The 239440-nt window shown below is 39.5% G+C and overlaps 5 protein-coding genes and 1 long non-coding RNA gene across 19 annotated transcripts; 3 read left to right on the top strand and 3 right to left on the bottom strand.

Moving 5' to 3' along the window:
• The first annotated feature begins 3955 nt into the window (after positions 1-3955).
• Positions 3956-26053, top strand: GSS (glutathione synthetase). 4 transcript variants are annotated; one of them, XM_031953894.1, is made up of 13 exons: positions 3956-4075; positions 9964-10097; positions 13511-13656; positions 15178-15253; positions 15610-15749; positions 17095-17211; positions 19464-19544; positions 19618-19695; positions 20925-20991; positions 22258-22452; positions 23130-23211; positions 24688-24877; positions 25701-26053. In XM_031953894.1, the coding sequence occupies exons 2-13, from the start codon at positions 9966-9968 to the stop codon at positions 25822-25824; spliced, it is 1428 nt and encodes a 475-aa protein (XP_031809754.1). In that variant the 5' UTR covers positions 3956-4075; positions 9964-9965; the 3' UTR covers positions 25825-26053. The 4 variants fall into 4 exon arrangements, with proteins under 4 accessions (XP_031809754.1, XP_031809755.1, XP_031809756.1 ...); XM_031953895.1 differs by having other exon boundaries at positions 9961-10097; XM_031953896.1 differs by lacking the exon at positions 3956-4075 and adding an exon at positions 4221-4332.
• A 1052-nt stretch (positions 26054-27105) lies between these two features.
• ACSS2 (acyl-CoA synthetase short chain family member 2) lies at positions 27106-53489 on the bottom strand. 3 transcript variants are annotated; one of them, XM_012553169.3, is made up of 19 exons: positions 53246-53489; positions 50726-50921; positions 37111-37202; positions 36443-36546; positions 36255-36327; positions 35868-35943; positions 35669-35783; positions 34924-34962; positions 31168-31305; positions 30907-31077; positions 30580-30713; positions 30101-30233; positions 29971-30027; positions 29684-29764; positions 29330-29438; positions 29039-29107; positions 28331-28507; positions 28118-28192; positions 27106-27975 (listed from the first exon to the last, which is right to left on the bottom strand). In XM_012553169.3, the coding sequence occupies exons 1-19, from the start codon at positions 53421-53423 to the stop codon at positions 27848-27850; spliced, it is 2145 nt and encodes a 714-aa protein (XP_012408623.1). In that variant the 5' UTR covers positions 53424-53489; the 3' UTR covers positions 27106-27847. The 3 variants fall into 3 exon arrangements, with proteins under 3 accessions (XP_012408623.1, XP_012408633.1, XP_003756977.1); XM_012553179.3 differs by lacking the exon at positions 53246-53489 and adding an exon at positions 52991-53208; XM_003756929.4 differs by lacking the exon at positions 34924-34962.
• Positions 53490-107403: 53914 nt separating this feature from the next.
• On the top strand, positions 107404-148692 carry GGT7 (gamma-glutamyltransferase 7). The gene is made up of 15 exons (XM_003756928.3): positions 107404-107639; positions 125888-126120; positions 126583-126734; positions 127595-127712; positions 130583-130650; positions 130987-131060; positions 131239-131435; positions 132336-132423; positions 136380-136507; positions 136841-136929; positions 142584-142733; positions 142948-143065; positions 143539-143676; positions 145165-145264; positions 147940-148692. The coding sequence occupies exons 1-15, from the start codon at positions 107471-107473 to the stop codon at positions 148101-148103; spliced, it is 1986 nt and encodes a 661-aa protein (XP_003756976.1). The 5' UTR covers positions 107404-107470; the 3' UTR covers positions 148104-148692.
• On the bottom strand, positions 148501-151511 carry LOC116421701. Its single transcript, XR_004232190.1, has 2 exons — positions 151382-151511; positions 148501-150096 (listed from the first exon to the last, which is right to left on the bottom strand). It is a non-coding gene; the product is annotated as an uncharacterized LOC116421701 (long non-coding RNA).
• NCOA6 (nuclear receptor coactivator 6) lies at positions 150469-229587 on the top strand. Of its 7 annotated transcripts, XM_031953889.1 has the most exons (17): positions 150469-150657; positions 160663-160813; positions 169567-169634; positions 173590-173871; positions 178059-178214; positions 184892-185014; positions 191084-191212; positions 201245-202096; positions 204458-204604; positions 206545-207670; positions 213919-214040; positions 216534-218231; positions 219336-219533; positions 221023-221091; positions 224532-224568; positions 226161-226309; positions 229046-229587. In XM_031953889.1, exons 4-17 carry the CDS (start codon positions 173637-173639, stop codon positions 229090-229092), a joined length of 5088 nt encoding a protein of 1695 aa, XP_031809749.1. In that variant the 5' UTR covers positions 150469-150657; positions 160663-160813; positions 169567-169634; positions 173590-173636; the 3' UTR covers positions 229093-229587. The 7 variants fall into 7 exon arrangements, with proteins under 7 accessions (XP_031809749.1, XP_031809744.1, XP_031809745.1 ...); XM_031953884.1 differs by having other exon boundaries at positions 216534-219533; XM_031953885.1 differs by lacking the exon at positions 160663-160813 and having other exon boundaries at positions 216534-219533.
• A 1160-nt stretch (positions 229588-230747) lies between these two features.
• Positions 230748-239164, bottom strand: TP53INP2 (tumor protein p53 inducible nuclear protein 2). Of its 3 annotated transcripts, none has more exons than XM_031953891.1 (4): positions 238974-239164; positions 235995-236188; positions 235110-235374; positions 230748-234132 (listed from the first exon to the last, which is right to left on the bottom strand). In XM_031953891.1, exons 2-4 carry the CDS (start codon positions 236122-236124, stop codon positions 233883-233885), a joined length of 645 nt encoding a protein of 214 aa, XP_031809751.1. In that variant the 5' UTR covers positions 236125-236188; positions 238974-239164; the 3' UTR covers positions 230748-233882. The 3 variants fall into 3 exon arrangements, with proteins under 3 accessions (XP_031809751.1, XP_031809752.1, XP_003756974.1); XM_031953892.1 differs by having other exon boundaries at positions 235110-235281; XM_003756926.4 differs by lacking the exon at positions 238974-239164 and adding an exon at positions 237897-238243.
• Positions 239165-239440: the final 276 nt, after the last annotated feature.

Below are 239440 nucleotides of genomic sequence, written 5' to 3'. Positions count from 1 at the left end.
TGGCTACTATGACAAAAAAGAAAAATGACAAATGTTGGAGGGGATGTGAAAAAAATAAAATATTAATGTATTATTGATGCACACTGATTCAACCATTCTAGAGAGCACACTATTACTAGATCTGTATCTCAGAGAGAGAAAGTAGAGGGAGACTGCTAGGCTACTTACTGTATTTGGCTTGGAAGATTTTGACCACCACACCTTTGTAACCTACACCCTCTGTGTTCTTTTTTGTCCTTCCCTCAATAATTATGTAGCACCTGGGGACACTCCCAGCTTACAAAAAAAGCCCCAGCTAAATTTATTTTGGGTATTTGACAGCTCTCTTCCTCTCACTGACTCATGTGCTTCCATTTTATTGAAAAAAAAAAATCTCCCTATCCTCCTAGATTCTAGTAGTTGTTCACAAGTCACTTTGTGACCTTAAAGTCACTATTAAACAGTTCAATTGTAAAAGCATGATAAGAACAAGAAACATTAGACAACTCTGTATTACTGTATCATTTGATACAGTAATCCAGGAACTTCCCATTTCCAACCTTTCAGACCAGTCTATTTCACTCTTTTAGGATGTAAGAGAGACACAGCCTCAAAGAGTCAAGTCTTTTAACAAATTTCTTATCTCCCAATATGCATGCCAAAAACTCTGGAAATAGAGAACACGGGGCAGCTAGATGGCGCAGTGGATAGAGCACCAGCCCTGAAGTCAGGAGGACCTGAGTTCCAATGTGATCTCAGACACTTAACACTTCCTGGTTGTGTGACCTCCCCAATTGCCTCAGCAGGAAAAAAAAATAATAAGAGTGTGCTTTAAAGGCCTTTGATCAAGGCTGCACAATCCCTGACTCCGTAGTTCTAGTGGCTCCAGATTGTGGAAGCTACATGGCATGCTGCTCTGGCTTGAGAAAGGGCCTGTCTTTGCAATAGCAGCCTTGGAAAGGAGTGATTTTTAAGTACCTCACAGCCACCCAACAAAAATCTAATCTGATAAATCAGGGAGGAGGAGAAAGCAGGCATGCTATGTAAGTGCTGGCCACTATTTTTCTTCCCTTTCTTCAAACCCCTTGTGCCATCCCTGATGTCTCATATCACATCTACAACATATGAATTTGGATCAGGCCAACTCCAAAGCCAACAGTAAAGTGTCTTGGTACTACTGGCAGTCTCTGTGGAAACATTGTATCTCAGCTAACACATTACATATTTGGAGAATTGTAAAAATGTCAGCTATGAGCTACACGTACTATTTTTGGATTATAAGCCCTCTGTGGGTCAGTTCCAAGACTTTTACCTTCTCTGGTATGCCACAGTACCTAGTACAGGTCAAGGGACCACAAAATCATATTACATTATACTAATTGTGTGAAAGTCATAACTTCTTGGGTCTCAGTTTTCTCATCTGTAAAACTGAGGAGTTAGATTACCTCTCAGATCCCTTCCAACTCTAAATATACAATCCTGTATGAGGAAATAAAAAATGGTTCCATAAAGAAGGTAGGTGGAGGGGGTATGTGTTGTGTCCAACTCTAAATATGCAATCCTGTATGAGAAAATGAAAAATGGTTCCATAAAGAAGGAAGGTGGAGGGGGTATGTGTTGTGTCCATAACTGTGACTCGCAGCCCTCTCTGCACCTCCCAGTGGATAATACTTGATCAATAAAGTTGTGAAATAAAATAATTTTACTAAAATATACTTAGAAGCAACATGCCTATTTACTATATAAAATGGAAGGTATGATTATAAGTTTATTCCTTTTGTGTCAGCTAATTTTAATGTGATTTAAAGCAGGCTCTAGGTCTTCTTTGGATGCCCCAAACTACAACTTGGGGAGTTCATGCAAAATCAATCTGGGCTGCTAAATCTTTCATTTCAAACCTTCCCCTACTGTGATTCTTTCCTTTCCACCCTTTCCCCCTCCTCCCCATTTTATTTATTGAACAATTAGTGAAAGATATACTAGTCCTTTGTCTTAAGATCCTGATGGGAGCTGGGGAGACACAAAGATGATCACTCACTGTTCAAGCAAGATTCATAGTCTAGTAGGGAATATACAGGCATTTGTGAATAATCAGATTGTTTGAGCATATGTATTAGATGTCATATAACTAGAGACAGCTTGAACAATGGAAGGAATGTTGGATTTGGATGGAATGTTGCAACAGTTTGGGGTCCCAGACCGGTGTGTCCCCAGGTGTCTTAAAAAAATTTGCAGGTTTGAACCCATCTCCTAGTCAAAGGGCAAAGTTTTATTGCAATAGTAATAGTCACACCATTACAAAGTGGACTGAATTGTAAGGAAATTCAGCAGAGAAATAGAAGCAAAGGAGATATTTTCATACAGCTTTTTCAATCAAAGATATGTTACTTCTATGGCTCATAGTTAGGAAGGAGTAGTTCTCAATTGAACACATTATTGACAAGATTACCAGTCAGCAATGAATTGAGGAGTGATCTTCACTAATTGTCTCCGGAGTTTGATCTCTGGGAGTTCCCTGAGACCAGAAGCTATCTGGCTAAGGAGTGGTCAGAATCAGACAGATTGGGTATGGGAGTTTCTTGAGGAAGATTCCAAAGCTAGAAATTTTAGAACTATTGACTTATTGCCTCCCAAGGTCAGGGGACCACAAAATCATATTACATTATACTAATTGTGTGAAAGTCATAGCTTTTTGGGTCTCAGTTTTCTCATCTGTAAAACTGAGGAATTAGATTACCTCTCAGATCCCTTCCAACTCTAAATATACAACCCTGTATGAGGAAAATGGTTCCATAAAGAAGGAAGGTGGAGGGGTACGTGTTGTGTCCATAACTGTGACTCGCAGCCCTCTCTGCACCTCCCAGTGGGTAAGAAGGAGGAAGACCTGGACCAGGTGGCTTGAGGTCCCCCCAAAGCTCTGACTTTCTGCACTTGTTCAAGGAAGCTTTGGGAAGACTTATTTAATGATCTCAGAAAAAATATTTAAGACTAGCTTTCATTATGGATGCCCATCAATTGGAGAACGGTTGGGTAAATTGTGGTATATGAATGTTATGGAATATTATTGTTCTGTAAGAAATAACCAGCAGGATGAATACAGAGAGGCTTGGAGAGACTTACATGAACTGATGCTGAGTGAAATGAGCAGAACTAGGAGATCATTATATACCTCAAGGACGATACTGTATGAGGATGTATTCTGATGGAAGTGGATTTCCTCGACAAAGAGAAGGTCTAACTCAGTTCCAATTGATCAAGGATGGTCAGAAGCAGCTACACCCAAAGAAAGAACCCTGGGAAATGAATGTAAACTGTTTGCATTTTTGTTTTTCTTCCCAGGTTATTTTTACCTTCTGAATCCAGTTCTCCCTGAGCAACAAGAGAACTGTTCTGTTCTGCAGACATTATTGTATCTAGGATATACTATTTAACATGTATAGGACTGCTTGCCATCTGGGGGAGGGGGTGGAAGGAGGGAGGGGAAAAGTCGGAACAGAAGTGAGTGTAAGGGATGATGCTGTAAAAAATTACCCCGGCATGGGTTCTGGCAATAAAAAGTTATTATTAAAAAAAAAAAAAAAAAAAAAAAAAAGGCTAGCTTTCATTAACAGCGCCCTAGGAAGGGGGGGCTGAGAGGACCGCCAGAGACCTGAAACGATTGTTCCAGAGGACACGGCCAGTAAGAGCCCGGGCAGGATTCGAACCTTCGCCCCTAGCGCGCTGGAACTAGTCTCCGGGTCAAATTCCACTGCAGAATTCCGTACGTGGGGCCAGGCGTGGGGAAGGCTGGCGCGCGTGCGCGTGCAGAGGACGCGGCTCCCCGCCGCCCCCGGCCCGGCCGCGCTCCCTGCACGCCTCCCGCCTCCAGCGCCGCCCCTCCCAGAACACTGCCCTTTCTACAACTAACCTTTACCCTCCAGGCCCATCTTCCGTCTCCCTGGCGGCACCCAGTGCGCAGACGTGTGCTTCTGGGCGCTGCCTCTTTCGCGCCCCGCCCCTCCTCCGCTCCTCCCTCCCTTCCGGGGCGCGGGGGCCTCCCAACCTGGAGCGGCGCTTGGAGCCAAGTTGCTGCGGCCTGGGCTGTGCGAGCTCTCGGGTAAGTGGGGGGGGCGCCCGGGACGGTGGCCGGCAAGGGACACGCTCCTGGAGACTTCTTCCAGATAGCGGGGAGGGGCAGGAGCGCGCTCCGCGGGACCCAGGGAGCTGGGAGGGGAGGGAGGGAGGGACGGCGATGGGTCCGTGGGTCCGCCCGTCTTGGCAGAGCCGGCTTGTGGCCCGGGTCCGAGCTCTCGCGGGTGAAGGAAGAAGCTCCTGGGCCAAGAGCAAGGACCGAGCTGCAGCCTCGGATCAAAGGTCTCCGGAGACGGCCGTGGGGCCCTGAACCCGAGGAGATAGATCCACGCCTCTCTCCCCGAGCCAGCCCTCCTCCGCCTTTCCCCCTCTCCCCCCTTGTCTCCCCTCCTTTCCCTCTCCCCCACTCCCTCTCCTTTCCTCCTTTCCCTCTCTCACCTCTCCTTTCTTCTTCTCCCCAGCTTACATCTCTCTTCTTCCCTTTCCCCTCTCTCCTTTCCCCCTCTCCCCCCTTGTCTCCCCTCCTTTCCCTCTCTCCCCACTCCCTCTCCTTTCCTCCTTTCCCTCTCTCACCTCTCCTTTCTTCTTCTCCCCAGTCTCTCTTTCCCTTTCCTCTCCTTTCCCTTCCCCTTCCCATTCCTTTCCCTTTCTCCCTTCCTCTTCCTTTTCCCCTTTCCCTCTCTCATTCCTTTCCCCTTTCCCTTCCTCTCTTTCCCTTCCCTCTTCCCTCCCTCCTCCCCTTTTCCCTCCTTTTCCCCCTCTCCCCCATCTTTCCTCATCTCTCCTTTTCTTTCCTTCTTCTTTCCCCACATCTCTCTTCCCTTTCCCTCTCCCTTTTCCCCCCTCCCCCCTTGCTCCCTCCTTTCCCCTCCCACTTCCTCTCCTTTCCCTCTCCACCTCCTTTCTTCTTCTCCCCGGCCTTTTTTCTCTCTTCTCCCCTCCCCTTCTCTTCCCTCCCCTTTCTCCCCCCTTTCCCCTTCCATCTCCCTCCCTTCCCTCTCTTTCCCTCCTTCCCCCCTCCTTTTTCTTCTTCCTGCACCCTCTTCTTTACACTCTTTTCCCAGTCTCCCTTATTCCCTCCCCTTCCCTCTCTTCCCCTTCCGCTCTTCCACTTCCTTTTTTCCCCGTCTACATCTCCCTTGCTCCTTTCCCTCTCCCGGTTCCCCCTTCTGCGCTCTCACGAACATTTGTATTTCCTCCCCTCCTTCCTGAGAGGTGCCCACGTTCTCCTGAGGGTTACAAGGGAAGGCTTGGGGGAGTAGGGTCTGGTTTAATTTCTTGGCCGCTAAGGAGAGAGTTCCAGAGGAGAGTCAATAAATTTAGAGATCCTTTTATTTCTGCACAGTGGTATTGTGAAGGGGAAAACATTCCCCTCCAAATAAAAATGGGATGTTATTATTCAGGATCAGGAAGCCTAGGTTCAAGCCCGTTCATCGAACGGCGGATCATTGCTGGATAATAGGCATGTTCCCTTAGTTTCCCTCCCCGCCTCCTGAAGTTATTATATTTATTCTGTTTTCGTCTTTGGTATACAGCCTGGTACCTGGAGTGGGGAGAGTGGAGGGTCTAGAACTATTTCTTCCCTACAGGAGAGTAAGTGCTCCGTCTCTGAAGGCAACCCTACAACTCATCTGTAGTTTTATTTTATTTTAATATTTTATTATTAATATTATTATTTTATTAATTATTATTAATTAATGTTAATTAATAATTATATTATTTTAAACAAATATTAAGAGCTGTCTGATATTTAACATGTATAGGACTGCTTGCCATCTAGGGGAGGGGGTGGAGGGAGGGAGGGGAAAAATAGGAACAGAAGTGAGTGCAAGGGATAATGTTGTAAAAAATTACTCTGGCATGGGTTCTGTCAATAAAAAGTTATAATAAAAAAAATACAAAAAAAAAAAAAAAAAAGCGCTGTCTGAGGGCCTGGAAGCCAGTATTTGAGGTCATTTCTCTGTCTGCCACTTCATAGTCTCTTCCCCCTCCCCCATACAAAGACCAAAAAAATCCTTTCTCTCGAGGAGCTTACATTCAATAGGAATAACATGTCTACATATTAATATCTATAGAATAAATAATTCCCAGAAAAGCCTCTTCTAGGAGAAGGTATTTGAGGGCATCTTTCACAAAAAGTAGGGATTCTGGAACATGGAAGTGAGGAATTGCATTCCAGGCAAGGCTCAGAGATGGGAAAGTGGCATGTCTTTTGAGGAATTGATAGAAAGCCAGTTTGGCTGGATTGAAGAGAGTGTAAAGGGAGTAATATATAAAACTGGAAAGGTAGGTTTGTGTTATGAAGGTCAGATATTTAACTCAGATCTTTGATTCCAAAAAGGAGTCTATACTGAGTTGCCTCTCATCCAGTACTTGGCAGTTTTGAATAAAAAGCTTGTTGAATGAACACTGACACTTTGTGACCATCTTTAAATTACTTCATCTCTGTAAAATTCCAGTGATACATGTAATACTCCTCCTTTCAGATTTTTTGAAGGGAAGGGGTTGAGTAGATGGGAAATGCTTTGTGGGCCTTGTAATTTTATAACTATTAATTGAGAGTCCAAGTCTTAACAGAGACATTTGCTAAACCTGAATTTCCATTATACTACAGTAGTCATTTTTTTTACAAGTACTTAAAAACTCCTACCCCTTTAGTGAAACTAAATGTTCTCTTCTCTCTCCTCTTTTTAATTATTCTCTTTCTTTTCATTCTTTTCCTTTTCTCTCCTTTCTCTTTTTCCCATTTCAGTTTTGAAGAAAACTTTTTTGGGGTGGGGTGGGGGAGCTTGAGCCAGTTGGGGGTAAGTGATCAAACAGCCAGGAAGTGTCTGAGGCCAGATTTAAACTCATGTTCTCCTGATTTCAGGGCTGGGAAAGTCACCTAACTGCTCCTTCCCTTTTTGTTTTTTCTTTCTTCCCTCCTTTTTTCTTTTTCTTTCTTTTCTCTTTACTTTCTCTTTTTATTCTCTTTCTCTTTTGCCTTTGTTGTCTGTCATTATCTCTTTTTCCTTTCTCTTCCCTCCCCTGCCTTCCATGGGTAAAAGAATTTGTTCACTTCGGAGTGCAGTATGCTAATAAAATTATAGATCCAGTCCCTAGGTCTTTAAAGGTCTTTAGTTTCCAAAACCATCTGACTAGATCATTTCTATAGTTACTGAACAGACCACAATGTTTTAAGTTAAATTAAACTATGCATTTTCTAAAACTATCAAATCAGATCATGTGCATGCTTCCCTGAATGAAGATTCAGTTTGAGGCTCCAGTTCCTATGTACCTGAAAACCCAAGAAGGTCCAAATATACCAATACAGTTATATATCTGTATAACTCTGGGCTAAGAATTCTTAGTTAATACTAAAATGTTACCAGAGAGGTAGGTCCCAAAACATGTCTAACTTTGCTATGAAGCAGGCCTGGGCTTGGTGCCCATCTGTCTGCCTCAGGGCAGGATTGAGGAAGGCCTGCTAGTCCCTCTAAAGAATTAACAATGCAATGCTGGCAGAGCAGTGTCCCAGTTAGGGTAATTAGAGCTTTTTTTTTTTTTTCCTACTAACAACAAGACAGCTAGGAAGCCAAACTTTTCTTCTCTTATGGAATATATAAAAGTACAATAATCCCTGCAACCAGTTGAGTAGAAGTATAGAGCTGAGGTGAGGGGAGTAAGCTGGCAGGAGGGTGGAGCATTAGAGTACCTGGGCAAGAGCCTACTTTCTCATCTTGACTGTCACTAGTATGCTTTAATGTGAGCAAGTTACTTCACTCGTTCTTAGTCTTTTCATCTGTAAAAATGGGATAACAATACCTCACAATAAAATTAGATAACATATATCAAAAGTTACTGTGATAGCACAGAAGAAATGCTGAATTTTAAGTCTGAATTGAATCCTGGCTCTATTTTGACACATACATGGCCTATTTGGGTCTTAGGTTTCTCATTGATAAAATGAGATTGTCCCTTCCAGTTGTAAATCTTGCATTCTATACCAGGAGTCATGAGCAGCTGGGTGGCACAGGGGATAGGGCACCTGCCTTGGAATCAAGAGTACTTGAGTTCACTCACTTTACTAGACCATGAGTAAGTCACTGAATTCTGTATACCTCAATTTTTGTCCTTTGCAAAATAAGCTGGAGAAGGAAATGGCAAACAATTCCAGTATTTTTACCAAAAAACCAAACAAACAAACAAACAAACCCTTCAAGGGGTCACTAAGAGTTGGATACAACTAGTCTGGCAAAACAACAAAATATCGGGGTCAACAATATTTCGAAAATTTAGGGTGCTAAAATTCTGTCTTGTGTTTCTGTTGTATATGAGTGCTTTAAGTAACTTATTCCTAAATAAATACTAAGAATCATAGAAATTGGTTAGGAACTCAGAGATAATTTTGTCCATTTCATATAAGATAACATATGACAATGGCTATGAAGTATAGGTAAATGTAAACTTATCATAAATAATAATTTTGCAGATAAAATTAAGAAAACAGGTCCATGGAGATGAGGTAGTATGCCCACGGTCACACATTTGGTCACAAGCATTTTAAAATGCTATGTACCAGGCATTGTATTAAGTATTGGGGATATAAAGAAAGCCTGGAAGATAAATATAGTGAATATAGTGTATAAACTTAGTGTAAATGGAAGATAATCTCAGATGGAAGGGACGGGGAGGGGGAGAGGAGAGACAAATCAACTGGGAAGGGTCTCTTTGTGCTGCGTCTTGAAATCAAGCAATCCAAAAGGCAGAGGTGAGGAGAGACAGCAGATCAGGCATGGGACACAGTCAGAGCAGATGCTCAGAAGTAAGCTATTTGTATGAGGAACAGCCAGTAGGATAGTGCAGTTAGATCACAGAGAAGATGGAGGATAGTCAAGTATCAGAAGACTGGAAAGGGCCAAGTTGTAAGGGTTTTAAATACCAAAAAAAGGATTATATTATTTGATCCTAGAGATAATAGGGAACCACTGCAGTAGGGACAATGTCGGGTTGGAGGGGAGGGGAGGTGGAGCGTTGTATGTGTGTGGTGACATGGTCAGACCTGAGCTTTAGGAAAATCACTTTGGCAGCTAAGTGGAAAATGGATTAAAATAGAGAAAGACAGGACAGGGAGACCCAATTTCTATTGGACTTTTATAGTAATCCAGATAAGAGGTAATGAAGTTCTGAACTATGGTTGTGGCTAAGTGGAAAGAAAGGGTGTGTGTGTGTGTGTGTGTTGTTGTTGTTGTTGTTGATGAGTCATTTCATTCCTGTCCAACTCTACATGACCTCATTTGAGGTGTTCCATTCCTGGCAAAGATACTGGAGAGGTTTGTCATTTCTTTCTCCAGCTCATTTTATAGAAGAGGAAACTGAGGCAAACAAGATTAAGTGACTTACCCACAGTTGCTCAACTAGTAAGTATCCAAGGCCATATTTGAACTAGGGTTCTCCTGACTCCAAGGTTGGCACTATATCCATTGCACCATCTAGCTACCCCACAAATCTGAGAGATGTTGTGGAGATAAAAATGACAAAATTTGACAACAGACTAGAGATGCCTGGTGAGTGAATGAGCCAGAAAGATACATTGATCTGAGACAGTACTCTACCATCTGCCCATTCTAAGCAGAAGTCTGAATTTAGGAAGATTAAACAACTTTAGGGATCATGACTTTAAAGTTGAAGTGGACCTTGCAGCTCATCTGGCTCAACCTGCTCATTGTATAGCTGAGACAGAGACAGAGATAAAACAGTTGGTCTTATGTCATAGATAGTGAAATTAGGGATTCTTACTCCCTCTTAATCCAGTGCTGCTTAAACCCATCCCACTGTCTCCTTGGAAGATGAATCAACACAGAAGTCCTTCCATAAAATTATTTGGTGTAGCTAAGTAGCCTCTGTAACTTTGTCTCTTGTCTGTCCTAGCAGGAATGATGGCAGCCAACTGGGAAAACATTCTGCAGAATGAGCAGCAGCTAGAAGAGCTGGCCCAGCAAGCTGTGGACAAGGCCTTGATGGAGGGAGTGCTGATGAGAACCAAAAAGGAACCCAGATCTTCTGATGTAAGCTGCACCGAGTCTGGTCTGGGGGAGGAAGGTGGTAACCTAGAGTGAAAATATTCTCACTCCTGCTGGTGGGGCAGCTTCTGAATGCTGGAAATGTCATTGATCCAGTTGCAAGGTCTGGAGCTTCTCGGAGCCACTATAAGCCATGAACGGACAAGACTTTTTCCTTCCTGAAATTTCATTCCTTCCATCAGTCAGGAGATACCGATCTATTAATAAAGGCCACTGAAGTCCTATATACTTGTTCCTCACAGCTGATAAAGGAAAAGGGGCTGTGTGTATATATTTGTGCATATCAGCATATTCATTTGTTCAGAGAGAGATAATATTGTAAGCAATAGCACCTATGTATGGGAATGCAGGAATTGTAAGTTATGAGACTGTTGGAAGTTGTTGGGGCTTGACAGGACACATTTGGGAACAGTGAGTTCCAAGTAAAATTTTTAAGATGGGAAAGAACTGTAATTCTCATAAATCAGTGCTTATTCCCTGTAAACCTGTAACACTTAAAACTTTTTCCCTCATAAAATGGTTCAGCTTAATATTATTTGAAGATTGATGACAGATTCTTTACCCTCAAATAATAGCTAATGTATATTTGTTCCAATACTAAACTTCTTCAGCTTTGTGAATTATGCGCTCAAGCCTTATCAGTTCTTAGCAGTTTCCTAAAACACAATCTCCAGGTTGTGAATATACTTTTTCAGAAAATATTTGTAAACTTGTTTGGAACTAGGACTATATTTTTTCATAGATGTGATTATTAATATTATAGTTCAAATAATAACTAGTTAAATGTGGACTTTTCTAGATTACCTTGGGAACGTAACCTGAATATTGATTCTCTTATCCATTCTGAATTACAACTCGCTGTCCCAAGGATATGTTTCTCTTCTAAAACTCTACAGTGTGACTGGGGAGCCCCATTCCCCTGCTCTGGAGCACAAGAGGTCCTTGGGAAGAGCGTCAGTCAACCTCATGGCCTGAAATAGGGAGCTAGTACACAGAAGGTTGATTGCCTATATAAGACTCTTTGGCTTCACAAGACTTCTCAGGGCCAGCAGGGAGCAGCAGTGGCCTGGCTGAAAAGAGCTTATTGCTTATGGGATATCAAGAAAAGAAGTGCACTGTCAGTAAACTACAAACTCTTGTTGGAGATATCTACCTAGAATAAGTTGAAAGGCAAGGCAGGGCCTGAAGCAGAATGACAGATGGAATATAATTCTGATATAAACTAGAAACTGAAAGACTTTAGGAAGCAGACAGAGTAAAGAGTCAACAAAACCAAGTGAATATGACTGGAATCAATCTGTAAAATCAGGGGGAAAAAAACTAAGAAGTTTGAGTAACAAATGACAGAGGTGAATTACCCACTGATTGGCCTGTTTGAACAAAGAGCCAGTGAAGATCTGTGAAGAATACCATCTTCCTTTTTAAGGTAGCTAGTGGTACAGTAAATAAGACAGCATTGGCTCTGGAGTCAGGAAAACCCAAGTTCAAACTTAGCTTCAGAAACTTCTTGGCTATGTGATCCTAGCAAGTCACTTAACCTCTGCTTCTATTTCCTCAATTCTGAAATGGAAATAATACTAGTACCTGCTTCATAAGGTTGTTTAGTATCACATGAGATAATATTTGTAAAAAAGGATCTGACACATAGTAGGTACTATATAAATCCTTATTCCCTCTCCCCTTAAGGTAGGATACTTCCCAGGAAGTTGGAATCAGCATTTGGTTGTATAGAAGCTATGGAAAGCTTTTGGAAGCCTAGAAGCGCAAATCCCAGTTCTTAATGTAGTCCTCCAGATAACAGCCTTTCCAAATCACTGTGGTAGACAAGTAACACATTACCTTATAAATAGTAGGTGCTTCATAAACATTTATTGAATTAAATCATGACAGTAGCAGAAGACCCTAATAGATCAGGTCTTACTCTAATACTGGAGGGGCATCTTGGGAGCTATAGGATGGAAAATTAAGCTTAGCCAGACCTGCTAGAGCAGATACTGTTAGAAAACAAGGTTGGATTGAATATGAAGGAGGTAGTCATGAAGGCAGGAGTTCATTTGATTGATATTTATGGTAGAGGAAGGGGTCCCTCCTAGAGGACCTTTGTTTTGGAGGAGGGATGAGGTATTTCAGAAGTTATAAATAGAGAGCCATAGTTGGTATCTCCCTGGAGAAACAATGATATTTATAGGCCCTTTGGAGGGGACTTTCAGATTGACTTGGGTCATCTCTAGTCATCTTTAGTGTAGAAAAGAAGTGGAATTTGGAAAGTATATAGGTCAAAGTCATCATTTTATCATGGAGAAGGGAATCATCTGTGCAGATAACCAGTTATAACAAAATCCAGACAATGAGGTGACCTGGTTGTTCTATAGCATCAGATAGTGCTTGAAAGGTTGATTGCTGTTATCAGTCTTTTCTGATAGCTTGAGAGAGATAAATGGAAGCAAGCTCTTCCAGTATTTTCAGGTTAGTATCTTCAGGGAGTTTTGGAGGTAAAGAGATGATCTAACTAGAGAGATATGCTCAAGATCAACAGGAAAATTGGAATGAGGGATAGGAAGGTCATGTAATTGTACCCTGTTTCTGTCTGTTCATCACTGTTTGCTCCTGAAAAATTAGAATCATGGATATTTGTGTGTTGGGGGCCAGGAAAGGGGCTTACCAGATTCTATGGTGAGAGCCTGTCAAAAAGGTAATAGAGACAAGGAATAGGGAAGCTGGATTGGGGGGAGGGGGGGAAGGGGGCGGCAGTGATAGAAATTTGCCTACACAGCTGCAGCTGGTGCCTGTGTCTTGTTAGGGTATGTTTTTCCCATTGTAAAGAGGCTATGTTGTAGCCAGTGCAGGCTTGCTATAGGAGCAAGAAGAGAGAAGGAGCATTAAACAGAGATGGTGTGATTGTGTTGGAGAAAAGACTACAACTGGTTTGAGGAGAGGGAGGGTGAAATGTGACCTATTTCCCCACCTTTTATTTGTTCACCATATCTTGAGATCAAGCTACAGTCTCAACTTGGAGACCTCTGTAGATGTAAAGGCTTGAAAGGATGTGGTCATCAGTGCTATTTCAGGATCTTAAAAGGCCAATACTTCAATGAATCAGGGCCTGACAGTTCAGAAATGGAAATCCAGAGATGTGGGTTCCATGGTGCATGGTGGGCAGCAGAGTTTTTAGTATATGTGAATTATTTCCAGATTTGGACTAACTGTAGTTGGATACCTTATTATAAAACAAGACCCACAGAATAATTTCCATCCATCAGAATACTAGAGCTTTGAGAGATTTTGGTTTGGTATGGGAGTCCTGCTTGTGCATGAGATACTTCTGCTACCAGTATTATTTCCATGTGTATAAAAAGGCTAATAAGCTGTTTTGTCTTCTGTCATCTTTTCCTGTTTAGATTGTAAGTTATGCCCCCTTCACATTGTTCCCTTCCGCAGTACCCAGGGAACTTCTGGAGCAAGCCTACTCAGTACAAATGGACTTCAACTTCCTAGTGGACACAGTTAGCCAAGACTCAAACTTCTTGGAACAGACTCTGGCCAGGTACCAGGGCTTTCCTGTAGGATACATGGAGGCCTGGGAGGGAGATGTGTGGGGAGTCAGGATGGGGCCTGTGATTTCACTAAGGCCACTGACTTCTTGTGGAGACTGCATTTCCTTTTGTAATCAGGTTGGCTGGAAGTGACTTAACCACTGTTTTCAACTAGAATTGCCAAACTTCACTCCAGTTACAAAATGCTCTAATTTGTTGACTTCTGCTCTCCCTGCTGCCGCTTTATATAGTCTGCCGTGATTGTGTACAACTCAGGCCAATGCCCACCCCACCCCAAGGTTCATTGTGTAATCTGGCACAACCCCAAGAGCAACTGACCTTTTTTTCTCTTACAAGTCTTTTTTTCTCTCCCAAGAAGCAGAAGGAAGGAAACTGTCTTTATTCTCTAAAGCTCAGGTAGTCTGATCTTGTACAATTTATGATCTGTAGTCTTTAAATAGGTAGAAATGTGTTTCTGCCATTGTTATGTATGGCTCACATTCTTGTAATGCTTTTTCTTTCCCTTATATATTTCTCCTTCCCTAACTCCACCTTTTCTACCATCTTAACTCTCCTATATTGTCCAGGTTTCAGGAAGAGGAAATCTAGGCAGGCTCTAGGAGTTGATGTGAACAGAATAATGTTCCCTTCATGAGGGCAAGGATTATCTCTCTCTGTCTTTGAGGGCAGAGTGGCACTTGGGACCTTCTTATTTCTATGAACTCTGGGATGGGATTTTTCACATGAGTGTGATCTGCAGGGTCTCCAACCTGGCTCGGGGCAGTGGGTTTCTAGTAGATGAAAAACTGAGCAATACCCTGCTTTGCTTTTCTGTCTTTTCTTCATCTCAATTCAGTCACCATGGAAGAACATGTGAGCTAGGCATGGAGATTACTTGGAAAAGTCATTTTGGCTGATGATACTACAAACGTAGTTTTGGTTTGTTTTTGTTTGTTTGTTTGTTTTTTAAATAGTTTTCTTTCTTTTATTCTCCAAGGCAATTGAGATTAAATGATTTGTCCAGGAAATGTGGCTGGATGTGACCTCAGGTCCTCATGACTCCAGGGCCAGTGTCTTAGTTTTAAATTTAATTTTACCCACAGGTCTGTGCTGGGGGCAGCTACGCAGTAAAGTAGCTGGAATTCTGGACCTGGAATCAGGAAGAGACAAGTTCAAATCTGGGCTCAGATACTTCTTAGTTTTATGACCCTTTTCAAGTCACTTACCCTCTCTACCTCGGTTTTCTTATCTGTATATCTCACTGTTTTTATGAGAATCAAGTAATATTTGTAAAACACTTTACAAACATTATAATGAATTGCTATCTGTATCATCATCTTCATCATCATCCATCACCCAGTATAGTTCTTCCTGAACTCTTTTCCTGCTTATTGCCTCAAATACCCATGTTGAGAATTAGATACTTTATATGCAGAGCCCCAGGTAAGGGAAGGATTGTTGATAGAAAGAGGACAAGGCCATCGTCGGTATTTAAAGCAGTGAGTGACTGCTTTTTCTGCTTCTTCTTCCAGCACCATTAAAATAGATGACTTCATTGCTCGGCTTTTTAGCATCTACAAACAAGTCCTGAAAGAGGGTATTGCCCAGGTAACTCCCCCAACTCACCCACCTTGTCCTCAACCCCACCGCACACACTGCCAGATGTGGCCCATGAGGCTCCTTTTCTTTTCCTCTAAAGCATTTTGTTGGGTGCTGGACCTCACTTGAGTTTATCTGGTAGAGATGATGGAGGAACAGATAAGCTGTCTCATTGGATTTGAAAAGTGTTAATGAGTTCCTTTGGGTCTCTGGTAGATTCTCTAAGAGTTGTCCTGTGGTGATACAGCCCCTGGAAACCTCTTCCCCCTCCCCTTGGAAACAGGTCCTAGACCCCTGCTTACTGACAGTGCCCACACAGATCCCCGGTGACGGCCATCCTTGGCGTTTTGTTTTCCCTCCTGCAGACGGTGTTTCTAGGACTGAATCGCTCTGATTACATGTTTAACCGCAGTGCAGCTGGCCCCCCGGTCCTGAAACAAATCGAGATCAACACCATTTCTGCCAGCTTTGGGGGCCTCTCCTCCAAGACCCCAGCTGTGCATCGGTGAGCCCTTGATACACAGCCACTTCCAGGCCAGACTCTCAGGCCACGAGGCAGACCTAAGGTGTCTCCATCCACAAAGGGCTGTGAGATCCCACCTGCTGCAGGCAGAGAGCACTGGCTGTAATGAGAGAGTTTCAGTCACACCTTGGGGAAAAGAACACAGCTTGGCTCACAAAGATAGGTCTGAGCTTCAGGAAGAGATCCTTTATCTTCTCTTTGTACTTTAGAGTGAAATTGTCAGCATTCTTTTTATTTCTACAAGTATATATTGAGAGGACCGCCCTGTTCAACACTTTACAGAAGAACAATAGAGTTCCTGGCCTACCTGGAAAAACTAAACACTAGCCAGATTTTAAAGATGTCGTGCAGTAATATGGCAAGGAGAATGAATGTCCTCCCTACCTAGCCAGATCCCACATGCCTAAGAATGTTGTCCTGTAAGCACAGTAGCTCCCATAGGAGGTTGTGTACTTATTTCAACTCAAAACTCCTTAGAAATTGCCTCCAGTGTCAGGTTACAAACTGTCTACTGGCATCTACAGAATCAACCTCATTACTTAAATTATAAACACAGATGACATTTACAGAGTACGCTGAAGTTTGCAAAACTCATTGCATGCCTTCTCCTGTGTGATTATCCCCAAGCAGTAATGATCCATCCACCTTATTTGTTAGATTCCACTTAGCATATTTTTTGGCTGTTTCTGCCATTAGAGGACAAAGATTTACCACTATTAAGACTGTTCCAAAAGGAAGGGCTTTGGGCTGTCTCTGAAAGCATCTTCCAAAGTAGTGGTGGCCTCCCTGAAATCAGTCTGATGCTTCCCAGGGGACATCTTTACAAAGAAGTGGATGTATAGAACACCAGCTCTGAAGTCAGGAGGGACCTGAGTTCAAATTTGACCTCAGACACTTAATACTTCCTAGCTATGTGACCCTGGGCAAGTCACTTTTGCCTCAGCAAAAAAACCAAAACAAACAAAAAAGTGGATGTGGATGGATGAATTCTGATGTAATTGATTTTTTAAAAAATAAGTAAACACATTATATTTTCACTTCATATGAGATAGCGTGTGATCTGCTGAGGTGTGCAGTATAAACAATGAGGTAGATTGCCCTTCAGTAGGAAGAGACCACAGACTGGAATTGCTGGGGAAGACTTTCTGGACAAGGTAGAACTCCCGATGGGTCCTGAAGGATTGTGTTTTTAAAATGCTTTGAGTAACTCAGCAGACAGCAAGGATGTAGCAGTGCTATTAGGAAAGTGACTAATTAGTGAGAAGCAGAAGCAGACCCTCTGACATTCCCCAGGCCCATACAGTAACTTATGTCTTTCTTCCTACAGACACATCCTTAATATCCTGGGCAAAACTAAGGAAGCTGCCTGTATCCTCTCCAACAATCCCAGCAAGGGACTGGCCCTGGGCATTGCCAAAGCATGGGAACTCTATGGCTCACCCAAGTAAGGAGAAGGGAAGGAAGCGGTGTCTTTATACTACTGATAAAAGTCCACATTTCTAAGGAATGGTTCTAGGACTAGGAAGGTAGTCACTCACTGTACTCTGCTCTGGGTAGACCAGATATGGAGTATCAAAGTTTCAGCTTCATTCTTGAGTACCACATACTAATAAGAACACTGATGAACAGAAGATTGTCTAGGGGAGGGGCGACCAAGATGGTGGATAACTTTGAGGTCATGCTATGAAGATTACTGGAAGGAAATGAGAATGTTTAGCCTGGAGAAGAGAAGAAATAACTGAATTCAGATGTTTAAAGGGCTGGCCTGGAGAAGAGAGATCAGGCCTGTTCTGTTTAATACCAGAGGTCAGGAACAGTGGGTGGAAGATGAAGAGAGGTAGATTGAAGCTCTGGCCAAAGAAAAACTTTAAGAATTGGACTTTTCCAAAGAAACACAAGGGGTTCTCTTTCCTTAGAGGTCTTTAAGCAGCAATGGGAGCTATGGATGTTTGTAGAGTTTTATTGAAACACCCAGCTTCTTAAACTGTGGTTTTGCCACCCCATACAGATCTTGTAACTAAATGTGGGGATTGCAACATTAATTTATTATTAGCTAGTTTTGTATTTGTATATATATTTTTAACATCTAAATGGCGGGAGTTGCATAAAAATTTCTCAGGCAAAAAAGGATCGCGAATGGAAAAAGTTTAAGAAGCCCTATGGTAGGGAGAACAGTTGTTCAGATAGAATTAGACCAGATGACTTCTGAGGTCTCTAACAGGTTCTATGAACTGGATACTCCATTTAACTACAATCATCTGGCGTTTCCCTGCTAATAAACTCCTGTCCCATCTCGCTCTGACTTGGGTCACTCCCACCACTCACCCTCTATCCCTTTCTTTCCCCTGTAATAGTGATTCAGAGTCAAAGCAGAAAAGCTGCCCTCTCTCCTGTTTATGGTACAAGTGTGACAATATTCAGATCTAGTTATTCTTACACCAAATTTTCTTATGACTGGGTTCTGTAGCATCTTGTTGACTTTTTATAATTGTTCTGTTTGACTGTAACTGCATCTAGAATCCTTTCCCTTAGAGTTTATTGTTTTTAATCTGCCATGGTAAACCAGAAATCCAAGTTCATTAGAATTATGCACAAAGTAAGAGTACGAAGACCCTGAATGAGGGCTGAAGGGCCCTAGGAGCTTTAATGCCTGATGTTAGTTTTGGATACTTACTCTGTTTTGATGACGATGTAATACTCATATTCTTTGATTCTGATGAGTAATTTCATTTGCATTAGGAGAATGAGAAGAAAGAGAAAATTCATTTGCATAAACTCTCTGCTAGGGAACAACCCTTATTTGCATTCTATTCTAAAAGAATACTCTCCTGTTGGGAGAATGGTATTTCCTAATGATGATATAGGTAGACTTACCTACATGCTTCCATTTTATAACCCACAGGTCTTCCAGTCTTTGCTCCCTCCTAAAAAGAGAGAAACCCTAGGCTTTTCACCATGGCCAGAGAATATATCATTAAGCATATCTACAATTCATCCTGGCAAAATGCTATAGCCAGTCTTTGTTACCTGTCACAGAATGAAGTGGATAAAACTTTCCTTTTTCACTTTCTTGGACACCTATCCCTGGGCCTATCATTAGGCTAACATTTCTTATATTATACCAGGCTTTGGATAGTGACTAAATCAGGAAAGCCTGGATTTGAAGTCCTGGAGAATCAGCTAAGAAGAGTCCCATAGGTTCAGGCAGGTAAGGGTCTAGTTTCAGAAGTCAGGCAGTAGGCATCAGGAATTTGAGGAGACAAGAGAATCCAGGCCAAAGCACTAAGCATCCAAGATTCAGGAGCTAGGTAAAGGAACTGAGAATCACTGGAGCCACTGGAGCTCCTGAGGCAGTAGGAAAACCTGATCCCAATGCATTTTCATTCCTCTCTCTTGATCTGGAAAGAACCTATCCCTAAAGAGCCTAACTGTAAATGTTCCACTTGCTATCCCAGGTGATGTGCAAGTAACACAGAGGCCTAGGAATAATCTAACTCTAGCCTGGGCCTTCCCCATCTCTGCTATGGAATAACTATATGTATCTTAAAACTATGATATGTTGAGAAGTCTCATATATAGAGTTCTGGATGAATTGAAAATTATGTCTCAGCTCAGGAAGTTGATTCACTTCTTGAATATTGGGGAGGTATAATAAAAGATAAATGGAATCTGTTAACTTGAATGTATTTTTTGTAGGGCATTGGTGCTTGTCATTGCTCAGAAAGAGGAGAGAAATGTGTTTGACCAACACTACATAGAACATGACCTATTAAGCAGGTAAGCATGACTCCTTTGTACTGTGTGCATCAGCAGTCCAGGTCTTCTCCCACTGACATGTGCTTTCTTTCAGGAACATTCATGTAATTCGGCGAAGGTTTGAAGATGTTGCTAAAACAGGATCTTTGTCCCAAGACCGGAAATTGTTTGTGTAAGTTCTTAGGTGGGTGACTTTCAAAGGGAGAAGGTGAAGCGGACTCATGAAAACTAATAACAGTGTTAGAGAGACATTAGCATCCTTAGCATTGTTCTCCTGACCCTGCCAAAGCTAGTATACATACCACTTGGGCTCCCTCATTCTGTCTCTATTCCTCCATGTCTCTGTAGTCATATGAGAAGAAGGAGGAAAGGGAGTTGACAACCAGTCCAGTGGAAAATGTACCTGGCACTCTGGGTGTCAGAGCAAATCTATTAAGAGGCTGCTTAGTTCTTCCCTGAACCCTGAATCCCTTCTCATTTGTGAGTGAATTCAGGCATTGAGACAAAGATTTAAAGGTATGAAACCATAACTCCCTAAGGAAATCCCTATTCTCTAAAGAATTTCCCAAGGTAATCCTGTACCAGAGTTTTTATACCAAGAATACTCATTTATTCTAACCAAACTAATATCCCCTCCTTTTAGTTTCCCTTGGCATGTCTGGCTCTCTCTTTTGTTTTTCTTTATGTTTATTTGTGTGTGTACCATCTATCTTGTTGGTTGAATTGTAAAATCTTGGAGGATGTGGCTTGCATTGCTTTTTTTCTTATCCTCACTGCCCATTTTAGCAGTTTGGGGAACAGTTTATACTGAAATAAATGCATGAATTACTTCTTTCATTTATCAGCTTAAATAGATAAACCAAACAATACTAAGAAAAGCAAAGGAAAAGGGGAAAAAAAAAAATCTTTCCAAGTGTAAAAGGACTTTTAAACAGGACTGTGATAATTCATCCATCTCAGCCTAGTCCTAGGTGCTTTAAGCATTAAAATCCCAATACCTTGTTATCACCCTCAAGACATGTTACTGCTCAGTTAAGAGTGACACAGTGCCTTGGATTTACCTGACCTGTTTTTTTTCCCCATGGTTCTTGGTACATCCAGTTTCTTTTTTTAAATCTTCTTGACTAGCTCACCTTTTGCAGTATCCTGAGGCTTGCCTCCTTTCTCTGTTTTACTTGTGCCTTTTGTAGTGAGAGGCATGTAATGTCTTGAGGGCTTTCCTGGTCTACTTTCAGTTAATTCCTAGCCAGGCTTTTGCTAGGTAAATGACACTATCATCTTGCTTTCTTAAGGAGCCAGACTCTTTTTGATAAGTGAAACAGACATAGTGTTATATTTAATCCAATTATTTAACTATCATAACTCATTTACATAAAAAGCTTTCTTCACATTGTGTTCCAGGGATGGCCAGGAGATTGCTGTGGTTTACTTCCGTGATGGCTACATGCCCAGTCAGTACAGCCCCCAGGTTGGTATTTGGAATTTAAACCACTGTTTCATTTCCAGGACTACATTGCTACATCTTCATTTCAGCCTCAGATTGAGTCCAGTCTTCAGCTCTACTTCTGGTCACCTCCTCTTGGGGTCCTCTACCACCATGTCTTAACAGCCCTTCCTTATACTCTTTTTTTCCTCTTCTAAGAAAATCTATTTCCTTCCCTCTGCTTCCCTGAATGTGAATTCTGAGGCCTTCGTAGTATCTTATCCATGCCCCTTTAGAGTGGCTGGGTATCAATATCTCTCTTTCAGTTTCTTTCTTCATTATCAGAGGTATGTGTCTTTTCAGAAGTTTTCTCTGCCCCTCTTTTAAATTGAGGGTTTGCTGTACAAAGGAGTTTAGGGTTTAAGTTGTCATTTTAATTCTTCCACCATTTTGCTCTGTACCATTAGGCAAATATCTTCCCCTTTATAGGTTTCCTCCTCTAAAATTAGAGGACTGGATTGTAGGATCTTTGAAGCCTTTTCCAGTCCTGATATTCTGAGTCCTTGAAAAACTTAGGACACTCTGCCTTAGATTAGAAGCTTTCAGATTAGTTGTTGAGAAAATTTTGATGACTGTACTGGGTCTACAACTTGTCAAAGTACCTGGTGCCTTTCTGGATAAATTGGAGTAAGTTGTTGGGGGATAAATGAAGGGAGGCGAAGACCCCCAATTCTGACTGGATCACACTTGTCTAGCAAGTAGGAAATTATGCTGGGCAGGAGACAAGGGAAAGCCAGGCTTGAGCCTGGAGGGAAGCGTGTGCCTAAACATTTCTTGTCTGGTAAGGAAGGGTGATTCCTCAGGGAACTGACTGAGAAAGGGTGTCTCCTTAGGGAGCTACCTACATCCTGTGCCAAGGAAGCTGAGCAGTTAGAGAGCTAGAAAGACATGCAGTCTGAGTGACAGAAGCAGTGAGAGAGGCCTGGTCTGTGTGCCAGTGATTGCCTGCCTGACAGGCTGTGCCTATTGAAGTGCCAATGTAAAATTGTGTTATATTTGTGATGACTGACATGAAGAGGAAGATTGGAATAGAAGAAAGACGAAATTAACAAGTTCCTGCTAGTTCTTATATTCTTCATTCTATCAAAGTCTCCAAGTCCTCAGTTGTAAAATTACATTTGCTGTGTAACTTCGGGAGGCTGGGACGGGCTCCTCAGTTGTCATGGATGTGAAGCTAGAGGAGCTGCCCCTCACAGCAGTCTGGAGCAGACTGTGGAGAGACTGGATCTTTCTTTTCCCTTCTTGCTGCAGAATTGGGAAGCACGCTTGCTCTTGGAGAGGTCGTGTGCTGTTAAGTGCCCAGATGTAGCCACTCAGTTGGTGGGGACCAAGAAAGTCCAGCAGGAGCTGAGCCGCCCAGGGGTGCTGGAGAGCTTGATACCAGACCAGCCAGAAGCTGTGGCCCGCCTCCGGGCCACATTTGCAGGCCTCTATTCCTTGGACATGGTAAATAGTCACCCATAATAGTTATCTCCTGGGAGGTCTCCAGCCTCTTCTCTTTGCTAAAATGGAATTGACCCCCAAAAAGGAAGATCCGTGGGTAAAGTTGGGCTGTTAGTGGTAGGATTTGTGACAAGTTCCTTAATAGAGTGCAGGGGGTTTCTAGTGAGGGTCAGATCCCTTTTTTGAGAAGGGCAGAGCTATAGATCAGGGCTATCTTCTTAGTGGGACTGATATAAGCAGGGCCAGTCCTCCTCCATGAGAAGGAGCCTTAGAGCTGGCCCAGGTCAGTCTCAATCTGCGATGGGGGCAGGGCTAAGTCAGGGTCACCCCTGCTCAGTGAAGATGGTGAATTTGTGCAGCTGTTGCTATTTCTGTGCCCATTGCATAGAGCAATGGGCCCCTTCTAGAGCTAGTGCCAGGAGAGGAGGGACTGTCCTCACGAAGCTCATTTCTCTGCCTTGTCTCAGGAGAACCAAGGGGCAGCCTGAGCTCTCCCAGAACTCGTCCTGGCCTTCCTCCATTCCTGACCACTTAGCCTTCTGGTGGCCCAAGGCCAGTGTCTGCTCTGGGCTCTTCTCCCAGGCCTCTTTGGTATTTGGCTTAGTGTTGACCAGGTTCCCACCCCCACATTAGATCCATACACTACAGCTGCCAATGATGGGTCCATTGCCTCATGCCAGGGCGAAGAAGGTGACCGTGCTATCATGGAGGCCATCGCTGCCCCAGACCGATTTGTCCTGAAGCCCCAAAGGGAGGGTGGAGGTAGGTGGCCAGTGTCCCTCTTTCTCTAGGTGTGCCAGCAAGGGAAGCAAGCAGTGGGACCTCAGGTCTTCACCAGCATTGATATCCTTCCCCTTCCCCAGCATCAGCCCCACGCCAAGCCTCCCAGGTCCCATCCTGTCACCAGATCCTGAGGCCTTGTTTTCTCCTTCCTGCTGGTGCAAGAAAAGGCCAGATCTTGCCACGTGTGTTCCCAAAGGATGGAAGCTTTTTCTGGCTTCTAGGGACCAGAATTGTCCCAATAGCCTAGGAGCCGGTCAGCATTCTCCTCCTGATATCACCTGACGTTTTGACATCACCCAAACATTCTTAATTACCCTTAACAGAACCCTTTATGTGTCCGCCACTTAGGGATTAATTTAAATGTTGTTTGAGCCTGTTTATACCTTCAGCCTAGACTGTCTCTTGGGGGAATGAGATCCTCAGAATTTCAGTTTACTTGTACTTATCCTACATTTACTTCTTTTGAGTTTCAAATGGCTCTACTAGTGCCAGGGAACAAGCCCCCATCTGTCCTGCCATCCAGGGGATGATTTTGTAGATGCCAGCCAGGTCCTCTCTTGTTCTTTAGATAGTCAGGGACCGCGAGCCTATGTTTGCAAACAGCTGCTAAAGAAATTGTGGCCTTCAGCTTCCTGGACAGATGCATTACATTAAAGGGTGTTAGACCTCTATGTCAGATGTTCCCTTAGTACTGACTGCACTGCTAGGGACCATATCTTTAAAAGGACATTTGCAGACTAGAACCATGGCCAAAGGAAGAAGAGAAGAAAGAAAGAGAGGAGAAGGAGGAAGAGGAGGCAGAGGGCATGTAGAGTGTTTTAAAGATTGTGTAGTGTTTTATATACTTTATCTCATTGAAACCTCACTTTTAGAGCATGATCTCAGGTATCCTCCATACTGCAAAGGAGGGAACTGTCAGAGCTATGTTAGAGGTAGAGTTATATGAAGGATAATTGAAAGGATTGCTTGATTTTATACCTGGAAAAGACTTAGGGAGTATGTGATCACTTTGTTCAAGTGTCTATAAAGATTTGCCAGGTAAGTGTTTAAATATTTGTCATAGAGAATGGCGAATGTTAATGGGACACTAAGAACATTAAAATAATTAGAACCATTCATTATTGGAAGGGAGCTATCCTAGGAGATTCTAAGCTTGATTGTGTATTGAAGGGTCTTTCTCATTCCACCTTTCTCTCTCCATGATTAAGAAAGTAGGTCTGTTGTCATTCCTGGTTTCACTCACAGCTATTATGGTAGCTTTCTTAGATTGAAATTATAGGACGTCCAGTTCCAATGAGCTAAGCACTCAAGTTGGAGTTGAGTTTGCTCAAAATTGACTCAGCTCAGCCCCTTGCAGCAGTTACTTAGTAGGCCAGAGGCTCCAGTTGTTTGGGAACAGGGTAATGGAGCTATTGGGGTCCTCAGAGTAACCTGCTTTGGGGTGGTCTGTTTCAGGAAACAACCTATATGGGGAGGAGATGGCACAAACTCTGGAGCAGTTGAAAGCCAGTGAAGAGAGGGCTTCCTACATTCTCATGGAGAAAATTGAGCCTGAGCCCTTTTGGAACTGTCTCTTGCAAGCTGGGATCCCTGCACGTATGACCCAGTGCATTTCAGAGCTGGGCATCTTTGGTGTTTATGTCAGGTAAGCCAGCGTGAAGGCTTCCTTAGACTCTAGACCAGGGGTCCTCAAACTGCAGCCTGCGGGCCAGATGCGGCAGCTGAGGATGATTATCCCCCTCACCAGGGCTATGAAGTTTCTTTATTTAAAGGTTCACTATAGTCCGGCCCTCCAACAGTCTGAGGGACAGTGAACTGGCCCCCTATTTAAAAAGTTTGAGGACCCCTGCTCTAGACTGTGCAGTGATAGAATGGCTAGTGGAAGAACAATCAAGTGAAGGTTTTTTGTGAATAGGAGATAAGGGCATGTTTGTAGGCAGCAGGCAAGCAGCCAGGGATAGCCAGTAGGGATAATGGAGGAGACAATGTGCTAGAGAAGATGGGATGGAATGGGATCATTTGTGCACACACACAGTGGAGGACTTGGAAGAAAAGCCACTCTTTATGTGAGATGGAGTGAATGAGCAGGTAATGGCAGAAGTCTTCTGGGTGATGGGAGATGGGGAAGAAGGGAGAGGAAGAAGCTTTTATGAGTAGCCTCCATTATTTTAGTAAAACATAGGTAAAATGTAAAAAATTTAGTAAAAGCAATGTTCTCAGATTAAAGGGGAGGAAGAAGTCATGAGGAGGGAATCTTGGGAGTTAGTGATGAAAGAAAGGCATTGGGTTAGTCAGCACTAGTCTTTACTGTTGTCAGGTGATAAAAAGGACCACAGAAAGCTGAGGACTTTACCCGAGGCAAAGAACTAGGACAAAACAGATGTCTTTGCTCAACATTTCAGTAGTCTCTGTGGAGCCTCCTGTGCTTGTTAGTTTTCTGCAAGTATTTCTTCCTTTTTGCTTTGCAGGCAAGGGAAAACACTACTAATGAACAAGCATGTGGGTCACCTTCTTCGTACCAAATCCACGAAACATGCAGACGGCGGGGTGGCTGCTGGGGTGGCCGTACTAGACAATCCTTATCCAGTGTGAGGACTGGGTCCTCGGTCATGGGGCCAGCTGCTTCGTGTGTGTATGCAGGTAGAGCAGGGCCTGGTTAGTGAATGGCTTTGGACTCTCCTCCTTTCTTCAGACTTCCCCTCCCTATCTCTGAAACCAGGTGGGATCAGAGGCCTGCCTTGCCCCTTCCCTCTGCAGAGGCCAGTCCTCAGCCTAGAATGGATTAGTGCCTCACCCCTCAAATAAAGATGCATTGATTAAAGCTGTGTTTCTGGTGTAATATTGTTCATGCAGAGTTCTGTCCGATCCAGGTACAAAACAGACATTTTTCCTTACTTCCATATGAGCCTAAGTAGCAGTGGTCACAAGCAGCCACTGTGATTCTTCAGCTCAAGAGCATCAGCCTTTAACTTGTAGCCTTTCTGACACTGCCAGAGCCTATCAAGAAGTATGAAGTAGCATCACCCACAAGTTAAGACAGGAGTTCTGATGTCTTTTTGCTATCTAGGACCCTTTTCGTGGTTTAAATGCATAAAATACTGACAATGACAAAGGAAAGTGATTTCAGTGAAACAGGGCAGCTAAGTAGTATGGTGAATAAGAGCACTAGGCTTGGAATCAGGAACTCATCTTCATGAGAACAAACTACTAGCTGTGTGACCCTGAGCAAGTCACTTTACTCTGTTTGCCTCAGTTCCTCTTCTAGATTTTTTGTGGATAGGAGATAAGGGCATGTTTGTAGGCAGCAGGCAAGCAGCCAGCAGGAGACTAGGGATGATGGAGGGAACAATGTGCTAGAGAAGATGGGATGGGATCATTTGTGCACACACAGAGGAGGACTTAGAAGAAAAGCCACTCTTCACATGAGACGGGCATCTAGAGCAAACCACTGGTATTTCTGCCAAGAAAACCCTAAATGGGATCACAGAGAGTCAGACACGACGGAACAACAAAAATAGTGAAACGGGAAGCTTAGGTGGCAAAGGGGATGGCACCAGCCTTGTAGTCAGGAGGACCTGAGTTCAAATCCAAACTCAGACACTTGATACGTACTAGTTGTGTAACCCTGATAAAGTCACAACTCCATTTGCCACACATACACACACACACACAGACACAGTGAAACATAGATGGATTTTTTTTCTATTTAGGTTCACAAACTCCTAAAATTGATCCAAAGATTTCTTCAGAGATCTGTGAACCCCAGGTTAAGAATCCCTGCTTTGAAGGGTGTTGGGTAGAGTAAGGCACTGCTGTAGGGTGACAGAGTTGCATTTAAAGCATCTTTGAGATCTAAAAGAAAGAACTGTCCATTTCTTCCATTTTAGCAATTTTATTCCTATAACCACAGGCCTTAAGGGATTTTTCAGCCCCAATGACAGTGGGACAGAGGCAAGAAAGAATCCGGAGACCAGCACAAATTCTAGCAATGACCCCTCACCTTTCCTGGCTTGGACATCATGGAGCCCTGAGATGTTTTTCCAGGGAGAAAACATAAATGGGGTCCAAGAAAATGTAAGAATAGCAATCCTTCCAGGTGATGAGGCTAATAGGTTTCTCGTCAGTGGCCTATGAAATTTGTGGACATGCTTTTCCTCCCCTGATGCCTCCACCAGTAAAGGGAGTAGGATTTTGTTTTTGTTTTTCTTTAAATTACCTTCTTTAAACCTTCAATAAGGAACAATTTCTAAAGACAGATCTAAGGTAAGTGCTGGTGCTTCTAGGAAAAGGCCTGTGACCCAGTGCAACTAAACATGGACCAAGCACTTGCCCTCATTCCCAGGGTTCTACCTTCCCACCCAGAGCTTCCCCCATCACCCCATTCTGACAGAGGCTCCAGCTCCTAGTAAGGCCTAAAGAAAGGGGTCCAGCCCATCCTGTACCCTGGCTGGCAAGGACAGAAAGAGCTAGGACCTGCTCCACATCTTCTGGTCCTGAGGACACAAGCTCCTGTTAGTACTCCTGGGTGATGGTTGGCAAGGGATGGCAAATTGGATATAACTTTGGACAGTCAAGCAGGGATGTCTGGAGAAGGAGCTATGTGTGAAAGCTTGGTTCACAGGACTGTCTGGCAGCGGTGGCTGAAAAGATGGCCGATGACAGACTGGTCAGCCACGGTGGATGTATCCCCCAGGTCATGGTCATTCTGTGCAATCTTCCTTAGTACCCGCCTCATGATCTTCCCTGTGGTACATGACAGAACTATGGTTACTTCAGGCTCCCTCCCTTTAACCATCTCCTTTCCCCACAGCTCCAGCTCAGTACCCTGGTGCCCACTGCTTTTGGTCAGCACCAGCCTACCCACAGGAATGAGGATGCATCCTACCTGAGCGTGTTTTGGGCAAGCCGGGTGCATTCTGGATGTAATCTGGAGTGGCAATAGGACTTATTTTTTCTCTAACTGTAATCAAGCAGAAAACCCTTATTGAGAATTTGTGCTAGTCATCAATACTCAAAGAGGAGGATTTTAGAGAAGGTCCTGATCTCACTGGATCAAAGCCCATATTCTTCATCTCCAGCAGGCAAGAGGGATGCTTACCCTGCTTCTTGAGCTCTTCAGTAAGGGTAGGGGTGAAGGCATAGCCCTCTCGGAGAGTAACAAAGCAGTAGAGACACTCGCCCTTTACGGGGTGGGGATGGCTGACCACAGCTGCTTCAGCAATGGCCTTGTGCTCCACCAGTGCTGACTCCACTTCTGCTGTGCTCAGCAGGTGACCTGACAGGGATGGGCATTGTGAGAAGGCAGCAAGTCTTACCCCAGGGCTCAGAGAAAAACACCTCAGCTTCTCACGCTGATCCTGGATCTGCCATCTTCTCCATTTCATTAACAAAGGTCACTGTGATTGTCCAAGGCGATCTCAGAAGGCATCGACTTGGACATCACCAGTGGCCACAGGTTGCTCATTTGCTCCTAAGGCAGCCCACTCCACTTCTGAGTAGTTGTCAGAGTTAGGAGGTTTTTCCTCTGGGCTCGCTTTAATTTCTACCCTTGTAGTAGTTCTGTCTACTGAGGCTAAGCAAAATGGTCTTATCCCAGTGCTTCAGATATTTGAAGAGAGCTATCTGCTCAAAGCTTGCTTTTCTTCAAGCTAAGGATCCCCAGTTTCTTTTTTATCAGTCATTACTTCTTTCCTTATCCTAATTATTTTCTTGAGGATGTTTCATCAATATCCCTTCTAAAATGTGGTCCTAGTCTTGAGGCTAGGTTTGGAGGTAAGATATGAAAAGACGGGTCAGCATCCCTCACCAGACACATTGAGCATGTCATCAATCCGGCCTGTGATCCAGTAGTAGCCATCTTTATCCCGCCGACAACCTTTAGAAGCACATGGAAGCACACAGGGTCACACCCCATAATGTTTTAGGCACAGAAGCCCTCCCCAGGAAGGGGCCCAGACCCAGGGAAGAAAGTGGAAGATGGTCCTTGAGCTCAGCAGCTCAAGAGAGGCACACTGCCTGACCCAGTGGGACCGAGCCCTGCCTTTTCTGGGTGGGATGGCCCCAAGAGATGAGAAGCTAAAGGAATCAGAGGGCTCACCATCCCCTGTTACATAGTAGCCTGGGAACTTCCGGAAATAGGTGGCCTCAAAGCGCTCATGGTTCCCATAGACTGTGCGCATGATCCCCGGCCAGGGCTGCTTGAACACCTGAATGGCAGGGAAGGAACATCTGGCATCCCTGCTAAGCGCCACACTCTCCCAGCCTGCCCATTGTACTATGAGAGAGTAACTGTGTGACCCGCCTCACACTCATCCTGACGTGCTACTCTGTCACGTATCCGACAGAGCCCCGTCACCCATTAGTCCCGCCCAGGCCCCCTTCCCTGTGTGCTCAGGGCTCTGCGTCACGTCTGTCCCACACACCACCTCTGTCACCTCAGATGCAGCCATACCAGGTAACCTTCTGCTTCTCCCTCCAGCTCCTCTCCAGACTCATTCAAGATCGCTGGCGCCACACCAAAGAATGGGAAAGTCTGCGGGGGTAAGCAGACCCAGTGTGGGCAAGGGATAGATACTGAGAAGGGGATCTTCAGTTTCCCACTGAAGCCTAAAACTTGGGTCCACGGAGGCAACCAGTCTTTAATCTCTTATTCTCACTTTAGGCATTATCTTCCTAGAGGATGGGAGGTGGGAGAAGATGGGGTACAAGAAGAGGGGGGAGACAAAAGGCTTCACTCACCGCAGAGCCTGGCTTCATGGGTGTTGCACCAGGAAGGGGGGTCAGCATATGGCCACCCTGTTAAGAGGTGAGAGGTCAATCCTGATATCAGGTCCCAGGATCCCAACTTCCCAGGCATCTCTGTACTCACTGTCTCTGTCTGCCAGAAGGTATCCACCACAGGGCAGCGCTGGTCTCCCACCACACGGTAGTACCAAAGCCAGGCCTCTGGGTTGATGGGTTCCCCCACTGTTCCTAATACCTGCAGGGATGCCCGACTGTATCTGTGAGGACAGAAGTAAGGAAATGGGCACCAGAGACATCAACCACTGATGCCTAGTGGAAAAAGCCATGCATCAGGAGTCAGTCAGAAGACGTGGCTCCAGCTGGTGGTTGTGCTATGGCTTGATAGTTTCCCCTTCTATAAAAGGTGGCCTTGGTCTCCAAAGCCTCCCGACCTGGTGCTTCTGTGACAGAGCCAGGGCAGGGACTTGTTCCCCTTTCACAGCAAAATGATTCTATCCTCAGTGATTCCATCTCTACAATGAGGAAAACTGATACCACTGCCTCAGGGTCATTGTGGGGATGCCAAGGCAGAAGGCAAAGGGGAGATGAGGGGCTGGATCTTACTTGGTGACAGGCTCATCCCCAAACTTCATAAGCAGGCGGATTGCTGTGGGTGCTGTGTAGAACTTGGTCACCTTGTACTTGTCCACAATGTTCCACAAGCGGCTCACATCAGGGTACGTGGGGATCCCCTCAAACTGCACCCAACAAGATGTTACCCCATGTTCCCTCAACCATCCCCAGGGCTTACCCATGGGAACCCCTTACCCCACCACAGCTTCTGTCCCCTTCTCTGGGGCCCCCTCCTTTCCAAAACCACTCAGGCTCATCTTCCCAAAATCCTTGGGATCCGGACCCCTGTCCCAACCTGGACAGCCCACCCTGTCTCACCAGAACACTGGTAGCCCCATTAGCCAGAGGGCCATAGGTGACATAGGAGTGGCCAGTGATCCAGCCGATGTCTGCTGTGCACCAAAATACATCATCCTCGTGGAAGTCAAAGACATACTTGAAGGAGGTAGCTGTGTAGAGCATATATCCCCCTATTGTGTGTACTACTCCCTGTGGCAGAAGTGTGAGGCAGAGAGTTAGGGCACATGCTAGCCCCTCCTGCTGTGCCCACTCCTAACCATCACCCTCCCAAGCACTGACCTTGGGCTTTCCAGTGGATCCACTAGTGTAAAGGATGAAGAGGGGGTCCTCTGCGTCACACCACTCAGGCTCACACTCCTCCCCTGCATCCCCCAGGATCTCATGCCACCACAGGTCAACCCCCTGATTCCAGGGGATCTGCAGGGACAGGAGGAGGGAGGGAGGACAAGAAATACATCCAGGCTTTGGAGGGATGCCCTAAGGGTCTTAGACTGAGTTACCAGTTAAGAGAATTTTCAGGGAGGGTACAGAGACACCAGGCCTAGACTCCCCAAGTGGCCATGACACCAGTCCCCTTCAAGGTCTATCTGGGATTAGTAAGCAAGTCTCCTAGATGAGTAGTTAGGACTTTGTCTGAATACTGTCTGGACCTCATTGAACTTCTCACACAAAATTTCAGGGACAGCTTGAAGGTGTTCCCAGCCAGTGGGCCTATCTGGTTCTTTAGTATCTTTCAGATCTAATTTCTCCTCCCTTTGTGCCACAACCATCCTTAACCAATTCTGGATTGCTGTCATAGTTTCCTTCTTGATGGTCCCATTTTCAGGGCTTGTCCTACAATCCATTCAATCCACATAATTCATACTACCAGATTAACCTTCCCAAAGTACAGACTTAGATGCAAAAGCCCTTTTAAAGGTCTCAATTCATTTTGTGGATAGGTTAACAGGTTCAGATATCCTTTCCCTGCCCATGACATAGGGTGGCTCTCCATTTCCTTTGGGTGTCAAATCCAAGCCCCTCTGCTTGATACTCAAAATGTCCTCTACAACCCAATCCCACTCTCTGCTCCAACCTCATCTATTACTCTTTGACAAACCCTCTACTCCAAACTGGTTTCTCCCATCAGGATTTTTACTACTTCTGCTTTCTCCCATGACTGCACCCCTGACATCCCAAAACTGTTCATCCTTTCTGGTTCACTTCAAACTTCTGTCCTTTGGGAAGCAATCTCTGATCACCCCAGATACTCTGATCACCCTCCTCTTATTTCCTATAATGCTTGGAGGCTAAACCACAGTCCTGAATTCCATCCTTTGGTGTGTGATCATTAATATATAATTCTATGTGTTAAGTCACATTTCCCTAAGCAGAATGATCTCAAGAACTGAAACTGCATTTCCTCCTTTTCCTGGAAAGTACAGTGGCCACAGGGCACATAGCAGGAGCTCCATAAAATCATGAGGACTTAAAGATAGGAAGAACCAACAAAAGATAGTGTTCCTAAGAGAAAGGAAAGCCAGGGTCTGAATTTTCACTGGTAACATTGTGGGGTATAGCACCAGCCTCCCCCTTCTCTCACCTCTCCACCCCAGAACCACTTCTCTCAGTCAGTGGTTCATGCCAGGAGGTTCTGCCAGGCTCCCCAGGGACCAGCTCCCAAGGCTACAATAATATGCTTTCAACACACACACTCACATACATACATAAAGTGTAAGTAAACATATTGATGCATGGGTGTCCACAGCATAGGAGCAGGAATGCATATGCGCAAACATCAGAAACAATAAGCATTCAGCAACCAAAAGGCTCAAATGCCACTCGGCCTTGTTAGCTCTGCAGCCTCTGCTATGTAAGTCTCCAGTTCCTTGTATCCCAAGATCTAAGTCAAAAGGGGAATCTCATTCCTACTACCTTGATAGGCATCAGAATCTGGAGCTCCCTCTAGTCCCTATGAGCAGCTTAGGAGGATTTTGTGTATACATATCTCTCTGAAGCCCATTGCCCCAGGCTGGGATACCTACAAAAACCTCTATTTATATGGTCAGGCTTTGGAAATAAATCAGCCCAGGAATCATTCCCAGTAGCTGTCCTTCCATGAAGTTCCCAAACTTCTGAATTTCTCAGTCTCATGTATCTGCTGTTCAGCAATCTATCAAAAACCTCCCTAAGAAAATGCTGTCCATAACCAGATAAAGAACTGATGGGACTCCGAATGCAAATTGAAGCACATTTTTACTTACTTTATTTTTGTGGGTTTTTTACCTTTAGATCTGTTTTTTCTTTCAAAACTATGACTAATATGGAAATATATTTTACATGATAATACATGTATAAACTAGATCAAACTACTTACCTTCTCTGGAAGAGGGGAAGGAGGGAGAAAATTTAGAACTCAAAATCTTGTAAAAATGAATGCTTATACCTTCAGACTATGTCATCTCCTGGGAAAATTAATTTTTATGCTGGGTGAGGGTCTAAGGGCCTTGAATTTGTCCTAAAATGTCCTTGCAGGGGGCAGGAAAAGTGATGCAATTTTACTGTCCAGAACTAGTAAAGAGTCCACCCCTTGTAGCTTTTATTCATCCCCACTCCCTGCATCCCTACATGCATACAACTTAAGTCATTCATTTAATGTCAGGTAGTAGTCTCTGAATGCCATAATTCTAGGACTAACCTTAGGCCACAAAGGCAGCCAATATCCAGGAATGGCTAATCACTGAGATTAGCCCACCTGCAGGGAGATAGGCCAAGCCCAGGATCCAGGATTTCAAAGAACTCTGGAACATATGAAATGAAAGAAGCCAAGTTTTCTTGCTTTCTATGCCACTTACACCAATGTTGCTGTCAACAGAGTCTTCGGGGAGATCTATTTAAAAAAAACCCAACCTTTTTTTTTTTTTCAAAATTTTTTCAAATTTATTTATTTATTTTTAATATACATTGTTTTATGAATCATGTTGGGAGAGAAAAATCAGAACAGAAAGAAAAACCCATGGGAGGGGAAAAAAAACAAATGGAAAAAAAGTAGTGAACATAGCATGTGTTGATTTATGTTCAATCTCCATACTTCTTTTTCTGGATGCAGATGGCATTTTCTATCCAAAGTCTATTGGAATTGCTTTGGAACCCCAACTTTATAATCTTTCAAGTTCTTTCTTCAAAACAATTTCAAATTTCTCACAGAAAGTCCCTTCTCTGCCCTTGATTCTCTAAAATATGAACTATATTGCAACTTCTATCCAGTCGAATACCTGATTCTATACACCTATGTCCATGTATAATCCTGTCTTCTCAGCAGACTCTGTTCTCATGTCTCCAACAGGACCACCTGCCTCGCACAAGTCTGGACATCTCAGATCATAGAAACTAGAAACACCTCAGAGTCCTAGTTCTGCCACAAAACTGTGGCGCAGCCCTAGGCAGCTCACTGGCCCTGCTTTCCTCTTCTAGGTTCCTTTCAAGTTCTAACTTCTATAACTAAATTCTACCTCCTTATGTTAAAGATCAGTAAACTGAGGCTCAGAAGAATGTATGCTCCTATAGGGTAAGGATTTCCATTTTTGTCTTTATATTCCCCATACTTGGCTCAAGGCCCTGTACACAGCAAGCACTAGATAAATATCTGGTGAACTGGAAAGATTTGCAAAAGGGCACATAATCAATTAAGAATTGTGAATAGTTATAACCAAGGCCCCCTTAACTCCTCCCACTGTATTGTACTGTTTTTTTGTTTTGTTTTGTTTTAACCAATTCCTGGGTTTCCTTCCCTGAGAGATGCACCTCAATGGTCATCCTTTCTATTCAGTCAGTCAGTCGGAGTCCAATAGCATTTACTGACCACCTACTATGTGCCAAATACTGTGCTAAGCCCTAGAAGCAGATGTGGCTGGGGCCTAGAGGCTGAGGACCAGACTAAGACCAGCAGGGGGATCATGAAGCAAGCTCAAGTCCATATTAACAAGGCAAGCAGATGCAAAGCAGATGGACACACAGATAAGGGCACAATGAAGCAGTGCCTGGGACAGTGGGTACCTGGGGCCGCTTGGACATGGGTTTCTCTTTCGTTTTGTCCTGTTAAAAGCCCATGGAAAGGCTGGTGAGCAGGAGAGGGAAGTAACAAACGGGTGGAACTAAGATCCCCAAGCCTAAGCTCCTACCCCGAGGGCTTCTCGGCTATTCCTCTGACTGGCCCCCTCCACATCTCAGATCCCCCACCCCAGGAAGCCTCTGATCTCAGAGCTACTCCAAGGTCTACAGGCCCAAACCTGATCTCTATCATTTTCTAGCCAAAACTAGGTGAACAAATAACTACTAAATTTCCAAGACTCTTTCCTGGAGGAAAGGAGCTGGTAGTGGACATGCTTGCCTGTGCTTATTCAAGACTCTTGGAGGCCATTATGAATAAAGGGGCTTCACCACAGAGACCAACTTCAGAGGATCCCTTGCCAAGCGGGTCAATCCCCAGCCTCATAGGACAGTACTGCCCAGAAGAAGTCAATAGTTCACAAAGAATGGATACTGGCACCCAGAAAATTTCATATCAATTAGCACTCCAGGGGAGCTAGATGCTCCCAACTGATATTTCAATGCCGCCGGTTCCCCCCATCCCCAATCAACATATACATACTGCAGTCTCCCAAACCATGCTCTCTCTGCTATGGACGTTGTCCATTCTCCCTGACTACATTCATCTCCTGGCCCAACTTCTTCCAGGAGTAATTATGGTAACACTGTGATAGTTGTAGGGAAATGAGCGTAAGTGGGGGGAGAGTCCTACCTGCAAGTCCTGGCAGGGCCTCTTCAATGGTGGGGAATGGCCAGGAGAATCACCTGTGCCCAGTTCTGCTCGACCAAGGTGCTTGACTACAATGCATCTCTTCACAGGGAAGCCCCTGGGGAACAAAGGAGTCCAGTGGGGCAGAATGGTAGGGAATACCTAGGGGGAATCTAGGAAGAACCCAGAGGAGAATACTTACTTCTCCTGGCACTTATGCAGGGCCTCATCCACAAGCTCCTTCAGGTTCACTAGTTTTTCTCCTCTGTAGAAGGCATCTGTGGGAAGAGTGGGCATTATGCTCCCAGCTCCCTCCCTAACTGCCTGACACAAGAGAAGACTGTAGCTATAGGGACAATGCCAGAGGGCAGACAGCTGAGAGGGTAAAGCACTTGGAAGGGGCCCTTATGAACAGCTACTGGTTTCCAATCAGAGTTCATATACAGGTTTCACTTACCCCTTTCCAAGGGGGTGCAGCCCTCATCTTCCCCCCACTCCTACTCTCCCACCCCAAGTTGAGAAGAGCCAACCAAAAGCTAGAATGTTGCCAAAAGAGCCAGCCCATTTTGGCTAGAAAGGAGCCAGTCACCTGCAGTAATAAGAAGGGTACAGCTTGAGTCCAGGATCCGCTCACATAAGGATTCAGCTGAGAAGCCTGCAAACTGAGGAAGTAAGCGGAAATAGGATCGGATCTTGGGGTAAGGGAATGAGTTCTATCAGGGTCCAAGAGATTCTATCATCCCCCACCCAACACTTTCTGTCCCCTAAGACTCCTACCACAATAGAATGCAATGCACCAAGACGAGCACAGGCAAGCATGGCCACCACCAGCTCCAGAATCATGGGCATGTAGATGGATACACGGTCACCTTTCCGAATGCCTGCAATCAAGAGACATGGCCTATGAGCTCGTAGATTTTCCCACTCTCCAGCCATATATCTCCTCTGGTTTACTCTCTCCCAATCTTATGTCTGTGTGCCCTCTTTATCTTCAATATACTATTCTATTTAGTAATATAATATCATCACCTCTCATGGATTCAATTACCATTTCTATGCTAATGTTGGAAAGATCCCACACCTACTTATCCAGATTTAACCTCTACTAATCTCCACTCCCACATCTCTTAACTGCTACTGAACATCTTTAGCTGGATGTTCTGAAGACAATTTAAACCTAACATATTCCAAAATTCAACTCATCATCTTTCCTCCTAAACCTCTCTCTTCTTAACTTCCCTGCTACTGTGGGAATTACCAACCCCCCAGTGTCCCAGGCTCAAAGCCCAAGTACCATCCTCAACTCCTCCCTCTTCCTCATCCCCCATATCCAATCTGTTACCAAGTCCTCTCTTTTGACACTGTCACCACTCTGGCCTAGGCCGTATCACCTGGACTACAACAATAGCCTATTAGTTGTTCACCCTGCAGTTGTCAGTACTTACCCTGCTTCCGGAGGGCATTAGCACACCGACACACCTGGGTCAGAAGCTCTCGGTAGGTGATCTGGGTGGCTTCTCCAGGTTCATTGCCTTCCCTGAGAGGCACCAAAGGAACTTGTATTAACAGACACACTTTAGAAATCCCCAAGGAAATCCCCACAGAGGTGAACCTGCCTTCAACTTGTGGGCAAGGACTTTAACCTCTAAGATCTTCTCTGTCAGGGTTTTTGCTCACACTCCTGTGCTCCAGACTGTTACACTTGCCGTATACTTTGGCAAAGGCATTATCTCTCTCTGAGCTTCAGTAAGACAGGGTGTTTATTCCTCTCTCTCCCTTCTCCCTCTGAGGGCTGTTCAGAGGAGAGACTGGGTCAGTGGAAAAGCCAAGACAAAAATGACTCAAGGCCTTCAAACCTAAGGTTTTTTCACATGGAGATGGGTGCTACGAGTACCTGAGGTGGTAGAATAAAAAGAGGAGATGGAGGGCCCAGGAATATGCTCTCTTCCATCTGATAAGGATGGGACTTTTCCACCCTTGCCAAGGGCTTCAGAAGTGAAGGGACTGAATTATTGATAGTTACCCCAGTTCTCTCTCTGAGAAAATGCAGCTCCAGATCAATTTGTTCCCTTATAAATACTGTTCTCCTAACAAGTCAAACCCTGTGTCCCAAAGCCCAGCTCAAAGAGTAGAAAAACTTCTATCTTGCCCAGGAAAGGAAGGAAACAAGCACTTATTAAGTATCTACTATGTACTAATCACTGTACTAAGTTCTTTGACAAATATTATCTCATCTGATCCTCACAACAATCCCAGGAGGTAGATGCTTTTTAATGGTCTGTTTTATGGATAAGGACGCTGAGGCAGACAGAGGGAAAGTGATTTGCTCAAGGTCATACAGCTAATAATTAAGTGTCTAAAGCTGGATTTTTCAATAGGGTCTTCTTGCATCCAGGCCCAATGCACAGTCCATTTAAGACACATAGCTGCCCAGGGGCAAGCTTTCTCCCCTTTAACCTAGAATCCAAGCAAAATAGGCTCACAAAAAGGTTCAGTCTCCATCAGTAGGGCTAACTTAATCCTTGAACAGATGACTCTCCAAATTTTAAATTTTGCCTCTTATATGAACCTTCCTCAATTACTTTAGTCCACAATCATCACTGCCCTTTCTGAGTTTCTATAGCAATTAGGACCCTAAAATCTACTCAAATGCCTAATCTATTCTGTCTGATCTTGTTTTCTGACTAGACACTATATTTGAACAGATTTTCTCCTTTCATCTTCTCTGCCACAGCATAGTAAATCCCAGAGTTTGCAGTATGAACTAACTACTCAATAAAGACTTGTAACACCCTTTTAGATAATTGTTTCTTTTTAAAGGATAGTAATAGTCTTCAAGCCTCCTACCCTCAGAATTTGGATTGGGGTTTGGCTTAGTTAAAGGGGGAAGAAAAGGGAAGTCAGTGGGCAAGGTACAGCTGGGAAAGCCCTGAGATTCTTACCTTACCTCACATCTCATCTAAATAACCTCTTTCAAATGAGAAAGGAAAGGCCCTGATCCTCATAACCAGTAAAGAAAGGGCCCAGGTGACCCCCCATACACAAAATAATCTTTTTATTGCAGGTAGAAGTGATCTGTGTTATTATGTAAATTCAATTGTTTGCCATATTTATGCTTTGGGACTGTGGAAAGTTACATGGGGTAGAGCAAAGAAAGGTACCTGAGTCATAAATTTTCCCAAATAGACCTGAGAAAGTAGATGGAGCTGAGAAACAGTCCTGGGGGTATCTACCATTTCAGCTTTGTTCATGGGCATCTGAAAACAGGAACTTGGACAAGGAGGTATAGTGAAGCGATAAAAAACAGTGTCAGGTTCATAACAGAGATTTGAAGTTCTATATGTAATCCTATTTTTCAGTTCTTCTTTCTCATGGGAATATTCATGTTAAATAATATCTGTTCATCTACAAAATAATAATTAAACAATGTTTTAAAAAGAGTCCTGGGCTAGAAGCCAGGGGACTTGGCTTTGCCATTTTCTGACTGTGATCTTACTTTTCATCCCTTGCAATAAAGAAGTCGTACGGTCTAGCAGAAACAGCATTGGATATGGGTTCAAATCCTGGTTCAACTGATTTCTAGCTCTTTGATCTTGCATAAGATGATCTCCAAGGTTACTTCCTGCTCTAATATTATACAACCACCTCCAGAGAAGTACTATGGCTTTCCTGAACATACCGCACCATAGAGAAGATGAGAAGGAAAGGTCCCTTTCCCATTTACAGAGCTCAACTTGGCTGGCTGGTGTCACACTGTCCTTTTCCTGCTTTGCCCTAGTGTCTCATTCCTGCCCCAACACCACCCCACCCTTCCTAAAGCTATTTCAGTCCTAGACCCAGAGTTCTTCTGACTACCCCTCCGGCCTTCTGCCAAGCCTCTCCGGCCTTCTGCCAAGAGAGCTCAGGTACCTGTGTATCCTGGCCCCCAGAGAAACAAGCATGGCATAGCGAAAAGAACACCATAGCCTGTTTGTACCCACTTGTTTGCAAGTTGACCTATTCTTCCACCCTACCTCAGCCAAACACAAAGATAGTCATACCCTTGATCTTGTCAGCACTGCCAAATGCACCACCTCTCCATTCCGGAATTCTGAAATCTCCTAATGTGACCATATATAATCTAGTGGCTTTCCATCTCTCCCTCTGCCATCTTATATCATGCTCTTCATCCACACCATGAATTCCAACCCATTGAATCCTCAATTTCCTCCCAGACTATCTATCCTGCACTAGTCACTCTATCCTCTTTTCCCCATTTTGAACCCTTGGTTACTCACTTCAGTTCTACACTGTCCTCTTCTCTTGAGTCCTTGGACCCCTTAACTTATTGTTGGTTGTACCCTGCCAAGTCTCAGCCTGGCACAATCTCTCCATCTCCTGCCTTCACTACTGCACAAGAACTACTGAATGAAAGTAGAGAAAATCAATAAATTGTTCTGACTGAGTCCACTACAAGTAGATGGTGTACAACCTCACCAGGACTGATGCTAGGCAATCTTACCATTCCTCCCTTACCAATCACTATTCCATTGTCCAGTGGCTCTTTCAAAAATATTTATCCCTCTTCAAACCTCCCATGGCTGCCCCATTTCCCATTCTCTCAGCTGAGAATTTTGCATCCTATCTTACAGGAAAAAACTGAGGCCATTTACCAAATGCTCCCTCTTCTCTTTCTCCTCTTGTATCATTCAGATGCCTTCAGCCACTATTTCCTCCTTCACCCCCTCTCAGACAAAGAGATGGCCCCATTTCTTGTCAAGGCAAATCCTTTTACAGGCACAAGCAATTCCATTTCAATCCTGTCTCCTCCAACAGACTGTTCCTCTGTCATCCTCACTGTCACTTATCTTCAATCTCTCCCTGTCTACTGGTGCCTTCCCTATTGCCTATAAACATTCCCATATTACCTTTGGTCTCAAAAAAATACCCTCTTACCTGATCCTTCCATTCTGCTATCATCCTAGATCTCTTCTGCTCTTTGTAAGGAGATCTAGAAAAACCCATCTATAACAGGTGTCTCCACTTCCTCTCTTCTCACTCTCTTAATCCCTAAAAATCCAACCACACTACGCCATCAAAACTGCTCTCTCCAAAGTTACTAATGGTCTCTTAGTTGCCAATATTCTTTTCGCAGTCTTCATTCTCCTGAACTTTTCTGCTGTCTCTGACACAGTTGATTATTTTCTTCTCCTTAATACTCTCTTTTCTCTCATTTTTCAGGATATTACATTCATCTGGTTCTCCTCCTACCTCTCCAACTGCTCCTTCTCACTCTCTTACTGGATTCTCCTAGATTACGCCCTCTTACTGTAGATGTCCCTCAGGATCCTGTCATACTTCTTCACTTGGTGATCTCATCAGTCCCCATGGATTTTCCATGCTGATGATTCTCAAAACTGTCTAATCTGTCCTAACCTTTCTGCTTGATGTCCAATTTCTTATCTCCAACTACCCTTTAGATATCTCAAAATGGATGTCCAATAGAAATCTTAAGGGCAACATGTCCAAAATGGAACTCATTATCTATCCCCTAAACCCTTCCCTCATTTAACTTTCTTATTATTGGAGAGGACAACACTAACCTCCCAGGCTTTGAGCCTCACAACCTAGGCGTTTTCCTTGATTCCACATTATCTCTTACTCCCTATATGCAACCTGACTGCACTTTTGCAACATCTTTCAGATACGCCATCTTCTCTTCTCTGATACTACCTTCACTTTAGTACAGGCCCTCATCACCTCACATCTAGATTACTGCAACAGACTGCTGGTAGATGCCTGCCTTAAGTGTCTCTTCTCTAGCCTATTCTCTATTCAATTGTCAATGTGATCTTTCTAAAATGCGGTCAAATCTATCCTCCTACTCAACTCCAGTGGCTCCCTATGACCTCCAGGATCACATAAAAAAGCCTCTGTTTGGCATCCAAAGCTCTTCAAAACCTTCCCTTTTACAATCTTATTACAATTTAACCTCCTTTCCCACCCCCACCAACTACTCTTCAAGCCAGTGACCCTGGCCTCCTTGCTGTTATATGAACAAGATATTGCATCTCTTGGCACTGAGCATTCATTCTCTGGCCATTCTCCATTCCTGGAATGTTCTCCCTCCTCATCTTTGCTTCCTGGCTTTTCTGAATTCTTCCTTCTTCCTGGATTTTTCTTTCAAGTCCCAACTTAAAGCTTATTTTCTACTTCAAATCTGTCCCAATCTCTCTTAAGTTTAATATTTGCCCTCTGCTAATTATTTTTTACTTATTCTGTATATATTTTGTGTGTACACTTTTGTTTGTTTGTTAGATTCCCCTGTTAGACTATGAGCTTCTTGTTGGTAAGGACTGCCTTTTGCCTTTCTTTGTATCCTTAGAGTTTGGCACAGGTGCCTGGCACAGAGTAAGCACCTAATAAAGGTTTGACTTATTAACATTTGGAATTGACATATGAAGTCTAATCCTGGACTAATTCTGTCTACTAATTCTGTGTGACAAATAACATATCTCCTCAGAGTCTTCTGTAAAATGGACACAGGGGTAATATCAGATCTAAATAAAATAATGGAGTGAACTTCAAATTCTACAAGTGTGTTCTACAAGGAATGGTTAATGGTTGATAGACAACAGTCTAGATGTCCTCCAAGTGGCCTACAAGGAACTGTTGATAGGTCTGAGGATTTAGCTTTAAAAAAAAAAGATTTAAAATGAATGTGTTCACTATGTTCAATAATTTATCATCATAAAGACCGATTGGGCTTATTTTGTGTGACTTCATAGAGAATAACATGTGGGTTGGAGTTATAGTAAGGCAAATATCAGCTTAGTATAAGGAAGAACTTCCTCATAATTAGGACATTGCAATAATGAGGTATTTCCTGGAGTAATGAAGTTTTTATTCTTGGAAGAATTAAAACAAAATTTAGATAACTCCTTAAGGATGTAAATGGGATGTTAAATAAAATGAACAGAGAACTAAGAGAACAATTTATACACCATCTAACAGTATATATGACATCTCAAAATAAATGTCTAAAAGAATTCTACATGTCCAAAATGAACCTCTTTCCCCCTAAAAGAAAGCTGAACTCTAAAGGGGCAGGGAAAAAAGGCATCATTTCCTCTCTCAAAGAACAGGGCTGATGTGGGAAGGGGAAGGGGGTGATGGAGAAGTGGGGGCAGAGAAAGAGTCTTCTAGGCCAGAATATTGTATGCCCTGCCAGTTATAGTCAAACACCAGCTATTTGAGGCTGGAGGAAAAGAGGAGAGAACAAAGAGGAAGGAAAGTAAAGGGTCCAATTATGGACATGGAACAAAATTCTACAGGAGCTTGACAAGAGGCCTAGTCATAAAGGATGGGAAAGAGACCTAATCAAGAAGCCAGTGAAAAAGAATGTGCAAGGCTGGATGCTTAATCTACGCTCTGTGCCATGGATGTAAACCTGACTTACTATAGAGTCGTGAGATACAGCAACTGAAAGGATTTCAGAGATAAATGATCTTGTTTATCCAACAATCTCCTTTTGCAGATGGGTAACCTGAGGTCCAGAAAGGGGAAATGGGTTTCCAAAGGCCACACAATGCTAGATGTGTAGTACAATGGAAACAGCTGAGTCAAAGAACCTCGGCTCTAATTGTGGCTCTGTTCCTTGCTCCTCCTAAGATTTTGGCCATCCCATTTATCCCTTGGTTTATTCATACACAAAATATGGAAATGAAACTAGGTGACCTGTGACAGCCTTTCCAGCTCTCAATCTATGATCCTGGGATCCTAAGTCTTAGTGGCAGAACTGGAACAAACCAAACAGCTACTTGGTGGCAGAAACCAGCAAACTTCTGTGTGACCTTATACAAATCATTTAGTCTCTCCAAGACCATTTCCTCATTTGTAAAACGTAGGGGTTAGAAGAGATGATCTCTAAGGGCTCTCCCAGTCCTTATATGAAAAGGACACTCTGAAAACAGTAACCTGAGCCTCTGAGAAGGATTAGATTTCTTCCTTCAGAGAGACTAGTAATGCTCAGATGACAGCTGGAACAAGGGAACAAGGGAGCACCAGCACCTGGGAAAGAACCCCACCCCCTTCACCTGCTGTGATGCAAGGAAAAACACACTACCCCAGGCTACACAGACCCCTTCCTGAGTTAAGCTCAGGCCTAGAAGGCAACATTTTGCTTTAATAATGGCACTATGGTAGAGTGGAAAAAACCCTGAGTGAAGAATTAAGCTAAGTGGGTTCCTAGTTCTGCTATAAGTTTGTTGTGTGATCTCTAGCAAGTTACTTCTCTTTTCAGGGTCCTCAATTTCTTCTGAAAAATTAAGGGACTGGACTAGTGATTTCTAGGGACACTTTTAGCTCTGAAATAGTTTTCGTATTGCATGTACATCATGCCTCTGTGCTTCCACACATCCTCATCTATGATTCTGCTATCCTATACAAGTAATACCACTATTCCTTCACATGTGTACAGGGCTTTCCCATCCTTTATCTCATATGATTCTTACAAGAGCAGGGGGTTTTATCTCATTCCACAGAGAAAACAGAGGTTAAGTAACTTATCCAAGAGCAAACAGCAAAACAGTGGCAGAACCACTCTACAGAAATGCAGCTTCTTGACTGGATTTCTTGAGACTTGACTTCTGTCTATACGTTAGAGTAAGAGAACAACATTTACCTTGTGAAGGACCCTTCCGAGCCTTCTCAAATATCAGTGGCTAGCTTTGTGTATTCTTGCTAGCTGTTGGACAGAGTGAGGGAACTTCTAGAAGAGTTAATATGATCTTAGGCTGCCCAGTAGAAATTATATTCAAACTTTCAGCCAGACCGTATCTAGAGTTTTATGTTCAGTTTTGGGCCCAGCATCTTAGAAGGGACATTGAAAAGCTGAGAGACATACAGAAGAAAGCTACCAGAATGGGAGAGGATATAAAAATGTCATCTAAAAAATCTGGGGTCCTTTAGCCTGGAAAATAAGAAAAATCAAGGGGAATATAAAACCTACATATCCATAAAGTAATCTTTATTATCAATTGCTTACTGAATATCTCTGTCTCAATGTCTATAGATATCTCAAACTTAACATGTACAAAAATGAACTTCTTTCTTTTCTGCCAAATTCACCCCTAACTACTTCTTATAGAAGGTTCCACAATAGGTAGCTGCCAGTCAAGTTTTTTTTTTTTTTAAATTTTATTATAGTAACTTTTTATTGACAGAATCCATGCCAGGGTAAATTTTTTTTACATTATCCCTTGCACTCACTTCTGTTCCGATTTTTCCCTCCCACCCTCCACCCCCTCCCCTAGATGGCAAGCACAGTCAAGATGGAAGCCTTGGTGGCATCCCTTTTTGCTCTCACTTACTCCCAAAACTGAATTGCTTGTTAATCTTAGCAAATTTACCATCACCATAACTCTTTTCCTTTTCTCTATGCATGTGTCCACCACTCAGATTCCAATCTTAGTCATCTTTTGCCTGAACCAGTAGAATAACCTACTAATTGGTCCTCCTGAATCTAATCTCCATATACCTTTCAAATTGTTATTCTTACACAGTGAATGACATCATTTCTCTACTCCAGAAGCCTTAGTGGCTCCTTATTAAAATATAAATTCAAATACAATCTCCTATCTTTCACATTCTGCTTTCTTCCTCCCTTTTAAAATTGTTTTTTTTTTCCCTTCACATTATATATAGCCTGTGTTTTAGCTAACCTAGTTTATTACTTGCTCTAGCCTCTTTCTACTTTAAAACAGAACATCCTCCAACCATGGGACATTCTCCTGAAGGCTGAGTTTAAATGTCACTCTCCTGAGTTTCTGTTAGTGCTTTCTTCCCTTAAAAAAACTACATTGTAAATAATTTGTGTTTACTTATGTGTGTTTATATTGTAACCATCAAGCAAAAGATAAACTCAAGGGCACAGAGCACTTTACCTTTGCCACTGAATTCCCTACTACATAGTACAATACTTTGCACACAGTAAGTGCCTAATAAATACATGTTGAGTAAATTTTTTAAAATAACTGAAAGACTGTCAAGCAGAATCCACATTAGTCTGCGGAGGTCAGAATTCTAGGACTAAATCACAGCTTATTATAAAGAAAGATTTTCCAACAATTAGAGCCTCTCACCAACAAGACAAACTGCTTTATGAGGTAGTGTTTTCTCCACCACTGGAAATTTTCAAGCAGAGAGGCTGGATGGCCTCTCATCCCATGGGGTGCTCACCCAGTGGTTGGAAGGCTGACTGAATTCAGGAAGACAATGACTCTAATACTGCTTCCAGTACCAAATAGATAGGTGATATTTTTCCAAGTCATGCAGTTTCTCTAAGGCTATAAAATGAGCTTATTACCTGTAGTATCTAGCTCCAAGGTTGTTGTAAGGAAAGCATTTCACAGATTTTTTAAGCATTACACAAATATCATTTATGATTACTACATTACAGAGTGGACTCATGCATTGGTAGGGGTTAAATTAGGCAGCCTCTGAGATTTGTTTCCAGTACTAACATTCTATGATAGGACCATTGAGGAGATAAATATTAGAGCAATTTTACCTGTTCCTGTAGGAGGCACGTGTGCCCAATCTCTCCCAAACCACAAGTGGGAAAGGATAAGGTATCTCAAGCTCCATGAGTAGTATTCTATGAGTCACTGTGGTGGTTGGTGGTGGATGGATCAGGGAAAATTCATCCTCAGTAAGGAAAATGGGATATTTCCCCTGTGGTACCCATCCAAATATGTTTCCCAAATACCTATTCAATCAAACCACAGAAGCAAGCAGGTAGAGAGGCACCTCCAGAACTGGGGAACCAAATCAGAAAATACCACCCAATGAAATGGGCCCTAAGAGAATACAGAATGGATAAGAAATCAGTAAGGAGATGGTTTATAAATGGGTTCTGGTTGAGATAAGTGTCTCCTCAGTTCAATAGAGAAAATCGTCACCTAATTAATTATCATTTGTCCATCATGTACTAAAGTGGTTGTGGTGGAAGAAATTTATTTGCATGGTCTCTGGAGAACCCAAGGGAAAGAAGGTGCCTATATTACCCTGGGGAGAAATTAATCTGGTTCCAGGTGACACTCAACTTCTTTAGTTAGAAATATTCTTATGGCTAAAAAAATTAAGTTTATGAAACTATTCTATCTTTAGAGAAACATCCCTTAATAACACTCAGTTTCCTTCGATTCTGATTCTATGCTTACCAATGAAACTTTTTTACAAATTGAGTTTTCTATGTAGTTAGACTTACCCACTAAAGGGAAAGCCATTTTACCAACAGGCAAGAACATTTCTAAAACCAGAGATATTCCTACTGTAAATTAATACAAAAGCATCTGGTTAATCAATCTCTGGTTTGTGTGATTAATAGGAAGCAGGTTCCTGTAGCCTGATCACCTTTTAAGAGGATGGATAAGATCAAATTACAGAGCCTCTTGAGCTATGGCTCAGGACCCTGGGGCCTGAAGTGACCTCCAAGGTAACTACTACCCTGTGAAGCTTGCTGCCTCTCTTTATCTTCATTATCTGTCAATTGCAATACCTACTTGAGTCCAGCCTGGTATACAGGGAGACAGGAAAAAAAGATGCGACTCTTTTCTTTCACACAGCTCCCCAAATGTTGCAAAAGAACTCCTCAGCCACTTCCTTCCTCCTACTGAGAAAGAATCATAGAACCACTGAATGTCAGAGCTAGAAAGGATTTTGTCCAATTCCCTCACTGTATAGCAAAAGAAAATGAGGCCTAAAGAGACAAAGGGGTTTACCAGAGTTTGCCTTAATTATTCTCAAACCTTTATGGAACTGATGACACCTAGAAGAGGAAGCCAATTTGCTTGGCCACAGGCCATGGATGTAACTACTGACGACCTACCCACCTCACTTAGTTTTGCCTCCTTAGGAGCAGGTTCTAAAAACATTAAGGATCCACCATGGAGAAAGTCACCACCTACAAAAGGTAATCAGGCTGAATGATGTTGACAAGGGTAAACCCCTTAGATACAGAAGCAGGAAAAAGAAGAATGATACTGAGACAGAGAGGAAAATTCCTTCCCTTCTCTCAAATCTGGGACTCCATCCTTTGGTAGTAGAGAATTATTAAAGCCAGGACAGTTGAGGAAATTGTGGCATCTTAGAGAAGGGACACAGGAAAAGGGTGTACTTTTTGAATCTTTGGTCCTGTGGCCTTACAGTTAGTGATTCTTTGGCTAGAGGTGCCTTGGACACTGGGCCAAGAAAAGGACAGACACACACACATCTCTCCCTTTCTGTTTCCATCTCTCTCCGTCTACACACATATGCAGCCCTAGAACATAGACACATGGAAGATAGTCACACTCTCCCCAACACAAATATATATATATACTTAGATAGACTTAGATATATCCCAGGTAGCAGAACTCCCTTAGAAACTAACTTTTATAATGACTTCCTTCTTTTCTACGGATTTCTAGCCCACCCTACTTAGGATCCTAAATCTCACTTTCTGAGACTCAGAGCTCAAGGCCATCTGGAGGATCTTGGACCTTTGGTTGTGTAAGGTCATAGCAAGCAGGAAACAGAGCCTTCAAGGTTACCCCACAAGGTCATCAGTCCTTCAACATCTCTAGTTTCAAAAGGAAGGTTTGAAATAGGTCCAGGAGTTGGCAAAAGGGAGAAAAGTGATTTCAGTTGACCTTGTCCAACCTAAGAAGGAGAGAGACCTTTCAATAGGTTCTTAGTCCCAGCCACCATCCTGCAACAATACCAGATTCCATGACCAATGACAATGGCTACGGGGGACTCTGGACATTAGCAGGCCACTGAATGCAAGAGCAAGGGGGAGGTGGCCCACAAAAAATAGTAGGTAAGAGTTTAGGCTATGCACTTCCCCCAAACATCCTAAGGCCATACAGTCAAGAGGCAGTGATGCAAAAATCACTAAAGCATTAGTGATAGCGCCTTATCCATAATCCCTCTCAAAACCCAACTCTATTCCTCTAATACTGACCCACCCTCAGATTTTCCTACCTTGACCCCCATCTCAAGTCTCCAAATATCCCCACTGCTTCCTCCCCTTCCTTATCTACTTCCAGTACACACACACACACACACACACACACACACTCCTATTTCTGAAGCCCAATAGCTGTGAAGGGTTACAGATTAGGATTATTGATTAGCTTGGGGAAGATATATAAGGCTCTGGGATCAAAGAAGATAATACCTTTTCAAAAATAAAAGTTCTAGAGGCAGATTTTTCAAGGACTTATAAAATAATCTATCCTGTTAAATCTCTCAAATTCATCCATCCTTACTACCTCCACCCTAGACTTGACCATCCGCCCCATCACCCATTTCATGGTTTACTGCAACTCCTGTTTGCCTTCTCAAACTCTTCTATACAGGCTGCCAGATTAATTTTCCTAATGAACAAATATGACTGTCATTCCTTTGCCCCCAAATCTTTCAGCTATTCATGGATAATTTCCAGATTTCTTAGGTTAGTAGTTAGGCTTCTAACTGATCTACCTTTTCATCCCAACCCCCAACTGCTCTCCTTCATGTACCTTCTAGTCAAGCTAGTCCCTAATACCATCCCCCCCACCCCCATCCTCCCCACCACATTCCATAGTCAATATGACCTCTGAATCTTAGCTTACTCATACAAATCTTCTTGTCTGGAAGACACCTTTTGTCCCATTATACAAATTCTACCAATTCTTCAAGGCCCAGCTCAAACCCTTTTTCTCCTATGAAGCCTTCTGAGATCACCTCATTTCTCTGAAATAGCATTTAATTGTTCTCTTGAATTTTTTCCTGTGTCAGTTTCATTTCCCCAATTAGACCGTGAGACACTTAGTTGTAACAACCAGATTTTCTTCCTCTCTACAATGCTTAGCCTCTGGCTGGACATTTAGTAGGTTCAATAAGATATTTATTGACTAACTGATATGGATGCTTCCTGCCTTCTAGATCCTTTTTTGCCCTGTGGATAAATAACTACTGATCTTCTAGCCTGTCTCCATATAGCACTTAACCCAGGGGAGTGGACACAGGGTGTCAGGGTGGACACAAGATTTCAGGGCTCCATCCAAGTAATAATAGCAACTAACACTCATATAGGACTACAAAGTATACAGCAATAAGTGTCCAAATAAAGTCTCCTGGGTCCTGGCAATTAACCATTCATTCCTGGCTGGCTTTTAATGGTCGTTGATGTCTCCAAAATGCCAAGGAAGTAGCCTGAGACACAGAAAGCTGGAAGCTGAGCAGTGCCCAAAAGAAGAAATGAGTGGTGCTTAAGACAAAACTGGAATAATAAAAAATGAAAGGTAACTATAACAGTTCATCATCCTTAGATAGCACTATTAACTTTTCAAAGTATTTTCATGACTACAATTTCATTTCACAGGATCATAAACCTAGAGATGGATCTTAAAAGTTGTCTGTTCCAAATTTCTTATTTTACAGATAAAGAACTGAGGCCCAGAGAATAAAGTGACTTTTCCACAGTCACAAAGGCAGGGCCAGGATTTGAAACAAGGTCCTCTGAATCCAAATTCAATGTTATGCCTCCTGTGATTCTCACAGAAATCAGAACCCTGGGACAGGCAAAGAAGATATTATTATCTCCATTTTAAATATAAGGAAACTAGGGCCCAGAGAGTTTAAATGACTGACTTAAATCACTAGAACCCAGGTTTTCTGACTGCCTGCCATGGCAGCTTATCATAGTATAGAAGACTAAAGCAACCAGGATTATTCTTACATATCCTAATCTCCACTTCTTTCCTAGGGTGTCTGCTGAAGGAAGAAGAAAAAACTCCTAGAATACAATAATACCAAGATTCTACCCACGTTCAAGTGTATGATAGACACCAAAGGCCACTGGGGCTACAGACTCTCTAATGGAGATGGGAGCAGGTTACAAAGAAAAAAAAAAAGAGGCAGCCTGTTCCCTTTGAAAATGCAGGAATAAGAGACAAGCCAAAGCTGCCCTCTTCCAGGTTCCAATTTAGACTTTACTCTGATTCATGTTGCTTAGAGCGCTATTCTCTGGGACTAGGAACTGGATGTTTTTACCAGTAAAAGGCCACTCGATCTCCAAGTTTCTTCTCATTAACATTTCGGTCTAGCACATTATAGCAGATGTTGGTGGTTGCTCCCTTCATCCACTCAATGAAGATCTTCCCTTTAGTCACATCAAAATTATACTGAAGAAAAGGACCAGAACATGGAGTCTTCCAGAAAAATTCCTTAGCAATATCTCCCCAAAACTCTGTGTAGAAAAAGAAAGCCAGATTAATAACTCAGTTCCAGAAATTATTCCTTGGTTTCCAAAAATCCTTATTTTTTGATCAATTCCAACTGCCTACAGACCCAAATCCAAATATCTGCATTCCAGTCTGACCTAGAGTTCCACCAACTGCAGCTGATACTGGTTTCTCCCTATTCCCCGCAAACACTGGACCCTAATTTCACCTCTTAGCTCCTACTGCTCCTAGTCCACAACTCCCTCTCCCCTTCTTCACCACTCCCGCCCTTCAAGGGAATATGGATAGAGATTGTATCCTGTGGTTTCATTTGTTATGGATAACTCCTGAGTGGGGAAAACTCCCTCTTCCTATTCAAGTCCTTATCTCCTTGGCTACAAGCAGTCTTAAAGAACTGCCTAGAGCACTGAGAGGATAGTAACCTGTCCAGAATTACACAGCCAGTTTGTATTTGAGATTCCAAGGCCAGTTTTCTATCCACTGTGACACACTGTCTCTTGACTGTTCAAGCATTAGATTAAATCTAGCTTTCTCTATGCCCCCGTGAAGTTCTCTCTTCTCTGAACGCCTGCTGTCCTTGTCACAAGACAGAATAACATCCAGAGCTAGATTGTACAGTACACATTGTAAATGCTGTAAAAATTCAGAGAGTGGAAATAAGGGGGACAGCAGAAAGTATTAGGAAATGGAATCCAGCCCCTAGGCAGCTTTTTCTAGCTGAGAGACCTCTAGAAGCCATTTCTTCTCTCTGAGATTCTTTTTCTATGTCTATAAAACAGGAATAACACCTGGGTTATCTACTTCACAGGGCTGTTGTGAGCTCCAATGAGATCATGTATATAAATCAATTTGTAAGCCATAAAACATTACGTGAATGGGAGCTATTATCATCATCATTAAATCAATGTGGACTTTGGAGGTCATGGGAGGCTTCCAGAAAAAGGCAAACTTTTATTTGAACAGGCAAATAAAGGATGGTAAAGTCTAGAGAGGCAAAAAAAAAAAAAAAAAAAGTAAGAATAGATTCATAAAGAGGACAGAAGTAATGCAAACTACTGCAGATTTCGCATGTATAGAGACAGGAATAAGCATACTGAGATACTGAGAAGATACTGAGAAGTCTTGGCTTGTGGAAGGTCTTGAGTGCCAGGTTAAGCTTGAGAAACAGAACATTTTTGAAAAGGGGAAGTGTCTTAATCATAGCTGCTCCGAAGGAAGATTAAACTGGCAGAAAACATAGGATGAGTAGGAGGAGGGAAAGACTGGAGGCGGGAATAGTTAGGAGGCTGTTGCAATAGTCCAGGGGAGAGGCAACAGGGATCTGAATCAGGGTGTTGGCAGTTGCAACAGAAAAGGAGGACAAATCTAAAACACATTTCGAAAGGAGAATAAAGATAGTTTGGTGAATGTGCATTAGTGAGAGGGAGTAGTCAAAGATCACATTCAGGGATGAAAGTTTTAAGTCTGAATGACTTGGGGAGATGACAGTGTCCCTAATAGATTCGCGGAAGTCAGCTAGGAGGAACAAGTTGGGTGAGGAAAGATAATGAGTTCCGTTTCAGACAAGGTTAAGCTTGAGATATAGGAGCATTACGGAGGTTAAAAACGCCCCAAAAAGAAGTTGGAAATAAAAGAATTGAAGAAGTAGTTAAGGCAGCTGAAATGGGAGGGAACTGGCAGGAAACTTAAGAAAGCATTTAGCTCAACTCATTCTATAAATACAGAAAATGAAATTCAGAGAAATGACTTCCCTGATTCAATTCTACACACATTTATTATCTAGTCTGTAAAGTCACTATTCAAGGGAAAAGGGGACCCAGACAAAAGGAAAGAACAAAACGGTGCCTGCCCTCAAGCAGCTTACTCTCGCTAGGCTCATCCTCCCATCAAAAAGGAAGGGTGGGGGATCTGGAAAGCAAGAGGACGCCCGAGGTGAGGAGGAAAAGAGCTAAGGACCCGCCATCCCAGCAGGGGCCTCCATCCTTTCCCTTCTCGCTCTCACCTTTTCTGCCCCTTCCGCTAATTCTAGGCATCCCGCCTTGGCCAGTCTCCCAAATCAAACTTCCTCTCTCACCTCCACTGGCGTCTCTCCCGTCACCTAGGCTTGCTTCTCACCAACGCCCTCCAGAACTGACTCGGAGCCCTTCCTTTGTCCGGACCCCCCTCGCCAGCACAGACTCCCCTTCCGCCCGGTTCTCCCCCAGCGAGAGGGACTCCCCCCATTCTCCTGGTGGAGCTTCCCCGCTCCCAGAACAGCCCCCCCCCCCCCAGGCGCCGCCGCCGCCGCCCTCTGGGGCGCGGAGGCGCAGGCGCAGACTGGCACACTCACCCCGAGGCTCGAGCACCGAGCGCCCGTGCAGCTCCCTGTAGCGCGCCATGGAGGGGACGTGCGCGATGCGGCTGAGCTCGGGCGGCGGGGACCAGCTCCGCGTCCGCTCCCCACTCCTGCTCCTGCTCTCACTCCCACTCCCACTCCCGGTGCCGCTCCTTTCCTCAGGCAGCCCCATCTCGCCCAGCCCCTGCCCTTCCCCAGCTCTGTCCGGCCGGCCCGGTGCCCCCACGCCAGTCACTGCCAGTACCTCACTCAGTCCCAAGAAAAACAGCCCCCGCCTGTCGAGGCAGGGGCGGAGCCTGACAGGAAGGGGAGTGGCCTGTAGCAGGGCGTGGCTGGGTAGTCGGTAGTGGGCGGGGTCGTTCCGCCCCCGGGGCGGAGCCCAAATGGGAAAGAGAAGGAAGATGATAGGTCAGGGAAAAAGAAAAGGGGAGGGCCCATATTATGTAGGCGGGGCAAGGGCAGGGCCTTGGGATGGAGGGGTTACCCAATAGCAAAAACATGAGCTCCCTTTCCACGACGCCGCCCCGTGGTGTGACAATGCTGAGAGAGGTGACTATCACCCCACCCTGATAGAGGCGGAGAAGAGGGTCCCAGGCTAGGTTCTTACCATCCTCCAGGTCAAAGGGCAAAGATCACCCCACCTGGAAACAAATACCCCCCCAGTCCCCTCTTTTAGGCTCTGGAAACGGAACCTCCTCTAATCTCAGGCAGAGGCGCCCCGCTACCACCTTCTGCCTCCAGAAGTGATCCTTTAAGCCTGGGGGGCTGAATGCAGCTCACCCACCTCCAACCCCAAGTATAGAGACTTCCCTGTCCACTTTCCAGTCTGGAGACAGACATCACCCCCAGAAGCAGACCTCCAGCCCTTCGTGGTGAAACACTCCCCACCTGAGACAGAGATGTCCTCGGCCCTAACCCCGCGACGGGACCCCACCCCAGCCCAAACCCTTACCTCCCCGACCTACCTACCCGATATCTTCTGTCATACTCATAAAACGCCATTTCTGGGAGGAGGGTTAAAGACCATCTAGTCCAACTTCGTTTCACAAATGAAGAAATGAGGTTCAGAAAGGTCAAAAAAATGTCTAAAATCACACGGTGAATTACTAACTGGAACTAAGATCAGCATATCCAAAATAGAGCTCATTTTTACCTTCGTATACCCCAAACCCAACCGCTCCTGCAAACTTCCTTATTCTTGCTGAGGTCACCATTATATTTCCCATCACTACAGCGTGCAACCTTGATTTGCGTCATTGACTCTTCTACCCTATCTTTTATTTCCATATCCATTTAGTTTAGAAGCCTTGTTAATTCTACCTCCACATTCTCTGAATCTGTCTCCTCTACCTTCACATAACCAGTACCCTAATTTAGAAACTCGCTGTCTCTCACCAGGAGCATTGTACTCCGCTCCCCCCAATTGATCTTTCCACTTCCAGTGCCGCCCTACTCTGACTTGTTCTCTAAATCTTTTTTCTCAAGCACAGGTCTGACTATATCATTCTCCAGCCCCAAAACTTTTAATGACTATTGCTTCTACATTAAAATATCAGCAATACCTTGGCCTGTCGTTTAAAGTCTTCTATCATCTAGCTCCAAAATATTTCATTATCTGTATTTCATCAAAATATTTCATATTAGCCCCCTTTTTTCACTGTATTCCAGTCAAATGCTGCTAACTGCCTTAACAGTACTCATGATGAAAAATGCTATCCACTTCCGGATAGAGAAGTGATGGACTCGATAAAAATAGAATCATATTTTCTTCTCCTCTTTTTTATTTTGTGTGTTTGTATGTGTGTGTGAATATGGCTAACTGTAGAAATGTGGTTTGCATGACATATTTTTAATGAGTATTGTATTTCTTGCCTTCTGGAAAAGGTGAAAAGGGAGAGAGAAATATGAAACTTGGAAGAAAAAAGAAATAGCATCCCATTTCCTACTCCTAGGAATTTTACTAGCTTTTCTTCATGTCTAGAATTCACTCATTCCTCACTTTCACTTCCACTAGTTTCCCTTAAAGGTCCAGTTCAATTGATATCTCCTATGTAATATCTTTTCTGATCTTCCCATTAATTTAAAGTGTTTTTCATTATAAGTGAGAAAATAAGTAATAGCTGTGTGACAGAACTAAGGTTCAAGTTTCTTACTATGGTTTTCAGAATTAGTTTTGGAGTCTAGATTCATTCTGTAGTGGAAAGAAGATTAGCCCTTGGAATTAGGAATCCTATTATATGGGTTATATTTTTCCTACCATTATTGAAGCAGCATGGCAGCTAGTCTCAAAACCAGGAAGACTTGGATTTACTTCACATTTCTAATATAAATTGGCTGTGTGACCCTGAGTTAATCATTGCTCAGTGTTCTAAATAAGAATCTTAGTCAAAAGTGTAATGGGAGTTTTCTTGCCAAGGAGGTGTCTATTAATGAAATCATAAGTCCTGTCTCTGTCCTTTAAAAAAATTTTTTTTCTATTCCAAATTCTCTTCCTTCTTCTATCCCTTACCTTAAAAAGAGGGGGAGGGAAGGGGGAGAGAGGAGGAGAGAGAAGAGGGAGAAAAAGAGGGGGTGGAGAGGAGAAGAGAGAGGGAAAGAGAAAAAGAGAGACAGACAGAGAGACAGAGACAAAGACAGAGAGACAGAGAGACAGAAACCTACTCAATCTCATTCTTTCCTGTCTAATCAATCCTCTGTAGATCTTTATTAACATTTGCTCCTAACTGTGAGTGGCACTTCAAGAGTCTAACCTGGACTTTCTACTTTGTTTTTCCTCTCTCACTTGGTGATCTCACCAGCTCCCACAGATTTCAATATAATCACAATGTAGATGACTCCCTAATCTATAGATGTATCCTAAGTGTCTTTTCTAAGCATTAAAGGTTCAGGAGAGTACTGACATCACCAACTGCCTCTTTGGACACTTTGAACTGTATATTCTTCCCACAGGCATCTCAATCTTAACGTGTTGAAAATGGAATTCATTATCTTTCCCCAAAAATCCACCCCTCTCCCAGACTTCCCCATTACTGTTATAGTGCATGTTTTCATTTCTATTTCTCCAACATCTCATTTATTCAACTCCTTCTCTTCACTCACATGCCAATCATCCTAGTTCAGGTCCTCATTATCTTTCACCTGGACTTTTACTATAGTTTTCTAATTGATCTCTGCATTCTCTTCCCCAAGCATAGTCATGCTCCACACATATGCCAAAGTGATTTCTCAGAAGCCTGGATCTGACTATGTCCCTCCCCTCCTGAATAAACTCCAGTGTGTCTCCCTATTGGCCTCTAGGATCAAATATAAACTAGTCTCTTTGACATTTAAAGCTTTTCACAACCTGGTCCTAACCATGCCATGTAGGGTTTTTTAAATTGATTTTCATATTTGACCTTTCATTTCTCCATTTTTGTGTCTTTGTTTTGGTTGAATCTCATGCCTACAATCAACTAATCGACAGGCAATTTTTTCCATTTAACTTTTTATTTTATTCTTTTCTCAATTACATGTTAAAAATTTAATATTTTTTTCAAATTTGAGCTCTAAATTCTCTCCCTCCCCCCTACCTAAGACAGCAAACAATTTTATATGTTATATATATGTAATCAAAAATTTTCCATATTAGCCATGTTGCAAAAGAAAATGCAGATTTAAAAAACCTGAGAATAATAAAATAAAAAAATATGTTTCAATCTGCAATAAGATTCTATCAGTTCTTTCTCTGAAGCATACATTTCTTAAAGCATACTAATATTCCATACATTTCCCAATTGATGGACATACTCTCAATTTCCAATTCTTTGCCACCACAAAAAGAATTGCTATAAATATTTTGTATCTATATGTCCTTTCCCTTTTTCTTTGATCTTTTTGGGTCACAAATGTAGTCATGGTATTGTTGGGTGAAAAGACATACATGGTTTACAGGCCTATGGCGTAGTTCCAAAACATCCTCCAGAATGGTTGAGGTAGTTCCCTACTTCACTCACACTGCATTAGTATCTCTGCTCTTCTACATTCCCTGCTGCATTTGTCATTTTGCTTTTTTGAAATTTTATCCAATATGGTAGGTGCAAGGTAGTACTTCAGAGTTCTTTTGATGTGTATTTCTTTAATCAATACTGGCTTAGAGGATTTTTTCATACAACTATTGATGGATTTGATTTCTTCTTCTGAAAACTGCTTTCAATAACCATTTATTAAACATTAGTTATATATTTGGCATTCTTTTAAATACTTGGGATACAGATACAATACACAAAACAATTTCTACTCTCAAAAAGCTTACATTATAGTTTAAAATTATACAAATGATCTGCCTTCGCTCTTTCCCATCACCCTCCCTCCACATTGAGAAAACAAGAAAAACAAAACTCCTGTTACCAACCTGTATAGTTAAGCAAAAGAGCCCTGCATTAGCTATGTCCAGAAAACTATGTCCTTATCTGTCCTTGGAGTCCATTATCTATTAGGACGTAGTTAGCATGTTTCATCATAAGTCCTTTGGAATTGTGGTTGATTATTATATTGATCAGAGTTCTCAACTCTTTTAAAGTTATTTGTCTTTACCATATAATTGCAATTGTACAACTTGTGCTCCTAGCTCTGCTTATCTCATTCTACATCAATTCATACAAGTTTTCTGAGTTTTCTCTAAAACTATACCCTTCATCACTTCTTATAGCACAATAGCATTCCATTGCATTCATATATCATAATTTATCCAGCCATTTTCCAATTGATGGGTATTCATTGATATGTATTTTTTAAATTTTTTATATTTTCCTCTTTCTCTAATCCCTTAGGGATAAGAGCCTTGTAGTGGTATCTTTGTATCAAAGGGTTTATTAACTTATGGGTCATAGTTCCAAATTGCTTTCCAGAACAATTGGACTAGTTCACTACTTCATTGATAGTGCATAGCATACATGTTTTCTCATAGCCTCTCCATCACTTGTCATTTTCCCTTTTTTTGTGAACTTTGACAACCTGATACATATGAAAGAGTTGTTTTTAATTTGCATTTCTCTAAATATTAGGAATTTAGAGCAATTTTTCATATGGCTTTTTGATAGCTTGAATTTCTTCCATTCAACTGCCTCTTCATTCATACTCTGATCATTTATCAGTTGGGGAACAGCACTTGTTTTTTATAAATTTGAATTAGTTCCCTACATAAATCTTTGAAATGAGACTTTTATCAGAGAAATATGCTGCAGAGATTTCCCATTTACCTGTTTCTCTTCTAATTTTATCTTTATTTATTTGTACAAAAACTTTTAAAATTGAATATACTAATGATTGTCTATTTTGCCTCCTCTGAGGTTCTCTCCTTTTTGCTTGTTCATGAAGTTTTGTCTTATGCATATATCTTACATATAATTTCTTCCTTACTCCTCTAATGCTTTTATGATGTCACTCTTAGTCTTTAAAGGTAAGGTTATCTAATCTCTACTAGACTGAATTCCCAGTTTGCCTAACAAGGAACTTGCCTCTTCCTCTGTCACATAAAAAGAGGTAGTTTCCTTTGTTTGAATGCCTATTTTAAATTGGGGAAGTTGAACAATTTGCTGTCTCTTTTTCTGTTGTATTCTTTTCAACAACTCTTTTCTGCTGCATCCAGAATTCATCTACAGCATGGCTGAAATGAATTGCACCAGAGAATAGAACTTTTCCCCTCTGCACAATGGTTCGAAGATGTTGGTTTTCTGTCCATATTGTTGTTTTTAGTTTCAAGTACTAGAGACCATCTTTGTGTGACCAGTTAGGTCAACCATGGAGATTTTGGATCAGGGATTACAGGCAGGATGATGCAGTCAGTCCACCTGACATGGAAACCGGAAAAGCTAGGGTGCCTAGACTCAAGCTCCTGGGGGCTTTTGGACTTGGTACTGCAACTGTGCTCTATAGAAGCAAGCTAAACTATGATCAGAGTCCCAAGCTAAACTATAATCTTCTTCACCTTCCCAGAGACTGAGATGGGAGTGGGATAGGGAGAGAAGGATTATTTATCTCATGTGTTGGAGAAATAAGTTTCTACTTTTTTTATTTTACCTTTGGAAGTAAATATTTCTTTGTAAAAATCTTATCCAACTGTTATTGGCTAAATGGAAATGGGATGTAGGAGGCTATCTCCTACAATTGAGGGAACAACATCAGAAGGAACTGGAGCTATTTGCAGAGATCAAAGAAACCTTAAGGATTTTAACCCTGCCAGTACCTCATAGACATTTGGCTCACAACACCAATATCTCTAATCTAGGAGAATATAACTTGTTTCAAATTATAAATCTCTCTTTACTTTTATTTTTCCTGCTTATCACCTTGAACTGGTTTAGAAAGTAGTCATAGGCAACACCTTTGGGCTTGGGAGTTTTGGGTAAAGCCTGTTGCTTGGCTGTCACTTTCCACCCCAATCCCTATTTCATGCATGCCTCTGAAGTGGGAATACTGGATGAGTTTACTATATTATACGAGACTTCACTGGCTTTCAGTTACTATCATCTGTATTATATCACACAAACAAATGTTAGTGGACACATATATTTTATATACCATTAGAATAAATAGTAAGAAAGCCATGTACAGAATTCACAGGGATAAAAGGAATCTCTGTAAAGGTATACTTTCTGGGTATAGCCACACAGAATAAGTGGATCACAAACTCTGGAGGAATGTTGCATTTAATAACATTTGCCTTCTCTCTGGTTTAGAGCTATAGGAGAAGGAAATTATTTTTAGGGGCAACAAGGATAATCTCATCCAATCTAGATTGTAAAGTTAAGTGCTCCTGGTCAAGGTCATTCTCACTTTGCTTTAGTTGCTTTATTAACCAGGGTGGCTGCTGCTGAGCTAGCAATAGTTGATTCTTTCAGAGTTGACAAGAAGGGCAGAGAAACACAAATCCAGCAAGTACTTGACTCTACAGATGTCTGTATGATCTTAAGATGGAGTTAAGTCAAACTTCTACCCCTAAGTCTTAATATATTCCTTCTTCTATTTCTGGCATCTTTCTCTCTCGGAAGTTTCTCTAAAATACACCTTCATGAGACCTCTTGTATAATAATGTCAGTTGTCAGTTAAATCATTAGACCCATCAAATCAATCAATACATTAAATCAAATAAAGATGTATCTTTGCTTACAGTGATCCAGGGCTACATTTCTACAGGAGATGATATATCTTCCAGGACCAGACATTTTTTAGTCCCTAGCAAAAATCAGCCAGGGTCTGTTGGGAAACTGTAACTATATAGCATAAATTGAGATCTCAATATTTTAAAAGAATAAGGAGTATTTTCCTGACTTCCTTTCCTAAACATTCTAAAGAACCTTTGAAAACAAATATGGATTAACCCTAAGTGAGATATATTGATGTTCGTTGTTGTTTGCCCTTCATTCTAGAAAAGGACCATAACATCAGGAAGGACATACCATAACATGGAAGTTAATTGGATGTCAATGGAAAAGGACTGTGCAAGGTCACCTGCCTCACTCTCTCCTCCTGAATCATCTGAGTCCAGTAGCAAGACATAAATCAGGACTTGGAAATGGCCTTCAAGTGACAAGTGTAGCACTATAGAAAGCATTGCTTCATGGGCTACTTCAAAGACAAAATGGGTTACAGTCTATATATCTCAAGAGTATATTCACATCCATAGTACATAGAAAATAATCATAAATAGCAAAAAATTAAAAAGCAATAAACATTCATATATACAAAATGAAATATTGTTATATTACAAACATACATAAACAAATAAACACAATAGCAAATTAATACATAACTCATAATGTAGTAATTAACATATATGTAATAAACAGAAATAATTAAACTCAAGGTATCCTTCACATGAACAGTCTCTATTATTGTCAACCAATAAACATTTATTAAGCCCCTACTGTATCTGCCAGGCACTATTCTAAGCATTAGAGATATAAATATGAAAAAGAAAAACAGTCCTTGATTTCAACTAGTTTATAATCTGATGAGGGAAGACAATACACAAAATGGCTCTCCCTTCACTACATATATAACTATTTCCTTAGATTCACTTAAAGTATTATTAGTTAGCTTAAGTGACTGGCCTCTCAAGTCCCACCTAAGGAGAATAAATAAAAATAAATACAGTATAGTTAAATACATGTACTTTGAAAGGGAGTACAATTGAGATTGAAAAGGCTCCATGTAGAAAATGATACTTGAATTGGTTCTGAAAGGAAGAGAAGGATTCTTTGAGGCACAGGTGAGTAGAAAATGCTTTCCAAGCATGAGGGATAGCAAGTTACAAAGACCGGAGAGAGTATCACATGTGAAGACTAAAGAAAAGGCCATTTTGATTAAATTGAAGAATATAATAGAGTAAGCAATGCCTTGTTGTGCTAAAAAAAAAAAAAAAAAAAAAAAAAAAAAGATAGTTTGGGGCAAAATTGTGAAATACTTTAAACATAAGAATTTATTGTGAGAATTGTCAGGGTCTTTCCTTGCATGAATAAGCCAGCACACGAAATAGACAGGGAAACCATAGTTTATTCACTCAAGAGTATAATACACACCATCAGTTGGTGATGGATATGCATATCTCACAATTTTGCAGATGACTTATATGACATGACGTGTCACATATAAGAGGCCATTATCTTCTGAGCTAAATGATCCAGCTAAAGTAAGAAAAGAGATATCTTTCTTTATAAAGGCAATTTGGTAAGATCACATAGAGCACAATAAGCAGGAAAAGATATTTATTAAAACAAAAAGAGGATGCATAATTCTTATAAAGGAAAGAATGTGTCCTTGTTAGCATAACCATATACAATAGATCAAAGAAAATAGTATTTTCTTTATGTTCAGTTGATAAAAATTTGTTAAGCACCTACAAAATGCTTTATTGGGTAAGATTTTAAAAAGGAGGCAATTTTCTGAACTTTAAGATCCTTTTAAATTTCTTTTGTAATCTTAAATCAACTAGGGGAAAGGAAGCATAAAAGGAGACATTCAGCACAAGTTAAAGAGGCATCGTACAGGAAACAAAAGCAAATATGGGACAGTCAGTTGTATTCTCTCCCAAATCCACTTTAAACGAGTTTTTATTTTATTCTAGGGATAATTGAAACCACTGAAGTTTATTGAGTAGGGGGTGACATCTGTGCTTAAGGAAAATCATTTGGGCAGTGGCAATTTGGAAAATGGATTGAAGAGAGAAGGCATTACACTAAGAGGCCATGGCAATAATTTGGGCATTGTCTCCTCGCCTCTCTTTCTTTAAATCCCTCTCTTCCAAGGCTCAGTGTAAGGACCACTTTCTACATGAAACTTTTCTTGATCCACTCTCTGCCTTCCACCCCCAAAGTTATTTCATGTATTTTGTTTTTTGTTTTTGCAATGTACAAATTTTGCAAAATATTTATTTTGTTTTATATATATGCATGTATGCATGTTATGGAAGTATATATTGTGTAAACATTTACTTATTATCTTCCCAGATGGAATGCACGCTCCACAATTTCATTTCTGCTTTGGATTCTAAATGCCTAGCACAATGCCTGGCATCTAGAGAGTTGGCACTTTAATAAATGCTGATTGATTGAACTGAAGCCAAAGCTCCTGGCCACTAGCCCAGGGTTCTTTTCCTTATTCTCTGTCCTAACTGTGTGGCAAATTGCTTTGTGAAATATAAAGGACACCCAGATAAAAAGGGAAATTTTTATTATTTGCTTCCATCACACCATTCTTAGTTTTCTTATACATCCCTATTGGGATTGGGGAGAGTGTGAGCCATATCACCCAGGCCTGGCCTGAGATTTTACTACCAATCCTGAGATTCTTTTCTCTCTAGCCTGAGGGATGTCGCTAGCTCCCTCCCACTGGGGCCCGATCCTTGGTGGCCAATTGCAAGACCTGGGAGAGGTACATCTGTCTGGTCCCTAGATCCCTCCCTTTTGTTCTCCTTCACCCCATCCTCATCAGACTGGAATTTCTTCCCTAAAGGTTTGCCCAGCTCCCTTCCCTTCCCTTCCCTTCAAGCTCTTAATTCAACTAAGACCCAGCTTCTCCTCCTTGCTCCAAGACTGATAGACCTGAAGGCTCTTCAGGTTATTAAAAGGGCATCAATCTTGCTCAACAGATATAGGCTTGACTGAGGGGGCATAGACCTCCTATACTATTGAGATGACTGATGACACACAAAAGAGAGTGTTGATTTCACAAAATAGGCACAAAATACATTAAGAAGACACTGTGGAGAGGAGAGTGAGGATGCTGATGACATAGACCTCACTAAGGGGCTACAAACCTCACTTAGTTTACACAGACCTAATAGGAGAGGACCAAAGGAATCCATAACTCAGTGAATGGGCCAAGACCCCATTAAGGGGAATGCAAACCTACCAGAGGAGGTTAAAGATCCCATTGGAGAAATACCTTTACACAAATGCTGGAGGAATAGTGATCCCACCTAGAAAAGGGAGTCACCCTGAAGGGAGACACAGATCACAGTGAGAGATAAAGGTCTCCCTGAGAAGAATAAAGATTCTATTGAAAGGACTTGGATCCTAGCAAAAAGGAAGGCACAGGGAAGAAAAGGGAATAAGCATTTATTAAATAACTACTTTGTATGAGGCACTGTGCTAAGTGCTCTACAAATATTTAATACTCACAACAAAACTCTAAAATCCCCTCTTTTTTTTTTTTTTTTTTTTTTGCTGAGGTATTTGGGGTTAAGCGACTTGTCCAGGATCACACATCTAGGAAGTGTTAAATGTCTGAGACCACATTTGACCTCAGATCCTCCTGACTTCAAGGCTGGTACTCTCTATCCACTGCACCACCTAGCTGCCCCTCTTTTTGTTTTAATTTTATTTTTTTACACTTGAGAAACTGAGGCAGCAGTTAAGTGCCCAAAGTCACACAGTTGAATTTGAACTGAGAGCTAGGTTCAGCTAGCTAGCTATTCACTGCACCATCCAGCCATTTTAACCATTTAACCATTTAACCATTCCATCAATGGAATATACCCAACTTAGGAGAGTGGGGTACAACTCAATAAAAAAGTCACAAACTCCTGTGAATATCGACTTCACTGAGAGGCTACAGACTGCACTGAAGGAATGTATACACATTAGAAGAGACAAGGATACTTATATGGAGACAAATCCCACTGAGGGAAATAAAGGTTCCACTGAGAGAAGATAGACTGCAAAGAAAAAGATCGAATTTACTGAGAGGTCTCAGATCCTACTAAGGGGACACAGAATGCATTGAAGGAGTCACAGAAAGCCTTAAGGAGACACAGACCCTACTATAGATGCAGAGAATATATTCTTAATTATGAGACTCAGTCCTTTTGGGGGAATAGGGAATGTGCCACAGAGCCCACATAAGGGCACAGACAATATTAGGAAAACATGGGCCTCTCTGAGGAAGGCAAAGACCTTGAGAAGATGACACAGACCCAATGAAAGACATACTGAGGAACATAACCTATTGTGGAAATGGGGTTACCATCTCAGGGAAGGGCTATATGCAAGAGTGCTAGCTGGGAGTTCAAGAGTTAAATTTTAAATAGTAGTATTTATACCTCAGAAATGAATGATGCTACAAATCAGGCAGGACTTGACATCTTTTTGTGATTATTTTAGACTTAAGAAAATGTAAATTAACTAAACAAGGCAAATTTAACTAAAACATGTAACAAGCTGACCTCTCTTCTGTCTCCCTCCCCCCATCCCCAGCACAGCTGTTAAACATTTACCAGCACAACTTTGGCTACATGGTTAGACTGGGGAAAGCTGGATTTCCTTAGTATTGTGCTACTTCCCTCCCAAGGACAAAATGAATGAAATGAAAGAAAAGGTATTCATTAAGCATGTGCTATGTTCAAAGTACCAACTGTGCTTTAACACAAAGTGCTAACTGTTGTAGGCTGCAAATAGACAATCAGATAATCTCAGATCTCAAGGAAATCACATTTTAATAGGGTGAGATGACACACATAGGAGGCTTCAGCATCAAATCAGATGGAAAGACCCCAAGGTCCTTAGGGTGTAATGGACACAATGTAGATAATAATACAGATTCTTTACTGTTATTTCCATCAATAAAACCATATCAGTTTCAGATGTTGAACCATTTGATGATATCCAGAACTTTGACATGAGAACTTTCTTTTCTGGGTTTTCAGTAGAAGAGGCTGAAAAGAAAGAGCAGGGGTACTGAAGCCTGTGCAGAGATAGTAGCTGGGTCATTCATTTCTCCAGAGAAGCATTCCTTCCTTAGATAAAAGCTTCAAGGACAAGTGAGGATCAGGGCTGGTAGAATGCTAGTATAAGTATGAGATTCTTGTGCTTACTTGTCCTACAATGGAAATCGATTAGCAGTTAACATAGATGGTGGCAGGAATGCTGGATTATTTTTGTACCAGAATTGCTCCTCTAGATAATGGCTGTGTTAACTAGGCTGGAAGCAGAGCCAAAGATGCTAGAGGGATGGGGAATTACTGCTATTGGTATGTCATTAATTAATTCAGTCAGCAAGCATTTATTAAGCACCTACTATGTAGAGAATGAATAAATAAGCATTTATTAAGCTATGTATCCAGTACTATGCTAAGTGCTACAGATACAAATATAAGTAAGCAAGATAGTTCCTACCCTCAAGGAATTTGCTTTCTAATAGGGAAGACAATACTGGGTAGAAAGGAAAGAATATTTACCTTGCAAGTTTTTATAAGGATAGTGATTAGAGTCCTAGGGTAACTGATTGCCATGTCTTTTCTAGTTGTGTTTTATTTGATTACTGTTCTCAGAGTTGGGTCTGAGCTGGATATGGTGAATGCTCACCAGTCAGGATGGGAGCTTGTGCTCCAGACTGAAGGTGGAGACTAATCTATAGAAATATGGCTGCATGAAGGTGACTAGAAGCTTGGCCTTAAACTTTATCCAAAAGTCAGACAAAACACAGTTACTGATCTTATAAAATTTATAGTCCCTCAGAAGAATGAGACACATAGAATTAACTATAACATTACATGATGAATGCTATGTGAAGTAGGATCCTAGCATTAGAGGTTTTGGAGCTTGAAGGGATCTCATAGGATCTTAGATCTAGAACTAGGATGTTGGAAGTCAGTGTGTCAATGACTGGGGAGTCATCAAGAAAAAAGCTCATTTCATTAAAAAAAAAAAAAAACTTTCCCCCCAATTAACAAGTATTTGTTTTCTTTCCCTCTCACATCTCCACCTCAATTGAAAAAAAAGAACAAAAATGAAGCTCTGGTAGTTAGGTGGTACAGTGAATACAGTGCAGGGCCTGGAGTTAGGAAGATCTGAGTTCAAATCCAATCTCAGACACTTATTAGCTATGTGAACCTAGGCAAAACACTTAACTCTCTTTGCCTCAGTTTCCTCATTTATAAAATGAACTGTAGAAGGAAATGGCAAACCACTCCAGTATCTTTTGCCAAGAAAATCCCAAACAGGGTCATGAAGAAATCAGACACAACTGAAATGACTAAACAACAAAACAAATATGCACAGTCAAGTAAAACGGATTCCCACATTGTCCTTGTCTGAAAATGTATATCTTATTCCTCAACTTGAGTTTCTCATCTTTATGACAAGAGGTAAGTAAGAGATTTCATCATGAGCCTTTGGAATCATAGTTAGTCATTGCATTGATCAGAGTTCTTAAGTCTTTCAAAGTTCTTTGTCTTTACAATTATCAAAAATTTGTTCTTTGGTCCTGCTCAATTCACTCTACATCAGTTCACACAAGTTGTTAAGATATTTTCCGAAAACATCATTTCTTATGATACACATATTTCATTACATTCTTATACCATATTTTGTTTGTCCATTCCTCAGTTGAATATTTTCTAAGAATCCATCTTTGCCACCATAAAAAGAGCCACTGTATAACATTTGTATACATATAGATTCTTTTTTAAATTTCTTTTTTAATTATAGTTTTTTATATTCAAAACATATGCATGGGTAATTTTTCAACATTAACCTTTGCAAAAACTTCTGTTTCAACTTTTCCCCTCCTTCCCCCCATCCCCTCCCCTAGATGGTAGGTAGTCCCATACATGTTAGATATGTTAAAGCATAGTACATATAGATTCTTTTCAGAAAAAGGACCCACATGTGCAAAAATGGTTACAGTAGTCCTTTTTGTAGTGATAAGGAACTGGAAATCAAGTGGATCAGTTGAGGAATGATGATAAGTTATGGTATAAGAATGCTATGGAATATTATTGTTCTATGAGAAACAACCAGCAGGCTGATTTCAAAAAGACCTGGAGAGGACTACATGAACTGATGTGAGTACTAGTGAACTAAGTGAAGTGAGTAGAACCAAGAGAACATTATACACAAGATTTTATAATGATCACCTGTTATGGTCTTGGCTCTTTTCAATAATAAGGTGATACAGTGCAATTCCAATGACTTGTGATGGAGAGAACTATCTGCATCCAGAGAAGGACAGAATTTGGATCACAGCATACTATTTTCCCTTTCTTTGTTGTTGTTGTTTGCTTGCTTGGTTTTTTCTCATTTTCTTCCCTTTTTGATCTGATTTTTCTTGTGTAGAATGATAAATGTGGAACATATTTAGAAGATGTACATGTTTAACCTCTATTGGATTACTTGGGAGGAGGGAGATGGGGAGGGAAGAAAAAAAATTTGGCACACGAGGTTAACAAGGATGATTATTGAAAATAATTTTGTATATAATTTGAAAATTTTAAAGCTATTATAAAATAAACAAACAAAAAACATATGAATTCTTCTCCTTGGGGCAGCTAGGTGGCACAGTGTATAGACCACCAGCCCTAAAGTCAGGAAGACCTGAGTTCAAATGTGACCTCAGATATTTAACAAGTCCAGCTATATCACCTGGATAAGTTACTTAACCCCAATTGTCTCAGCTAAATAAATAAATAAATTCTTCTCCTTTTCAATATTCTTAGAATTTAGGCCTCATTATGACACCAGTGAATCAATTTGAAGTGGATTAGAAGATTGAAGAGAGCATAATTTTAGACTGTTAGAAAGTCACAACATAAAGAAATTGTCAGAGAGATCTATCACAGGTCACAAAGATTTGCCATTTATTACTTGAAATAACTCATGTTCTTAACCAAATATAATTAAACAAGGCAGAATCTTAGATGATTAAGCAATGTGCTTTGTGTTGGGAGACCTTTCAAAATCTCAGGGGAGAAAAGGAGCAAGAGCAGGGTCTGGGGAGTAAAGAAAGGAACCAGGGATGAGTTAAGGAGAAAACAGGGCAAAATTAAGAAGGAGTCAGGCCCCAGACTTGTGTAAAGATATCCAATCAAGACATCTCAAGAGGCTGGACAGGATGGATTAGAGTTACTGACAATGTAGGACAGATGAGCTAATTAAAATTCTGTCTTCCATATCAAAATGATACACAGTTTAATGACTTTTGGAGGATGGTTCAAATTTTCTTTCCAGTATAACTGAACCAATTCATAATCTTTATTTTCCCTCAATTTCTCCAAATTTGGCATTTTCTTTTTTTCATATTTGCCAATGTAGAAGCTTGGAATTGCTTTAATTTACATTTCTCCAATTAATAATGATCTGGAGGACTTTTTTTGTTATAGCTGTTGATAGTTTGAATCTCTGTCTTTGAAAATTGTCTGAAGGATTCTAGGAAGATGGTGGAATAGGTCATAAAATTCCAAACTTTCCAGATTTTCCCAACAAACAAAACAAAATTTTTCTCTCAGGGCAAACACTGACTGGTGAAAAGTAAATACAACTTGGGGAAGATAAGGGATCCTCCTGGAACAAACTGAGAACACAGAAATATCCCAAGAGTGTGAAGTATTTTAGGATTGAAGTACCTTTAGGATTGGTAAAACAGCAATCTGGAGTCTTCAGCTTCAAATACTGGAACTTTTACCCCCTGGACACTATGAAGTCCAGGAAGATTGAGGGAAACTCAGTTGATAAGGAATGGCAGCTATGCTGCTGAGAAGATGGCCTGGGGGAGATTAGGAATCAGTAAGCCAGGTGAGTACAAAAGTAGTGGGATAGAGATACTATTGGTTGCAGACAGTTATAGAAGGGAGGGGTTCTTGGTTTGGGGTTCCAAGCCAAAAGGGAGAACTGAAGTGAAACCAGAGGCACCATTCCTCACCCTACCACCACTATAGGACTAGAGGTGGTTACACTAATAAGTTCTCATTTTCTAAAAATGAGCAGGCAAAGGAAAAAGAACTAAACCATAGAAAGTTACTATGGGAATAAGGGAAACTGGGGTTAATATTCAGAGAAGGACATTAATTACCCCAAAGAGTAATGTTAAATGTTTACCTGCCTAGAAAGAATTCATAGAAGAATTCAAAAAAGACTATAAAAATCAAGAGATAGATTGAGGAAAAACTATAAACAAACAAATAAATAAGAAATATCCAGGAAAACAAGAAGATTATAAAAATAAAGTTAACCAATTAGAAAAGGAGATTCAGAGTCTTAAAGAAGAAAATGATTCTTTGAAAATTAGAATTGAGCAAGAAGAAATCAATGAAGCTATAAGAGACTAAGAAATAACAAAACAAAATATAAAAAATAAAAAATAGAATGAAATATGAAACATAAGAAAAACAACAAATCTGGAGAACAGATGAAGAAGAGAAAACATAGGAATAATTGGATTATCTGAGAGTCAAGAGAACCTTGACATAATAGTACAAGAAATAATCAAAGAAAACTGACTGAAGTGATAGGACTAGAGGGTAAAATAGAAATAGAAAAAAATCCACTGATCACCACATTAAGGAGATCTTACAAGAAAATATATAGGAATATTATTGCTAAATTTCAAAGCCCCCAGATCAAAATGAAAATTCTACAAGAAACAAATAAACAACAAAAAAATCACAATTCAAATATATCACAGCTACAATTTGAATTGTACAGGATTTATCAGCAGTTACAATAAAAAAAAAAGACTTCAAATTTTGTAATATTATATATCAACAATCAAAAGAACTAGGCCTGCTGCTGAAAATATTACATCCAGCAAAATAAATATAATGTGGAACCCGAAAAATGGCATTCAACAAACTGTCAGATTTTGTCTCAAACAAACCTGAACTCAATAGAAAATTTAACATGTATCAGCCAACATCAAAGACTAATTTCAAGGGACTCATAAGAACAGATTATTTATGTTTTATATGTGGAAATGTGTACCATATGTCTAAGACTTACGTTAGTAATTGAGAAGACCAAAAGAAAGATTGAGGCAGAGCTGAGTATGATCTGACTCTAAAAATCAAAACCATCTAGGAAAAGGTGAAAATAGTAATTATGCTACACAAGTATGGTGTAGAAGAAGAAGTGATAGAGAGGCATTAGAAGGAAGAAGAAGGCTGGTAGTTCTGAAAACCCACTCACATCTGGAATGAGTTTAATAGGGAATAATACATACATATATATGTATATATACATATATTCATATCAAGAAGGGTATATCACCCTTCAAAATCTACAAAGAAATAAAGGGAGATGGAGGGAATAGAATAAGATGGGGTATAGAAGGATGCTTAGATTTATAATAGTGGGACAAGGTATGTAAATGAATGAGAAAGGAATAAAAAGGGAGGGAAAGGATGGGGGAAAAGTAAAAGGAAGGATCCATAATGGGGGAAGGTTAAGTAAAAGCAAAATAGATTAAGGAGTAGAACTAAAGTAGAAGAATTTGCAGGGATAGAAAATAAGATATATATATGCAAATACAATAACAATGATCAGGAGCAGAATTTATTAGAAAAAAAGAGGGATAGTAATCATTGAGCTTAGACAAAATCAAACTTAAAGATTCAATCAAGAAAGAAATCTATGTTATATTTCAGCCATGTTAATATTGTTTTAGATGTATATGTATGTGCACATGTATATACATGTATGTGTATATGGATGTATGTAGGTATATGTATATGTATATATAGATATGTGTGTATCTATTTATGTTTTTTCTTATTTTATATTTAAGTTTTAAGTAAACTAATTTTTAAAACCTGTCTGTTAATTATTTGATAATTTATCATCTGGAGAATGACTTACTCATATATTTAAATCAGTTCCTTATATATCTTAGAAGAGATCTTTATCAGAGAAACTTACGGCCAAGATTTTTTCCCCCAGTTAACTGTTTCCTTTCTAATTTAAATGCATTGGTTTTGTTCATCTAAAACCTTTTTAATTTTATGTAATCAAAAGTGTCTACTTCATCTTCTTTAGCCCTTACTATCTCTTATTGGTTCATAAACTATTTATGGATCTCAAAAGTAATTTCTGTCTTGCTTCTTTAATATGTTTATGATGTGATCTTTATATCTAAGTCATATTTACATTTTACATTTATCTTATATATAGTGTGAAGTACTATCTAATTTCTCCCAGATTTCTTTCCGTTTATCTCAACTGTTTTTGTTGCATAGTTATCTGGTTTGATAAACCACTTCTTTGATTAAGAAGTTCTCTGGCTTCTACAACGCTGTGTGCCTCTTCCATTTGGGAGCTGATACTACTAAGTGCCCATCCTTCCCACTCTTTTTTCATTATTTCCCCTGAGGTTTTTCATCATTGATTCCTCCAGAAAAACTTTAATGTCAGATATACCTATCAAACTACCAAAAGATTATTTAACAGAGCTAGAGAGAAAAAAGTATCTCTGAAGTTCAAGGATGAGGACTTAGTTCAATACTTTCAAGTAGTTGATTGATTTTGAAATTAACTCTGCTTGACCTATTTCCCAGGTCAGTTTTTTCTCTGAGTTACCTTATGTTTTCTTTTTTTTTCACTCTCTTGAATTAGTTTTAAAAATTCTTTTGTACTGCAGAGTCATCAAATTCTTCTTGGTCCATTCTGATTTTTATGGAGTCTATTATTTAAGTGAAATTTTGTAACTTTTCTACTAAATGGTTGGTTCTCTTTCTGTTTTTCTTCTAATGTGCTTATTTTCTTGGGAGATCAATATAATTTATAATATGATTTTTAAAATCTTGCTTCATTTCTTCTAAGAATTCTAATTGACCTCATGGCTAAACTATTTTTCTTTGAGATTTTGCTTAAAGATGCTGTAGAGTTATTCTCTTCTTCTGGTTGTGTGTCTTGGGCATTCTGACAGATCTTTTCCATAGTTGTTGCTTTTTTCCAGCTTATTCCCAAATTTGTATTTTATGTTATGACCAAGCTCTATTCACTTGTAGAAGTAATGTTGGATACTTGTTCGTTCAGTCTGTATTCTTTGAGATCCAACAATTGCTTTCTCCAGGTAGTAAGAGTTGGATTCAAGGATCCAAGATCAAGGATCCAAGGATCTTGGATTTGAGTGGCTCAGGTCTGGAGATTATAAACTTACAGTGTATCCTAAGTGATCTGACCTAGGGCAAAATTTGATGGTTGCCTAACCTATTCTAAACATTGCAAACTCCCAATGCCAATTTAGACCTAGTAAACATAACTGCAAGCTTGTGTGACCCTGGACAAGTCACTTAACTCTGCCTTAATCCTTTGGAGAAGGAAATGTCAAACCACTCCAGTGTCTTTGCCAAGAAAACCCTAAGGACATTACTGGTGTGCTATGGTCCACAGGGTCGTGAAGAGTCAGACATGACTGAGCAGCAACAACACAACACACATGGAAAGGAGGATAGTATTGAACTATATTCTTTCTTCCCCCCTCTCTCTCTGAGACAATTGGGGTTACACAATTAATAAGAGTTAAATGTCTATATTCATTTTTCTGCTCATATACACATCTGTGTTTACACACACATATATGTCAGGAACCAACATCCCCTCCTTTAACAATCTTTGTTCAGGGGGTCTTCTCCCCTCCCCAAAGGCAACTGCACTCTTAGTTAAACACACCTGTTTGAAGAAGAATGCTTTTAGAGCACAATGATTCCAGGGGTCCCAGGAAGAACATTAATCACAGAGCACAATGACCCGAGGGGTCCTAGGATGAACATTAACTACAAGGACCATGTGAACTTTGACACAGAGATAATGGTCTCACGTAGCAGTATAGCATAAAAACAAGACCCTTTGCATGAATAAAGTTGAGCCGTGACAAAATTTGCTCGGTCTCCCTCCTCTTTCTCGCCCGTTTCTCTTTCAGGCTGGGTCCCCCTCGATCCCCCGAATAACTGAGTCCCGCTGGACGGGACAGGTGGCGCCCAACGTGGGGCTCGAGGTACGGACCCTTGCCAGACGGACCCCCACCCGAAGAAGTCGTCGCGACCCCTGATGTGAGGACCTCTTTCGCCACTCGCGGAAGCTCCAGTCCTGGTAAGTTGATTTCGTCCGTCTCATAGAAATGGGCCATAAGTTGTCTAAAGAACAGGCTTTCATAAAGGATCTCAAAGCCTCCCTCAGGGAAAGAGGAGTTAGAATAAAAAAGAAAGATTTGGTGAAGTTCTTTATTTTTATCGATGAAGTCTGTCCCTGGTTTCTCGTTACTGGGCCAGAGATTCATCCCCAGAAATGGCAGAAGGTAGGCAAAGATTTAAATGACAAACTACGAAAGGAGGGACCTAATTCCGTCCCCACAACTGTTTTTTCCTATTGGGGCTTAATTTGTGATATTGTAGATTCAGCATCTGATGACCCTGATAAGCAGCAGCTTTTATCAGTTGCAGAGTTTTGTCTCCGTCCGCTTTCTCGAACAGCCTCTGTGGCTTCCATTCCTTCAGCAGATAAAAATCCTTCCAGGCCCCCTTCTATTACTGAGATGCCTGCCATTCAAAGAGAGTCCCTTTATCCCCCTCTGCCTCAAGAAACCCCTCCACCAGATTATCTGCTGAATCTCCCCATATTTACTAAGAATTCTGACGATGATACCCTTGAGCCCGGGGACGCGGCCGTCTTAGAAGAAGAAGCGGCCCATTACCATAACCCCGAGGGCCCCTCTTACGGTATCCTCCAAGTTCCCCAATTATGCCCGGGAACCGTCCCAAACTTTCCCCACCCCCCTGCTCCCTTAAAATAAAAATCCTTCTGCCCAAGAATGATCTCGGGGTCCTTGATTCCGGCAGTTTGTTCAGCTTTCCAAGAACTTTCTTCCTTGAAACCCGGCAAAGAGACTATCCTCCCCAGGCCTTCGCCCAGCCACCCTCCTTCATTGCCTTACAAAAAGGTTTCAGCAAATCTAAAGACCTGATTAATAAAAAAACCTGAAATTGACCTTTGTCATGACCGCGCCATAAATCCAGTGCCCTTCTCTGGATGATCCCCCACCCAAGGGAGGAACGTTCAACCTCCCCCTCAAGGGCTCCCCTTTCCTTCAGATAGGAGGGAAAAGGAAAATGAAAAGGAAATGAGGAGGATGAATCAGGCAGTGCAGGATGCCCCTCCGAGGGAGTTTTTGCTCCATTTTAAAACCAAAAGGACTTGGAATGGCCGGTCAAAACCACGGACCTAATGCCCGTTTACTCTTTCGGCCCTTGAGGATGTCTGGGTTGCCGCTCCCTCTGAATGGATTCGTGTAGTGCAAACGGTTCTGTCACGGGCCAATTCCTGACTTGGAAACAGACTTTTTGACCGCTGCCAGTCCACAGCCTCAATTTAAAATCTCCACCTACCCTCTCGGGTTGGACGGTTGAAAACTTGGTGGAAAAATCGCCTCAGGGCCCAACAGCAACGTTTTCCTGTCGGCCTTTTTGGCTCCAGATCAAGTTGCCCTTCGGCATGGAGAACCCCTCCCAACCGGGCTCACCTTTTGCCCCCCAACAAAATCGTTCAGGGTAGCCAGGAAGACTTTTCTGAATAGTGCCGCCCCTTGAGGCTGAAAGGACCTTGGGGCTGGGGCGGCCAGGTGACCAGCTTCCGGCAGCATATGAAATGCCAATTCTGCCTGCAGGGCTGTGTTGGGAGGTTTAGAAGATAAGACCCTTGATGACTGGTACGCAGGCCGGAATCGACCCCCTCCCACAAAATGTGCGGGCCGGCATCTTGTGGTTGCCCCTCCATGCCAGTGGCCCCTCCCATGCCCAAACTTGCTTCCGGGTTCAACCTGGGCATTTTGCCCGCCAGTGCCCTCCCGCCCGATCCGGGGATCCCCAGCCCGGCCAAACCAACCTCCACTGTTGCCCCTGCTGCGGGAAAGGGAAACATTGGGCCCGCCGCCCGTCCACCGAGGACAACCAGGCCAGCCTTTTGCCCACCCATCAGGGAAACCGGAGGGGCCAGCCGGCCCCTCAGACCATTCCATTTGTTCCCAGGGACCAGCCCACAGCCCTCCTTCTCCCTCCTCCGAGCCACAGCAGGCGGCGAGGGTGGACCCATGTGCCCCACCCACAAATTTAAGACCTGAGGGGGGGTTCATTCCCCACAGGAGTCCAGGCCCTCCCGCCCACCTTTTTTCTTATCTTAGGAGGGCCTCCTTACCTTCCCACCCCCTTGGTAGATAATGACTACACTGGAGAAACGGGTTGTTGGTTTCCTTCTGGCCCTGTTCACATTAGACAGGGACCCCTCCGCCGCTTGCCCTTCCCTTGATCAACACCCCTCCGCTCCACTAAAAGGGGTTTAACCCTGGCCCTCCGACCTCTATTGGGTTCATAAAATATCAGGGCTTCCCACCCTTAGGCTCACCATTCAGGGGAAGGTTTTTGAGGGCATTTTGACTCCCAAATTCCCTGTTATCTCACAAGGTGCTTGGCCTTCCTGCTGGCCTTTGCAGGTCCAACCCACTCTTGGTATCGGCCAATCTAAAAATACCCTCCACAGTTCGCAAACTGTTAACCTGGCCGGACGAGGAAAAATTAGGCACCAAAAGGCCTTTGGGGTCCCAGGGCTGCCCGTCCAATTTATGAGGAAGGGATATATTATCTCAAATGGGATTTATGGGTTAGCCCAAACGGTTGTAACACAGCAAATGCTCCCCAAGGATTCCTTCAGGGAACTGGGGAAGAAGGAGGAAATTTCACCCATAATGACGCCCCAAGAAATCGTAGGGCCAGGCTTCAGAAGCATTTTTTCATAAAGGGCCATTGTCCCCCTGCACCCAGGCGAATAAGATTACTTGGAAGGATGACCTCCTTTGGATTTGATCAATGGCCCCTCCCCACAAAAGAAATTATCTGCGGCCATGAGTTGGGTAAGGAACAACTAATTTTTCTTTCCATCCAATCCCTGGAATTCCGCCCATTTTTTATTCAAAACGCCAGGTAAATGGGCCTTTTACAAGACCAGGGCTGTGAATAAGACCATGGTTCCCCAGGGGGCACTTCCAGCCTGGACCCTCCCATAGCTATTCCAAAGGATTTTTCCAAAAGTCAAGGCCCCGGGCCGCTTTTTTCCATTCCTCTCCACCCCGATGATTGTAAACGCTTTGTTTATCTCCCTATAAATTGTGGGGCCCTTCCCACGCTTTCAAATGGAAGGGTCCTCCCTCAAGGTATGGCTAATAGCCCAACCTTTGTCAGGAAATATGTGGGCCCAAGACTATTGACCCTTCAGGTTATCTCATCCTGATATGAATCATCCATTACATGTTGTAATCCTCCCAGCAGGTCCCAATGAGCCACCCTCTCAATTTGTCAATTTCTGATCTCTGCCCTCCAGACCTGAGGCCTTTTGATCTCTCCAGAAAAATCCAAACCCAACCTCCTCAGCTATTCTTGGGTTTTAAAGCTACTTTTCCAACAATTTCCTTTCCCAAAAACTTAAAAGACAGACGGTTTACACACCCCTTAATGACTTTCAAAAACTTCCGGTGATTCAATTGGCTTGGGCCCTATCTGGAAACTTACTACAGGAATTAAAACCTCTCTTTGCTAAGAGGAGACTATCCCTCCTCCCGCTCACTTTCCCCTGGGGCGAAAATCCCAACAGGGGCCATCAACCAAACAGCACATAGGATATCCACCCCTGATAAACCTTTTGGCCCTTTTATTTCCGGACCCCCTTTGCCCCCAAGGCTTGGCGGCCAAAAAGCCATTAAGGGTCCACTTACCGGCCTCCCCCAAAATTCTACCCACATATCCTCACCTTAGTTGCTCTTTCTCCACGCCTCGGTAGAGGGGCCTCTTTAAACTTTTTGGAAAAAAGACCCCACCACATAGTTTCCCCTCACAGCTTCCCAAGTACAATGGTTTGTTCAGAATGATGATATTGGGCAGCCAGCTCCATTTTCTTTTCAGGGAACCATTGACAATCATTTTCCCTCTGATAAATTGATCCAATTTTTAAAAAAAGGCCTGTCGTTTTCCCTAAAAAGGAACAAAGTCCAATCCATCAAAGGGCCACAGTTTTCACTGATGGGTCATCCTCAGGCATTTGGGCATTCAGTTATCGATGGTAAGTCTCCCGCTTTAGCACAGATTTTACTTCCGACAGCTGGTTGATGCAGCCATTATTAAATTTTTGAATTATTGGAAGAGCCTTTTTCTTATATACTGACAATTGCCTATGTAGCCTCCTCTGTCCCTTCTTTTTAAACAGTACCCTTTTCATTCGCCCTTCAACCAATGCATCCCCCCTCTTTGCAGAACTTCAGCACCTCATCCTTGCCCGCACTGAACCTTTTTTTGTTGGTCACATTGCCCATTCTGGCCTCCCTCCACTGGCAGAAGGGTTCAAGGTAGACGGCCCCCAACTTATGGCCGCCCGCCCTCTCAATCACCCCGCTTACGCCGCCGAGGAAGTTACATATCTCAATGCCCATACCTCGAACCCGTTTTCCATCACTGTGAACAGGCCAGACAGATTGTCCGGGCCAAGCAAAGGGCTGTTTTCTTCCCCAAACCCCATTTGGGAGTTAACCCTCGTGGATTGGTCCCCGGGACCTATGGCGGATGGAGTCACCCACTACCCACCTTTTGGTAAATTAAAGTACATTCATGTTTCCATTGATACCTTCAGTGGTTTTATTTTTCATCCTTGCATACAGGGGAAGCTTCCAAACTTTTAATCTTTGTCACGTTCTTGCCTCTAGGACAGTCCCAAAACCCAAGATTCTTAAAATGACAAATGGTCCCGGATAATTAGCTCCTCCTTTAAAACGTTCCCGGCTCCAGTTGAAATTAAAAACACATTTGGCATACCTTTTAACCCCAGGGTCAAGGGATGGTTGAAAGGGCTCATCAAACCTTAAAATTATGGTCTCAAAATTACAATTAGGGGAGGTTATATCCCAAACAGGTAATTTTAAAACTCTTCTAAATCTGCAATGTTTGTATTGAATTTTCTTACTTATGATACTGATGGCAAATTCCCACCGCCCTGGGATTCATCTACAGCCAATACTTTGACGAGCCAATATGGAAGCCCCTTCAAATAAATGGCAGGGTCCGATCCGGGTCCTTATCTGGGGTGGTTGATGTATTTATGACTCACAACCAAAATGCCAAATTGGCTTCGGAGGCTCTGATAAAACCCTTATAATCCACCCAGGGAGCCCCTAGAAATCTTTTCTCATTGTTTTTTCAGAAGACGTCATGAATCCGTACATCGTCAAGATCCTCCTCTGTCTGCTTTTTGCCCCGGCTGTTCTTCATGGATCCTCTCCATATCAGATGTTTAATTACACTTGGGTAATTATTAATGGGGCCGGATACACTGTTTGGAGCACGTTCCAAGGTCCAGAGTGCAGCATGGTGGCCCCACCCTCACTCAGACCTTCTGTAAACTTGCTCTGGGAGCCCCACCCATGGGATTTGGGGTTCCGCTAGATACACCCCTGAAAAACCCTCCCTGGGCGAAGGCGGAGGGGATCCGTGGGGAGGATGCAACCATTATTCTAGGAGACATTTCATGCTGTCCCTTTTATGTAATGCCCTGGTCATCACAGAGACCCCTCTTTGGGCCCTAAGTGCGGAGGTATGGCGACTACCATTGCCGAGCTGGGGCTGTTGGGAAACCTCAAGGTCTTACTGGGCCCCTCCTTACTTGGGTTTTATTCAGGTTACTTCCAATTACCCCCTTCCACTGCTTGGCAACCGGGTGGACAAGCATCCCCAATGTGTAGGGTTGGTGTCATTATTACGTATTAATTCTGAACGCCGCAAAAAAACAACAATTGGCAAAGGGCGTCTCATGGGGCCCTGGAGGGCTTTTAAGGAGCAAGACGATGGCCTTTTCCCTTCACCATCAAACTTTCAAAAACTACCCCCCACCGGTACCGTTAGGGCCTAACACGGAACTTCATTCGGGCCCTGACCAAGGGAGACCGATCCAGCCCAGTCCTCCAAAACACAGTCCTACCCCTCCCCTTTATACAGAGACAGGGACGTTCAGCCCGACTATCCCCATCGGCCCTCCCTCTTCTGCTACCTTTCTCCTTGGTTAATGCCTTCTGTCCACGCTATTCACAAAATCCAATACCCTTTGACGATTGTTGGGTTTTGTTATTCCTCCCTCCCCTTTCTAAGAAGGCATTGCTCACTTTGGAAACCTCACTTTACAAATGACCCTCCATCTTACCGGGGTATTAATAAATAAGCCACGGCCCCCAGAAGTTTGGGTTTGGGATTGTGTCTTTTAAACCCTGGTTACCCCTTCAACTGGAAGGATTTGTAATCAAACGGTCCACAATCACCAGTCCTCTACATATTGGCAGCTCCAATAACTCCCCTTTTGCCTCCTCCTGGTTCAACCACCTTGTAGTCACTTCCCCTTTATCAGCAATAAGGGACCAAGTTGGGTCTCGCCCTCCCCATTTAACCATTCTCCATCCAGATGAGTTCCTGGGATTTTGGGAAAGGGTATATCATAGTGTAAAGAAAAAGGAACCTCTAACAGCCGTTACCTTGGCTGTACTTATTGGCCTAGGGGCAGTTGGCACAGGCACGGGTATTGCATCCCTTGTAACATCCAATACGCAGTATGCACAGCTAAGTGCTGCTATAGACAGAGACCTCCAGGAACTTCAATCTGGCCTAGAGAATCTCAAAGATTCAGTTGCTTCCCTGGCAGGTGGTCTTACTAAACAGGAGAGGTTTGATTCCTTTTTCCCAAAATTGGGCTTGTGCAGCCCTAAAGGAAGAATGTTGTTTTATACTGATAAAGGGCCTTGTAGAAGACAGTTTGCAAAAGGTCAAAGAAAGTTTGGAAAAAAGGAAGAAAGAAAGGGAAAAAGGAGTCTGGTCCAAAACTGGTTCTCCACATCCCCCTGGCTTACCACCTTACTCCCCAGTCTTCTGGGGCCCCTTGTAAGTATTCTCCTTCTCCTCTCCTTTGGCCCGTGGGCCTTTAACAGATTAACTACCTTTATCAAGTCTCAGGTCGATTCTGTCCTACGGAAACCCGTTCAAGTCCTCACCACCAGCCAACACCAATGGACTTAAAGATCTCCCCCCTAGTATGGTCTTGGAGGGTCTACAATTTTCTACCCTCGCTACTGAGATCGAGACCCCGTGGTATTTAAGGATGTGGCGGTACCCCCAAAGAACGTGATTTTACTTGGGGCCGGAAAGAGCCAACGACGGGAGTATTGTGATTCCATGACTTGGATAATCATGCCCATGAAAGCTGCAGGAATACCCAATGACGGGATTATTGTGGGTCCACTCCCAAGGGGAGTGGGGGCCACCCACATAGCCTAAGACAGGGATCCTGCCTTCTCTGGCCTTGCTGGTCTAGATATTCGGGTACCAAGCATGGGTGCAAGTCACATAGCCTAAGACAGGCCTTTCACCGAGCCCTCATTTTAACCTTTTGATTTAAAAGAAAAAAGGGGGACATGTCAGGAACCAACATCCCCTCCTTTAACAATCTTTGTTCAGGGGGTCTTCTCCCCTCCCCAAAGGCAACTGCACTCTTAGTTAAACACAACTGTTTGAAGAAGAATGCTTTTAGAGCACAATGATTCCAGGGGTCCCAGGAAGAACATTAATCACAGAGCACAATGACCCGAGGGGTCCTAGGATGAACATTAACTACAAGGACCATGTGAACTTTGACACAGAGATAATGGTCTCACGTAGCAGTATAGCATAAAAACAAGACCCTTTGCATGAATAAAGTTGAGCCGTGACAAAATTTGCTCGGTCTCCCTCCTCTTTCTCGCCCGTTTCTCTTTCAGGCTGGGTCCCCCTCGATCCCCCGAATAACTGAGTCCCGCTGGACGGGACACATATATAGACAGAAGTGTATTGGAGCCAGTTACCTGTTCCTAAGAATCAATTGTAAAATTTTCAGTGTGAGCATTTGCATTTCAGAAATTGCCAAATCTACAAATGAGGACTTGATTTATTGTTTTGTCAATTGCCTAGACTTAGGAAAACACTGGAGAAAAAGTTAATAATGTATATTAAACTTTAAAATGTGTCATGTTACATTTTCCCTCCAGAGAACTGATTATTAAATATTGACCAGCACATCTCTATAATATGGATAAAACCATTTGAGCATACACATGGACAGAGCCATATGAATGCAGACACTCATGTAAATGCTATAGTCTGGGGCTTTTAACCTTATTGTCTTCTCAGTATAGGTCACTATACTGCAGAGTTCTGATCCTATGCTGCCCCCTCCTGTCTATTGGGAGTTTTGCAGAAGCAGATGGTCTCTTGGCCATGGGTTGATTTTCAAATCATATAATCTTTTCCCTGAGGTCTTTCCCTTAAGAATAGCACAGTGTGGCTTAGAGGACAGAGTCATACTCTTAATAAGTTTTTTTTTTTTCTTTTTAAAAAATTTTATTTGAAAAAACAGAATAAGAAAAAAAGAAAAACAAAAAAGAAATACAAAACAAAATAAAGCAAAACAAAAGAGAACATTGTCATGTACCCAGCAGAACACCAGGAAGAATTCAAAATATATAACAACAAATTACTAGATCAAGAAGATCTTAAAGAAGGGAAAGGGACCCGTGTGTGCAAAAATGTTTGTGGCAGCCCTTTTTGTAGTGGCCAGAAACATCCACTGGAGTGGATGTCCATCAGTTGGAGAATGACTGAATAAATTGTCATATATGAATGTTATGGAATATTACTGTTCTGTAAGAAATGACCAGCAGGATGAATACAGAGAGGCCTGGAGAGACTTACATGAACTGATGCTGTGTGAAATGAGCAGAACCAGCATTATACATGGCAACAAGAAGACTATATGAAAATCAAGCCATGATGGACATGGCTCTCTTCAACAATGAGATGATTCACACCAATTCCAGTTGTTCAGTAATAGAGTCATCTACACTCAGAGAGAGAACTATAATGAGTGTGGACTACAACATAGCATTTTTACTCTTTCTGTTATTGTTTGCTTGCATTTTTGCTTTCCTTCTTGGGTTTTTTCTTTCTTTCTAGATCTGATTTTTCTTTTGCAGCAAGATAAGTGTATAAATATGTATACATATACTGGATTTAACACATACTTTAACATATTTAACATGTATAGCACTACCTGCCATCTAGGGGAGGAGGTGGGGGGAATGAGGGGAAAAGTTGGAACAGAAGGTTTTCCAAGGGTCAATGTTGAAAAATTATCTATGCATATGTTTTGTAAATAAAAAGCTATAATAATAATAAAAACAAAATATATATGTATATATACATATATATGTATTAGTAGAAGAAATTATATTCATGAATGTTCAATTTCCTTGACTTCCTTTAAATTGTTCTTTTATTCTCTGTTGCTTGCCATATTTACTTTATTCTTTTTTCCTCCCTTTCATCCCCCAATCACTCCCAAGCAAGCTACAGTTAAGAAAAGATATATTTATGTATACATATATAGCTATGTACATACATACACACAACTCACATTCATACTCTCCCTTCATATACACACATTTTTCTTATCCTCGCTGCCTCTTTAATTAAATTCTGCTTCATAACTTGCTTTGCTATTACTTAACCTACCCTCAGCCAAGGATCTCTTCCTTGTCTTCTTCCCCATCCACTTATCCTTCCCCCCTTATTTTTTATAAATTCTGGAGGGTACTATACCCTTCAAGGTATATATGTAGAGTTCAACAAGCATTTTTAAGGACTTACTATGTGCCAGGCACTGTGTTAAATGCTAGAATTATATAAAAAGAAAGCAAAATTGGATTCCTTGACCCAGGAAGGTCACATTCTAATGCAGGAGACAATATGCAAATAAATATGGATATACAAGATGCATACAGTATAAAAGGAAAGTAATCTCAGAGAGAAAGCACTGGTACATGTGGATGGGGTGGGGAGAAAAGAGACAGAGAGAGACAGACCCACATACACAAAGACAGAGACAGAGACAAAGAGACAGAGAGAGACTGAGACAGAGAGATAGACACACACAGAGGGAAAGAGAAGAGAGACAGACAGACAGACAGATAGAGAGAGAGGAATTTGAACTAAAGCTTGAGGGAATAGTCAATGAAAATGAGCAGAGTAGGGAAATGCAGCATCATGGGCAAGAACAGCAAGAAGACCAGTGTTAATGAATTTTTGAGCAGGTGGAGAGGGGTAAAAAGACTTAGAAAGGTAGGTTGTGAAGGGCTTTAAAGGTCAAACAGGATTTTATATTTTATTCTGGAGATATAGGAAGTCACTGGAGCTTATTGTATGAGCAGTGGGGTAGGGGGTAGGTGATATGGTCTGACCTGTGATTTAGAAAAATCCTCTTGACAGCTGAGTGGAGGATGGAAATGAAATGAGACTCGAAGTAGGAAGACCAACTAATGTTGGCATGAGATGATGAAGGTCTGTCCCCATGTGATAGCTATAGAAATGGAGAGAGGGAGTTGCCTACGCCAGTGAAATCACAAGTTCAATCTCTATCTCTTTCCCAAGATAAATAAAATATTTATTAAATGCTTACTATCTAGGCTCATTGCTCAGTATATGGGGATTCAATTACAAGTCAAAAAGAAAGACAATTTCTACCCTCAAGGAGCTTACACAACAGAAGATGATGCATAAGAGGGGTTCCATGTGGGAGCATGATGGAAAAATGCGATCAGGAGTCATGAGCTTTGAAGTGAAAATGAGTTGGGTTGGGACTTTCTCAAATAGACACTCCAGGGCAAACTCACTAATGAGAAGAGGAGGGCACAGAGGGCACTGTCTTCCACTGGAGTGGAAGTTGAGAAGAATTCTAGGGGATTTTTGGCTGAGGTGGCTTGTCCTCTATTTGGAGAATTCTCTGATCCATTACCCCAGAGCAAGGTCAACTACAACTCCCATTCAAGTCCTAAGAGTAACCTGAAAGATTGGATCATCTCTTCCCTAATTCTATCAGCTTCCGCCCTGACCAATTATGTTTTTTTCCACTGTTAGCTGTCATCAAGGAATATCCATGTTCTATTTAACCACTTAATGTCAATGAGCATTTTTATTCTTATTCATTCATGTCCAACTCTTCATGACCTCATGGAACCAGGTCTTTCTATTCTCCATTGTCTCTCAAGTCTTTAAAATTCATGTTCATGGCTTCCAAGATCTCTCCATATATCTCATTCTCTGCCATCCCCTTCTCTTTTTGCCTTCAATCTTTCTCAAATCAGAATATTTTACAATGAGTCCTGTCTTCTCATCATGTGGTCAAAATACTTAAGCTTCAGCTTCAGTTTTTGTCCTTCCAATGAGTGGTCTGAATTAATTTCTTTAAGTATTGACTTTCTCGTTCTCCTTTCTGTCCAAGGTAATTCCTTAGAGCTTTTTAAATTTCTTTTTTTTTTTATTTTAATAGTATTTTATTTTTCCAAATACATTCAAAGATAGTTTTCAACATTTACTTTTGCAAAACCTTGTGTTCTTTCTCCCCTCCTTCTTTCCAAGAGAGCAAGCAATTTAAGTTAAATATGTGCAATTCTTCTAATAATATTTCCATATTTATCATGCAGCACAAGAAAAATCACATCAAAAGGGGGAAAAATACAAGAAAAAAATCAAGCAAACAAACAGCAACAGCAAAAGGTAAAAATACTAAGTTTTGATCCATATTCAGTCTCCATAGTTCTCTCTCTGGATGCGGATATTTTCCATCACAAGTCTATTGGAATTGCCTTGAATCAACTCATTGTTGAAAAGAACCAAGTCCATCATAGTTGATTATCACATAATATAATCTTAGTTTTTTTAATGTCAAGCTTCAATTCTGCTTTTATACTTGTTTCTTTCACCTCCATCAAGAGACTTATTCATTCTTCACTTTCTGCCACCAGAGTGTTATCATCTGCATATCTGAGATTGCTGATATTTCTCCAAACAATCTTAATTTTGGCTTTTGATTTGTCTACTCTAGTATTTTGAAAAATGTACTTTACTTGTAAATTATATAAGATAACAATAAACAATCTTATACTCTTTTCTACATCTAAACCAATCAGTTGCTCCATATTCAGTTCCAAGTATTGCTTCTTGACACAAATTTGTTTCTTCAAATAAGATAATTTGATACTCTCATCTCTTTGACAACTTGCTACATTTTGTTGTGATATACACAGTAAAAGACTTTAATGTAATCAATGAAGCAGAGGTAAATATTTTTCTGGAATTCCCTTGCTTTCTCCATAATCCAGTAAATATTGGCAGTTTGATCTCTAGTTTTTCAACCTCTTCAAAAACCAGCCTGAACATCTAATAATTCTCATATTGCATATTGCAGTTCACATATTGCAGTAGCCTAGCTTACATGCATAATCTTAAGCACAGTTTTGCTGGCATGTGAAATGAGCCCAATTGTTCAGTAATTTAAACATTTTTTTGACTCTGCCCTTCTTTAGGACTGGGATATAAACTAATTTTTTCCCCAATCCAGCGGCTACTGTTGAGTTTTCCAAAATTGCTGGCATATTGAATGTAGTACTTTAATAGCATCCTCATTTAGGATTTTAATAGCTCAGCTGGAATTCCATCACTTTCATTCGCTTTATTATTAGTAATGCTTCCTAAGACCCAGTTGATTTCATTCTCCAGGGTATTTGGCTCTACATTAGTATCACTTCTGGATATTCTTGATACTTCTTTTTAGCCTCTTCTGTTTCCCTTAATTCCTACTGTGCCTGTCTTTGATCTTGCTCATTTTTGCATGAATCATTCCCTTGGTATTTCTAATTTTCTTGAAGAGATCTTTTGTCTTTCCCATTCTATTATTTTCTTCTATTTTTTTTTTTGTATTACTCATTTAAGAAAACCTTATTTATCTTTGCTGATTTTTGGAATTCTGTGTTCAATTAGTATATCTTTCCCTTTCTCTTTTCTCTTTTCTCTTTCCTTCTTTCCTTAGCCAGGGCATATGTGGAGTTAAGAAAAGATTAGCACCTCTCATGTGAGGGCTCACTGAGACCCTTTCTGGGCTGCTTATCCATCTTTGGTATCCAACTTGTCACCCAACTATCACCTAATACTCCAAGAAGCTGTAGTATCTGCAATAGCCACATGCTGGTATTCTATCACAGCAGACAGACAAAATCAAGTTACAGATAACTGCCAGACCACTTTTGAAACTAGTGAGTTAGAGGGATGTCTACCTCAAACATATAAAGACTTCTTTCTGACACAATGGACAGATAAGAATTTATTCCAATAGCCATGAAGGTAGTTCAATCAGGCTCTGTGAAGTGCTAAGGTCAGATATCACAGATGCCAAGATCATCTGTTGTATCCCAGACCATCATCAGTTGTCCTGGCCTTGTCTTACCACTGGACTTTGAAGAGAGAATGAAGCTGATGACTGTGCAACTCTGCCTCACTTGAATCCATCAAAGCATTTAACACACAAGTCAAGGCATCACTCCATGACATCATTGGTGCTCTTTGAAAACAAAGAACAAACAACAAGTTTGTAAAGTTTTATCAGATAGCCATTTTTCTCTCTTACTCTTATTCTTTTTTTTCCCCTGAAGAAAGCAACTCTTTATTTATTTTTATTAATTGTTTTATTTTTTCCTGATTGTATATTTATATTAACTTTTTAAAATACACATTTCCTTATGAATCATTGTAAAGGGTGAAATTATGAAAAAGTGTACTTGAATCAGACAAGCAACACTTAAGGCTAATTACCTATTCAATATGAGACAATGACTCTATTAGCATATGTTTGGATAAATGGCTCTTCTCACTGTTTGGTGTTGGCTCAATGTTGATGTGATAATCATAAGTAAGGATTAGAGGGTGGGGTGGAAAGCAAGCAAATACCTTTGTTGTTTATGTACTCTCAATTTTTGTATATTAATATATCAATGAAACAATGAGATAGCGAAGTAAATAGAACACCAGAAAGACCCGAGATCAAATTCAGTCTCTAACATTAATTGTGTGACCCTATACAATTGAATTTATCTTTGGTTTTCATCAGTTCCCTCATCTGTAAAATTAGAATTATAGTAGCATCTACTTTCCAGGGTTGTTCAAGTGAGATATAATTATAAAGTACTTAACACAGTGGAGAGATCCAGAAAGTGGTGAATGGAAGGGATTAGATAGGTTAACTGCTTGGGGGAGAGGGTTTGCTTGTATCTCAACAGATGGAGGAGTCAGATGGGTGCCAATGAGTCATATTCGCCTTGTCCATCAGAGAGAGGCAAAGCAGACCCTTGAAACAAAGAAGACCCAAGAAACATTGGATGGTTCCATCGCTGATTGTGCCCACCACTGAAAGAGCCTGGCAGTTATGGCAATTGACTTATGGACATCAAAAATTGTTAATGAGACTGATGCAGGACTTCAAAACCCTCAAGAATCATTGGATTCCCTAAGACAGGATAAGACTGTTGTAGGACTTTAAAACTCTCAGGAATCACTGGATTCTCTGAGACATGATAAGACTGTTGTAGAACTTTAAAACCCTCAGGAATCCTTGGATTCCCTGAGACATGAAAATATTGTTGTAGGACTTTAAAACCCTCAGGAATCATTGGATTCTCTAAGACATGATAAGATGTTGCAAGACTTCAAAATCTACAAGAATTATTGGATTCCCTAACACATAAAAAGATTGTTGCAGGACTTCTAAAACTTGGAGGGATCATTGGATTCCCTGACACATGAAGTAATGAATAATAGATTGGTTTTTGGACTATCTCTTGGCTGCTGAAGGAGGTGCATGTGTGATCGTTGTTTACATAACCTCCTTCTAGGACTTCTGGAAATCTTTTACAATACCATGTTGATTCATATTGTTTGTTATATCACTACTTGCATGTACAATTCATGTTTGTTACACCACATTGAGCCTGGACTGGCTGTGAAGAGAGTCATCACTGCTAGCCTATGCTTTATTGCTATGTGCTTGTGTAATACCTCCCATGCCGATGAGTTTGTGTATACCTGTTTCTAATAAGACCCTTCAGCCCAGAAACCCACTAACAATATCTGTCTTGACTCCCCACTTCCCTTTTGTGTTTTTCATCTCTCTTCCTGAGAATCAGGGTGGGACATGATCACCTCCTTTTTGGTGTTTTTATCTCCTTTCCTGAGAAGTCAGGGGGAGTGTGACCATCTATGTTCTAAAACAAAAGAAAGGGGAAGATGTAGAGGGCTGAAACTCCCAAAAGGTAGCTTGAATCAGACAACCAAGCACTAATTACCTATTTGATGTGAGATAATGACTCTATTATTTATTTGCTAATTACCTATTTGATGTGAGATAATGACTCTATTAGCATATATTTGGATAATGGCTCTCCTCACTATTAGTGCTTGCTGAATGTTTGGTGTTAAGATAATCATAGGCAAGGATTAGAGGGCAGGGAGAGAAGCCAGAGTCACTTGGCTGCAGGACAAGGAGGAGAGAAGGTGGTGACTATGGACTCCAGATTCCAGGATACATCTTTGATAAGCCTCATGGCAGCTTGCCTGCCTCTTTCACTTCCCCCCCTAAAGACCAATGACTTTAATTCATCCTGACTCTGGCTGACCCTGAGACCCTCTGGGGAGCTAGCCTGTATTCTACAAGCAGGCATTTTTCAGGTGAATAAATCAAAGGTATGTATAGTCACATGAAAAAAAATGCTCTAAATCAAATGCAAATTAAAATACCTTTGAGGCACCATGTCACATCTATCAGATTGGCTAATATGACAGAAAAAGAAAATGACAAATGCTAGAGGGGTTGTGGGAAAATTGGCATACTAATGCACTGTTGGTAGATTTTTTAATTGATTCAGTCAAAATGGAGAACAATTTGGAACTGTTCCCAAACAGGGAGTCAAGGAAGGGAAGTTGAAGATTTGAAACTCAAAAAAATGTTAAATGAATGTTAAAACTCATTTTTACGTGTGATTGGGGAAAAAAGGAAATGCTATTTAAAAACAAAAACAAAAAATGGAAATACTTTTCCTTTCAGATAGTTCTGAAATGAAAGGCTTTTAGTGACAAAGAAACAAAACATTGGTGGTCTCAGCCTTTAGCATTTCACTATTATTTTATATTAAGTTAAATTGATCTTGAGAGTTGACTTTCTAGTTCTTCTTTTTGAAGATTAATTAAGCAGATTTAATCTATTATAATTTTTCACTTCTTTACCATCTCTTTGAATCTTTCTTATAGTCTGAGGAAACTCTGGTTCTGGAAAGACACTAGTAATTGTTTCATCTTATAGCAGCAAGGACTGAGCTGATTCTGCTGCTACTACCTAATTGGATTCTCTGGGACTTCTAGTAATTGTCAGGCATAAAAGGCTAAGCATTTCTCATCACTGAAATTACCATTAAGGACACAGAAAAATGATTCCTTACAGCAAAGCCCCCTGCCATTCTTGCTATGGTGGTAGTCATTTGGGTCATCAGATTTGGCTAAGAGCAGCAGGAGGAGATACCATTGCAGATGGTTAGAATATTGGTGATGGCTGAGCTACAGCTTTCACTGGGAGGGCATGGCTGGTTGGGAGGACCAATCAGGAGGTCTGACTCCTGCTTTCTTGGAGCATTTTAGTTCCTAGTGATAGAGATTCTAAAGGAATAGAGAGGCTAATAGCAGTTCCTTTGAGTGGCTGCCTCCAGTGCCAAGTTGTTTTCTAGAACTATTAAACCAATTCATAGATTCACTAATGTTATATAGTCACCTCAGATAGGTATCATCTTAACTCAGAACCTTATCACTTCTACCCTAGATTAATCCACAGCCTCTTGATTGGCTTTCCTAACTAAATCTCTAACCATTCCAATCCATCCTTTCCACTGCTGCCAAAGTCATTTTTCCTACGTACAGATCTGACTGTGATTTCTCTGTTGCCTCTAGGAATAAAAAAAAATCCTCTTTTTAATCTTTAAATCCTTTCACAAACATAATCTGAACTAATCTTTCCAAAATTATCAGGTATTACTACTCCTTCTGCTCTCTGAAATCTACCCAAACTGACCTTTTCTCTATTGTTCACATGTCATTCTCGGTTACTTGTTTCTGTGGTTTCATCTCCTCATCTCTATCTCACAAAAATTTCTCCCATCCACTGATACATTGCTGGTGGAATTGTGAACAAATCCAACCGTTCTGGATAGCAATTTGGAACAATGCTCAAAAAGTTATCAGACTGTGCATACCCTTTGACCAGCAGTGTTACTACTAGGCTTATATCCCAAAGAGATTTTAAAGGAGGGAAAGGGACCTGTATGTGCAAAACTGTTTGTGGCAGCCCTTTGTGTAGTGGCAAGAAACTGGAAACTGAGTGGATGCCCATTAGCTGGAGAATGGCTGAATAAATTGTGATATATGAATGTTATGGAATATTCTTGTTCTGTAAGAAATGACCAGCAGGATGATTTCAGAAAGGCCTGGAGAGACTTACATGAACTGATGCTGAGTGAAATGAGCAGGGCCAGGAGATCATTATATACTTCAACAACAATACTATATGATGATCAATTCTGATGGACCTGGCCATCTTCTCAGCAATGAGATCAACCAAATCAATTCCAATGGAGCAGTAATGAACTGAACCAGCTACAACTAGCGAAAGAACTCTGGGAGATGACTAAGAACCATTACATTGAATTCCCAACCCCTATATTTTTGCCTGCCTGCATTTTTTATTTCCTTCACAGTCTAATTGTACAATATTTCAAAGTCCAATTGTTTTTGTACAGCAAAATAACGGTTTGGACATGTATACTTATTTTGTATTTCATTTATACTTTGATATATTTAACATGTATTGGTCATCCTGCCATCCCCTTTAGGGGAGGGGGTGGGGAGAAGGAGGGAAAATTTGGAACAAAAGGTTTGGCAATTGTCAATGCTGTAAAATTGCCCATGCATATAACTTGTAAATAAAAGGCTATTTAAATTTTTTTTTTAAATAAAAGATAGTGGAGAAAGTGAGGGGTACTGTACCACAAAATTAAAGAATGGCAAATATCAGGGCAGCTAGATGGAGCACCATCCCTAAAGTCGGGGTGACCCAAGTTCAAATTTGACCTCAGACACTTAACACTTCCTGGCTGTGTGACCCTAGGGAAATCACTTAACCCCAATTGCCTCAGCAAATAAATAAATAAATAAAAATAAAAGAGAGAGAGAGAGAGAATGGCAGATATCAACCTGATTTTTTTTAAAGGGGAGAGAATGGAGTTTGCAGACTATAAACCACTGAGCTTGATTTTGATTACTAGCAAAAATCTAGAATTAAAGTGATAAGTAGTGAACATAGAAAAAGAACCTGTGATCGAAAAAAAAATTAGTTTGGCTTGGGATGATCATAGGATTACAAATCACAGATAGCTAGATAGTACACTGGATAGAGAATTGGACTCATAAAGACTCAAGTTGGCATTTATCCTGTCTCTGATAGTCACTAGCAGTATGACCATGGGCAAATCACTTAACCACTGTTTTCCCATTTACAAAATGGGGATAATAATAGCACCTACCTCCTAGAGTAATTGTAAGGACAAAATGAGATAGTTTTTGTAAAATGCTTTGTAAAGCACTAAAAAAAAAAAAAATACTACCAATTATTACTATCTATAACTATATGGGAATCCAAAGCAACTAGATGGTGCAGTAGATAAAGCACTGATTCTGAATACAGGAGGACCTGACTTCAAATCTGGCTTCAGACACAGCTACATAACCCTGAGTAAGTCTTTTAACCCCAATTGCCTTCCCTTCCCCCCACCAAGAATCTAGATAGTTCAGACCAAAACAAAAAGCTTCCATTTGTATAGGAATCTAAGAAATCATTGAAATCATTAAGAACGAGTCATGTAAATATCTAGAACTTTCGATTCCATAGTCTCATTACTGAGTGTTTGAACCCCTCCCCCCAAAAAATCAGACGGAAAGGAAGGTCTCATATATGCCAAAATATTCATAGGAGCATTTTTTGTGATATCAAAAATGGACACAGATTGCTGGGGAATTACTGATTAAATTGTGGTATATCAATTCATGGTATATTATTGCTCTGTGAGAAACCATAAATATGACCAACCACAATGCCAGAAGATTGATAATGTTCCATGCTATCTTTCTCCAGAAGGAGAGGTTTAGACTCAAAGTACAAATTGAGATATATTTGGGGGGCATGGCCACTATGGAAATCTTGACTATCCCCATTTTTAAGAGGAGAATGTAAGCAATATCCATATTATGTGATGATCAACTGTGATAGACTTGGCTGTTTTCAACAATGAGGTGATACAAGGTAATTCCAATAGACTTGTGATGGAAAGAGCTAGCTGCATCCAAAGGGAGTACTATGGAGACTGAATGTTGATCACAGCATAGAATTTACCCCTTTTGTTATTGTTGTTGTTTATTTACTTGTTTTTTTTCTTTCTCATTTTTTTCCTCTTTTGATCTGATTTTTCTTGCATAGTATGATAAATTTGGAAATATGTTTAGAAGAATTGCATATGTTTAACCTATATTGGATTACTTTCTGTCTAAGGGAGGAAGGAGGAAGGAGAAAGGAAGAAAAATCTGGAACACAAGGTTTTGCAAGAATGAATGTTGAAAACTATCTTTGCATGTGCTCTGAAAAATAAAAAGCTATATAATTAAAAGAAAAGAAAAAAAGCAATCCAGCTAAGAACAAGATGGAGCAAAGTTCTGTGCTAATCATCAGTGGGTCCATGAGCGGCCACTATTCTGTTTTCTTGTGAGAAGTGGGAAAATCAGTCTTAAAATAAAACAAAATAACTTGCTTTCTTTCTGGCCAATAAAATTTTACCTCAGTGGATCAGAAAGAAAAAAGAAGAAGAGGATAAAAGCTGGCTTGAAGCTTAACATAAGAAAATCTAAGATCTTAGCAACTGATCCCATCACTTCCTGGCAAATAAAGAGAAGAAATGAAAGCAGTGTCAGATTATATACTTTGGACTCAAAGATTACTGCAGATGTGGCTGCAGCCAGGAATTGGAAGGAAAGCTATGGCAAATCTTAACAATATACTAAAAAGAAGAAACATCTCCTGGTTGACAAAGGTCTATATAGTCAAAGCTATGGTTTTTCCAATAGTAATATATGTCTGTGAGAGTTAGACTACAAGGAAAGCTGAGCTAAAGAATCAGCATTTGTAAATTATGGTGATAGAGAAGAATTTTGAGAGTTCCTGGGACATAAGGAGACCGAATCAGTCAATACTCAAAGAAGTTAATTCAGGCTATTCACTAAAAGGTCAAATACTAAAGCTAAAGCTTAAATACCGACCACATGATAAGAAGATGAGACTTATTGGAAAATATCCTGATACTGGAAAAGATTGAAAGCCAAAGGAAAAGGGGAAGGTAAAGGATGAAATGGATAAATACTGTCATGGTAACAATGAACAGGAATTTGGACAGACTTTGAGAGATAGTGGAGGATAGAAGGGTGTACTATGATCCATGGAGTCATGAAAAGTCAGATAAGACTGAACAACTAAATAATAGCAACAACAAACACCATTTGTAATGGAGGTTTTGTTTTTCTTTCCTTCTCAATTGGTGTGGAGGAGGTGAGAAGAAAAGGAGGACTTTTATTGATTTAAAAAAATTTTTAAACACAGAGAAACCAACAGAAGGGTAAAAGAAACACATAGACAACTTTGAAAATTCCATGTTGAATTTATTTTTTACTTAAAAGGAAAAACAAGTCACACAGAATCACAAAAAGTATCACAGATTCATTTACAATCTTCATTTTCCATTCTACTTTGTATATGAAAATGCTTTTTTTACATGATGTTTATTAAGTTGAGAATTTAAAACATTAAAAAGAAAAAAAAACTCTGAATATGAGAAATTCAGAAAAATGTGGGAAGAATTGTATGAACTGATTCAGTAGAATAATAAACACCAATTATCACAGTAATGTAAATTATAAAAATGACTAAAACAAAGCTGAAAATGATATAATTATAATGACCCATCCTGACCCCTAGAACAAAGGAAAAAAAACAAACAACCTTCCTCTTTTCATTGGACAGGAGAACTGAGGATGTGGAATGTTGCAAACCATCATAGACATGGTTGCTTTTCAAATTGGTTTAATTGCTTTTCTTTGTCATATGTTCTTCACAGCAACTCTATCTCCTGTCTTGGTGCATTTGCACTGGAATTCCCCTTATGCACCCTCCTCACTTCTGTGTCCTAATTTCCCCGATTTCCTTCAAGATTTGGTTCAATGATGCTAAGTGAAATCAATAGAACCAAGAGAACATTGTACACAGCAAGAAAAAGATTATGTAATTATCAACTATGATGGACTTGAATCTTTTCAACAATATGGTAAATCAGGTCAGTTCCAATGGACTAGTGATAGAGAGAGCCATCTGCACCCAGTAAGAGGATTATGGTCACAACTTTTTTGTTGCTGTTTGTTTGCTTTTTGTTTCCTTTCTCATCTTTTTTTCCTTTTTGAGCTGTTTTTCTTGTGCAGTATGACAAATATGGCAATATGTATAGAAGAATTGTATATTTTTAACATATATTGAATTACTTGCTAACTAGGGGAGGGGGTGGGAGAAGGGGAAGGAGAAAAAGTTGGAACACAAAGTTTTGCAAGAATGAATGTTGAAATTTTTCTTTGCATACATAAACTGAAAATTAAAAGATTCAGTTCTAAGCCTACTTTTGTGTTTTTCTAATGCTACCAGTTTGAGCCCCTACTGTAGTATGTTCTCCTCAATGTCAAACACCAATGAGTAAAGTTCCTGTGTAATTTTTCATTAATATCTCCTGGTATAATCTGATTCTTTTTGTACAGCAAAATAATGGTTTGGTCATGTATACTTATTGTGTATCTAATTTATATTTTAATATATTTAACATCTACTGGTCATCCTGCCATCTGGGGGAGGGGGTGAGGGGTAAGAGGTGAAAAACTGGAACAAGAGGTTTGGCAATTGTTAATGCTGTAAAGTTACCCATGCATATAACCTGTAAATAAAAGGCTATTAAATAAAATAAAAAAAATTAACATCTCCTGGTATCATCAATAACAGGGACTAGCACTCTTTTATCAGTTTAGTCCATTGTTAACTTCTTAACATCATAGATAACCACTTAATGTTAATTTGATTCTAGAAAGGCATATTTGCTGAGCAGATTTAATAAAAACAGAAATACATCAAATCTAAGATACAGTCTCTGCTCCACCACCTTGATTCCTGGGGAAAGTGGGTTCAAATCTAAAATGGCTGCTACAAACATTGAACTCATTAAATTCACATCTAAATGCAGCATGGTTAAATGGATGGAGTCCCTCACTTGCTTGCAGGATATAACTTCTCAGCTGTTGGAATTGATCTACTGAAAGACTAAGTAAAATAAATCATTCCAAAGTAACTTGTTCACTCTGGCCCATTGAGCTCAGGTGCCACCAAAGTCTAGTATAAATTTCAATTCCTGAACTTCTAGAAGCTGTTCAGATCCTTTCATAATCACTTGATTGTAGCCAAATCCATTCCATCTTCTATACTCCTTCAGTTAAGCACAGGAAACAATGAAATGAAACACAGGATTGAAAACCAATATAATTTTGTGTTTAAAGTCACACAAAGCCAGTTATAGAGATAAAAATATTAGGCTTCTCAGGGTAAGAGTGAACATTGAGTCTGAGCATAGTTGTTGAAGATTTGATTTGTGTTAGAAAGAGGTTAGAGATGGAAAGGAGCCAGTATGGTTGACTTGTTTGTTTGGTTTTTTCCCCCAAAGGAGATGGTTGTATAACAGAAGAGACTGGAGTAAGAGAGTGACTTGAAATCAGTAAGAAGAAAGAAATTGTGAAGGAATTGGGAAACTGGATTTACCAAAAAAAAAAAAAAAAAGATTGGATAGGGAGAGGAGAAATTTAGAAGAACCTGAGGAAAATTTGAAGGCAATCAACTCAAGAAAGAAGGGTAGGGGAAAACCTCAACTCGAAGGAGGAAAAGCACTGAAGAAAAGGAATATTAGAGGAGGAAGAGGAGAAAAAGGAGGAGATAGTAATTAGCAAGTTAAGACAAGAAAAGGTAAATTAAGTTTTGGTAAAACGAGGTTAAGAATTTAGTAAGAAAAGGAAAAGGAAGTTGAGTGTGCCTGTTAAATTATTAAGAGGTAATAAAAGAGTGCAGAAATATAAGAGGATGATTTTATACATACACACACAGAGACATACACACACACACACAGAGACATACACACATACACACACACTATCAGCAAGAGTGAAGAGGAGGAGTAATATTGCAATGATTTGCACTACTGAATTCAAATCCAACCTCGCTGAGTTCAAATCTGGCCACAGACACTTAACACCTCCTAGCTGTGTGACCTTGGGCAAGTCACTTAACCCCAATTACCTGCAAACAAACAAAAAAAAACAATGATTTGCACTGAATGTTCTCCATTTGTATTTATGCCATGATCAGATGACTACTGATTATGAAAAGTGCAAGCTGATTTCCTATTTAGAAAAAAAAGTTAAAATGGCTTGAGAAATATCTTTCCACACTTCAGGTTTTCAAGAACAATGAATTGTTCCTAAAATAAGAAAAAAAAAAACAATAACAACAAAAAAGTTTTACATGTGAAAATCAAGAAGAAAAAAGAGTGAGAAGGGAATAATCTTGACTTTTGTCAGAAAACTGAAGAATAGAAGAATATGATATAGAGAAGGAAGAGAAGAGGGATCATTGAACACTTGTAGGAAAGAAAATTTGAAAAGGATAGAGTTGGATTCCATTAAGGAAGAAGAAGATTCTTGTCTTCCAAGAAATGGGGATAAGGATCTGCAGAGGCTTCCATGGGATGTCATCCAGTGAGGGTCAGAGAAGAAAGAGAACAGAATAGGTCATTCTTTGCTGAAGGGAACTGAGGAAGCTATGTAATAACTTGACATTAACAACAAAGAAATCTGTTGCTTTTTCAGGGCATGTATCCAAAATTACAGAGAACCTCTCAAGACTTATAAAAATGAGTGACTCCTACATACTCTGGGTGGTTCACATGAACACAAATAGTACTTCCAGAAAGAACCTAGGAGGCATTGCCCAAAATTATGCATACAGGGCCAAGAAATTGAAGATGTTAGGGGCAATGGTAGTGTTTTCATGTTTGCTTCAAATTGAAGGCAAGGGATGTAGAACAGGAGATCTGATTTAAGAAGGGAATAGTTTGTTATACAGATAGTTTGCAAAAAAGGCTTTGGATTTCTGAAACACAATTTAAAACAGGAGAGAAAGACTCCTGGCCAGGGATGAAGTATAGCTAGCAAAGATTGATAAGAATGTCTTATCCTGGTGTCTTGAAAATCTAATTAAAAAAAACTTTTTATGAGCTTTTACAGGGATAGTTGTTCCTAAGATATGACAGGAACAGAATTAAAAACATTTCCTCCAACACTTCAGGGGACATACTTCTATACCATCTTCATCTCTGTAGGTTCAAACTTAGCTCATTTTGAACTAAGTAGCCTTGGGTCCTACCAAGTCCAAATGAAAAAATGAGTGTTCACGAACTGATGCTGAGTGAAATGAGCAGGACCAGGAGATCATTATATACTTCAACAACAATACTATATGATGACCAGTTCTGATGGACCAGGCCATCCTCAGCAACGAGATCAACCAAATCATTTCCAATGGAGCAGTAATGAACTGAACCAGCTATGCCCAGAAAAAGAACTCTGGGAGATGACTAAAAACCATTACATTGAATTCCCAATCCCTATATTTATGACACCTGCATTTTTGATTTCCTCCACAAGCTAATTGTACAATATTTCAGAGTCTGATTCTTTTTGTACAGCAAAATAACGTTTTGGTCATGTATACTTATTGTGTATCTAATTTATATTTTAATATATTTAACATCTACTGGTCATCCTGCCATCTAGGGGAGGGGGTGGGGGGGGGTAAGAGGTGAAAAATTGGAACAAGAGGTTTGGCAATTGTTAATGCTGTAAAGTTACCCATGCATATATCATGTAAATAAAAGGCTATTAAATAAAGAAAAAAAAAAATGAGTGTTCAAGTCAGCTTTCTCTATCATGAGTCCCAAAGGTCATTCCTGAAAGTTACTTCTCAGAATGTTGATGCTAAGCTGGTTACAAAAACCAAAAACTATAACACTGATACTCTCTCTTCACCTAAAACCCAGAAAATAAATGCTAAGATAAAGTATCCATGATTGTATTCACAAGGCTACATGGCCTTGGAGGGGAAAAGGCCCAATTCCTCTCTCCTTATAGCATTGTCTCTTACTGGATTCTGTCAGTAAAGGAATGAAATAGGCAATTTTCTCCCTGAATTATCATTTTTTATTTAAAGTTCTTTTTATTGCTCTTCATCTGTGTTCTGGTGGTTTTAATCCTTCACTGAAAATGATACTAGATCTACAAATTAAGAGATAACTAGCCACTTTGAAAAGAGGAGTTTCATTTGGAAGATAAGGCTGAAAGCCAGATTGCAGAATTGAGAAATGAGAGAAGTAAAGCAAATGAATATAGACCATTTTAATAGAGCAGAGTTTAATGGAGTAGGGTTTAGTCTGGTGTAATAGAGCAATAATCCTCTAAACCATGTACTGGTTTTGAGTGGTGGATCAATGGAGTAGATTGGGTGAACAATACACAGTAGGTAATGAAGGAATTTAATATTTGATAAATGCAAAGATCCAAGATTTTGGACAAGAACTCACTATTTGACAAAAACTGCTGGGAAAACTGGAAATCAATTTGGCAGAAACTAATACAGATTAACATCTCATATCATATACTAAGATAAGGTCAAAATGAGTACACAATTTAGACATAAAAGGTGACATAAAAAAATTTAGGAGAGCAAGGAACAGTTTACCTGTCATATTTATAGATAAGGGAAGAACTTATGACCAAACATGAGACAAAGGGTATTATAAGATGTAAAATGTATAATTTTTATTATATTTAAAGGTTTTTGCAGAAACAAAACAAATGTAACCAAGATTAGAATGAAAGCAAAAATCTAGAGAAAACTCTGAGTCAAGACTGATAGATAGCTACCACCAAGATCTAGATAGGGTAATGTATTTGGATAGGGTGTACCTCAAAGGAAAAGTTTCTGAGTATTGACAACAGAAAGAAGATCTGGAAATAACAAGGAAAATTCCCATTCCTCCTCTTGGTCCAGTATCATAAATATATATAAAAAAAATAGATCTACCCAGTGATGGAGAAGATAGATAATAAGGATGCAGTATTTCTTAAAATGATCCAGAAGTGCCAGAAGATAGAAGGAGTATAAAAGGAAGAGCTCTAAAGAGGAAGGAAAATTTGTGTATGTTTGAACAGGGTTTCCAGAGTATATAATGAAAGAAGACAGAGATTAATGGATTTGATATGGGCATGAGGTTGAAAGAATGGGAAATTGTATCAGAGAAAAGGAGTGTGATTAACCTAGGCTTGCTAACCTATATCACTAGATAAAAAGTTTAAAAAGTAGTCATAGGATAGGATAGGAAGGAAGAACTAGAATTTCCACCCTTAAGAGGTAAATTATCCATGCATGTGTTTTTGTAAATAAAAAGCTTTAATACAATTTTTAAAAATAAAAAATAAAAAGACATGTGACTCACCGGCAACTCAGAATAAATAAAACTTTTCTTGAAACTAAAAAAAAAAAAAAAAAAAAAAAGAGTCCTATAAGTTCTAAGGCAATCCCAAAAAAATTTTGGATAGATACCATCTGCTTCCAGAAAAAGAACTATGGAGTTTGAATGTAAATCAATACATACTATGTTCACTTCTTTTTTCTGGTTTTTTCCCCTCTGTCATGGTTTTTCCTTTTTATTCAGATTTTTCTCTCTCAACATGATTCATAAAGAAATGTGTATTTTAAAAAAGTTAATATACATGTATAATCAGAAAAAAAACTATTTTTAAAGAGTCCTATAAATGGCAAAAGAAAGAATGAGTTCACTTTCAAACACTGGGGAAGAAAAGAGATTGAAGCTGGTGCCAGAGGTCCTATTTGTAGATGAGATCAAAGCAGCAAAATGTTTGTTCTTGTCCTGGGTTCTAGAGGTAAGAAGCCTGGTTTTTGAGATCCAAGTGCTGGGTTGCATGCTAGAAGTAAAAAGGGTGGTTTCAAAGGCATTGATCCTATGGAATAGATTAGTTACACAATACACAGAAGCAAGTGAACACGATAATTTGATGTTGAATAAATACAAAAATCTAATCTTTGGGGCCAAGAATTCACTATTCAACAAAAATTGCTGGGAAAACAGGAAAGCAAATTGGTAGAAACTAGGCAGAGACCAACATTTTATATCATGTGCCAAGATAAAGTTGAAATGGGTACATGATTTAGCCATCTTCTCTTTCTATATTTTATGCAAGTAAGATATAAAACCTCCCCTAAGAACTGCTTTGGCTGCATCCCATAAATTTTGATATATTGTCTCATTATTGTCATGCTCTTGGATGAAATTATTGATTGTATCTATGATTTGTTATTTTATCTGCTCATTCTTAAGGATTAGATTATTTAGTTTCCAATTAATTTTTGGCCTATTTTCCCCTGATCCTTTATTACATGTAATTTTTATTGCACATGATTTAAACATAAAGAGTGATATCATAAGCAAATTATGATGCAAGGAATAGTTTACCTGTCAGCTCTATGGATAAGGGAAGAGTTTGTGATTAAACAAAAGATATAGAGAATCACTGAAAGTATAATGGATAATTTTGATTACATGAAATTAAAAGTTTTTCACAAACAAAACTAATGCAGGCAAAATTAGAGGGGAAGGAAATCAATAAAGAATTTTAATGATATTTCTTTGATAAAAGTCTCATTTACCAAATATATAAGTAATTAACTAAAATTTATAAAAAAAGAATGAGTCACTCCTCAATTGATAGTTGTCAAAGGATCTGAATAACCAGTTTTCAGGAGAAACCAAAACTATCCATGGTCGTATGAAAAAAAAAATGCTCTAAATCAGTATTGATTAGAGAAATACAAATTAAAACATTTCTAAGATAAACACCTCATATCTATCAAACTGACTGACAGAAAAAGAAAAGGACAAATGCTTGAGGAGATGTGGAGAAAGAGAAACATTAATGCATTATTGGTGGAGTTGTGAACTGGTTGCTGGAGAACACTTTGGAACTATGTCCACAGGGTTATAAAACTGAACATACTCTTTGACACAGCAATATCACTACTGGATCTGTATCCGAAAGTGTTCATAGAAAAGAAAAACGGTGTTTATAGCAGCTCTTTTTGTACTGGCAAAGAACTGGACATTTAAGGACAACTGCTCATCAGTTGTAGAATGACTGAAAAAGTAGTGGTATATGATTGCATTAGAATACTATTATACTCTAAGAAATGACATAGGAGAGGATTTCAGAAAAACTTGGGAAAACTTATATGAATTGATACAAAATAAAGTGAGCAGCACCAGAAGAATATACTCAATAACAGCAATATTGTAACAATGTATCAATAACAGCAACAATGTAACAGTGATCAACTACAAATGACCTAACTACCCAGATGAAAACAATGATCCAGGATAATTTCAAAGGACCCATGATGAAAAATGCTATTCACCTTCAGAGAGAGAATTGATGAACTCTGAGTACAAATTTATGTATAATTTTTTCACTTTATTTCTCTTGCTTTTTTGGCAACATGATTAATATGACAATATATTTTTGCATAATTTTACATGTGTAATTAATAGCATATTGCTTGCTTCCTCAAAGGGTGTGGGAGGAGCCAAAAGGAGGAAGAAAATTTGGAACTCAAAATTTAAAGAAAAAAACCCAACTGATTCTGGGTTGACTCCAGTCTTACAATTACATATAGTACTAGGTTCAGAGTTTGTTAAATAGGCAGATTATGGTTCCATATGAATTTGTTTTTTGTTTTTTTATTAATTCAGTTTTAGTTTATTTATAGTTTCAAATTCTTTCCCTCTCCTTCCCTCCCTTCCCACCCACTGAAAAGGCAAGAAAAATAAAATCCATTACAAATATATACAAAATAGATTTCCAAATTAGCCATATTTCAAGAAAAGAGAAATAGAAGAAAATATTCTTCAATCTATAGTCTAAATACATCAGTTCTCTATCTGAAAGTGGGTAAACATGTTTTATCCTTTAGAATTGTGGTTGATCTAGTCTTTGACAAACCCAAAGATCCCAGCTTTTGGGATAAGAACTTACTGTTTGATAAAAATTGCTGGGAAAATTGGAAACTAATATGGCAGAAACTAGGCATTGATCCATACTTAACGCCGTACACCAAGATAAGGTCAAAATGGGTTCATGACCTAGGCATAAAGAATGAAATTATTAATAAATTAGAGGAACATAGGATAGTTTACCTCTCAGACCTGTGGAAGGGGAAGGTTTTTATGACCAAAGCGAACTAGAGATCATTACTGATCACAAAATAGAAAATTTTCGATTATACCAAACTGAAAAGTTTTTGTACAAACAAAACTAATGCAGACAAGATTAGAAGGGAAGCAATAAACTGGGAAAATATTTTTACAGTCAAAGGTTCTGATAAAGGCCTCATTTCCAAAATATATAGAGAATTAACTCTAATTTATAAAAAATCAAGCCATTCTCCAATTGAAAAATGGTCAAAGGATATGAACAGACAATTCTCAGATGAAGAAATTGAAACTATTTCTAGTCATATGAAAAGATGCTCCAAGTCATTATTAATCAGAGAAATGCAAATTAAGACAACTCTAAGAATACCACTACACACCTGTCAGATTGGCTAAGATGACAGGAAAAATAATGATGATTGTTGAGGGATGTGGAAAACTGGGACATTGATTCATTGTTGGTGGAGTTGTGAACGAATCCAACCATTTTGGAGAGTAGTTTGAACTATGCTCAAAAAGTTATCAAACTGTGCATACCCTTTGATCCAGCAGTGTTACTACTGGGATTATATCCCAAAGAGATTATAAAGAAGGAAAGGGACCTGTATGTGCACGAATGTTTGTGGCAGCCCTTTTTGTAGTGGCTAGAAACTGAAACTGAATGGATGTCCATCAGTTGGAGAATGGCTGAATAAATTGTGTATATGAAAATTATGGAATATTACTGTTCTGTAAGAAATGACCAACAGGATGATTTCAGAAAGGCCTGGAGAGACTTACACGAACTGATGCTAAGTGAAATGAGCAGGACCAGGAGATCATTATATACTTCAACAACAATACTGGATGATGACCAGTCCTGATAGATCAGGCCATCCTCAACAACGAGATCAACCAAATCATTTCTAATGGAGCAGTAATGAACTGAACTAGCTATACCCAGAAAAAGAACTCTGGGAGATGACTAAAAACCATTACATTGAATTCCCAGTCCCTATATTTATGCACACCTGCATCTTTGATTTCCTTCACAAGCTAATTGTACAATAATTCAGAGTCTGATTCTTTTTGTACAGCAAAATAATGTTGTGGTCATGTATACTTATTGTGTATCTAAGTTATATTTTAATATATTTAACATCTACTGGTCATCCTGCCATTTAGGGGAGGGGGTGGGGGGTAAGAGGTGAAAAATTGGAACAAGAGGTTTGGCAATTGTTAATGCTGTAAAGTTACCCATGTATATATCCTGTAAATTAAAGGCTATTAAATAAAAAAAAAAGTAAAAAAAAAAAATAGAATTGTGGTTGATCATTATCTTGATTAGAGCTATTAAATCTTTTAAAGTTGATTATCTTTATTATATTGTTGCTACTGAATAAATTGTTCTGCTGGCTCTGAAGCTGGCACTTCACTTCACATCTGTTCATACAAGTCTTCCTAGGTTTCTCTGAAACTATCTCCTCATCATTTTCTTCAGCACAATAGTATTCCATTTCATGTGAATTTGAAAATTGCTCTCCAAGACTTACACGAACTGATGCTGAGTGAAACGAACAGGGCCAGGAGATCATTATATACTTCAACAACAATACTATATGATGACCAATTCTGATGGACCTGGCCATCCTCAGCAATGAGATGAACCAAATCAGTTCCAACGGAGCAGTAATGAACTGAACCAGCTACACCCAGCGAAAGAACTCTGGGAGATGACTAAGAACCATTACATTGAATTCCCAATCCCTATATTCTTGCCTGCCTGCATTTTGGATTTCCTTCACAGGCTAATTGTACAATATTTCAGAGTCCGATTCTTTTTATACAGCAAAATAACGGTTTGGTCATGTATACTTATTGGGTATCTAATTTATACTTTAACATATTTAACATCTACTGATCATCCTGCCATCTGGGGGAGGGAGTGGGGAGAAGAAGGGGAAAAATTTGAACAAGAGGTTTGGCAATTGTCAATGCTGTAAAATTACCCATACATATAACTTGTAAATAAAAAGCTATTTAAAAAAAAAAGAAAAGAAAATTGCTCTCCAATAGTGACCTCAGGAATCTATATTTGGCCCTGTGCTTTTTAACCTATAATGGACAGAAAGACTGCCTCAGAGTGTGGAAAATCCCACATCAAGTCCCTCTTTTGATACATACAGACAATGAGTAGCAAGTCACTTAATCTTTCTCTCTATGTAAATCACTCAATGTCTCTAACCAAATACTCTAAGATTAGCTCCGTCTTGACACAGAAAATTCCTCACTTAAAGCTTCCTTAAAAAATAACAGATCTAGGTCCCTTCTTCCCCTTCTAACCCCAAATCAATGTCTCAGATAAAGGCATGAGAGGATTATCATCAAAATCACAGTTGCTGCCAAATTGGGAGGGTAGCTAATGCTAATAGATTCTAATAGAATTCAATAAGATGAAATTTAATAGAGATGAATGAAAAGTCTTACATTTGAGTTTAAAAAATCAACTTCTCAAGTATAAGATGGGCAATCAAATTGAGTTTGAAACTCAGTGAATCAATAGAATTATATGATAATTTAAAAAACTAATTTGATTCTAAACTGTCTCAAAAGAAACATATCTTCTAGTAATAAAGAGGTTCCACAATCCTTAGCTCTGGTCATAATACATTTGGAGTATTGTGTTTAAATACTACATTTTAGGAAGGACATTAATAGAGAATTTCCATAAGAGCACAACCAAAATGGTGAAGATCTTCAAGTCAGTATCATATGAGGGTCTGTTGAAGGAATTTAGAGTATTTGGATTATAGAAATGAAGAATCAAATCATTGTGATCTTTTCCTTAAAATACTTGAAACACTAACATATAGAAAGACTAACATGAGGGAAGTAGATTTATTTTCTTCAGCTCCTGGAAACAGAACTAGGGGCAATGAGTATGAGTTGCAAAAAAGCAAATTTAAACCCTTTATAAAAGAACATTTTCTAGCAATGAGAGTTATCCATAAATAGTTGCCCTAGCAGATAATGAGCTCTCCTCCACAGGTAGTCTTCAAATAAAGGTTGGAAGACTACTTTTCAAGTGTGTTGCAGTAAGTATGTATTTTTTATAAGAATATAATTTTTAATTTTAGCTGTACCCAGAAATTTGTTATGTTTTCATTACTGTTGTCTTTCACATTATTGTTTTTATGATTTGTTTTTTGACTTCTTAGATTTCATTTTTAAGTCTGCACGTAGGTTGCATCTTTTGTTTGTGTTCCCTATATTGAATACTATTTAAATTTCATTATGTTTTGTAAAGGATGTGCTTATTTCTCATGTGCTTATTTCTCACTTTTTTTACATTTGCAATTTCTTTGCTCCCTAACAAATGGTCTCTTTTTGAAAATATGTCATGTTACTAATATAATATAAATATGCTATCTAGCAATCCCATTCAGAATTCTTCATCTTTTGTAAATTCTAAATTCCTCAACATTTTGTTCAATTCTATATGTTCAATTCTATTAGATTTTTTCAACTCTGGAAGAAGAATGTTAAAGTCTCCTACTGTTATTTTATTACTATATCTTTTAGAAATTCAGGTTTTCCTTTATTAATTTATGTGTTATACCAAGAATGGTAATGAGAATTAGGATGGGGATGCAATTGGGGATAAGGTTAAAATTAGGGATGAAGGAAGGCCAGAAGCATTGTGTAAAGAGAAAAACAATGAATATGGAGTCAGGACATCTAGGTTTAAATGCTGCCTTTTTCGCTTACTACTTATATGACTTTGGGGCAAGTTGATTAATGTTTCTCTAGTTTCCTCACCATAAAATGAGTGTATTACAGAAGATGACTTCAAAGATCCCTTCCAGCTCTAAATCTATGACCCACAATAAGAATGAAATGGAGGATAGAAGATGGGGATGGGGATGGGAATGGAGGTAGAGATTGATATAAAAATACCAATAGAGATGGGCATGGAGATGGAGGATGAGGAAAGAGTTATGGAGATAGATTTGGGGATAAGACTAGAATTGGAATTGGGCCTAAGGATAAAGATGAGAATGGAAATCTGAAGAGGAGAGCGAAAAAAAACAAATGGAATCCCAATTATAATGATTTCCAATGAGTGAGAAATAGAAATGAAAGATTAATGGGTTATTGGGCGCAACTAGGAGAAAGCCACGGAGAAAGAAGCACGATCTACTGGGCACCTCCTGGGATCAAGAGACCTTCCTGAGAGTCATGGGTAACCTATTCCATCTCTTATCCACTGTCCTTCATTCTCCAACTCCAAGGCTCTACCTGGGCATGACAGCCACTCAGATTCAGGGTCAACTTGGAACACAGCCCCACTTAGTGGGGGCATCTACCTTAGTGCCCCCAACCAAGGGCCTCAGGCCCCGCCTCCAGATCACAAACCCCGCCCCCTCCTTGCTCCCCATCCCCCCACCCCATCGCCCAGGCCCCACAGTCACTTCCGCCGCTGCGCTGCTGGGGCAGATTAGGGTGAGGATGGCGGCGGAGAAGGAGGCTAGCCAGGAGAGCGCCTTGGGCGCGTACTCGCCGGTGGACTACATGAGCATCACAAGCTTCCCTCGGCTGCCGGAGGATGAGCCGGCTCCTGCCGTCCCGCTGCGCTGCCGCAAGGACGAAGACGCGTTCTTGGGGGACCCAGACACAGGTGAGGGAGGGCCCCGCGGAGCCGGGACTGACCACGACCCACCGCGGCTGACCTGGACCGACTGCAGCACCGCGGGCCCATCTCTGCATCCCAGTTCTATTCATCCTCCCACTATTCGCCCTCCTCTAATCCTCGCTCTCCGAACTGCATCTCTGTCTCTTCCTCTCGGCTTCTCCTTCATCCTCTCTGCTTCCATCCCCATCCCAATCTGTCCTCCATCCCTTATCCGCATCCCCCTCCCTGCCTTCCTCTGATTCAACCCTCCCCAATCTCCCTTCCCCTCCTCCTCCTCACATCTCTTCCCATCCCCCTGCTTCCACACTTCTATCATGGATCCAGGGGCAGAAAATTGCAACGGGTTCCTTTTTTTGGGGGAGGGAATGTTGCCGAGAGAAGTATATTTCTACCATCAGGAACAGGCTGAGGAGAGCACCCAGATTTGTCCCTTTCTCCAGGACAGAGCAGGGCAGGGAAGGAGAGAAGGGACCAGGACTGTAGCAGGAGAAAATAAGATCTAGGAAAATTAGGTCTGGGAAAAATTGACAGCAGGGTGTGTGTGGGGGTGGAGGGAGATGGAACTCGGTACCTGGAAGGGAAGGGGAAATTTATTAGGTTTTCTTAGATCTCCAGTGGCTTACTAGAGAACAGGGGGATGCATTCGATGACCTCTCAAAGTCCTTGGGGTGTTCTTTCTTTTCCGGGTTCTTCAGCATTCAATGGGTAGTCTGGCACCCTCTCCCCCAAACTGTCTCCCATCTTTTTTCATTAGATTAATTATTTTGAATGAAATCAACATAGTTATCTGATGAGTTCCCATAGTCATTCCACTATCTAGTACCCTCTTGGGATTCAGGAGGAAATAAGTACCTGAACTCTCCTGTTCCCCCAACACAGCTCTGATTACCAGGCAGATTCCTTCTATTCCCACAAAACTTAAGGAAGTACGAGATTGGGAAAGCACAGAGAGGAACTCAAGGAAGTTGGAAGGTTTTGGAAGAGAGAAAGGATACCCTCTATCTTGATGGCCCCATCTTTGGTTTTCTACACTTTTCCATATGGCCCAGTTCTCTCCATCTTTCTCCTATTTCCTATGACTCCTTAAAAAGAATATTCGTTTCCTCTCTGTGAGGCATCCTTCCAATAGTGGACCTTCCCTTTGGGATCCAGTTTCACCCCCAAGCACTCAAATGTTCTTCCCAGCCTGATCCAGCAAGCCTCATTGGGCCTTTCTGATTCCCTGTTTTTTCATTCTTAGCCTATCTCTCCTTTTTCCCCTGCCCCCAGACTTTTGTGTCCCTCATCTGTTCTGTCCCAGCTTCCCCTTCCTTCAAACCCAAACTTTTGCATCCCTGTCTCCTCTCTCTTAACATCCCAGTTCAAGTTTTCTCTTTTTCACCCTTTCCAATTTCATTCTTCCAGTCCCCTGTGCTCATCATCCCCTGTTCTCTGTATATCCCTGAATCTCTAGCCTGATCTGCCTCTATGTTCCCAGTGCTGGCTATTCAAGCATCAACTTGCTTGATCCCAGCTACCGCTGCCTCATCCTCTCCATCCCAAATCTCTTTGTCACTGTCATCAAGTCCAGGTGACCACAGCCTTCCAATCCTAAATCTCTTGGATCCTTAGATACCTAACTCACTGTGTCACTGATTGCACAGCTCCTTCTATCTCAACCAAAGTAGAGTCTCTAACCCAAAAGAGGATCTCCAGTTCCAGTCCTTCATTGCCCAGTTTTTTAAATCCTGTCTCACAACACTTCAGGTCCCCAAAATCCTGAGTCTCCAGCCTCCTGTATTCCCATCTCTGTCCCTTAAGTCATCACCTCCTTTTTTGACCCTGCTTCCTTTCCCAAATCTAAAATTTTGCTCAAATTTATATTTATCCCTTTAGACAGAAGACCTCTCTTTCAGTCTAAACCTTTCCCAGCAGTAGATATTGGTGTTGTCAAATCTCAAATCAGTCACTCCTCTCTCTTATTTTTTATGGCTTATAGGAAGAAGGTCAGGGTGCCAGCCCTGTAAAGGGCTAGGAAATTGTGAGTCAGTCCCTCTCCCCAGGAGTTTTATCCACTTGAATGTGGTTGGATTGGAGGAAGAACTTCAAGTGGAAACATAGTCCCTGAAAGTTTAGAGGGTTGGAATAAATTGAAAGCTCATTGTGATGTTGCGGCCCAAGAAAGATAATGTAATTTTAAGCTTCGTTAAGAGAAGCAGAGTGACCACCAAGCCTACGGAGGTCACAGTCCCACTATTCTCTACCCTAGTTAGACCATATTTAGGAGACTGTGTTTAATTCTGGGTGCCTTAATTAAAAAGTCATTCATAAATTAGAGACCATCCACAAGAGGGCAGCTGGAATAGGTGAAAGACCTCAATGCCAGTACATCTTTTGAAGGAAGTGGTAATATTTACCCTGGAGGAGAGCAGACTTAGGTAGATGGGAAGGGAGTGGAAGTGGGATCAGACCTGTTTTTCTTAGTCAAAAAGCAAAATTAGGAGCAGTAACAATTGAAAATTGCAGAGAAGCAGATTTAAGATTTGATGTAAAAGAAAAATGTTCTAATAATAGAGTTGTTCACAAGTAAATGGGCTGCCCTGGGAACACTTGTTGGTGATAATGTAGAGAAAATTATTTGTCAGGAAAGCATTGGACTAGGGGACTTCTGAGGTCCCATTTAACTCTGAGAATCTCTGGTTCTATAAGTGACAGAGGAAAGAGGTTTTCAAAGCCAAGCAGCCATGTAGGTAGTGCCACAGGAGAGATCGAGAAATTCAAGAAATACCAACCTCTGACCTCCTTATCCTGAATAGTAGACGGCTGGTTCCCCTAAGATGCTTTGGTGATTTAAATAGAATGTTCCTCTTGAATCCTAGGCCTTTAGGAGAGCTTCAGGATGGATACCTAAGTACTAGTGCATATATTTTGCATGATGGTCAACAAGTCTAAGTCTCCTGGCCAGGAATTAATGAAACATAGATGGCCTAATGTAAAAAACTCTTAAGTTGGATGTAATCCCCAAGTTTTGGAGAATCTACTCAGAGTTTATGGCTATGACTATGGTCCAGAACCTGTCTCTCTGGTTTTTAGATCCCTAGTTCTCAGGGTTTGTTCCGCAGAGGCCAAGAAAATGCCCCTGCAGGCTAAGGGAAGAAATGGTCCCCATCTTTAGGGATTTTCTAAAGGAGAGATCTGCCCCCATCCTCAATGAGTTCTGACTCCAAAGGGAAAGAAATAGTGCCTACCTCTAATAGCATTCCAGTCAGACTATTCTGATTCTGAAGAAGAAATATGAATAATAACAGAAAAGAGGATGAAGTTATAAAGTCTTTCAAGGGAGGAAGTAGGCTCTGCACTTCTAAAATCCTATAGGACTTTGTATAAGCCTTGTCCTCTCTACTGGTGACTAGTGAATGCTTACCCAGTAAGTGAACAAAGAGGCTGATGTCATACCATTTATCTATCCATATCTTGAATAGATGCAGCACCAGTACCAGGTAGACACCCTGATAGAGTAAGAGGGGGTAAATTCAGAAATGAACTGCATCTTATCCATATTGACCTACACATGGAAACACAGACTTCTTTCATGGATAAATTTAAAGGGATAATTTTACCAAGCCACTAACATTAAATGGCACAGCAATGACAGTCCAAAAAATGATACAATAGATGGAAGGAGGTACAAGCAGAAAATCTTTGTTGAATTCAGGTATTTGAATAGCCTTGTATGGTAAACAAAACTATGTATGTGTCATCACACTATAGGAAAAAAAACTCTTTATTAAAGTAGCTAAGGATGCCATTTATTATTATATTTTCTTTTGAATATATTTTTGATATCTTTTGTTTTAACATCACTTAGATTTCCCCCATGTCTCTCTCTAAGAGTCACCTATTCTAACAAAGAATTTTAAAAAGAGGAAGAAAAGAAAAATATCAGCAAAACCAATTAACACAAAAAAATCTGATGTTATATATAATTAGTATATGTTCAAGATGGTACACAATTTAGAGCAATATTGAAAGAGGTACCTTTAAATAACTCTTAAATATTTTCAATTAGTAAACCTAGCCTGCCCCCAATATGATGTAGATTTTCTTAACTTATTCTGTATCCTTCAATTTGAAAGTAAAAATTCTTTTGGCCTGGAGTCTATTTAGGGCCGTCAGGACAATTTTTCCACCAAAAGTACTCTTTCAGGCAGCCTCCATCAGTAATAGGACATACTTAAAGCTGCCTGCTTACTTCTAAGGAAAAAACCTCTTCCATTTTCCTTATTTTCCTTCTCCACACTGTTCTGTAAGGAAATTCACACAGATTTGTAATATGTTTATTCTGAGAAACCATCCCGAATTTTTTCTATACCAAAGATATAGACAGTTTACTAGATCCTCCCTCCATAATTTCTCTCTTCTCCTCTGATTCATCTTGGATCTACCTACTCATCATTTTACAAAGAAGGAAACTGAGGTCCTGAGAGAAGGCACTTGCTCAAGAAAACATAATTATTTAGGGTCTGAACTTAGACTTTTGACAGAGTTCTTCCCACTACGCCACACTTTTTCTCTGTGATAAATAGTAAAGATATTTGGATAAAGACATATGTGTTTCCATCTTGCTTGGCTATGGACATTCCCTCTCTGAGGATCAATTTTCTCATCTCTAAGATGGGGATAAAAATAAATATAGCAGTTCTCTCATAGGTTGTTGTGAGGCTAAAACGAGGTAACAGATTTAATAATAGATTATGAGCTACAAAGGACTATCTAAATGTAAGCTATTGTGATTTTTTAAAAGTTTTGTCCTCCTATGGAAAACTTGATAGGATACTCAAATGAGTTCTATATCCTAAAATCATTCAAGGATGAAAAAAATAGATTGAAAATGGGATAAATTTGTCTGTATTTCTGTACCAATCTATTTTCATCATCTGTGTCAAAGGAACAGCTACATTGGACTCTAATAATAAAGGGAGAAATTCAAAGATTTTGTTTTGGATGAGCCCCATAACTAGCTACTTCATTTCTAGCCTGAGAACTAGTCTCGAGAAAAAAAATCATGTATTATAATAAGAAAAATAGCTAACATTTATATCATGTTTACTACGTGCTAGGCACTGTATTAAGCACTTTATAATTATTATCTCACTTGAACCTCACAACAACCCTAGAAAGTAGATGCTATTATAATGTTCATTTTACAGATGAGGGAACTGATAAAACCAAGGGTATTTGTATAGGGTCACACAATTAGTGTTAGAGACTGAATATGATCTCAGGTCTTCCTGATGCTCTATTTATTTCACTATCTCATTGTTTCATTGATATATTAATATACAAAAATTGAGAGTACATAAACAGACGTATTTGCTTACTTTGTCATCTTTTAAAAATCTTTATATTCTTTATACAAAAAGAAGGGAAAGGGCATGCTTTTTCCAAAGGATTGCAATCAGATTACATTTATATATAATTATACATTTGACTGAAAAATGAAGAAATATAATCTACTATGCAGTGATATTGTTTGTTGGTTACAAAAAAAGAAGATAGGACTCATTAAGAGAACCTTAAAGCCTGTCTTCTAGTAAGGAGTCTCTCCAGCATAAGCTCTCCTCTTCTTTTGTTTTTTTCCTCTCTTTCATTTCTCACCAACTCACTCCATTTACTCACCCCAAAAGAAGTCTTCCCTTCTTACAAATAAGTGTATTTAAGCAAAACAAATCAACACTTTGATCATATCTGAAAATATGTGCCTCATTCTCATCCACCTCTCTGCCAAGAGGTGGGAGACATGCTTCATCAAACTTGGGAAGTCATTGTTGATCATGCATTGATCAGCATTTTAAAATTTTTCAGGGTTATTTTCCTTCATATTATTGTCATTATCATAGTTTGTTCTTGTGGTTCTATTCATTTCATTCTGTATCAGTTGATTTGAGTATTCTCAAGATTCTCTGAATTCTTAATATTTGTCAATTTTTTTATCATTTCTTATAAAGCAATAATAATTCATTACTTTCCACTAATTTTATTTTTAAATTACCAAGAATTTACTTTTCTTTCCATCTCCAAAGGGAAAAAAAAAAAGAAAAAACAAGACCTCTTATAGTGTGTATAGTTAAGAAAAACAAATTGCAACATTGTTCATGTTCAAAAATGTCTATCTAATTCTGCATCATGAATCTGTCATTGCTCTGTCAGGAAGTGGGAAGCATAGTTCATCGTCAGTCTTCTGGAATCATGGTTGATCATGACATTCATTGCTCAGAGTTTTTAAATTTTTGAAAAATGTTTGTCTTTACAATATCATTATTTTATAAATTCTTCTCCTACTTTTAGGTACTTCACTTTGCATCAATTTATACAAAGTCTTTACAGGTTTCTCTGAATTCAGTCCTCATTTCTTATGGCACAAAAACATTCCATCACATTTATATACCAAAATTTTTTCAGTTCATTTCCCAACTGATACTCCCTCTGAATTTCCAGTTCTTTGCTCAATTACATTCACATATCCCACTCCCTGTGTGGATTTTTTTCAACCACTCCCCAACTGATGGGTACCCAGTTTGTTTCCAATTCTTTCTGTTAAGCATATGTTAGGATCATACATGATACTTTGTTTTACTTATTAAATTATATTTTTATTTTTGTTATCAAGTATTCCCAGTTATAATTTTTTTATTTTTAAAATTCATTTTTTTAAAATTGAATTTCAAATTTTCACCATGCCCACCACACCCATTGAGAAGGCAAGTGATATGATATCAATTATACATGTGAAATCATGCAGAATATTTCCATGTTAGTCATGTTGTTAAAAAAATGCAAAAAAGCAAGAGAAATAATGAAACTGAATAAAAATATGCTTCAACCTGCGCTCAGAATTTGTCAGTTCTCTTTCTCAAGGTAAATAGCATGTTTCATCACAGGTTGTTTGGAATTGTTTTGGATCATTGTCTTGATCAGAGTAGCTAAATCATTCAACGTTGATCGTTGTACAATATTATTGTTAGTGTGAATAGTGTTCTCCTGGTTCTACTCCCTTTGCACTGCATAGTTTGTATAAGTCTTTCCAGGTTTTTCTGAAATCATCCTGCTCTTCATTTCTTAGAGCACAATAATATTCCATCACAATCATATACCATCTTTTGTTCAGCCATTCCCCAACTGATGGACATCCCTTCAGTTTCCAATTCTTTGCCACCACAAAAAGGACTGCTAAAAATATTTTTGTACAAAAGGTTCTTCTTTTCTTTGATCTCTGAGATACAGACCTACTAGTGTTATTGCTGGATCAAAAGGAATGCAGAATTTTGTAGCCCTTTGCGCACTGTTCCAAATTGTTTTTTGGAATGGTTCACAACTCCCTCAACAATGCATTTATTCCATTTCCCCTCCAGAATTTGTCTTTTTCCTTTTCTGTTATGTTAGCCAATCTGATAGGTATGAGTTGTTTTAATTTGCATTTCTCTAATCAATAGTGCTTTAGAGTATTTTTTCATATGATTATAGGCAGTTTTGGTTTCTTTTGAAAACTGCCTATTCATATCCTTTGACAATTATCAATTGGGAAATGATTCTTGTTTTTATAAATTTGACTTTGTTTTCTATTTATTTGAGAAATGAGTCCTTTATCAGAGAAATTTGCTGTGAAAATCATTCCCAGCTTCTTGCTTTCCTCCTAATTTTGACTGTTGATTTTGTTTGTGTAAACCCTTTTTAATTTCATGTATTCAAATTTATCCATTTTATTTCCCATATGTATTATACTTATTAAATATAAACACAGAGATAACAATATGCAGTCACCCTCATGATTATTGATACTAAGTAATACATAAATTCATCTTTAACAAAGTTAGTAGCCATTGACACAGAGGAAATCTTGTGCAAAGTTCAAATGGAAGATTTCTTTATAGATGATGAGGTCCCCTAGATTTTCCTTTTTTCCTTCTTTTTTTCAGATAACATTGAACTGATTACATCAAATTCTAGAACATTACAAGACCTCCTGATTTTCCAAAAATCCACCCAGGAAAAACTAAATGATTGGAAAAATGTTATAGTCCAGATTGTGACAAATAGGTCCATTAAACTTAATTAGTGCATATATGGAGGCACTGCAAATGGAAAATGGATTTGTCTAGAATAGGAGCAAGAGAGTAGGATGGATTGTATTTGGGAAATTACTCAACTTTTAACATTCCCTGTTTGCTCCTTTGTGCAAAGTTGTATCTGTTTAACCTAAACATTCTGTGGTTATATATTTTGAACATACAGTCTTTGAGGAAGATACATTGAGGCAAAGAATGAGATATAAAAGTTCTCATTGACTCCTCCAAGTCTCTTGTGATTTTATATCATAGCTTCCAACAGTCTATATGTACTGGTTTAAAGAAGCCTGAAGCTTTTAAAAATCCCAGTTGTCTTGGTTTGTAAACTCTTAGATTTCTGCTATTAAAAGCAACCATCTACCTCACCTTCAAATCTCCAAAGCATCTATGAGAGACTTGAAAAAATATACATACATACATACACATGCTTGAATGATTTAATAGGAATCACTTTACTATATGACCTTCTAATTATTAATATCAAAAGAGGCATTAAATAGGGAGATATTTGTGCACCAAAGGTGTTTTCCAGAATCATGGCATGTATTCAGCGCAAATCTAAATGAAAGACGGATTCCCCATCGATAGTGAGGTTCCTCAGATGCTTTTCTGTGTGGGTGACATTTTCTGCTTGCATCGAAGCCTGGAGCATGGCAGTTTCCTAAATGAACTCCACAGTCACGCTAAAGAGTTCAACTTAATTATCTACAAATTAACGATGAGTGTCCATTGTCTAAATTGTGATATACATTTAGATGGACAGTCTGTGAAGAGCCATCAGTTCACATAGCATTACAGATGCTACAGGTGTCAGTGAAAGGAACTCAAAATTAGACTAGGGAAGGATAATGGGTTGTATTGCCTTTGGGAGATGGCAATGTTTTTAAATACCTGAAGCTATTCTCTGAGGCAGTGGCTCATCTTTTTTAATAGCAGTATTTTCCCCATGATACTGTATGACCATGAGCCTAGGATGCCAGTTTCTGAAGAATTAAAATGCAGGGTCAATGGAGAGGAATGTAGTACACATGAGCAAGATGTGAACCATTGCCAACACAAGAATTGTGCAGGAATAGTGATATAAAGGACATCATAACAGAACTATATAGGAAAAAAAAAAAGAAAAACAGAAAAAAGATGGTCTAATCATTATTACAAGAGCAAGGTGATAACAGTTCTTGTACTCCACTGATATCCAGACAATGTCAAGATATCTAGAATAAGGTCCCCAGCATTATAGGTAGACTTTTGTGAAAAATGAAATAATATATTTTACATAAAATAATACAAATATTGTTTCTAATGACACAAAAAAGTACCATATTAATATCAACTATTATTAAGGGAGGTAATGGAGAAGAACCAGAATGGGCAAGCTATGGATAAGGGCCTAGGTTCAAAACCTAGCTCTTCCACTTATTCCCGAGTGATCTTGGGCAAGACAGAACCTTTGTGGTACTCAGTTTCCTTGTCCATAAAATGAGCAAGTTGGACTTAATGAATTCTGAGGTTCTTTCTGACTCTTAATTCTATGAGCCTCTAATTTATAATCTATCACTGGATGGAGTACTGACTTCTAAAAGAGAATAGATAGATCAAAAGTGTGTGTATGCATGCATATACTTTTATGTCTTGTTCAAATGTTATTAGATAGTTATTAGTACAGGAAAGATATCATTTATGTGGGTTTGTAAGGTTGTGTACTCTCCCATTTGGCTGGATGATTTATTAGACACTTCTAGGTGTGAGTCTTGAGCGGAGTGGAATTCAGTCAATTACTGTTGGCTGAAAAGATTAATACAGATAGGTAGCACAGTGGCTACAGCATAGGACTTGGAATCTAGGAGAACTAAACTAGCCTTGTGATTCTGGGCAAGTCACTTATTTCCTTATCTATAAAGGGGGATAATAATAGCACCTAGCTCCTATGATGATTGTAAGAATAAAATGAGATAGTAACTGTAAAACATTTAGCACAGTACCTGGCACATAATAGGTGCTATATAAAAGCTAACTATTATTATTATTAGGTTTTCATGACTTCAGGTCCAAAAATTCTATCCATTGTATCACCTGACATCATCTGTTTAGGTTGTTCCATTGGGCAAGTTGTTATAAGCAAAATTAGAAGCAGATGGATATGAAAATCTATCATTATGGACCATCAAAAACATTGCAAAGTAAAATAATCAAACATAACATAATGAATACAGCAGTACCAATCAATCTTAAATATTATATATATGTATAAACTTAGCATTCTGAATTGTTTGGATCCAGGTATCCTTCATATTCTCCCTTTTCTTCCTTATTAGACATATGCATTTTGCAATGTCCATATGGAGAACTAGTAGTTCTTCTTCTATCCCTACTTGTTTAGTCTACATGAAAAGTGACTGTTATGCAATCAGCAATACCCAGAAGCTTTCAGTGAATACTTTTGCCTCTAAGAGGCTGCTTTCACCCTGGTCTTTTGAGAGCCATCTGTGGTTACATATGTGGTATTTGTATCCCTAGTACCTAGCATCGTATCTAATGCTTAGTAGAGATGGGAATAGGGATAGGGACTGGATCTTGATATCCTTGATATAGAGAACTTCCAGGTGGAGATTACCTTCTCTGTAATTTATATAGTTTTAGAGAGCTATATAGAAGACAGAGACTAAGGGATTTATGTAGGATCACATAACCAATATGTGTCAAAGGTAGCATTTAAATCTAAGTTTTCCTGGCTCAATATTATTACATTTTCTCCTCATTATCTCTTCCAACAGCAAATCCCTACTATCATAGGAAAATCCCTAATTGGAAATAATTAATTTGATATTTTAGGACCTGGAAGTAGTTCCAGGCCTCCATAGAATACAAACAGTGGCAGAAAATAAAACCTAATTGGTATCATTCCGCTTGGATTGACAAAGTCACCATGTTGATGTTTACAGTGTCCATACCAATCATACCATTGGGTTAACATTGTAGGCATCTATCCATCATGTTAAATAAACACTCTGCAAAATTTAAGATATTGACCTCTGTTTTAACATGTAAACAAACTTAATTCTTTTTTAAATAGTATTTTATTTTTCTAAATACATGTAAAGATAGTTTTCAACATTCATTTTTGTAAAACTTTGTGTTGATAATTTTTCTCCCTCTGTCCCTTATCTCCCCCCTCCTCAAGACAGCAAACAATCTAATATAGGTTAAATATGTGTGATTCTTTTAAACATATTTCTACATTTATAATGCAGTGCAAGAAAAATCAGATCAAAAGGTAAAAAACTGCAAGAAAAAAAAAGAAAACAAACAACAAAAGGTGAAAATTCTATGCTTCAATCTACCTTCAGTTCCATAGTTCACTCTCTGGATGCAGATGACATTTTCCAATTCTATTGGAATTGCTTTGAATCACTGCGATGTTGAAAAGAGGAAGTTGATTGCCACCATAATTGTTCATCACATAATCTTGTTGCCATGTACAATGATCTCCTGGTTCTGATCACTTCACTAAGCATCAGTTCATGTAAATCTCTCCAGACCTCTCTATATTCATTCTGCTGGTCATTTTTTACAGAACAATAATCTTCCATAATATTCACATACCATAACTTAGTCAGTCATTCTCCAACTGATGGGCATCCATTCAGTTTCCAATTCCTTGCTACCACAAAAAGGGCTGCCATAAACATTTTTGCACATGTGGGTCCTTTTCCCTTTTTTATAATTTCTTTGGGATGGATACCTAATAGTGGCCCTTCTGGGTCAAAGAGTATGCACAATTTTATAGCTCTTTGGGCATATTTCCAAATTGCTCTCCAGAATAGTTGGGTTGTGAAACAACTCCACCAACTGCATTAGTGTCCCAGCTTTCCCACACCCCCTCCAACATTTATCATTATTTTTTCCTATTTCTTAGCCAGTTTGAGAGATGTGAAGTGGTACCTCTGAGTTGTCTTAATTTGCATTTTTCTAGAGCATTTTTATATGACTTGAAATGGCTTTCATTTCTTCATCTGAAAATTGTCTGTTCATATTCTTTGACCCTAACAAACTTAATTCTTAACATCCTGCCACAATAACTAAATCTAACAATCAAAACCATTTCCTAAAGATGTAAAATGGAATATTAAAGAAAAAGATAATATAAATCATTGCATTAAATCTCAGGCTTGGTAACTCCTGCAGAAGTCTTTCACATTCACAACATCAGGAATGATCCTGTGGATCTCCCAGGACTCCCTCATTGATGTGTTTATTTTATTCATTCCACAGGCATTTATTGAGCAGACACCATGGTAAGCTCTAGTGATTAAAAACAAAAAAACAAAACAAACAAACAAACAAAAAAAACAGCTCCAGTCATCAAAGAACTTCCATTCTACTGGAGAGAAACAATATATGTACAATTAAACACAAACACATTTTGGGGGAGGCAGAGGGAGCCTTGACAGCTATGGCCCTCCTGTACAGCTCTTATGCTGAATCAAGACTATTATAGTCTTCAGCTTCGGATCCCATACTGTACACTATACTTCCAACCAGGTTTCTGCTGCCATCAGGGAAAGAATGGTAAGCTAATGTTGTAGGAAAAGGAGGCACTGAGGTGTTAATATTGTTTCCGGATTACAATTTTTACAGGGCAACATAAACCCTCTCCAATCTTACTTTACCCAATTATAATAAGTTTTAATTTCTGGGTTGGGAGACCAATCGAAGATGTGTGACACTCCCAGGGGCACATCATCTGCTATAACCCCTTGGAGCTTAGAACCCCTGAGCTCAGGAGATTCTCCAGCCTCAGCATCCAAATAGCTGGGATTTCAGGTTTACACCACAGTGCTCAGTTGCTTGTTAACTTCCCTTTGCAAGATAGAAATATTCTCCCTGAATGCAGAGCCTGAGTCTTTTTTTGGAGGGGGGAGTCTCCCCTTATTTTTCCAATCCTTCTAAGGACTCTTAAAAAATTGACTTCCAGGACTTTGATTCTACTTGCTTAGCATTTGCTGAAACTGGGAAACAATTACCAACTCACTCTGTAATTCCTGCACCCTGAATTTAGCTTACTATTGTTATAACCACTTTGTTCTTCTCTGTCTGTGGGGACAACTTCTTGATCCCATAGGAGCAGAGGAATGAATTGTGACTCTGGACTCTCTGGAGACCGCCACTCCTGATCTGGGAGATTAAGTGTCTGCTCTATGTGACTTAGTCTTATGTTATATCCCTTAATAGTTTCTGTTCCAAGAACTCCCTTCTTGTTTCCACTTTTTCTTGGTTCATTAGCTAACTTCTCTTATTGTGGCAAATAAATTTACCTTCAGATCACTCATATGAAAACTATCAATTCAGCAAGAGTGCTACCCATGCCACCTTATAAGATTGGAGTGATGCTTTCTCAGTCTTTGGTTGTGAATTCTGTGAAACTTTCCTGTGGACTTCAATTTATCCCAGTCTGGAAGCTTTGGATCAGTCGGATCTCAATGCAAGGTACCACACAGGCCAGTGACTGCTGGCCAATTTCTTCCCTAGGCTTTTGGAGCGATGAAGTCTTAGTTTCCAAAAAGCTGTGGCGATATCCAATGGGCCATCTCAATTTTTTATTTTTATCCTTTTATTGAAACCATCAATGCCGCTCTTGTGGAATGTGCCTGTTTAGGCAAGGGACAGTAGCTGACTTCCCCATTCCACCTCCAGAAGAATCCAGGATTATCCTACTGGCCAAACTGAATATTCATGTATTTTATGCATTCATGCATAGTATCAGCAGAATATGTAATATGCATTGATTATATTGCAAAACATTTCATTTATCTACTTGATATGCCAATTTATATATCTTATATTTCTAAAATACATATAGAGCTTAAATGTGCTTAAGGGGCAGGTAGGTGGCACAGTGGATAGAGTGCTGGGCCTACAGAAAGTTAGACTCTTTTTCCTGAGTTCAAATCCAGCCTCAGACACTGACTAGCTGTGTGTCCCAGGACAAGTCATTTAATTCTCTTTGCCTCAGTTTCCTCATCTGTAAAATGAGTTGGAAAAGGGAATCGTTCCAGTACCTCTGCCAGGAAAACTCCTATAATGGAGTTACAAAGAGTCAGATATAACTAAAAAATAACTGAGGAACAATAAATAATATGTTTATCATTAACAAAGCTTATCTTTCAAACCAAGATTCAAAGTGATTTATTTCTCTACTGATCCCATTTTTAAAGAGATGAGAAGAGGAAGGTTGATGTCCCCCAGAGTACAATCACTTTGTTTTTGGAGGGCCTTTTTTTGGTGGCAATTGAGTTTAAGGGACTTTCCCAAGATCGCACAAGTAGTAAATGTCTGAGGCAAGATTTTGATGAGGTCCTCCTTCGGGCCAGTGCTGTATGCACTGTACCACCTAACTGTTCCTAACTGTTTGGCTTATGGATCAGTTCTGAACAGTCAGATTCATTCTAACTCTCAGACGTTCCAAGTCTGGTTTAATCAGAGGGCCTAAATTTTAGCCCTGGCTCTGCCAATTACCTGTGTGACGCTGAACAAGCCATTCTCATTCTCTCTCCCTTTTCCTCCCCTTCATCTCAGTTTTCTTAATTTTGGGTTGAACTAGATAATCTCCAAAGGGCAGCAAGGTGGCACCATAGGACACAGAAATTGTAGGGCCTGGAGTCAGGAAAGCTTGCAGATTCAAATTAGCTTCAAATACCTACTCCCTATGATCCTGCATGAGTCACTTCATCCTGTTTGCCTCAGTTTCCTAATCTGTAAAGAGAGCCGGAGAAGGGAATGGCAGATTAGTCCTATCTCTTCCAGGAAAACCCCAAACTGGGTCATGGAGAGTCAGATACAACGTAAATGGTTGAACAACAGGGCTCCCTCCAGATTTAAATGATCCTATGACTTAGCCCCAGACTCAAACTGTGAATAGAGTCACATCTTTGACAGAGGTGGACATGAACAGAGCTGGAGAAATAAGTAAAGATACAAAAGATGGAAATAGTAATGTTGAAAGGTCTATGAAAAGGCAGATATATCATATATTGGATTTAACGTATATTTTAATATGTATTGGACCACCTGTCATCTAGGGAGGGGGTGGGGGAAAGGAGGAAAAAATTTGGAATAGAAGGGTTTCAAATCATTTCCAACGGAGCAGTAATGAACTGAACCAGCTACGCCCAGCGAAAGAACTCTGGGAGATGACTAAAAACCATTACATTGAATTCCCAATCCCTATATTTTTGCCCACCTGCATTTTGGATTTCCTTCACAGGCAAATTGTACAATATTTCAGAGTCTGATTCTTTTTGTACAGCAAAATAACAGTTTGGTCATATATACTTATTCTGTATCTAATTTATATTTTAATATATTTAACATCTACTGGTCATCCTGCCATCTGGGGGAGGGAGTGGGGGGAAAGAGGGGAAAAATTGGAACAAGAGGTTTGGCAATTGTAAATGCTATAAAGTTACCCATACATATAACCTGTAAATATTTTTAATAAATATTTTATATTATAATTTATTATGATATATAATATAATATTATAATGTATTATAATATATATAATATTTTAAATATTAATTTAAATATTTATGATTATTTTAAATTATTAAATTAATAATAATTAATATTATAATTATAGTAATAATAATATATTGTATATATTATATATAACATATATTATAACATATTATATTATAAATTATTGTTATATTATATAATTATATATTATATATCATATTATATATGATATATTATATATAATTAATAATATAATATAATAAATTTATAATAATAATTATATATAATATATGATATGTTACATAATATGTATATAATATATAATTATATTAATCAGGCTATTAAAAAGGGAATAGAAGGGTTTTGCAAGGGACTCTGGGTAATTTTTCAACTACTCATAACATATGTTTTGTAAATTAAAAGCTATAATAATAATAAATAAATAAATAATAGCAAAGGCAGGTATACTATTATATGGTTGGTGACCCTGTGAATTGATACATCCATTCCAGAAAATAATTTGGATTAAGGCTAGAAAAGTCATAAAAGTACTTACACCTTTTGACCCAGAGATCATTCTGCTGAGTACCTCAAGAAGAGCAAAGACAGAAAGTTTCCATATACAATGTGACCCAAAAATCTTAGTTCAAACAAAGAATTTTGTTTTTTTAAGTATTTTATTTTTCCAAATACATGCAAAGATAATTTTCAACATTCACCTCTACAAAACCTTGTCTTCCAAATTTTTCTCCCTCCTACCCTCTCTTCCTGCCTCCCCAAAACAGCAAACAATCTAATATAGATTAAATATGTCCAATTCTTTTAAACATATTTCCATATTTGTCATGCTGTGCACGAAAAATCAGATCAAATGGGGAGAAGCCACGAGAAAGAAAAAAAAATAAAATACAAGCAAATAAATAAGAACAAAAAAAGATGGAAATACTCTGCTTTGATCTACATCAGCCTCCATGGTTCTCTCTCTGAATGCAGATGGCACTTTCCATCCCAAGTAAGACTTTTGTTTTAATAGCTTAAAAGTCTCAGTCTGGTTTTAAGCTATTAAAACAAAAGTCTTAGCATACACTGTTTTGGGGATTTTGGAGATACTCTATATTTCGGAACTTTCTGAATTTGTCCTCCTTGAGGTAGATACTCAGCAGAAGGATCCCTGTACTGAGTTTGCCACAATATTTAGCAGTTTTTCAAGCAGCCAAAAACTGGAAACAATGGGCACTCACTGCCTGAGGAATGAATTACTGAACAAATCATGGCAAACAAATGTAATAAAATATGTCTGCCTTGTAAAAAACAAGGAATGTAAGTAATCCATAGACTTAAGAGTTAGAAGATTTACATAAACTGATGAAGAATGAAACACAAACAGAAACCGAAAACAAAGATCATTAAAATTATAGTGTTTGGCTTCTTTTTAGTATTCTTTTCCTTTCTACTGTTACAGTTATTTTGTATAATTTTGGCTCTAGAATGGATGAGGAAATATAGACATATTATCTTCTTCCTTTCTTTAGAAAGAGAGAAAAGATCTTGGGTATAGAATGCTACATACACTGTCAAAAACAAACTGAGTGGGGCTGGAGATTAGCCCTTGAAGGCTCCTCCCTTTCTGTTTCCTGAGTTTACTGGCCCTACCTGAAGGTGATGACCATTGCTCCCTAAGGATCTTCTTTTCCCAGTCAGTTGTGGTTGTAGAGAACAAGAACAGGCCCAGCCTTCTTTCTACTTTCCCCCTCCTTCATCTTTTCTGTCACCTCCAGGATATTGGAGTTTTGCTTGTTGGGTTTGAGCAGGCAGAACCTGAGCGAGTCAGAGGACTGAAGAAAAGACCTTTGTAATCTTGGGCTGATCATTTCTCTGTGAATCTCAGTTTCCTCATTTGAATGAGGTGGCTGAATGGCACAATAGATAGAGCAATAGGCTGGAGTCAGGATTCTAGACTCGAACTTATTTACTAGCTCTGGGACTGGGTAGTCCCTTTATTTCTATCTGCCTCTGTTTCTTTAACTGTAAGATGGGGACAATAATTGCACCATCTCCCAGGTTGTTAATAGGATCAGAATTTAATATTTGTAAATATATTTGTATAAGTACTAGCACAGATAATATTTGTAAAGTACTAGCACAGAGTCTGGCACATAGTAGATTAGGGTTAGTAGTTGTAGTAATAAGTAGCAAACAAATGCTTTGTCCCTTTCAGCTCAAAATAATTCTGTGAGTTGATGACTGGATTTGGGGAAGGGGGAGAACTCAGGACCCCTGCTTCTCATAGGGGAAGGAAGTGGTGGTCTGGCTCAGGGGCCAACCCTGGTCCCACCTAGCTTAGAACAGAGTGCGTCAGAAAGAGACTGAAAGACGATACAGGTTAGGGATTAGAGAACTGGGGGAACCAGGGCTAGGGGAGGGAAAGACAGTCAGGAGGAAGCAGGGAAGGCAGTTGCTGGGAGGTAAGTGGAAGCATCACCCCAAGGCAGCTTCTCTGTTGTAAGTGAATTCTCAAGGAGGGCTTGGGGTAATAGGAGGGGAGTCCTCAATGGGCAGGAGGAATTCTAATATCTCCTCCCTTCTCTTTCCACCCTTACTGTCCCCCAGATCCAGACTCTTTCCTGAAGTCCGCCCGGCTACAGCAGCTACCCTCATCCTCTTCAGAGATGGGCAGCCAGGATGGATCCCCTCTGAGGGAGACCAGCAAGGACCCCTTTGCAGCTGCAGCAGAGTGTTCCTGCCGCCAAGATGGGCTCACCGTCATTGTCACAGCCTGCCTCACCTTTGCCACCGGGGTCACAGTGGCCCTCGTCATGCAAATCTACTTTGGGGATCCCCAGGTGAGACTGGGAAGGGGAAGATTGGGGGAAAACCAGGGAGTCCTGAAGGAGGAAAAAAGATGTGGGAGTTAAAGGGAGAGGAGTGGGCTGTGGGTGGGGTGGTGCCTAGGGATTTAAATAGAGGCAGGGAACTGACTAGGAGTTTGGAAGGAAGGAGTTGGAATGCCATAGTGAGGAGATCAAGTACTGGTGGAATAACCTTAGTTCAAAAGACAATTATTAAACACTTACTGTGTGCCCAGCCCAGCTCTATGCTCAAGCATGGAAAGATTTTAGGGGAAGAGAAACTTACCTAGGTGAGGAGGGGGGTGGGATCATCCTTGAACCCCAAACGTGGGTAATTTTTTACTCTGCCCCCTGGCTTCAGTTTTACCACCTGGAATAGAGGATTGGTATGAGGGAGAGATGTTTTTATGCTCCTGCCCCTCCCTTTAAATCTCCTTTCCCCGATTTCTCCCCCAGATCTTTCACCAAGGAGCAGTTGTCACAGATGCTGCCCATTGCACTGCCCTGGGCATTGAGGTACTGAGTAAAGGGGGCTCTTCTGTGGATGCTGCCGTGGCTGCTGCCTTGTGTGCTGGCGTTGTCGCTCCTCACAGCTCAGGCCTTGGTGGGTAAGTAACTTTCCATCTAAATTTACTCCTCAGATTCCCGAAATTATCCTAGTTCCTCCCCAATTTCTAATCCTCCAGTCAGTGCCCAAGAGGGACCCAACTGCTCTCCAAAGAGCCTCTTAATCAGTCCCTCGGTCCCTCCAATGATCCTTCATCATTATTCTCCAAATAATAATTGGGCTCTCCCAATTATCCACCCCAGATTCCTCCATTTCCCTGATTAGCACCCCAGAGTCCTCCAGTTGTCTCCCCCATTCTCTTTCAGCTGATCATCCAGGGCATCCCCTTGCTTGTACACAAGCCCTGTTCAGATTCCCGGGAAGGAGGGTGGGCAGGTAGGCCTTAGCTACTCCTCTTCAGTCCTTCAGAATTTGAACTTGGTGTAAAAGCCAGCTCATTTGGGAACTGATGTCCGGGGTCTAAAGTCTTCTCCCTTACATAAGCCAGCCCCAGGGGGTGGGAGCGATGGCCACTTCTTCAAGACAGGTGCAGGAAATTGGCAGGCACCCAGTCTCTGGCCCCCTAGGATTGGCCCAGTGCCCTCCTCTGGCCGGTTCCTGCTAATCTGGGATTAAAATATTGGGTGACTTGGTGGGGAGAACCTCCTGGGGCCTGCTTTGGAGAGAGCCAGCACCCTTCCCCCACCTCCCTTATTAATCTGGCCAACCCCTCCCGTGTCTCAGAAGAGGGGCCAGGAGACAGTGTGGTACAGTGTGTATGTGTGCGGGGGGGGGGGGGGGGGGGGGGGGGGGGGGGAGGATGGGGGCCTCATTATTTCTCCTTGTTCTCCGATACAACTTGTATTGGATATTGGAATATTCCCTTGCCCTCTGTTTGTGCTCTCCTCCCTCCCCACCCAGGGGTGGAGTGATGCTTGTCCATGACATCCGGAGAAATGAGAGCCGCTTGATTGACTTCCGGGAGACAGCTCCTGGTGCCCTTCGAGAGGAAGCCCTACAAAGATCCTGGGAGACCAAGGTGGGGGCCGCAGGGGAGGGGCTCCCATCCCCTTCCCTTCTGTCATTGAAATCAATTTCTGAGCATTCTGTATGCGCCAGGCTGCTCCACATTTACTCTGTGCTATGCTACTGTGCGCCTGTAGTGTACAAGGCTCCTGTGAGCTGACCCCACCTGGCTTCCTCTCAATTCACATTATTTAAACCTTTCCCTCACTGTCTTCTCCTTCACGCCAAGCTCAGAGGAAGAAGTGTTTCTTCTCTGTGCAAAAGCCAGATTCTTTACATGTGCATCCCTTCCTCTACCTGTCTCTCTAGCAAATTATTTACATTTTCTCTCTTATATCCACTCTATCTACTAGCACCTTTCCTGCTGCCGACTCACATACCCAATGTCTCCCCATCCCTCAAAACAAAAACAAAAACCCCTCACTTGATCTTATCAGTCCTACCTGCCCATCAGCTCGTGTCCCACATATGTCCTCTCCTTATGACTAAACTTGAGAACGTTATCTACATTTGGTGCCTCCCCCTTCCTCTCCTCTCCCTTTCTTTAAATCTGTAATCTGTAATCTGGCTTCTGATTTCATTCAACTAAATAAACTTGCTGTCTCCAAAATTACCAATAATAATCTCTTAAATTGCCAAATCTGATAGTCTTTTCTCTAGCCTGATCTTTCTCTACCTCTCAGCAGCACTTAATACCATTGATTACCTTATCCCAGATTCTCTCCCCTTTCTAAGCTTTTGTTAAATTGCTCCCTCTTGGTTTTCTCCTTATGTGTCCAACTGCTCTTAGTCTCCTTTGCTAGTGTCCTAAGTCATCTTCTATTTTCCATTACACTCTTATTTGGTTCAGTTAGCATCTCTTTGCAGAAGATTCTCAGATTTATATACCCAGCCTTCATCTCTTTCCTGAGCTATAATCACACATTTCTAAAAATCTCTTACACAACTTGAATTGGATGTGCCCGAGACATTTTTAAATATTTTGAGATCTAAATTATCTCCCTCCCCCCTCTTCAAGAAGGCAAGTAATTTGATATAGATTCTATATGTCTAGTCATGCAAAAACATTTTCATAATAGCCACATTGCAAAAGAAAATGCAGACCAAACCAACCAACCAATCAACCCAGGAATAATTAAGAAAGTTAAAGGGAAAATAAGCTTCAGTCTGCATTTAGATGCCATCATCAGTGTCTCTGGATAGCATTTTTCATCATGAATCTTTTAGAAATGTCTTGAATCATTGTACTACTGAGAATAGCTAAATCATTCACAGTTGATCATCATACACTATTTTTTAATTAAAGCTTTTTATTTTTCAAAACATAGGTATGAACAATTCTTTAATATTAGCCCTTGCAAAACTTGCATTCCAATTTTCCCTCCTTTCTCCCACACCCTCCCCTAGATGGCAAGTAGTTCAATATAGATCATCATACACTATTACTGATACTGTGTACAATATTCTGGTTCTGCTCACTTTATTAGTTTATTAGTGCATTAGTTCATGTAAGCCTTCCCAGGTTTTTTTTTTGTTTTTTTTTAAACTATCCTGCTCTTCATTCTTCAAAAACAATAGCATTCCATGACAATTATATATTACTACTTATTTAGCCATTCCTCAATGGGTATCTCCTCAATTTCCAATATCTTGCCACTACAAAAAGACCTGTTGTAGATATTTTTGTACACATAGGTTCTTCCCTTTTCCTTTTTCTAAAAAATCAGTTTGAGATACAAATATTACGCAAGTATAATCTATATCAAATTACCTGCCTTCTCAAGGAGGTGGAAGGGAGAGAATTTAGAGCTCAAATTCTTTTTTAAAAAATTGTTTATATATTACTGAGGAAAAAAAAAATACCTAATGGTGGTTTTGCTGGATCAAAGAGAATACACAGCTTTACAACCCTTTAGGCAGAGTTCCAAATTTTTCTCCAGAAAGGTTGAACTAATTCACAACTCCACCAATAAATAGTGCATTAGTGTCCCTACTTTATTACATCCATATTTATCCTTTTCAGTTTTTATCATGTTAGGCAATATGATTAATATGAAGTGGTACCTCAGAGTTATTTTAATTTGCAGTTCACTAATTAATAGTGCTTTAGGGTATTTTTCATATGTTTATAAATAGCTTTGGTAAATCCTTCTGAAAACTGCCTATTCACACCCTCTGAGTGTGAACTCAAAGCTACTTATGTTCTCCACTCCCATCTTTGTTGTTTTTCAGCCATTTCAGTCATTTCTGATTCTTTTTGACCCCATTTGGAGTTTTCTTGGCAGAGATACTGAAATGATTTGCCATTTCCTTGTCTAGCTCATTTTACAGATGAGGAAACTGAGGCAAACAGCCTTAAGTGATTTGCCCAGGGTTACACAGCTAGTGTAGAAGACTTATTTAAACTCAGAAAGCCGAGTCTTTTTGATTCCAGGTCCAGCATTCCATCCACTACTCCACTTAGCAGCCCCTACCTTCCATCCACCCTGTATGCATGTTTTATATACCATATTGCCTCTCCTATTATATTGTGAGCTTCTTGAACGCAGGAACTATTTTTGTCTTTCTCTGTATTCCTAGTGCTTAGCACAGTGCTTGACACATAGGAGACGCTCAATAAACACACGCTGATTGCCTAAGCATACTGTATGTCTGGCTGCATTATACCTGTACATGTTTGCTGGCTAGTTACTGGTGTAGGATGAGCATTGCCCGGGCATGTGTACCTGCTATGTGCCTAATATATGCAAGGCTACTGTAGAACTGACATACTGATGAATCTTGGGGGTTCCTTGGGGCTGTGGGCTCTTTAGAGTTCAGTCTAGCCCCTCCCCTTCTAGTGACTTGGTCTCCTTTTTCCTTTGATCACTTCATCTGACCCAGCCGGGTCTCCTTGTGGGGATCCCAGGAATGGCCAAGGGGCTGTATGAAGCTCATCAGCTCTATGGAAGGTAAGTGGAAGGGTCACATCAGGAGCTCCCCCCCCCCATCTCCCGACCACTGAATATTTCATTCTCTTTCCTAGAGAATTATCCTGTCCTGAGTTTCCTCTTCCCATAGATGTCCCCCTCCCCAGGTTCCCAGTTTTGCCTCCACTTTCTCTTTCCCTATTTCCTGTCTTATCTCAAATTCCTCCTCCTTTAGCTTGGGCCCCAGCATAGGAATCCCTTTTCTTTTTCCTCCTTTCACTTCTCATTCCTACGGGTCACCTCCTTCCATCCTCCTCCCTTGTTCTGAGGGGCTTTTCTCCTTCTCTCTCACCATGTTCTCAATCTTCTCTTCCTCAGGCTGCCCTGGTCCAAGGTCCTGGCCTTCGCCTCAGCTGTAGCTCAGGACGGCTTCAATGTGACCCATGATCTTGGTCAGTCAGGGGCCTTGGAGGTGGGTGGTGAGGCTGCAAAGGGGTTGGGAAGAGAGGACAGGAGCCCGGAGGCTCTTGTTGGCACCATGTTGGCAAGAGTAGTGAAGGGCTCTCTGGGATCTTAGAATGGTCAGGGTGGAAGAGGCTCAAGCCTGAAGTGCCTTCCCTGTGCTTTCAGCCCGGGCCATCCTAGAACAGCCTGTACCCAATGCTTCAGAGCGTTTCCGGGAGACCTTCTTTCCTGAAGGCCGGCCTTTGGTACCTGGCACATTTGTGCGGAGGCCAGACCTGGCAGCTGTTCTGAATTCTCTGGGCTCTGCAGGGGCCACAGCTTTCTATGGGGGTGGCAACCTCACCCAAGAGATGGTGTCGGAGGTAAGCATGGGACCAAGCCAGTGGGGAGAGGTAAAAAGCTCTGAGTCCAGTCATTTTACTGATAACTACATTGAAGTTCAGAGAAAGAAGGGGACTTCTCTCAGTTTGGAGCAAGTTAGTGACAGAATCAGGACTAGAACCCAGGATACCTAACACCAATCCAAGGATTTTTCCACTTCTGCACTCTTGGGATCAACAAAATGTCTGAGACATTTTTAAAGGCTTTAAGAGTCTTAGGGGAAATCCCTATATTTATGCACACCTGCATTTTTGATTTCCTTCACAAGCTAATTGTACAATATTTCAGAGTCTGATTCTTTTTGTACAGCAAAATAACGTTTTGGTCATGTATACTTTATTGTGTATCTAATTTATATTTTAATATATTTAACATCTACTGGTCATCCTGCCATCTAGGGGAGGGGGGGGGTAAGAGGTGAAAAATTGGAACAAGAGGTTTGGCAATTGTTAATGCTGTAAAGTTACCCATGTATATATCCTGTAAATAAAAGGCTATTAAAAAAAAAAAAAAAAAGTCTTAGGGGAAAAAATCAGGGAGTGTTTGAGGAGAGAGATATGATCTTCACCAAAGTGGGGAATGAGAGAAGAGGAAACAGTCTCTTAGAAGTTATAAATCTGGAGCTGAAAAGCACCTAAGAAGCCCCACATTTTATAGTTGAGAAAATTATGGATGATACATATCAAACTCAGGTGCTCCGACTCAGTCAGTGCTTTTTCTGCTGGATCCCAATTTCTGAGACTTGGAGTGTTATTGGGAATGGGGAGAGACTGCAGCTCCCAGCCCCTTGTGGTACCCCAGAGGTGGGCAGAGTGGGGGCTGGGAGAAATGTTAGCTGAGGCCATCTTCCTTGTTCCCTCTGTCTTTCTCCTTGCCTGCAGGTGCAGCACCATGGTGGAGTCCTGACTGAGGAGGATTTCAGTAACTACAGTGTATTAGTGGAGAAGCCTGTGCGTGGAGTGTATCGAGGTGATCCTGCCCTTTCATTCAGCAGCCTTTCTCACTCTCCCACTCCTCTGTCTGGAGGCTCATGCCCACTACAGTAGAAAAAAAGCAAATCCCCAAATTCTGTGCAGGCCAGTGGCTTCATGAGGAGCCAGGGTCTGAGCTAGGATTCAGCCAGTTTTCCCACATACCCAGAGTGTCAGGATTTAGGGGGCAGATGGGAAATCTGTTCTTGCCAAGAATTATGTTTCCTTATTTGTACCCCTTTTCTCTCTGCTGCCACTTTTTGTTCACTCATTTCAGTCATGTTCAACTAGTCGTGATTCCTATTTGTGTCTAAGATACTGAAGTGGTTTGCCGTTTCCTTCAACTCATTTACAGATTAGGAAACTGAGGCAAACAGAGTTAAATGACTTGCCCAGGGTCACCCAGCTACTAAGTATCTGAGACCACTTTTTAAAAATAATAGCTTTTTATTTTTCAAAATACATGCAAAGATAGTTTTCAACATTCCCCCTTGCAAAACCCCATGTTTCAAATTTTTCTCCCTCCCTCCCCACGTCCCCTCTCCTCTAGAAAGTGAGGTTATATAGGTTAAATATAGATTAAACATGTGCAATTCTTCCAAACCTATTTCCAATTTATCATACTACACAAGAAAAATCAGATCAAAAAGGGGAAAAACAATGAGAAAGAAAAATATAAACAAGCAACAACAAATGTGGAAACACTATGTTGTGATCTATATTCAGTCTCCATAATTCTCTCTCTGGAGGTAGATGGCTCTCTCCATCATTAGTCTATTGGAATTGGCCTGAATCACCTCATTGTTGAAAAGAGCCATGTCCATCACAGTCGATCATCACATAATCTTGTTACTGTGTACTCACTTCACTTAACATCAGTTTGTATGCATCTCTCCAGGCCTTTCTGAAATCAGCTTCCTGATTGTTGCTTATAGATCAATGATATTCTATTTTAGTTATATACCATAACTTATTCAGCCATTCCCCAACTAATGGGCAGCCACTCAGTTTCCACTTCCTTGTGAGGTTACTTTTGAATTCAAGTTTTCTTGATTCCAACTTCTGTCCTGTATGCACTGTACTACCTAGCTGCCCCTTCCCAATATCATGGCCTCAGCTTGTCACAAAATGTCAGGACAAATAGGGACTTGAGAACATAGACTGCCAGAGCTGGAAGAGAGCTGAAAGATAGTGTAGTTCAATCCTCTCATTTTATAGAGAAAGCTGAAAAACAGGGAGTGGAAGAAATTTGCCTAAGAATACACAGCTAGTACCAGTATCCTGATTCCTGCACCAGGACTTTGGATTCTCAGGACACAGGATGAGGTTTTGGCAAGATGTGAAGTTTGTCTCTATCTTTCCCAACCTAACCTCTCTGTGTCAGTCACTTATTTTTCTTCCCACCCAGTGCCTGCTTCTTCCTCTTTAAGTGCCTATAAAAAAATGCTTTCAATGATATTCTTGGCCAGGTCATTTCCTAGAGATCAACCATTGAACAATTTTTATTAAGCACCTATTATGTTTGCAAGTGACAAAAAGACAAAAATTTAACAGTTTGTTTTCAGAGATTAATTTAATCCTATTGTGGATCCCCATTTAATCCTATTGTGGAATATATATATGTGTGTGTGTGTGTGTGTATATATATATATATATATATATACACATATGCAAAATAGATTCAAGATAGTTTTGGGAAGAGAGACACCAGCATCTGGGGAAATCAGAAAAGGCCTTGTTATAGGAGGTAATACTTGAATTCTATTTCTTTTTCCCCCAAATACATTTTAAAGCTATTTATTAATTCATGCTATCAGAGTAAATCTCTGGTGAAACAATTTAAATTCAAAATTTTAAAAACAATAGATTTGGTAAAAAATGAAATTTTCCATATTTCCCTTGCCTATATTTCTTAAGAGTTCATTTGAGTTTTGAAGAAAATTAGCAATTTAAGAGGTAAAGAGAAAGTGGAATGTGTAATGAACAGGAAGATGACCAACTTGACTGGATTGAAGAATGGAAGTATAATGAAAGAACATAATTTATAATAAGGCTGGAAAACGAGATTGGATCAGATTGTGAATGGCTTGAAAAATCAGAGGGAAAAATGTATACTTGATTCTAAAAGAAATGGGAAACCAATAGAGTTTATTGAATAGAGATGTGAGTGATATGGTCAGAGATATGCTCTGGTAAGAATATTCTTTTGACAGCTTATGTGAAGGGTTTGGAATACAGCCACAGTTGGGTAAGAGGATAAGAATTATAATCAGTGATCTATGATAAGGAGACTGAGAAGGATTGGTCAGACAGGTAGGAGGATAAGCAAGAGTAATCTCATGAAAACCCAAAGAGGAAAGACTCTGGGAAAGGGTGGTAAAAAGTTTCAGAGACATCAGGAGAGATGAAACTTGATATGGAAAAAAACAATTAAAACATCATTTATAATGTTGGAGAGTACAATTTCAGTCGTGTGATTAGAACAGAAAACCCAGCTGCAAAGATTGAGAAGTGGGAGGAGAAAGAATAGAGGCAATCTTTTTAGATAACTTTTCTTTTTCTGGCATTCTGACCCCAAAAAGGATGATAGAGTCAAATGAGAGTTTTTAAGATCTAAGAACATTTTTAGGTAGCAAGGAGATAAGCAGTGACATAAGGAAGAATAAAAGATTAGAGAAAGAATGGTTGAATAATTGTGGGGATAATTTGCTGAAGGAGCCAAAAAGGGATAATGGGATCAAAGATGGAAGTAGAGGTACCAGCCTTGGCAAGGAGAATGAGGGGATGAGAACAAGGAGTTTTGAAATGTCTTCTATTATCTCAGTAACATATGAGATGGAGTCTTCAACTGAGAGGGAGGAGAATAGCGTTATATAGGAGGAGAAAAGTCAAAGTTTACAATAGTTCCTGTGGGATGTCCAATAGAAAATCAATTACACAAAAGTAAAAGGGTTGCTTTGCTATGTTGAGGACCCTGATGGGATTAGTCATATCAATCATATAGGTTTGGATTTTCTCTCCATGCCTGCCATCTTGTGCAACTCTTGGCTATCTCTTCCCATGAGTCTGCTAGTCTTTCTCACCAAATAACTAATGCCTTTCCTCATTTTCTCCTGATATTTCAAGGAGAGCAGTAAAGCACAAGAGGGCCCACCTATAATCCCATGACACATGACTAGCTCATCTTTTCCTTTTATAGTGACATCTTAAACTCCAATTCTTCTTTGAAATTCCTCATTGATCACGTTACATATATCTCTCCATATGGTTCTCCGTGGTGGTTCATGTTCAGTTCTTCAGAGACAGTTTGTGCTACATGTCTTACAGCTTATCCACTGTCCCCAGAATGAAGGTTTAGAAAAGATGAGCCTTTGTTTCTGGAAAAAGCTTTCATTCCTTAAAAGAGCTTGCAGTTTCCTAAAAGCAGGCTGCCCTCTTTGCCCGTTTAATCCTGAAATCACCTCATTGTCCATTGTCTGTCCCAGACATGGACACTGATGGATGAGTTCTATATGGAAGTTAGAGTGGACCCAGTTAGCATGGGTCACGTGGGTCAGCCTTAGGCTTTTTCTTTTTAAGAGACATTTTTGACTTGGCAAGTAAAGTGGTGGAGACGGTTAAGAGTGGGGTCCGAGAGGAATTGTCTTTGTACTAGCTTGAAGCCAGCTCTGAAAGAATGAATATCTTGGATCCTTGTTTATGAAGGTTTCAAAGCCCTGGACTAGAACTCAGAAAGCCTCCTGAGCTGGAACCCCTGCTTTGCCACCGATTGTGTGATTGCCCACAAGTCCCTTTTTCTCTCTAGCCTCAATTTCCTCATCTATAAAATGGGTTCTTCAGTTTCTAAGAGCTTGGTTTTAGTTTCTTTGCCTCTAAAAGTTCTTTGCCCCCTTTGTCTTTATGTCTAGATCTTTTCCCCTCCCCTCCTTAACCTGGCCTCTCCCCTTCTCAAAGGCCACTTGGTGCTCAGCCCCCCACCCCCTCATACGGGACCTGCTCTTATTGCTGCCCTGAACATCCTAGAGGGCTTCAACCTTACCAACCTGGTGTCCAGGGAGCAGGCTCTGCACTGGGTAGCTGAGGTATGGTTTCTCACCATTCTCCCTGTCAGCTTCTCAGCTTTGTTGTCCTATTTTGTGTTCCTGCTTTCCAGGGGGCTGGGGTCTGTGCCAGCCTCCCTCCTCCCCTGTCCTGCTCTCTCTGGGTGCTGGGGATACCAAGCAGTCCTTGGGAAGAGGGTTTGGTGCAGGGAAAGCCTTTGGGGCATGGGGTCAATAAAGGTATTTTGGGGATGGGGAAGGGAAGGTCTTTGGAATTCTGATGGGTGGGGCATGGATATTCTGGAGCTTGGGGGTCACAGGCAGAGGAGAGGCCCTGATATGCTTGGTGACTTCTGCATGCCTTTGTAAACACAGACCCTGAAGATTGCTCTGGCCTTGGCTAGCAGACTGGGAGATCCCTTCTATGATTCAACCATCTCTGAAAGCACAGAAGACATGCTCAGGTAGGGCCAAGAGATAGGAAGGGATTGGAGGTGGGAGGGCATTTTTGGAGAAATGTGAGAAAGACATTTATCTGAGATTTGCCTCCTTCTGATTTCTCAGAACTACACACACACACACACACACACACACACACACACACATCCTATTTGTATATGTGTATTTATGTATCTCTAAATCTTATAATGCTATTTGTGTAAACACTGGGAGTCCCAAAAGTCTTAGTGCAGTTTTAAGCTATTAAAACTTAATCTTAATTAAACTCTCTAAAAATTTAAACTTTAAAGCTTTTTAAAAGCTCTCTCTCTCTATGTACATATATGTATGCATAATAAACAGAAATTATGCTAGATCCTAGAGATATAAAGTCAAAATATGAAATAATCTCAAAGAATTTACATTCCATTAAGAGAAATAATATGTACATATATAAGTATATAGAAAGTAAATGCAAAATAAATATAAAACAGGGAAAGAGGACATTAGCAGATGGAGGGAATGAAGAAAAAGGTTTCCTGTAAGAGGTGATATTTGAGTTGTATTGAATTTGTGTCTTATTATCTTTATTTTTTGAGTTATGGTGTTCCGGTTTTTTAACTTGTCATATAATCCTTAAGTTGTCTCTACATTTCCTATCTTTGAGATAAATGTTTTGCTTGTGTGAATATCATGTTTTCTTTGAATACTATTGCATTTTGCTTCTCTTCTTTTAGCTTGTCCTTTACTTCTGTGTATTTCCTTTCCTAATGAATTATTCTCCCTTTTGTTTTTTGGTAGGAAACTTACTGCCTTGGGTTCAAGTTTTTCCTATTCTGGCAATTATTTTTGCTATGAAGACCATATATTTTAGTTTACAATTCTTATTTTTCTTTTAAACTATTCAGGAACATCCCACTGTTGTTTCATGCTATCTTGAATATTCATTGGGATCCCAGTCTCTAGATGTTGATTTATTTTCCTTTGTCTTATAATACATATGTGTCTGGTGGTTTGAGCTCTTTTAGAAGCCACATTCTTTGCTTTTAATATCTTCCTTGTTTGTTTATCTGCTTATGCTGATTAATTGAGTTTTCTTCCTCCTAAGATCTTTGACCATATCAGCCTTTTATCCTTTATTGTTCACTTTCTGGCTCCTTCCATTTTGATGACAATTTCTTTGGGAATTGTACCTTAAAGCTTCTCCCATACTGGAAAATTCAAGTTTCACCAGGTTGTCTTTCCCCCAAATGACTTCTGAGGGTACAAAACTTCTGAGGGTTCTGACTCAAAGCTGGATTTTTTCCCTCAGGTTTGGTAGAGTGCCATGCATGTGTCCTGCCCTACCTAGTTTCCATTTTCCCTTAGTTTTCTGACTGAGTTATGTAGCAGCACAGAGTGCTGCTGAGCTGCTGTTTCAGCCTAAGCAAGCGTTTGACTTTTGGTTTTCCATGGTACTATGAAAAGACAATTGGTAGGCTTTAGTTCTGTTACAAGCCCATGTGATGGCTCTTAAAGCTCTGCTTATTGAATCATATTGAGCAGTGAGTGTAGGGTTGCTTGAGTGACCATATTAGGGGTTAGAGATTAGTCTTCTGTTCTGCTAGTGTATTGAAATGTTGTCTCATTAGGATTCTTGGTGTTCTAGGCTGTGAAAAGAGCTGAAATTATTCTGTCTCTTGTACATCCTTTCTACTGTCCTCCATCTTGTTGGCATGTGACTAGGACATGTCTTATAATTATCAAGGGTATCACTGTCCTCACAATTAGGCTCACGATTTAGGTATTATCTTTGATTCTTCACTCTCTCTTTACCCCCCTATCCAATTTATTGCCAACCAGTCATTTCTACTTTTGTAAAATCTCTCATATATGCCCCCTTCTCTCTTCAACACTGCTGCTACTCAAGTGTAGAATCTTATTCCCTTAGGTATGCACTATTGCAATAGCCTTCTAGTTAGTCTCCTTGTTTCAAACTTCTCCCAACCCCTGTCCATCTTCTATTCAGCTAACAAAGTGATATTTTTAAGGAGCAGCTTTGACTATGTCACTCCTTCCCCCATTGAATAAACTCCAGTGAATCCCTTTTGCTCCAGAATCAAATCTAAAACCCTCTGTCTTTTACTCTTTCATAACCTATCCCATAAATTTTCAATCTTTTTACATCTACAATCCCCATGTACTCTACTAACGTTACTGGCTTTCTTGCAGTTCCCTATACCTCTCCTAGTTCTGTGCATTTTCACTATCTCCCATACTTGAAATGTTCTCTTTCATTGTCTCTGTCTTATAGCTTCCCTAGCTTTCTAACTAAATCCCACCTTCTGTTAAGAAACTCTTGCCAGTCCTTCTTTTTCATTTCTTCTGAGATGATATCCAATTTATCCGTATGTCTTATTTGTACCTAATTCTTTGCATGTTGACTCCCTCCATAGATCATGTGTTTCTTAAGGGCAGGGACTATTTTTGCCTTTCTTTGTATATCTAGCACTTAACATAGTACCTGGCACACAGTAAGTTCTTAATAAATGCTTACTGAATTTACCTGTGCAAAGGCATGGAAATGAGAAATAGAGGTTTTGCATGAGGAACAGAGAAAAGAACAGTTTGTCTAGACCAAAGCTTCTTTTATTTATTTATTTGTTTACTTGTTTAAAATTTTTATTTTCCCCAGTTACATGTAAAACAATTTTTTACATTTGTTTTTAAAACTTAGTTCCAGATATTCTTTCTTAGTCTCCACTCTCTGACCCTTGAGAAGGCACATGTGAAGTTATGTAGAACATTCCATAAAAGTCATGCTGCAAAAGAAAATCTAGTTTTTCCTACCCCATCCCTCAAAAAAAAAAAAAAACCTTCAAGAAAAATAAAGTTTTAAAAAAAGTAAGTTTCAATCTGTTTTCAGACATTTCTTTCACTGGTTATGGATAGATTTTCAACATAAGTACTTCAAATTACTCTTGTATCATTGTATTGCTGAAAATAGCAAAATCATTCACAGCTGATCCCACAACATTACTATTACTTTGTAGACAGTACATTTCACTTTGCTTGAGTTCATGGAGGACTTTCTAGGTTTTTCTGACAGCATCCTGTTCATCATTTTCCATAGAGCAATAATATTTCATCATAATCACATAACACAATTTATTCAGCCATTCTCCAATTGATAAACATCCCCTCATTTTCCAATTTTTGTCTTGAGAAGAGAGCCAGCATTATATCTTTTGAGCCATTGTGGTGCCTTATAAATAATCCATAAAACAATAAATGAAACCCTGATTTGTAGCATTTGTCTCTTTTTAAGATGTTAATACTCACAGTTAAACTTGATAATTTTCCTCCAGCTGACTCCACCAATTGAAAGGGAACTTAAAAATACACAGAGGAATGAGCTTACCCATAATTTAAGAAACTTTAGTCTAGACAGTACAGTAAAGAAAAGGAAATAATGTATATGGAGACTGAAAAGATAGGTTGGAGCTAAGGTATGAAAGGCCTATTACAGGAGTTTATAATTAATTTTATCCTAAAGGCAATAGAAAGTCCCTGGAATTTATTGAATAGGGGAATGACATGCTCAGAGCTACATTTTTCTTTTCTCAATAGTATTTTATTTTTCCAAATATATGTAAAGATAGTTTTCAATAATCATTTTTGTAAAACTTTGTGTTCCAAATTTTTCCTCCTCCTTCCCTCACCTCTCCCAAGACAGCAAGCAATATGATATAGGTTAAATTATGCTATCCTTTTAAACATATTTCCATTTTTGTGATGTTGTACAAGAAAAATCAGACTAAAAGAAAAAAAAAAAAAAACAAGAGAAACAAACAAACAAAAAGGTGAAAATTCTATGCTTCGATCCACATTCAGTATCCATAGTTTTTTCTTTGGCTGATTGGCATTTTCACTCCAAGTCCATTGTAATTGCTTTGCTTTTTGTTTGTTTTTGTGAGGTAGTTAAGTGACTTGCCCAGGGTCACACAGCTAATAAATATTAAGTATCTGAGGGTGGCCTTATGGAGAAGTCTGACTATTCCTCAGTGTTCTTTGCAATTGATATGTATCCATTACATAATCTTGCTACTGTGTACAGTGTTCTCCTGGTTCTGCTCACCTCACTTAGCATCAGTTCGTGTAGATCTTTCAAGGGTTTTCTGAAATCATCCTGCTGGTCATTTCTTATAGAATAATAATATTCCATAACATTCATAAACCATAACTTATTCAGCCATTCCCAACTGATGGGCATCCACTCAGTTTCCAGTTCCTTGACACTATACAAACATTTTTGTACATCTAGGTCCTTTTCCTTTGTTTATTATCTCTTTGGGATACAGACCCAGTAGTGAGATTGCTAGATCAAAGCCTTTAAGGCATAATTCCAAATTGTTCTCTGGAATGGTTGAATCATTTTACAATTCCATCAACAATGTATTAGTCTCCCAGTTTTCCCACATTCCCTCTAAGATTTATCCATTACCTTTTCCTGACATCTTAGTTAATTTGAGAGGTAGGAAGTTGTTAACAAACCTCAGAGTTGTCTGAATTTACATTTACTCAGAACCATTTTTTTAAAAATTCACTTTGACCTTTGTGTGGAAGATACAGTGGAATTGGGAAAGACTGGAGGGAGGGGTACTAATGAAAGATCATTGTAATAATGTAAGAAAGAAGTGGTAAAGGCCTGAACTAAGATGTTGTAGTCAAAAACAAAGATTTGGTAATTGATTAGATATCTAGAGTAAAGAAAAATAAAGCATCAAGGATAAGTAACCTGGGAGATTGGAAGAACAAGAGTTAGTTATGAATATGTTGAAGTTGAGATGTCTTGGGACATTTATTTTGTGTCCAACAGGCAGTTGGTATGGCAGAAATGGAACTCAAGTGAGACCATTGCTAAATATATGCATTTGTGGGTCATTTGCATTGAGAAAATAATTAAACCCATGGAGGCCAATGGGGTCATCAAAGCAGAGAGAAGAAAACAGGTTCCAGAAGAGAGCTTTGGGAATTATCCACAGTTGAGGGCATTATAGAGATGATGAGCCAGCACTGGACACTGAGGAGTAGTCAGGCCATCATGTATGTATATGTATCTACCTGTATGTGTGAACATATGAATACACATACATGAATGCAAAGAGATCTGTGTATGTTCATGTATGTGTACACCTTGATGCATGTGTACAGGTGTGTGAATATACTGCAAACACACATATATGTATCAATGCGGGTACATATGTATGTGAGAAACGTTCACTTATTTTTCAGTTGTGTTTGCCTCCTCATGGTGCCACTTGGGGTTTTCCTGGCGTGGAGTGCTTTGCCGTTTCCTTCTCCATTTCCATTTTACAGATGAGGCAGGCAGGGTTAAGGGATCTGCTCAGGGTCACATGGTTAGTAAGTGACTGAGGCTGATTTTTAACTCCAGGCTTGATGCTCTACCCACTGTGCCATCCAGGTGGCCAATGTGAGAGACAGCACAAAGCTATCTCCCTCCCTTCCAGCCCACCTCAGCCCCCCACAATTTTCATCCTGTACTTCTTTCACTTTTAGCCTTGTCCTACCTCTCCTGGGAGTTTGAGAACTGTGACTAGAGTGGTCATTATCTAAATGCACTCTGGCCCCTAGAAGCCTGCTACACCCCTCTCAGCCCTTCCTGTTTGTGTTTCCACAGCAAGCTGGAGGCTGGGTATCTTCGGGGCCATATCAACGATTCACAGGCAGACCCTGGCTCACTGCTGCCTGCCTATGAGCTGGACGGGGGTGCCACAGCTGCACAGGTGCTGGTGATGGGGCCCGATGACTTCATTGTAGCTGTGGTCAGGTATAGTCCAATGTCCAGAGTTTGGAACCCAGAGTCAGAGCTCTCTCCAGGCTGGGAGCTGGAGCACCGGGTGCCCATGGCAAACACCTCCTCCTTTCTTTGCTAGAACAGGGGTTTGGGTGCAAGGAGGGCAATGGTGATCGGGTAGGCACATCTCAGAGCGGAAAGCCCAGAATGAGATGTGCTGTCATTTATGTCTCCCGTTACTCTGCAGCTCATTGAACCGCCCTTTCGGCAGCGGCCTCATCACACCCTCTGGGATCCTGCTCAACAGCCAGATGCTGGACTTCTCCTGGCCCAACAAAACTGCAAATCACTCTGCACCCAGCCTGGTACTTCCTAGGCTGGTCTAGCTGCCCCTCCCTCCCTTCTTTTCTCTTTCTACTTTGGGATAATCTTTCAAACCACCCCAGCCCCTCGCCTCCCCATTACATGTTTTGTTCCTCACTCCTTTTCCCACTTAGTCATTTCCTTCTTCCTTTTCTTCTCCATTCCTCACCCCATATCCCAAAGTATGTTGCTTGGGTTCCTGTACATAGCAGGTACTCAGAAAATGTTGAATAAATGAGCCCACTGTATGCCCAGTTCTGTTTTGGGTGCTGTGGGCTCATCAGGGAACTTATACTGACTGGGGAGACATAGCACTTCATTTACATGCAAACATAACTAAGGTGACTTACATCAGGGAAAAGTTAAATCTGGGGAAAGAGAGACATCACTAGGGGTTGGATGGTCAAGCTGGGGACAAAGGGAGTCAGTTCAGGTCCCTCTCCCATCACCCACGAGATCTGTGTTGCTATGACAGGAGAATGCCATTCATCCTGGGAAGAGGCCACTGTCCTTCCTGCTGCCCACAGTGGTAAGGCCGGCTGAAGGACTTTGCGGGACTTACCTGGCTCTGGGGGCCAATGGTGCTGCCCGAGGACTTAGCAGCCTTACCCAGGTGAGCCCTTCCCTTTGTCCCTCCTGACAAAGAAGCATGGGAACTGAGCCTTGAGAGGCCTTCGACCTTGTTGTTCATGGGAAATTGGAGAGGAGCAAGAGCAGTTTTCCCCTCACTTCTCAGATCTACTTCCCCATTTCTCTCAGGTTTTTAGAGAACTTTAGTGCTGTCTTCCTGTGGCAATGTGGAGCAGGTAGGTGGTGTGATGGGCGGAGTGCCAGACCTAAAGACAGAAAGACCTGAATTCAAATCCAGTTTCAGATATTTACTAGCTATATGATTCTGGGCAAGTCCCTTTATCCTGTTTGCCTTTGTTTTCTCACCAGTAAATTGGGAATAATAAAATCACTTCCTCCAAGGGTTATTGGGAGGATCAAATGATTCAATAATTATAAAATGTTTAGCACAGAGCCTAGCACATAGTAAATATTATGTTAGCTGCTCCTGCTGCTGTTGTTATTCCTACTAGCATAGTGCAAATAAATAAATAAATACAAAGAGCACTCAAGAGGTAATCAAGAGACAATACAATCAGGAGACTTGTAGTTCTGACAATTACCTATGTGAATAAATTCAAAAAAATTTTATCTCTCTGAGCTTCAGTTTCATTATCTGTGAAATGGCCACAGTAATACTTGTACTGTCTAGTATATTTTGTGTAAAGTATCTTGAACACCTTAAAACACAATAGAAATGTGAGCTATTACTATTAGACAGTGTAAAGCAGCATGATATAATGAAAGGAACCTTGGAGTCAGATGGAATTTCTAGTTAAGATCTGCCACTAACTCGTTCTGTGGCTAGTAGACAAGTCATTTTTCTTCCTTGAGTTTCAGTTTCTTTTTCTTTCAAATCAGAACAATAATCTGATTTCCTGACTCCAATCAGCTGTTGTTAGTGTCTGAGAAAGTGGGTGAAAAAGTTGATAAAAGTTTCCCAAGTACTCTACAAATATTTCATTTTATATTCACAACTACTCTGAGAGGTAGGTGATATTATTATACATTTTACAGATGGAGAAACTGAGGCAAACAGAGGTTAAAGATTTTGCCCAGTCAGATAATATGCAATGTCTAAGGCAAGATTTAAATTTATCCATTGTGTGACCTGGCTGTCCACTAACAGGAGTGTGCTAGTAAATGTTTAATAACAGGCTAGGAAGAAAAAATTTTGTCCCTGATACACTCATAAATTTAAATTGTAATAACATATTCTCATCACTTTCTTAAGTCTAGACATCAATAAATCAATAAATCAAGCTTTGATTTGTAGCATTTATCAATTTCTAGTGTACATGCTCACACTGAAAATTTAATCATTAATCATGAACTGGTTTAAACTGGTTCCAGCATACCCCTGTTACTGAACCAACTGGTGCCTAAAAAGTATGTAATGCTTTACATTTACTTACAAGGGATGATTTACCTGGGCTCCTTTGGGGATACTTCCTGGTTGTATGCACCTCTCACCTCTCTTGGCATCCTGCAGGTCCTGGTGAATGTGCTGACCATGAACAGAAATCTGAGTGATAGCCTGTCCTTAGGACGCCTCCACCCTGAGCTACAGTCCAACATCCTCCAGGTGGACAGTGAGTATAGGGAGAAGGGCAGACTGGTGGGGCCCTGATTCTGGAGCATGATTCTCTTTCAATATTCATTGACATATTTTATTTTTCTTTTGTGTTCATTTCCAAATATATTCTTTTCCCCTTCTCAGAGATCCTGTAGCTAAGAATATGGGTAACAAGGGCTACACAAACAGCAGGTACAACCCCCCTACCCCCAGGTGGTTCCTCAGGAGACTTTTAGGCTTTGTTTCTTTTTAATGACTCAAGCCAGTCCCACTTTCCTGTGGGGGAACACACACACACACACACACACACACACACACACAAACAGGGATTTTGTGGCTCTTGTGTTTGTGTCCTTCCTCATTAACACTGTGCTTGGCATATTGTAAGTGGTTAATAAATCCTTGTTAATTGATTTATTACTTAGTCATTCTTCCCCTGTTCTAGATACTTAGTCAACTTTGTTGAGATAATAATCCTTTCATTATTTTCTCAGGGCCTTTATGGGGAAGAAAGCTAAAGACAGGAGTTGCTATCATTTTCATTGTTTATTATTTAGGAGCATGATTTCTCTGAATCCCGTTAACATTTTAAAAAAATGATATATTCTACTTTTCTTTTGCATTCATTTCCAATTATATCCTTTTCCTTTCCTTAGAGAGCTTGTAGCTAAGAATATGGGTACAAGTAGGGACTGAACTTGTGATTTCATTGGTAGAGGGAACTCCCAGGTGAGGAAATTTCCTTCTTTGCTACTTTTCGTCTTAAAGAGATCTATAGGACATAGGCGTCAAACTCTGGACCGATGGGTAACATGCAGCTCTCAACATTTCTGAGTGTTCTGATCGAAGAATCAGATCACAATGTCATTGGGAAATGTTTTAGAAAATAAAGAAAATAAGGCATATATAATGTTAACATGTAGCTTTCCAAAGTCAATAGGAGAGCATCTAAGTGACCCAGTGGATAAAGTGCTAGGTCTGGAGTCAAGAAGACTCATCTTTATGAATTCAAATCTGACCTAATACACTTACTAGCTGTGTGAGTCTGGGCAAGTTGCTTTACCCCATTTGCCTCAGTTTCCTCATCTGTAAAATGATCTGGAGAAGGAGATGGCAAACCACTCTAGTATCTTGGCTTAAAAAAAACCCTAATGGGATCACAAAGAGTTGAACTGGACTCAAAAGGACTGAACAGGACTGAACTACACAATTTGTTCTACCTAGCTCTGGGTTATTATTAGGAGGAAAAGGCTTTGTAGACTTGAAAATGCTAAAAAAAAAAAAAAAAAAAAAAAAAAAGACTATTATCTTTTAAATTGCTGTTATTTGGGGACACAAAAGATTAAAAGTCAAGTTCATCTACATATCTGTTAACCCAGAGTCTTCTCCACCCTGTTCTCTATTGGTGGTCTTTCTTTATGGAGCTAGGTATTTCCTCCTTCTCCTTGAAGTTTAGAGCCCTCTAGGGCTGGGAGAGGAGGGAAAACTCAATCCTTTTAATCAACTTTAGGTAAAGAGGCCCTCCTGGGCTGGTTCTCTGAAAAGGGCTCTGCAGATAAAGACAACTAGTTGATGGCAGTGTTGCTGTTAATAAAGATTGTCCCAGACACCAACAGCTGCCCTTTTCTCTGTCCTTTTCCTATCTCTGTGGTGCCCCCTTCTCTCTCAGCCTCCTTTCTGATCCCCAGTGCCCTCTTGCCTCCCACCCACAGATGCAACTCTTAGTGAGATAAGCCTTCAGAGTGGTTTTCCCCTTTTTGGGACTTGTTTCCTACCTTTAAAATGAGGATGGTTGGATTAGATGCTACTCTTCTAACACTAATTTATCTATGACAATAATCATGTGATCTTAAGATGCTGTGTTTTATGAGCAAAGCAGATTTGAATTACCCCCCTCCCTAACTGCAAGATGCACAAAATTAGAGAAATCACCCAAATATTCAGAGGGACGATTTGTATCCGATCTGTGGCAGAGCCTTCTGAGCTCGTATTGGTCTGATCAGCCACAGTCAGACACACTGTAACTCAACTCTAACACAGTGATGTCATTTGGGTCCTCTTCCAGAACAAAAGACAACAACTGGTTTTAAGCCAATCCCCTCATCTCTCAAGCCCTCATTTTTCCCTGGGCCTGGACTTCTAGTTGGTCTCCTAGCTTCAAGCTCATCTCTTTTCCAGTCTATCTTTCACATAGCTGCCAAAAAAATATTTCCAAAGAGCCTCAATAAATGCTAGTTGATTGATTAATCTGGTAAAATGGAGGAGCTGGGCTAGTGCTAGTGACTGACAATTTTATAACAAACTAGTTGTGGGTCTTGGGCAAGTCCCAGAGTTATCTGGGATTACCTCATGTGTACAGTGTATAGACTGGAATAGATGATCTCTGCAATACCTTCTTACTCTGATAGTTTTTAATTCTTCAAATCTGATCCCTAGAAAATATTGGGATTTGTCTCTATTAAAGAGATTTGGGAGACTGGAAATTTTGGAAAGGATGGGGATTTTCTAGAGGTGCTGAAATTGTCTACAACTTACTATGGACAAACAAGACTGTCTAGTCCTGGAAAATAAATCCTCTTGGCCTCCTGATTGTGAGTTTATATGAGTTTACTGAACACCCAAAGGAGAGTTCTATACAGAGGAAATACTTATTCTGTTTAAATTGATTTTGTTGCATGTAATTTCTTTTAGGTGAATTCACAGAGGAAGAGGTTGAATTCCTGGAAGCTCGGGGCCATCGGGTTGAGAAGGTAGATGTTCTGTCCTGGGTCCACGGAGGTCGGAGAACCAACAATTTCATCATTGGGGTGAAGGACCCTCGAAGCCCAGATGGCGCTGGTGCCACCATCTTGTAGAAGTGGGTGGGTGGGGCAGGGGCAGGCGCTGCAGCACAAATACCCTTTGCATGTTCCAAGAGCCCCGAGGAGCCCTGCCTCCCCCTGGGCAAGGGAGGGGGGGGGAGATAGGCACAGAGTGGGCCTGAAGACCAAAGGCTCCCAGTTGGTGCCTTTGAGCTCTGCCCAGGGCCTGGGGACCAGAGGAGATTTCTATCAAACTCAATTCCAGAATAATTGACAAATTCTACAGTTGATGGGTGTGGACTGAGGAACCTCAGGAGAAAACTAGAATGGTTTTGCCTCCTCCCAAAAGTCCCTATTCCTGAGAGGTTTAGGAAAATGCTTGCTTAAAAACAAAACAAAAACAAAAAATAACCCACCCAACTGGCCCTAACCATCCTTCTCTCCCACCCACCCTCTGCATCTTTCCCCTACCTTCTCCCCAGTCTCATTTCTCAGATGACTTGGTTTTTAAAAATTCACCATCCAAAAGCAGTGGGCCCTCTTTTTTCCTTATCTCTGTCCCAGAAATAGTGAGGATCTGAGGGAGTGGTGCAGGGACAAGGGGCCACATAAGGGTGGGAGGGGGGGGGGGGTAACAGCTCAGGGGCTTCCACTTCCCAAGAGGAATTAAAGAGAAAGTTGCTTAAGAAACCTTATCTCTGGCTTGGTCTGTTAGCTGTCTCCAGATCAAAGTTGGAACAGATAGCTGAATTTTGGGGAGAAAGAAGTCTCCTCTGTTAGGCTTCTAATATCAGCACTTTAGGCTATCTGCAACCTTGGAGGCCTTTGAGACCATCTCTCTACCTTTGGGCAATATCACCCCTAATTCAACTCCTAAACAATTCAGTCTCATGAAATTCACCAAAAAAGAGGCCTAGAGAGGTAAAGTGGATCTTCCCAACCTCTCTAATTATCCTTAATAGGCTGTATCCTGGAAGTGGGATGGAGTGGGGCATGTGACATCTGGTACTTTCTTCCTCATAGCTCATTGAATATTAATGTTGGAAACTTCTAGTTGTATGGAGATGAGTGGAAACTGAGGCCCAGAGAAGAGAGTCCGCACCCAAGGTGCTCAGTCTTGAGTTAATAGAGATGTTACTCAAAGCGTGGAATCCAAGAGTTGAGAGGAAACAAAGAGATCATCTAGTCTAACCGGCAACTGAACAAAAATTCCTTTTTCAACAGCCCTGATAGGTGAAGCGATCCCTGTCAGCAAGCTCTTCCTTTTATTATCCTTCCTTGCAATTTCTACTCTCATTGCTCCTACTTCTGTTCTTTGCAACCTGACGAAACAAAGCTATATATAACCTCTTCAAATGCCTCAAGACGTTGATCATAGTTCCCTTAAGTCTTCACTTCTCATTTTTAAACAATCTGGGTTCCTTCGGTTTGTGTTGTCCTGTCCATCTAATTGTCCCGATTCCCAACCTAGTACTCTTTCCATGCCTCCAGATGCACAACCCCTAAAAACAACACAGGTCTGAAGTCCCTATTGACACGGAAGAGAGCAGCTCTAACGTGTCACTAGTGACTTCAGATCTGTGTTGTTTTTAGGCCATTCCTGCTGGTCTCTCACGGGTCTAGCATCATTTAGATGACTCCTCTTTCCAGCCTCACCCCCTTCCCTAATTTCAGTTTCCGTCTCCCGCTTCTCAATGGGCCATTTCAACTCTTTAAGTTTTATCATCTTATGACTGTCACGAGGGGGGACAGCCAGTCCCCCACATATAATATGCAGGACATAAAGTATGATTTTGCAGATTTAGAACAATGTTTTATAGAATAGGAACTGAGACCCTCCAGTGTCACAAAGGTAAATGTGCCGAGCCAGTCATTCTGAAGGCGCCAGAGCGGAGGGCAGAAAACTCCGAAAGGCACACGTCCGTAGGGGGGAGATGTCGGAGCGGGTCTGCCGCTGCCTCCTCGGCATTCGTGGGGGGCAGGCGGACTACGGGTCAAGCGCAGAGGGCCTGGGTGCTGAACACGACCGATTCCTCGCCACCATTTCCTTAAGAAGGCAAACCAGAGGGGACACCGTGCACTCGAGCCGAGGATTGCGAAAAGAGGGAGGGTGCTGTGGGCCCCGGACTACGGGGAGTGGAGGAATGCGGAATCTTGCCCGGAGAAAAGAGACCAAGGGTTCAAGGCTAGCGAAGACTCGGGGCTCAGGAGAAATAAAAAAATGCTGAGGGTCGGGAGGTGGAGGTAGGGGGAAAATCGGAGCTCCATCCAGGAGGGACCAGGGCGGGGCGGGGTGGGGCGGGCCGGGCCCGGACGCGCGTGCGTGCGGCCGCCCCGAGCTCCCGGGGACGTTCGCTCCGGTCACGTGCGCGGGGCCCCCGCCTGCCCGGCCCCGCCCCGCTCCTCCCCCTCCCTCTCCCCTTCCCCTCCCCCTCCCGGGCCCCGGTCCCCTCCCCTCCCCCTCCCCGCCGGGTCTGAGGCCGCTGCCGGGTCCGGGAGTCCCGGTGTCCCGCTGTCCGGCTCTCCGGGCCGCGGAGACGGACAGAGCGGCGCTCGCAGGCCACGGGCCGGAGTGGGCCGCCGTCGGAGGCCCCTGGCCGGGCCGCAGGTGAGACAGAGGCTGGAGCTCGGGTCGGGTCCGGGGGGGTGGGGTGGGACGGGACGGGACGCGAATGGGACTAGCTTCGTTCCTGGCCCCGGGAAAATGGCGCCGCCGCGCGGGGCGGATGACAGGCTCGGTCGGGCCAGGAGCAGCCACCCGCCCGCCGCCGGGCTCGCTCGTGTCCCCGCCGCCGCCGCCATGTTGGGGAGCTGGCCCCGGCCTGCGGGGGGTCGGGGCTGGAGTGGGGGGGGGGGCAGGGTCAGGCCTGCAGCGGGGAAGGGGGGGTGCTTCTCCGCGGTGCCCGAGCTCGAGCTCCGCCTCCCAAACCCTTAGCCGGGCCGGGGGAGGCAGGTGTCCAAGCCCCGACCCGGGCGGGCGGGCGGGCGGGCAGGGCAGGCCCACCTCATTGTGTGCCGGGTTTACCGGGCCGGGTGTGTGTGCGCTAATGTGCTCCGGGGAGGTGGAGGAGGGGAAGGCAGGGGAAGGAAGGATTTGGAAGGACTACTGAGGCAGAGCCCTGGGCGGGGAGTTTGACAGCGGGCGCTACAAAGGAGCGTGCTCACCTTCTGAGGTTTCCCAATCCCTTAAAGTGGGGGGAAGAAATGAAGCCTCGAGATGCCCGGGGCCTGGCCGTGTTGTACGTACAAAAGAGCGATGGCATGGTGTGGGGGTGATCACCCGGGGCACCCTCCGCCCCTCCCCCACCCGCCCCCAAGGAGGGGTCACTCACGGAGGTCATCGTTGTAGGGGGCGAGCCAGCCGGGAGCAGAATCAGTGATGGGGAGCCCGAGAGCTTGCAATCGCGAATGCCGTCAGTGGACGGAGCTCACTCCGGGTCCACTGAACCAGTGTTACTGAAACGTGTATTCCAGTCGTCCAGAGCGCCGTACCAAGTGCTGAGAATACACAGAAGAAAGGGGCCTTGTCCTCAGAGAGCTTGAAATCTAGCTTTCAAGGCTTAAAACTTCGCGGAGACTTTTGACCACCTCGTATAAAGATATACAGATTAAATTCAAAGAAATGAATTGGGGAAGGAGGGCGCTGCAGTTGGGGATGTCAGGAAAGGTTGGGTAGAAGGTCTTGATTGAGCTGTTTCTTGGAGGAAGTGAGGCTGTATTCCAGGCATGAGGGGGTGTAGTTAAAAGACACAAATGGTAAGTGGAGGTGTCGTGTATGAAGAACTGAGGAAGTCCAGGTTGGTTGTACTGTAGATTGTGGGAAGAGGAGTAACGTATAACAAGGTTGAGAGATAAAATGGGGCCAGATTGTGAAGGGCTTTAAAAAGTTAGAGAGGAGTTATTAGTGTAGCTTTAAAGAGCAATTGAAAGATTTTGAGTGGATAAATTACATTATTATTAAACTTGTATATTTGGGAAAATTTGAATTTTGGAAAAAACAAATCAGTCATAAAGCTGCACAATGGTCTTGAAAAGGCATTGGACCATAGCTGGCAGGCTCTGCCGCTCCTATGTGATTTAAGACAAATCACTTTAATATTTCATTTTGTCTCAGTTTTCACATCTGTAAAATTAGAAGATTGGAGTAATGTTCTCTGCCCAAATTTTATCACCTCCCTTTCCTCAAAGTCACTGGTTCTAAGCTTTTCTCTTCCTATTCTTTCACTAAAAAGAACACCCTTAGTGACTTTAAAATTCCTCATAATTTATCTCCTTAACTCTAGTCACCAGAAGTTAGTTAATTCTGACTTTTTACTAAAGCTTACTCTTTTACCTAATCTCATTTTCTTTTAACACTTTATTTCAGAAAGCTGCTGTCTTAGTCTCTTCAATCTCTCCTCCACTGGTACCTTCTCCTCAATTCACAAATATGTTCATTTTGATGTATCCACTTCCTATGTAACTACAATCCCATCATTTTCTCTTATTCTGCTAAAATATCTTAAAAAGTTGTCTATACCAGATACCTACACATCCTCATTACCCATTTTCTCCTTTAAGATGTGATTTTAGTTCTCAAACTTTTCTGTCTGGAATCATCATTGTAATCATCATATCTAATGGTTTTCAATCCCTTGAACTTGTTAGTGTCTTTTAAGAGGGTTTTGAATACTCTCTTTTATTGAATATTCTTCCCCGCTGGCTTCAGAGACACTATATTCTAGCTGGGTTTTGTTTTGTTTTGACTTTTCACATCTATTTTCCATGCCCTTCACTACCTCTTCACCTTGGTCTCTATGTCTTAATGAATGTTTCCCATTCATCTGTATTCAGCCCAAACTTCTCTGCATTTTCTATTGACTAGCGTGCATTCACTCCCACTACTTCAACTACTACCTCTATGCAGATAACTCCCAAATCTCTATCTCCAATCCTGACCTGTGTTCTGACCTCTACATCTGCATCTCCAACTATCTACCATAAAGCTTCACCTAGATGTCTTCTTGGCACCTCAGACTAACATGTTCAAACCTAAGCTTATTTCTTTTCTTGGGCTCTCTTCCTGTCTTCCCTGTTTTAGTCTGATCTACCACCATTCATTGTGCCTCATATATTCAAAACTTTGGGGTTATATTCAATTTTTCCTCATCTTATATCCATTTAGATTCCATGTTCTACCCATTCCTCTGTGACATCTCATTGATCCATTCCCTTCTTACTAATGTTATCACCCTCGTATAAGTCCTCATTTCTATTCACTATTTCTCTTTTAGGGGCCTCTTACCTTCTCAAATCCACTCTATTATTACTGCCAGAAAATGTTTTCTCATGTGTATAGACGGGTAGCTCTTCTGCTTAAAAAGTTCTTTGTTGGCTACCATAAAGTTCAGATTTCTTTGCCAGGAATTCTAGGCTTTCTACATTTGGGGGCTTCCTGCCTACTCATTCTTGTTTCTTTTTGTTCTCCTCTCTTCATAGAATGCTTAAAACAAATTGGATAACAAATACAGATTGTCCTCATTATCCTCGTGTTGAATCCTTACTAACCCTTTAGTTCTCAACTCAGTTGTCACCTCATTCATTGTTTTCCCTGATCAGTAACGATTTTCAAATTTCACACCATTTTTGGCACCTTTCTAACTCACATTTATCCCAGCATTTTAAAGTTTGTAATTGCTTTACATATATCATCTCATTTGATCCTCATAACTCGTGCCTCCTACTATTCTTATCTCCATTTTACAAATGAGAAAACTAAGGTTGATGGAGGTTGTGACTTGTTCAGAGTCATACAACTAATAAATAATAATACAGTGTTTGATTTGGAGTCTTCCTTACTGCAGGTCCAGTTCACTGTCCTTTATACTAGATTGCCCTTCTTGTTTGAGGGGGATGCAAAATTTCTTACATTTTAAAAAATTAACTTCCTCAGAAAATATGTTAAATATTTCATTTGTGTAGGGCTACTGTTAAGTATTTTAGGAGCAATGGAGTCAAGGATAGAGAGAAACTATTTTTGCTTTGAAAGATTTTAATTAGTTGAATTTAAATTTTATTTTTCTCTTGAGATACTCAAAATCAGTGCTTTAACCACATTATAACCTTCATAATTTTCCTGTGCAGTTGTAATCCCTTTTGACGGTGATGTGATTATTCTCAAACTGCTTTGATTTAATTGGTTTTGATAAAAGTTAAAGTTTATGGAGTAGAAAAGAAATTAATTTGGAGCCAGAAGGTCTGGCTCTAAGTATCCAGGTTCTACCAGTTGGAACCCATAAGAATTTGGGTAAGCCACTTAATCTCTCTAGGCCTCAGCTCCTTTTATCTGTAAAATGAGCTAGTTGAACCACTACAGATCTGTAATGCACTTACTGTGTAATATTTTTTATCCCACTGCTAAGATGTAAATTTCAGTAGGAAAATTATACAAACTTATTTTTATCTAAACTATATCTTTTCAGCATGTAACACAGTGTTCATTTATATAATAAATGCTTAAGAAGTGTTCATTGAATGAGTGAATAACTGAATTCATTTAAAAAGTATGTTAGTAAGCACCTGTATTAGATGCTAAGGCTATAAAGTTGCAAAATGACATCTTGACCATCTTCCTTGACCAGAACACTTTCATTTATATATTGCTTCTCCCATTAGAGAATGTGAGCTCTTTGAGGACAGATTGTCTGTTTGTTTTTGTATATGTATCCCCAATGTTTAGGATTGTATCTATTACATAGTCAGTAATAAATGCTTTTTCATTCATTCAAAAAGCTTATAATTTGTTGGGTGATATGACTTACACACATAAGTATAATATGTGATAAAAGAGAGATCCAAAAAAGATGTCATAGGAAAATTGGTGGAGGAAAAGAAGACTTTCACCTGGGGTGAGAGGAATTAGAGGTGCAATTTGGAAATGCATCTGAATTTGAACCTTCTGAATTCTGAAGGATTCTGAAAAACAGAAATGAAGAGGTAAATTAATTCCATGCTTGGAGGACAGATTATATGGAGAAAGGAGATGGCATGGCAAATTTGAGAACACTAGTAGTCCAGTTTGGCCGGAATGTAGAGTGCATGGAATGAGGGTAATATAAAATTCAGAAAGGGAAGATGTGTGTAGAAGGGACTTATTAGGTCCTAACCAAGATGTACCAGATTAAGGAGTTCAGATTTTCTTCTCTAGTTCAGAGATCCTTTTACCTTTTTTTTTCCTGCCATAGACACACACACACTCACTCACTCTCTCTCTCTCTCTCTCTCTCTCTCTCTCTCTCTCTCTCTCTCTCTAAAATTTATTTTGTTATAGCTTTTTATTTATAAGACATATGCATGGGTAATTTTTCAGCACTGACCCTTGCAAAACCTGCTGTTCCAATTTTTTCCCTTCTCCCCATCCCTTCCCCTAGATGGCAGGTAGTCCCATACATGTTAAATGTGTTAAAGTATATGTTAAATATAATATGTGTATACATATTTATATAGTTATCTTGTTGCACAAGAAAAATCAGATTTAGAAATAAGGTAAAAATAACCTGAGAGGGAAAACAAAAATGCAAGCAAATACTAACCGAAGGAATGGAAATGCTATGTTGTGGTCCATACTCATTTCCCATAGTTCTTTTACTGGGTGTAGTTGGTTCTCTTCATTACTGAACAGTTACAACTGATTTAGTTCATCTCATTGTTGAAAAGAGCCACGACCATCAGGATTGATTATCATATAGTATTGTTGTTGAAGTGTATAATTATCTGGTTCTGCTCATTTCACTCAGCATCAGTTCATGTAAGTCTCTCCAGGCTTTTCTGAAATCATCCTGTTGGTCATTTCTTACAGAACAATAATATTCCATAACATTTATATACCACAATTTATTCAGTCATTCTCCAATTGAAGAGCATCCATCCAATTTCCAGTTACTAGCTACTACAAAAAGGCCTGCCACAAATATTTTTTCTGTCATAGACTCTTTTGGCAATTAGGTGAAATTTAAAATAGACCCCCTTCTCAGAATCATGTTCTTAAATGCACAAAATAAAATACATATGCTTACCAAGGAAACCAATCATTCTGAATTTCAGTTATCAGAATATTAAAACAAACAAACAAAAACCTCTCAGGTTAAGAATCTCTGAATTAGTTGGTGTCTAAGAGTTTCTTTTGCCCCTGCAGTTTGGAACTCTGGTGTCAGAAAAGAGGCAGTGAAAACAAAGGTGGAGGGATGGAAGTATTTTTTCTTTCCTTGTATGTTTAAATATAGGATCTGGACCATTAAATTAGATAAATTAGTTACCCATTTCTTTTATTGTAGAGAGGATCTCAGTTTTGTTGTTCACTTCTTTAACTTGAAATACCTGCATTTGTAATGTAGCTGCCTCAGGACTTCTTAAACTTTTTCCGCAGGTGAACCTTTTTTGCAAGAGAAATTTTTACACTACCTGGAGTATATAGGTATATAAAAGAGGTATACAGATCAAACCATTTACAGATAGTAAGTAATAAATTTATCTTAAAACAATTCTTGGGTATATTTATGATTTTTACTATTAAAGATGAAAGCAAATTTTAATATTAATAAGTTGGATGAGCTTATTTATTTTTACATAAAGAATTCAATCTTAATAGAATATTTAATACCTTTTACTGTTACCAAATTTTTCCAATCCCCCTCTTCCCATGTAGGGTCAAGACCCATACTTTAAGAAGTTTTGAGATACCTAAGGATATTTGTATTTCCTGCTTTAGGACTACTTGTAGGGCTATAGTAGAACCAGTAAGGTCTTGCTCAGCAGCTACCTTTATCATGCATGATAGAGAACCTTTTAAAGTCAGATGATTCAACAGAACTGCTACAAGTTATATTAGCTACTAATCAGCAGCTTCTTTTTATTGTTAATATTCAAACTGACCTGTATCACTTTGACAGGGTCAGAGAGGAAGAGGAAATGTACTAAAGTAAAACAGAACAGTGATTGTAGAATTAGGAAATCTGAATTTTCATCTTTGCTTTCTAGATGTGTAAACTTGGGCTAATCATTTCACCTGTGAGATAGTGATGATAAAGCTCTTATTACCTACTTCATAGGCTTGTTCTGAGGAAAATGCTTTGTAAATCTTAAAGCACTAGAGAAATGTTAGATGATTATTATTTAGTAGTTTTTTAAATTGAATTGTTTTTTCTCTGGTGATACAGCTCACAGCTTATCCACAACTTGTCTTACGTGATTATTGTCCTTGACCTCCTATAAATCTACCAAGTGTACTGGTACCAAAGTGTTTTTTAGGGCATTTTATAATTGACAAGTAAAAGGGACCATTTCTTGACTTGACACATTCCCAATTGATGTCTTTTATACTACTTCTTTGTATACAAGTCATGATTAGTAATAACTAGTAGCCTATTTTTGACTACTTATTTTCCTTTTTTAAAAATTTTCTTAAAGTTTATTTTTAACATTCATTTTTTAAAAAATGTTGAGTTGTAAATTCTCTCCTTCCCTCCGTTTCTCTCCACCTCCACTCATGGAGAAGACAAGCAATATGATATCAGTTATACATATGAAGTTAGGCAAAACTTATTTCCATATTAGTCATGTTGCCAAAAAGCAAAATAAACAAATTATAGAGTGAAAAAAGGATGCTCAGTCTGCTCTCAGAATTCATCAGCTCTCTCTGGAGTTGGATAGCATTTTTCATCTTGGGTTCTTTGCTACAATATTGCTATTACTATGTACAATGTTTTTTTTCAATTCTCATTTCACTTTCATCAGTTCATGTAAATTTTCCCATGTTTTTCTGAAATATCCTGCTCTTCATTTATTAGAGCATAAATAGTATTATATCATAATCATATATCACCACTTGCTCAGCCATTCCTCAATTCATAGGTGTCCCTTCAATTTCTAGTTCTTTGCCACCATAAAAAGAGCTGCTTTAAATATTTTTGTACAAATAGGTCCTTTTCCCATTTATTTGATATCTTTGGGATATAGACCTAGTAATGGTTTTTGCTAGGTTACAGTTTTATAGCTCTTTGGGTATAGTTCCAAATTGTTATCCAGAATGGAGATCAGAATCATTAGATCAACTTAAAACTTCAGCAACAGTGTGTTACTGGCCCAGTTTTTTTTTTGCATACTCTTTAGCATTTGTCCTTTTCCCTTTCTGTCATGTTAACCAAGATGATGGGTATGAGGTGAAACCTCAAAGTTATTTTAATGTGCATTTCTCTAATCAGTGGTCATTTTGAGCATTTTTTTCATGTGACTATTGATAGTTTTGATTTCTTCTAAAAATTTCTGTCTATATACTTTGACCATTTATCAATTATGGAAAGACCTCTTTTCTTATAAATTTGACTCATTCACTATATATTTAAGAAAGGAGGCCTTTGAAAAACTTGCTGTAAATTTTTTTCCTCCAGAGTCCTGCTTTCCTTCTGATTTTGGCTGCATTGGTTTTGTTTGTGCAAACCTTTTAAAATTTAATGTAATCAAACATCTGTTTTACTTTTCCAGGTTCTCTCTGTGTCTTATTTGGTTATTAAACTCTTTATTTATCCATAGAACTGATGAATAAAATTTTCTATACTCTGCTAATTTACTTGTGATATCACCTTCTAAATAATTTTACCCATTTTGACCTTATTTTGGTAAATAGCATGAGATGTTCATTTCTGTCCAGTAGTTTACTGTTCTTTTTTTTTTTTTTTTTTTTTTTTTTTAAACCTCTCTCAGTGATCCTTTGGGTTAGCAAAAACTTCGTCTTTTTTTTTTTTTTTTTTTTTTTTTTTTGACATTTTGGTATTCTATGATTTTTAGCCATGTAAACATTATAAGATTATTGGTGTTCAAAAGATGGTTTTTAGTGTTAATAGGGAAACATCATTGAATGTGCTACATAATTTCCCAAAGGCAATCCAGTTTTTTTGAGCCTAATTTATTATTATTATTATTTTTTTTATTTAATAGCATTTTATTTACAGGTTATATGCATGAATAACTTTACAACGTTAACAATTGCCAAACCTCTTGTTCCAATTTTTCACCTCTTACCCCCCACCCCCTCCCCTAGATGGCAGGATGACCAGTAGATGTTAAATACATTAAAATATAAGTATACATGACCAAAACATTATTTTGCTGTACAAAAAGAATCAGACTCTGAAATATTGTACAATTAGCTTGTGAAGGAAATCAAAAATGCAGGTGGGCATAAATATAGGGATTGGGAATTCAATGTAATGGTTTTTAGTCATCTCCCAGAGTTCTTTCTCTGGGGGTAGCTGGTTCAGTTCATTACTGCTCCATTAGAAATGATTTGGTTGATCTCGTTGCTGAGGATGAGCCTAATTTATTATTCATTGACAGATACATAAATACATCTTGGACAGATTTAGTGGATTGTCCATCCACCATCATGTAATGATCTAGGAATGTTATGCATTTTTCAACTTTTTTTTTTTTTTTTTGGTCTCAGGTGAATCTTGAGATCTCTTGACTGTCCCTAATTCTCAATGAAGAGGCCAGTATAGTCTTTTCTGGAGATAGAAATTTCTAGACTATCTCATCATTCATAAAGGAATTCGTTTCATTGGGATTTTGTCACAAAATCTTTTATAACAGGAGCTAACTTTAGTGAATTGGTTTTCCTGTTTTATGCCACTTTGAGATTGATTAAAGGATTGAACAAAGTTATTTATGTGGGTTTGTTTTTTTTTTTCAATCCAATAATCCTGTGTTTTTAACAAATACATGAATCTTGGTGGATAAGTCTAACTTTTTTGCTCTACCTAGTCAGGTGCTTTAAAAACAAGAAATAAACAGAAGAAATCTGGCAGTTAGACATCACAATAGATAATACCTATTTTAAAGTCGTGAAAACTGCAATTAAATCTGACTTCAGTTATTTATTAACTATATGACTATGGGCAAGTTACTTAATTTCTATTTGCTTCAGTTTCCTCATCTGTAAAATGGGGATAATAATAACATCTACCTCCCAACATTGTTATGAGGATCAAATGAAATAATATTTGTAGAGTACTTAGCATAGTGCCTGGCACATAGTAATCACTATATAAATGTTATCATTATACTTTTCAGTCACATTTGTGGCTGTAGACAATCTTAATCGAAAACATGCCTGTTCCCTTCTTGTATATCAAGATTACATGTATATGTTTGTTATTTTCATAATATTTTATATCGATCTGAAAGTAGGCAAGTGAATTTATAGTTGCTGATGTCCTCTTAGTTGCATTTTTTGGAGAATGATATTGTCCGTCTTCTTTAAGATATCTGATTATGGATCCTTCACCCCTTATAAAATTGTGTCAGCAGCCAGGATTTTTTCAGGATGTACTTAGTCATTTTTCCTAGTTTATTTTCTTGATTTCTATTTCAACTTCTTCATTATGGTACATCTAGTTGGTACTCAGATGGTAGGGTCAAAATGTAATCATAATGATAACAGCTATATAAAAACACAGTAAATCTGTTACATTTTCTGTTGAGTTGTTGGCTACCTTAATGGTTTTGTGTATGAATATGATGTAGGTTAGCTGAGTTTCACATTAAGCACTTTGCAGACTCATTTTCTTCTGCTTTGCAGCTGCAGGACTTCCCCATCCCCCACCCTTCTGGGCCTGCTGCAGAGATCTTCAGGGTTTAGAATGTCTTCTCTGGCCAATTTTTGGCACATAGGGATGAAGGAGGGTGGCCCTACCAGAAAATTGGAGATTGTGGAGATAGAGAACTGCCAGGTGAGTTTGGAGGCATGTAAAAACAAACCTCTTTCTAAGGTTAATTCAGAAATAGTTATGCTAAATAAAGTGATTCATGAGATTAAAAGGTAATAGTTTACATTTATATAGTGCTTTAATGTTTTCAGAACATTTTATTTACACTGTCATTTGATTCTTAGACAACAACCTCTAGAGTTCCACTATTATTCCCATTTCACATGTAATGTAACTTAGGCTCTGAAAAGTTATATGACTTGGTGACTTCCCCAGGATCACATCAGTATTAGTATCAAAGGTAACATTTGAATGAAAGCCTTCCTGACTCCCAAGTCCTTGATTATTTCCACTGTATCATACAACTTAGCTTTATGGGACACAATGAAGGAGGGATTTTCACTATTGTAGTGAAAGTCATTTGAAAAAGTAGGAAACAAGAAAGATCCTTGAGGTTGAAGGATAGTGAGGCCTTAGGAACTATGTCATCTTATCCCAAGAGCAGTAGGAAAAAAAAATAGTAAGAAGAAATATGATAACTTAATATCTGAAGGTACATTTTAATTAAAAAAAAAAAGTCTTGGACTTGGTTTCCTGATCTCTGAACTTTTCTCAATGTCTAATTTGTGAAATGGAGTTAGTATTAGCATCCTGACGTGTTCATAGATCAAATGAAATAAAATCCCTTCTAATGATTTGTACAGGTCACTGTTCTAATATGGGCATTTTTATGGCACAAAATTTAAGAAACACATTTTAATGTCAGAAAAAAAAAACTTTAAATATTAAACAAATTTATCAGTGGCATGGGAATGCTTCCTGTCAAGGAAAATATTCAAATAGAGGTTCAGGCAGTCTGGATGGCCATGCATACCATTAAAGATTTTAAAGCTCAGAGGGACCTTAGAAATAGAGCTTTCTTTTTATTGATGAGAAAATTGAGACTTTGACAGGTCACAAATCATAGTTCTAGGTCTGGAAAGGATCTTAGAAAGAAGGGATCTTGAGGCCAAGCTGATTTTACAGATGTGAAAATTACATGGTAACAGAGGTTGCAAGGATTTGAACCCAGCAGTGGTTTTTGTTTTTGATTGCTGTACTAAATAAAGTGATTTTCTTAATACAGAGTTTTCACTTTATGTAAATTTGCATTATACAAATTTGACTTTACATAAAGAATTCTGAAAGAAATTTACATTTTTAAAAAAACTCATCTGTTAACTTTATTACAAAGTACTGTGCATATCTTCACTCTGTTGTGCGCTCTTCTCGCTCTCTCTTTTTCTCTTTCCTTCTCTCTCTCCTTCCCTCCTCCCTTCCTCCCTCCTTTCCCTTTCTTCCCTTCTTTCCCATCCTACCCTCAACTAAGTGCTCCATGCTCTCTCCCCTTGCCCATCTTTTGTCTCTAGCTCCCACCTGTCCTTGAACCATAAGTAATGACCCCCTTCTTGACTCCTTCCCTCCTCCACTTCCTCTGGCAAATTCACATAAATTGTCATTAAGTCACTCTTTGTAGAAGCCTGCAGAAAACCAGAAGTGTTTGTATCTTGAGAATGACAGAAACAAGCATTTATTAGTGGCTAATGTGCCATTCTAAGTACTAATGATACTAATACTAATACATATAAAAAGAAAGTTTCTGTCCTCAGAATTTATATTCTAATCTACCAGTAAAAATGAGCTGAAAAATGGTGGTGGTAGTGGGAATATTTAAGAAGGATTTCCTTCATTGTACTCAATATTGGTTGGTTTAGGTGACTTCTAGAGTACTTTCAACTGTAGAAATAAAAATAATAATTCATTCACATGATAGGGTAAAATTTTTGTCTTTGATTTTTTAATGAAAGAATTCAGCATGGCGTAATGCTTAGAAATCTGGCCTCTGAGACTAGGAGACCCAAATTCAAGTCCTGCCTCCTACACTTAGCTTTGTGGGCCTGGGTAAGTCATTTAACAATGTCTAGTTGGTGCCTCAGGCAGCTTCCTTAACTCCTGAAGTTGTGGAATTATTGCTGATGAAAAGAGGTTGTATTCTCCCTCCCTTACCGCTCCCCTCCCCAAGACAGCAAGCTATCTGATGTACGTTAAATACGTTCAATCCTTTTAAATATATTTCCATATTTGTCATGTTGTTCCAGAAAAATCAGACCAAAAGGGAAAAAGCATAGGTCTCTTGAATTTTTAAGTTTCTCAATCAAAAGAATTCTGATGTAAGATACTTATTCTTTCCTTATACCTCTGAAAGACTAAAGGACACTTTCATTAGGTGGTTTGGATCTTCCTTGGGATAATAAAACCAGTAAATTCCCTAGGCCATGAAATTAGATGAATTTTTTTTTCCTATCACTTGTTCGTTCTTCCTCCAATATTCCCTTGCAGTGAGAATAACGTAAGGTGACACAGGGATAACCACTATTGTGCTATGTTTTCAACCCATGAGAAGGACTGTCTTATGGAGAAATGATTTATCCTCCATAGATTCAACTCAGTAAGAAGGAATTTTCTAACAATTAGTTACTTAAAATTGGAATAGGCTCTCTCTGAAATTTGAGGTTCCTATTATCTTTTTAAAAGTTTTTTTTTTTTAATTTAAGCTTTTTAATTCTCAAAACATGTATGGATAATTTTTCAACATTAACCCTTGCAAAACCTTGTGTCCCAACTTTTCCCCACCTTCCCCCCACCCTCTCCCCTAGATGGCAAGTAATTTAATGTTACCAATATGGTAAAAATATATTAAATCCAATATATGCATATATATTTATATAATTTATCTTGCTGCACAAGAAAAATCAAATCAAAAAGGAAAAAAAATGAGAAAGAAAATAAAATGCAAACAATAACAAAAAGAGTGAAAATGCTATGTTGTGAATCACACTCAGTTCCCATAGTCCTTTCTCTGGGTGTAGTTGATTCTCTTCATCGCAAGATCAATGGAACTGGTCTGAATCATCTCATTTTTTTTTTTTTTTAACTTTTAAAAATTATTATTTTTTTTAATAATTATAACTTTTTATTGACAGAACCTTTGCCTGGGTTCTGTCAATAAAAAGTTATAATTATTAAAAAAAATAATAATTACCTTTGCCTGGGTAATTTTTTTTTTACAACATTATCCCTTGCACTCAGTTCTGTTCCAACTTTTCCCCTCCTTCCCTCCTCTCCCTCCCCTAGATGGCAGGCAGTCCTATACATGTTAAATATGTCACAGTATATTCTAGATACAGTATATGTGTGCAGAACTGAACAGTTCTCTTGTGGCACAGGAAGAGTTGGATTCAGAAGGTAAAAATAAACTGGGAAGAAAAACAAAAATGCAAACAGTTTACGTTCATTTCCCAGTGTTCTTTCTTTGGGTGTAGCTGCTTCTGACCATCATTGATCAATTGAAACTGGGTTAGATCTTCTCTTTACCAAAGAAATCCACTTCCATCAGAATACATCCTCATACAGTATCATTGTTGAAGTATATAAAGATCTCCTGGTTCTGCTCATTTCACTTAGCATCAGTTCATGTAAGTCTCTCCAAGCCTCTCTGTATTCATCCTGCTGGTCATTTCTTACAGAACAATAATATTCCATAACATTCATATACCACAATTTACCCAATCATTCTCCAATTAATGAGCATCCATTCATTTTCCAGTTTCTAGCCACTACAAACAGGGCTGCCACAAACATTTTGGCACATAGAGATCCCTTTCCCTTCTTTAGTATCTCTTTGGAATATAAGCCCAGTAGTAACACTGCTGGATCAAAGGGTATGCACAGTTTGATAACTTTTTGAGCATAGTTGCAAATTGTTCTCCAGAATGGTTGGATCCATTCACAACTCCACCAATGTGTCGGTGTCCCAGTTTTCCCACATCCTTTTCCAAAATTCATCATGATCTTTTAGCCAATCTTAGCCAGTCTGAGAGGTGAATAGTGGTATGGGGTTCCTATCATCAAAGATAGTACAGCATAGACTCAAGGACTTGCCAGGGAGGATACAGAGGAGATTCATGTTTCAGTAACTCTTGGACAAGACATCCTCTGATCTCTCTTCCAGCATTAGGGCGTTGTGTTTTTATGATCCCTGATCCTCCTATATTCCTTTTTTTTCCCCTGAAGATTGGAATGATTTCCTTGGCAATTTTCAACAAGCAGATAAAGGCTGAGCTTACAGTTTAGCATATATGATCATTCAAAGATAGTTCTGTGTTGTTCAATAGCCTTCATTACACTTTTATCGTCTATGTTAGATATAGACTGTATAGATTTTAAAATCTAGAAATTCTGTATTTAAAGAAGGATAACAGCTGAAGAAAATTATCAAAGGAATTGTTTCCATGTACAATTAATCCTTAGTAATTATTGGTAGAGAAAAAAGAGGGAGAGGCCATGGGGCAGGATCTAAGTGTTACCAACCCTAGTCCTAAGCCTAAGGTTTACTTTGCTTTTCCAGGTAGCACCAACCCACCTTTCTGAATTAGTCTCAAGTCTCACACAACTCTCTTCCTGTGTTCCAACTGAATTATCTCCCAATTTCTTTTTCATGTCCTGTGCTTTCCCCAGGTTTTTAATAATTTAACTTTTTACACTTGAAATGCCCTCTATGACTTCCCCTCTTCTCTACCTTTGGTAAGCCTGCCCATTCTCCAAGACCTTTGCCTTCCATAGAGCTCACATAACACCTGGCTTAAACCTCCCCTATGCTCACCTTATTGTTTGATATTGTGGTTATTTATGTAAATGTCACTGAAGGAAGAGGTCAGTATCTAATTTATCTTTGTACTTCCCTAATCTGGCAAAATGCACACTGTATAATTTTACTAAGTTTACATGCAAATTTTTATTGCTTAATTGAAAAGCATTTCTTATTATCTTGGAGGCAGCTTGGCATAGTAAATAGAGTTGACCTCAGTCAGAAAGACCTCATTCCTTCCAGACCACTGACCTTTTGCCCCTGGGTCAATCGTTGAACTCTTCTGTCTCAGGCAGCTCTCTAACATTGTAACTTGTTTGTCCTTCCTTCTCAAAGCGACCATGACATCAGAGGTGATGCCATGACATGACATGCAAGCAGATTTAAGGGAAGGAGGGCTGTGTCAAGTCACCAACCTCACTTTCTTCTTAGGGGCCAGATAGAGATCAAAACACCTGGAGATGGCCCTGGATGCCAATCTTGGCTTTTGCAAACTATGGTATTTATTTAACAGGCTTCAGTTTGCCTGAGATTGAGGTTAGGTATGAAAAAAAAGGTAAAGATTGGATTTTTTTTTCCTAGTTTAAAAAAAATTGATCTGGGAGGGAAAGACCCTCAGGATTTATGGCCAAAACAGAAATAATTGCTATTAACAAGCCCCAAAGACCATTTGTTGCTTGGCCTAGGATGTATTGTTGGCCAGTCTATGAAAGCCAGAGTGATTTGGGACTTAAGGACCAAGCCTTAAGAAATATAGTCTGTGAATCTAAGGTATCCTATGAGGTTTCAACAAATTTACATTTCTTTGAACAGACCACATGTTGGAAGGGGAAAGGGGTGGGGAGGAAGAAAAGAAGGGAGGGAAGGAAGACAGAGGAGAAAAAGAGAGAATGAGCAGTCAGTTGAGGGTGTGAGCAGTGTTGCTTGGTCTATAATGGGATAGCTACTGATCATTGCCCTTCTTTCTGGAAGATGACCATGACATCAGGAACTCCCAATAGGAGTTCCCCATGAGAATGAAAGCATTGGTCCAGTTAAGAAAAAAAAGAACAGATGTTGCCTAGAAGCATGTCATGTTTTTGATATTTTTGATGATGCATTGAAAGTATCTTGATTTTTGGTTACCTAACCATAAAGGATAAAAATTCTCTTTTTAAAAATTCATTCATCTTAATGTCTTTATTCCATATAGAGTTAAAGCATTTAAAGTGACTCTTGGGTTCCCTCTTTAAAAGTGTTGACTTATGTCTGCAACTGCATTTGTGATTTTTTTTTCTTTCTTTCTTTTTTAATTTAATTTTTAATTTTTTTAATTAAAGTTTTTTATTTTCAAAACATGTACATGAATAATTTTCAACATTCACCCTTGCAAAACATTGTATGAGGATAAAAATTCTAAGCTGACGATAAATTTTGTTTAGAGGTTTGGAAAACTGTAACATTTGTTGTTAATTCAAAATATTTATCCTTGTAATATAGCATCTAGTATGAGGGGGATAACTTTTGTCTTTGAGCTTTTGATTTTGGTTTTCAGGCCTAGTATGCCAAGGTCAAGTTCTTTTATTTATTATTAATAGTATTCCATTTTTCCAAATATATGCAAAGATAGTTTTCAGCATTCAACCCTGCAAAACCCTATGTTCCAGACTTTTCTCTCATTCTCTCCACAAGACGACAAGCAATCCTTCATAGGCCAAACATGCGCAATTTTTCTAAATATTTCCATGTTTGTCATGATGCACAAGAAAAGTCAGATTAAAGGGGGAAAAAACATGAGAAAGAAAAAAAAACAAGCAGACAAACAGCAACGACAAAAAAGGTGGAAATACTATATTTTAATCCACATTCAGTCTTCCCTATAGTTCCCTCTCTGAATGCAGATGGCACTTTCCATCCTAAGACTATTGGAATTGCAAGGTCAAGTTCTTAACTACATGTGTCAATCTGTATTAAGATGAATGGTTTAATAGGTCAGTTTTTTTATTTTTTCTTTAGCTAAGATGATAAAATTGTTGACCTTAAAAGTTAATAGGTTCCCTGAGGTGGTTTTGTTTTGTTTTGTTGTTTGGTCACTTTCAATGCATAATTATTATTTAATATATACATAACCTTGGGTTAAGTATAGAAGTATATTTAGCATTGCCCTTCTTTCGTGGAGCATAGTTAATAATATCTTATACTTATAGCATACTTTTTACAGATAACTTCACAAAAAATCCTGTGAATTAGGTAGTATAAGTATTATAACTCCCATTATACAGACTAAGAAAGTGAGGCTCAAATAGGTAAAGTCAACTTGTTGATAACCTATAAGAATAGTAAAAAGGATAGCTGAAACTTTTTTTGGGGGGGGAAACCTTAGTCTTTTATTTCATTATCGCCTGTCACTAGATCGTTTTGATTCAGAATATTAAAATTCCTGTCACAGACCATAACCCTTTTCCTTCTCTCTCTGTTGTTCTCACACTCTTTTTTTTGAAATTTTTTGTTTTTAAAACATATGCAAGGATAATTTTTTCAACATTGACCCTTCAAAACCTTGTATTCCAATTTTTCATCCCTTCTCCCCCCCTTCCTTTAGGTGGCATGTAATCCAATATATGTTAAATCCAATGTAGGTATACACATTTATCTTTTATTTATTTATTTATTTATTTATTTTATTAAATAACTTTTTATTGACAGAACCCATGCCAGGGTAATTTTTTACAACATTATCCTTTGCACTTACTTCTGTTCCAATTTTTCCCCTCCCTCCCTCCACCCTCTCCCCAAGATGGCAAGCAGTCCTATACATGTTAAATAGATTACAGTAGATCTTGGATACAATATATGTATGCAGAACCGAACAGTTTTCTTGTTGCTCAGGGAGAATTGGATTTAGAAGGTATAAATAACCTGGGAGGAAGAACAAAAATGCCAGCAGTTTACATTCATTTCCTAGTGTTCTTTCTTTGGGTGTAGCTGCTTCTGTCCATCCTTGATCAATTGAAACTAAGTTAGATCTTGTCTTTGTTGAAGAAATCCACTTCCATCAGAATACATCCTCATACAGTATTGTTGTTGAGGTATATAATGATTTCCTGGTTCTGCTCATTTCGCTCAGCATCAGTTCATGTAGGTCTCACCAATCCTCTCTGTATTCGCCCTGTTGGTCATTTCTTACAGAAAGGTATACACATTTAAACAATTATCTTGATAGCTGAAACTTTTAACTTAAGTCTTCTGATTGCAAGGCCTGTGTTCTTTCACAGTATACCTGGTATATGATAGTATATGAGAAATGTGTAAATTATTACGGAGACTCAGAAGAAAAAGAGAAAACCTTATAGCTTGGAGATAGAGATCAAGAAAGAAGAAATCTACAATTGTCACTATTTATGATCATCTCACTATTAAAATTCTAATTTCTCGGCCAGACATTTTGTCAGTTATTCAAAACATTGTTGTTCTTTGTTTTGATCTGTGATTTGTCTAAGTTAGCCCCTGAGGCCTCTGGACTTGAGAACCAAAAATACATAATACTGTTTAATAAATTTAGGAGTGGAGTTAGAAAGATAAGATCTGTCTGAAATTAAATCTCTTATGGCTATGTCCCTTTGAATGATTCATATTAATTATTCTCCCAGGTACTTTATGTGCCTTTTAAATTAAACTGAAACATTAACATTTTGTGGTTAGAATATGTATTTCAGTTCTTCAGTGACAGACAGTTTTTTATTAGTTTACTGAGGTGGGCCTTTTTTTTTTTTTTTTTTTTTTGCACTCATTCTATGATCCAAAAGTTGGTGAAAAGAACTATACTATCCCCAGATAGGAAAGTATCCTTGTTACACTGGTACTGAATTAAGAAGGAATTCTCTCTGTTTCCTCACTCCATTTAGTTTTTCAAAACTTAATGAAAATCAAATTTTTAGCATCATTTAAAAAATATTGAGGTAATCATCTGTAGAAAATGCCTTGATTAAAAGCTTGTTTACTTCACATTGATTTCTGTGATAAATGTAGATCACCTTTGTAACATGTACCATTATGGTTTTCTTCTCCCCCTCCCCCCCTTTTCTTTTTCAACTATTACTGCAAAATACAGGTCCCCAAATGCTTGTTTGGAGTTAAAGACAGCGATCTGGCTAAATGATAAGACAAGACATCATTTTGGTAAGTGAAGCCCTATCTATGTGAGAGACTTTGGATGAATAGTTAGGAAATAATGGTTGTTCTCTTTATCTTTCTATTTCTTCCTGACTAAAAGGGATTGTAACAGTAATACCTGTTTTAAAGGATTTTGAAACTTCCTTTACTCTCCTTGACATTTCTAAGTGTTCTTTCTTTACTTTATTAAATAAGGTTTCTAGAGATCTTTGTGAAACTTTTTTAATTACCTTATTGTCTGGATGAGACCTTGATGTCTTGGAAAGGACACAGTTTTTTTGAGTCAAAATACCTTGCATCAATCTTACACCTTAATTCCCCACTTTATTTTGATTCGATGACACTGGTCTCTTGGCTATTTCATGAACAAGACACTCCATCTTTTGGCTCCAGGCATTTTCTCTGGCTGGCTTATTTCCCATGCCTACAACGGTTTTTTTCCTCTGCTCTGTATCCTGGCTTAAGCCCCAATTAAAATTTCATCTTCTATAGGAAACCTTTTTGAACTCTATTTAATTATTTCTTACTTACCCTGTAATGTAACTTGTTTGCACTTATTTTGTTTGATTGTGTATTCCTTGAGGGCAGGTACTATCTTTTGCTTCTTTTTGCATTCCTTAGGTACAGAATCTGACCCATAGTAAGTAAATGCTTATTAGCTATTTTCATGGGTGTAAATTTTAACTGTGCTACTTGCAACTTGTATAATCTTGGTTACTTTGCTTAACTTTTTGGGGCCTCATCTTATAAAAGAAGGGAATTTGGACTTAAAATTATCATTTAGCTCTAAATTCTGTAACTTTTCATTGTCTGTGGCTTTGGAGTGTAAAGGTGGGAGCTAGATTAATGATTTTGATTATTGACTAAAACTAATAAGAGAGTTGTTACTTCATGAGATAATAGGAAAAGTCCTAGAATTAGAGTCAGAAGACCTTAATTTGATTTGATTTTTGGCTTTTCCATTTATATATATGGCCCTAGAAATTTAACTTCTTTGAGCCCAAGTTTCCTCTTTTGTAAGGGGAAATAATTATCTTTGTCCTGCTTATCTTTACCGGTACTGTAGTAAAGATAATTGAATGCATTCAAAAGTGCTTTATAAATTATAAAGCACTATATAGAAATATAAGAAATAACTCTAGAAGTTGAAGAAATAATTGTAGTCTTTGAGGTCCAGCAAAGAAACATACACTAGTACTTATAGGTAACAGCATCTAATTGTTGTTGCTGGGACAGGTAACTTTGGAAAATTGTGTTGATCAGAACTTCATCTGCCAGCATGACCTAAGCCATGAGCTATGACCCTACCACCCTGAATCTCTGAGTCTATAAGTCCAAGTACTGAAAAGTTGTACCATTATAAGGTTTGGTGAGCAAGACCTTCCATGCTGTCTGGAATGCCTCAAAATGAGTGAAGTGAATTTAGCTACAAACTCTCCAACAATATGGAAATCCATTTTTTTCTTTTTTCTTTTGCTGAGGCAATTGGAGTTAATTAAGTGACTTGCCCAGGGTCACACACCCAAGAAGTGTTAAGTGTTTGAGGTCAGATTTGAACTCAGGTCCTCCTGATGTCAGGGCTGGTGCTTGATCCACTGTGCCACCTAGCTGCCTCTTGGAAATCCCTTTTTAGGAAAATAATCTTCAGTACATGGCAGGAAATGATTATATCTAAAAGACAAGATCAAGTCATTCTTGATTATTTATTCTTTTTTATTTACTCTTTTGCTCTTTCATTCATTCATTGAACATTTATTAAATATCCACTGTGCCAGGTGCTGCCTTGTTTAGATGATATATGGTCCTTGCTCTCATTGTTAACAGGTCTAGTAGAAGATTAGTAACACACAAACATTGATGATTATAATTTAAACATTACGATGTATTTTAAAGAATTATCCTCAGAAAACTTTTGTAAGACCTAATCATGTGTTCTTTGCATTGTATTTTTTTTGTATTCTTGTTTATATCCATATAATTAAAAGCATGTAGTAAGTTAACAAATTTGTGATATTTAAAATTTTATCTGGTGTAACTTAGTGCATTTTAATTTTATGTTTAATTTTATTACATGTTTGGTTGTTATTTAGTGCATACAGTTATCGAATATAATAGTTTTGGAGTTCTTTTGATTAAAGATGTTTGCAAATATAACACCCAAATTTTAATGCTATGAGTGTCTACTACTCAAGAACAAGGTCATTAGTCTGCTGGCATGACTGCTAATTGTGACATACTAGATAACTTTTATTTATTTATTTTTCATTCTAAAGTAAACTTTTATTGACATTTTTTATTTATCCATCTCTTAACATTTCTTAGCGTATCCCTTCCTATCTTCCAGAAAACAATACTGTGTAATAAAGAATAAAAGTTAAGTAAAACTAACCATCATATTTAAAAAAGCTTGACATTGTATTCCTTTAGATCCTCTTCAAAGAAGTAGAAAAGAGTGCCTTCTTGTTGGTTTGTTTGTTTGTTTTTTGAGCCAAATTTGGTCATATAGTTTTGAAGCATTGAATTTCAATTTTTTTTTTCCTCATTTGCACTATTGTAGTTAATGTGTATGTCATTTTCTTGGTTGTTTACCTCATTTTGCATCTGTTCATATAAGTCTTCCCATATTTTTCTGTTTTCATCATATTCATTGTTTCTTTTAAAATGTTTCCAATAATCAAACAATAATTTTTTTTCTTCCATATAGTGCCCAGGTGGAGAAAGGTATTTTTAAGACATTTTAAAATTTAAAATGCTGCAGGTTTTTTGTCCTTTAGATATCCTTCACACAAAGAAGCAAATGACACCAACACTTTCCAAAGTAACTTTTGAGACTTAGCCATTAGTGGATAATTCATTATATAATTGAATCACTTTCTCTATCCATTCTTCAGTAAATATTTATTTTTCTAACATAATATGTAGACTAGAAGAAGGAATATAGATTGGTGTTCCAGATACATAAATATTTCCTAGATAAGATATACATAGTGTTAGATACATGATCAATCTAACATGGAGTTGAACTTAATTATTATTTATCCCCTCACCATTCTTTCATTCCCTGCCCCATATCCCATATGTTTGTGAGAGTTACACAAAGTGGAATAAAAGGAAATATTTTTGTTAAATTTAAAACACTTTTTTATTCCTCAGGGTATTTCATTTTTTCCAAATATATGTAAAGATAGTTCTCACCATTCATTTTTGTAAGACTCTGTGTTACAAAATTTTCTCCTTCCATTCCTCGTCTCTCCCCTCCCCAAGATCACAATCTGACAATTGATTAAACATGTATAATCCTTTTGAATATATTTCCACAAAAAAGAAAAAAACAAAGAAACAAAAAAGGTGAAAATAGTATGCTTGATCCATATATGCAGTCTCCATAGTTCTCTCTCTAGATGCCAATGCAGTTTCCATCCTAGGTCTATTGGAATTGTCTTGAATCACCTCATTGTTTAAAAGAACTAAGTATCATAGTTGATCATCACATAATCTTGCTGTTATTGTATACAATGTTCTCCTGGTTCTGCTCACTTCACTCAGCATCACTTCGTATACGTTAAAGAACTTCTTAAAAAAAAAAAGTCTTATTGATTGCTTTTATTTTTTACACTGCTCATTTACCAATATATCACCTCGTCCCAGGCCCTTCTTTATAACAAAGAAAATCTGAAGTAAAATTAAATAAATTGAAAGTATGTTCAAATAATATTTCATACCTATAAGTCTTCTTACTTTTTATTGATAGGGAAGGAAGGGTTAGATATGCCTGATTCTAATTCTGTTATTTTTATGCCTGCTAGGATATCCCAATTTAAAAAGTGTATTTTAAAATTCTATCATTTAGGGGGAGCAGCCTTTCTTGTTAATTGAACCATAGGATACAGGTGAAATACATAAGTATGCATTGTAATGTATGCATTATGAGAAACTTTGTTTTTTTTCTCTCTTTTAAAAGGTTGCCTCTCTGTCTGTTTGGTGTATTTGTACTGAATAATCATCACCATGGTTTTGGATGACCTTCCAAACTTAGAAGATATTTATACTTCCTTGTACTCACCAACAATGGAAGATTCAGAGTTGGATTTTGACTCTGGATTGGAGGATGATGACTCAAAACATGATAGTATTGTGGGGAATTCTACTATCTTTATGGCTTTCAAAGGAAATATAGATGATACAGACTTGAAATGGAAATTGGATACCATATTGGAAAATGTTCCCAGCCTTTTACACATGGGTAATGTGCTTTAAGTATCTTTTAGTGGTTATATGATTGTCTTGAATTATATATAGTTAAACCCATTGACAAAAATAGAGAAGTAACTTGGGTTGGAGCATTGTTTGAATTAGTATAATAAAAAATCTGAATTGTGCAACTTTAAAAAGAAATTAAGATATGTTATTTTCAATTAGGAAATTGTAACTAAGCTAAGAGCTTTCTTTAATGTCCCTAGAATATGTTTTACTAAATAAGAATAATTAGCATTTCGCTAATGTATTTATCATTACACACTAAAGAGGACTAAAAGAATTTGTCCTCTTAACTTAAAATTTTCCCAGAAGTTTTGTGCATACCATTAATAATCTACTGCTAAGACAGATTTTAGTGTATATCCTCTCAAAATTATCCCAAATTTTGAGTTGTTATAATCTGAATTAACTTTTCTGTAGTCCTAATTTATTTTCTAGGAGAGAAAAATCTTTTTTCAAGGAATTTGGATGTTTTAAACTAACTTCTTTAGCAGTTACCTAGCACATATATTCAGAACCTTATATTTGTAAGTCACATTTATTAATGTAGTATGTAATACATCAAGGACCTTTTTATTCACAAAGCAGCTGTTACATCATATTAAGATTGTTTATTAAGATTACATTTTTAACATTGTTTATTAAGATGCAGAATCCTACTTTTTTGGCGATTTTAAGAAATAGTACTAAGTGACTAAATTTAAAGGGGTACCATTAGGTCTGGGTGCTGTTCTAAAATAGAAAATGCTTTTAGGCAATACTCTACTTCTGAATGACCCTTATATTTGCATAAATGTATGATATTTCTGAAAATCTTTGAATCTTTTTTTCAAGAGAGTTAATGCTTTTTGGAGGACTTATGTTCTTAAACCCTTTCCTGGAGCCAGAAGTGACCAGGAGAGTCTTTTGCCTAAGATTTTATTCTAATTCAGCAAACTTAATGACAAACACTTAAAGAACCCCTGTCAGTCTCTTCCAATTAGCCTCACCAGAGCTCTTTTCTAAAGAATCACAGAACTCTAGTATTGGAAGCAACCTTAGAAGTTGTCAAGCTCAACTCTTAACCTGAAACGTGATTATGCATTAAAATATATTATCCTTATTAGAGCCCCCATTGAACCAGCTATGGTAGGGCTAAGGGTAGGAAGGTCTTCCAATTACAATTAGGATTTAGAGTCTGAGAGTGACAGAACTTAAAACCTAGAAGGAACCTCAGAGATCATTTACTCCAATGCCTACATTTTATAGAAAGGAAGAAACTGAGGTTCAGGGAAAGGAGGTCACTTATCAAAATCATGCAGTGAGATAGTAGAGAGTCTGGACTAGAATCTAGGTTTCCTGATTCTTCATCCTTTGTTATTTCTATTATGCCATGATAGCATTTCCATCTATTACTTCGCAGTCAAGAACCTAGAGTCATTCTTTGTATCGACTCTTAAATTCATGAACCTAACATTCTGGGACTCTTACCAATATATTTCATTTTTCCAGCCTTCACTCTCAGTACTGTCTAGGTGAAGCCTTTAATCTTTTTTTTTTCAATTCTGCTTTTGTACTATCACTTTAATCTGATATTCACATGTTTTTTCTTGTTTGTACTTTTTCTTTTCCAAACTTCTCTTAAGAATTCATTTTTTTCCCTTCACCATGTATCCCTCTTTCTTCTCTTAAGCCTTTCATTATTATATTCTTTTACCCACTCTCCTCAATTTGTGTACTCAGTTTGAACTAAATTGATTTTCATTAATGATAATAACTAATGTTTTACAGTAGGCAGAGAGATTTGCTAAAAATTCTGTGAGGTAGGCAGTACAATCATGGTTATCCCCCATTTACCATTTTGGAAGCTAAGACTTAAAAAGCTTACATGACAAATCCAGGGTCTTATCATTGTATTGGGTTAAGGATCTGGATTTGAATCCAGCTTTGTTACTTGACATCTATAAGATCTTGGGTAGGTCACTTGACTTTTCTGTGTCTCAATTTCCTCATCTAGACTGTTGGACTATGTGACATTCAAAATCCTTTTCAGCTTAAAATAAAAAATTACAAGAATATTACTATAATAGTTATTAAGTGGCAGATTCAAGACTAAAACTTTCTTCCTGGTTCTAAGTTTTGAGCTAAGGCTATGTTACATTGTATAATGTAGCCTATTTCCCTAAGCTTCATTACAGTGAAACTTGTCAAATCTGAAATAATTCACAGTAGTTCATCAACTCCTTTTGGTTCATCTTATATGCAGATCATTCCTAGATTTGCCTATTCAGACCCTGAATATCAGTGACTTGTAACCAGATGCCTATTGAACACCTCTAACTGGATGTCCTATGGGCATGTCAGCCTCAGTGTATCTAAAACAGGAGTTCTTTTTTAAAAACCCTTTTCTCTAATTATGCTATTTCTGTTGAAGGTTCTATCAGGTTTGTAGCTAAGAACTCATCTTAGTAACTTTTCTCTCTCATACCTTGTATCCAATTAGTTGCCAACTCTTGTTGATTCCAAGTTCATAACTCACTTGGTCATCCCTCAAATTCAGTCTAATCTTACCAATTGTCTAGACTATTTTAATAGCTTCCTAGTTGATCTCCTTGCTTCTAGTCTTTTACTTTTCTTATCCATCTTGCATGTCACTGCCTTTGCCAGGAATCTACAGTACCTCCCTCTTTCTTTGAGGATAAAAAAATATGAATAACTCTGCTTGGCATATAATGCCCTTATACGTTCACCCACCATTCTAGACTTCTTGCTTCTTGAAGAACAATGATTCTTCACCCTTTCTGTTTCAGCCAAATCTTTTACTCTCTCTTTGGGATATTTCATCTGTTTTAATATTACCTCCTGATCATCTTTGACTGAATTCCTAGTTCCCTTCAAGGCTCAGCATAAATGACACTCTTATAAAGACCCAGCTTGATTCTTTCTTGTACTTGATCCTCGGTAATCCACACTAAAAATTGTTCTTCATTTACTTTGTATAATACAGAGTTTATATTTCTGTGTTCATATTATTTTCCCCCAATAGAGAAATTGTTCTTCATTTACTTTGTATAATACAGAGTTTATATTTCTGTGTTTATATTATTTTTCCCCAATAGAGTATTAGTTCCTTGTGGATAAAGGTTATTTTAATCTTGTTTTTATCTCTGTGTACCTTGTATGTTTTAAGTGCTTAATAAATACTTTTATGAATGAATGAATAATTGGAGAGATTGGGAGTATGAATTAATAATGTCTGAGTTACAGACTTTTGTGTGTAATAATTTGAAATACTTGCTGTTTATCTTGATTGAAAAATGCATTATTCATTCATCCATTTATTAAATGCCTATTGGATACAGAGCAGTGTTAGGTATTGGAGAAAATAAAAAGATAAAATAAGTCATGACCCCTATTGTCATCTTATAATTTAATGGGGGAAAGAAGAATATACATAACTATGCAATAACTGTAAAACCTAATAGAACATGGTGAGAGCTTGAGAAGTGGAAAGTGGTATCTGATATCCCAGGAAAGAAATAATTCTGATTTGAAGAATGAGGAAAGACTCAATGGAAAAAGTTGCACTTAAAATATATATATATAGTCAGTATAGTCCAATAACAAAACTTTCTTAGTTTGTTGGGATAGTCCTTTCCCTTTTGGCATTACTTTTTTCTACTTTAAGTACTGTAATGATAATACAATGTAATAATTTAACCTTTCTTGCTCCTGAGGTTTTCTGTACTGCAGCGAAGATTTTTTATGATGAAGTTGGATGATAGCTTAATGGAAGAAGTGTCATGAGCTTTCTCACTTACCCAGATCAACAGACAGAGCATGTATTTCTATGTGCCAGGCACTGTGCTAACGCTGGAGTTACAAATGCAAGCAAGCTAGTCCTTGATGTTAAGGAGTTTACAATTTATGGAGAAAGACAAGCCATAAAAGGGAACTAGAAAGGGAGAGTTGGGAGCACATAGGAGGCAACATTGCATGAAGATTTCATTTCAGACAAGGTGGAGAAAGAGGCACCTCTTAAGGTCAAGACACTGAAGGGCAAAATCCAAGGTTGCATTGGGCAGCCAAGGATGATGACTAGAATGCAGGCATCACTGTGCGGAGATAGTTGGGAAGAGCAGAGTGAGCTCCATTCCATGGCTGACACTTTTTTCTGTTTCTCTTTTAACCAAGACTCCAACAAGCTCAAAGTACAGAAGGTGGAACCTTGGAACAGTGTCCGTGTTACATTTAGCATCCCCCGGGAAGCTGCAGAACGGTTACGAATTCTGGCTCAGAACAACAACCAGCAACTCCGGGACTTAGGGATTCTCTCCGTTCAGATTGAAGGTATCTTGCTCTGCCATTTGCTCATGTAGGTAGTTTCAATTATGGCAGTGGTAGGAATCACCAGAAATGGAAAGCCTGTATTTTGTATTGGAGCGGCTTTATATATTTTTAAATAATATAATTGTCAGGCCTTTTGAATGATGGCCAGATCATAAACCAATCTGTGTTTCCTGTTTTAGCAGCTAAGAGTGGAAGATGGGTTGAGGTTGGTGCTGTCTTGTCACTCTGCTACCCAGTCCCCTTTGGGATCCAACTTACTGCATTTGTGAGTCATGATTCATGGATATAACAATGGTTGTCATGATATAAACATAGCTTTCTAACTTTAGGGTGTGTGCAGCAAACCTTGGGCCACTTGCTCCCCCTTCTCTGTTCTACCATCCCCAAGGATTCAGTCAAATAGTACAGATGGTGGTGGCCATTTTTGTTGTGCTAATAGGAAGAGGTGCTGCCATCATGTTGGCTATGGCTGGGGGAATAATCCTCTCCTTAAAACTATCACTTCCTGTCCTCCCTAATCTATGTTTGGCATAACATTGGGGAAAAATCTTTTTCTAAGAATCTTTCATAACCTTGCTATGAATTCTTGGCAACCTGACTTTGAGTTATGACTAAAGATTGGGAACTAGTGCTTTAATAACTTAGTTAGGGTACTTTGGGATTTTACTAATTGAAAAGACTCTAGCTTTATCATACTTATATGTTTATGATTTCCTTCTTTTTTTTGGAAAACAGGAGAACTTGTTTTTTTTTTTTCTTTTAATTCACATATTTAATTTCATATTTTGTAATTCATAACAATTTCAGACAGGCTCTGCTACAAGGGTTGCTCCTGTAGTAGAGATACACCTTTGGTAGCAAGTCACAGTATCCCTCTAGCAGTCCCTAGTAAACATGTACTTTCCTGGATACACAAAATTAAAACTACTGATTATGTCATCAGTATGGAAAGACATTCAGTTTTTTAGTAATGGAGGATGGGTTTGCACTGGTTGTTCTACTCACTTTCTTTCTGTCTTCTTTGTAATTAAGAGCCTTAGATTGACTCATAAAAATTTTAGAGCTACAGGGAACCTTAGAGCAGGGCTTCCTAAACTTTTTCTGCTCATGACCCCCTTTCCTCCAATAAACTTGTATGTAACCTTGGGTATATAGGTTTATAAAATTGGTACACAATCAAACATTTACTGATAGTAAATCATAATTTTGTGACCCTCCCACATTTAGTTATCTGACACCATATGGGATCACAACCTACAGTTTAAGAAGCTTTTGCCTTAGAGATCATCTGATCCAAACCTTTTATTTTACAATAGGGAAATTTAAATTCCAAAGAAATTATATAATTGGCCACAGTCGTAGTAATTAATAGCCCAAAGACCAACACAGGTTTGACTCTATGGAACAGAGCAAAGTAACTTTCTTGGAGTTAATAACACTATATTTTTGTGGCAATATAGCCACAAACTTCATTAAGGAAGACCAAGAAGAGAAATAGTTGTTGTCACATGTTTTAAACTCAAATCATCTGTGCTTCTCTCTGTCCACAAGATGGGGCTATTTTCCTGGAAAGAAAATTTGGATAAACTATCATACAGTTTATTTCTTGGAACTCCTTTTTTTCATCTATGAATTGTTTCTTCTTGTACAAAAGCCAATAAATATTACTTTGGTGGATGGCTTTTTTTTCCCCTTTTCTATATTTTTTAATAATTGCTAGTTCAGAGGGTTAAAATTCCTTCAGCATTGAGTATCTGATTAAATCTTTTCATTTCAAAAAATGATATCTGGCACCATTTGGTATTGAGAGGAGGCAAATTCCATCTGGATATTGCCTTGTCTTTTTACTGAAATGATTATCTGGAATTTTAGAACTGGGAGAGACCTCAAAGGTTATCTACTTCAACTCCTTTGCCTTTGGGTAGATCCTTCTATACCTTGATGAGAGGTTGACCATTTTTGGATTGTGTTCTGTTTGGGTTGTCTCTGCTAGAAATGAACAAAAAGGTAGAGAAAGGCATTTTTGACATTTTTTCCTTGAGGACCCAGAATTCAAACATTTGTAGAGAATTACATGGAATTTTCCAATTAAAAACATAAACCTATCACATGTTTGTGAAATTGTTGGGAGCAATGGGAAAGTCATTCAATTACCTACACTTCTTACTTCCCCACTTTATATGTATACTTACAGGATCCTAGTCCTGACAGTTCCTCTAGCCTGAGCCATTATTATTTTATTTATGCATCAAAACATCCCATTGTTTGAGAAGCAGTCCATTAATGTCCGACATGTAGATATTATGAAAGGCTTCAGGATACATCTGTCTATTAATGCCATAAGGAGGGCCTAATTTAATCATGAGGCTTGTCTGATTCATGGAAAATACTTAGAAGCTAGAAATTTTATTTCTTCTGAACACATTAAGTGATTATCAGGGATATTAGAGAGGCAATTCCTATATTGGGAAGGAAGTGTCTCTAAGATAATAATATTTGAGCTCCCTTCTAATAAAATTATATAACTGTGAAACACTTTTTATACTTTCATTTATATATTTTAGTAGGTGTTTTTTAGATTTGGAAATTTGAATTCTAATGCTCCCAAAACAGTCTCTGCTTAGTGGCTTTACCTGTTACTTATCACTAATTTTATTTCATTTTAAAATTTATTATTGATAGTTTTTATTTATATCATCTTTTTCTCCAAATCTATTCCTGACAGCCCACCCCCACAGTGAACTAGATAGCTTTTTTAACAGAATTAAAAAGAAAGGAAGGGGTAGTAAAACTAATCAGCTATATCCAATAATATGTCTAGTATCCTATACCTGTGGTAACTCATATCTACAAAGATAAGAGGGAATACATTTTCTCATCTCTTCTCTGGAGTCAAGCTTGGTTCAGCTTTATTTTGTACTTTTTGTTCTTTCTATTTACGTTGTTATTATATAAATTATTTTTCTGGTTCTATTTACTTCACTGAATCATTTCATCAGTCTTCTACTGCTCCTTTGAATTCTATTTATGCATTATTTCTTGTGACATAATATTATTTTCATATGCCATAATTTGTTCCCTGTTTGATGAGCCTCTATTTTCAGTTTTTGCAGCACAAATAGTGCTGCTTTTAATATTTTGGTATGTATGGAGCTTTTCTTTTCTTTTCTCTTCTTTTTTTAAAATAGCTTTTTATTGACAGAACATATGCATGGATAACTTTTCTTCCCCCTTCTCCCCCTCCAGTCACGTGATTTTATTTATTTTATTTTTTTAAAACTATAACTTTATTGACAGAACCCATGCCTGGGTAATTTTTTACAACATTATCCCTTGCACTCACTTCTGTTCCAACTTTTCCCCTCCCTCCCTCCACTCCTCCCCCAGATGGCAAGCAGTCCTATATAGTATATCCTAGATACAATATATGTGTGCAGAACCGAAACAGTTCTCTTGTTGCACAGGAAGAATTGGATTCAGAAGGTAAAAGTAACCTGGGAAGAAAAACAAAAATGCAAAAAGTTTACATTCATTTCCAAGTGTTCTTTCTTTGGGTGTAGCTGCTTCTGTCCATCCTTGATAAATTGAAACTGAGTTAGATCTTCTCTTTGTTGAAGAAATCCACTTCCATCAGAATACATCCTCATACAGTATCATTGTTGAAGTGTATAATGATCTCCTAGTTCTGCTCATTTCACTTAGCATCAGTTCATGTAAGTCTCTCCAAGCTTCTCTGTATTCATCCTGCTGGTCATTTCTTACAGAACAATAATATTCCATAACATTCATATACCAATTTACCCAACCATTCTCCAATTAATGGACATCCATTCATTTTCCAGTTTCTAGCCACTACAAAAAGGGCTGCCACAAACATTTTGGCACGTACAGGTCCCGTTCCCTTCTTTAATATGTCTTTGGGGTATAATCCCAGTAGTAGCACTGCTGGATTAAAGGGTATGCACAGTTTGATAACTTTTGAGGCATAATTCAGGATTGGTCTCCAGAATGGTTGAATTCGTTCACAGCTCCACATGGATAACTTTTCAATGTTGACCCTTGCAAACATTTTTGTTCCAATTTTTCCCTCCTTCCCTTCACCCCCTCCCCTAGATGGCCGGCAGTTTCATACATGTTAAACATGTTAAAGTATATCTTAAAATACAATATATGTGTACATATTTATACAGTTCTCTTGTGGTACATGAAAAATCAGAATTAGAAAGGTAAAAATAACCTGGGAAGAAAAACAAAAATGCAAGCAAACAACAGAGTGTTGTGGTCCATACTCATTTCCCAGTGTTCTTTCACTGGGTGTAGCTGATTCTGTTCATCATTGATCAATTGGAACTGAATTGGATCCTCTCATTGCCGAAGAGAGCCATATCCATCAGAATTGATCCTCATATAGTATTGTTATTGAAGCATATAATAATTTCTTGGTTCTGCTCATTTCACTTAGCATCAGTTCATGTAAGTCTCTCCAAACCTCTCTGTATTTGTCCTGCTGGTCATTTCTTGCAGAACAATAATATTCCCTAACATTCACATACCATAATTTACTCAGCCATTCTCCAGTTGATGGGCATCCATTCAATTTCTAGTTTCTAGCCGCTACAAAAAGAGTTGTCACAAACATTTTTGCACATGTGGGTCCCTTTCCCTTCTTTAAGATCTCTTTGGGATATGAGCCCAGTAGAAACACTGCTGGATCAAAGGGTATGCACAGTTTGATAACTTTTTGAGCATAAGTCCAAATTGCTCTCCAGAATGGTTGGATTCATTCACAACTGTATGGAGCTTTTCTTTTTTTCCTTTCTTTTTATTTTTTTTTTATTATAGCTTTTTATTTACAAGATATATGCATGGGTAATTTTTCAGCATTGATAATTGGAAAACCTTTTGTTCCAATTTTCCCCCTCCTTCCCCCCATCCCCTCCCTCAGATGTCAGGTTGATCAATACATGTAAAATATGTTAAAAGTATAAGTGAAATACAATATATGTATACATGTCTTGTATGAAGCTTTTCTAACTGACTTCTTTGCCATATATTGCAGCTAAAACCTTGAGAGTTTTAGTGACTTGGTTTGTACAATCCCAAATTGATTTCCAGGATGATTAGACCAGTTCACAATTCTAAAAGTATATGAGTATGCTTATTTTTCTACAGTATTTTTAAGATTATTATCTTTTGACATGATCTATGATTTGTTTGGTTTGAGGTGCAACCTCAGATTTTTTATTTGCGTTTCTCATTGATAATTTGGAGCAGTCTTTCATAAGTTCTTAATTGTTTGCTCTTCTTTTGATGACTATTCATATCTTTTGACCATTAAGAAAAGGCCCTTTCTTAATCTTACATATTTGTGTTAATTTTGTATATACTGTAGATATCATCTCATCAGTGCTGTCACTAATTTTAAAAGCCAACTTTTAAAGTTTGCTGGACCTAATGTTTTGCTTTTTATGTTTAATGAAAACTGCTATTTAACATTATACTGGGCTGTTGAAATGTTTTGCTTACCTGACTGTTCTATTTGGTAGATAGTAAATTAAGTCTTGTTTTTGGACAAGTTTTTGTGGTATTTACATTTATGTAATGTTTTCAGGTTTCAGTTTTTGATTGTCAAGTTCCCTTTTAGTTTCATCATATACTGCTTTGGAGAATACAAAGAACTTATTTAATGCTACATAGCTATCCTATGTTTACATGAGGATTTTTTCTGACATTGTCCTGGGCTGAATGTATTTATTTATTTATATTGGAGTATCATTTTTAACTGCCTATCTATGGTATATATTGTTGGTCGTATTATAGTAAGACTTCATTATGTAATCTTTCTATAACAATAACAAGTATTTAGTAACTTTTGTGTACAGGACAACATGCTAAAGCCATAGGAGAATTTAAATAAGACATGGTTCCTTCTGTTTGGGAGAGGGCTAAGATACTAAGAGAAGTAGTTTTACTACAAAATATTTCTGGTAAGTAACCTCCTTTGGTCAGGGTTCTAGAAGGAGCTATATGATACTGAATTCTAGTATTTCCTCCTATACAATACTAACTTGTGTAAAGGCAAGATGGCAGAGTGGACTGAGAGCCAATCTCAAGCTAGGAAGACCTAGCTTCAAGTCTTGTCTCTGTATCTGTCTCTGTTACATACTGCCACTGTGATCCTGGGCAAGTTATTTAACTTCTCATTGCTCTTGGCAACATTCTGGGACTTTAAATTGCCTGGAAAACAGTTGAGCCCTTGTCCCCAATACTGTCTAGTTTAGTTATCATTGTGTTGCTTTTCAGTTATATGCCACTTTTCATGACTCCATTTCAGGTTTTCTTTGCAGCAATACTGGAATGGTTTGCCATTTCCTTTTCTAGCTCATTTTATAGATAAGGAAAATAAGGCAAACAGGATCAAGTGACTTGCTCAGGCTGACACAGCTAGTGAGTGTCTGAGGCCAGATTTAAACCCAGAAAGAGGAGTCTTCAGAACGCTATCTGTTTTGTCATCTAGTTGCTCAGTTTTCATGTCTTATAGAAATGATCACCATTTAGCCAATTAGGATTGTATAGTAAAGTCTGTTGGGAAAGACCCAATTCTTAGAATTATCTTTGAAAGTTTGTTTATTGTCATTGAAATAGTTTCCTTTTTTCAACCTGGCTACCCTTTTCAGGTGAAGGTGCAATCAACCTGGCTCTGGCTCAAAATCGAAGCCAAGATGTTCGGATGAATGGCCCCATGGGAGCTGGGAATTCTGTTAGAATGGAGACAGGATTTCCCATGGCAGGTGGTCCAGGTAAGAATTAACTTATCACAATTAAGTATTATTAACATTATATTAAGTATTATTAACATTATATTAATATAATTAACATTATATTAAGTATAAGTTAGTAGCCACTTGAACTTTCTAGGACTCATTTTTGGTTGACTTTCATTTACAGGAGGAAAAGAATGTCAATATGTTATTTAACATCTGATGTAATGTTTTTAACAATATTGTCAAGCTAATTGATTTAAGAAACAATCAGTTGTCAGTTTTCAGTAACCTTAGTGAAATAAACTAAATGTAATTTAGTTAACAAGCCAGACAGAAACAGACAAGTCTTTTTTTTGGGGAGAAAGAAAGCAAACAAGTCTGTCATATAATTCAGTTGAATGACTTGCAGTGAAATTTCTGTTTTATATGTGTTATATATAGTATATATTGTGCACATGTGACTATATGAGACATGTGATTTCCCCCCCCCAAAAAATTGTATTGATATATTTTGTTTTTAAATGTCACCAAAATTTTCCCCATTATTCTTCTTTTACCCCATATAATAAAATTACTCTCTCTGTATACTCTTTATTTTGATTTTAAAATAAATTTTATTAGTATTTTTTATTTATTTAGCCCACCAAAATTTTCCCTAGTATCCCTTTCCTCTCTTAGAAAGCCATCCCATATACAATTAATTTTTTTTCTTTAAAGAGAGAAAAAAATCAACAAAACTAATAAATGCATTGATAAAATCTGGAAATATCTGCAGTGTACCATGCAGGTATCATGGACCTTCCACCTCTCTACAAGAGTGGTGTATGTGGGGAGGTGTGTTCATATCTCCTTTGGTGCCATACTTATTCTATATAATTTTGCAGCATTCACTCTTAAATCTTTCTGTTTATATATTTGTAGTCATTGTATATATTGTTTTCTTGTTGCTACATTTTGCATCATATTATATAAATTTTTCCTGCTTTTTTGGACCCTGTGAAACATTTTTAGCGGTTTATTTTTGAGGGATAATTGTAGCAGATAACCAATTTAAGTTAAAAAAAAATTATTAAGCACCCTCTATATGCAGTTAAGAAAGGCAAAAGCAATCTATGTCCTCAGGGAGTTCACAGTCTAATAGGGAAGGTCATAAGTAAAGAACTACTTTCAAATAAGATATTCACAAGATAAATGGAGAAGGAACTAAGATTTAGGAGGACTAGGAAAGGATTTTTACAGAAGATGGGACTTGAGCTAAGACTTAAAGAAGGAAATCAGATAAGCCAGGAGGTGAAGATGAGGGAAATTATATCTTTTTCTCAGTGCATATAGAAGTCGAGGAAAATGTCTACAGCTGGGAGCATTATGAATGGAGAGTAGGAAACCAGCTAAGACCAAACAGAATTTTGTATCTAATCCTGGAGGGAATAGAGAGTGACTGGAATTGATTGAATAAGGGATAGCATGGTCAGATCAGCATTTTAGGAAGATCATTTTGATATATTAGCTCAGAATTGAGGAGAAATTTTGAGGTAGAGAGACCAACTACCAATTTATTGGAATAGTATAGGTATAAGGTAATAAAGACTCATGTCAGGGTAGTAACAGTGTCAGGAAATCACAAAGGATATAGCAAGAAAGAAAGTTTGAACAGAAATGACAGAACTTGGCAGTAGACATAAGAAGTAATCCCTACGTTGGTTACCGGGGTGACCAGAATAATGATGGTATCACAGTAACAGCAAGATCAAATGATGATCAATTCTGATGTATGTGGCTGTTTTCAACAGTGAGATGATTCAGGTTAGTTCCAACGGTCTTGCACCTAGAGGGAAGACAATGGGAACTGAGTGTGGATCACAACATAGTATTTTCACTTTTTTTGTTGTAATTTGCTTGCATTTTGTTTTCTTTCTCAATTTTTTTTCTTTGTGCAGCATGGTAATTGTGGAAATATGTATAGAAGAATTATACATGTTTAACATAGTGGATTACTTGCTGTCTAGGGGAGAAGGTGGGGGTAAGGAAGGGAGAAGAAAGTTTGAAACTCAAGTTTTGCAAAGAGTGAATGTTGAAAATTATGTAGGCATATGTTTTGAAAATAAAAAGCTTTTAAAAATGAAAAATAAATAAACAGTTAAGAAAAAAAAAAAGAATGATGATACCTTCAACAGTCATAAGGAGGTTAGAAAGAAGTGAGGAGGTTTGGGAAGAAAGACGAGTTCATTTTTGGACATGTTGAGTTCAGGAGGTCTTTGTGATACACAGCCTGAGATGGTAAATAGGCAATTAGAAATAAGGCAGCTAGGTGGTGCAGTGGATGGAGTGCTGGAGCTAGAGTTAGGAAGGGTTTAAAACCAGCTCAGCTGTAAGACTCTGAGCATGTCCTTTAATCCTGTTTGCCTCAGTTTCCTCATCTATAAAATGAGGGGGAGGAGGAAGGGCAAACCACTTCCTTGTCAAGAAAGCCCTAAATGGGGTTATGAAGATTTGGACACAGTTGAAACAACTGAACAACACTTACATATAATAAATTATCATCCATTCACTGCTTTTGTTTTAATATTTTCTGTTTTGGGGATCTGGCATCTCTAGAGATAGATCAGCAAGTATGGATGTCTAAAAAGAGCTACCAGTACATCTATTTCTGTTTCACACCTCTTATTCAACCTCACCTTACCCTTCACTCTCCCTATTTCCCAACTTATCCTTGTGCTGGCCTTATTTAATAGTATTAATTCTATAGTTCATCATTTTGACTATCTGTTCTCTACCCTTGACTGACTCTCTTGTCCCTTAGTTATTTCGGTCATCATGCTGAAAAAAATCACATCTCTGTGCCAACTGGATCCATTACAATTTCTTGTTATCTCAATTGGACACTTATTGCATAGAATAACCTTTATTCTTTCTCTAGTGTTTTCTTTTTCTACTTGATTCAAAAGTAGTTTCAGACTTCTCTCTCCTCGGTTCTCTAATCTCTTTTCTCCTGGCAGTCTTTTCATTAGCTCCTCCATCTCTTTTATATCTTATAATTTCTTTACATCTTTACTCAATCCTTTCTACTTTGAATACAAAGTGAATCCCCTTGCTAAAAATCAACCTCTTTATGTCTATCATAGGTCCTCTTTTCTCTCCTCCTTTCTTCTGTGGAAGCTTATCCCATCTATCATGTCTTTCATCTTCTATCTCTTCCTTTCTACTGACTCCACATTGTGAACTCTACCTCCTGCCCCAAAACTACTTACAAAAGTGCTCAAACTAACTTTTCATTTAACCCTGCCATCTCACTAAGGTTTCATCCTATTGATATGGTTCAGCCCTTAAGAAAGATGTAGCAGTAATCCTAAGACCACCTGTGTTGGGGGTGATGTAGTTGGAAATTATATATTTCTTCTCTTAGGCTATCCTGCTCCAGTTTACTCTGTCTGACCAGAGTTCTGAACCCACCAATATTGCTGGCTGTCAGATAACAGCTTGTTGGACTGTGATAACAGTTTCTGAAACTAATGAGCAGCAATAATAAGGGTGCTTAAAGTTAACGCAGGCATAGAACAAAATTGGGTTTTCACCACTTGACTAAACTATTCCAGAAAGTTCTTCCACCTACTCTCTTTCCATGACTCTGTCCAGAGAATTTTGAGTATGAGCTCTGTCCAGAGAATTATGAATATTGCACCTGTGCATAAAGGCCAGAAGCAAATCACTCAGTTCCTCATCTAAGCTATAAAATTAACATATCAGTGACACAAAGCATCTATTTTCTCTAACTTTTTCCTATAAAATTACTTTCTTGCTCTAGTTCTTTGCTAACTTCTTTTGGAACTTACCCTTGCTTTATTTGGTATTATAATTAAAATAAACTTTTCACATTAGTCAGGCTGTGAAAGAAGATTTAGAACAAAGGGGGAAAACAAGAAGAAAGAAAAAAAGTAAAAATAGTATGCATTGATATGCATTCAGACTCATCTCAATTCTTTCTCTGGATGTGGTCAGCATTTTCATCATGAGTCTTTTGGAATAGCATTATTGAGAAAGGCTAAGTCTATCACAGTTGATTGTCATACCCTGTTCCTGTTACTTTGTATAATGTCCTCTGATTCTATTTGCTTGATTCAGTATCAGTTCATATAAATCTTTTAAGGTTTTTCTGAAATCAACTTTCCTATTGTTTCTTATAGAACAATATAATTTCATTACATTCATACATCATAACTTGTTCAGCCATTCCCCTAATTATGGGCATTTTCTCAATTTCCAGTTCTTTACCACCAGAAAGAGTTGCTATATTTTTGTTCATGTAAGTTCTTTTCCCTTTTTATGATCTCTTTGGGATATAGATTTGATAACGATATTGTTGGATCAAATGTAGTTTTATAGCCTTTTGGGCATAGTTCTAAATTGTTCTTCAGAATGGTTGAATCATTTCACACCACCACCAGCAATGCATTAGTGTCCCAGTTTTCCCACATTCCCTCCAACATTTCTCATCATCTTTTCCTGTCATATTAGCCAATCTGATAGGTGTGAGGTGGTACTTCACAATTGTTTTAATTTGTATTTCTCAAATCAGTGATTTAGACAATTTTTTCATATGAGTGTAGGTAGCTTTAATGGCTTCACCTGGAAACTGCCTGTTCATATCCTTTTTGGGGAATGTCTTGTGTTTTTATAAATTTGGTTCAGTTCTCTATATATTTGAGAAATGAGGCCTTTATCAGAAACACTGTCTATAAGAATTGTTTCCCAGCTTTTTGCTTTCCTTCTAATCTTGGTTACATTGGGGTTTTTGTGTGTAAAAATCTTTTAATTTAATGTAATCAAAATTATCCATTTTCCATCTTCTCTAACATTCTTTATGTCTTGTTTAATCATAAAATTTTCCCTTTTCCATAGATCTGATGGTAAGCTTTTCCTTGCTCTTTTGAATTGCTTATAGAATCACCCCTTATGTCTAAATCATGTTAGCATTTTGACCTCATCTTAGTATAGAGTATAAGGTGTTAATTTCTGCCTAGTTTCTGCCATACTATTTGCAAGTTTTCCCAGCAATTTTTGTCAGATAGTGCGTTCTTACTCCAGAAGCTGGAATCTTTGGGTTTATCACAGTCATAGACTACTATGTCTTGTGTACATAACCTATCCCACTGATCCTGTACTTGATTTTTTAGCCAGTACCACATGGTTTTGATGACAACTACTTTATAATACACTTTTAGATCTGATACAGCCCCTATTACTTTTAAGGGTACTACAGTTGTTTTCTCAACTTAATCCTCTGTTTCACCTTATCCCCATTAACTATCAGTTGCTAAGTCTTACTGATTATACTTCCGTTATATTCCTTGCATGTCACATTCCTTCAGCTCAATTACCTATTACCCTATTTTCCAGCCTTATTTCATACTATTCTCTGTTCATGGCTTTTATATTCCATTAATAGCTTGTCTCTGAACTTGATGCTTTTATTTTCTGCCTCTGTATTTGCAACAAGCCACTTTCTGTTTCTAGAATGTATTTTTTTCTTATTTATACTTCTTGGAATCTTGGAATCTATATTCCATCAAGATTCCTCACAGGTATCCTTGTCCACAAAAATTTTCTTGACTTCCTATTACACCTTAAGTGCATTAATAAATGCACTTTTCCTCTTGTTTTCCTTCTATACTTTATTTATATATCTGTTGTATCCCCTTTGTAGGATATAGACTTTTGAAGAGCAAGAAGTGGTTTTTTTTTTTGTTTTGTTTTCATTTTACTGGAGCAGTACATAGTAGTGGCATATGGTACACAGTGTATGACTTTGTTTATTAAATTGAATTGAATGAGGCAGCGTGGTATATTGGAAAACTCTGAATTGGAATTGAGAAACTTGTGTTCAAGTCCTTAGTCTGACACTTTACTTGCTGTGTGCCTTGACAAGTCATTTCATCTCTCTTATCTTCAGTTTTCTCTTCAATAAAAGGAGTATTATAATACTTATATTGGCTACCTCAGAGGATTGCTTAATCTTAAAGTACTATGGAAATGTACATTTTGAATACGATTCTAAGTTATTACTCTGCTTTAAGAAAAAACTAATGGGTTTCATTTTTTTTTGGGTAGGATTAATAAGGATGAACAATCCTGCAGCTGTTATGATGTCCCAGGGTGGAAATGTATCTTCTTCCATGATAGCAGCTGGTGCTAACCCAGAGCTGCAGACTAGAGCACCTCGACCTGCTTCACAGTCAGGTAATAAACTCAAGTATCTGGGCTAACAGTCTATTGTAAAGTACAAGATGGCATCAGTTATGTTACTCTCCAAGTCTTTGTTGTGCTGAGCTCCAATCCTCTTTTTTGGGTTAAATGTATGTTTAAAAGTAAAAAAAAGAAAAAATTAACCCAAAATGAGTGTATTATAGATTCATAGATTTAGAATTATAAAGAACCATATAAGTCATGAATTTTTCCCATTAATTTTATGATGAGGCCCAGAGATACTTTGTATTTTTCTGGGAAATGGGGACACATATTTGCCATTTTGAAACATTGATTGAACATTTTTTAAGCCTTTGAATAGATATGTTAGTAATTGATAAAATCCTGCAGCTCATCATTTCACAATTCAATATTTCTATTTGAAAGAATAAATTGTTATTGATAATGTATATCCCACTATATCCTTGCTCCCACCTCTTCCCAGAAAGCCATCTCTTAGAATAAGAAATGCAAAAAGAAGAAGAAACAGTTCAGCAAGAATAATCAACTTATTGAAAAAGAGACACACATATATATAAAAAGAAAGAGTTCCTTACCTATTGAACTTTATTTCTGCATGTGTGATTTTGGGCAAATCACTAAACTCAGTGTCCCAAGCTATGGAATATAGGTCATAGAGTAGGTCCCAAAGTACCCTGGTAAAGAGAATTTCCTTATTGGGAGTTCTCATGCCATTGAAATCACAATTCCATTGGAAAACAAACATGATCAGGCTTAGACAAAGGCACTTGAAACGACTTATGCTATCAAAGAGGAAATGGTCAGATTGGGAAAGATTTTAAGAATTGGATGGACACCTGTGCAAAAATGTTTGTAGCAGCCTTTTTTGTAGTGGCAAAGAACTGGAAACTCTGTAGATGCCCATAAATAAGTTATGGTATGTGAATGTAATGGAATTTTATTGTTCTATAAAAAAAAAAATCAACAGGATGATTTTAGATAGGCCAGGAGAGATTTACATGAATTGTTGCTAAGTGAAGGGAGTAGAAACAAAAGAACATCATACATGGCAACAAGAAGATTATGTGATGATCAACCATGATGGACGTGGCTCCTTTCAACAATGAGATGATTCAGGCCATTTCCAATAAACTAAACAACATAGTTGTAATCTACTTTTTCTATTGTTTGCTTGCTCTTTTTTTTTCTTTCTCATTTTTTTTTACTTTCTGATCTGATTTTTCTCGTGCAACATAAATGTTTAAATACATTTGGAAGAATTGTACATGGTTAAACTATATTGAATTATTTGCTGTCAGGAGGAGGGGGTGGGAGGAAGGGAGGGAAAAGAATTTGTAACACAAGGTTTTGCAGATGTGAGTGCTGAAAACTATCTTAGCATGTATTTTGAAAATAAAAGGCTGTTTTAAAAATTTTTTAAAAAGAAATAGTGAACAAATAGATTTTCTGCTTAAGATAACAAGATCAGTGCTATCTAAAGTCAATGCCTTTTATTTGTGGCCTAGCTTAGGGATAGTAAACATTTCTTAAGTACATACTTTTTTTTTTTTATAGTAACTGTTTATTGACAGCATCCATGCCAAAGTAATTTTTTTACAACATTATCCCTTGCACTCACTTCTGTTCCGATTTTTCCCTCCCCTAGGTGGCAAGCAGTCCTATATATGTTGAATATGCCCTAGTATATCCTAGATACAATGTATGTGTGCAGATCCAAACAGTTTTCTTGTTGCACAGGGAGAATTGGATTCAGAAGGTAAAAATAGCCCGGGAAGAAAAACAAAAATGCAAACAGTTCACATTCCTTTCCCAGTGTTTTTTTTCTTTGGTTATAGCTGCTTCTGTCCATCATTGATCATTTGAAACTGAATTAGGTCTCTTCCATCAGATTACATCTTCATACAGTATCGTTGTTGACATATATAATGATCTCTTGGTTCTGCTCATTTCACTTAGCATCAGTTCATGTAATTCTCTCCAAGCCTCTCTGTATTCATCCTGCTGGTCATGTCTTACAGAACAATAATATTCCATAACATTCATATACCACAATTTACCCAACCATTCTCCAATTGATGGGCATCCACTCAGTTTCCAGCTTCTAGCCACTACAAACAAGGCTGCCACAAACATTTTGGCATATACTGGTCCCTTTCCATTCTTTAGTATCTCCTTGGGGTATAAGGCCAGTAGAAACACTGCTGGATCAAAGGGAATGCACAGTTTGATAACTTTTTGGGCATAATTCCAGATTGCTCTCCAGAATGGTTGGATTCGTTCACAGCTCCACCAACAATGTATCAGTGTCCAGTTTTCCACATCCCTCCAACACTCATCATTATTTTTTCCTGTCATCTTAGCCAATCTGACAGGTGTGTAGTGGTAGTGGTATCTCAGAGTTGTCTTAATTTGCATTTCTCTGATTAATAATGATTTGGAACACTTTCATATGAGTGGTAATAATTTCAATTTCATCATCTGAAAATTGTCTATTCATATCCTTTGATCATTTGTCAATTGGAGAATGGCTTGTTTTTTTTTTTTTTTTTTTTTTTTTTATTTAATAGCCTTTTATTTACAGGATATATACATGGGTAACTTTACAGCATTAACAATTGCCAAACCTCTTGTTCCAATTTTTTCACTCTTACTTCCCCACCCTCCCTAAATGGCAGGGATGACCAGTAGATGTTAAATATATTAAAATATAACTTAGATACACAATAAGTATACATGACCAAAACATTATTTTGCTGTACAAAAAGAATCAGACTCTGAATTATTGTACAATTAGCTTGTGAAGGAAATCAAAAATGCATGTGTGCATAAATATAGGGATTGGGAATTCAATGTAATGGTTTTTAGTCATCTCCCAGAGTTCTTTTTCTGGGTATAGCTAGTTCAGTTCATTACTGCTCCATTAGAAATGATTTGGTTGATCTTGTTGCTGAGGATGGCCAGGTCCATCAGAACTGGTCATCATCTAGTATTGTTGTTGAAGTATATAATGATCTCCTGGTCCTGCTCATTTCACTCCGCATCAGTTCGTGTAAGTCTCTCCAGGCCTTTCTGAAATCATCCTGTTGGTCATTTCTTACAGAACAGTAATTATTCCATAATTTTCATATACCACAATTTATTCTAGCCATTTCTCCAACTGATGGACATCCATTCAGTTTCCAGTTTTTAGCCACTACAAAAAGGGCTGCCACAAACATTCGTGCACATACAGGTCCCTTTCCTTCTTTATAATCTCTTTGGGATATAAGCTCCAGTAGTAACACTGCTGGATCAAAGGGTATGCACAGTTTGATAACTTTTGAGCATAGTTCCAAACTACTTTCCAAAATGGTTGGATTCGCTCACAACTCCACCAACAATGAATCAATGTCCCAGTTTTCCCACATCCCTCCAACAATCATCATTATTTTTTCCTGTCATCTTAGCCAATCTGACAGGTGTGTAGTGGTATTTAGAGTTGTCTTAATTTGCATTTCTCTGATTAATAATGACTTGGAGCATCTTTTCATATGACTAGAAATAGTTTCAATTCTTTCATCTGAGAATTGTCTGTTCATATCCTTTGACCATTTTTCAATTGGAGAATGGCTTGATTTTTTATAAATTAGAGTTAATTTCTCTATATATTTTGGAAATGAGGCCTTTATCAGAACCTTGTCTGTAAAAATATTTTCCCAGTTTATTGCTTCCTTCTAATCTTGTCTGTATTGGTTTTGTTTGTACAAAACTTTTCAGTTTGGTATAATCGAAATTTTCTATTTTGTGATCAGTAATGATCTCTAGTTCTGCTTTGATCATAAAGACCTTCCCCTTCCACAGCTCTGAGCGGTAAATTATCCTATGTTCCTCTAATTATTAATAATTTCATTCTTTATGCCTAGGTCATGAACCCATTTTGACCTTATCTTGGTGTACGGCGTTAAGTATGGATCAATGCCTAGTTTCTGAATGGCTTGGTTTCTTATAAATTAGAGTCAGTTCTCTATATATTTTGGAAATGAGGCCTTTATCAGAACCTTTAACTGAAGATGGTTTCCCAGTTTGTTGCTTCCCTTCTAATCTTGTTTACATTAGTTTTGTTTGTATAGAAGCTTTTTAATTTGATGTAATCAAAATTTTCTATTTTGTGATCAATAATGGTCTCTAGTTCGTCTTTAGTCACAAATTTCTTCTCCTCCACAAGTCTGAGAGATAAACTATCCTATGTTCCTCCAATTTGTTTATAATCTTGTTCTTTATGTCTAAATCATGGACCCAGTTTGATCTTATCTTGGTATATGGTGTTAAGTGTGGGTCCATGCCTAATTTCTGCCATACCAATTTCCAGTTATCCCAGCAGTTTTTGTCAAATAATGAATTCTTATCCCAAAAGTTAGGATCTTTGGGTTTGTCAAACACTAAATTGCTATAGTTGACTATACTGTCTTGTGAACCTAACCTGTTCCACTGATCAACTAATCTATTTCTTAGCCAATACCAAATGGTTTTGGTGACTGCTGCTTTATAATATAGTTTTAGATCAGGTACAGCTAGGCCACCTTTCATTTGATTTTTTTTTCATTAATTCTTTTTGAGATTCTTGACCTTTTATTATTCCTATATGAATTTTGTTGTTATTTTTCTAGATCATTAAAATATTTTCTGGAAGTCTGATTGGTATAGCACTAAATAAATAGATTAGTTTAGGGAGTATTGTCATCTTTATTATATTCGCTTCAATTCTATCCAGGAGCACTTAATATTTTCTAATTGTTTAAGTCTGACTTATTTGTGTGGAAAGTTTTTTGTAATTTTGTCTCATAATTCCTGACTTTCCTTTGTAGATAGATTCTGTGATATTTTATGCTGTCGACAGTTATTCTTGAATGGAATTTCTTTGTATCTCTTGCTGTTGGAGTTTGTTGGTGATGTATAAAAATGCTGAGGATTTATGGGGATTTATTTTATAACCTGCAACTTTGCTAAAGTTATGGATTATTTCTAATAGCTTTTTAATAGAATCTCTGGGGTTCTCTAAGTATACCAGCATATCATCTGCAAAGAGTGATAGTTTGGTTTCCTCACTGCCTATTCTGATTCCTTTAATCTCTTTCTCGACTCTTATTGCCGAGGCTAGTGTTTCTAATACATTATTGAATAATAATGATGACAGTGGGCAACCTTGCTTCACTCCAGATCTTACTGGGAAAGATTCCAGTTTTTCCCCATTGCATATGATACTGATGGTTTTAAATATATGCTCCTGACTATTTTAAGAAAAAGTCCATTTATTCTACTCTCAAGTGTTTTTATTAGGAATGGATGTTGGATTTTATCCAATGCTTTTTCTGCATCTATTGAGATGATCATATGGTTTTTGTTAGTTTGCTTATTGATATAGTCAGTTATGCTAATAGTTTTCCTAATATTGAACCAGCTCTGCATTTCTGGTATAAATCCTACTTGGTCATAGTATATTATCCTGGGAATGATTTTCTGTAATCTTTTTGCTAATATTTTATTTAAGATTTTAGCATCGATATTCATTAGAGAGATTGGTCTATAATTTTCTTTCTCTGTTTTCAGCCTACCTGGTTTAGGTATCAGTACCATGTCTGTGTTGTAAAAGGAGTTTGGTAGGACTCCTTCAATCCCTATTTTTTCAAATAGTTTATATAGCATTGGGGTTAACTGTTCTTTAAATGTTTGGTAGAATTCACATGTAAATCCATCTGGTCCTGGGGATTTTTTCTTAGGGATTTGGTTAATAGCTTGTTCTATTTCTTTTTCTAAGATGGGATTTTTAGGATATTTACGTCTTCAGAACTCTGTTAATCTGGGCAAGCTATATTTTTGAAGGTATTCTTCCATTTCATTTAAGTTGTTGAATTTATTGCCATAAAGTTGGGCAAAGTAATTCCTAATTATTGCTCTAATTTCCTCTTCATTAGTGGTGAGTTCTCCCTTTTCATTTTTAAGACTAACAATTTGATTTTCCTCTTTCCTTTTTTTAATCAGATTTACTAAGGGTTTGTCTATTTTGTTGGTTTTTTTCATAGAATCAACTCTTAGTTTTATTAATTAATTCAATAGTTTTTTTACTTTCAATTTTATTGATCTCTCCTTTTATTTTTAGAATTTCAAGTTTAGTGTTTGACTGGGGGTTTTTAATTTGTTCCTTTTCTAGCATTTTTAATTGCAAGCCCAATTCGTTGACCTTCTCTTTCTCTATTTTATGCAAGTAGGCCTCTAGAGATATGAAATTTCCCTTATTATCGCTTGGCTGCATCCCACACATTTTGGTATGATGTCTCATTATTGTCATTTTCTTGGGTGAAGTTATTAATTATGTCTATGATTTGCTGTTTCACCCAATCATTCTTTAGGATGAGATTATTTAGTTTCCAATTATTTTTTGGTACTTTTTTTTTTCTTAATAGCTCTCATTTCCTTAAAATGACAGAAGTACTAAGGATAAAATGGGAGAAGGGCTTCTAAGATATCTCTGGGAATTATTCCTCTTAACAGATTCAAAGAATGTGAGGACATTTTTAAAGCATTTCTTATGTGCAAAGCACCTAGGATACAGATAGAAAAACCAAGATAGTACCTTCATTCAAGAAGCTTATATCCTATAAGGGGATATATGACATACAGAAGGTTAGAACACAGAGTCAGATGGAAGGGCTTCTTATCCTTACTAGATTTGCTTTAGCAACAAAGCAGATGGTAATGCATCTTCTTTAATAGTATTTTCATTGATAAAGTTGTCTCCATTTCTAATATTGAATCATTTGATAGGGCTTTGGTGATAAGAACTTTCTCCAGTATTTTGAAATTGTGGCTGCAGCACATGGAGAAGCAGTTGCTAGGTCTTATCTCCACAAAAATTGGTTCTTTGAATGATGGTTGTGGAAATTGTGCTGGAAGCCTGGAAAATACTATTGCAATCATCGCATTTTACTAAGAAGGAATCAAATCCAATAAGATTTAGAAGCTTAAACCATTTTTTCCCTGATATTTTTGATCTTTTGCTTATATAAGCATATTAGCAATTAGTTATTTTTGAGGGACCTTACCATTAGCTCCTGTTTATGCAAGATTTGCAAAAATTCTTTCCTTATAACAGTCCCCTGAAGTATATAGTATATTGTTTTTTCCACTTTTACAGAGAAAGAAACAGACTCTTAAAAGTGAAGTGGCTTACCCATAGATTCTAGTGAATTTTGGACCCAAACTTTGAACTTTGGTTTTGTGACTCAGAGTCTAGTTTATTCCATCCTTCTTCGGTTATTCCATCTTCCCTACTGATTTTATTTCCTTAATCTTGTCAAGCAAAAAAAAAAAAAAAATTTTTTTTCCCTACTTGAAGATCATGTATCTTCATAGAATCTTAGAGAGGAAAGAAATATGAAAAGCTTTCTGTTCTGATCCAAAATCCCAGTAATAGGTAGGATATAGATTTTGAACTCTTTTTCTCATAGTTGTGCTTAGATAATGCCAGTGCCTTTATTTGGACCTCTTTGTAATCAATGACATCAGTTCCCAAACAGCTGGCCTAAATTAGGTGTGTAGATTGTGACTGTGGAACAGAGCAGAGCTAACTAGACAATAACAGTAATTGAATTTTGGCTTCAATATGGAACTATGCTCTAAACTATCCTTACTATCCACAGTCATCAGGGGGAAAAGCTTGATTATATTAACCCTTCTCAGTATTTATTTTCTCTTTAGTTCTTGAATTCTTTAGATTATGGAAGTAATTTATGTGAGTTGATCATTTTCCTTTAGTGCTTAGCTCCCCTTCTATGGCAAGAAGCACTAACTTAAAAAAAATTTTTTTTCAAACAGAATTTTGCTTTCTACCTTTTCCACATTGAGAATTAAAATAAAATCCCTGTTACAAACTAATCAGGCAAAACAAATTTCTACATTGGCCATATTCTTAAACACACACATACGCATATATGTATGTGTATGACTTGTTAGCACCAAATTTCTCATGGAGCCTTGAGAAGCCAACAAAGGTATTGCATTTAGATAATACTGATCTTGTTAAATAGAAAATCTGTTTGTTCACCATTTCTTAAAGTCTTTCCCTACATGTCCATTTTTCTCTTTTATGCCATTAGCCACTTCAAGTGCCTTTGTCTAAACACTGACCATGTTTGTTTTCCAGTGGATCTGTGATTTCATGGAATTGCCAGTAAAGAAATTCCCTCTACCAGGGTACTTTGGAACCTGCTCTATTATTTAAATTCCATTGCCTAGAAGTTTAATGATTTGTCCAGTCACACAGCTTTTATAAGTCAGAGGTAGAACTTGAACTCGGGCCTTCTGATTCCAGGGCTAAATGATCATCCACTGTGCCATGCCACTTCTTGCACAAGTACTTTCAAATTGAAACTTTTTTGATTCTTTTAAAGCCTATCAGTGAGCCTTTCCTTTAGGATTCCATTCATTTCTTTAAACTTTGTAGAAAGTATTTAGCATGTGATTAAATAGGCACACTCTAATTTTTTTTTATTCTGTTCATTTGATACTATATAATAAATACCTATATTTTCCTTTTTTTAAAAAATTGCTTTTATGTAATTTTCTTTCTTCTTTCTGTTGGCAAGGCAGTTGGGATTAAATAATTTGCCCAGGATCACATAGCTAGAAAGTTTTAAGTGTTTGAGGCTGAATTTGAATTCATGTCCTCCTGACTTCAGGGCCAGTGCTTTATTCACTGTGCCCTCCAGCTGCCCCTTTTATGTAATTGTTTAACATGTCAAATACAATTGTACTCACACACGTGCTTGGTTTCCTTTACAACAACCACTCTTTTGATGCAGTTTCTAGTCCAGTCACATTAACATTAATTAAATGTTTATTATATGTCAGCCCCTGTGCTAAACACTGGGGATACAGAGAAAGGCAAAAAAAAGCTCTCAGGTAGCTGACAACCTATCGAGGGAGACAACATGCAGACAATTAGGTACAAACAAGGTATAGGCAAGATAAGTGGGAGGTTATCTAAGTGAGAAAGTACTGGCCTTAAAGTGATCAGGAAAATCTTCTTGCAGTGGAATTTTAGTCAGAATTTGAAGGAAACCAGAAGGCTGAGCATTCCAGGTCAGTGAAAACATCTAGAGTCAGGAAATGGTGTGCTGTATTGGAGGAGCAATAGTCAGGCCAGTGTTCCTGGTGGGTTGTAGAGAATATTGAAGGGAATAAAGTACAAGAAAATATGAAAGATAGGAATAGACCAAGTTATGAAGGGCTTTAAAAAGAACTGCACTTTAGAAAGATCTTTTTGAAAGTCGAGTGGAGATTAGACTGGAGTGGGAAAAGATATGTGGCAGGGAGACCCACAGAAAGCTCATTTTAGTAGTGATGAAAGCCTACATTATTGTGGTGGTGGGGTCAGAAAGGAGAAAGGAGCATGTGGGAGAGATGTTTTGAATATGAGAGAGGAGAGGAGATAATAGAATGAGGAACTGTGAATGACACCTAAGTTGTAAGCCTGGTTGACTAAAAGGGTGGTAGTGTCCTTGATAGTGAGAGAGAAGTTAGGAAGAGATGAGGGTTTTTGAAGAAAGATAATTCAATTTTGGACATGTTGTAAAAGATGTCTTTAGGATAAGGCATCCTGTCCAAAATATAGAATATGGCAATTGACTTAGGTGTCCAAAAAAAAAATCAAAAAGTAAATTGATCTGAGAACCATCTGCAGAAATGATAATTGACTTCATGAGACCTATTGTATCATAAGAGATTTTCGTATAGACTGAGTATCAGAAGTTCTGGGATTATCTCACCTTTGGCAGTTAACGTACAACTATGGACAGGTCACTTTTCTTTTTCAGCCTCTTTAAAATGGAGATAATAGTACTTAAGCTACCCTTAATAAGAGTTATGATAAGGAAAGAGTTTTTTTTTTTTTTAATTTTGTAAGCCTTCAAATCTAAAAGTGATTTGTAAACCTTGTATTGAAAAGTGAGCTATTATTACTTTTCAGTGGCATTAATTGAACCCTTTGTTGATTTTTCTTTAAAACAGATTCAGTGGATCCACTTCTCTCTGGGCTTCCTTTACAGCAACAGAGTCATACCTCAGGGTCTTTGGCTCCTCAACTCCATCAAATGCAGCCTGTTCCCATTAACAGACAGATAAATCCACCTAATTTTCAGCAACTTCAACAGCAGCAGCAGCAACAACAGCAACAGCAGCAGCAGCAGCAGCAGATGCAACCTAGAGCCCCACAGCAACATCAGCAGCAGCAGCCACAGGGTATTCGGCCTCCTTTTACTGCTCCCACTCAGGTGCCTGTGCCTCCTGGCTGGAACCAGTTGCCGTCTGGAGCTCTTCAGCCTCCACCAGCTCAGGGTGCTCTGGGCACATTGACAGCAAATCAAGGATGGAAAAAAGCCCCCCTTCCTGGTCCTATGCAGCAGCAGCTCCAGACAAGACCATCTCTAGCCACAGTACAGACTCCTTCCCATCCTCCACCTCCATATCCCTTTGGAAGCCAGCAAGCCTCACAGTCCCATACAAACTTTCCTCCAATGAGCAACCCAGGTCAATTTACTGCTCCTCAAATGAAGAGCCTTCAAGGGGGACCTTCCCGGGTCCCTACACCACTTCAGCAGGCTCACCTAACGAACAAGTCTCCTGCTTCGTCTCCTTCCTCTTTTCAGCAGGGATCTCCTGCATCATCTCCAACAGTTAACCAAACACAGCAGCAGATGGGACCAAGGCCACCTCAAAATAACCCTCTTCCCCAAGGATTTCAGCAGCCTGTCACTTCTCCTGGTCGAAATCCAATGGTTCAACAAGGAAATGTGCCACCCAACTTCATGGTGATGCAACAGCAAAATCAGGGTCCACAGGGTTTACATCCAGGTCTAGGAGGTGAGTTGTACTGAACATTTTTTTGCCATTCAATTTTTTAGAGAGAAAAATTGCTAGAACTTCATCTAGCTTTTTCAGTTGGCATGGGTAAAGCTATAATGTAAGGATCTAATTCATATTTTATACTGCATGGTTAGTATTGTCACATTAACTTAGCCACTTTGGTGTATTATGAAATCTTGGTAATTAAGCCAACCATCTTTGTCCAAATACAGGTAATCTAATTTAGATGCATTTGTTTTGTTTTCTGAAATTCTTTGACTTGTTAGCTAAGAAAATGTGTCAAGAAAAGCACATTTTAGAAATAAATCAAATCACAAAATTGAAATGTTATGTTTCTCCTCAGGCCAAAATAAAAAGATCAAATATGGAATCTTAACAGTAAATCTTGGGAGAAAAAGAGCCTGTCACACTTTACAACCTATCTATTGATTTTAGCACACTGTGGTTATTCAGTAGTTTTAATTCAGTATTCAGTTGTTTTTTATTCTTGTGACCTTATTTGGAGTTTTCTTGGCAGAGATAAGGAAACTGAGACAAACGGGGTTAAATGACTTGGCCAGGCTCACACCGCTAGGAAGTGTCTGAGGCTGGATTTGAACTCAGGAAGTTGAGTCTTCCTGATTCCAGACCCATCTCTCTATCTATCGGACCACCTAGCTGCCCCTGTCAGTACCAACTACTGGTAAAAGTCTTTTGATAAATTTGGTAAAACTTTGTTAAAATGCAAAAGATAAGTTCAGAACGCATTGACTTTCACAGTATTATAATGCAGATAGCTGCTCCTTAGAGAGGGAGCTCCACTAGTTATACCTAAAGGAGATTTATTTATTAATTTTTAAGGTGTCTCGTATGAAGAAAAAGCAATGGAGCTTAATGTGTGAGAGGTAAAACGATTACCGTAAAACTTATCCATCTCCATGTTTATTATTATTTATTATTATTAATCATTTATCTAGTGCACAAGAATGTGCTTGGAGCTTTTCAGTAAGACATAGAAAGCACGATTATAATTGTCATCTGATAAACATGCTCAAAATAAAAGTCACTTCCCACCCCCAAAATATTCCTTAAAGCTCTAGTACAGCATACATAGTAAAGGCATGTTCTCATAGTTTCTGGTGAACTTGAGTTGCTCATTGATCTTTTCACTGGCTTGCAATTTATTTTCTTGACATGGGCTATAGTTGTGGCTTTAATATTTGCATCTTTTGGAGAAAAGGGCCCTACCAAATTCATGCTTTCCGGAAAAAAATAATCAACTCCAAACTTCAGCTCCCCAACATTCTGGACATTCTGATACAGATTATCTGGGTTCCATTCTACAGATTTGATTAATATGTTTTCAGGTACCATTGGATGGTGCAAGAAGACATGCTATTAAATAGTTGCATATTTGTATGCAAAAAGTGTCTTCTGAGGAGAATGGGATTGAAAACATTGCACTTTTAAAGGGAGAAATATGTTTAATAAAAGTAAAATTGGAATGATTTTTGAGTTAAATGCCTTCCATTGAGTCCTTGATGGGTTCACCTAGATGATATGACCACATCCAGTCCTGTATTATTTACTCTCCTTCTAAATTCTCAGACATAAAACATTGTCAAAAAAGAGAAGCAAGATTTTAGCCACTTCATATTATAATGATTCTTTGTATCATGACTATCAGAAGATGGAGCAAAGAACCTTAGAACAGGCTCTATGATATTCTCCCTCATTTTGAAGCTTCTCTCTACCACCCATTTTAAAGAAACCAACACTACAATATTTAAGGTGGGGTAAGGAGGGAGGGAGAAATATTGTGGAAGGAAATGTCATTTATCTCCTTTGATGGGATTGAAGCTACTTAACTATTTTTAACATCAGGACTCAACTGTTCATCCTGATATGTTGCATATCAACCTGTTCTCATGCTTTATTTTATTTTATTTTATTTTTTTGCATATTTCAAGGTTTAGCATGTTCCCTTGTTTCAGATGCTCCTTTGGGGTCTGTGCTGAGGAAATTCGGATTTTCCGGATTTGGTAGGCTACAGAACAGTGTGAGCACATGAACCTACCTGTGCCAGTGAACTCTGGTCCCTTCTAAGTAGCAGATTGCCCTCTTTTCCTTGGCATGTTCTAATTAAATTTTAAAATATTTAATTTTTATTTTTGACAATGCTCATGTAAGAGATTGTATTGATTTTTTTTAACCCATCTTTTCTGAACTTAATATAAAGATATAGCCAGTGATTTAAAAAAAAAAAAAAGTCTTAAGTAAGTGGATTCCTCATGCTGTTCATCCTTCCTTATTCATTCCATACTTGAGTAGAAGTGCAAATTTGCTAGGTAACTGCCTCACTCATTATTTTCTATTAAGGAATACCTAAACGGCTCCCACCTGGCTTCTCGACAGGACAGGCCAATCAGAATTTTTTGCAAGGCCAAGTGCCTTCAACAGCCTCTGGAACCCCTGGGAACACAGGAGCCCCTCAACTACAAGGAAACCAGAGTGTACAGCATACAGGTTTGTTTCTCCCCCTATATCTGTGGACAGGAGCTTTTCATCTTACTGATTTTATCTTTCTCTTATGCCAAATTTGAACAAAGGAGACTTGAGGCTGGTGGGGTAAATAAAACAGGTACAACTACTATCTTAAGATATCTTAAGAATTGTCATGTGGAAGAGGGATTAACTTTATCTTCTTGTCCCCTAGAAAGTATGATTAAACCTCATAGATGGAGGTTAAAAGAGGCAGATTTCAGCTACCTGTAAGGAAAAATTACTTAAAAGAGCTATTCACCAATGGTCTAGACTGCCTCAAGTGTCCCTATTGCTGGAGATATTTAGACAGAGGCCAGATAAATCACTTGTCAGGGACATTAGAGAAAAAAATCATCCATTGAGATAGAGGTTAAACTAATTGAGTTCCAAATCCTAGGATTATGTGATGAATAGATGTCTCAACAAATAGCATTGAAATAGGCTGTCTTGTTGGGAACAAGTTTGGGAAGCTAACAACTTTAGCTTTCAAATTAGTTAGGGAAGAGATTTACAGGAAAAAATCTCAGGTCAGTGACTCCTATCTTTTACTAGAGCATTAAGCCTCCAATAAAGTATTCCTTTAATTAAGATGTTTCTGTGTTTATTTTTTGCTTTAATCCTTTATCAATTGAAATAAGGAGTGATAAAACACATATGGATTAGATTAACTGGAAGCCAGTGTACTTGAGAGGCTGGGTGTAATGCTGCCATCAATAGCAGCTGACCATGTGTTCTGGGCAGAGTGAGTAAAGCGAGATTGAAGATAGGTGAAAGTAAAGGTCAAGGAGATCTGTAATGACTTATCCCTTTAGCCAGGGATTTTTCTCCACAATCTATTTGAGAAATGTTGGGTCTTGTGGATAACTGATTTAGAAATCAGTTAATACTACATGTTAACTTGACTCACACAGAAAATAGCTCCCGATTCATTATGTAGTGGTTGTAGAAACATGAAAGCATCCTAGTGCAGTCAGTCCCCTATGAAACACAAAACATTTTGGGAGAGGTTGAATCTGATTACTCCAGGAATGAGCCAAGAAGTGCTCAAAGGTCCACATTTCATCTCTCCGATTTTATATGTAATAAATTACTATTTCTATTCCTGTCTTGCCCCTTTATGTCAAGGCATCATTTAAATTGGAACATTGGGTCTGATGTCATAAAAAATATTCTGATAGTCCTGTGTTCTCACTTGGGATTAATTTAATCATTTGATCCCAGTTTTAATTGCATATAGTTGAATTAGAAAAGCCTGTTTATAGCTGGTGAAAATTCATATGATATCTTGAGAAGGGAAGGCAATTTCTTGGCCTTTCCTATTTGCACATATATCAAATAGTGTTTGCCCAGGTAGCTGGAGAAGAAAGTCCAGATTAGCTTCCCAAGAAATTTTGTAGGTCTCTTCAACTTCTTCAAAATTTTCTTGTTAGAGAGGAAGCATCTTCTCTTAAAGTCTCTGCATTTGCATCTTATATTTCCCCAGCTGCTCTTGAGGCAAAATTTAGTTCACTGACCAAAAGTGTTTTTAATTTTCTTCATCTTACAGGTAGCAACAATCATCTTATTCAGTATTGACAATGAGATTATGTCCTCTTCCCTTTGTAATCTGAGAGAATGTAAGCTTGATTATCCAGCAAAAAATTTGTATCATTGAGTTGCCAGGCAGGAGTGGGGAGAACTTGTTTACCTCTATCCTTGTTGTGCAGTAAGATCTCAATGTAGATGATTATACAGCGTCACACCTTTATGACCCAGAAAACCCACCAAAAGCACTCTCAAGTGTGTTGACAGGTAATGGTATTTAAATTGGTCAATCAGAATGGTGGGGAGTGGGGTATCTTTGTAGTTAAGGTCATTGGAATGTACTAATGCTAGTTGATTCATAAGAATTTCTTTCTAAAGCTGTGCTTTTTCTTTTAAAGGTGGCCAAGGAACTGGTCCTCCCCAGAACCAGATGCAAGTATCACATGGGCCACCAAATATGATGCAGCCCAATATGATGGGACTTCATAGCAATATAACCAGTCAACAAACTAATAACAGTGGAGTTCCTCAGGTGAACATGGGCAGCATGCAAAGTCAGCCTCAACAAGGACCCCCATCTCAAATGATGGGCATGCATCAACAGATTGTGTCCTCCCAAGGACAGATGGTGAACGCTCAGGCTCAAGGAGCCCTGAACCCTCAAAATCCAATGATCCTTTCTCGTGCCCAACTTATGCCACAAGGCCAAATGATGGTAGCCCCTCAAAACCAAAACCTTGGGCCTTCACCGCAAAGAATGACCCCTCCCAAACAAATGATTCCCCAGCAGGGCCAGCAGATGATGGCACCACATAATCAAATGATGGGACCTCAAGGCCAGGTCTTGCTACAGCAGAACCCAATGATAGAGCAAATAATGACCAATCAGATGCAAGGAAATAAGCAGCCATTTAATGGTCAGAACCAATCCAATGTTATGACGGGACCAGCTCAGATAATGAGAGGACCAACTCCAAACATGCAAGGAAATATGGTTCAGTTTACAGGACAAATGACAGGACAAATGATGGCCCAGCAAGGCCCTGTGAACAGCAATCCATCTCAGGTTATGGGAATTCAGGGGCAGGTTCTAAGACCACCAGGACCTGGCTCACACATGTCCCAGCAGCATAATGACGCCACTACCCCCACAAACAACGAAGTCAGCATTTCCCAGATGATGCCTGATGTTTCCATGCAGTCATCAAACATGGTGCCGCCTCACTTGCAGGCAATGCAAGGAAACAGCACCTCAGGGAACCACTTTTCAGGGCATGGGATGCCTTTTAATGCACCCTTCAGTGGAGCACCAAATGGAAATCAAATCTCCTGTAGTCAGAATCCTGGTTTCCCTGTCAATAAAGACGTCACTCTAACAAGTCCTTTATTAGTGAATTTACTACAAAGTGACATATCTGCAGGCCACTTTGGGGTGAACAATAAACAAAATAATACAAATGCAAATAAACCCAAGAAGAAGAAACCACCACGGAAGAAGAAAAGTAACCAGCAAGGAGAACTTAAGTAAGTTGAAATAATCTTGTGTAAATGTTATTTGTCTGTTTCTATAAAGGGGACCCCTGTAATAGAGATATCACTAAAACTAGAAGTTAAGAGAACTGTGTTTTAGTCTTAAATTCTGCCACCAACTTGGGTGATTTTTAGTTATGTGCCTTCTCTCTGGGCTTTAGTGTCTTCTATACAATGAGGGGTTTGGAATAGATGATTTCTTAGGACTTTTCAGCTTTAATATTTTATGATTCCAAGTTGTTTTATTTAGTTGACTCTTCTAGTCATTGAAGTAGCCTGCTGACCAGTAAAGGCTAAGCAAATAACTTCTCCTAGGGAGCCCATAGCTCGCCTCCTTGGAAAGCTACCAGGGCCATTGTAGCAAAAGAAATAGATCCTCAGCTGCTGTTGACTATATTCTTGGGCTTAATAATGGCTAGTGAATAAGAGTGGGTAAGTATGTTTTGAAAAACAGCCTATGTTTTATAGCATAAACCTGCTATAACCTGATAAAGCAAAATCTGCTTAAGAAAACTCCCTGCTGTTTCACAGTGAATTTTTTTTGACAGGTGTCTTCATAGAATATTGGTTCTTAATCATTTCTAAAGGCTTAAAATCCACATTAAGGAGATTAGACATTTCAAATCAGGCCTCCCCCTTTCTATCCCTGACAAATGGGTTCCTTGCATGTTTACAAAAGACAGAATGATTAACAAATTCATTTATACTCTATTTTCAAAAGTTGAATGTTAGTTTGGCTTGTTTTGTGCCTTGATGATAAGCATTTTCAAGAAAATGTTTAACTTTCTCTTTGCTTCAAAATAATAGGCAGAAATGCAGTAGTTAGAATTTATTAAAGCAATCACTCACCAATGAAGATAGAAAAGGTTAATTCAAATACATAATTGGAATCGACACTAGAAGGATAAACAGGATCCTAATTAATTAATGGCTTATTGTTCTTCCTTATGTCTAGTCTGGGTTTTAGTCTAATATATATTGTAACAAAAATATGTGATAGATGTTAGGTGACAGAACAAAGGCTTTAGCTGTTTAGATTTACCCTCTGATAACTGCAGCTAAATTAAAAATACCAAATCTGATAAACCACTTTTCATTTGTAAGAAGTACATTTTTAAAAACTCATTTTGTGGTGGAACTCTGGCAAAAATTAATTTGTCAGATGAACTGCCTCAAAAGGTCAGAGTTTCCCGTTGGAAGTTTTCAAGCAAAGATTGAATAATCATTGATGAGAATGTTATGAAGGTTACTTCTGTGTATTGGTTGTATTAGATGGCTGCTGAAATATTCTCTCTTGTTATCTGTTAATCAATAAGGGGTTACCTTGCATATGTTTTTATTTAATCATCTGAGACAAGAATAATGCTGTTTGAAAGTTACCTGTTGGTAAAGTTAAAAGTAAACATTTAGTATCTAGCTCTACTGCTAATCTTACAAAGTGTTTTGCCATGATTATACTTCAAGATTAGGAGCAAAGAAGAGAAGAAAGAAGTATTTTATTATTTGGTGGCAGCATCAGGATTGAATCTAAAGTAAAAAGCATCTGCTTTATGTATAATAAGTATACTTTGAAAGATCTGTGATTTCATCAGCAAAGGTATTCCCAACATTGGATACATCCCAGTATATACATTATAATTTATTAAAGTGTTCCCGTGACAAAGAAGAAATAGCCCTTGGTAGCCAGGCATCCACACCAAACTTGGCTGGTTTTTAGGTGACAGAAGCATAATTTGTTGCTTGGCCTGTACTCAAAACTTGACTTGCTTATAGGACAACCAGTTTGTACTCTCCTAGTCTCTTCTTTGAGAATTCAAAGTCCCTTCCACACTATAATGAGATCATCAAAGAATGACCAAAAACTTCAATTGGATTGAAAAAGAGCAGATTATTTGAATGGCCTGTTAGTTTTTTTGTTTGTTTGTTTGTTTTTTAATTTAATAGCCTTTTATTTACAGGTTATATGCATGGGTAACTTTACAGCATTAACAATTGCCAAACCTCTTGTTCCAATTTTTCACCTCTTAACCCCCCCCCACCCCCTCCCCTAGATGGCAGGATGACCAGTAGATGTTAAATATATTAAAATATAAATTAGATACACAATAAGTATACATGACCAAAACGTTATTTTGCTGTACAAAAAGAATCAGACTCTGAAATATTGTACAATCAGCTTGCGAAGGAAATCAAAAATGCAGGTGGACATAAATATAGGGATTGGGAATTCAATGTAATGGTTCTTAGTCATCTCCCAAAGTTCTTTCTCTGGGGGTGGCTGGTTCAGTTCATTACTGCTCCATTGGAAATGATTTGCATGATCTTGTTGCTGAGGATGGCCAGGTCCATCAGAACTGGTCATCATATAGTATTGTTGTTGAAGTATATAATGATCTCCTGGCCCTGCTCGTTTCACTCAGCATCAGTTCTTGTAAGTCTCTCCAGGGAATGGCCTGTTAGTTTTGCAGAGAGTTTTCCCAAATACATTTTCCCCTCTGACGTTCTCTTTGCCCCAAGATGATTATATTCATTGAGATTTACTTAGAATGTAATGTCAGGATGGCTACAGAGTAGCACTGTATTTCAAATCTCATATTAAGAAATGCAGCTTGCAACTAGCAAAACAAACAAACAACCTTGCTTTAAATAAGTTTTATAGTTTATTTCATTGATTTCTCTAAACCATAAACATGTTTTGAATCCGGTACCCTAAAGACTCAGTATTTTCTCTGCTGCAAAAAGTCATTTTGTGGGAGGGTGAGTCTGGTAGGACATAATTCTTTGTAATTTTCAGGACAGTAAAACACCTGTTACATTCCACTTCTTTAAGGGTGGTCTGGGCTCTTCAGTTTTTTAACTTCCCCAAATTGGCTTTATGAATGTGGTAAAGTCACTTAACCTCTCACTTCCCCAAAGCAAATCTTTTAAGACTGAATTGCAGCATAGGTCCCCATCTACATTGATAAGGAGAAATTACTAGGAATTTTATCTAGAGGACCAGGTTATCAACAACCTAGAGACATAATTTCTTGTTATTTATGTAACTTTGTTCAACTTTGATGAGTTTCTAAAAGGTATAATAATATTATAAACTAAGATCTGTGTTTAGAATAAGAATTCAGTAAGATTTAGCTAAACTTCCTCCACAGGAAAAAAGGACAATACTTTTATATTAATAATAGAAATCCCACCATGTATATTCTTTTGTTCTTAGGACATGTGTGCAGTTGTTATCTTTAATTGTGGGTGTTCTTTGACCATTTTTTCATTATTTTAATCATTAACTAATGTAGTTCATAAATTAATGTTGGGTTGATGCAGAGGAATTAACATTCTCCCACTACTTGTCTTTTTCACCCTGACTAGACTTTGCCTATTTGATGCAGAAGTTGGGAATGGGGGAAATAAGATGTAGGAATTTTCCTTCCTAAAAGTGTTATGTGACCTGAATCAAAACACTTAAGTTTTCTAGGCTTTTTTCCAAAAAGGGTAAATAGGATTGAGGTCGCTTTTTTTTCCCCCTTTGTAGTTCAGGAAGACCTCAACATGTAAATTTACCTTTATAGAGATAAAGCAGATCTCTGTGGTTGATAGGCATCTCTAGTTTTTCTTAAGTTTTTATACTTTTAAATGCGTTAAATGATACCAGGATGGGTTACTTTACATACAGGTAACATCAAGTGTTTTTAGAATCACAGAGAATCTAGAAACAGGAAACAAATTCACATGCTGCTGTAGTCCTGGATCATTTTTTCCATTTTTTATAATTTTTGAAGTCAGTGATAGAAATCTAGATTGTAATTTGTCTGGGTTTTAATATTTTAATTCATTTAGGGCAGCTAAATGCCCTTTTACTATTAAAATACCCATTTGAGTTTCGGTTCCTTTTTTAATTACTTAAAAAAAAAAAAACCTATTCTTGGCTATAATGTCGGAAGGAATTTATTTTCTTGAATTCCAACTTCATATACACTTTTATTTTCTGTGCAAGTCTTTATTGAGATAATTTGTTTCATACCATCATTTCTTTTTTACTTTTTAGAGAATTATTATTCTTCCCAGTACTCTGAATGTTAGACTGAAATGCATAGTTATCTATTTGCTGTTAGAATATTCTTATATTTTTCCTCTGTCTCCTTCATTTCTCAGGGAGCTATGCGTAGAATCTGTGTCCATTAATATACTGCTTACTGCTGTAGGATCAGTGCCTAGCAGTTACCTAAAATAACCTAGCCATGGAATCCAGTAGTGTATATAGTGGGGAAACTGAGAAGGAGAATTAGGAGCCCTAGTACCAACTTTGCCTCTGATTTACCATGTGACTTTGGGCAAATTCTTTTTTTTGTTGTTGTTCTCAGTTTTCACTTATTTAAAATTAGGATTTTGGAGCATGTAGTCTTCGAGATTCCTTTCAGCCCTAATCTTCTGTGATTCTACAAAGGACAGTAGATTCCTCCAATTTAACTTATTGGTAGTTGTTAAAATTTTATATAGCCTTTGAAAATAAGCAAATGGGAATATTGTTAGATTATAGTATATGTAATTTATAGTATAGATTATAGGCAGAACTTGTCTTATCATTTTAGGATAAAATAGTCCCATAGTTAAAGAGCTAGTAAATGTTAGCTAGACTATTTTGGATGTAGTTTTTTTTCCTACTGTATTTCCTTCCCCCACCCCGCCCCACTCCCTTTTAAATACTTGTTGAATGTTTGGAGTCAATATTGAGGAACTTCTCAATAGATAAATATTGGGTCCCTGGTTACATTTTATGGCTCCTGAGATGTAGCATTGCAGAAGTTGACATTTTAGACACAGGGGTCCTCAAACTATGGCCCACAGGTCATATGGGGCAGCTGAGGATGTTTATCCCCCTCACTCAGGGCTATGAAGTTTCTTTATTTAAAGGCCCACAAAACAAAGTTTTTGTTTTTACTATAGTCTGGCCCTCCAACAGTCTAAGGGACAGTGAACTGGCCCCCTATTTAAAAAGTTTAAGGACCCCTGTTTTAGAGTCAGCATCTCCAAACCCAATGTAGCTGTACTCTGAGAGCCCAGAACTCCTGGAATGGCTTCAGTTATTTCTTCTGCCTCTGCCTTCTAGAGAGGCAGGTGGAGAAGTGAAAGGTGGAGACCAAAGTTCCAGTCCAGTTCCAACTTTCCTTGGCTGTTTTACCATTGACAGGTCACTTAGTTACGTGTTTCCTCATCTCTAAATCTAGGCACTTAGTTGAGATCTTGAAACTATGGTAGAAGTATTAAGGTAGAATAAAAAGGATACTGAATTTGGAGGCAATCCTCTATTACTATCTGTGTAACCTCAGGCTAGTCACTGGACTTCTGAACCCTAACTTCCTTATCTTTCAATCAACAATCAGAAAAAATTTATTGGGCATCTAATATGTGCCAACCACTGTGCTAGCCACTAGGCATAGAAAGAATGGAACTTCCTTTAGAAGGTCATGGGGGAGACAATTTGCAATTTGTATAAAGCTTATGTACATGTAAGGCATGTGTCATATAAATGGGAGATGGTCTCAGAGAGAAGACGCTAATTGGTAGGGCCAGAAGATGGAGGGAAGAAGGGAAGGCATTCCAGGCTTGGAACATAATTAGTGAAAAGGTCCAGAGTAGGGAGCTGTAGTGACCCTGGATCACGAAGTACAGAATAAAGTATAAGAAAACTGAAAAGGAAGGAAGGGGCCAGATTATGAAGGCTTTAAAAAGCCACAGGTTTATTGTTATTGGTTTGGTTTGGTTTTTTGGTTTGTTTGTTTCATTTGATCCTAGAGGTAATAGGGACCTATTAAAGTTTTTTGATAGGAAAGTGACATTGTCTCACCTGAGAGATCACCATAGAAGGGAAGATTGACTAGAGTGGGGAGAGCCTTTAGAGTTGAAGTAAATAACCTACCTTTAAAGTCCCTTTCATCTCTAAGTCTGTAAATTGTTCTTTCCATCTCTAGAATTCCTCAGTTCTGGGTGATTATATTATTACATCACCCTGGGTAATTATGTTACAATAAAAATGGTACAAAAATTACTTGGGTGAATGTGAATTTTAACATGATGGTCTGTAATATTTCTCACAATTACCAGGTTATGTAAATAATTTAAATTATAGAAAACATAATTCCAATAAATATTGGCTTATAAAACAAAGTAGCTTAAGGTTAAACTAATTTTGCTTGTTAACTTTTAAATGCTTTCCTTTTATTTCTTCTTTTTTTTTTTTAACTCAGTACCCCAGATACACGTCCACCTGGCCTTGAGGAGTCTGACCAACAATCACTGTCTGGAGAACAAGGAATTAACTTGGACAACACAGGCCCTAAACTCTCAGATTTTGCAAGTAGGCCACCAGGTGATAAAGCATAATAATGTCACTTGTCTTGTCTATGACATACATATGATAGGGGTCTTTGTTGATGTTCTTCCTTCCCCTCAAGGAAGAAATGACACTATCTGTCCATTGTGACCCAAGTATATTTACCAAACATTTTGGCATGTGCAATATCTGAGAATTTTTGTGTTGCTGAATAATAAATCTTTAAAATAATAACAAAATTTGTCTGAAGGTATATGTACCTTTGGATTCACCTCCATTTGGATCTTTCAGCTTCTTCCAAAGGAAGACTGAAATGGATGGACCTTCCTAATCCTAATACTACACATCTAAGACTCAGCCATATTGGGAGGAACCAAATTTAAATGAATTTTCCTAATTATCTGATCTGATATGCTAATCTGCCCTTCTGCATTATAAATTGTGGATTTCCAAGAAATCAATGATATATGTATTCAGTATTGTCACGTTCAATGTCAAAAAGAAGTGCCAATCTTAGGTACTGTCCTTCTCTCATCTAGGAATGTGATAGACCTCCATCTCAGATGAGATATCATTTATAACTGAAGTGGTAAAGTTCACTAAGGTCTCCAATTCTGACAGGTAAAGCCAAGAGAGATAAAAGCTGTATCCATAGCAGTAATTAATGGTAGGCAGATCTAATCTTCCTTAAAATCTTCACACATAAACCATCTGTTTGTTCATTTTTTATACTGTTAGGAGCCCTGTGACTCCTCAGCTACTGCCTGTCCTTGAACCTTTCAGGGAATACATGTCTAATAATGTAATTTCCACTGGATAATGCTATAGTATTCCCTGCTACACTCTGAATAAGTGTTCTCTTCCTTTTTTCAGGGCAGATTAACCAGCTGCTAAAGCAGCTAAATTGCTGAAACAGCAATATAGAGAGGATCTGTATCATGGCAATAGCATTAAGGGACTTGTAGAGAAACCATAAGTGCTTGGTGCTTGATATGAATTGTGCATTGTGGAATCTCTGCCTCATAGAAAAGAATGTTATATTCATCATATAATGTGCTTGATTGTGTTAGAGGAGATATCTTCCTCATTTATTCTGAAAGAATAAGAACCTCAAGAACCAGAACTAAATACATAATAATATTGTATTTATATATTGTATATATAATATTGTATAAAATACAATATTACCTTGTTTAAAAGAAAAGTTGTATTACTTTAAAAAAAAAAAAAAACAACCCATGGCTAAGACTCCAAATCTAGATTTTCTAGCACTTGCCATTAGATGCCAAAACAAATCTTAGCTCAGATGAATATAAACTGTTCATTTATTCTGTCCTTAGATGAGACTTATCCATAAGGATCAAAATAGTACTTGATTGGTGCTGTGTGTAAACTTAAGCTAAACAGTTTCCAGGTCTAATTGGTAGCATTTGATACCTGTCAGTTGTAAAGTGTTTAAAAAATAAAAAACAAAACACTTCTGCAAAGCTTTTAAACCTGCTGCGCCTGATTGTAGTACAGTTTTAATAATTTCTACAAAAGTTGTAGAATTAGTCTTAGTCCCATGCCCCCTTCCCTCCAACTCACCTCCATTATTAATGTCAGCATCCTTTTTAGTACTTATTTTTGGTACTACGATAAGTAATGCTTCTTTGTAAGCAATGAGGCAACTATGTTGCCTTGCCTTTATGAAGCTCTGTGTGGTTATGTCCCTATCATCTCTTTAATATTTGTTGTCTAATAAGTGAAATATAGGGTTGTCTTGATGTTTTCTAATGGTGTGAGTTATTGAGAAATCTTTTCTGCAAATGGAGAAAGTTAAGTATAAGTAAATAAGGAGGTAAGAGATAATTTTAAAAGATGAACTTAATAGACTTATAAAGGTCTCTTCCCATAATTTATGTCTCCCCTTGTGATTTATAGTTCATTTAGCTGATAAATGTCCTGGAAAGCCAATAGATCCACATTGCCAACAAGATTTACTTTTCTTAAGGAAGTAAACCCTAGACTATACCCATTTTAAAACTATTTCAATTTTAAAAGTCATAAAGCTATCTATTCCTGTATAGTTGTCAAGAGAACCATGAGAAAATTAGTCAGTTGTTACAATGGAGGGAATTGTTTCATTTTATATGTTAGTGAAGGTAAGGTGACTTCTATATGATACTAAAGTTCTAGATGTGGAAAAGCACCCATGTAGAATGCTTAATTCACATTTTTGGTAGATATATCAGAATTTTTATGAATAGCTATATACAGTTGTCAGAACCTGGAATCAATAGCACCTTATTCATACTCCAGGGAATCAGGAGTGATTTTGCCCTCTCTTAAGCTTTATATTTTCTTAAATTATATGTATACCTTATTGCCAAAAGACTTTATCCTGGAAAAAATGATTGTGTTTGCACTGTTTGTATAGATTCTATATGGCCTTCCTCAGAAGTTTCACTGAATATTTGTGAAAATACTTTAGAGATTCTTGAACTTACTGTATATCTAACTTCCCTGATTTGGGGGGCTTTGTTCTAGGTTATCCATCTCAACAAGTTGAACAAAGGCCATTACAACAGATGCCTCCTCAACTTATGCAGCATGTGCCGCCATCCCAGCAGCCAACTCCACAGCAGCCACCACCACAGCCACCTCAATCGCAGCCTCCACCACCACCCCCTACTCAGGCACAGTCACAGCAGCAGCAGCAACAAATGATGATGATGCTTATGATGCAGCAAGATGCCAAATCCGTCAGACTGCCTGTGTCCCAAAATGTTCACCCCACAAGGGGTCCCCTAAACCCAGATGCACAGAGAATGCCCATGCAGCAGAGTGGTGGCATGTCAGTAATGGTCAGTCTGCAAGGTCCTGGCTCAGTACCACCATCTCCTGATAAGCAAAGAATGCCATTGCCAGTAAATCCTCCCCTGGGAAATAATGCACGAAAAATGGTATACCCAGATAATATACAGAATCCTTCCAATTCACCTCTGGGAGAAGTATCATCACTTCCTGAAGGAAATGGAAATGAAGTTCCTCCTGTCTCCGGGGCGTCAAATAACCTGGCTTCACATTTAGTAGTTTCACAAAATCAGCTAATGATAGCAGGGCCAAAACCAGGACCATCTCCCCTTTCTGCTACTCAAGGTGCAAGTCCACAGCAACCACCAGTTAATTCTTTATCTAGTTCTCATGGTCACCATTTTCCAAATGTTGCCACCCCAACACAGACATCCAGACCTAAAACACCAAATAGGGCCAGCCCAAGGCCATATTACCCTCAGACACCCAACAACCGCCCACCCAGTACAGAACCTTCAGAAATAAGTTTGTCACCAGAACGGCTCAACGCTTCTATAGCAGGTCTCTTTCCTCCTCAGATTAATATTCCTTTGCCTCCTAGGCCTAATCTGAATAGAGGATTTGATCAGCAGGGTCTTAATCCAACTACTTTGAAGGCCATTGGGCAAGCCCCTTCAAATCTCACTATTAATAATCCATCAAACTTTACTCCTCCACAGACTCATAAGTTGGATTCTGTTGTAGTTAATTCTGGAAAACAGGCTAATGCTGGAGGAACAAAGCGAGCTAGTCCAAGCAATAGTCGAAGGTCTAGCCCTGGGTCCAGTAGGAAAACTACGCCAAGTCCTGGTAGACAAAATTCAAAAACACCTAAGTTGTCTGTGACATCCCAGACAAATCCAGCTCTGATGCAGGGTGCGGAATTGCAAAGAAATGTGCTGGCCAATTCTACTTCTTTAACCACACCTGTACCTGGGAATTTTCCTAACAACAACATGTTGAATCCACCAAACCCAACTGTGCCTATGGCTGTAGTGGCTAGTATTACTGAGGATAACAAAGAGAGTCTTAATGTTTCCCAGGACAGTGACTGTCAGACTGTTTCAGGTAATAAAGAGCAGGCAAATGTTGAACTGAAAGCCATTCCTATCCAAGAAATGAAGATGATGGTTTCTGAAGACCAACAAAAGAAGGAGATGCAACCTTTAGACACTAACAAGCTTCCTGTTGTAGAAGAGAACAAAGCTATGCTTTCTTCTGCTATGAGAGAAGCCCCAACATCTTTAAGTCAACTTCTTGATAATTCTGGAGCTCCTAATGTTACCATTAAACCCCCTGGACTTAACAGTCTTGAAGTGTCACCTACAATGTCATCAGGGGAGGAACTAAAAAAGATAGCTGTCATTCCTCCACTGCAGGATCCACCTTCTGGTAAGGAATCTTCTAATCCCTTAAACTTGCCTCACAATAATGAGCCATGTTCAACCCAAATGCACCAAGAATTGGGTGAGGTCAACTCCAGTGTCACACCAAATGTACCCCCTATAATGTCCAGACCTGTCAGCTCCTCTATTTCTACTCCTTTGCCACCAAACCAGATAACTGTCTTTGTAACTTCAAACCCCATTACTACTTCTTCTAATACATCAACACCTCTGCCATCTCACCTGCAGCCTACATTAATGTCAACAGTAGTCACAATGCCCAATGTGGGAAACAAAGTTATGGTTTCTGAGGGGCAATCCTCAGCTCAGTCCAGTGCTCGACCTCAGTTCATTACACCTGTATTTATAAATTCATCCTCGATAATTCAGGTTATGAAAGGATCTCAGTCAAGTACAATTCCTGCAGCCCCACTGACCTCTAACTCCAACTTAATGCCACAGCCCGTGGCAGTGGTTGGTCCTTTACACATCCCCCAGAACATAAAGTTTTCTTCTGCTCCTGCACCTTCTAGTGCTCCATCTAGTAGTCCTGCCCCAAGCGTACCAACCAACAGGTCCCTGGTTCTTAACTCACGGGCAACACCCATGCAGCTTCCTTCTCCCCCATCCACAGTTTCTTCAGTTGTTCCTACACAGACCCCTGTCCAGCAAATCAAAGAGTTTAGTCCAGATGAGGCTAGTTCTCAAGTTAGTGTTTCATCAGATCAGTGCCCTGTAGCAGCTGCACAATCAGCAGTGATGGTTTCACCTCTTCTTACCAGTAGTCCAGGTTCCTCTGGCAACCGAAGAAGCCCAGTTTCATCTAGTAAGGGCAAGGGGAAAGTGGACAAGATTGGTCAGATTTTGTTGACCAAGGCATGCAAGAAGGTAACAGGATCTCTTGAAAAAGGGGAGGAACAGTATTCTGTGGATGGAGATGCTGAAGGCCCAGGCCTGGAAATGCCTGCCCTGTGTAATGTGGGAACTGAGCAGATAACCACAGAAACGGACAATAAGGCCTCCACACCCCCGGCACCCACTCTGCTAAAGATAAGCACTCCCGGGCCTGGCACACCAAGTGTTAGCACCATGGCTGTTTCTTCTTCCTCAGTACCAGTGGCGCCAAGCTTGTTGAGCAGTGCTTCTCCTACCAGCGCGCCATCCGTGGGCAATGCCTCACTGATTTCAGAGCTGGCTTCCGTCACCCCCAGTACTAAAAGTAATCATGGCGGCATGGTGACTGAGCAACTTGGAATTGGCCTCATGGAAGAGAAAACGGGAACCCACCCCGAGCTCCTGCAGAATATCGGTATGTATGCTGAGCCTTCTGGCTTTCCTCACGCAGTGAGGGATCTCACAGTTAATGAGAGAAGTTTGGGCCATGACTAAGGGAGAGGGAGTTAATATTTAACACTCTCCTGGTATCTTAGTCTGAAGGAAATTCTGTAGTTTGTAGGAAGAAAAGAAAACTTATTTTAGGGGTCTTACAGTCAACATCATCACCTAATCATTGTATTGAAATACTTGTTTAATGTTCATTGTAGGCCATCATACCAAGTAAATATATTAGGATAAAATATAATTGACCCTGTATGTATGGCTGTAGAATGTCTACTGTTGAGTGCAGCTTCATCTTTGCTATTTATTATACTCTATCTTAGACAAAAAGAAATGCCTCAGGAGATAATCCTTAGTCTGGGGTTAATTTCTCATTCCAAACTGTTCTTTGAAAGATTATAACTGATTCAAGTCCTTCACCTACTCTATTTCTACAGCCTGCAGACAACCACAGCTAGTGGGGTCTTTTCAAATATCAACACCATCACTTAGTTATTTTTAAGAAAACACTCGTCCCCTTTGGTTCCAATCATATGGACAAGTCTTAGGGAACTGTACAACAAGCCAATAGGGAATAAAACCTGACATAATAGAACATGATTTAAAATAAAGGTCCTGGAACTGCAGTTTCAAATCCAAATTACCCTTCTTAAACAGCTCTGGATTGGTGCTTCTATACTGGTGTTTCAGAACCACTTCTTGAGATCCCATAACTGTGTATACCTCCTCCTGCCCTCCTCCAGGCTAGTGATTTTTGACAACTGGTCCAAGAATAGGGATAAGCATTTCCCAATATCTATATCTTATAATAACAACTCCCCTGCTGAGAAGCTAGGGCTGCCTGTCCTAATTCTTTCTAATGCTATTTGCTGATGGATATCTATGTTTTTGAGTTTTTTGTTTGTTTGTTTTTTTAATTTTGCATTTTGCTATATGATCTCAGAATTTTGGTCTAATTAAACTTGTACAAATTAGTTTCATGTCCAACACTGCTAGGTGCTATGATGGATACTGAGGAATATATGAGGTAATCCTTGTCCTTAGGAAGCTTATAATCTCATTAGGGAGTAGAATAAAATATTATTTAATTGTCAAAAGGTATGTAATAGATTATAAGTCCTGCAAAAATGGTTGAATTTCCTGCCAAGACCTTCATTCATGGCTTTGAAATACCTTTGAAAAGCTGGCACCCAGGAACAAGAGTTCTAAGGAGTAGGGGAATTGGCATTCTTAGATGTATACATACACTTCCAGGTGCTGATCTTTGCTAGTCAGTAAGGATGAACTTAGTGGAATTTATTTGTAAATTCAGGTCTATCTCACTCCTTCCATATTTCACTTAAGACTATAAAAAAGTCTGCTTAAAAGTATTTTTCATGATCAAGCCACAGATTACAACACTACATTTTTATTTTGTTTTGAAAGAGAAAATTAGCTCACCTAACTTTCCTCACTTTTAGTACCTTCACCAAATCTGGCCCAGAAGGAGATCCCAGCTGTACCACCTCAGGGATCTACACACAGACCAGGTAGAGTATCCCTTGGAAAAGCTTCTCTTTGGGCTAGAATGGACTGAAGGGAAGCAGACTTAGGTAGGCCTCTTATTGGGGATCTCCTTGCTTTTATTTGCATACATTCTTAGCCTGTTGGGGGAAACTATCAACTTGAGGAAAGAAACTATTAAAAATTTTATGTCATTTTAGGAACTACCTTTGCTGTGAGAGGACAAGCTTGAGATTTACTATGTTCTTGCATTCCAACTCTCCAGCCTTCTTGCCTTCTCCCTCTGTAGTAATAATTAAATAGTTAACTGATAAAAGACACTTTAATTTTAAATTGAGTCACAAGGTCATAGATTCTAAGAGAAGAAAACCTCAGAGATCATCTAGTCCAGCTTCCTGATTATACTGAGGATTGAATCACATGATTATGGTACTTTCATTCAAGTGGGTTTCTCATCCAGTTTAATGTCTTCCATCTCTAACCCATGCTCCATGTTGCCACCAGATTGTTAATTCTTTATGCAGAACTCTTATTCTTTTGTTGTTCATCTATGGTCAATAGTTCCAGTATTCCTAGGAACCTTGGGGAATTGGTAGCTGTTGTAGAACAGAAAATGAAAATGCTATTCAATAGTGCTCACATTAGTTATGACTAAAGTCAGGACTTGATTAGCTGATCTCTGATTAAATTGTAAAGTAGTTCTCAGCAAATGAAAATCATTTCAGCTACATATATATAGGTTTTTGTTTGTCCCCTAGGCCTGGAATGCTACAAATAGTCCTGGAGTGGTATTTCTAAAGAGAAAAAACCAGGGTGATCTGATACATAATATAGGACATGGCTGTTTTTTAGGATCTAGGTTCATATGCTAGGCTTAGTCTATGGATTTTGGTGGGGAAGGGATGGTGTGTATAATTTAAAAAAAATTTTTTTTTTTTTTTACTGAGGGTTGTGATAAGATTAACAAGCTTTAAATCTTGAAAAACAGACTTGGGGAAACACTATTTTTCTTATCTTGTCCCTAGTACATAGTACAGCAAAATATTCCTAAAACTTTTAAATGTAAGATGAAAAAGGAAAAATATGTTATGTAATCACAATAATGTGATTATTATTTCTCTCCATTTCGTTTGGCATTCCCCATGCAAAAAACATCAATAAATGTTTGGTGACTTTTCATATTAATGTAGAATAAGGAAGCAACTCTAGTATTTAAGGCCTCCCACAATCTGATTTTAACCTCCTGAACTTTCTGCTCCGGCCAGATTGTTCTTTTAACTTTCTCCTAAGCATGCTTGGGCATGTATTTAGAGCAGTCCTACAGCCCATCAAAATACTGCCTGTCTTTCAAAGATAAGCTGCTTTCCTCTTTGAGATTATACCCAACTATTCCAGTACAAATTTTTTTCTTTTCTGACTTCCTAAATCACTTAGTGCCTGTATTATTCACTTGATACATAACATACCCATTTTTTTATATTTTCATTTGTATGTAATTGTTTTTTTCATGTTTAGTTACTTTTTCTTTGATTCTATCAAACTAAATTTAAAGCTCCTTTAGGACGAGGATCATGTTTATTTTTGTATCTCCCATCTTGCCATTCACTGGGCCTGTAAACATTTGATATTAATACTTGTTGATTGAATTACATTTGAAAATTATTAATTAAATTAAACTCAAATATTTAAGTTCTTGTAGGGTCTTATACATGGAGCTGGAATATTCAAAGATAAGAAACTTAAAATCTTATAAGAAATTATTTCATACACATCTACAATACAAACTGGAAAATATTATGAAGATTCATGGGAGGAATGTAACACTTTGGCTTAATAGAGACGGGTTGGATCTTCAAAAATTGGTAGACTTTTAGCAGAGATTGCATGGGAAGGCTTTCTCCCCCTAGTATATATGATATTGTGAATAAGTGCATAGACTAAGAGGAACAAGCAGTCCCACTTGGTTGGAGCATCAAAAGCAGGGGAACAAGTAATAAAACATAAAACTGGAAAGAGGCTACTGTCCAGTGTAGTACCTCACATTTGAGGAATGAGGGCTAAATATTTCAAATAGTAGAGGAAGTGTTTTAGAGATAGAAGCATATCCCAGACCTATGTGAGCTTCTCGATCTGTAAATCAGTTTCCAGTATGATCTTTTTCTCTTGTTTGTATATATGTGTGTTGGTTTGTATTAATGGCTATTGTTTAAAATTTTTTCTTTAAAAAAGAAAATAATACTAAGCCCATAAAGAGTTTTTAATCAATAAATTAATGCCTATTATGTTGAGGCTCGTTGTAAAAGCAAAGTGTAGAAATATGAAACAATTAGTGAATGAATTGATGAATCTTAATTTTACAATATAAAGCATGAAACCCTAAATGAGGTGATGCTGGTCAGGATTTTTATAACATTACTTGACAATGTCATGTTAATATAAACAGATAAAAAATGTTCGCAGTTAACTGTTAAAAAGAAAGAAAGAAAGAAACGAAAATTAGTTTTTAATTCAGCAATCTTTTTTGATGTAAGTGATCTCTAATGAAGTTATATTTCTCTGAGAAATGTTTTTCAGCAAGAACTGTTCCAGCCCAGCTGACTTTCTTAAATGACCACAAGATGGCAGACACAAGCAGGGAGAGGTAGAAACATTACCAGAACCCTGTATTCATCCCATATCCCCCAAACCAGTCCTCAGTCTTATACAGTGTTCATTGATAGTCATAATTAAAAGGTACTTAATTTAGTCCTAAAGTATAAAAACATTAAAGTGAATAATTCTTAGGTAGCACTTGAGTACTGGCATTTGGGGCAATTTGGAGCTTAATATATCTGTTTAAAAATGAAAATTTAGTTTTAATTACTTTAATGTCAAATGGTATTGATCTTTTTTTTAAATTGTTTTTAACAGTGTATTATTTTTCCAATTACTTGTAAAGGTGGTGTTTTTCAACTTTCATTTTTGTAAGATTGTGAGCTCCAAATTTTTTTCCCTCCCTCTCTCACCCCCCCTCTCTCCACACCAGCAAGCAATCTGATATAGATTATATATGTCTATTCATTTTTTTAAACATATTTCCATATGAATCATGTTGGGAAAGAAAAATCAGAACAAAAGGGGAAAACCATGAGAGAAGGAAAAAAAAAAAAAGTGAAAATAGGTGGAAATAGTATGCTTCCGTACACGTTCAGTTTCTACAATTCTCTTGCTGAATGTGTATGGCATTTTCCATCCAAAGTTTATTGGGATGTATTAATCTTTTCAACTCTTGTTTACAGGAAAAAAATAGACCAGGTTTCATATAGTCCACATTCATAGTGCAGTCTCAACACTAGCCATGACCCTCTACCATCTGCCATTTATCCTTGGGCAGGAATACTTCAGACATCTGTATTTTGGGTTGAGGCCATGTCACAACAGCTTCTTGAAAGAATGTCTTCTTAGTCTTGTTTTATGTTTTTTGCAGAAGTGGAACCAAATGCCACTCTGGTCTCCAGTCAAAGGTAAGATAGTTCCTGCAAATTCAGCAGGAATATAAGCCTGTTTGGAGGATGTCAGCTTTCTCAGGTTATAAATGACTTCTCTTTGTCCTTTTTCTTAACTTCATTTATCTGTATTTTCCCTCCATAATTTAATAAGTTAATTACTTTTGTTCCCAAAGCTACGGTTTCTCCTAATAAAGCCTGTTGATTGCTGTTTTATTATTTATGTTAAGTATACTTATCTGCTTCTCATATAAACAAGAATCTGGACTTCATCTCCTTTCATTGGAAGTGAATAACATTATACAGTTAAACCAGTTATCTACACCAATGCAAGATAGCTTTTCGAAGTCATAGATTTCTTGAATATTAGAATGAAGAACGAACCTTGGAATATATCTTATTTATCCAATCATGCCATTTTCAGTTTTTAGCAAACATAGAGTCATAGGATTTTTATAGCTTGAAAAAAACCTGAGAAAATCTCCAGTCCAACTTTGTACCCATTATAAGAATCTTCTTTATACAATCTCCCTGATATGTGGTTATTCAGTGTCTGAACACTGTCATGCAAGGCTGTCATGTGAAAATTCAATTATATATTTATTATCCCAGAAAGCTGAATTGGGTGCAAGTTGCACAGAGACAGATTACAGCTCATTTAAAAAACAAACTTCCTAACAATTAGAATTATCTTAGGACTCTGAGGAGAGGAACCAACAGTTCCTAGTCATGATGCTACTAGAAGGAAGATGGGGGATCTTTGAAAGAGGAAAGAGAAGAGAGGAACTTCATTTGGTACTAGTCATTGGTAGTGATTGACTAGCAAAAGGATGGAAAAATGCTGCAGCCTTATGGGAACAAGGCAATTAAGTAGAAAACATACACAAGCCTTGTCAGTTCTGATGAAGCAGATGTAAACAAGAAGCAACTGGATAGAGGTGAGGGAAGACTTCTCTATCTGGGCATAAATATAAATGTAACATGATGTTGGCTGGGAAAAGTCTACATTTATATAGATAGTCATTGGTTTTCTGTTGACATTTTAATGAGTTAATGGGAAGCTCAGGGATTCTTCCTTACTGGGCAAATTTATGGTTGTAATCTTCATTCTATTAACATGAATGCTTCATGTCCAAGTAACTGGTGCACAGGTTAACATGTTAGCCTCATAGCCCAACACTTATGTCCCCCTTTTGATGATGTTTTAAATGTACAGTATAATATACATGTACATTTAAATATAGAGTGAGAGAGCAAGTTTTGACATATAAATAGCGGTTAATTCAGAGAACAGGCAGTTTGGGGACATTTCTAAGACTGCAAAGATTAATAAGATGGAGTTCTACCTAAGGGACTTATTATTAGGAATGACCCTGAAATATGAAGAACAACTCCTTGTGAGATCATGTGCCCCTTTGTAAATTTTTGAGAGTCCGTCTTTTGAAAGCTGCTACTTGATCCTTCCTATACGAGATGGTTCCTGTTTTGGGACTTCATACTGCTTCTTCAGTACCTGCCTTCTCTTTTTAACTATTGATTATTGTGCCCTTCCCTAATTCTGTACCTGAGTATATGCCCCTCACAAGAAATTCTGTACTTTCATCCTTTAGTAATGAACCCAAGGAGACGGGGGAGAAGTCTAAAACTCCAAGCCGGAGAAACTCGAGAGCCGAGGAGCCCACTCCTGCTCCCGAGAGTGGGGAGAATGGGCAGCGCAAGAGATCCTCCCGCCCGGCATCGGCTTCTAGCACTTCAAAAGGTGAGCCCTATTGTATACCTATAGGGAGGAGAGCAGAACAGAAAAAAGAGTAACCTCGTTACAACCAAGGTACTTTGACTGTTAGGCACCTCTAAGATGAAATGGAAGAGATGTGAATTTGGAAGTTCCACCATTGTTTTGATGTAGACAAAATCATATTGTGCTATTTATAGAAACTAGTGCAGATGAATGGAAGTAGAGAGAGGACAGGAGCACTGTTTATAGTTGGGTGGATAAATAAGACTTGGTCCTTAACCTCATTGTGCTTACATTGTGCATTACATTGGACACAAGCCCAAATACTGATAATGCATATTAGTCTTTGTTAGTGTTTAAGAGCAATGTAAGCAAACTAGTAAGTCAAGGAAGGAAAGATCATTTCCAACTTGAAGGTTTCAGAAATAGCTTATATTTAGGCAATGTTTGTAGGATAGACAGGATATCTGCAGGATTCAGGGAGATGAAAGGGATTCTAGTTTAGGAAATGATATGAAGAAAACCATGTGTGAATCAAGTGAGCCTCTGAGAAGTAAGATCTGCCATTCCTGATGAGCTTTCTTAACTTACTGAAAGATTCAGCTTCATTAAAGCCAATCCAGACTCAACAAAGGTGTTATAGCTCATCAATGGTTTTGGGCTTCGGTGGGTCTGAACACTTCCACAATCAAACATAGAATCCAGGAGAATTCCCTCACCAAAGCGTATACCCTGTGTTTGCAGCCCTGCCTTTGTTCAGTTTGGTTTTTACCAACTTGGGTAGCTCTCAGATAGTTAGGAATGTTACCTAGGGGTGCTAGCCTCTGATACCAGGGAATTGGGTAGATCTAGGTAGGCTTGGTTTCTATGATTTCAGTTCACTGTAAACCTGAACCTGTGGCCTCCCCATAGCATGTTCCTGAGAGGAGATGGCTTGTGTGGTGTGCATCGGGGCATATTCTCTAGCTGTTGACTTTATAATAGAAAAAAATAAAAACTGATGGCCACAGGTAAGAGATTGAGGGGGGGGGCGGGGGGGGAGAGAAGGCTCAGAAGTTTAAGACCTAATCCTACCTCCTTTCTCCAACTGCCATTTTTATCTTCCCTAAATCTGTGATGTAGCTACTTGAGACTGAGGAGATAGAAAATTCTTTGTACCACAGACCCTAGTTAAGAGTAGAATATCACTGACAGATGTATTACAGGCAGGAAAGAATGAGCTTTAGAAATTGCTGGGTGTCTGGGAATTTCCTTTCTCACTTAAAATTGTCTTTTCAGCAGAAATCATTTTGGAAGAAACACAACTCATTATTCCAAAGAACAGAATCTAGATTGTGGACAGGTTCTAAAATACCTTTCCCTTTTTCCTTCCTCATTGTTACCCTTCAGTCATGTGCTTGAAGTCTCTGGGCTGTGTCTGCTTTAGATACCTTTAGAACCAGAAGAAAAATAGATATTGGAAATGGCCAACACTGGAAGCTGTATTTGAGTTGTTGAGACTTAATCTTTGCTCATCTGATCCATCAAAAAATCCAGAAGTATAAGGAAAAGCAAAAAGTTAGTGTGCCTGATTAGGAGAGTGTGATCCAAAGTGGTCTGTAGCAGGAATTGCTATACAGTGTATGTATTATATTGATTAGAAGAGTGTTGCTTTTTCCTTTTTTTCTTTTTCACTTTGGAGATTAGGGAGGTAGAAGTAGGGAAACTAGGAATACGTAGGCAAGAAAAAGAAAAGAAAGAAGCAGCAAAAAAAAAAGAAAAGAAAAAAGAAAAATTGGTCATTGAAATATTTTTTTTTAAATGTACAGAAGAGGCAAGAATCACAGACAAGCAGGCTAGTTTTGAAAGTTACATATTGAATTTATTATATATTTTTAAAAGGAAAGCTGTACATAATAGACACTAGCACTTTCATGTACAGTACTTTCTGTTTGTTTCTACTTTGTATGTGGAAATGCATGTTTTATTTGGTGTTTAAATTCAGAATTTTACAAAAGAACCATGCGGGGCTCCCTTCAGGCATTAGCTAGCTGAGAGGAATAGGGCTGGCACCACACTCCCGTGGAGTTTGGAAACAGGTATCCCTCAGTTAACTCTGTAGAGATGGTAACGAAGATGCTGTCTGTAGCTACAATTGTTCCTCTTAGGGCTTTTTACTATTCTGTAGGTAGGCCATTCAGCCAACCGGAAAATCCTTGGGAGCTCCAGGAGAAGAGCTCAGAGAAGATCTGTACTTTTAGGTGTGGGTATGTGCTTTCTCAGGCACTGCCTCAGAAACACCAGCAGGTGGAGAGGACACCTCTTCTCATTCCACTGGCATTTCTCTGCCCTTTTTGCTCCCTACCATTACAATCCCAGTCAACAGAAATGGTGGCCTCTCCAGATTTTCCTGGAACAATCTATCCAGAGCCCTTCTTTGCCCCCATCTTACATTCTGCTTATTTTATCTTTATGGGTATGCATGTAGCCTCTACAAAGGGAGAGACTATCATTTTTTCAAAATCGTTCTATCCCAACACCTAAGTAGTGCTTTTTAACTAGTAGATTCTTGTAATTAATCTCTGATCCTATTGCTTACAATTTGATCAGTGTTTGACCCCTGAGAATTATGGAGACCCTACTTTGCAGCTCAGCTCTAGCTCTCATGGGATTCCTGGTGAGGAAGATTTATCACTGTAGAGCTTGCCAAAGATTAGTAGAAAAACGGAGTCAGGGAATAGATGTCCTAAACTGTACCAATTTTTCCTTTCTTCTCCACAGAGCCTGCAGCCAGCGTGATGCAGTCTAAACGAAGGAAATCCAAGTAAATCACTTCAGGCAACTTGAGACTTGTAAATGTGTGTGAAATTTTTCAAAAAAACAATTTTGAGCTGTGATTTTTAAAAACAAACAACAATTTCCTGTACAGTTAATCATTTTAATAATGCTGCCTCTCTCTCAAACCACATGGCCTCTTCATTAATGAACAGCAAGAGAGGCAGGGTCGATGAACCATTTGTTGTGGCAAGATGAAGTTCGTTTTCCAAAAAAAAAAAAAAAAAAATAGTTGTCTCTTGTAAGAAATGACAACCTACTGTTGTAAATGTTTAGATTTCTCATTTGTTTCCTAAGCAGACACAGTGGCCATTCTTAGGTAGCTGGTGATGTTTTGTGCAGTGGAAGTACTCTGTGAATAGTTGTATTGGGGACAGAAATAATCCCTCTTCTTTGGAAATGTTGTAAATAATTTTATTATAGATGATTTCAGACATATTTGTTGTAGAAAAACGGACCAGTGAATAAAGAGAATCTAAGGATTTGTATAATGTGGAATTCCAAGTGCTCTAAATAAAATGTCATTGTTTTAGACCATCAAGGGCATTATTAGCAACAGTGATGCATCCTCTAAGGAAAAGGCAAGGTTTTCTCATCTGTAAAATGAAAATTCAGGGATCAGCTAGTTTTAATTCCCTCATTTTACCAATAAGGAAACAGGCCCAGGGAGATGAAGTCAGACTTGCCAGAGGTTAAACAGAAAACAAAATCAGCTCCTGATTGCAAATGCAGGATTAAGGAATCTTGGAGATGCCCTCTAGTTCTAAATCTATCCCCTTGGGTATAGAAGGATACTATTAATTGAAGACGCTGAGCACAGCCATTCTGTCCAAAGGTCCTTAGGTGTTCTTGGACAACTGTGAGAGCCTGGGCAAATCAATTCATGTCTTTGCCTCAGTTTCTCCATCTGTAAAATGGAGATATCTACTTCCCAAGGTGATTGTGAAAATCAAACAAGATAGTTGTAAAACTCATCCTAGTTCCTGGGACATAGTAGGCACTACATATATGTTAGCTATTATCCATCTCCTCCAGCTGAAGTAAAAAGAGATTTGAGGCCTGAAGATGTGAGTGCACATGGGCGTCTTAGGAGCCCTTGGCCGACCAAGAGGGATATGTATTGGTTTCCCTTGCTATGTCCTTCAGTCTTCAGATTCAGGCCTTATCTTTCCCATTAGATCAATAGGCCATTTTATTTGGGGTCCTTTCTGGCATTTGATGGTCACTATTCATAGTGTCTCCTGATCAGTATCGTCCTTGAGGGTAATCTGAGCCACATTTGAAGGCCCAGTGGGGCTCTGTAATCGCATTTCCCACCCCTGAGCTAGACCTTCTAGGTCCTAAATAAGTAGGGCTTGTACCTCATCTCCTCAAAAATAGTGCCGTGTTTCTATGTTCTTATTGCCTTCTGCTTATGGATCCTGACTTTCAGGTTCATACTACATATAGCAGAACAGCCCCACATAGGAATGATAGGGCAGAATAGCACTACCTCATCCCTGATATTGTCACCTATCAGGGAGCAAAATGGAACTAGAAATATGGCTTTGTCCCAGCGTGCCCATAACGTGTCACTTTTCCTACTCAGTGCCTCATAAGCATGGAATCTCTGGCACATTCTAAACCAAGATAATTCAACTTCAGTATATCCTTTAAATAGATTTTTATTTCTTGTGTTTTCCTTTATATTAATTTTTTCCCCCACAGAGGAATAGCATTACAATCTAACACTCACAAGTCCTGTTACACGCACACACATACACACACACACCACGACTGAGTCAAGGTGGTTGCATCCTTGAGTCCACCAACACACATTTTAAACATCCTAAGGTAGGTTCCTCCTAGAATCTGGGCTCAGCATATGACAGAGACGCAGCTTGCTAGCTTTGTTTGGAACCAGGCAGCAGGGCTACAGTCAGGTATCAGAAAGTGGGTGGTTTGTCTGCATTAAGCCCCCTAGTTCAAAGCCATGTGGATTTAGTAAGGCAATCGAGATCTGGAGCACCTGGGGGGGCAGTGATGCCCTCTGAGAGAGAGGAGAGGAGGCGCTCTGTCTAAGGGGCCAATTGGTGGGTTCTTCATTGCACATGTATGCTTAAAATCGGTCACAACTGCACAAACACACACACAGTGGCCCTCTTGTGAGAAGAGAGGGGAGCAGGGGGCCAGGAAGTGATACTTGGGGCAAGAGAAGGGCAGGTTCATGCTCTCGAAACTCAGTAGGGAAAGAGTGATGCTGTCCTTGTGAACAGCGCACTTTTTAGAAACAAACCATTATAACAAAAAGATGGGCATCTTCCCCCAACACACACACACGCGCGCACACACAATTATGTTGGAAGTGCTGGTTATACTAATGTCTAACTAATACTCCTCACAAACTGGTCATTTCCCCAATGTCTCTGAAACAGTTGTCACTGCAGACTGACTCCCTGTCTTAGGTTGCATAGGACTTCGTGAATCCTGGTTCCTTAATTTGTTCAAGTTCTGTGGTTTGAAAAACCCTGAACCATGCTAAGGGTGAAAGGCACATACACAGTCCATATAGCATGAGAAGATCTGGTGGCTCTGTAGTCGAACAAATGGGGGATGGAGTGGTGTCAAGTCTTAAAAATCTATAGACGTAAAATATTGCCACACTCAGATGCTACATTTTCAATGGGATGGTAAAAAAAAAAAAAAAAAGTCTTATAAGGTTGTGTTGATCCTTGGTTACAAAGACTTGAAGGAGCCTTGAGGGGGAGGCAGGCATAAACAGGCAAGCAAGATTTAGGATGGTAGGCTCCTGCTCTTCAGACATCCTTCACTCCAGTCCCCAATAAGCAGCTCCCCAGAATTGCAACAGGGAAGATGGGAACTTTGAACATTTCAGCATATCTGGGTGTGACTGAAGTGGGGTATCTGGGTGTGACTGAAGTGGGGGTTTGGAGAGAAAGACTTGCAAGAAGGTTGAGAGAATCTTAGAAGGGACAGGATGTAATCTTAAATCACTGGCTTCTAAGCAAGCTGAAAGTCTTTTAAAAATGTCTCATTTTAATTTTTAAAAAATAATTGAGTTTGTTCCTTGGGACTGGGAGCCTCTGCCCACATAGCTAGCTAATTAAGCTATTGGCACCTGGGCTCAGGAAGCTAGCCTTGTTCTCTGGCTATAGAGCCAGGGCCAAGAAATGTGAAAAGGAGCATGTGGGCAGAATGACCGGCAGTAGAGGAAAGATGCTTGAAAGTTTCAAGATACAGAACTAGCTTAAGAAATAAATCAAGATAAAGAGACAAGAAAAAATAATCTAGAAACTGACAGGGCTATTCAGGGCATTGCAAGGGGGGTTGCTGGTATCTAAGCCCGGAATTCATAGCCCACAGCGTCAAAAGGGGCAACTACTTAAGTCCCAGGCTGGCTATAGTTTTGGGACCTTGTCTCCCTCTCCCACACACTTCAAGGACAAAAACAAAACAAAGGTAGGGAACTTCGGTAAAGGTTGATACTAATAGCTCCAGTTCCCTAGAGATGCGATAACCTCAGAATGGGTGGGCAGTGAAAGGGCCAGAGGAGGTGCTTCTCTGCCCTTCTTCCAAGGCCTAGATCTAAACAATAGTCAATATTGGAAAGCTGTGAACCTTCCAGAAGACCTGTCCATCCTGGAGCAGAGATTTATTTCTAGCTCTAGGGTGGGTGAGACATTTATAATCTAAAGCACAGAACTCTGGTGTTGAGGCAGGAAATTGGGCAGCCCATCATTAGAGCCTTCAGGCTGAGATCAGAAGTTATCCTTTTCATTGCCCTCAACCCAGTTCCTAGAGAGCCTCTAACCCCCAGGAAAACTGCTAGACTAGGTTTCACAAGCTCACCTGGATTCCCCGACTCCAATGGAGCAGGATAAGTGAGAGGAGTCAGCTGAATCAGAAGTAGTCCTTTCTGGCCATGGTCTATGATGGGATCAGATGGAGGAAACCACCTAAATACACCAAAGCAGCCTTCTGAGCCAGGGTCCCTCTCAACTAGTAAAAATCCAGCTTTCCTGTACTCGGGGGTTCCTTTCTCCAGAGCTACTTCCCTTGAGTCATTTATCATTCTCAAGTCTGTCTCTGGCTTTCTGTCCCTGTCTAAATCCCTCCGTTCTTTCACTTTCAAGTTTCACATCTCACAGCCCTCTCCAACATACTTTACCTTCAGAGGCCTAGGCCAGCTCTAAGGAGTCTGTACGAGGGCACAGACAATAGAAACGGGCCTTAGGGCATTGCAGCCCAGTTGCCAAGATTTGTCAAGGAGCTTTAGAAAAGTCACACTTCGGTCACTCACTGGACAGTTTTCCTAGTAGGGAGCTTAGGGAGGGGCAGTTTCGTGATGGAACTAGTGTTTTGTATGTGTGTAGGTGGAGTTAGATGTAGAAGGAAACAAGAGGATCAAGGTTGGGGAGAAGAAGGGGATCAGAATTTACAAGACAGGATTCTGAGAAGGAGGGAGAAATGGGTTCGGATGCGGACATCCCAAGTAAGGGGATGGAGATCTGGGACAAGGAAATGACCAGAGGGAGGCGTTGACCCCACGGGGATGGCTAGCAACACTTCTCCTCTCCTTGGGGAATTGGGGCTTTGGCCAACAAGTCCATGGAGCATGTAGGGATCACCACTTGGGTCCAGAACAAGTGGCAGGAGCAGGCTGGTGAGAAGAAGTGGGGGAGGGTAGTGTGTGGGGAGGGGGAGGGAGGCTGGTGAGAGGTTTATTTGAGAGCAGTGTAGAGTGGAGCAGCCCAGAATGGGCAGACAGGCGACCTCAGGATCGTCAGTAATTGAACTGGCGCTGGCACGGCTGGTGGAGAAAGCTGCCCTGGTGCTTGGACCGGCGGGGATGGCGCTCTCGAATACGGTTCTGCCGCTGGACAACCTTGGGGCTCAGCCTCTGCCGGTCAGCCTTCTGGCGGGCTCGCTGCACCCACCGGGCCTGACTGGCCTTTTCCAGCACCGCTGTCCGAGGGGGCATCGAGGCTGTGTGATGCCTGGGGCCTGGATCCCGTCGGGACTGCATGACCTCCCTTGGGAAGAGGAGGCACATAGGAGGCTCAGAACGGGCTTGGAGGAGGCCCAACCACCACCCACAACCCCAGGATCCCCCAAACTCCCCATCCTGCCTGACCTCAAATTCTGGCCCTTTCCACTGCTAGGCTGGCTTGGTCTCCTGCTGGGACTCTTGGCCAGCTAACTTCCCTACCTCCAATCTACCCTATACAACTCATCTAACATGAAAGTGCCCTCTCTTTAAAGTCCTCTGTGCCATTCCCTCCTCCCCCAAAAGGATTACTTATACGGATTCTTCCAGCCTTACTGTACTTCTCTCTGGCTACACTACTCGGCAACAGTCCCTTCCTCCCCTCAAGCTGGGCTCACTCAAGGACCAGAGTCCTGCTTAGGCCAGGAATTCTCTGTGAATGTCTTAAAAAAATAAATCTGTAGGTTCATGTCACCACCCAAAAACAAAAAAAAGGGTTAAATTAACCCTTGGCTTAAGTTATTTATCTTCACCCCAAAGAGCCTTCCTTGCCACCAGGGAATCTTATTCTTGGCCTTTCCTGGCACAGCCAGGCCCTACCTCATATGGGACTTTAGAAGACCCCAGTACATCCTAGCTCGATACCTCACTTTTCCACTCATGACTACGATCTCCCAGGGACAGAGATGATTCTGACTATGACCATAGCTCCAGAACTGAAACGCCATTGGGAACTCCCCCTTCCCCTCTACACGAACACACAGGAAGCCCCTTGTCTAGCTCTACATGTCTGTTAGAAAACCTAAGTGACCCAACCTCAGGACCATAAAAAGGGGCGCCCTCGGTGCTCGGATCAGAACGGGGAGCACTTCCAGACAGCTTCTGGCTCAGCCTGGGCGGGCACTCTGGGGGAGGGCTGCACCCACCAGGCCCAGGTGCCTTTTCCATCAGGGTTCAGATTGCCCAGCCCCTTATCCTAGTCTCAGTCTACACTCTTCCTTCCCTATCCCATCCCTGGCTCACCGGTGGCCAGCTCTGGCTGGAGGTGGGCTCCGGGGAGGGGTCAGGCTCCGGTCGGGTCCAGGCTCCAGGACGATGGTACTGCCAGTGACATAGACAGACATACTGGGGTGCTCGATGAGCAGGTCCTCCAAGGGGCTGCTCTCCAGGTGAGCAGGCCCCAGCTCAGGCCCCTCTGCAGTGAAACAGGCGGGAGGGGTAACAAACCAGCTCTCATCCAGCAAGCAGGGGGGGGCTGCTTTGGGACTTGGTGGGGCAGCAAAACTATCTGGGGGGAGGGAGAGGAGCGGCAGCAGGGGCAGGGCACCACACATACAGGGACACATGGTAGGGTAGGGAAGAGAAAGGGGAATAATTAGTCAGACCCAAAGCCCATTGGTGTCAGAAGAGCCTTTCCCCCCAGCTGGCACCCATCTCTGGTTAATTCTTTTTTTCTCCTCCCTGAGGACAGGCTTGTTCCTACTCCTCTACGACTAGAGTAACAAGCAATTCCTTTAAAAGCAGCTGCTAGCCCTGGGGGAAGGGACCAGCAAACCCCTCCTGGTCAGAGGCCTAGGGAACCCCTCTGGATACTTCCCTAGGATCTCTCTCAAGCCGGTACCCAGTCCTCTAGGCTGACCAGAGGTCTTCCCCCTACTCCCTGCAATAGAAGTCACTCTCTTAGACCTCCACAAACTTCATTTTCCCTGAATACCTTCAAATGAGCCTTGAAAGGGAATTTGGAATATCTCCTAGCCATCCTCTCTTCCCAATATGAGGGGTGTGAGGACCCAGGAATTCTAGCCCTACTCCCAACCCAGCTCTCTTAAGTCCAGAGACCCTTGTGTAGACTCTGAAGTGGAACAGGCTGGGGCAGTCAGCCACTCAAGGTCTTCTCCAGCCACTTACCAGGCAGGTCAATAATAAGCCAGCCATCCACTTCTTCCTCATTCTCAGGGCAGATGAAGGCTTTGGGGGAGGGAGGCTCCTCAGATGGTGGGCTGGTGCTAAAGAAGAGGCTGGTGAGTCGTTGGAACATCGTGCACGAGGCGGGGTAGGGGAGGTAGCAGTGGAAGGCCCAGCTTCAGTAGCCTTACAGAGACCTGAGGACAAGGAAGCTAAAAATCAGTCAGATCCTGGTTCCTGCTCCCACATCTCTCAGTCAGGCTGGGATAGAGAAGATCCTTGTTGTCCATGCAGGGCTGCTCTTCATACCTGACATAGGAAGTAGAAATGTTCTAGATCCCAGGGGGGATAGATTTTGAGAAAGGGGTATAGAATAAGCCTTTAACACATGTAAGAAAGGGAAAGTCCCTGGAGGGAGTAGGAGGAAGACAAGGAAGAAATTTATCTCCCCTCTACCAAAAGCTGAGCAAAGTTTCCTGCAACAGAGAAGAATCCTTGGGCACAAAGCATGGGCCCAGGGAGGCAGTCATTCCCACAAGTACTGAGTATCTTCCTCCTACCACCCCCTCCCCAGGCCTCTTATTCTCCCCGCAGGACAGCAAGCTAAATACATTTCCTCATCTATTTGCTCTGAGACAACTCAGAGCTTTGGGTCCGCATATTCTAGGCCTGAAATTGAATAACCAGTCAGTTTTTCTATCCAGTGCATCCTGTATCCCCAATTCCTAAAATAGTCTAAAGAGTGCTCTGTCTTAGGGAATTGAGAGCAGCCTGTTCATTGAATAGATAATCCATCCATGGAGTGGCTCCATCCAAGCTCACTTTCTACTTCTGACACTGATTATATGATCTTGAGCAAGTCAGTCAGTTCCCCAGACAAATAAGTTGCTGAAGAATTTCTGATACGTCAGTACAGGGAGTTCCCTCATCTTGCATTCCCTGTACCAGACCTCTTTCACTTAAAAAAAAAAAAAAAAAAAAAAGTTGATTACAGGGAAAGCTCCGCCTAAGAAAGGGATCTGGCACCACTCAGAGTCAGCTCTGAGGTCCAAGGGGCTGCAAGGTAGATGGAAAAGAGCACTGGGTTTGGAGGCAGGAAACCTCAGTTCCAATTATGATACTAATTGTTTGACCTTAGGCAAAGCATTCCCATTTGTAATGTTATGGTCTCTAAGGTCTCCTTTAGCTTTGACTTCCTAGCTGAAGACTGAGACAGATTTGGTTCAGGAACTTAAGCATTTCACACCATTGTCAAGAACTGGGATCCTTACACACCTGGATCCCACCACTTCTGTGGGAGCATCAGAACCCAAGCAGGTTCCTCTCAGCCACACCATTTCCTTGTTTTTGACTTCCCCAAATAGCCCTTGGGAGAACAAATCCCTTTAGTCATTGCAAGAGGTGCCCAAAATAGATACGGTGGCTCCCAGTGAGTCAGTGGTGCAGCTAAGAATGGGACCCCAGAATCTCAGCTCTGAAAAGCTAGGCCTGCCCTCCAGCCAAATTCTTGCCTGGCCTCCCAGTACAATCGCTTTCACGGGAAAGGGATCATTCTCATCAGAGTCGTCCTTACATTTCCAGTGCTTTGTGGGCGCTCAGCCCACAGCCACCTGGTGAAGGAGATAGTCTGTTGTCCCGGTTTTATAGACTGGGAAGCTTGAGGGTTGCAGAGGGGAAATTTTTGCCCAACAGCCCGTTTAGCTTAGCCTGGCCGGGAATCTGGGAGATCTGACCCCCAATTCGAGGCTTCGCAGCGGGCACATTGGCCATGAGCGCCCTGCATCCTCAGCCCTCCAGGAGGATAACGGCCTTGTTCTCGGCCTGCCCACCCAACGTGGCTCCCCCTTCAAGGACGAGGAGAGAAGCAGGAAAGGAAACGGGCCCACGGAGTGAAGTAAGACAAACCTGCCCAGCTCCAACTGGACCCCGGACAGGCATTGCGGCCGCAGAGGTCATAAGCTCCGGGACTGCATTACCCTGATGCCTCCCTTGCCTCGTTCCCGGGAGCGCCCGCCAGAGCTGGGCAGGCCGGGAGGAAACGGCACCGGCACCAACCCTCGCACGGCCGGAGTCCCTGCGCGGCTTCTCCCAGAAAGCTCTTTCCCGGGAGTTTTAAAGCCTAATGCGCGCCAATCATTACTTGCTCTGGGTGGCCCTAGGGAGACCCGCTAGAGCCGGAGGTCAAGCCTCGGTTACTAATGGGCCCTTCCTAGCCAGGGTCCCAACACCGACGCTATCGCCCCCCAGCACCCCTTCCCCTCCCGGCCAGCCACAGCCTCGCCCCATCAGGGCTCTATCCAGCTCCAAGCCAGCCGGGTCACCAGAGGACAGCCAGAGTTGGGGGAGTAGAGGGTGGCGGGGAGGAGCCGGCCTTGGTGACGAGTCAATGTCATATGCAAATATGATGACGTAACCGCAGCGGCAAGCCCCGGGAGCCAATGGGCCGCGGGCAGTGGGGCTCTGGGCTCCTGCGGTTGGAGAAGCGGCGAAGCCCAGAGACAAAGGCCCAGGAGTGAAGCCGGATCTCTAGCTGAGGAGGGCGGGCAGCCCCGCGGGACGAAGGGCTAGCGCTCTCGGGCCGGCCCGGCCTCCGCAGCCCTGGGGTCCGCACTCAGAAGAGGCAGGGTCTGCATGCGGGCCGAGCAGCCGCGATGCGGGAGCCCTCGCGCTTCCTCCAGCCCCTCCGTCCCCTCGGCAGGAGCGTCTGCGTAGCGCCCTCCCTCCCAGAAAGCCCCGAGCAGCCCCCGTCCGGCGCAGAGCCGCAGGCCCCCTTCCCGACCATGTTCCACCCCCCAGGGCTGTTCCTCCCACCCCAACGTCCGCGCCGCCCCCGGAGCCGGAGCCCGAGAGCCACGAGCGGCCCCTAAAGTCCCGGGCGGTCACAGGCACAGCCCCGAGCCCCCCGCCGCGTCGCGCTTCCGACAGCGCCCGGTCGGCCCGGCTCCGAGCTGCAGGGAGAGGCCCGGTCCGGGATGCACTGACCTGGGGCTGCTTGCAGGCGCCGGCCACGTCCCGGGGCAGCGAGCGCCGAGTGGCCGGGCCGGAGCTGGGAGCAGGCGACGGGAAAAGGGAGAGGAAGCCGGCCGCGGCGGAGTGTCCTGAAGCAGGAGGCTCCTTAGAGGTCCAGCAGCATCGCTGGGGGCCGGCTCCGGGGCTAGCTGGTCGCGGGGATGCGGGCTTTGCTTCCAGCGCTCCCGGCGGGGGTTGGTGTATTGGCAGCAGATCCGCCGGGGCTCACGGCACAAATTGGAACGCTCAAACAGCTGATTGTGACGTCACAAAGGGGCCCGCCCGCCCTCACGTCACGGCCCGGCGGCTCAAGGCCAATCAAGAATTGTGCGTCCTCCCCCTGCTCGGATCCCCTACCCCCATCCCGGGGATCCAGCCACAACAGGGCATAACAACACTTGGCGTTTCCGACCAGCCTCCTTTCGTCCTGAGCCGGCCCA

Source organism: Sarcophilus harrisii, chromosome 2, assembly GCF_902635505.1.
Source record: "Sarcophilus harrisii chromosome 2, mSarHar1.11, whole genome shotgun sequence".
Taxonomy (NCBI): domain Eukaryota; kingdom Metazoa; phylum Chordata; class Mammalia; order Dasyuromorphia; family Dasyuridae; genus Sarcophilus; species Sarcophilus harrisii.
Note: the sequence above shows the minus strand (reverse complement) of the source record. Positions and strands in the feature narration are given on the sequence as shown.

Bases quoted from the DNA above. Each gene is read 5' to 3' on its own strand.
- GSS (XM_031953894.1), top strand. From the start codon at position 9,966: ATGATGGCAGCCAACTGGGAAAACATTCTGCAGAATGAGCAGCAGCTA. The intron at 10,098-13,510 runs GTAAGCTGCACC...TTTCCTGTTTAG, and splicing joins AGGAACCCAGATCTTCTGAT to ATTGTAAGTTATGCCCCCTT. The intron at 20,992-22,257 runs GTTGGTATTTGG...TTCTTGCTGCAG, and splicing joins CCAGTCAGTACAGCCCCCAG to AATTGGGAAGCACGCTTGCT.
- ACSS2 (XM_012553169.3), bottom strand. From the start codon at position 53,423: ATGGGGCTGCCTGAGGAAAGGAGCGGCACCGGGAGTGGGAGTGGGAGT. The intron at 35,944-36,254 runs GTGACTGGCTCC...CTCTTCCCACAG, and splicing joins TACCCTTCTTATTACTGCAG to ATGCCTTCTACAGAGGAGAA. The intron at 31,078-31,167 runs GTCAGTGCTTGG...CTTCTGCCACAG, and splicing joins GATCCACTGGAAAGCCCAAG to GGAGTAGTACACACAATAGG.
- GGT7 (XM_003756928.3), top strand. From the start codon at position 107,471: ATGGCGGCGGAGAAGGAGGCTAGCCAGGAGAGCGCCTTGGGCGCGTAC. The intron at 127,713-130,582 runs GTGGGGGCCGCA...CATCTGACCCAG, and splicing joins AAAGATCCTGGGAGACCAAG to CCGGGTCTCCTTGTGGGGAT. The intron at 136,930-142,583 runs GTAGGGCCAAGA...GTGTTTCCACAG, and splicing joins AGCACAGAAGACATGCTCAG to CAAGCTGGAGGCTGGGTATC.
- NCOA6 (XM_031953885.1), top strand. From the start codon at position 173,637: ATGGTTTTGGATGACCTTCCAAACTTAGAAGATATTTATACTTCCTTG. The intron at 178,215-184,891 runs GTATCTTGCTCT...TACCCTTTTCAG, and splicing joins TCTCTCCGTTCAGATTGAAG to GTGAAGGTGCAATCAACCTG. The intron at 221,092-224,531 runs GTAGAGTATCCC...TGTTTTTTGCAG, and splicing joins GGGATCTACACACAGACCAG to AAGTGGAACCAAATGCCACT.
- TP53INP2 (XM_031953891.1), bottom strand. From the start codon at position 236,124: ATGTTCCAACGACTCACCAGCCTCTTCTTTAGCACCAGCCCACCATCT. The intron at 235,375-235,994 runs GTAAGTGGCTGG...CCCTCCCCCCAG, and splicing joins GCTTATTATTGACCTGCCTG to ATAGTTTTGCTGCCCCACCA. The intron at 234,133-235,109 runs GTGAGCCAGGGA...CCTCTTCCCAAG, and splicing joins CCAGCCAGAGCTGGCCACCG to GGAGGTCATGCAGTCCCGAC.